General features: G+C 33.7%; 12 protein-coding genes, 1 long non-coding RNA gene and 1 other non-coding gene across 22 annotated transcripts; 10 read left to right on the top strand and 4 right to left on the bottom strand.

Annotated features, from left to right (window-relative positions):
* Window positions 1-6,596: 6,596 nt before the first annotated feature.
* LOC140044450 (putative oxidoreductase YteT) lies at window positions 6,597-30,272 on the bottom strand. 6 transcript variants are annotated; one of them, XM_072088968.1, is made up of 14 exons: window positions 30,163-30,216; window positions 12,990-13,135; window positions 11,503-11,612; window positions 10,922-11,266; window positions 10,669-10,753; window positions 10,449-10,522; window positions 9,764-9,823; window positions 9,381-9,545; window positions 8,863-8,993; window positions 8,543-8,597; window positions 8,151-8,243; window positions 7,654-7,881; window positions 7,103-7,258; window positions 6,597-6,734 (listed from the first exon to the last, which is right to left on the bottom strand). In XM_072088968.1, exons 4-14 carry the CDS (start codon window positions 10,946-10,948, stop codon window positions 6,609-6,611), a joined length of 1,200 nt encoding a protein of 399 aa, XP_071945069.1. In that variant the 5' UTR covers window positions 10,949-11,266; window positions 11,503-11,612; window positions 12,990-13,135; window positions 30,163-30,216; the 3' UTR covers window positions 6,597-6,608. The 6 variants fall into 6 exon arrangements, with proteins under 6 accessions (XP_071945069.1, XP_071945064.1, XP_071945066.1 ...); XM_072088963.1 differs by having other exon boundaries at window positions 11,078-11,266; XM_072088965.1 differs by lacking the exon at window positions 12,990-13,135 and having other exon boundaries at window positions 11,078-11,266; window positions 30,163-30,272.
* LOC140044452 (uncharacterized) lies at window positions 13,374-19,326 on the top strand. The gene is made up of 5 exons (XM_072088970.1): window positions 13,374-13,555; window positions 17,236-17,364; window positions 17,673-17,813; window positions 18,388-18,576; window positions 18,847-19,326. The coding sequence occupies exons 1-5, from the start codon at window positions 13,499-13,501 to the stop codon at window positions 18,922-18,924; spliced, it is 594 nt and encodes a 197-aa protein (XP_071945071.1). The 5' UTR covers window positions 13,374-13,498; the 3' UTR covers window positions 18,925-19,326.
* A 10,821-nt stretch (window positions 30,273-41,093) lies between the features above and the next one.
* On the top strand, window positions 41,094-91,381 carry LOC140044449 (chordin-like). 2 transcript variants are annotated; one of them, XR_011844458.1, is made up of 22 exons: window positions 41,094-41,338; window positions 49,668-49,771; window positions 65,241-65,379; window positions 72,046-72,147; window positions 72,434-72,545; window positions 73,782-73,872; window positions 75,231-75,372; window positions 75,767-76,008; window positions 81,296-81,443; window positions 81,532-81,641; window positions 82,261-82,374; window positions 82,679-82,835; window positions 83,951-84,177; window positions 85,018-85,131; window positions 85,776-85,955; window positions 86,083-86,185; window positions 87,236-87,286; window positions 87,571-87,674; window positions 87,925-88,090; window positions 88,414-88,511; window positions 88,764-90,711; window positions 90,810-91,381. XR_011844458.1 is itself a non-coding variant. In XM_072088962.1 (21 exons), exons 1-21 carry the CDS (start codon window positions 41,188-41,190, stop codon window positions 88,944-88,946), a joined length of 2,838 nt encoding a protein of 945 aa, XP_071945063.1. In that variant the 5' UTR covers window positions 41,094-41,187; the 3' UTR covers window positions 88,947-91,381. The 2 variants fall into 2 exon arrangements, 1 of the variants encoding a protein (XP_071945063.1); XM_072088962.1 differs by having other exon boundaries at window positions 88,764-91,381.
* Window positions 91,382-98,797: 7,416 nt separating this feature from the next.
* On the top strand, window positions 98,798-100,245 carry LOC140043327 (uncharacterized). The gene is made up of 3 exons (XR_011844296.1): window positions 98,798-99,102; window positions 99,234-99,334; window positions 99,459-100,245. It is a non-coding gene; the product is annotated as an uncharacterized lncRNA (long non-coding RNA).
* A 2,777-nt stretch (window positions 100,246-103,022) lies between these two features.
* Window positions 103,023-110,158, top strand: LOC140044447 (guanine nucleotide-binding protein G(s) subunit alpha-like). The gene is made up of 12 exons (XM_072088960.1): window positions 103,023-103,344; window positions 103,553-103,625; window positions 104,278-104,332; window positions 104,899-105,018; window positions 105,647-105,744; window positions 106,049-106,103; window positions 106,343-106,416; window positions 106,778-106,836; window positions 106,937-107,054; window positions 107,145-107,371; window positions 107,789-107,862; window positions 108,309-110,158. The coding sequence occupies exons 1-12, from the start codon at window positions 103,221-103,223 to the stop codon at window positions 108,465-108,467; spliced, it is 1,236 nt and encodes a 411-aa protein (XP_071945061.1). The 5' UTR covers window positions 103,023-103,220; the 3' UTR covers window positions 108,468-110,158.
* A 671-nt stretch (window positions 110,159-110,829) lies between these two features.
* LOC140044448 (COP9 signalosome complex subunit 7b-like) lies at window positions 110,830-115,983 on the bottom strand. Its single transcript, XM_072088961.1, has 8 exons — window positions 115,806-115,983; window positions 115,239-115,438; window positions 114,107-114,182; window positions 113,852-114,000; window positions 113,349-113,491; window positions 112,914-113,019; window positions 112,453-112,580; window positions 110,830-112,228 (listed from the first exon to the last, which is right to left on the bottom strand). Exons 2-8 carry the CDS (start codon window positions 115,410-115,412, stop codon window positions 112,195-112,197), a joined length of 810 nt encoding a protein of 269 aa, XP_071945062.1. The 5' UTR covers window positions 115,413-115,438; window positions 115,806-115,983; the 3' UTR covers window positions 110,830-112,194.
* Window positions 115,984-116,053: 70 nt separating this feature from the next.
* LOC140044446 (forkhead box protein J3-like) lies at window positions 116,054-122,504 on the top strand. Its single transcript, XM_072088959.1, has 8 exons — window positions 116,054-116,710; window positions 117,026-117,100; window positions 118,174-118,263; window positions 119,124-119,325; window positions 120,284-120,436; window positions 120,611-120,733; window positions 121,620-121,793; window positions 122,258-122,504. Exons 1-8 carry the CDS (start codon window positions 116,360-116,362, stop codon window positions 122,461-122,463), a joined length of 1,374 nt encoding a protein of 457 aa, XP_071945060.1. The 5' UTR covers window positions 116,054-116,359; the 3' UTR covers window positions 122,464-122,504.
* A 3,599-nt stretch (window positions 122,505-126,103) lies between these two features.
* LOC140044445 (uncharacterized) lies at window positions 126,104-154,878 on the top strand. Of its 3 annotated transcripts, XM_072088955.1 has the most exons (25): window positions 126,104-126,214; window positions 126,948-127,127; window positions 127,773-127,931; window positions 130,185-130,418; window positions 130,776-130,959; window positions 131,127-131,263; window positions 133,619-133,738; window positions 134,022-134,135; window positions 134,574-134,804; window positions 135,006-135,098; window positions 136,295-136,549; window positions 140,246-140,315; window positions 141,116-141,249; window positions 141,572-141,601; window positions 142,536-142,688; window positions 142,968-143,105; window positions 143,902-143,985; window positions 147,105-147,221; window positions 149,043-149,200; window positions 150,090-150,255; window positions 150,439-150,611; window positions 150,991-151,155; window positions 151,589-151,769; window positions 152,081-152,193; window positions 152,386-154,878. In XM_072088955.1, exons 1-25 carry the CDS (start codon window positions 126,194-126,196, stop codon window positions 152,561-152,563), a joined length of 3,588 nt encoding a protein of 1,195 aa, XP_071945056.1. In that variant the 5' UTR covers window positions 126,104-126,193; the 3' UTR covers window positions 152,564-154,878. The 3 variants fall into 3 exon arrangements, with proteins under 3 accessions (XP_071945056.1, XP_071945059.1, XP_071945058.1); XM_072088958.1 differs by lacking the exon at window positions 135,006-135,098; XM_072088957.1 differs by lacking the exon at window positions 141,572-141,601.
* Window positions 149,725-149,796, top strand: Trnad-auc (transfer RNA aspartic acid (anticodon AUC)). Its single transcript has one exon. It is a non-coding gene; the product is annotated as a tRNA-Asp (tRNA).
* Window positions 154,879-156,014: 1,136 nt separating the features above from the next.
* LOC140044444 (gamma-aminobutyric acid receptor-associated protein) lies at window positions 156,015-164,904 on the bottom strand. Its single transcript, XM_072088954.1, has 4 exons — window positions 164,687-164,904; window positions 160,554-160,632; window positions 158,234-158,352; window positions 156,015-157,722 (listed from the first exon to the last, which is right to left on the bottom strand). The coding sequence occupies exons 1-4, from the start codon at window positions 164,780-164,782 to the stop codon at window positions 157,657-157,659; spliced, it is 360 nt and encodes a 119-aa protein (XP_071945055.1). The 5' UTR covers window positions 164,783-164,904; the 3' UTR covers window positions 156,015-157,656.
* Window positions 161,143-163,225, top strand: LOC140044443 (uncharacterized). The gene is made up of 5 exons (XM_072088953.1): window positions 161,143-161,311; window positions 161,754-161,924; window positions 162,053-162,121; window positions 162,235-162,431; window positions 162,676-163,225. Exons 2-5 carry the CDS (start codon window positions 161,878-161,880, stop codon window positions 162,945-162,947), a joined length of 585 nt encoding a protein of 194 aa, XP_071945054.1. The 5' UTR covers window positions 161,143-161,311; window positions 161,754-161,877; the 3' UTR covers window positions 162,948-163,225.
* Window positions 164,905-187,830: 22,926 nt separating the features above from the next.
* On the top strand, window positions 187,831-195,294 carry LOC140043325 (uncharacterized). The gene is made up of 3 exons (XM_072087827.1): window positions 187,831-188,052; window positions 192,058-192,256; window positions 194,452-195,294. The coding sequence occupies exons 1-3, from the start codon at window positions 187,951-187,953 to the stop codon at window positions 194,481-194,483; spliced, it is 333 nt and encodes a 110-aa protein (XP_071943928.1). The 5' UTR covers window positions 187,831-187,950; the 3' UTR covers window positions 194,484-195,294.
* A 1,930-nt stretch (window positions 195,295-197,224) lies between these two features.
* On the bottom strand, window positions 197,225-203,894 carry LOC140043324 (SCO-spondin-like). The gene is made up of 7 exons (XM_072087826.1): window positions 201,304-203,894; window positions 200,855-201,061; window positions 200,180-200,356; window positions 199,792-199,854; window positions 198,618-198,829; window positions 198,190-198,291; window positions 197,225-197,937 (listed from the first exon to the last, which is right to left on the bottom strand). The coding sequence occupies exons 1-7, from the start codon at window positions 203,858-203,860 to the stop codon at window positions 197,653-197,655; spliced, it is 3,603 nt and encodes a 1,200-aa protein (XP_071943927.1). The 5' UTR covers window positions 203,861-203,894; the 3' UTR covers window positions 197,225-197,652.
* A 13,661-nt stretch (window positions 203,895-217,555) lies between these two features.
* LOC140043323 (uncharacterized) lies at window positions 217,556-234,502 on the top strand. The gene is made up of 2 exons (XM_072087825.1): window positions 217,556-217,818; window positions 233,212-234,502. Exons 1-2 carry the CDS (start codon window positions 217,708-217,710, stop codon window positions 233,470-233,472), a joined length of 372 nt encoding a protein of 123 aa, XP_071943926.1. The 5' UTR covers window positions 217,556-217,707; the 3' UTR covers window positions 233,473-234,502.
* The last annotated feature ends 2,469 nt before the right edge of the window (window positions 234,503-236,971 follow it).

The following is a 236,971-nucleotide window of genomic DNA, read 5'->3' as shown; positions in this document are numbered from 1 at the left end:
CTCATTATCAATTTCCTTAGCTTCAAGGTTTTCGCGCCGCGGCTCTAGCCAGCTATGTCCCAGGAGGACACATTCATTAATAAGCTGTTTCATAGCGGTAGCTTTAGTATCTAAGGCTGACAGTTTTGTGAATTTGGAAACTCGACTATAATTTATAGGTAGCTGCTGGACCCAAAAAACGTCTGGGAGAAGAGAGTCTATATGAAAGCCTTTGCTGATAATACAGTATTATTGAGATGTAGACGGAAATCTGTAAAATCTTGTTTAATAAATAATAACTTCGTTTTTGCTGTCAACCAGGCCGGTATTATAATAAGTCACTGTCAAATAATCATTCGATAATGGTCAAAACTTTATTTTGGCTCTGTCAACATAAAGGGAAGTATTTACAATGACTTTCTTTTTTATGACTGTCAATCTAGGCCAATGTTATAATTCAAAATGAAACTCCAACCTCTCTAATCAAAAGATTGAACTCGAAAACGGACCGTTTTTTTGAATTGGGTATGTTGAAACATTTCAATATTCATTTAAAAAAGTACATTAATTATGGTATTGATCAGTGGCTATAGAGGCGTAAAAACCCTCGGTCAATATCATGTAAAATGCACTGTGGAAGGGTCATTATTAAGACTGCAAAATTGGGCTTATCAACAAATAAATACTTTCGTTCAAAATGTAAAATCAAGGCTGAAAAATTGGGCTTATCAACAACAAAATATTTTATTATTAGACGCGATAACATCAAGGATAATCAGTATAATTATTAATATAGCCACTGTTACTAGTTTTATTCTACATGCTAAAGTAAATAAAAATCCACTAGAAAACAAGCAAGTCTGAATGTTATGCTTATTAGCCATTCTATGTTTGTTACTGTAGGCCTATGATTATTTGCAATGTCCACATATTATTTCCGTGGGCATATCCATAGTGTATCACTCACAAAAAAGACGTGTGAGGTTCTTTCTTTAGATTTTGAAGAATGATTTCTTTCTTTCTTTATTTACCCATAAATATAAATTATAAACATTGTAATATACAAATAATAATAATTATATCAAGGGAAGGGCTAAAAAATAGTTAAAACTAATCAAGTTCAGCCCCTAAACATTGAAATATAAATAGTTATATAAATAAATTAGGGCTACTTGTCTAAAATAAAATTAATATACATAAACATTTTTTTTTTTTTTTTTAAATACACTTTCTCTCAAATATATACAATATAATTCTCTTATAAAATAAATAAATATCACTATACAAACAAATAGTATGTTTTCATTTCTTTTTTGAATTTGCTTTTTGTTAGAAACCTTAAATCATCCGGGATTTCATTCATTTCATTCCAGAGCTTTGATTTGTGTTACAGGTTCACACAAGAGTCAAATGCTCAAGATATCAGCTAACGCCATGGGACCCTTGGCTTATCAATGAATAATAAATACAGTACTACTTTCGTTCAATTGAAATCGGAATCTGACCGTTTCATTAAATTGGGTGTGATTAGGCCTAAACATATAATAATTTATTAAAAAGGTACAATAAAAACAAATGCATCAGAGGCGTAAAGAACCCACGGTCAATATCATGTAAAATGTATATGGTATAAGCACTGTGGAAGGGGTCATTATTATTAAACTGGAAAATTCGGCTTATCAACAAATAAATACTTTCATTTAAAATGTAAAATAAGAATGCAAAATTGGGCTTATCAACAAATAAATACTTTCGTTCAAAATGTAAAATAAGACTGCACAATTGGGCTTTATCAACAAATAAAATACTTTTTTTCAAAATGTAAAATTAGGACTGGAAAATTTGGCTTATAAACAAATAAATACTTTTTTTCAAAATGTAAAATTAAGACTGGAAAATTGGGCTTATAAACAAATAAATACTTCCGTTCAAAATGTAAGAAAACATTTTTTAAATATAATCCTTAAGCTTTGTCTATACTATCAAACTAAATATGATTATGATGTGCCCATATTATATAGACATGACGATGTCATATCACTACGATATTCGGGCATATCACTACCATATTTGGGCACATCACACTTTTTTTGTTAAACTAGTTGGGACAGTGTAGACACAGAATTATGTGATCGAAACATAAGTCGGAATTGGACTGACGCGATTGATTTAATTGGGTATTTTTATTAATGTAATGATTCATTAAAAACTATAATACCGATACGCGTTTGGTATTGATCAATGGTGCAAAAAACCCTGAGAAATAATGTTATAACGCGATTTGGTGATAGCTTAGCAATAATACAACCCATATACTATTATTATAAATACCTATTACAAATCCATTCATATAACTTTTGATCGCGAACCGAAAATGTATAAATGTTATTCTACAGACAGTAATTATATATTCAAAAGCCATATTATTATTATTATCAATACCTAAATGCGATAGTAATAACCACATACATTATTCCCAATACAAGTTTGTGCGTTTAATTCTAGAAAGAAACGACTGTGCTGACAGGCCAATGACATAAATCACACTGTAAAGTCCCAATTGTTCACTTGCGTTTTGATTGGCCGACCTATTATATTAGATTAATGAAGACTGTTCTTACAACTGCCCAGTCAAAAAGTTACGCGGCGTTTTTTGTAAGAAATATTTCTTGTTAAATTAAGTTCCAGTAAATCATTGGGTGTTTTAGATTTTGTAGATGTCGTAAAATATATATTTTTTAAAATACTGTATAATACCAGGGAGATGTAAATTACATCTCCCTGATAATACTAATAGTCCAGTCAAAAATCACCCTCACCATGGTATAAGAACGTACCCTAATAAAATTTCATCCGTAGGTTCTATGTATATAGGTAATAACATTTCTTGATGTTGCGTCTTGCAAAACTTGGGATTTTACGAGAAAATTTGACTTTTATACCCAATTTATAACTACCTCATGTCGTATTATTGTGTACAGCGAATGCGACGAAGCGTGACTGAAATTATGAGACGCCGTTTGCGCCCGTTGAAAAATGCATTAACAAAGCTAAAAACCTACAAAATTAATAGTTTATACAATAATTTAAATATAGTTTACAATAAATTGTATAATAAAATACATAACATATAAAGAAAACTCAAGTATAATCTCAAATATTTACAGATATGTGTTTAAAAATGTACAAATCAAAATGGCCTTCCATAAAATAAAGTGCGCCCTCACTCGTCATACTTTTATCGGACTTGTATGGATGGTTATACAAGGCATTAATAATACGAAACCCGATGCGGTTTGTTAGTTATTGCCTCTGCAAGAGGCAGAATATTATATTTTCACAAATATATTTCTAGTTTTTATCATGGAAAAAAAGAATTGTATATATTTAAACACATTACAACCTCCAGTCTACCATCATGATGGATTAAGTGAAGCGCCGTATTGTATATGCTATAGCGTAATGATCTTCTAGTTATCTGGTTATATTCTGGACATTCTTTTTTTCACAGCATTACTTGCGTGGATATCACAATGCATTTGTTTATTCGCGATTATAGTCAATATTAATTTGAGTAAGAATCATTTTTAAATGACAGTCCATTTCGCGTATACGATATAATAAAGATTTAAATTAATAAAGTACTCTGAAATATTTTCTCATTGGTTATCCGCAACAAAGAATCCTTGTGATTGTTAGTTTTGTTTAATTTTCTTTGAATTGTTTATTGGCATCGTATGATGTGTGAGACAATTTCGTGTTTTAGAAAATGTAATCCTGCCACCGAAGATTCTTTCTGTTCGAAGACTTCTGACGGATAACTGTGTTATTCTTTTACATTTAATTAATTAATTAATGTTCATCTTCACTTTTGGGAAAAATAGCCTACATCTTTTATGTTTAAAACGTCATTTATAAGCATTTGAATAAGCCAACAAATTAAACTACTGTGTTCTCCCAAGCTTTTAAAATTTTATTTAAATGCATTAAAATGTGTCGGACTCGGCGGATAACAATATTTGAAATAAATGCATATAAAACTTTTGTTCTGGACTTTACTTTTTTGTCCCAAGTGAGAACTTTCAGGCCGTGGAGGTGAACCGATCGTTTATGACATGCTTTTGTGTATAAAATGTCCAATAATAATTGTAGGACTACTCTCAACCAAAACACTTTATATTAGAATGTATTTAATATACGTCACGTCTTAAAAAATTGGGAGAATTGGGTAATACAGTATGTCGTTTCTCGCGAATCACACTCCAACATTCTCACTTTCTTTTATTTAGTGAAATGTGAACGGTGGAAAAACGGAAAAATACTTTAAATTTAGAATGCTTTGAATTCTGGAAGACGACTTCGAACTTAAAGAATCGTCATGAATGACGTTTATTGGCTCAAACTTCACACATCGGTACGATGTGAAGGCCAGACGGATTCAGAGAGGATCAAACCGGCTCCTCCTCCCCATTGGCAGTGGGGGCATCGGCGGGTGAAAGGGAAAAATGATAAATGTTGATTCAGACGAATGCCAACCAGCCCCTTTGATACGCTCTTAATAATTGTTGGAAAGTGAAAGTAGGGCTACTTGAGGTAGGGCCTAGTATCTTTCGTATAGGCCTACACGAAATGGATTATCCTTAAATGATTGGTTCTTACACTAATTAAGATCATAATCGCGAATGATAGTTTAAAATATGCAATGCATTGTGATATCCACGCAAGTAATGCTGTTTAAAAAAAAGAATGTCTAAAAATAAAACCAGAAAAACTAGTAGATCATTACGCTTCAGCAGATATACAAATATACACTTAATCCATCATGATGGTATACTGGAGGTTGTAATGTGTTTAAATATATACAATTCTTTTTTTCCATGATAAAAATTGGAAATATATTTGTGAAAATATAATATTCTGCCTCTTGCAGAGGCAATAACTAACAAACCGCATCGTGTTTCATATATTAATGCCTTGTATAACCATCCATACAAGTCCGATAAAAGTATGACGAGTGAGGGCGCACTTTATTTTATGGAAGGCCATTTTGATTTGTACATTTTTAAACACATATCTGTAAATATTTGAGATTATACTTGGGTTTTCTTTATATGTTATGTATTTTATTATACAATTTATTGTAAACTATATTTAAATTATTGTATAAACTATTAATTTTGTAGGTTTTTAGCTTTGTTAATGCATTTTTCAACGGGCGCTAACGGCGTCTCGTAATTTTAGTCACGCTTCGTCGAATTCGCTGTACACAATAATACGACATGAGGTAGTTATAAATTGGGTATAAAAGTCTAATTTTCTCGTAAAATCCCAAGTTTTGCAAGACGCAACATCAAGAAATGTTATTACCTATATACATAGAACCTACGGATGAAATTTTATTAGGGTACGTTCTTATACCATGGTGAGGGTGATTTTTGACTGGACTATAAGTTCTTCGCCGTGGTTAGGATTCCGGCACCGGAACTCAACTGCCCAGCGTTAGGGAATCCGACACGCTATTGCGCATGCCCAGAGCGGGGTAGTCGGCGACTCTATACTTATCAAAAAACAGCGATGGATCATTTCATCATAGCAAAGATAGTGTACTTTGATCATAGTTGCGCCACACGGCGAACTAGCCTAGATGCCTACTAATATTGGATCCACTAATCTAGGCTAGGGCTACCAGTTAGACTTGACCAGTGGGCCTATAGTATTTATTTTGTAATTAAAAAGTCGTTGCTTCATTCATATATAAACTTCATATCATTATGAATTATATAATTAGGCCTACATGACTAGGTTTATGATTATACATTATATTGTACATTACATAACAAATCACAAGTTGATTTGTTGACGGCAGCCACCGCGTGGATGTGAAAAAACTGTTCGGGAAGTCAGGATCGCAACGCTAAAAACAGCATTACGATTCTTAGATAGATACTGATACTTATTAATATCATTATAATTATTTTAACGCGTGGCGTAGTCGTATTTTAATTATTAATTCATGTATGGCATAGGCCAAGTTTCATCCATCTCTCGCTCGCGCAACGACTATCTAGGCTACAGTAAATCCCTATAACACTCCGACTCTCGGCGGTGGTGGTGTGGTGGTGTGGCACGCCACTAGTGCAAGCTATAATTCACTTCCCAGAGCTCTGGGCATGCGCAAGAGCGTGTCGGATTCCCTAACGGTGGGCAGTTGAGTTCCGGTGCCGGAATCCTAACCACGGCGTAAGTTCTTTTGCTAAGCACACTAGCATTAAGCAGCACTGTGTATATTCATAATTCATTTATATGTTTATATATGGCCTACTGTATATGTTTTAATTGGCTTTTTTTATATCAATAATGTCATTCAATTTTATAAAATATTTAATTTTTTTTATCAGTGCTTTTCTACTCTATGAATGATACTGTAATCAGATTGTATTATTATATATTATATTAAGTTTATAATATATTATTTAAAAACTCATCTATTCAGCAAATGCTCCTTTGATAATTTATTGTTTGTTTAATGTTCTTTTATGAATAAAAGTACTGTTTAATTTAAACAATTCTATACAGAGACAATGACGATCAGACTAGGACATCTTCTGGTACAACAGACAAAGATGATATCAGACTAGGACATCTTCTGGTACAACAACACGGCCCTCAACTCTTGCTTGTTCCGCCCGGAAGACAAGTAGATGGCTTCTGAGGGATATGTCAGCTCCCGTCACAACTTTTGACGGATCATTTTCCTGCAATTCAAATTTACAAAGTTTGTAAAAGCTGCCGCAATTATAAAACCAATACATTAACATTTTTATTAAAAGAAAAATTGCTTTTTTAGGAATAAATTTTAGAGTGGGATTATACCAGAGGAAACCCTGGTTCAGGAAAAAAAATGATTGGCAATTATTTCTTGTAAAAACTTATCTGAACAAGTAGCCAGTTGGCTGAAAACAATTGTTTACAGAAGAAAAGTACAGTATATACTACTGTATATATATTCAAATAAACATAGATTTTAAAAAATACAGAAATATATAAAATTGATTAACATTATAAATTACAAGTTTTCTTGTCCATTGAACTGTACAATTAAATACAAATGATTTGTACTTACAGCGAGTGCATGAACAAAACTGTTGATTAAATGATAATCAGCTCCGCCATGGCCACCGAAACCGCTAAACGAACACACTGGCTTGTGTATGAATATCTCCTTTGAATTAAAATCAAACCTAGAGATGGGGCCTGACCCATTGAAAGTTAACTCGCCCTAATAAACAAACGGAAAACAAATAAAACATTTTCACACAAGGAAAAGTTAAAATTTACTTAAAAATTTAATTTAAATTTAATTTTTTTAAATATCCAGATAAGTAGTTTAAAATTAGGTAATTAACAGAACAATTGTCATAGTAATAGATTCATGATGGCTGATACTGATGTAGAAATAAACGGATGACTCCCCAATACTGACGTACCAGACTCTCTGAAAACTGCAAAATCTCCTAAACCAAACTTTTATAGAGGTCCAAAATACCCAAATTCTATTTTGTTATTTAAAATACTTTCAAAATACCATAATAAGGACAGGTCAAAAAGGTACACGGTATTAAAAGGTTGAGAAATGATTACTGCCCTGTAGACCAGCCCTTACGATGCACTTACCATAGTACCAAATACTTTCACTTGTCGTTCACAGAGTTTTTCAGTGAAAGCTACCATAGAAAAAGTGGCTGTCTGTCCGTTTTCAAATTCAAAATTGACCACTTGATTGTCGCAGACATCATTGTCCGATTCGTAGACACATCTACCGTATGGACCGTTCCTTAAGGCATCTGTTACAGATTCTATGGACGGTTCATCACAGATGACCGATGACCAGCCAACACAACCCTACCAAAAATGTTGTCAATATTACATATCCATATCCATTACAAAGCAATAAAAACATTACAAAAGGGCCCATTATTTTCTCCCACTGATTTCACTATTTTTATTTCAATTTCTCATACAGTCATACAAAATATTAATTTAATGTAACAATCATCTTGTTCAAAGTAAATACTGTTTTTTGCAACGCATTACGGGTCACACCTTCTTTCCAGTTAAAGGATCTGACTACTCCAAATCTATGATCTAAATCTAAACATTTATAAACTTACTTCTTTTATGGGATCTAAATACATTTTCTTAGCAGAATAAGGACACTCCTTTTCAACACTGCAATCCATACATCTAGAACTAGCGCCCTCAGGCTGAGTAAACAAACAAACATTAGATATACATAACATTTGACATAGAGACACTTAACCCAGGAAGTTGTAACAGATTTGTTCAGGGAAAGCTACCATAGAAAATGTGGCAGTAGTCTTTCCGTTTTCAAATTCAAACTGTCCCTGATACACCATATGTATATATTAATTAACAGTAAAGATAAAGAAATCGGAGAAAAACCTGCCCCAACCGAGATTCGGACCCGGAGTCTGCTTGCAGATCCTACCATTGGCTTTCATACACATACTAGTCATATTATGTTTTATAAAATCTAAAATACCTTTTTTTCTTTTCTGAACTGAAAGAGTGATCCAAACGATGAAACCTTAGTACACCTGTAAAACATAATTTTCTGTTTGAATATAGCTAACCTTGACATCATATATCACTACCATATTTGGGCACATCACTACCATATTTGGGCATATCACTACCATATTTGGGCACATCACTACCATATTTGGGCATATCACTACCATATTTGGGCATATCACTACTAGTTTGATAGTGTAGACAGAGCTTAATGGATTTTGGATCAAATGTAATTACAATCATTAGTTATTACTATAAAGACAAATTGATTATGGAGATGAAACTAACCTTTGACCTTCAAACCACCAAAGTAGAAGGTCAATGTCATGGCAACACTTGGCCATCAAAACAAATGTAGATTCATCTTCATTCCTCCAATTGCCTCGGACATAAGAGTGAGCAAAATGGTAGAACCCAACCTACAACACAAGGAGTTGACGTGTCAATCTGTACACTGTACCATCAAATTCTGTATACCCCAGCTCTTCATAGATTATTTCCGCACGGTGCAGAGTATTGTTGGTGTTTGCCGCAGCTAGACATAAGATACCTATCTTACCAAGGTGAGGTCAAGGTGAGGTCAAGGTGAGGTCATGTTCTGTTTTGCCTAGCTCTAACCTCACCATGTCTAAGGACTGGAATAACTTTGTTATCCACAGGCTTAGTTTACCCAGGCCTTAGGTTTTGCATAAAACTTATTACAGCCAGTTGTAATTTTACTATGTATTGTTAAATTCAACAGCAAATGTGTATCAATTCAAATTACTAGCATGTCCGAGGTAAAAAGTAATTCTGAGAAGCCTTACTGGTTCGTGGAGATGAATGTTAACAACATCGCCAATGATACCACTGTTTATCAACTCTTTCAGTTTCTGTAACGGTGGGTAGTACCTCAGCACATGTCCAACGGACAATATAGTATTGTTCTTCTTACAAGCAGCAACAATCTCTCTACAGTCCTCTTCCGTTACCTAATAAGGAATGAAGAATTCCATACATGTGTGTGTGACCAATCAGTTTGTGCAATATCTTTATATGTACACTTTAGGAATGAGTAGAGAGTGGTGCAGCATATTGATGCGAGACTTTGTTTACTGTTGCCGGGCCAGTGTGGTTCAATATTATTGTTAAATTGTCACATGATTTCAATTAAACATTGACAAGAGATAATTGAGAAAAGCCTACTTACAGCCATTGGTTTCTCCAGCAGAATGTGGTAGCCTGCATTTGCAAACCCTACAGCTGGTTCCTTGAAAAGAAAACAATTTAAGAGAGATATGTGATAACAACTCTTAAGCCCTGTCTACACTATCAAACTTTATGTGACAAAAAAATGTGATGTGCCTATATATGGACATGATGATTTCATATCACTACCATATTTTACCAATGTCAATACCATATTTGGGCACATCACAATAGTTTGAGTTTGAGTAGAGTAATTTAAAAAAATGGTTTTATTAGTAGATTAAGTCAAACTTATAATTCTTTTACTTTAAGAAACCCTGAGTTAGATATCTTTAGTAATAATTTCCGTAAGTTTCGTAACATGTTAGTAGTTTAGTTTAATGTTTTTTATTGTATATGTTCGTGTTTGTCTGTGTTCCCTCCTGTAAGTGGTGAACCATGAGTTCACTGTTGGTTGGGAAATGAATAAATAAATAAATAAAAAAACTTTCCCTTTCTTGTCTTAAGCCTTGTCTACACTATCAAACTTTATTTGTCAAAAAAGTTTGATGTTTGATGTGCCCATATATAGTAGTGCTATGCTTAAATATGGTGTGATATGACATCATCATGATGACATTACATTTTGTTGACACATAAAGTTTGAAAGTGTAGGCTTCTTAAATTGAATTTTTTTAGTTACAAACCTTGTGTAGTGCATCAGGAGTTGCTATGACAACACAATCAGCAAGCTTCTCGAGTTTTAAAATATCGTTAAAATCTGAAAATATAGATTTTAAGAAATGGGAGTTAAAAATAGAAAATAACTGAAAGGTTTCAGCCACTGATACCCACAGCATTGTCATTAACAATAATTTTCTTTTATGCCAGTAATTTAACTTATCCAGAGTTTATTTTATGAAATACCTTCAAAAACACGTTCGTCTGTTAGTTTATATCTCTTCTGAATATAGGTCCTAGCAAACTTTTTGGGATCAGCAACTGCAACAACCTGTATTTCAAAAGGTAGAACAACTACAGTTAAAGTTCAATTTTATTAACAATTAAATTAGTCAGAGGAGTAGAAAAAAGAGGAAGAACAAATGATGTTATGATAATTCAATGGTGTTTGATAAAAATATACTTTCATTTGTTACTCAGCATACATTTGACCTCTTACCTCTGACCTTAAACCTTGCTCATACATCTGACCTCTTTAACCTATGACGTCCCTTAAACTTTTCTGAATGTATTCTAGAAAGCTCAACATACATCTGACCTCTTACGTCTGACCTTAAACCTTCCTCATACACCTGACCTCTTACCTCTAACCTACCTTAAACCTTTCTGGATGTATTCTAGAAAACTCAGCATACATCTGACCTCTGTTGCCAGCTCCAACAATCACAGCTGTGATAATCTTTGTTTCCTCAGCCTCAACTTCACTCATTTTATCAATATTATCCGACTCTTCTCGGTTGATGATTGTTGTAGTAGTAGGCCTATTTATAGTATTATTATTGCCCTACAAAAATCATATAAAATCAGAATCATTGACAGAGAAAAATATTAATATTAATAATGCTTCCTGCTACTCTCCTTCCTGGACCTCGCTAGTCTGACCCGGTGTCTTTTCTTATTTTTCCTTGGTTAAATACAAGAATATATTGTCAATACTCCTCTGCTGGGTCTGTTTTTTAAAAGAATAAACAGGTCACAATCCCCCTCCACTATCTTTGCTATTCGTATTGTTTACCATACCATTTGTTTACTTGTGTGTCAAAAAAGAGAGAATCCACGAGACAATTAATTATCTGCTGCCACCACAACAGTCAGTACGTACACGTCACACTCGACTGATCACGTTGAACCTATACAAATTGTGAAGATCATTTTTTTATAATACAGTTATTATCATTATTTTTATTATACTAGGCCAGCTGTTTGATAATCTTCTTTTTTCTTTAATTGTTGCAGAGAGAGCTAATTAATGAATACAGTTTTCCTGTTGTGTTTCCTTACACTATATAAATTATATTTAGTTTGAAGCTTTGATTGAAATGGCGAAATCTATTTTTATTTGAAAAAAAAGTTTGCGGTAGGCAGGCCTTACCAACATATATATAATTAAATTTGTTTTTTTATAAATAATGTGAAACTAACTGGATAGATTTGGAGGTCAGCGTCTTGAAGATCTCCTCCTCACATAATTGTTGGGTTGAAAATACCGCTAGGTTCTCGGAAATCGCACTATACTTTTAGAATATCGGTAATAGGGAAAAAATATGGCTATTTTAGATAAAGCAAGCGACCAGTACCTCAGTAAAAACCAAATTATTTACGGGGCGCCGTTCGGAATTGCTAATTTTGTCAAAATGATACAATAGAATCAATTTTGTTTTTACATTGTAGGTAGTCGGCAAAATTAGCAATGTCTCAAATGGCGCCCCGTAATCAGCACCGTGCTAATCAAGCCCGGGAATTCCCCTTCAAAAACATAAACAACATCCGTACCACCACTACTATCTTAGTTATGATATAAATGATTAAATGGCGTACTGAAGATTTAATAAAGTTTACAGGAATTAGTTTAATTTAGTTCGGTGATTTTATTTTATATATAAAATATTTTCAAAAGCGAGACAAATCAGAGTTGGGCGGCAGGACACAATATCAAAAGGCGGGAAAATGCCGCCGAAATCAAGAGAGTTGGTAGTAAAGCGTGGTTCCCATTAGCGACGCAACGCAAGGACGTTATGGGACCGTGGTCACAGTTCGATCTTCTTTTCAATTTAAATGCGAATTGTTAAAACACGGTATCACTTTGCTAATTCATACCTCACTTTTGACCAATCAAGAGGGTGGAATTTGTTCGCGCACATCAGTTAATTTGTTCCTTAGCGACACAACGCAAAGACGTAACGCAACGTAAGTGATTTGACCAATTGCATGCGATGGTGATTATTCGAACAGTAGCTTGTCACTCTGGTCAACTCATTTGCGTTGCGCGTACGTCATGCGTTGCGTCTCCAGGTGGGAACACGCTTTAGTAGGCCTACTACACAACGCGGTTTCTCCACCAAGAAAAGATAAAACGGGACAGTTAGTTCTTCCTAACCCTTGCCCAGAATGCATCGCAAAGAAACACACGTTATCAATTAGGTCATTACACAGATAAAATGTTTAACAGAAGTAAAAGGTGGCCCTGTAAATTAATAATATAAATAACAAATATATTATTTTCCTACCTGCAGCGTTCTTACTCTTGTTTTTCTGTTACTACTTCAGCAAGTCGTAACAAGTACAGTCAACGGGTTACCGACAACGACTCATTGGATGACGTGTATTCCCTTTTGATATATCGTCATAGACAAATATTACTTACAGTTTCTATCTATAGTAGATTACGGTACTAATAAATGATATAACTGTGTAGCGCATGCGCAGTGAGTCTATTCCGCATGCTAATACAAACAAGAAGCGACTTGTATCGTATTTCTCACACTCAACGGGATCCCGCTCTTCAGCGTGGGTTTTACAAAACAAACCAATCAAAACAAAGAACGTAGTAAAGATAACCAATCAATAAACAATATAATGTGACGTCGTGTTGGCTTATTAACATGCAGCTGTAGAGCAATCTCACTTACTTCCCGGTGTATCTTTGTGTGTGTTGGAAGGTAATTTTGTTGTCAGCGAAACACCGCTATTTTCTTGCTTTTTTTACCTCTTTTTTGAGCCGTAAACCTAAGTAGCAATGGCCGATGAACAACCACAACTCAAAAGAGACGGAACTATGCAAGTCACAGCAAAGGTTTGTGTAGTTTTATTATTTTTATATCAAGAAAATGATGTTGTTTTTCTTTAAATTTATGAGTTTTCTTTGTTCATTCAACGGTGAGATGATAAGAAGCATGTTCTGTCATTTGAAAAAATAATTTGACGTTTTACATAAAACACGTCATTTCGCAGCTTAGGTATATTAACCATTTGATAAGTTCTGTAATATATTTTAATCACATTATAATTTGTGAAATTATGCGTACGCGATACAGATTTTTAATTTTTGTTATATTCGGCTTACTTTACTACACAGTTTGGTATAATTTGACACTGAGAAATTCGGCGCGCGCGTGTTTATTTGTACGCGGAACAGTTACTGGTACCTGTGGTAAATTTTGATAAATCAATGTTAAGTAATAAGCACGTTTCTAAATCTGTTATCACATTGCTGAATTTGTGCCAATTATAAATTCATAATCACATTTAATTCAAATAGCAGAATAGGTTCAAGGAACTGTTATCAATTTCATAATTCAGACTCTACCATTTTATTATGGGGGTTACAGCAATATATAAAATAATTTTGTGAAATAATTTACACATAGTTTGCTACCAATATATGTGTTCAATTTGACAGATTTATTAATTAATTAACTGGATGTGTATTAAGTAAACTGTATGCAGAACTAGATATAAATTAATAATTAATTTGAATGTTTAATTAAATGTGTTTATTTGGAATAATCCACAGCAGGTGATCACTTTATTGTGACATTTTACCTGCTTAGATCAAATAATGTTATTTATAAAATCTTGGTTTCCTTGAAAGTGAGCAGATAAAATAATACAAATTACAGTAATTATAATATATTGTATTTTAAATTGAGTTATGATTTGGTCAAAACTTCTATTCGGAACCAATCGGGGACACCATCAATATAAACTTTAAACATACATACTTTAATTGCTTTACCTTTTTACATTACAGATTTACATACTGTACAAACATGTTGTCAACTAATCTAATTTACATAATTTACTCTGACATGTGTAAACTTTCATTTCTAAATGAGTTAATTAAATGTCAATATTAAACTAAAGGAAATCCTGATTATTTTAAAATTATTTATTTAGTGTTGTTCTAATAAGGGAAGTTACATTTAAACATTAAATAATTAGAGTTTATGAATATTCATTAGTTAAATAGCTTCATTTAAATAATATATTGATTTAATATTATATAATGGTCTTAATGCTTTATCTTTAAATAAATAAAACAATTGATAATAGTACTTTACACTATTAGTGCTGTGTATATCAATATGTGTTCTAAGGGAAGTTATCTCTATGATTAGACTCATGAATATTCATTAGTTTTATCTGCATTGGTTAAATTTCTTTTAAATAATTCCTGGTCTTTGTGCTTTGAAAATGAATTGTAGTACTTTTCATTATACAATTCTGTTGTTGTGTGCTGTAAATAAATGCAAGTACAGTGTTGTACAGTACACTACGGTATACTGTACTGTAAATGCAAGTACAATGTTGTACAGTACACACTGTACTGTACACACTGTACAGGCAGACCAATCACATGTACTCATTTATTCTGTGCGAGTACATTTTTATCCACTTAATGATGAAATAAAGTACACTGGATTATGTCAAAACAAGAATATTACTATCACATAAAATAAGAGGGATAAAAGGTGTAATTGTGAATACAAAATTGAATCATCAATATTATTGACGTTTTTGTCATCAAAAAGGATTTAAAATTCTTTTAATATATATTTTATTACATCTTAAAATATCAGTTTAAAAAAAAAATCAATACCAGTATTCAATAAGATTTAAGTTTTTTAAACAACAAGAACATACTGTACTATTGGTATGGACTGTGGTTAGGTGTATAAGGATGGGTAACACATTTTTAGGGGATTTCCCTTTATTTTCCCTGAACCATAAATTAAAAACTCTTCTAAACTTTCTGATAGCTTTTAATTTCCCTTTAAACTTACCATGTTGGTATTTAAATTACAGTATTTTATTAAGTATGTATTTTTATACTGTATTATAAAAGTCTGTTTTTTATTGTCCGTTTAAAGAGAAAATTAATAATTTTACAACCTGTTAGTGGTTGTAAATTGTTTGTTGAGCCAGAATATGATTTCTTTGAAGTTGTACTGTGGTTGTGGTGTTATGTTTATATTTCAAACAATGCAGTTTTTGGAGGGCAAGGTTATTTAATACACCAATTATACACACTTTACTTTGGTTTTTGAGACAAAGAACTCCAGCATGTGTAAAGATGCTGAGACCCTCTTTGTTATCTGAAATGTACTATTTTCTAGAATATTTTTTTTATAAAATTAATAATGTAGAACATTTATTTCTCTTTTTCAGATTAGTCAATTAAATTTTCTTAAAAAATAATTCATTTTACCAATAATTAGTAAAATATTTCAAATTTGATGAAAATTTTATTTAAAAAACATTGAACTTTGTTTGCCTCATTTATATATGACTGCTTTGTTGCTAGGCAACTATTTGCCTGTAATTTGAGTTCTACTCAGTCAATGAGAATTTAGACAGACATTGGTAACCATGGTGATGCAGTTCTTTATGACCATTGGTGGAAAAGCTTATAAAGCATCATACAAATCACAAATTAATACCATTAGTGTATGCCATTTACCAGAATAAATAATAATTCTCATGACACAGTATAGTAAATATATAGGCTACATTATTTAATTACCTGGTATAAATGTTATGCAAATATTGTTTAGATTTAATATAAAACCTAATTTAAATCATCAGTTATCACTTAATAGTATATGCCATTTTACTCTTTTATGGGCAGGATAGTTTTGTGTTGTTTAATTTTCTTTTGAACTTAGTTATTTGTCTTTTTTTCTGTTAAATTTGTAAGTGCAATTTTTGTAGGGGCCTTTTCTGATGGATCTTAACATAATTTAATACTAATAGATTTTTTTTTTGAATTATTAAAATGATTATCCAGCAAAAAACTATATTTTTCTTCAACCCTGTATAATTTACTAAATGACTTGTTCTCACCTACAGTACCCACCCATGCTGTGTTTATTTCGATAGAATCCTTACTTGCCACCTATCACTTTATTCAAATCATTATTATTCAAACTAAATATTAAAATGCGGCCACTTAACTCCATGCTTAATTCTAAAAATTACCAAAATCTTGTAGACCATTATATTTATGTTGCTAATGTGACCGCATTCTTCGAAATTACTAACTTCCTGGTTTTTGTGTGAACTGGTCGTACAAAGAACTTATTGTTGTTATTGAATTATACTGTGAATGCTACTCAAATAACCTTTGACCCAGGATGACACAATAACAAATCATAATTGAAATAAATTGCTTAGAATACATCTTTTAGGGTTCATTTCTCTTGCATTTTGTTGGTGAATATCATTATTGTTGATTCTAAAACAGGTAATTATGAGGGACATGCTTAGAAATGCGAGAAAATGATTATCACTTTGGAACTGTACAAGAAGGGATCAGCTCAAAATGTTTATATTGCACACAAATTTAATTAAAGAGTCATAACAATGTACTGTAGAAAGTTAGTACAGTAACACTCCAGTTCTACATATTATTAGACAGACTCACTGAGAATTACATTTTATTGGGTTTCTGAATTTATTTATTTTACTTTAAAGGAAGGAATTGAATACTTGAAGAGGGAAGGGAAGGAAGATCTTATACCAGAAACAAACAGCAATGGCAACACACCTGACGACGACAAACCAGAAATACCTCGCGATGGAACAATGCAAGCCACGTTGAAAGTAAGAAAAACATTAAAAAAACAAAGCTATACTATCAAACTTTATGTGGAAAAAAAATGTGATGTGCCCATATATGGACATGATGATGTCGTATCACTACCATATTTAGGCATATCACTACCATACTTAAGCATATCACTATTACCTGTATATTGGGGCACTTTTTTTCAAATTAGTTTGATAGTGTAAACAGAGCTTTAGAACTAATAATATATAAGTGTAAAGTGCTAAGTAGGCTTACCTCACTTTATCGCCTTGCATCCATTGTAAATCAAATTATTCACATTATCAATTTCATTTGTTTAAAGGACGGTAAAGAATTTCTTGAAAGCACCGGTGGTCAGTTACCGGAAGAAGTAAGGACACGAGGAGATCAGGAGAAACTGGCAGAAGCAGAAGATGATGTACCCGCAGTAGTCCGGGACAACACTATGGTTGCCACGGCAAAGGTTTGTTATAAAATATCTATTCATGATTTTACAGACTTAACCAATTGAAAATAATTGCTCATATAGGATAGGAATTCAGATTCAGATTTATTTGGTCCTTGCGGAAATTCATGACAGGCACAATCTCTTGCATAAAAATACAATGACGTACAAAATATATATAAGTAAAATAAATATAAACAAGTAAAGAGTTGTAATAAAGATACACTATACAAAGTAAACAACAAGGTGATTCAACAGTATTTGTCATTGAAAGCACGGATGGAAAAAGACAAGTGAATTTAAATATCTGTTAGTTCTACATAGTGTGCTACGTAGTTTCTTTCCTGACCTCAACCATACATAATCTGTTAGTTCTACATAGTGTGCTACGTAGTTTCTTTCCTGACCTCAACCATACATAATCTTGATGTATTGGATGTTGATCATTGAGTATAATGTACTAGTATTTAAAGATAAAGTTGACAATTCCTTATAGAATGAATTTTATACTGTTAATCTCTTTCTACGTTTGCATTATTGTTATAAACTTTCTGTTTTTTAAGAAACATTCCATTCATTTTTTTTACCGTAGGCCGGAGACGAGTTCCTTGGAGAAGATAAACCATTAGGAGAAACAAGGACACAGAGTAAGGCAATCGCTGAAGCGCAAGATGAAGAGAATGGTGAGGAAGATGAAGATGAAGACAGCAAGGATGAAGAGGAGGAGGAAGATGAAGCAGTTGCACTCAAACGAACACACACAATGGCCGAGACATTAGAGGTTCGTCTTTTACTATTTCGTTTTAATTTATCCTTGCGTGATTTACTGTTAAGCACTTATTTTTTGACAGATGTCTAAAGTAAATAATATGCTCATAAGCGAAGCCTGGCACTCAATTTTGAGGCTCCCGATTCCTCACCTTCTCTCTCCCCCACCCTCCCCTAAGTCAAAATCCTGGTTCTTAAAGTATAACATTATTTGATAAGTCACATACAGCCATCAATGTATGGACAATAAGTAAAGTTGTATCAATATTATTTTTTTTTACAGGAGGGTGAAGCCTTCCTAAAGAAGAAGAAAAGCAATGGCGATTCACCCGTTGAAGAAGAGGTCAAAGCGGACTCTTGAAGACCGGCGTGAATGCTGCCTTACGAGTGAAAGAGTGAGTGCGAGAAAGGGCGTGCAAAAGAACGGCAACTTTAGTCGCTATCATTGTTCGTAGTGCTTAGGAGAAATTTTCTTGTAGTTATTATGTTGTCCAGTAAAAACCCATTATTCATTGCTTCAGCGTAACCATTGTACAGAAAGTCATCGTGGAATGCTTTTAGAAAAAAACGAGTTGAAAACAATAATAATTATCGGTGACCAGGTTTAAAACTGCGAGGGAGGACCAGTCTGTTAATGTGTCTTAAATTAAATGTTCTGATATTTGCTAAGTTTTAAACTTTTATATTATAATAAATAACAATTTTAAAAACCTCATACATTGTATAGTGTAAAATAATTACTAATAAAATTTGCCAAAATACAGATTTTGTGGTAAAAATCAGTTTAAATTGTGGAATCTGTGTTGATCTCTCTTTGTATTGCTATGTATATCTTGGCTTAAACGATAATTTTGTATCAAAATTTTACAAAATAATAACTTGAAATATGTGTAATTCCATTAGGAATTATTTTAAAATACAATTGTCTGTTCATGTTATTTGTTTCCCAAGATGTTTTACTATAATATGGAGTATGTCTAAAGCAGAATATATTATGTACTAACTTTTAAGAAAACCTATTTTATTATTTTTAAAATTGATGATGTACCTTGAGAAAATTGGTTGAAAATTATGTTGAAAATTAACAGATTTTGTATTTTTGTATTTGTCTGCATGAGTGAGGTTAAACAAAAGAATAATTTGAAATAGTTGTTTTTTGAGACCCGTTTGGCTTCTGTTCATAAACTCTGTTCTCTGTTGTTTTTGTATCTCTTGTGTAATGTGTTAACTATTTATAAAGGCATTACTGGTACTTGCGTAATAAATCTACCAGAGTAGGGTGAAAAGAAAATTTATTGGTGTGTTTTCTTTTTATTTCGTTTGTAAATCAGGTTTTCAAATTTAATTCGAAGTGTTCAAACTTACATCTTCAGAATGTATGGTGGCTGATTTCCGCCAAAGAAAAAAATTATTTTATAATCGATATAAAAGATCTGTAGTCGATCCATGATACAACTATTCATCGAATGAGGGCGCAGTGTGACTTTTTTTCTCCTCTCCTTTTTTGTAGAGGGCTCACTATAATTTTTTCAAATGTCTGACGTTGTTTCAGATCAGCATGATACCACAATAGTTAATATTGTTGATTGTTGTCTCAGGTTCAGTAAGGTAGTACATACTTATTTAAAAATATGTAAAATGCGAGGTAAATTGAAGTGTGTAACATAATAATGATTTTGATTCGGGGTTTTTCACTTGATTTATGGGCAAAATAAAACCGTTCGTGAATGTGCTTCGATATGTTGAGTTGGTGATGCACTTGGCAGGTGGAGGGTGGGGGGAGAGAACCAGATGATAAACGTAATTGGTTTATTAAATTAATCATCAATATAAACAAAAAACGCGCGCTCGGGTTGTGAAGCAAGTGAGTGGACCAATCATAAAGCGATGATCCACCGCGTCATACTTTCTACTTTTATTTGGGTAGGTACAGTGACACACCAGGGTGGTGCATCCAAAACAGAATACTACATGATTCGGTCAAATTACGGTTACGTTCTTGTGGTGCATCCCAAGTGGGAGTCATTTGGGTGATCTTATCTACCAACTGCACATCAATTTTAAAAGAGAACACATAATTGAGATTCTGTCGTGAATACGTTATTAACATGACATTATTTGATAGCAATGAGGTTAATATAATAATTATATTAAAATTGTTTTAAAAACAAAGTTAATTAAAATTAATTTGTGTATAATTGCTGTACACACATGCCCTTCAATGTGTTGACGACGGGAAGAATGTCGATCCCCGTGGGTGGAAATTATATTATATACACCCTATTAAGCCCTTGTTAGTTAAAATGATATTATAAGGATAACAGTTGCAATCGTTCATCAAGGATTTCGGTACTAAAGCTCTTTCTACACTATCAAACTAGTTTGACTAAAAAGTTTGATATGCCCAAATATGGTAGTGATATGCCCAAATATGGTAGTGATATGCCCAAATATGGTAGTAATAGGCCCAAATATGGTAGTGATATGCCCAAATATGGTAGTAATAGGCCCAAATATGGTAGTGATATGCCCAAATATGGTAGTAATAGGCCCAAATATGGTAGTAATAGGCCCAAATATGGTAGTGATAGGCCCAAATATGGTAGTTATATGACATCATCATGTCCATTATATGGGCACATCACATTTTGTTTTTAAAGTTTTTTATATTTATATAAAGTTTGATAGTGTAGACAGAGCTTAAGAATTACTAAATTGGGAACGTCGGAGCTAATATAAGGACGGTATCCGTTAACAGGGATTATTAAAACATGTTAGATCTATTTTACTGGCCTCACATTTAGTGGGTGGCGGTCGTCGGTGGGTCAAAAACGAAAAAGTGCATACTAATAACATATTTATGCTGCTGTGTATAACATTCAGCATTTTCATGACTGAAATGTTGTAAATTGAATTAATCCAAATATATTATTATCATTCTTATTGTTATTGTTACGATAATCAAGATTATAGGGCTGGGGGTCATGCGGGCTGGGTGTCATGCGGGCTGGGTGTCATGCGGGCTGGGGATCATGCGGGCTGGTGGTCATGCGGGCTGGGTGTCATGCGGGCTGGGTGTCATGCGGGCTGGGGGTCATGCGGGCTGGGTGTCATGCGGGCTGGGGGTCATGCGGGCTGGGGGGTCATGCGGGCTCGGGATCATGCGGGCTGGGGGTCATGCGGCTTGGGGTTCATGCGGGTTGGGGGTCATGCGGGCTGGGGGTCATATCATTCGCCCGGCAACTCCACATAATTACTGTATGAATACGAGTTCTGTCACACGCCTGAAAGTGACAATGTTGGGTGGTGGTGACGAGCACAGTCTGTGTTAAACAGAATTAGTTAATTTGAAAATCGGTTGATAGTGAAAGTTGATGTGTGAACGAGAGAACTCTGTAGTACACGATAACTCAAATTAAATTAACAAATTCCAAGTGATTCTTTAAATGTTAAGCAAGTGTTCAGACAGCTAGTATTATATTACTTCTGTTAGTGAATTATGACAAGGAACAGCATTTTTTTTTTCAAGAAGAGAGTTATTAATTAAATCATATATTCAACGACCTTGGATAGTTTAAAGCGAGCATATTATGTTCCAATTATGACATTAAAATGTTAACATGCTTCACTCACGTTAGCCCCGTTTGTCACCGCATGTATCACACCAATTATGTCATCAGTTCATCGTAACCCAAAAACTTTTAAACCAACTGTTATTGTCATCAAAGGTTGTGATGGTATGATAAGTCACATAGTTTTGAACATTGTAAGGTCTTGTTTATACATTTGTTCTAGATAGATTTTTTTTTGTATTTTATATTTATCTGTGTATAAGCCTACAGCTTTTATTTTCTTATATTTTGATATATTACTTTTAGTTCGAGCTGTTATTTAGTGTAAAACAAAATGATTGTATAATGGTATCTTCAAGATTTTCTTGATAACAGACAACAAAAGAGTCAAAGTGCCGGCATGCTTCTTCCAGTTGGAATTTAGTGGAGTGGAGTGGAGTTCCATAAGGCTCGGTGTTGGGCCCTACATTGTTTGCATTATATATAAATGACCTACCAAAGTAATGTGTCTAGTCATATAAAGCTATTTGCTGATGATACAAAGATCTACTCAGTAGTTATAACAACAGAAATGATGGACAATTATTACAAGAATCTTTAAACAATGCACTGCAGTGGAGTAAAGAATGGATGTTGGCTTTTAATAAAAGCAAATGCATGGTGATGCACTTCGGACATTCAAATGTTCATTTTAAATACCAAATAGATGAAGTTGAACTGGAAACAGTTGAGAAAATAAAGTACCTAGGAGTACTAATTACTAATGACTGTAAACCAAGCCAACACTGCGCCAAAGTATCTCAGCGGGCCATGAACTGTTTAAGAAGCATCAGAAGGACTTTCGTATAATGGATAAGGATTGTCATCTACAAGCATTATGTACGCCCACATCTCGAATTTTGTGTTCAAGTATGGAATCCGTATCTTCAAAAGGACATAAATGTAATTGAAAGAGTACAAAGTCGTGCGACTAAATTAGTTCCATGTATCCGTTCATATTCATATGAAGATCGTTTAAAGCTTCTTGGCCTAACAACCTTGTATGACAGAAGAATTCGAGGTGACCTGATTGAAGCATATAAAATTGTTAAAGATTTCGAGGGTGTAGCAGAATTACTCGAGGACATCACCTGAGATTTTTCAAGCCTATTTTCCATAAAGGATTGAACTGTAGAAGACATACCTTCTCGCAACGAGTAATAAACCATTGGAACAGTTTACCAGCCGACGTTGTCAATTCTGATACCACTAACACCTTCAAGAATCGCATCGACACAATGTAGTTGATATGGGCATCGCCTAAACTATTAGTCGGGTCAAAATATGAAAATATAGGGCCTAACCCCAAAAAAATTGCAAGAAAATGTTTTTTGATGAATTACAATAAAAAATGGTCTCAAAAAACAGATATCAAAAGTTTACCAAAATCGGACGACCGCAAAGGTTCAAAATTTGACGTTAAAAAAGATGGCCGTCAATTTTTGAAAATCGGTAACCGCTTGTAGTAGACAGCTGTATTTGGTGTCAAATTGTTCAAAATATATATGTTTATATTTACACTTTTTGAACATTTTGTTGAAACATGACCGGAAATTTCATTTTGTGACCTTTGACATATATGGCATGACGTTTATATATTTACGTAAATGCAAATCACAGAGTCTTGATATTGGTGTCAAAATGTTCAGAACATACATTTTTATATTTACCCTTTTTAAACATTTTGTTGAAACATGATCGGAAATTCCATTTTGTGACCTTTGACCCATATATGACATAAAAAAATGTTCATATCTACGTAACTAAAAATCATAGAACCTTGATATTGGTGTCAAAATGTTCAGAACATACATATTTATATTTACTGTTTTTGAAAATATTGTTCAAAAATAATCGAAAACACAAGATTTTCCCTTCGACACGATGTCTATGCAGAGCCTGTAATATACAGGATCTGGAAGAATTGCATGTGAAAATGGATTAAAAAAAAGGCAAATGACAGTGAAAACAATCAAATGCAAACAATGGCAAAGGAACTCGATTGTGTAACTATACAGTTTGAAAATAATGTAAACATAATAGATGCAAGAGAAAAATATCACGATACACACCAAGAAATGTCAACAAAAGGAAGAATTAAAACCATCTATAGCACATTGGCCTCTGATATGATATCAATGAGTTAAAAGCTGAACAGTTACAGATTAAATCAAAGTAAATTGGAAGCAATATCAAGGGAGAAGTGAAACAATGAAAACTAGCACGTTTACAAGGATTAAAGGAAGGAGGTTAAAGGGGGAGAAAGTTGTAAGAGCTGTGGTGCAATAATGAAAACAAAATATAATGGAATTCTTCTTGAACATGCCTCAAATCTTGAGCAAGCAAACTTGAAGAAATGACGAAGAAGTGAAAAAACAGAGTGATGAAGACGTAATATGAACATAGACATTACAATGATAAAATAGTTAAATTATGGATTTATTAAACAACAACAACAAAGTATATTGTTGGAGCTAGAAATGCTATAGACTACAGGTGTTTAACAACTTGGAGGCAGAGCCGTTATTAAAAATACACATGGATTAGTTGTCATCCTCGCAAGAACTGCTTGACAAATCCAATCATACATTACATCTAGATGGAACGTCTAAAAAGGAGAAACTATGGCACAGTTGGAATTGTCACGAAACATCTACCAAAAGTTATGGGAAACTGGGAACAATGATGGCAAATCAACAGATGAATTAATTATCAAATTTGAAAGTGTCATCATCATTCACCACAACCATTATACAGGCTCTGCTGAAGAATCTACACCGCATCCACTTTCTCTGCAAATAATTTCCGACGAAAGACAAAAACTGTGAACAAAATCCAAATACTTTACAAACCAAAGATGACACAATTTAACTTTTTGCTACAAAATATGGCAACAAGAATCATAAAAACATCTGAACTCTCCATCGAAATGTAAATGTGCATCAAATATTCCCATTCCAGATTTTTTTGGGAAAGTGTGTGGAGCATTTATACGAGGACGAAATTGCAAAGGAGCAGAAGAGTGGTATGTCGGAACAAACAATTAAACTGAACGTCCACAAACCTGGCAGTTATTACAAATAAAGATTCCTCTATATTAATCTGTAATCAAGTTAGGAATAATTTAGGTATTTTATATTTAACAATTTTTACAAAACACTACGTTTGAATCTTCAACACGCTGTGTGTCTAAGTGCGTTAAAGCTGATTATAGGCTCTGCATGAAAATATCATTCGCGTAAAACATGCCTCATGTACATGTATGTGAAAATATTTCATGCCATAAGTATCAAAGGTCAAAACCTTATGTTTTCGGTTATTTTTGAAAAAAATTTTCAAAAACAGTAAATATAAATATGTATGTTCTGAACATTTTGACACCAATATCAAGGATCTATGATTTTTAGTTACGTAGATATGAACATTTTTTTATGTCATATATGGGTCAAAGGTCACAAAATGGAATTTCCGGTCATGTTTCAACAAAATGTTTAAAAAGGGTAAATATAAATATGTATGTTCTGAACATTTTGACACCAATATCAAGACTCTGTGATTTGCAGTTACATAGATATATAAACATCATGCCATATATGTCAAAGGTAACAAAATGGAATTTCCGGTCATGTTTCAACAAAATGTTCAAAAAGTGTAAATATAAACATATATATTTTGAACACTTTGACACCAAATACAGCTGTCTACTACAAGCGGTTACCGATTTTCAAAAATTGGCGGCCATATTTTTTAACGTCAAATTTTGAACCTTTGCGGTAGTCCGATTTTGGTAAACTTTTGTTATATGTTTTTTGAGACCATTTTTTATTGTAATTCATCAAAAAACATTTTCTTGCAATTTTTTTGGGGTAATGAAACAGTTTGACTCGACTATATCCCATTATAACTAAACTAAACTAAACTAAACTATCTGTGATTGGTTTGTTGCGCGTACAACGCGCGGTGCGCGATTGAACAAAATAGATGCCGTTTGGAAGCCGGTCATTTATTCATGCAAACGCAAACTGTCATGATTTAATTCAAACAAATAGACAATTAGCAGAAAAAATAAAGATTAACAGACTAGGCCTATATTTCAGAGGAAAACATCTTCTTTGGACCTATACTATAGTATTATTTGCAATGTTAGTATTATTTAAATCTACCGTACGCATTGAAATATCTAGTATAGCAACAATAAATGTGCGTCAACATCGTTACGCATGCGTAAGTGTGTGCATGAGTAAAGCTCTGTCTACACTATCAAACTAGTTTGGCAAAAAATGTGTGTTATACCCAAATATGGTAGTGATATGCTTAAATATGGTAGTGATATGACATCATCGTTTCTTCGTAAAGATATAACATGCATTGAAAAAGTTCAAAGGAGGGCAACAAAAGCAATTCCATCATTAAAAGACTTGGATTATACAGAACGCCTAAAACGACTATAATCTACCAACATTGGCTTTTAGAAGATTACGAGGAGATATGATTCAAGTTTTTAAAATGGTGACAGGCCTAAGTGGTAGTGGAATGCGTAACTTCTTCCCTATGAAAACATACGAGAGAAACCCTAAGAAGACATAGATACACCATATATAAGCGACGACCTAAACTGGATATCCGCAAGTACAATTTTTCTTACAGAATTGTTAACCTATGGAATAGTCTACCAGAGGAAGCCGTTAACACCACCACAGTAAACGCCTTTAAAAATAAACTTGATAAATTCATTGAAAGAAAATACAACAAATTTACTTTTATGGGATAAAGTGTATTGCAGAAGAATTTAAATCAAGGAAACGAATGAAAAAAAAAAAACCAAAAAAAAACAAACCATGCAGTGATGACTTGATGAAATTGGGAGGGCATGACATGTACCATACAGAAATGTATGGTCTACTTACGAGCCCGACAAGACAGGTGATTACAGGTGATTAGGTGATCATCATGATTGGTTTTCAGAGTCAATATATCGGCTCAGGTTTTTAGAGCATGGCTCTGCTGGTTTTATATGTCGAGCGCCCTCAATTTACTTTATAACGGGTACCCTACATTTATCCCTATACTATACTGCACTCTTTTGAAACGGCACACACAACCATCAAACACTGCACTATTCCCTAAATAGTAAACAGCCTTGCATGACACAATATTAAAGTAGGCCTATACGGCGTCAGATCTATCCATTAATTATTATAGATATAGCAACAATTATCAATTAAATTAGCCTTGAATTATCACTTTAAATGCATTCCCATAGGGACAATACTAAATTTCGGATTCAAAACAGTTAAAATATAATTCCTAAGATATAACTGGATTATATTAATATATATATATATATATATATATATATATATAAATCCAAAGGCAAATTACTGACAAAAATGACAATGCTGTGGGTATCAGTGGCTGGATCTCAATGGAGATACAAAAATAAAAAGCGAGAAGCTAAATCAAAACGATAAAGTAAACAGCCAGAAAAGTTAGCAGAGCTCTCGGGCAACACTAGCCCTTCATCAGTTGCAAGTGAAGGAATTTGGATAACGTCATATATATATATATATATATAGGCCTATTATATCATAAGAAATATCATTGGAAATAAGTTGACACCGTATTTTTAATTGTCGACCTAATGGGTTATCCAGGTATTCTTTTTTTAAAAATATTAATTGTATAAAAATTAATTAAATTAAATAAATATTTTAGAAAAACTAACAACTGATTCTAAAATGTGTCTTTTAGAGGTTAAAAAGCTAATTCCCATAATAATGCATTTTCGTTAGGCTACTTCTTGCATGCATACAGTTCGGTTTGTGTTTAGTTAGGCCAGTTTGCCACTCAAAAGGTACGTGTATTATGTTATTTTATCATTTCACGAATGAACAAACGTATAGGCCTATATACTATCAAATAGCATAATTATTTCCTAGGCTAGGCTCACTTTTTGCTGTTTTAGGCGACCACAGTGTCGGCGCGCGTACACGAGGCCAGCCTGCCATGTACTTTCTGCGCTTGAACATTGCATGCTCGATATTCTTACCTGATCATCATACAACATGATGACACTTTGTTTCTCCATACCACCAGAATTAAAATGGAGTCAAGTCAAGTTTTATTGTTTGACGCCATCCATTGATTGATGCTATAGGGAGAATTAATGCCTATATTGGGTGGAGGGTGGTCAGACTGGGTGGGGCGATTTTTGTGCCGATCAGACTTCGTAACATAACATACAGTAAAGGGGATATTTGGACGTACACTAGGCCTACACCGCGCCTACATACAGTACACAGATGTCATAATTTTCACGGAGAAAGGGCCTGTTCTGATTTAAAATGGTGGTGATGATGAAGAGCGGCCTAAAAATGTCATCAGCCCGAATAGGCCTACTTACTTAAATATCGTTAATTATTTTAGTAAGCTACTCTATCAACGACAACACATGATGATGTATCTATTATAACTCACATTATTGTTTACATTTGCCATAACTTTACATATTTTTTTGGAACATTAATAATTGAGGCGGCGTTGTGGAGCCAATGCGGGTTTGGACCAAATCCGAGAATTGTGATCGCATAATTTGATGATATGATTTTGAGCGATTGGCTTATTCTTAATTTTCCTGGTTTCAATCTCCAGTTCTTAACTTTTGCAGGTTTCAATATCAAATTCTTAATTTTCCTGGTTTCAATCTCAAGTTGTTAATTTTACTGGTTTTAATCTCAAGTCCTTATAATTTGCTGGTTTCAATATCAAATTTGTAATTTTCCTGGTTTCAATCTCAAGTTGCTAATTTTGTTAGTTTCAACCTCAAGTTCTTATATTTTGCTAGGTTCAATCTCAAGTTGCTAATTTTGTTGGTTTCAATCTCAAGTTCTTAATTTTCATGGTTTCAATCTCAAGTTTTTAATTTTGCAGGTTTTAATCTCAAATTGTTGATTTTTTTTATTTCAATCTCAAGTTGTTGATTTTTTTTATTTCAATCTCAAGTTCTCAATTTTGCATGTTTCAATCTCAAGCTCTAAATTTTTTTGCATGTTTCAATCTCAAGTACTTAATTTTGCAGGTTTTAATCTCAAGTTCTTAATTTTGCTCAGCTGGTTTCAATCTCAAATTCTTCTGTCCTGGTTTTAATCTCAAGTTTTTAATTTTACAGATTTCAATCTCAAATACTTAATTTTGCTGGTTTCAATCTCAAGTTCTTAATGTTGCTGGTTTTAATCTCATTAATTAGATGCTTACAATGTAAGAGTCATAATTCCGTGGGATTTAGATAAAAAGGAAATTAATAGATGTGATGACATACACATTCTTTTATTAATTATGATGACCAATGAATCTGTCATCTTTCGAACCAAGGCTTGCATCATTTGATAACTTTTGGTAATGATAATAAGTATCATCCGCTTGATAATGGGAGCAGTCCTAGTAGTATAGGAAGTCCGTCTTATTATTCGAAAGTTCCAAGTATCATAATGTCTTGTAATATTATCTAGGATGAAGTTAAGTTCTAAGGGATGAGTAGGGAATATGTTAAACGTGTCATTTTTAGAAGCCAATTTGTCCATGACGCGGAAAAAAAAACACACGAGTCGCGCGTTCAAATACTGATAGTTCAGCATTTGTACGCGCGCGTCTTTCATGTCTTCGTACGCGGTTGATTCGTAATCCAAACAATGTGCATTTGTATGCTGTACGAAGTTAAAAGAATCACGATGTCTGCGGTGTTCGCCCAGGGACATTAACTTGATTGAATTATTACAAGATATTTGACACAAGAAAGGTCAGCAGAGTCCTCGTAATTAGGGTAAACACCTAATTGTCATTTTTGCAAGCCTTTGGTAATTAAAAAGGTGTAAAAATGTGAAGAATTATGACTATTGTAAACATCTTACATGTTTTGACCTCACTAAAGCAATTAAATGCGGCACATTACACATAACATGTAATAAATAGAGAAATTAACAATCACATACCGGTAATTTGAATTGATGAACACATACAACGCATTACTTTGACGGAAATGCTGTCATACAAGACAAAGGTAAATCTAACAGGTAGATGTAGAGGCATTGACAGTGATATCACCATTAATATTGGTTCCCACTCTGGAAACGCGACGCAACGATTTACGCGTGCGTAACGCAAGTTCGTTGACCAATCATAACGCGATGGATCATTCGAAATGATTGATTTAATGGTCAACTGTTATTACGTACGATACGTCCCGTGGGAACCAAGCTGTAGCGCGCGTTACGCATTTTTTAAACTTCGAAATTTCGGTTATCGGAAGCAGGATTTGTTACGCGTATTTAAAAACGAAACAAACAATCTTAACATACACTGCAGTGTAGGCCAAGTGAGGTTATTAACGCCGGTTTAAGAAATTAACTCCAAATGTTGGCATACAAACAGCTGATACAGATGAATCCATTTACTTGTCCAGACTGTCGTCGCTTTATTAATTCCCTTATTTTTTTTCTTTCAAATAAAACACCAGGTTTAAGTACTGAGAGGATATTTTAACTCAACTTCATTTATTACTTTGTCTATACTTTTAATTGTCGTATATTGAAGTTATAGGTCTATCAATTATGAATGCTGTTAGTGTTAATAGTTGAAAGATCTGCTAAAAAAATATGTATTCTTGCGATATTGTATCAACAAAATTGACAAAAAAGATGTACTAAGTACTATACGCAGATAGTAACATTGAAGTTGACGGGCATATATTACAAATGATATATTAATAATATCATTGTTTGAACGCGCGTACGTAATACGCACACCATCGTGATATCACGAACGACATTCCGTGCGTAACATTATGTGGGTCAAACGTACGCAACATCAATAACCATTCCCTTGAGACTAGCCAATCAAATAAAATCGCCGAGTCATAATTGTCATGATTTTAAGAAAACAATAAACTGCACTTAGATAAACTGTATAAGATGACTACGAAATCTTCAATTTCAGCCTTTTGTATATATAATATAATAACCAAAATTTTGAAGAAGTGAAATATTAGATGAAGAAAAGCGGAAAGTACATGGATTTTTTTTTTTCATTGTCAAGTAAATTAATGTAAATTAGGTAAAGAACAATTATGCCCTATTTTTATACCCATGTTTTAAAAGGCCCTTAGTTGGTTTTAGCAGCATAATAATTCTGAATGTTGTTCTTTGATTTTATTTGTTCTATTTGTAAATGTTCATTTTCTCAATAATGATTAGGCCTACTGAATGTATTAAGTTTCAAAGTAAACAATCCAGCTTAACAATTTCATCCCAACATGAGTTCCCGAATTTGAAATTTACGGCATCAAACAATGAAGAATACTTTGTGTCTCACCACCGAAAAACATTACATATTAAAATATTATTATAGTAGGGCCTCCTAAGCCTAATTAATCCAAGTCAAAACGATCTGCAATGACCATTGATGATAGTGTAGACAGAGCTTTAGAGGCCCTAATCTCAGTCAAATCGTTCTCATCATCATCAGATAATAATTTATGTCTTTATTCACAAATCAATCACGACTTCTTGTTTAATTGTCGACGAATTGAAAATATCTGCCGATGAGGAGCACCCCCAAATTTCCTGTCACCATAACTCTGTTCAAATGTATTTATTTTAACTGGGTTATTTTAAACGACAAACACATGTGACCCATATTAATAAGGATCAAGTACTTTTTTGTTATTTTCAAGTCATTGAATTAGTGGGTGTAATTTAACCATTATAAAACACTAATTGAGAGTTGTTGCGGTTTCATGTTTATCATGTTTATGGCTGCTTTTGCTATTTTCAAAAATAATAGTTTAAACATGAACAAAATATCAACAAAATTAGGATATTTGTTTTATAGTTTTCTCAATTTCGATAATTCAGCCGACAATATGTTTGACATATTTTTTAAAAGTGCTTGTTCCTAATTGGGGTAGAATGGCTTTTAAACAGCGGAGGATTTAATTCATGATATCTCTGAGATGAACATAGAGATGCTAAAGTTTATAAACGAAATATTCAAATCAGTTTTGTTTGTTGAAGAAAAAGAAGGCCTAATTAGAACACCCCACCACCTACTGTATTATAAATTCCATAATGTTGAGTTGGAAAATATATAAATATTTTCAAATAAAACGCTTATCAATTATTTAGAAAGCAGTATGCGTCTGGAATTGTTACTATAGGCCTACTTCTTAAAGATACTGACCGATTCGACAATTATGAACTGCTACAAGGCCTGACCGGCCTGACCCTCGCATGCTGTAATCGCTCGAAGGGTAATTTGACAATTAACCGTCTGAATACCTTCTTGTCTGCAAAAAATTGAATTCATCCCGTTACAATTTTGTCTATTACCGGAGACGCCAAGAGTGTGAGCGGAGTCAAATTGTTAGTTTGTAAAATTGGTTTGGGTCGAATCTATGGTTTGTTCTGGTTTTCAAGTTGAAATGTATGCAAAATGATTTTTCTAAAATTGAATAAATAAATCACAGAATATCATGTATATACCAAAATATAATATTTTGTTTATACTCGGTCAAATCCCAATAACAAGAAAACAGGAATATTCCTATTACGAGTTGCTGGTACAGTATTCAGTATATCGTTACTAAAAAAGAAATTCCACCAGCGCCCTCACGATAATACGAATCGCCAGGCAATAGTTTAAACAGGTTAACTTCGATGATTATTGTATTATTAAAATATAATATTTTCAATATTTATATGCTGTAGTCTCGTGATCACATTTAACATAAAACGAAGCATTTTGAAACGTATAAAATACCACGGTCCGTTGCCGCAATTATTGGGTTACGTCTGATTGATATGACAAGCAGCATTTCCAAGTGCCATATATTATTTTGCACATTAACATTTAGTTATGTCAGTAATCCTGAAGCTAAGACGACCTTTAACTCGCATTGAAAACACATTTTTACCATGTAAATTAATTGGTATTGCTTCTAGTAGTAGTATGGATGAATTTAGAGTAATTCCACAATTACACTGCGATAATAATAGCCTAACCATTGGATTCAAATCGTTATTGCCTTTAGCCTAGGCCTACTTGTTTTATTTCTTTCATATTGCTATCGGGTTCTTATTAAATAACCAGTTATGTAATGTGACAGAGAATTGAAGAATGCTCACCAATAACACGTCAGACTTTATAAGAAGACGGTACAGTATTAAGGTTATTCCTGGCTGTTAAGGTATGGTCACCCGTAAGAAAGTCTTTATATAGCGATCGATTAATCGAGTTTAAACCGTTGATCGGTTTTATTGAGTTTAATCGAGCTGTTCCGATTTGATCTACTGCATCCATAGTCTCTTTGCTTTTCTTCCTTATATCTTATTCTTATTAACTCAAAATTATTTATACTAACAAACATTACTATTTATGCCTAGTGTGTAAACATTATTGACATAATTTCATTAAACATCCACATACAGTACAACTCTTCTTAACAAATTTTTTTCAATCTTCTATCAACTAAAAGTCGTTAGTCATGTCTTGGGTCACATTCTATGGTGACCATACAGATAGGCTACTACATCAGTACTTCTATGAATGAATGACTAGTTGGTGACAAGAACGCTAGTTGGTCATACCCAGTACCGTTTTGATTTTACGATCATTCGGGAAACCACCTCACGACGTTATACACCAATCAACAATAATACAAACAGCATGATAGCATAACTCCAAGCGCGCGCGAGCTCCGAATTCACGTCACCGCGTTGAAGTAAATCGACTCGCGTCACGTTCGATTTTATGTTCTCACACCACCTACAGTACACACGACTGTAAATCGTTCATCGCGTCAAATATTACGTATTTACGTAAGATATGACGCTTGCCGCGTGTCGATTCGCGTGTGAAAAGATTCAGTATGCACCATCCTTTACCCCAACTTGATGGCTTTCACCCAGCATTCAAATTAATAATGGTAATGACGTCTTGTATATTTTATTTATATTTAATAATTCAAAATTAAGGAAGTTATAATTAGGTTAAAGATGTACGGCGACTGTTTCACCTCAGCACATTGAGATTGTGATTCATTGTGTTGTCACATTTATGAGACGGAAGAGAAATCATCATGTATTTGCTTAATGTAATATTTTGTTTAATTTTAATAACTAATATATGTCACTTTGAGTATTGTCAGTTTAAGAACTAATGTCATATTGTAACGTGTATAAAGTTAAAATCGGCCGAGAGTGCGTGTTAAATGGAGAAGTCTGAGAAAAAGTTTTGAAAACAAGATGGTTTTGCTATCTATTTTAAAGTTATTTACCAGAAATTTTGTCCAAAAGTTGAGAAAGATACGAGCATGCGCAGTAGAATTATACTCAATGCGTACCGGTAGTTGCGTGGCGCGTCATACTATTAAACTCTGTCTACACTATCAAACGTTGTATGATAAAAAAAAATGTGATGTGCCCATATATGGACATGATGATGTAATATGACCATATTTTGGCATATCACTACCATGGGCACACCACACTTTTGTTGTCAATCTAGTTTGATAGTGTAGACAGAGCTTTAAAACAATACTGATTTACCAAACTACTTATAGATTTCAAAGAATAATGCTTACGACCATGATGACAGATGCAAGATTGATAAAATATGCAATTTTCATTGTTAAAAAATACTAAAGATTATCAATATAAACCTACTTCTGTCAATTGTAATAGGCCTCTTAATACTAAAGGGTCATTGTGTTGGAAGCGACGTATGGTCATCCTATTATGGACAGGCAAAAGTGAATTAGAACATTAAATGTCAAAATATGGACTTTTGGACTGTCTGTTCTGATTGGAGCTGAAAGCAACTGAAAAGACATAATATTTGTGCATTTTAAAGTTATTCGCTTAAATCCAAATAAACTGCATTGCTTTGCTGACTGTAGGCCTACTGTATATTTACCTAACAACAGATATAAAGTTTCAAGTTTCAAGTTTCAAGTTTATTGTTTCACACAATACAATACAATAGAACAGAAACATAAATTGTATACAATTGTGTGAGGAGGATGCATTAAGCCAAGGCTTTAAGTTTGGTCCTCCAGATAAGTAATATATTTAATTATTTAATTTAAGTGAGAGAACAAAAACAAACTTCTTTCTTTCGTCAAATTGACAAATAAAATGAAACAAAAAGGCACAAAAACGAAAAAAAAAACATTCTTAAGGCAATTGTGAATTACTAATGTTCTAAATAGTTTGAAATAAGTGTTTGTTTGTATTTTGTTTTAAATGTATTTATGATGGTTATTGCTTTTAGATTGAGCGGTAAGTTGCTGATGGAGATGCCGAATTATTATTGTTTAAATTGAAGTCACTTCCTCGCATTTGAAACCCAGATTACATTAACTATTGTCACGAAATCGAGATCCATTTTTTTGTATCCATGCTTAATTATTTATTTATAAACCGGACCTATGTTGTTTTCGGTACTTTTATATTTAGTATTACTTGTATTTATTTATAAACCGGACCTATCTTGTTTTCGGTACTTTTATATTTAGTATTACTTGTTATTGTACGGTATATATAATTGATTATAGTCTATTGTATTTATTTATACGAGTGAATATTATCAGTTTTATATCCACACATATTCAGTTGTATTTATCCTGTTATTGCGATGCATTCAATGAACACGTCACGGATATGTACATAGTTTGCTATGCCCTGAAGCAACTTGTTCTTCACACCTGTATCAATCGTGTCGGCTCGAGTACAACCTGCCACCTCCGCTGCCAAATCCTAATCTCTCTTCTGTAACTTATGGGCATTTAATTGTTCCAATTAGCCTACCAATATGTGGAGGGTGACTGAACGATTAGTGTGGTCTTCGTAAGTCCGTCTTCAAAGGCCAGTCATGTTCATTCTTACACCACATTTTCACACGTTTATAAAATGTTACAAACATGCTTTTTAAAAAAATAATATATCAAAAGAATAGCTAGAATAGCATAAACACATCTAATTAAATCGGCAAATACAATGCAGAAAATATAGTATTTACATTTATTTATTAATATTATTATATTTATAATTTTTAAAGTATAGTTTATATGCTGCTTTTACAGATTTTTTTAGAGATTTTCAAAATTTCGAAGTCCTTGATTGACACAGAAATGTATAATATTTATTTATCATTATTATCCAACATGTTGGTCATAAACTGCTTACTAAGTTTTATAGGAGTTCTTGTGCACACTCCTGTATCTTATCATTCGTTAAATCACGACTGTGTGTACTTCACAGAATCGACCGTAGTAGACCTGGAGTTCATTATTTTACAAAGATTTTAGTTAATAATATGCCAACAAATTTCACAACCTCAACTTTAAAATTACCATCATTGCTTGGACCTTGAGTAGAAATAATCAGTAATTAATTCACGATGATGGTTAGTGCATACGTGATTGCTGCTGCTACGTCTCTCTCCATAATCATTTTGCAATAACCAGTTTAAAAATTCAAAAAGTTCATGGACACCAACAGTAAGACATACAACATTATTCATGTGCGCTATAGACCGCGAAAACGAGTTTTGACCGTTTAATAATGAATGCTGGTAAGCTAGCCCGTGCATTCTGCTAGCTTTTATTATTTTATTTGATGTCTGTAGAAGTGTAACTTTTCAGTTAGGGTATTTCGATTTCATCTGCAGCAATCATTATTGCGTAGACCATCTGCGCACAAACCCATTCTATGTTGTGATAGCTTCCATAATGAGTACAGTGCTCATATTTTGGGAGTTGGTGTTATTATGCAACTTCATTTTGTTAGGCAAGGGCAAGTGTGAAGTCGAATTACTGCCGCCGAGGAGGAGGGGGTGAGGTGTCAGTAAGGGGTGTGGTGTCGGTAAGAGGTGTGGTGTCGGTATGTGTTAAGTACCGATACTGTACTATACTGGTTCGTTTGCTACAGTTTTTGGCCAAATCGTTTGTAGTGGACAAATGTGTAAATGTGGGGGCTTGGAAGAGGAATGCGTATTTGGAGGAGGACTGCGTATAAGGACTGCGTAGTTGGAGGAGGACTGCGTATGAGGACTGCGTATTTGGAGGAGGACTGCGCATAAGGACTGCGTAGTTGGAGGAGGACTGCGTATGAGGACTGCGTATGAGGACTGCGTATTTGGTGAGGATTGCGTATAAGGACTGCGTAGTTGGAGGAGGACTGCGTATAAAGACTGCGTAGTTGGAGGAGGACTGCGTATAAGGACTGCATAGTTGGAGGGGGACTGCGTATAAGGACTGCATAGTTGGAGGAGGACTGCGTATAAGGACTGCATAGTTGGAGGGGGACTGCGTATGAGTACTGCGTATTTGGTGAGGACTGCGTATAAGGACTGCGTAGTTGGAGGCGTACTGCGTATGAGGACTACGTAGTTACAGGAGGACTGCATTGAGGTACTGCGTATGAGGACTGCGTAGTTGGAGGAGGACTGCGTATTTTGAGGAGGACTGCGTTTGGAGGAGGAGGACTGCGTAGTTGGAGGAGGACTGCGTAGTTGGAGGAGGACTGCGTAGTTGGAGGAGGAAGACTGCGAATGACACACATGATATAGATAGATTACGATAAGTACAGTTTCAGACTAGGATCTCACTCTCATTATTTCAAAATGTGAAACATATTTGTAACCGACTACCATCCGGACGACAAGGTGTCTTATGTTTCAGTAGTAACTAACCGGATATCATTACAGCATGTTGAACGACGAGTGTAATGTCATAAGATGTTCCATCTAGTTACGTCTAATTAGTCAAAATAATGCTTCGTCAGCATGTGGTTGAGTGGTCCAAGCCAAATACAAATAAAATTGATGCTTCTCCCAATAATGTATACATCCACAGTCATCAAGAGAAGTATTGTACCCATTACGCACCATTTTGAACGACCGATGGATTGTTTGAAAATACAAATAGTTCACTAAATATAAATATACATTTAACAACAAATTAAAGAACGTAAAATGCTAAATGACAATAGATTACCAATCATGTAGCCAGGCTCTTTACAGGATTCTATAGAAGAAAAGTTTTCTTGCTAGGATAGAAGTCTTAATTATTCGCTGCTGATGGTAGCCTCTGTTTAAAAATAAATTGAGAGGGGTTTTCAAACTTTCGAACCACGCCCATTCTCACTCCATCCCCATATTAATTAGCAGTCCCTTGGCCTGTTATATTGTTATTAGTACAGTATCTTGGGTATTTAAGTGTTGAATCTATATATAGGCCTAAAATATATAACGGTTTGTCGATATTTTATAATTTTGGAACGACGTTTATTGACGAAGATATCATCGCCAGCTCACACGGAATTTATAGAAAGTTCAGAAAACTGATACAGATTAAACGATACGATAACAATAAGGATCATAGAATGTAAACATATATTGGCCATTTAGTAAATTATACCATACAATATCAATACCAAAGAATTGATAGCTGCGGGCTTATTTTTCACCCTCCGAAAAGAAAAGCGGTTGGAGCTGTTTATGAAAAAAACGTGTTTTGTTACTTAACTTCTAAAGAAAAGGTTTTAAATCTGTGAAGAGTGTACACAGTACAATTTAAACAAGAATTCATTAAATCTCTTTAGAAGGAGTATTAACTGTCAAATGTGCATTTAAGTTGCTCGGTGGCTCAATAGGGAGTGTAATTCAGTACACCTGGGTAAATACTAAGCCATGAAAAGAAGATAGTTAATTCCCCGCACATTTATTATAGCGCATTGTCCTCCTCAATGACGACAAAATAAAACAATCACTTTCGCTTTTTGTATCATAATAATTGCTGGACAAATGACGAATATGTCAGGTCGATGTTAATGGACATTTTCACAAATTATTATTATCGTAATTGTGCATCAGCTTTCAAATCCTAAATCCTATTCTAGATCTCAATTTTTATTTGATTTAAAAAAAAATTCTTTATTCGTTATAGAAGCAGCAAATACATTGTTTCAGAATGTTTTAATATTAACCGTAGCAGCAACCCATATAAGGACGTACAGTATATAATCAGTCGGATAAAACGCGAGAAAAAAAAATCGAACACGTTTATTCGACGGACAGCAGAGAGACATGCATTCATTTATAAATAAGAACATTTAATCTTTAACTTGCACTAGATTTTCCCTTGAATTTTGTCTCGTCTGTTCTCATTAGTGAAATATCCATCACTCTCAATAAATTATACGATGGTTTATGCAGGTAGCTTTCTGTCTCCATGTATCCTTTCATTTCTGAAAAAGAAATTAAAATGAAATTTTGTATCATGATTAAATATTTGAGACACGTATGTTTGTATTTACATTTTATGTACGCGCAAGATAGAGAACGCAGAGATACACGCAACGCAATGACATACGCCCAACACAGATCGACGTACGCGCAACACATAGACGTACGCACAAACGCAGGTATTTACGCACAATGCAGGTGCGTACGTGAAACGCAGCTACGTGCGCGCAATATATTAAATCTCGTATCATGATTAAATATTTGGGCCGCGTACATGTACGGTAGTAGGCCTATATTTTAAAATATTGTTCGTACGGATAATGTATCGAAATCTAATTATTATTTTATTCACGATCCATTAACATTATTTTAATCTTTGGCATGTCTTAATTTATCATTTTGCAGACTATATATATTTAATGCAGTAATATACATAATTTTGAATTCAATCAGGTATAAAAAGCGATAAATACTTTATGAAAGTTTAAATAAATTAGCAATTACAAAGAGGGGCCTGCCCGGGGAAATGCTTACAATGAGATCTTCAATCGAAATATGCCTGTGTTGTGGAATATTCTGTAGTCCATTGCATGGTCTATTTTAATGCTGTTTTCTACTAATAATATAATCATAGTTGATTATACAATTTTAGATTTTAGCCCTACTATAAAAAAAACACTCCTGCGTATAAAAAGTAAAGTAGCGCTCTGACGTCATAGTGTCAGATTATATAATTTCATACTTGTTTAACGTTAGCTAATTTTATAATTACATTTTAATTAGAGTAAACAGAATAAACAAGTTCTCTCTAACCACTTGCGGCCTCAGAACATTTAGGGGTTAAGGACAAATTAGTTGTAAACTCTAATGTAAAGGTAATTAAGTTCATTCACCTTCGACCCATATCTTAATTTAAGCCATCCTTAATGTGAAATATTTGTTAGCAAATCGAGTATAAATTAAATTTTGCAATGATCCTGATAATAATTATACATAACGTAGCTAACAGCAATTCCTTTTGTAACAGTGACATACTACAATACGAACGATTGCATTTAATGTATGAAATAAATTAGACAGCGCCCTCTTTATTGTCGTTTACGTTCGATCAGCTGAGTTTTTCGTCGTGCAGGCCATCGTAAATCATTCATTGTCATTTTGTCATGAGCATCATAATCATTGAAATCATTATCATAATCAATAGGCTATCAATCAAAGCATCATTGTAATTGTTATAAAAATAATCTAAATTAAAAATTTGATCGCAAATGAAATAAAAATATGAAACAAAAAAAAGAAGATAAGAACGTTCTTAAAAATAGCATTAATGTGATAAGAATCTATGATGTATGTAATATGTAGGAATAACCTGGGTGGTATACAAGTTAACGGCATTGACCCACCCAACCCCACCCTAGTTGAATAGCAGACTTACTTGATACAGTGCTAATAATATTAATAAGCAATTTGACAGATTTGTAATGTTGTAGGCCTATAGCTGTCAATGTTAGCAAGATCACGTCGTGAAACTAAGTAGCCAATCAGCATGAAGACACGTTCTTTTGCTTTCACGGCGGCCGATGGGAAGAAGAAGTTCATTCGTTCTAGATTGTGTGTGCGGAAAGGAGGACTGTGGGTGGCTTGGAAAGCTAGGCTATGTGACAGACAGTATCATTAACTAATATTGTTAACATATAACGAGGATTTAAAAGAAAATGCTTTATGAAAGAGGTTTATCCCGTTGGATTATCTTACTATTATCGTTGTTTTTGGTAGGCATAGCCGAGGCAGGTAAAAATTCCGGCAATAAGGGACATATTCCGCTGAAAGCTGAGAGGAATCCTCCACATTCCAGAGGAATACCCGGTAAGTTAGATCACACAAATCGTCTGTTTTTATATGTCAATCATTATTTATTAATTATATGTAATGATTTAAATAATCAAATATTGGTAAGTGAATGCTTAAGAGATACTTCAGTTTACCATCAATTCAAGAATAGTTTAAGTGTGTTTTGAAATCTTTACGTGTCTATTTTGTAAATCCAGAGTGTAGACATTTAGAAACGATTTGACAAGAGTGTTTCATTTATAATACTAGTATTTGTGAATGTTGATAGTATTTTCTGATCAATTTTCAATCAATCAAGCCTATTGTCATTACGTCCCAAAATAAAAGACAATATTGAGACGACGGAGTACTGTATCATACTTTCACCGATGACGTACACTTAAAATTCCATTTTAAAAATATTTAATAAATTTAATTTAGTACCGGTGAACAGTACACATTTGAAATAACACGTGGTGATGTTATCAGTGACATGGAGGTACATCTCTCAACGTGTGTGTAGTAACGACGCGTTGTATGACATAGTAAGCGCGTGTATGCGTGATTGTACGCGCGCGTCAGTTTTGTGTTTAGCTGTGATGTCACCACAGAAATGTATAGAAACATTTTTTTCATCGAATACGCCGAATTGACCTGTCGAGATTCATAGATCGATTTTTTTTATTTTCAATTATACTAAAGTAGTTCGTGTGGCAATAAATGATAGATGAAAATATTACAGAATATTAGATAATTCTAATTGATTAGAATCCCATAATTAAATGTATCAAGTTTTCTGAGAAAAATATGCATTATAAGTAAATTAGATTTGATATATAGAATAAAAGTCATTCGTTCGTTTTTTATAAAAGGATACACCTACGTCAACTTTGAATCTGGACCTATTTTGTAGTCATTCATTGTTAGTTCATTTTCTTTAAAAAAATAATATGACAATAAAAATCATTATAACAATGACGAAGAACCTGTTAAATTATCAAATACTGCTATTTTTGAAGAATCCATTACCCTCCCTACAGTAACTTCAATTTTCTACAACTTGGTGGAGATAAATTGAGTGGCCTAACGAAGCCCTTTAGGATGGCCAATACTTGGCCATATTGTCTACCTCTTTGTATCTCGTCACTACGTGTGAACCGGTGTTCTCGAACGCTTTTGTTAAAGTGTTAATTGGTTGTTGTTTAATTAGAACACTAGCAATAAGGATAGGTGGAGATGTTCCTTCTAAAGGTGTTGGCTGATCAGTATTCATCTGCTAATCACTTGCATGTATCGTAATTCCTTTTCATCAGTATTCTGTAGTTTCTAAACTTTGTACTGTACTGCCTTGTATACCGATATAGCTATTATCTCGCCAAGTTACTTATGAGAAATAACAAAACAGAGTAAATTAAAACAGCACAGGTGTACGTTTCTTTAAAATGGTGTTAAACTACTTAAGTCCATTTTTTGACAGTGAATCCGGCTTATTTTCACCTAGCTCTAACTAAACAGTAGGCCTACTAACAGTAACACGCACTCGATTTAAGAAAATAGTCATAAAATAACTTAATAATTATACTGTACGGTATTAATTGAATTAATTTTATAATGACTTAAGTTCAATAAATACCAGTGTACTAACTTAATATCAGTGAAAAACTTTTGTAACAATCATAAAACATGCACATTAATGGTATTATTTACGTATACAATAATGATGACATTTAAATAACGACATACCTACACACTCATTTTTTGAGTAGAAATATTTAAAAATTAATATCGATTATTTAAATTTTATTATTATATTTACTTAATATGAAACACCATTTCGGCTTGAAATGTATCGAATTCATTTACCCTCAGAAAGGTGCGTATTTGAAATTGGACATCGTTTAGTATCAGACGATGAGCTTATCGTGTAATTTACTACCTTAACTTTCTTAATTTTTCTAAATGTCACAATCATTCGTCAACTGAATGTTAAGGTAATGTAAAGTACATGAAATATGTTCATTAATGAGAGATTAATGTTGTTGTATGTATGTGGAGAGAATATTTGAATGTAAAGCAACAACTGAGAGACGACGAAGGCAAAGTGGCAAGTCGAAAGAAACCTGAAAATGCGTCTCCTGATGATTTGACAATGCAGACAGTCATTAGTCGGCAAGATGTTTATCAAGAAGTTCTCATGGTATTCTTCTCTGCCATGATATCAGGCAACATGTATCCTTGCTGATGAGGTGACTTGATAGAATGATATGAGGCAACATGTATCCTTGCTGATGAGGTGACTTGATAGAATGATGATTTTGCTTTAATCCGGACGTATTTATTGAACATATTTGGAGATTTCCGTAAATGTTTTTCAAGACGGTAAATCGTACAAAATCTGCAACAAAGGGTGCAGACGTCAAGATACAAACGTTAACGAGAAGATTGATTTTCTTTAAGATTGGACGCACAACGCAATACCTTACGCGCAGCAACGTACATACGCGCACTACACAAGGATGTAAGTAGTGCTGCACAAGGCACGTACATACCGTATGAGGAACGCATTAGATGTACGCGCAATGAAGGGACCCAAAATGGTGGTATGCGCAACGTAAAGTGAATTTTCCAATCAAGCGCGCGTTTAAACGATCGCCAACATTTACCTGCGTCCTTAGTTTGCTGAGTGGTAACAAAGCTTATACTCGTATAAACGAATATCGTCAACGTATATACACACACCCAGGTAAAACGGAACTATGTAGATTGGCGATGAAACGCAGATACTCTTGAATCTTGTTGCGTTCAGAAGGAGTAAACGCAGTAATGACGTAGCCAATCAATTAATTTTAAAAGAAAAGTGATAATACAAGAAAGTGTTACAACATACAACCTTTGGGTGAACTTACTGCGTGTGGTCGAAATGTCTTAATCAAGTTGGATGTAGGCATCTGTTGGGGTTTTCTATAAATCCGATTGAATCAAAATCTAATATCAGATCATGCACATTTTATGACACGTGTGGTTTTGCAGACGACAACTCGTGTCGATCAATTTACGTCATCACGTCAGTCAAATAATGTTTACGTGTGAATAATAGCGTCGGCGATGCCACCACCACCGCATAATGATGTACGCACGCGTACCATCAACGTTTGCACGCGTACCATCAACGTTTGCACGCGTAGACGGTACGTGTAATATTTACTGTAAATAACTGTTTATGCGATCTAGAATTTTCTTGATGTAAAATAGAAACACGGGTAAATAGTGATTGTACTGTATTTACATTGAGAGGGCAGAGCTTGTAAAATTTGAAAACATATTTTCCAGTTTAAATTTGATACGTTTTTTCAAAATATGTTGGGGTTGGTTATAATTATTTCTAAGATTCTTTATTCAATTCAATTCATATTTATAATGCGCCGAATAAGTTGTAAGGCGGAACGCCAGAACCGCTAGGTCAGTGAATGACGATGGTTAAATTTCAGTCTGTAAAGCAAATGGAAATTTTATGAAAATAGTCCTTGCAAGGCGTATGCATTTAGCATTTCAATTAGAAATACCTCACCTTTCAGTCAAGATCAGGCATCGTATTTGAATTACAAAACAACTTGGCAACAAATACGTAAGTCATATTTACCAATATCCCAAAGGGCCTACTTGAATATAGGAAAGGACAATGTGGAATTTAGTATCAGTAGCTTAAAACGTCTAAAAACCACAATTGATTTGATTTAGTATTACTTTTAATATTACCGTACACTATAATACATAAAACTATGTTGAAATTATGTACTTTTTCAGTTGAGTCCGTAAAATCCGTATAATAGTTTAGAGCATGTGAAGAATGACTTTTCGAATTGACACCCGCGTAGTTTGCGTTGCGCTTCGTGAAAACGCAGAGTTGATATGCTTTGTTCGATTGTACACACAACTTAGAAAACACGATTTGTTTAGGGAAGAATGCTTCCCTGGTTTTATTATGAACTAAACACACCTCATGTACAATTATTCATTAATTAAAACTGATTAAATTTGTATTTTTTCTTTGTCATTTTAATAAGCCGAGAACTCTAGTATTTACGGTCCTGCAAAATACGATACGCGTACTTGCTTTATCCACTACGTACGTGAAAACCCCATAACAAATCCATAACATGCCAATTAAAGTACCAATAAAAGTCATTATTCTAGGGATGAGTTCGGTGAAAATTTGATCCAAATGTCTGTCACTAATAGATCTATTATAATTTGTGATCAAATTACCTGATACACGCCGAGTGAAGTATACAGTACGTTGTACGGTTGTATCATCCATATTGCACTTGATAACTAGCTGGCACGCTTCGCCACGCTTAAAAAACATTCGATTCGACCGCAACAGTTTTGTCAAGTACACGAAACAAAGTACAGTAGAAACAATCTCAAAGAGGTACTGCAAATGTCTTTTTTTAAACATTGTTGATTGTTTTCATTACAACGTAACACTCGTGTGGTTTGGTAAATACATTATTTAAAATATAATTTAATAAAAATTGGTTTTAATAGTGAAAATGCGATAACGGATACTTTGAATATTATTTTAAAATGGGAGCAACGGAAATATACTAATGGTTGTTAATAAAGTGTCATTTCGATAAAGCAGTATAAAGAGTAATCTTATTTGTGTTTAGTGCAATAACCCTCGTTATAAAGATATTATATGGATGCTGTTCATTTCTGATAAGGGAATGGTATAGTCCACCATAAATTATCAAAGAAATAAATCATGTTAGATTTCATTTCAAGAACAAACACAGTATTTACGTCATTCGTACAGGCAGTTTTTCTGAAGCGACAGATGATATTATGTTGCTTGCTTGTGATTGGTCAAAATTATTTAGCGTTGCGCGTATGTTCTTGCGTAGCGACGTCTCATAGCTGTGAGAGAGAGATCTTAGTTCGTCGAATGGCCGGCATAGTTTATTCGAAATGTATCATGCTTGCGACCATTTATATAACTTTCCAGAATTATAAAACAATATTTTATTGAGTAGGCCTACATACATATTATGGAAATATCGACTAGTGACTAGCGTTCATTTTAAATGTACAATAAGAAACCGGACGTTGGCAAGAGCTAGCATGGCAACGACCAGCATTCCCAGAAGGCAATGGACTAGAGACACCTCTCTCGCTGACTCATACCCTGGTAAACCGTTAGGCCTAGCTATCATAACGTGGTTCACCGGAAATTAATATTAAGGATTCCTTATATGTCAACCTATATAGAAAAACATGGAATATTTACTGCTAAACATCAATGTCACAAGCAATACTATCCAAAGAGGAGAGACGAAACAAACAGAGGCTCAAGACCGTTTAGGTAGTAGGGCTACACCCATTAAAAACACACGAACTAGTTCCCTTCCTTACTGCTAATTGAACCAAAGAAACTAGGGTATGCAGGCAAGGCAGGGCATGGTCAACTAGGGACTTGGAATAGTGACAGATCTCCAGGATGCACAGCAGATTGACCTAGGGCACAGGAAGTGAATATCCTTCTCTCCCAGTCGTTATGCCGTCTGCTTGTATCCAGTCGCTTCGTTGTCTGGTGGTTATGCTTATTGGCATTTATACACATTTTCATGTTAAAAGAGGTCGTTAGTCTAGATTTATTGGGCATGTGCTTGAGATTATTAATCATAAACATTTATATCATTTGAAGCTGAATGCAAAAGTAAAGCGAAGTTGATTTTTAAAATGATACCGCTTGCTTTTATGCCTGGTTTTATGAATTGTGAATGTATTGAGATATTAAAAAAGAAAGTATAATGTGATTTCCAAAACCCGGAACTCGTGTCTAGTTATCGTAAACTAACGAATTATATGGATGAAATATTATCTGAGCTGTCTCGGTTATAATATATATTTTGGCGGATTTGGCTTTCCATAGTAGTCATCCAATTGACAATCAAATTGAAGTATTCGCTACAAATATTAGGATTTCGCCCCAGCAACTAGTGGCAGGTCACAACCGTGTTCACGCCAACACCAACAACTGTTGATCTATCCATGGTTACTGTAATGTAATATTGTAAATTAATGGCGAAATGCACACAATTGTTCAACTTTACAGTAGTTTTCAAATGTAGTTTTAATCTATTTTCATGGTAACACAAGTGTTATAACATCATGATAAATAGATATACTAGTTAACTAAACACGCGTCATAAATTAAACAATTAACATAATCAGTAGAAATATATAATTATACATCGTGTCCATCCACAAGTGTCATACTTAACAACTGAATTTTCATCGAATTTTCTTGTAAAATTAATTTATATGTCAACAACCGGAAATATGGGTAATATTTTTACATGGTCAATAAGTTGCACTGGCTAAAATGTTAATCTTTTTCTTAGTCAAATAGATATTCTATTTTTAGCTACTTGTTATACGCCATAATTAAACCATTCGCCCACGGTAGATGGGAACTGATGGCTGCCAGTGCCAGTGAGGTTACCACAAGTTATGACGTCACCAACATTATATATATTTTTGTATAGGATTGTAAGGAATGATAGACCGTTTAAAGAATCGTTTAAATTTAGGCCTAGTAAGCGGATCAATAAATCATTTGATAACGGACCAATTGATCGATTAGAAAGGGCGTGTGGTGGTGTGTTGGACATTCGACTAGTGATCGTGAGATCGAGGTTCAAATCCAACCTCATTGCTTGTATCCCTTTTATTTACGCTTGCCTCTCTCCACGCAGGTGTATAAATGGGAACCCGGTTTGATCAAGACACAACTTTGCGCTGATTACTAGCTGCACTCTATTGGAGAATGTTTTCATACGTGTTTGATAAAAAAAAATGACTGGGGTAATACTGTTCAGCGCTTAGAGGTTTCATAACATTAGGCGCTATATAAATCCAGGATATTATTATTATTATTGTTTGCCCCGTTCTTAACCTTTTTGACAGCACCTTGAAAAAAAAATATGGGTTTCCAAAATGATATCCTGCAGCTGCCTGGCGAAATTAACAAGATGATTTTTTAAACATGTGCTTAATAAACTTGGATCGTTTGCAAATATTCTAGGCCGATTTGATGATCAAGGTCCGTGGAGCTATTTTAAGATAACATTACTACAGTATAATTATATATACCTTAATGTTGTGATTTTGAAACAAAACACGTATTGTTAGCACATTCAAAGTTTAAACCGCGGCGCACCTACTAGAGCCTCGCTCGAATCAACGGCCATCATATTTCCCATATCTACATTTTGCGATGCGAAAAATGCGCAACAACCAATCAGAATAGGAATGTTAGATTTGCGTGAATTCTAGATTCTAATTATAATTCCGAATCTATTGGATTAGAAGCTGAATTTATGGGTCCGGTCACCCTCGTTATTTGGGTAAAGTTGGCTCCTTCAACAATCTAACAACATGATGAGCTTTATTTTTTTTTTTTATTTTTTTTTTAAAACCATATTTAATGAGGGTGATCCTTCCAGCTATTGCTGATCATTAGGGACCCTCAGAGGTTCACAAGACAAACATATACACAAGAAGCTCTACATAAACAAAGTCTTATAACAAGTGTTTGGGAGTGGAGTAAATTTGGTCCTTAGAAAAAATCCTGACATGTGACGGGACTTGAACCCAGGACCCTTAGAGTGGTAGCCAAGCATCATAACCACCAAGCCACAACTCCACTTATTAGATCAAAGGTGTTTGTTTGGTTGCGACACGATCAGTTCCCCTAAACAGAAACCAAAATTATACTTGGTATATACTGTAACAATAGTATGAATTTGTCGCAGCCAATCCTAATAATATCAAAGTTCAAAAGAACAACTTCCATCTTGACAAGACAAGCTCAGCATCCTGTTGTTAGATCGCCTTGGTTCTATGGGCTAATTATCGCTAAGTTTGTTAGGTAGATTTATTGGCCTGTTGAATCCACTACCTAATAACATGCTCCAATGTGTACATCATGCCATCCAACATTGTTTGATGACATCAAATGTCCATATTACATTGGCCACATATATGTGGTGTCTACAAATCAAATGAACTGATCAATTCATATCAACAATATAATGAGTTCATCATCATTTATTCTGTTACTATGAAAAGTGAAGAATACCAATATATTGGTTTGTTATTAAGTAATTTTTAATGACCATGCATTTAAAACTTGACAAAACAAATTACCAATAATAATTATTCTTAGATTATATCATCACAATCACAATAACCAATTTTTCACGAAATGAATGTAGGCCTATGTACAAATATGAACTTTCTTTCAGGTAAAAGAAATCAAGTTATCACAATAAAATAATTAGGTTCATGTCTCTTCTAGGTTGTATTTTTGGTGGAAAAGTTTACGATTTGGAAACAAGTTGGCATCCGAACCTTGGAGAGCCGTTCTTTGAGATGGTCTGTATGGACTGCCATTGCATTCCAGTAAGTTGAAACATTTGTTCTGGTTTTTTTGTAGAAGTAAGTAATTAGTTCACCACTTAACTTATTAATCAAGCACATTTCGTATTGCATGCTTAGTACCTGTACCTACTCTGTATAAGATCATTAAAACGAACAATAAATTATTAATACATGTTTTGGTGGCGTGAATATAGTACCAGACGGTTACTGCACTATCATATTGAATCTCTACAGGCCTAATAGGAGTGTTTTTGTCGCCATTCGATGCAGGTAGGCCTTCGTGTAAGCGGTAAAGAATTCAGCACAACATCGTCTGCGTTTCCATTTAAGTTAAGCGAAACATAACTTGAATACTTTAAAACTTTTAGCTCGTGATAGCATTAATCATAATACACGTTCATAAACAATGACGTCATCTATATAAGTCCTGTCATAAATATCATTCGTCAACCACGTGTTATGTCAGAACAAGTTTGTTATGCCTGCGCGCGCACAGGTAGCAGACGACGAATTGATGCGTATCACAAATGTCGCGCGATAGGCATTTGGCGCGCACACCAATCGGTAATATCTGTATAAACACCATAGGGATATTAAAGCTCACTATACTGTATTATATAATTTCCTTTTATTGGTTCTACTCTACCACGTGCATTCGAACGAGTGTACTTTGTGCTGTTTCACATGTAACTACCCTACCCTGCTATAATAATCTAACCTTAAGCTCTGTTTACACTATCGAACCTTGTGTTAAATGTGATGAGCCCATAATGGACACGATGATGTCATAACACTACCATATTTAGGCACATCACAATTTGTCAAACTAGTTTGATAGTGTAGACAGTTCTTTAGAATCATGTAGTATCCATAATTAATCCATATCAATATATCAACGTGATATTCACAAAATGGAGAAACAAAATATGAATGAATAATTAATCAACAATATAGAATAAAAGATTAATAGCAAGAAAGACGTCTAGGATTGGAACAGATAGTGTAATTTGATATTGAATGATAAAATAAAACTAATCTTAACCTTATATTATACAGATCAAATAAAGCGAGAAAATCAAAGATACTACACGCGATTAGAATATATATGAATATTTGTGTCCATACCATCGATCTGATTTTGTTTGCGGCTGTTTTATTTATTATCATTGACGCCTTTGTAAGTCCTATTCAAAGTGTGTATCCGTCGATTTGACGCCAGTATTATTATTACTAGTGTATTTTTTGTTATTATATATTGAGGGTTAGCACAAGAAACAAACTTCATTTGCCAAGTTTCATTTCAATCATAACTCTTTTGATTCTAAAGTTTCACTATTGGAACTCGATCTTGATCCAGTCATCACTATCGACACCGCAATGACACAGCTTTTACGCGCGCGTAGAAACATTGATGATATCATTACGCGCGCGTCACATAAGCAAATGACGAAAATTAGACGCGCGCGTAGAAACATTGATAATATCATTATGCGCGCGTCACATCAGCAAATGACGAAAATTAGACGCGCTCGTATAAACATTGATAATATCAGTACGCGCGCGTCACATAAGTACATTATGTGGTTATTATGACATAGCAATGATTTGTATCACGACCCTGGAACATTATATTTGTTAATAAATTCTTTGTACTTTTGGATGTCATTTTAATGTAATTATTTAAATATAAATACAGTGTCTCACCACCCGCACTTCGTATCATTAAACTCCATTTTATAGACTGAAACATGAAGGTATGCTCTGAAAGAAATATGTTTAAATCTGATTTAAAGAAAATAATTTTTATTATTAGTGCATACGAAAATAACTTGGTACTCAGAATTGTGAAAATAAAGAATATTCTTAGGCCTGGTCTAACACGCTTGGAAGTTCAGCAGCATTATTGATAAAGTGATTTAATTTAACGAAAATTTTAGTGGAATTGGCCCTTAAAAACCTAATGCCTCACTCCAGTTTGGAGTTCAAAGGTTAAATCTTAAACAATAAACTATTTAAATTACTTTCCATCGATTGTGGATTGTTCTGCTTGTTATAAAGTATATAATGTGTACGCGAGATAATCATCTACATTCCAAAAGACGTGGTGAGAACTGAGAAAAACAGTGTAAAGAAAATAGTTTGATCATAGACAGGCTGAGGAGCTAAATGTTATTTCCTAATTCCTTATTAATAATCCTGTTTTGTAGGTGAATGTTATCTATATCAAATCTTAATTGTTTGCATAAAGGTTTGTTGTTCACAAGAACACAGGTAAATTGTTTCTGAATAGTATTTGAAAACATGTCTGTGTGTTTTGCAAAACAAGCAAATACTCCTTCAAAAGCTCATTAAAAATCAGTCACAAGATATTTCATATTGCATTAACAAAAATAGCCTGTATATTATAATATATTGTAAGTTTATGTTTCTTTAAAGCGTGTCTAACCTTCATAATAAAAATATGTAATTAAATTTTTATACATGTTAACGATACTGCACCACTGAAGGTAAAATATAATTGAAGCCTCGTCAAGTAATTTGACCAATCACAAGCGATGGCTTATTCGAGCTGTCGCTTGTCATCAGTGGTCAACTTGTTTGCGTTGCGTCGCCTCGTCCTTGCGTTGCGTCGCCACGTCCCTGCGTTGCGTCGCCACATCCCTGCGTTGCGTCGTCTCGTCCTTGCGCTGCGTAATTGTAGTGGGAACCAAGCTTTACCAATGAAAAACGACGATAATCCATTGTTTGTGATTGGTTAAATTAATTACGTTGCGCTTAAGTTAATGTCAGACATTATGTGTATTGCAGTTAAATTTGATATCAAATACAATGTAATAACACCTCCTAAAACATGTCGAGATTTAAGACATGAAAATATACTATGTTCAGATGACTTCACAAGGTTGTAATATGGAAAAAGATTGTGATGTTAATATATTATTATAGCAATGTCAAGAACAGTAATTTGAATTTAATAAGACGAGTTTTTGTAAAACGTTAGCACGTAATTTTACCTGTTCTTGAGAAATCTCCCTCTGACATTCCATTCATAACATAATATGGATGTTCTGAACTTATGTAGTGGAAATGTTAGTATCTATAGCGTTCCATACGTTAGTCTATTTATAGGTATGACGCAACAACTTCAATAAAAGTGGACACGAATCTTGTGGACGATGGGTCCACCTGTTGTGGACTGGATTTTATGGCGCGTTGGGCATTTCTTCAGGATCCTAACCTTGACATTGTGGTCAAAGATGGTATTCAAAAAACAAGATAGGCGCGCCTACCAAAGATAGTTTGATATATAGGTTTTCGATGTATTCAAGAATGCGCTGTTAAGTCAGAATTCTACCTTCTTGGTAGATTCTCAATAAGTCATGTAAACACATTCTTCTTGTTTTGATGTGTCACCAACAAGTGTGTATAGTGTGTACCGTCTTCACGGTACACTGACAACAGGTGTTTTTTTAAATTGCTCAGTAACATTTCCAAAATACTTCTGATATCGTAGCAACCGTTAGGTCCGTTGCGCACGATTTGATACAGCATTTGAATTATTATTTTAAAGTAATGCTTTAAATACCATGTTAAGCCTTCCAAACACAGAATAAGGTATGATCTGTACTGAGAGACGCGCGCGTATAATGCGTGAACCAGAATCTAGTACGCTCAACGCAATCACGTGACCAATAGATCCAAATAAACATAACACTTAACTAAACATATTCTTAAAAGTAAAAACACAATATGCCTAATGAAAATTCAACTCGATGATTTTGGATACTTGTCCAATTTGGTTGATTATATTATGTAAAAGAATAGATTTTGACGTTTGAAGTATGAATTAAGATTGGATATTAAGATCAGCGTTACCTTGGCTTATTGTAAGTATATTCCTTAATTAAAATGATATTTAGATTGTGTATGATTACATCGGTGTACTTCAGAAAACACAGAAACACAAGTCACGTTCTCAAATTGGAAAGCATTGATGATGAGATGATGATGATGGCAGATGATGATAATGATGGGGTTGTTGATGATGATGGCAGATGATGATAATGGGGTTGATGATGAGATATGATAATAATTTTGATGATGATGATAATGATGATAATAATTTTGATGATGATGATAATGATGATGACGATGATAATAATGTTGATGATAATGATGATGATGATAATGATGAGGATCGAAATAATTCTGGTGTTGATATGATGAGTATATTGATGATAAATATGACGTGACAGGGTGATAATGATGAAAATAAATGATACAAATCCAAATCTGTAGATAATGACGAAGATGATAGTAAATGGTGATTTTGATAGGCCTAATGATTATGCTGATGTTGAAGCTAATTATAATGACGTCGATATAAGACGAGGCTGGTATTTTAAGTGACAATAAACCATGATCATTATAGGTGATTAAATCAATTAAGTTTGGATTGACTAATTGATTGATTGCTAGTGTGGTTTAGCACTTGCTTTATGAATGGTTGACAACTATGCGTTGGTGCCAATAACATAATTATTTAGGTGTCGGATAATCATTCGAAAGAATGTTTTTTTGTTGCACATATTCAGAAAAACAAAGTGCAAGTCGTGCCTTGGAGCCGCTTACATTGCTCCAATTCAGTAGTTGTTGATGATCAGTGATGTAGGCCTAACCTAATATAGCTAGAAAAAACAGTTATGACAGACCGTCCTTTGGGGACAATCAAAGAAATCATAATTTCCGCTGCCCTAAAATAGGTGACCTGTCATCCCTTACGGCCAGCACATTTTTTAAAATGAAAAATACAAATTGATGAGGTAACCATATCTCTACGGCATTTTGAAACTAGCTAGCTCGTTTGAAGATTTTCTTCTTGTCATTTTTATTAATCAATTTATTTAATTGTGAATTTCGGGAACATTTGATGCGCGCGTACAAACTTCCAATTGTACAATTTACGCGCGCTTGTGTATTTATAAATCTCGTATAGAAATGTGTGGTTGTTGTGCAGACGAAAAGTGTCACGCGTTAGTTGACGCGCGCGTGTAAGAACTGATAGTATGAAATTGATCATACTGCATTAAATATGAGAAAAAATGAAATGAGTTAGGGCCTACTGTTAAAATTCCAATTTGGTAGAGGAATAACAATGTTATAATGTTTATTATTCTACGTGCATGGCTTGCTATTTATATTTAATATGTTGGCTCTTTGCCTTTGATTAATGAATCAGAATTTGCCTTGTATACAGTTGAATGTTAAATATGATGACCCCCGGGAGACTGTTCTTGCCCGTAGGTCATATCTTTCACGAACGGTTATGGATTGAGACAACTGGGCTTATCTTAATTTACCCGTTCAGGTTCAATTTGATTTGCTAGTAGGTTCCGGATGCATAAATGCTAAATACCACCCTGTTTGCTGCAGGTATGTTGTGTAGGGCCTAAAATATTAGTCTCGTTAGTTTTAAAAGCACACGAGGTTTAGTATCATGTTATGATTAGATTTGGAAAAAACAAAAACAAGGCAACGTAGGAGGAGCATTATGGGAGAATCATGGATGGATATACTTAACTGTGCTCGCTCGGCGCTTCATACTTTTCATGTGTATTTGTTATAAACGGTATATTTTTAGATTACTAGAATCATATTTTTATATTTAAAAAAAATATCTATTTATATCGTAATTATGCTCTAAAATGATCATTTGAATTATGAATTATTGTTTTTATTATTATCATGGGATTTATATTTATAGATTTATTTCGATTGAAAGTTATTTTTAAAGTTTTCTATATTTATTGATATAATACCAAACAACCCACTCGTGTAAACACTGCTATTTTTAATGTTGTCCACTTCAAATGTATAAATATAAATTAGTTCAAATTATTACGCATTAAAAGTAATCCTCGCTGCGGATTTGAACCATAAAAATCATACTAATGACACATTTTGTCTCGAGAATCCATTACTCAGTATAATGATCGGATGACGTCATTTAGGAACTTTTGTCGGCTAACTTTAGTGTCAAATACAATTATGAATCCCGTTGTTTATTTTTAGTATCATACAGTGTGATATGTTTCCCTTATGAATATGTTGGATTTTTTAAAATCTAAAAAATCGTTTTGTGCATTAACCATTTTCAATATTATTTATTTATTGTGTAAAGTTGTGGTTGCTTTCAAATATAAAAAAAAACCGTGTGTGTAAGTATTGATAATTGTGGTAGGTGTTATACGCATGCGTAAAAATCTGATACTCTATTTGTAAGCGTGCGTCAACCTCTGTGTGTTTACGCGCAGTGACAGAATAATGGCGAACGTCCGTTTTTGCGACGTGCCACAAAGAATACGCAACTATTGAGTTTTATAACAGTTACACGCGCATGCGTTTCTGAGCGTAAATGACTTTTAGACTCGACAGCTGCGTAATTAAGTTGTGCATCATAAAAACAAAGTTCGCTATTGGCATGATGAGGGAGATGCATGTTATCCAGGTAAATCAACTTTAAAATATTCTATACGGCAGAGGAAGTTGTCTGAAATAGCAGAAAGTCCCCACAGACAAAAGGATATATCCTATTTATGTTTTCATAAGAGATATAAAATTAAATGCCATGGGATGTTTTCTTTACAATAAAAATATTAGGTTTGATGATTGGCAACGTGGTAGTGTGACGACGGCGGGATCCGTCTAATGCTTTTGGTTCCAATTAAATCAAACATTTGCATCGAGGTAGCATTAAAGTAGACACCGTATCACAGATTTTTGTCCCATAGTAATACATGTTTAATATAATATTGTGTGAAGTTAATGTAAATTATGCTATAACAACTGAATGTAACATAATCAAATTATAAGACAACCATGATTATTTAATATAATTATCAAAAATAGAATCAAAATGTAGATATAACGAGATAAAAAAAATTAACATTGCGAGGTCGAGCCCAGGAAGTACACTGGGTACACTGGGAATAGTGTTTGACATGGATGTGCTTGGAAACAATGTCCATATGCCTACTCTAAATTGTTACCAGAGACTGAGATTTATCATAATCTCACTGTTCGCTTACGGCTCAATTATATATCGATTGGGAATATTAATCAATCATACGTCATTATGACATGTCTTTAAGTTATACATTGTTGTGGAATCAGCCAAAAATGTAATAATTTAACTTTTTAGCTGCCGTTGATTTTATAGACTTGCTGGTATTCTGGTTGGCACTTAACCAATTCAGTACGGTGTATTAAGCGTGGTTACTTAATTGGACGACGCCATGCGAGAGATAAGCGCGTAGGCACAACGCAATAAAGACGTACGCACAACGCGATAAGAACGTACGCACAACGCGATAAGGACGCGCGTACAACGCAATAAAGACGTATATATACATGCACAATGCAAGCCAAAGAAGTAAAGAAATGATGCATAATCCGAACGTATGGTCATTGGTCGTCAAAGTACTTAATTTGAACGTACGTAATTGCGTTGTCAAAGTACTTAATTTGCACGTACGTAATTGCGTGGCGTCTTAGTGTAAACGATACTTGACATTTTCCTTATTTTTCACCAATTGTACTAAAAAGGGTAAGTTCTATGGTTTTTACTCCCATCCTTGAATAATGTAATGATGGATTGGTTGGCACATTCAATAACAAAAACTGTATCCCAATTGACCCCATTTGACCTCATCGAGAACATGTAATTACATGCAATAAGCAATTAGGCAATTAAAATCAAGACAAATTATGAATCATTGTTTTATTTCGTTTTAAAGTAAAATTATGGTTATGAAAAGTTGAGATTTTGGGCGCCATTTGGAGGCTGATTCTGATCCATCATAGATCGGTCAAGGCAATGTAAAGGGGTAAAAATAATTTTACCCAGCACGCTACGTTTTGTACAGAATTAAAAATGAAGTTTACAGTGTTTAACAATTATTTGTTTATGGCGCATGCGTTTTGAATCTATTAAAACAAACGAATACATAGGTTTATTGTACCTAGTGTACAACAGATTAAATCAGCTATACCAATCGCATATACTACAAATCTTGACGTCATTATCTCTTTTATAAATCGTGTATCGTCTCTAAATCCTACACTAATGTTTTCATAGTGTTTAGAGAGTAACCCGCTGCTTTAAAAACATTTTATTTTTCGCAAGACCCTCGACCGGTATCCGACACTTCTCGCATTGCCTTGGCTACCAGGTGTCAAGCATGCACCTGTTACATGGATTTTGATTTGAGGGTAAATATTGCTCAGCCGGCCAAAAGGTCTACAAAGTTCAACGACGATCAATTTCAATCAAGTTTAAATTATTTGCCAAATAGGAATTGACATTTCAAGCAAATACATAAACATTAATTTTCTAGTCTTGATTTTAATATCAATATGTCTCTCTCTTCTTCGTGATTTTAATATCGGTCTCCTCATTTAATGTCTCTTCGAAAAATTTGAATCGGACTCTCTCTCTTGTATTTCTCGCCATATATTGTCTTGCGATCAATATATAATAGCTGTCCTAGATGTCCTAATTTGACCAATTGCAAGCAATGGATCATTTTAAACTGCCACTTGTGATTGGTCACAAGTCACTTACATTGCGTCCAAGCTTGGTTCTGAAGTTCTAACCAAATCACAAGACCATAGTCTTTGTGTAAAACGGAATCCTGAGGCTAAATCTCACGAGCTTACAAGCATTGTACAATTGCAATACTTGAAATTTTTGAAATCTTTATTTTGTGCTCAAATGGATTAAAAACTAATATATTACTGATAACATCTAAGTAACAGCTTTGTACATTCCTTAAGGACAATGGACTTTGAATTCTGAGTTTAGGTTTAATGTTAATTATTCGGTGCTTTATGTTCAAGTATTTATCTTTCTATATTTGTGTAAAGTTTGTTTTTCTTGTAAGGTTTGAGGCTTACTGATCATTGCAGATTACGCTGTGTATGTTTTACTTATTGGAATAGGCGACGATTTTAATCTGAAGAAGTGTTAAAGAAATCTGTATGTAAACACACCAACATTGAGATAATCATCTGCAACTATTTTGTAAAAAAAAAAGCAGTGATTTCAAATTTAGTTTAACATCGGATTTTTTAATCGCTTAGAAAATTTACCAGAGATAGTTGTGAAAGTTCTCGCTTACAGGATTATTGTCAATACTGTTGCAATGTTTGTTCGATATTTTGTTTCCAGGGAAATACGCGCAATCAATCGCAACGCGATAGATCGTCGATTGTGATTGGTCAATTGACTTTCCGCGTTGCCAAGCAAACTTACAATAGCACTAGTAGCTGGATGTGCGTGCACATACTTGTAGTTTAGTATAGGCTTCCATCCATCGCTTAGTGTTCTTGTCAAAAAACACCTGTACATGCCTTGCAAGCAACATCGTTTAATCGATTACATTATGCATTTTTAAAAAGGCGATTCTGAATCTTCTTTTAACAAAATTGAGAGCCTTAGCAGAACTTGAAGAAAACTATGTTAATCGTACTTGATAGTGAATTATAATGTAAGAATTATACTTGTAAATAAATATTATCCTTTTACACTGACGGTGATTGAGTGTGTTTGCCAGCAGGCATAGATTTACATGTTAGTTTGAAAATCCAGTACTGCGCATGCTCACTGCTGATTAACCGTTTTATAGAGTAGAGTAGATTGATAGCTAAATAAAGCTATGCACTGAGTATTGATCATTTTGCAATACATTGCAGAAATTTAGACGTTTAATCTAAAATGTTCAAGCTCTATTTTTTTAGTGTACTGGTAAAGAAAAACTTGTAGGCTGTTTACTTTTTTTTTCTTCCACTTTTTACGTCAACTTGTATGTAAGTCAGATCTCTCCCATCTTACCCCGCTACACGTTTGTACCCTATTTCACCTATTGTACAATCAATTTAATGGCGCGTGCAAGAAGTTTGGTTCAAAAAGTTGATCATAATGACCTTTCGTAAGATGGCTCTTCCATTCGTCTGGTGGCGGCATTTAATAAACGCGCTTTTTACAAAGCAGGTAAACGCGTAACGAACGAACAGATTATCAATGTTTTAAAATGAGTAACTAATATGATTTAAACGTGGAAACATTATGCCAATAAGTAAACGTTGTTATAAACCAATAAACCTATTTAACTGGCCACCAGGTCATGTACTTTTAATGTGTTCATTATGATTAATGTTGTAGGAATAAGGCGGCAAATAGTCTAAGCATGGCGAATCCCTCTTGTATAAAGGCGGGATGACGATACAAGATGTTGTGAGGTAACATTATGAGATGCAAAAAATTAAACTTTTGCGCGTTTCGTCATCATTATCCAAAAGTACTGTCAGTTAAAAACGCGTCGTGGATAACGTCAAACCTCTCCGTTAATATTTTGATTGTCAACGAACACGTCCGGGTTTATTGGTTGCGTTCACTCATATTAAATTATTGTTTTGTATTTTCAAAATGTCGAACACAATCATCAATATTCAATTTCATTCTTTCAAATCAATAACAATAATATATATAGATGGAAACTCGTCGCAGTGGCGAGTTTGGAGATCCGCACATGTTATTATAGATTATTACGCGCATTTATCTCTACCAAAAAGGTGTAAAAGTTCAACATATATAGGCTAATAATTATGATTCTAGATTGACCGAATTTTATCAACGACTTCTTGACGTTTGTCTGGTAAAGATGGTAAATAATGGTTAATGTAATTGATTAATAGGAAATTGGTTGAAGAATAAGTAAGGTGTTAGTCTTTCCAATTCATTATACTCTGCCTATGTGATTCGTGTGAATTATTAGCAGAAAAATGGAAAATGCATTTCGGCAAATTAATACAACAGCAGAGGTTGTGAGAAATGGGGTTAATACTGATCGAGTGCTATCACGTGATGTGCTTGCCTCAAGTAAACATTCGGTTTCTTGATTTAGTTTGTAAAGAATGGTGATAGGAATAATGTATTTATGGCAGCTAGGAGGAAACGTTACAGTTGAATTCAAACTCGATAAATTGTGTCAACTACTTTTTAACACAAACGTCTGTCAACACAAGTACTTCTGTGTGTTTTATGTAACTGTACGTAGCGTTTAAATGTTGATACAGAATCTTATAAGGTTAATCTCAGGTTCTTTATAGCCCATAGGCCATCCAGGGTAGGAAGAATTTAAATACACATTTATTTGTTGGCATTAAAAAACCTGCCTTTTGTTTGTATTATTTTGCTCCTAAAAACCGCCAATAATTTGCATTATTCCAGTTTAAGCTTTTATGGTTATCGTCTCCAAAAATTGCGCGTACTAAAATCGTTATGCAGTTGCTATAGGAGGAAGGCTATTTATTAAAGGCGAAGGTTTTCATATTTTTCGTGTCATAAACTAACAGATAGGTAATTTGTAACAGATGATAAATTTGATTTGAATGATTCCGCTAATGTAATAAAAAGTACACTCTCTCATCATGAGCCGATGTCGTCATCATTAGTTGGTTGTTTAGTATCTATTACATTTTGGGTTCAGGTGTAGTCTTATGTAAATTATACTCATTACAATAATCTATTCATTGACAAGTCAATTGTAGATGTTATGATATTGACCATTCAACACCACAACATACTATAGTACTTAAGTCGAGCGTAAATTTAAACAAGATATTGCTTAACCACAAATACCGACAATTAGTTACATTGTATATACGAATTGGATTTAAATCTGTTTGACCTTATTTAATTATACTTATAAAGTATTTTGTTCTTAACAACCCGTTACCAATAAAGAAATTAAAAAGGAGAAAATAATAGGCAATGTAGGAAACACATTTAGCCTCCTGAGCCTCCGGGCCTATAATGTGCTTCGTGTCGACTTATGTATATAGTCTGCTCTTGATTGCTATAATGTGCTTCGTATCGACTTATGTATAGTCTGCTCTTGATTGCACCACTATTTACTGCTGCTCTCGATCATATACTTTGGTTTAGGCGGCAATTCAATTGTATTGGTAGATGAACATGTTGACACACACGGTGTGTCATACGTATAATACTTGACTGACAAAAATCAAAACGCCGACTAAGAGAAGTGGTAAAATTATAAGGATCACTAATAACATAAATAAACAACCAACAGTTAGAGGCAATTGAGCTGAGGTTTACCTGAGATGTTCAGAAATATGTAAATGTTGGAATCACGTTTATTATACACGTTTACTATTTATTATTATTTACACGTTTATTTAATCACGTTTATTATACACAACATTACAATAATATAATGTATACGTTAATAGGAATTTACTAACAATGAAACAAAATTGTGGAAAAAGAATGTTTGTCTATTTGGTATTGATACATCATTCATGAGTTATATTGAATACTTTTTCCAAGTTTTGATAAATAAATCACATTTGAGTTATGAAGGGTTGACCCCGTGAGTACACCCAAAAGCAAGCCAGTGTTGATCATTGATTATATACCTGGAATTTTTCTGTGACGTCACAATAATATTACGTTCATGTTTTCTCTTAATACATTTGCTTGTTATATTTTGGTTAATGTGTTGATCGTGGTTAGGATGTGTTTACATCCTTGCATCATCACCGGTGCCAACACAATTAGCATATCTATCTAGGTCTAACCATTGTTTTTGCCAAATCTTTAAGAATTCATGTGATAACGTGTTTAATTGTTTCTGATTTATAAAAAAAAATACCGATAATTTTGTAGGCCTACATTGCTGTTAACAAAATTAATTCATTTATGTGACGTTAATGTAGATTTCAAAGGTTTGTGATATTTAAAAAAATGGGGCTTATTTGATTTAAACTAGGCTAAAAAAAAATTAATAAAAATAGAATGGACAGAATCCGGCTCATGATCATTAATCATAAGTGGCATTTTTTTGTCGTCATTAAATCTCATTGTATTTGAATTATAAGATTGTAACAGCTATTAAATCATCGAAAACGACCACCTGTTTATGCAGACTTTGTTGACAGGGTTGCAAACTAAAAGCTCTTCAAATATAATAAGCAACATTTGTTGGATTTAAGTCGACACACCGCCAACGAAAGCGGCCCGACACAATAAATGGTAAATGATTACACACAACAATGCCTTAATGTTATAAGCATGATATTTATTATTAATGCGCATGCCTCGTTCATGTATGTGTGTGATTTTTATTAACATCTTATAAGCGCGCATGCACGCACACATCTGGATTTGTCTGTGTGGTGTGTACCGTACGCGCGCGTACCGTACGCGTATCTTTCATACAATATCATTCACGGCCTATAAAATGATATTAAGTTCTTCGAATTGATAAGATAACGTGTATATATTGTCTAAACGTTATAACTTAACATCTTCACCCACTAACTTAATTATAAAACACAACCGCACTCAGCACGCCTTCAAGATGAGAAGTTGTAAGTTTTTCAATTCCATGAGTTATTGAATTACAAGTCATGAAGACAAACAGGTGTAGTGACTAATGATAATCAACAACACACCTGAGAGAGAGGGACTGAGTTCATCATCATTATGATACGTTATGTTATTAAAGTAAGGAAATCTATACTTAAAAACGGAAGCACTCAACTATAACCAATTTAGATCCATCGACTGTTGATAAAACTGATCATGTCACACGTACAAGTATCTCAAGCGTTACTTGGCTATTTATCAGTAATACATTAAATTATTGTGTGAACGCTAACTTCATTAGATGTCGTATTTTACCCGATTCTCGCGGTATTATGTTTAATCCCACGTATACATACATTGCCTCTTTTTCAATACGGGATGTCAACGCTTTTTTTCTCTTAGACATGCATGACACCATACGAGAATCGCTTGCATAATTACGATATGACCACTTCACCGATATAGTTTTATGTGTAAACCTACTTACTTTAAAATAAATCAATTCATACGCGTACACATTAAGTTTTAAGGGGTTTCTAGTGTGAACGCATGCTTAAATGGTGTTTCACTGATTGGCTATTTAATTTAGATTTAGCAAATGGCTGTCCGGGTAGCAGGACAGCTTAAGCTACAACATATACACCAAGGAGTCATTAATCGACTTGTTTAATTACCTTAATTACATATTCGTACTTAACCCTGTGCTTCCTGAGAAATCCATTCAATTTCTATAGTTTTATCGGATTTACTTGTTCTCGGAATATTTAATGTATATAGTCAAAGAGACCATTTTACTTAATAAACAACTTCACCTTGATCTGTTGCAGTATATACCGTAAGTAAAATAACCAATATACAATCAATTCAAAGTTCTCATTAATTTAAAGTGTTTTTTCTGTGGTCGTGAAGACACTTTTACAAACAAAAACTGTTAAAATAATAAAAAAAAATAATCAATACATTGAAAAAAACATACGGCACATCCTAGTTTTGTAAAATACGTTGAAAAACAATTTACCAGTAACTGGAAATTCGCGATACTCAATTGAACAAAAGTACAAAAGGACACGTAAACTCTTTGAAAGAGGCCTCAATATCGACTAAGGGGTTCTAATAGAAGTTGCTTTAGCCAAGTTCAATAGCAAGAAACAATCCTTTATCGCCACCTTAGATAGCTTTCAATGGGTTGACTCGACTATTGAAAGTTGAATGTACAGACAAAGCCAGTGGTATGCTATCAGGGTGCTAGGTCCGCGACGCCTACCTCCCGTTAACATGAAACAAAGATTTTGCTAAACTATTAAGTCGCTATCCTCACTTACATCGTCAATTAGCTACATGGTGAATAAGCCGTCCTACAGTTGGTCTAAGTTGTATGATTACTGGGGTCGTATCAACAGGAACCCTCTGTACTTTGCCTAATCGTGTCGCTCATCCACGCGTGCTGTGAATACATCTCTGCTTGCATCCAGTTTAAGTTGACGGCAACTTTTATTATATTAAAGACACAAAACCACTGGAGATATGACCTATTTTGTGAATATTCGGGATGTTTTTTACGATCTTCCACAATAAAGCAATTATACCTCCATGATCTTACACACGTATCTTTTGCATTACACTACATTCAATTGAAGTTACTATTACAGTGGATTTTTCTCTTTATTACAAGATCTCTTACTTAAATATTGCTGTTTGTTGTTTCTTTCTTTATTTCCATTCACAAAAAAACAAAACATAAACGTACATAAATAATCATTACAAACAAAAGAATATATATCATATTTATGTAATATTCCTATCATCAATGGCCAAAAATCAATGGTTTTTCGAAATGATTTATACACAATGGAATATAGATGAAGATTAAACAAAATACTGTAATTAAAACGGTTTAAGCCGTAAACAAACCCTGTTTTGGTAGAGCATTCATGGCTAGAGGGAGGAAGTCCTTTATTAGAAATTTCACTGTGCCTATTACGTCATACCTTCTAATTGATTTCTAATTATAGACTTTTTTTTTTTCATTTTTTACAGATTGTTGTAAATGATACTGTAGTAGGAAAGGTATCTTGTGAAGATGTGAAAGGCAAGTGCGCAGACGTGGACGTGTGTAGAAACGGCGAAGATCCTGTCCAACAACCCGGAGACTGTTGTAAATCATGTCCCATTGATGGTAAGAGTATTATCTTTATACATTCATGCTATTAATGAATAGGTGATTGATATCCCTTTTTGTGACGTAGTACCACAATGCTACTAAAATACGTGACCTTAATATACATTTGTGATGTCACGATTCTTCTTTATGATTTTATATTGAAGTGCATTAAGCAGGAAGCAAGCAAGTCACTTGTATTCGTAAACACCTCACAATGATCTACTCCCATTGCTCAGATTTAAACATAGAGGATTTTGAGGAGCTAGCTAGATCACAAAACAGCCCAGTCGAATACGCCGCATAAAGAGAGTCAACTAGAATCAACAAATACACACACAATGTTATTACTCAAGTCAGTTGTCAGGACAAAATGTATTACTAATTCTGCACTTAAACCAATAAAATTACGCAACACTAACTATAAGTATAAAGCGGAAATTTCTAGATTTAAAATTATGTTTAGAAAGATCTTGTTGAAATATCTTTACTCAAAACTCACTAATGTGAGGGGAACAAGAGAACACGACAAGGGGATATCAATAACTAACAAGGAAGGGGAAATGTGTAAGCAAATGTGTAGAGTAGTCTAAGGCCCTGTTCAGACCCATGGCGTTAGACCGTTTTAGCGTACGACGCTAAAAGAATGTGTGTCTGAACAGTTGGGGATTAGCGTACAACGCGTCGTACAACGGTTGTAGCGTTGTAGTGGAAAACGGTTGATAGTACCGTTTCAGCGTACGACGCTACTGTAAGTCAACGTTGTATCCAATCAGAACGTTTCCTGTTATGACGCGATACAAGGTTTGACCTAGGCTGACATCTTGTATCGTCAATGTGCGAGATAGATTTCAATAACAAAAAGGCCAGAATAAATAAGGCCTAACTACACTACAAATACAACTGTTACAAAGGCTACAAACTATTATCAACTGATTACCATTATATTTTCTAACAAATGACATAAATACATGCACCTTGTATTTAAACATAGGGACTACGATCCCATACGCTTTTAGGCCTAGCTAGCCTAGGCCTAGAGTCATTCACGCATTTCATTCATCTAAAAACTAGCGTGGGACATCAAGTCACTCATTCATACAAGGCCGGCAGACTAGACTGGACAAGTTTAATGCTGAAAGCCCCCTAACTCCTAAAAAATTCAGTAAACAAACAAGGGGAGCTGTGTCCCTTTTATTAGCAAGTTAAGGGTTATTTTCAACCGACTGGAACAAAGAATATATATCTTTGACTGGACTGGACAGACTAATCACAATCATTTTTTTCTTCATCATTACGAGGCCTGCTTTATTTTCGTAACACAAGAGCCTGGGGAAAATGTTTTTTACTACAAAATAAAAACAATAGAAACAGAAATTTGGCTTTACTATATTTTTCTTAAATAAATGCTGAGGTATGTTTTATTTACGGCAAATTTTGTCATAATTGTAGGGCTGAGATCTAGCCCTATACATATACATACATGTATATACAGTGGAAATTAAATGATGAAAACACGTGGGTAAGAGCACATGAATATGCAACTAGAAACAACCTGGATGACGTACTTCCGTTGTAACGATAATCGTACGCTATGGGTCTGAACACCTCGTTTTTTTCTCTGCGGTTTGTAACGTGACCTTGATAGTAACGTTGTACGCTAAAACGGTCTAACGCCATGGGTCTGAACAGGGCCTAAATACCATGTGGAAGCCGTGTTCCGGTTGATGGCCGGGCCGGCTGCTACTGTATCAGAAGGTCACGCTTACTGGCCTCCCTGTCCATGTTTTCAATACGCTACATCTGGAGTTGATCAGACAAGGGCTCCGTCGTGGATTTGCCTTTGCTACTCGATCGGATCATTACCGTAATCAGTTTTAAATCCGAGATTGCTTTCTCACAAAAGCAACACCAAGCCTGTAGTAGGCCTAACATGGGGAAACACACATTATTTTAGTGATAATTGTTAGGGAAGGTAACTATGTAACTTGCTGCCGGGACACTTACAGGCCACCGTAACTACGTGATGCTGACATAAACGTTTAACCAAATAAATGGGATAGGCCTACACAGAAATTCAATACATTCAATTGTTCCTTTCCTGAAATAAAAAAGATTTCAATATTGTAATGATACTTCAAACACATTAAATCTTATCAATAATGACGTCATCTAACTTTTAACCAATTACATGTAATCTGGTGAAGTCTATTGGTGGATCTTACGCTATGTGTTGAGACAGCAATTACGTGATGATGAATGTTGAGTTGGGAATTCCAAACGGTTTTGTACTTAGCAATATTCTCATTTATCATTACTTCCACAAATGTATTCAGCGGAGATTGTCATTATTATGATGACCATGGTTTAAAACAATTTGTATAACCAGATATTTTACAGTTGTAGGAAATGACTGACGAACATGCATCATCACATTCTCGCCATTATCACATTCTCGCCATTAAAAACACTATTACGTTACACAATATGCTTGCTAAGGAAATACACTCTGTTGAAAATAATGTAGGGCCTACACTATGAAACTGTATGTGACAAAACAATGTGATGTGCCCATAAGGATATGATGATGTCATATCATGACCATATTTGGGCATATCACTACCATATATGGGCACATATTCACACTTTCTTGTCAAAACTAGTTTGATAAAGCAAATAAAACCCATAAACTCTTAAATGTAAAAACAGAAAAGAGCAAGATTATGGAATAAATGTTATAAATATTCAGATTTGTGAGACAATATTTAACAATTCGAAACATTAACATCGCCAGGCTGAATTTAGAGTAAAAATGAATTATCTGAGCCCAGGGATATAATTCAGTTCGTTCGTGTAAAAAAATAATATTATGTAAGGCAAAATAATAAGTGTGTAGGCCTAGCGATAATTTCATGTTATTTAGCAAGGCCGTTTGGCTCATGTTAGCTTGTGACGTCATCAGGATGATGGTGCCTTATAATCTCCTTCCGATATTATACAAATCAGAAGAAAAAAAAATCCTTGATTCAAAAATAGAATAGATGGCTGCCAGTGGGGCAATTATACCGAAGGTCTTTATTGATCAGGGGAAAATATTAACTAAACGCCGCGAGGAAAACCAACCGAGGAACGTGCTTGGATCTATAGCACTGCTTAGGCGCAATACTAACGTTCTTATCGTACATCAATATATGAATAAAAATAATAAGTTGTTGGTTCTGAAGATTGAAGATTGTATGTGGAAGAGAAATGATTATGACAATTTGAATAATTGTACAGTATTTGATTGTACTTGTAGAAAAAGAAATGGGTGTGGAACTTTTCATTCCATGCCCAACCCACACGCCCAACCCGCACTCCCACCCCACAAAAAAGAACCGCAATCATCATGGAGGGAAAAAAGACAACAAAAAATGAAAATATTATCGTGGTAATACTTAAAAATTCATCATATTATTTCATCGTAATAAACATTTAGGTTAATTTCAGTTCACACTGGCGCTGTTACCCGGCCCAGTTTATAAAATAAATTCTAACATAGCGAAACATTACATTCAAATAGTACGTGCATTACTATCGTAAATCTTATACACAATTAAACATGTTGAATGTCTTTAGAGCATTCTCGTCCATCGTCCAGGTAATGCACACGTTTTAATAAATTATGTTGCATTGAGATCTCGTCTAAAAATAGAACGTCATTGATCCGACATTAATGTTATACACATTTCGAGACTGTCTGTATTCATGTTTAGTATGGTGTCGTGTTTTTTTAATGTTCAGGTTTTGAGAGATCAAATTAATAAATGATTTATGATGAAATTGTCTCGAAAGAGCCTTTTATCATGTCACGCATGATTCTCCTTCTTTTATTCTGTCATTTAATATTATTTGAAATAATATTCATAATTTATAGTAAATTATTTTATGTTTATTTAGTAGAGTAAAATCATTAAATAGATCGATTTTGTCACGCGCTACGCGCCCTATTGATGATAGATCGAGATTAATACGCGCACGTAAATCATCATTTAAATCTAAATGCCCAATAATAGTTGCGTGAAAACATTACATGAGACTTAATTTAAAGTTACGTTGGTGGCACACAAGAATTTCAACATAGTTTAGTTTTCAACATTAATGTGTTAACATAATGTGTTATGTGCTTGTTTGATTAAGAACGATCATAAATCACGCGCTAGTATGTCGGTGTAAATGTTTTCCTCAACATGTTCTCACGGACCACTCTATATTTCCGTTGACATAATTCCCGTACAAGTTAAAAACTTCAACCGTGAAAATGGAAAGTGAGCTAACAATCTGTGGCTGTAGTCCTGATGCATTCACACTGGCCTGCACACGGCACCTTTATGAGGATTTTCCATTATTTATAAGTGTGAATGTAAGTTTACACACTTCTCTAAAGCTCTGTCTACACTAACAAAAAAATAATAATAATCAATAACCTGGTAAGATTTACCTTTTTGTTTGCCGTATCGGTACTTTATTGTGTTTTTATCCTATGATTTTATGTCAGAATAAATAAATAAAGAGAACTCGTTATTTTGCTGTTACTACTTCTCAAATGTTATAATGTATTATTTTATATTACTGTAATTGGGCCAGTGGCCTACATACTATTGAATAAATGAATGAAACTATGTGACAACAAAATGTGATGTACCCATTTATGGACATCAAATGACGTCAAATCACTACCTAGTACCATTATAGGTATATCACACTGTTTTTGCCAAACTAGATAGTGTAGACAAAACTTCATAAAGGTGCAGAAATTGTAATTGAATGTAGACGTAGAGTTTTGAAAGATACTCACATATATAATTAGCAAACAAATCATATGACTTCTCTTGAGTAATGCCGTAGAAATGAAAGATTTATACGACGGATGGTTTTGTTTTCTTTAAAATGTTGTCGGTTCGTTCATCGAGTTCATGCTTTAGGCCTACCACTACAATTTGACAGCTCTCTAAATCCATTATTAAGACTATTAAAAAGCAATCAATTTTTGTGAATGTGTGAGAAAACTGTTTAATTTATATCTTTAAAAAAAGATCATTTGAACATTTTAACCCACAAACGTGTTTTTGTCATATTTTCTGGTAACTATCAAACCAGACTTCCCTGATCAAACTAGTATTAACTTGATACCTTCGGAATTCATTTCCCCTTTTCTCGTTAATCTGGTATAAAATGTCAGCCAAACGACAAGCTGTCTCTGAAGGGATCAAAAGTTATTTAATGTGTTGTGTTTCCTGTCATGTCGTTTTACCGTATAGTAATCCTGCCAATTCCATTTGAGCCTCTCCAAAGAAAAAACCAGTTCATAGGTTCTGTTTGGCCTATATCAGGTAGCTTAAGGTAGGCCTAGAAAAAAGAATTGGACACCTGTTAACCTTGCCTAACAATTTCTTTGCTGCCCTCTATAGAAATACAGCCTTGTACACCATAGAAATAGTATAGCCTAGTTCATAGTGAAAAAGTATCTGTTTGTCCCAATAAACATGAAATTCGCAATTATTTACACTTTGGCGCCTCATACATGTAATTTTTAGTTGATGTGAATTAATCCAATTAATCGACCTGCTTCATATACCTGAGGTTTTCGTGATTAATGCTAGGCTTGTTCTTTTTTTTGGGAGAATCTGTTTGAAATATTTATGGTAATCCGACAGCTTAAATGTTTCATCTCGCAACCTCCGATGGCCTTGTCCTCCTGGCCTAAGATCTCGCAGGAATAATTCATTTTCTTCGTTCAATTTGACTAAACACTGACATTTTTTAAAACTACAGACTAATTGTTTAGATATAGTTGTATACAGATAGGCCTGCTGGGCCAGCGACAACGAAAGTCGTCCTTGACGAATAGTGTGCAACGTGCGCGCGCGTGATGCGGTGTACGTCATAATTTGCGCTCTCGACGGTACGAACACAAAATGAATGCACTTTTTGTGAAAATGTAGATCTATAAAACCTATGAAACGGAAATATTATGTAGTCTTACCTTCCGATCTGCTTTCCATGTTTTTTTCCACTCTTTTATATAATGTTATTTCATAAACAAATTCACTGATATTGCAGTACCATTAAATAATTTCACATAAAATAAACAGAAAATACCTTGTTCATAAATAAACTTTAAATTAACACCCAGGAATTTTTTTGTTAAATTTAAGATTTTTTCGGTCCATAAATCTCTTTATTTTATATCCGCTCTGTGGTCCACCGAGAATGACCAGAAGATGGTTAATCTTTTAAGAGGGCGCCCTTTTGACTAATTTGATAATAAAATGGATCTGATTTCCATCTGTTGACCCCGATACCAAACTGTTGCTGTTGCTGCCACTCAGAGCAGCAGAATATTTCTTCAAAACATTGTATTTAATACCATGGAGAGGTATGTTAATACCAAGTGTCAACTCAATTTGACATGCTTATAAATCCGAAGTTTGGCTCCCACCACTTTGACGCGTACGCGCGCGTACAATTACGACGCGATTGATCATCGTCTTTTTAGTTAAGTTTCGCATCGTCTCCCACTTTGACGCGTACGCGCGCGACCAATTACGACGCGATTGATCATCGTCTTTCACATCGTGATTGGCCATTACTTGTGTTGCGTCATTATTTAGGCCTAATTGATATGTATTTTTGTTTCCTCAGCACAAATGTCTAATTCGGGAGACCCTGTTGAGAAAGACTTTCCAACAGGTGATGACCCTTCAGGTGAAGAGGTTTTACCAACCGAATCGAATCAAGGATATAGTAAGATTTTGGCCTAATTTATTATCTCACCAACCCAAGAAACTAACAAAGCTACTTAGTATTAGTATTTAGTAGTAGCGATAGATTGTAAAATGAGACTGAAAGAAATTAAATATTTAATATTCCTAAATAAAACAGTTTATTAGCTTTGATTTTGCAAAACAAATTCGAGAGAAGAGACTTCGAGAATTGTAAAATTGAAGATCCACCACCCTATGCCAACAATTTTCTTTATTCTGTTATTTGCAAACTTTTTTATTTTTTTATTATTATTTTCTGTTTTTAGATTTTGTTGCATTGTTAACAGGAACATCGATAGCAGTTAGGACAAATTCGGTTGCCAGGGCAACATTCACCCTATTAGACGATACGCTGAGATTCACAATCAACTACGCGAAGTAGGTAACATTTTATGCAAATTAAGTATTTTGTGAAAGTAGTCGATTTGACGACTGCTTCTCTCGACTTGCACCGGAAACCAACCCTTTGTTTTCAATTTTATCTAATGAAATAATCCGTTCGTGTCGATATTCAACTAACCGTATCCGACGCACGGATTGTGCTGCTTCCGTCGTATGCTGCATGTAGAGTTTGAATGCGGATCTTAGTGACGTCACAATAATCTGAGATCCTCTGCCTAATGGACGCTAATAACTGATACAAATTGAAACTTAATTCAAATCTATATAATTATCTACATCTGCTGCTTAAGTTCAACCGAAGGTGACCATTGGAAATAATGTATTCTAATTAATGTGAATTTTATGCTGCGATTTTTCCACATTTAACTGAAGTGCATAAAGCATGCGGATTAAATAGGCTTAAATTCAAAACGATTTTTTAAACATAAAAACAGATTAAAGCATCATTTTCAAGATGGCGTTTTTCCTTTTTAAAGCTCTGTCTCACTATCAAACTTTATGTGACAAATGCGATGTTCCCAATGGAAATGATGATGTCATATCACTACCATATTTGGGCATATCACTACCATATTTGAGCACATCATACTTTTTTTGTTTGATAGTGTAGACAGAGCTTTAGATTCTGTTACTACAACTTAGAAACATAGAAATTGCACACGTAATAACTAATAGTGATAAATAAAATTAGTTTGATAGTGTAGATCATGACGAAAGTTGAATAATTGCTATAGCGCACTCATATCACAACCATATTTGGGCATATAACTTCTATTTTTGGGTTTATGCTAATAGTTAATTGCTTCTGTCACGCCATCAGCGAGTGAGTGGCCGAGCGGTTAAAACAGTGGAACCGTAATCACATAGCCATAACATCGGCAGGGGTTCGAGGCTCACTCACTCCATGGTTCTGGTGGTAGAACGAGTCTTCTCGGATAAGGACTATAAACCGTAGACCGTCTTTCGAGACGAGTAAGGGGTTACCCCGATGTATTAGTACATCACAGCCACTGATCACCAACTGGGCCATCTGGGAGATCAGTCTTTGACTGAAGAGGTCACCCAGTATAAAGATAAAACAAACAAACAAACAATTTCCTTTTCTCTGTCATTCATTGTTTAACAGGAAGAATGAAGTAACCTCAGACTTATAGTGTTATTTTTCCCCATCCATAAGCTGCTTATTTTAACTAGAATATATTTTCTTGTTAGAATGCAAAGGCCTGTATTAATCCGCTTCACCAACGCCCTAAACGACACGGTGTTCGAGCACGACCTGCATGGGAGCAACCTCGATAACAAGGTATGTATGATAATGTTAAATAACAAGATCTACGTCATACTACGTCACAGCGTTCAATAATTAAAGATGTATTGTCCCCCTGATTTTTTTTTTTTTTTTTTGCGGAAGAGGTCAACTTTACACTACAACATTACTTATTCAAAATCTGATTTTATTAATTTTCATTTTTCTTTTTTTGCGTGATAATACATCTTAAACAAATTTTTTCGATGATTTTTCAACTTTTACTTGTGAAGTTACGTACAAAATTAATTTACAATTTATCGGTACTCTTTATTTATTATATTCATTTCGACAGTACAAAAATATAATTTATAAGAAAGTAGAAATAAAGATAAGGCCTGTAAGGTTAGAATTGCCCCAAGTCTGTAATTATTGTTTTTTTTTATATTAGTCCGTTTCGATTTATGTCTGAATGGGAGCTCATGTATTGTACGTATGAAACGCTATATGTGCCAACATATTTATCTTTTTACTGATTTCGGTCTAGAACCTAGACTAATTTTGTAGGTCCTCACGAGAGAGCCACCAAAATAGCGAACCAGAACTTATGGTATGTGAAAGTTCTACTGAGGAGAGCCAATAGGCTTATAGCCTACCGTAATATCACGTTTTGATAAGCCAAATGTTAAAACCATAATTCTTGTATTTATACTGTTTATTCTGAACCACGATGTGTCACTGGAGGCCTATATTTATCTACAAAATAAATCTGTTAGTAGTTGTTTAATTTATTGTCTATGATATGTTTTCGTTGCCAAATAATAACGATATTTTAATATTATGTTACGGTATTATGAGTTACCAAGGCCAATGATAGTTTCAGGTTTATCTTAGTGCTGACCCCTTTATGAAGGGTTACTACTTTACCACCATGGAGTAAAAATTGTCTAAAAGTCTAAATCTAGATCTAAATCTAAAATGATTACATATTGATTGTGTAAAGTAAATTTTCTTAAGGAATTTGTCCTATGTTTCTATTATTTTGTTCTTAATACCAGAAAATCTATTGATTCTTGAAAATGATCAAATATATCGAAACCTGCAATTCTCAACTCCAATTTACAAAGACGAGTGGTAACGGTGCGCGAAAACCGCGTAGCTTATCTAACGTTAAATCTGTAGGCCTATCTATCATGGGCGGAAACCTCCCGTCCGCTCCACGCTGTGTGTAAATGGTCATATAATAAGGAATAACATAGATTCTATATTTTTATTACCGTTACCGCTCGTCTGTGTAAAATTGGCCTTTATGTGGAGTCGCCCCATTCTCATTAAATTTAGAACCACGTACTACTGTCACTCGATTATCTTTATCTTTGAAATCACTAAATTATTATGTAAACATCTTTTTTTAGGTTTGTGGTGTTTGGCGAAGAATATCAGGAATATACCAAAAATACCTTCACAGCAAATCATTATTTGTAACGTTGGTAACCAAATCAAACGAGAATGGGTTGGTACGAGGAAGAATTCTCGGCCATCGTGCGCTGAATGATGGTAGGCATAGAAACGCGTATTCACCTTAAAGCTCTGTCTACATTAAAATTTATCTGACAAAAAAAAAATGTGATGTGCCCATATATGGACATGATGATGTCATACCACTACCATATTTATTTGGGCATATCACTACCATATTAGGTATATCACACTAGTTTAATAGTGTAGACAAAGCTTAAGATGACAATTCCGATATAAAAAGAACTTGTTTGATAAGCTTAAGATTTTTACTTTATCATTTCTTAAATGACTTAAGCAAAAAGTAGCAGCTCAGATATGCTTATTATACAACACCTACGGTAGTACCTTATATAGATTGAAAGTATCTCTTAAATGTAGATATAGGAGACTTGTCATGATTAAAACGTCTCTAACATTGTTTTGGTATTAGAAACTTTTAGTTCACTTATGAGCACCAAACGTACACGGAAGGGGATAGCGGTGGCATCCCCGATGGGTTATGGTGGAATAATGATGCTGAATGCGGCACACGATGGCCGGACAATAAACTTTGCGGTTTTGATGGACGGACTTCTTGAAAACTCTGGTCATGTCCTGCCAACCACCGTCATCGTTGAACTGCGTAAACGGAATGACGTAGTGAAAGAATTGAAAACCACTGTTGGAATGAACGTAAGTTACAATCAATTGATAACCAAGGCAATCTAACAACAGGAGATCAAAAGGTTTATCTGTGGCACGCTCCTTATACAGACACCGCGCGCCGCAGAGAATATTACAGTACAGTTGGTATTTGAGCCAAACATAAGATCAAAGGACTGTTACGAGTTCCTATCTTGGCTAAGCGTGCTCAGTGTCCTTGATAATATTTACATATGTGTTCAGTACGGTAATTTAGCCATATAGTATGAATAGCGCTATTTATTTTAAATAAATAAAATAAATAGCGCAACACAAGTAATTTCATCCTCGCGACCTAGTGGGAACCAAACTTTAAATAATTCGTCCCAGAATGTGACGTCATATTTTATTAAAACATGTTCTAGACATTCTTACATGTAGTGTATTATGCCTCATTACCAGTGCACGTGATGTTCCAGACTAATTCACTTATAACGGATAAAAAATAAACAATGGCGGCAGTGAAACTTGTGCCCAATAAGATTGCTAAGTTATTTAATTCCAGACTTGAAAATCCAAAAGAATTTAAGCAAACAAGAACTTTATGGTGTCCTTAAGTACTTGATTCTATGTTATGGGTACGTGTTACATTCCTTTGATTTTTTTTATTCACTCTTCTGGGATTTTTTAAAAAATAATTCTTTTTTTTTCAACTTTGAAAGTAGGACACAATAGAAATATATGTAATTTCTCTAATTTTGTTTTAGTAAAAAAATTAGTAAAAAGATAATTATTTTGGCACATATAGCGTTTCATACGTATGATCTCGTATTCAGACAAAAATCGAAACCGACTGGTGGACTAACATAAAAAAGACAATAACTACAGACTTGTGAAATTTATAATTTTGTATGCGAATATATGCAATCATGCTAATCTTTTGAATTGTATTTTTAATATGCATATATACGTAGCCTATATAATAATATTTTAATTCATGAAATCGAATACAGAATCGAATTAGACCTACGTTTAAAAAAAATGTGTTTTTAAATAAAATAATATGACGGAAATGGGTGAGAAAATATTAAATATTACTAAACCTGCACTTTAATCCGTTACTTATAGTTTATACGAGAAAATTTGATAATCCATCATAAATCGCATTTAATCAGTAAGTCACTACTAATCCCTAGTTTACCCTGCATTAAGGAAGGAATTTTACTTATTTTTCAAGGGAACATACTTATTTTATAATTTCTGTAACTCGCCTCAAATAATGGTTACAATTATTCACGACTTCCTACGATGCTCTAATTTGTAGAAATCTAATTGCAAAGTAAATATCTTCAAATTGCGAAGAAAAAGAACTTAGTACATCTTAGAAGAACTGAGTACATCTTAGAAGAACTTAGTACATCTTAGAGGAACTTAGTACACCTTAGAAGAACTTAGTACATCTTAGAAGAACTTAGTACATCTTAGAAGAACTTAGTACATCTTAGAAGAACCTAGTACATCTTAGAAGAACTTAGTACATCTTAGAAGAACTTAGTACATCTTAGAAGAACTTAGTACATCTTAGAAAAACCTAGTACATCTTAGAAGAACTTAGTACATCTTAGAAGAACTTAGTACATCTTAGAAGAACTTAGTACATCTTAAAAGAACTTAGTACATCTTAAAAGAACTTAGTACATCTTAAAAGAACTTAGTACATCTTAGAAGAACTTAGTACATCTTAGAAGAACCTAGTACATCTTAGAAGAACCTAGTACATCTTAGAAGAACCTAGTACATCTTAGAAGAACTTAGTACATCTTAGAAGAACCTAGTACATCTTAGAAGAACTTAGTACATCTTAGAAGAACTTAGTACATCTTAGAAGAACTTAGTACATCTTAGAAGAACTTAGTACATCTTAGAAGAACTTAGTACATCTTAGAAGAACTTAGTACATCTTAGAAGAACTTAGTACATCTTAGAAGAACTTAGTACATCTTAGAAGAACCTAGTACATCTTAAAAGAACTTAGTACATCTTAAAAGAACTTAGTACATCTTAAAAGAACTTAGTACATCTTAGAAGAACTTAGTACATCTTAGAAGAACCTAGTACATCTTAGAAGAACCTAGTACATCTTAGAAGAACCTAGTACATCTTAGAAGAACTTAGTACATCTTAGAAGAACCTAGTACATCTTAGAAGAACTTAGTACATCTTAGAAAAACCTAGTACATCTTAGAAGAACTTAGTACATCTTAAAAGAACTTAGTACATCTTAAAAGAACTTAGTACATCTTAAAAGAACTTAGTACATCTTAAAAGAACTTAGTACATCTTAGAAGAACTTAGTACATCTTAGAAGAACTTAGTACATCTTAGAAGAACTTAGTACATCTTAGAAGGACTTAGTACATCTTAGAAGGACTTAGTACATCTTAGAAGGACTTAGTACATCTTAGAAGAACTTACCCCGGTGTACTAGTACATCTTTTGATACGAGTAGGGGTTACCCCGTACTAGTACATCTTTAGAGACGAGAAGAGGTTACCCCGGTGTAATAGTACATCTTTCGAGACGAGTAGGGGTTACCCCGTACTAGTACATCTTTAGAGACGAGAAGAGGTTACCCCGGTGTAATAGTACATCTTTCGAGACGAGTAGGGGGTTACCCCGGTGTACTAATACATCTTTTGATACGATCAGTATGGGGTTACCCCGGTGTACTAGTACATCGGCCACTGTCACACACAGAACTCATCATTAATCAAGAGTGCCGGCCCCTTGATTGTCAGCATACGCTGTTTAGGGGCACCCTCTATAAATAAGGTGTAATAAGATAGATAAATAAATAAAACAAAAAGCATTTGTTTCAGACGTCTGTTTCAAACATGGATGGAATCTTATTTATTTCCTTCATGTTTCAACAAAACATAAAGGAAATAAATAAGATTTATCTGATTTTGTAATAAAGTGTGAGGTTATTATTATTATTGCTACAATACAAAAAAATAGTAGACAGTTTAATGGTACACTGTGGAATGCAGTTAACGCTGAGTTATTACCACCACCAACGAAATATATGTCACATTAAACATTATAAATCATCGTAACAATGATTCATACATTTGGCATTGGACAATCTCACATTTAAATTAAATGTTTGCTTTTATCGTTATAAACCAACCAAAATGTCACTTTCAACTCATATTATTTAAAAGTACATTACTAAACAAATACTAACCACCACCAACACTTGTGAATTGTGATTGGTTCAATCACTCGTGACGTTGTGTGTGTGTGCGTAATTTAAAATTGAAATTCATGTCGTATGGCAGCGTATAATATTTATTTACTATTACTATATTACCAACAATACGCTTCATCATCGTTAAGCTCTGTCTACGCTATTAAACTTTATGTGACAAAACAATATATGGACATGATGATGTCATATAACTATACCATATTTAAAGGGGGGTTCCGGGTTTAAAATGAATAGTAAAAAATGTAAAATATATTTGTTTGTCTCTTGAACGGTAAAAGTTTCAATTTATATAAGCGCCCAGTGAAGCAGAACGAAGGCTGTGAAATGAGGCCAGATTACAAGTGCAGCTACGGCAAAATCACACTGTGGTTACAGAATACGAAATTCGTGAAATGGTCAATCTTCCGACGACTCGTTATCAATAACCATATCAATTACTTTTGTAAAATTATACTTATCTGATGTAATTTTAGTCGGTCTTCCCATTTATAAAATCAATTTTCTATGAAAATCCATCAAAACAGTGAAAAATTAGATAAGTTTGCACTTTACGTTTGCCGATTTTCGCACTGACTTAGGGAAAGCCTTCAAAATCAATGAAGCGTAACGTATACATTCCTGCTGAGCGAGGAGAGCGAGATGACGATACACGTGCTCTCTCTGCCCATGCCTGGCATCGTCACGTGATAAGCAGATACAGTATACAATACCAAACTGGTCGGGTCGAGTATACCCCGTCTATATCACAACATGAACGATGTACAGTATTTGATTGAAGGTCGACTCAACCTACCGGAATGGTATAGATAATATAGCTCGAATGAGAGAGTTGGAATATTTGTAAACATAAGTACAGTATTGCTAATTTTAACAAGTGTAGCCTATAGTAAAAGGCCTGGTAGTATCAATTCGCATAGGGTCTACTACACTAGCTAGCTCAATTTTTAACTGGGCCGGATCGGCTAGGCTAGGCCTCCTTCCTACTACCGGTCTACTTACTTGATGCAGTATACGATTTTTTGGAGAGTAAACTAGGCCTACTTATTAGACCATACGTGCGGATGGCGATCGGACCTTGTTTTGCCTCAATATTTACAGCCGATTTTTGTAGAACGTTTTAGGTTTAGATTGTTTAGGAGTTTGGTTGATAGAATGGGTTTGGAATCCACTGAGTTTTGTTATTTATGGGCCAATCGTTTAGTAATAGGCTAGAGGCCCATGAATGATGGCCATCGTGGCATGGAATCCCTAGTCAGAAATGGCTCTCACCCCGGCATGAATAAAATGATTTAGTCTAGGCCTAGCCTAGTACGTGAAGCCGATATACGATCTGTACTATTAATTCGAGGTATAAAAATAGTATAATTTATGACTCCGTAATCTGTACTAAATTTTGTATTTCATTAAATGTCAAATAAATATATGCTACTACTGTTATTATTACACTTTAGGCCTAGCTTCTTAGCAAATCTACAAAAAATGTATTTCACAATGATCGGGTGGTCGTCGTTTGACAGAGGAGAGAGAACACAACGTACAAGCTTGACGTCGCGAGTTTGGAATCCACTGATGACGTGATTTTGTGAATATCTCATGAATATTAATGAGCTTCCCTAAGCTGCTGAAAAACAGACTTTCCATGAATTTACCCTAAAATGTATATGAAATTTAATTTTTTTAATTTCTCGTTATTACTTCTTCATTCTGACATGTCTATATTGTTATAATATTTTTTATTTAATAAATAAACGATATTTAAAAGCAATTTTAAACCCAGAATCCCCCTTTAAGCATATCACAACCATATTTGGGTACATCACACTTTTTTGTCACATACAGTTTGATATTGTAGACAGGGCTTTACACATAGCGCGCTCTATCAATTATTCCTGTCGTGGACCAGTTTAGTCATCCTGTATCATTTTTGTCCATAGTTTCTTCGGTCTTCTAACGGGTCTCTTTTACTATCTTGTAAAAAAAAGGAAAGAAAATTATATAGTTATTTAAAATTATTATATAATATAACAAGAATGCAATATTTAATATGATGTTCACTTTTTTCGACAGGGTGTTGAGATCGTTGGTGTGTGGGACGGCGTATCCAATCAGCACCAGAAGTGGCTGGCACGCGGTAATTTGAATATTAGAATACGCGACGAAGATGGCGTATTTCCAGAACTCAATGGCCAAATAACACCTCGACCCTCATGTGACAGTAAGTAGGCCTAGTTCTTTCTTTCAATCAACACATGAATCAACATCATGTGGTCAAACATTTGATGTTGGTATATTATTCTTTGCAGCTCTGCAATGTGTTCTTTCTGGTGGCGAAGCGATTGATCGACCAAAGGTAACTGGGGCTAGCGGTTCAGCTGTGTTGCACATAGACAACGAAGGCAACATCAACTACCGAGTAAGTTATCCTTATATACGGGGCGCAATTTGGAATATACGGGGCGCAATTTATAATGATTATTGTTAATTGCATAATATAAAAATAACGCTTAAAAGAGAACGACGTTTCGACTCCATCATGGGGTCATTATCAAGTCCAATGAATAACATATACTGTAAAACAACAACTAAGTAGCACAAGCCAAGGGTCAAAGTTTAGATAACAAAAGACCTATTGTCTAACATCCTGTCAAATGAAAAGCTTAGCTTTTACAGAGTCACTTTGTTTATTCAGACTAGGTTTTAATTGTCTGTGCACAAATACAGTCAGTTATGAACTTATTGTACATTAAGCCTTGTCTACACTATCAAACTTTATGTGACAAAAAAATGTGATGTGCCCATATGTGGACATGATGATGTCATATCACTGCCATATTTGGGCACACTTTTTTTGTCAAACTAGTTTGATAGTGTTGGCAGAGTTTTAGGATGATAGGTAATGATTTTAAATTATAACAGTATAATGTGATACATAATAGGTTTATAGCGACTCAATAATAGAAGAAAAATCGGTATTACTAAAGCCTGACATTTCTTCATATTTTGAATTCTATTCATTATGTTCCCTACAACAGGTTCAAGTTACTGGATTACAAACGGACGTCATAGGGCTAACTTTGGAAGGAAAGGTTCGACGAAATGGTCGAAAAGTTATCGCTGATCTGTTTGGAGGTTATGAAAATGGCATTGTAAGTTCAAGATAATATTTTCATTGACTAACAATAACCTGTAAGCGCAGCCATAATGACGTAATGATGTTCATCTCCGTATGATCTAGTTTGTTTCATTGTTTCTTTCTCACTGTTAATGTGTTAAATCTATGTCATATCTACCAAAAGATAGAAATCTCATATCTCTTCGCGAGATACGAACATTCTTTATTTTGATTTTACGCATCACAACAATTAGTGTGGAGCCGAATACGCATGTGCTCCTAGTGGATTCGACGTACCAACTAATGATATTCATGTTCATCTCATTTGCATATTCTAGGCTATAGGAACATATAGCAAGCCAAACGCCAAAGAGATCCAACTTCTTCTCAAGAACAGTCTATTCATTAATGTTGCAACGGAAGCGTACGAGAAGTCCGAACTACGTGGCCGCATTACCGCTCTACCTTACCATGGACATATTACACGTCACGCTGGTAAATATTACACGTCTAAAGGGTCTTTCACACCTGTTCCGGCACGGTTCCGGTCCGGCGCCGACAAATCAAATCGAACGTCAATGTTTCGTTTTTACGCGGTTACGCACATATCGATTGGCGCTTAGCCGCGTGGAGCGTCGTGAAAACGAAACATTGGCATTCGATTCGCCGGACCGGAACAGGGGCGGATTGCTATAAAACAGTCTTAACTAATGGTCTTAACTCCCCGATTAAAGCCGGCTTTATCTGATAGACGGTCTTACTAAAGCCACCCCTGTTAGACCATTGCTATAAAACAGTCTTAGATAAGACCGCGTAAAGTAACAAATTGAGGGCGTACTTTGCGCGTAGAATACCAAATAAGGTAATGTTCGTCACGCTTGTTCAATTCACAATCATAACAGTACGTACATTTCTACGCAAGAAAATCTATTCTAGGGCTATATAAGAATAAAATCACCGTTATTATTTGATTTAACACTTAAAACTCGTTCTATTGGTTGTCTTTGACGATAAATAATACGTAAAAGCAACAAAAAGAGAGGTTTAAGACTGTTTTAAGACTCCTTCGAGTAGGCTTTAATTTTAAAGACCGTTTACAGGTTAGACCGCGGTATAGCAATGGTCTATAATGTAAGACTACTTGCTACGTCACGAATTATAGCCGGCTAAGCGCTAAGACCGGCTATAGACCGCTTATAGCAATCCGCCCCAGGTATGAAAGACCAGTTATTCAATTAATTCACACCTCCATTTAAAGACCACCACTTTTGGTAATATTCACCATAAACTTCAACCCCTGTTTAAAAAAAAGAATACTGTATCTTTTATCACTTGTTTTATTTGTAAATGAATCCTGTTGTATGGAAACGTCCATTCATCTTGCGTTACAAAGGGTATGCCTAGAAGTTTGACGCGTCTAAAGCTCTGTCTACACTATCAAACTTTATGTAAAAATGTACTACCATATTTGGGTACATCACATTTTTTTTTATCAAACTAGTTTGATAGTGTGGACAGAGCATTATGGATTCTTGACGCTATTTATTGGGTTTAAACATTATATAAAACAACAAGTATATGTATAATATTTTTAATACAACTTTTTTTAGGTCTACCGATCCCGCTATCGGGACGAAATCTCGACCCACCGCAAGTGACGGGAGCGGCGGGACAGGCGTGGCTTTCAATCGATAGGGAATGTAATCTTCACTATGAAGTCACCACTGTAGGTCTGAACACTGGTAATGACGGTAACCATGCTTACGTAAAGCTATTGATCTATGACGAAAATGACGAACCCGTATATAAAATACTGAGCGCTTTCCAAGATGGCATGGTAAGTAACGCAACGTAGCTTAACGTAACGTAACTTTGAAGTGAAGGAAAAATGATACCACTTCATATGTTCCAAAACGAAGCGATTAAAATGTACCTCTTTTTCTATCAAGCTAAATCATATTTTGAAATAAAAAATCGTTTATATGATTAATATTTTTCCAAGGACAAAAAATCAATAGTATTAATATCAAATGTCCAGATAATGTTATAAAACAATCGAAACATTTAAATAAATTAGAAGAAATTGAACATCTGTGGCATTACATCTGTCGGGACTCCCCCCCCCCCCCCCTTGCTCACTTACTCATAGAATGTGTTTGTATGAGTCACAGCTTCTGACGCAAGGAACTTTTGATTATTATAATAACTATATACGATACTCTACTAAATTCTTTTTCCAGTTATTGCCCTATGTATAACGTGTTGGTGAAAATTGAAACCTAGTTTACACTAGAAATGTTGCCAAAGTTTCAAACTAAAGTGTGCTAGTGTAGACTTCTACTTGTTTTCTGCAGCAAATTTTGGAAAATTCGGAGTTTGCTCGATCGAGTTTGCTCGATCGAGTTTGCTCGATCGAGTTTGCGAACAAAGGTTTGCTAGTGTTTTCTTCAGTTTGCTGAAGTTTGTCAACTGGTCTACTCTACGCGAACTTTGGAAAACTTTTCTTGAGAAACTCGAACGGTTGAGTTTGCTAACTAAAGTTTACCAGTTCATACAGCCATGCGATTCATTTTTCCAAAAACAAACAAATAAAATTGATATCAATATGTGGCAGATTGATGTGCCTAATAGATCCTGTTAATAATAGTCATTATTTGTTTTACATTAATTGTTTTAGGCTGCCGGGACAGCTAACGATATCAGTGAAGACTTTCTGCTGGATATGAACGAAGGAACTGCTTATTTATTGATAACAACTAAGCAGCATCGCAATGGAGAAATTCGAGGACAGGTACATTGCACTATATATGGAGTGGAGCTGTGGCTTGGTGGTTATGATGCTTGGCTACCAATCTAAGGGTCCTGGGTTCAAGTCCTGTCATATGTCAGGGTTTTTTTCTCATGACAATTTACAACTCCACTCCCAAAGACTTAATAATAAGTCTTTGTTTATGTAGAGCATCTTGTGTATATGTTTGTCTTGTGAAATTTTAAATAGTTTATCCATCCTGTAATTGGCGGGTTACTCGCTGTTGGATGAGTATGAAATAAAAAAATATTTGCATAATATTTGCATAATATTTGCATAATCATTATAAGCTAAGCTTGTGTTCATACACATAGAAAAGTAACTTGCAGGATTAATAAACTATATCATGCTTATGTTTGGCTAAAGCTTGGTTCCCACTTGGACGCAACGCAAGGACGTAAGCGCAACGCAAGCATGTTGACCAATGACTATCGAGAGTTCGAATAATCCATCGATTGTGATTTACGTTACGTTTCGTCTCTAGTGGGAACCCAATATTACTCTGTATTTGCGACCTAGGGAGTAGAGTTAAAACAGTAGTGAGCACGTATCCCTTTTGATCGACTGTACGGCAAGCACGTTAACAACCAACTCACAGCTCCACTAACGCCAACTTTCTTTTCTAGATTCTGCTGCCAAATACTTGTAATGGAAATCCAAGCAATAGAATTGATCTATCACATGGTGTTATTGGCGTTAGTCCTGAGACAGACCCGGACTCGTGTCTATTCGAGGAAAAATGGCGGGCAGATAATTCACTCTGGTCGCCTGATTATGATCGCACATGCACGACATGCACATGTCGGGTTAGTAAATATTTATTTCTAATATTTGTTTAATTTTTAATATTCGGTTTTCCAATTTTTCTCTAGTGTTCTTTGTGTCAAAAATTCGATTTGTTAAATATAATATTTGTATTTACAAAATATTTAGAAGCGCACAGTAATCTGCGACCGTGTCGTCTGCCCAATACCGACCTGTCAATCACCAGAAACATGGCCTGGCGAGTGCTGCCCTGTGTGTCCGCCAGAAAAAGGTTGGTTTTTTTAATTTATTTTTCATTCATTCAACTTGATCGAAAGCTACCACATAAACTTCTACACTGCCGTGTTCGGATACCTTTCTAAAGTTTGGTTCCCATTATTGACGCAACCCAAGGACGTAACGCAACGTAAGTGATTTGACCAATCACAAACGATGGATTATTTGAACAATGGCTTATCATTGGTCAACTCGCTTGCGTTGTGTCTCTGTGGGAACCACGCTTTGCGTCAGATTCAGTAACTCTACAGTGAAATTTAGCTTGTTTAATTTCGTACCTTTTATCATTTGTTACGCTGCTTATACTTGCCTAAATTCCGAATTTCTACGGTTCCACATTCAGGATAAACATAAAGAAGACATAATTGAATGTTAATGTGCGTTACGCTCGTAATCAAATGGTTACTGTCATTAATTAATCTAAATGCATCATCACATTAATACAGGTTTTGCAGCAGACACTTGCTGTACTACTACCTTTTCTTCTATATCTCTAATACCAGTAATAAAGTTATTCTGCGGTTTTGTTAAATTTACAGTATTACTTACCTCTTTTAAGGAGTTAAGGGTCTTTCACACCTGTGATCCGGGACGGTTGGTTGGCAAACCAATCGAACGTCAATGTTTCGTTTTCACGCGGCTACGCGCATATCGATTGGTGTAAGTAGCCGTCGTAAAAACGAAACATTAATTGATTTTTCGGCGCCGGACTGGAACCATGCCTGAATCGGGTGTGAAAGACCCTTTAGTCGGGGTGAAGGTTGCTGGGACAGGGAGGGATACCCAGCTCGCTGTAGGCCTACTATCATCCAGTATTAATGCTGGGACAGGGAGAGAAACCCAGCTCGCTGTAGGCCTACTATCATCCATTATTAATGCTGGGACAGCCTGACAGGGAGAGATACCCAGCTCGCTGTAGGCAGCCTACTATCATTCATTATTAATGCTGGGACGACAGGGAGAGATACCCCAGCTCGCCGTAAGCCTACTATCATCCATTATTAATGCATGTATTCTTCTCTTATAATCTGTCATTTCTTTGCAGATAGCTCAACTCAGTCACCCGGTAAATTAGCTGATAACAACGCTGACAATTGTAAGCATGTTTTCTGATTCATTCTTAATAATATTCTACTCAACTATCTATTAGCATGTGCTTTTTTAAAGTTCTTTTTTATTTTCATTGTTGAAATTCTGTTTAATTGTGAAAAGCACTGTAAACGCCATTTTTGCTAACCAGAAGATCGTCAGTCTCCAACAAACCCGGATTTTGCCAATGCACGAACGATTTACTAACAACAATAAGGAGTTACCCGTTGACCTCAATTACGTCACCAATATTAATCTAATTGTTAAAATAATGTTTTATTTTTAATTTAGCTTGCTATTTCGAAGGCGACCAAAAGTTTCACTCAGTTGGTAGCACTTGGCATCCATATTTACCGCCATTTGGATACGTTGTCTGTGCATTCTGCACGTGTGAGGTAAGATAGACACATAATAATTTATGGTTCCCCACTTAAATACAACATAATGTCGTACGCGCAACGAAACGTCATACGCGCAACGAAACCTCATACGCGCAACGAAACGTCGTACGCGCAACGCAACGCCGTACGCGCAACGCAACGCCGTACGCGCAACGCACCTTTATTTGATTGGCCAATATAATACAGTTACCCTCTCCTCTATATACATGAATGTTAGCATTATTGATTATTGTTTATTTTCTAGCCGGATTTATCTGTAAACTGTACTCGTATGAAGTGTCCTCCTCTTGAATGTGAGCGGCCGATTAGACTGGATCCAGACGACTGTTGTCAAGTCTGTCCATCTACAACAACACCAGAACCACACCTCACTACGTCAGCCCTTATACTCGCCGATGAGGTTGTACGAGGTATGTACATTGTCTTTTGCACAATTCTATTTTTATTTTGTTCTGAAATCTGAAAAGACGAACATGAACTTTTGTAAAAAATATCGATCCTTCAGTTTGAGATCTGTTTTTTTTTGTGGTGAACTTTGCAAACTGAAGGGTTTTTTCGTTAATGTGTTTACGGTACGTATACGTATGAAACGCCATATGTGATATATTTCTTTTGTTAAAACTCAGTCTAGTCCTACTCTGATCTTTTTTTTTTATTGAATATCTAATTGTTTGCAAAAAACATAATTTATCATTCACACAACAACTAACTATTAAAATTTTTCCTAATTCAGGATGTTATTTCGGTGATAAGCTGTACAGACACGGCGAGGAATGGAACCCGAATATTTACTCATTAGGCGTTATGCCATGTGTCACATGTCGCTGTAAGGTAAGAACTGTCGTTTTAGTTTCGGTTCCATTTTATTACTTGTCACTCAGGTGACGTACACGTTAGAAAACACCAACAGGTCACCAAATACATCAGTATTTGGATTTTTTGCAAGTCGATGTAGGCCTAATTTGTTCTTTGTAGGTTTATTGTTTTATTAATGCCAAAATGTATTTCCATTTTAAATGGATAGAATGTCTTGAATCAAATTTGTTCACAAGATAATACGATTAAAATATTTTGATTTTGTAGAATGGCCAACCACAATGTCGGAAAGTTGAATGCGCGCCATTGATTGGCTGTCAAAAGAAAAAGAAGAAAGCAAGTAATGAATGCTGTGACGTATGCCTGGACCCAGTCATTTCTACGACGCCCTCTAGTCGGACATCGTCAAATAAAAAAACACGCTCAAAAAATCGACGATCCAGTAGATAAATATTATATATAAATGGTTGAACTGCAACCTAAAGAGGAAATACGTATTCCGACCAAGTGCGTGCGATTAAACTATATAGCGACTTATTGCGTTGCCTAGAAACAACTTATACGCGTATCTAGTTGCCGGGGTGACACATGATCGGCGCTTATGAGCGCGAAAAGCTTTAAGTGCTTATAGTCTGACTCTCCAAAATAACGCCATCATCGTTCATTGGTTATAAAAATAAATTAATAACATTAGTTGTGACTGTGATCGTACAATCTATATGAAAATTGCTTTCCCAAAAAAAAATGCTTTGCTCTGAGCGCATGTTTAAAAATAAGATATCCACCGCAAAGGGTGGATGTGCAGTAACTGGAATAGTAAAAACTCCCTATTGTTCATAGTAGTGTTTCACCCGTATAGCAATCTAGGTTATCAATATTATATCTATTTGCTTGATAAATGTTATTTGGTCTTTCATGTCATACAAACAAATACATATATCATTGTTTCAATTTTTTTTTTACAAATATATACAAAATAACAGTAATTATGATGACGTAAGAGAACCATTAGTCCTATAGGGAATTTTCGATTGCATTCTACGCGCGACACGCTGAGATTATAGGAGTAGGCGCATATTATGTATATTAGTTACATATTGTCGATATCCATACTTACCTGGTTTATCAGAATAATTATGCAGGAATGAAGAAAAATGCTACTTTACAAAATGTTCTGGAATTTAAATACTAGTAGAAATCAACCAATCAGGACAGAAAGATTATGTAACGTCACAGATGTGGGATATAGGCAGACAGAGAATAGGAAGGCATCGACAACTGCGATTGAAAATCAGAAATAAACCTAAATAAACTGAGCTATTAATATCAACATTGATATCAAATCATAGACTGCCGATATGTAAGTTTATTATGATAATTTGGGAAGTTTATTACTGTAAAATATCGGAAGCCACTGTAGGATTACTCATAACTTTTAAGCCTAAATCAAGTATTCCAATTAGGGGGGGGCTAACTTAGGATATCAAGGAACGAGAAGCGCTCTACATGCCTTGTATTTGTTGCCTGCCTCTACTAGGTGGCGCGTAGTGTGCAATCGAAATGTTCCCTATTTTAACGAGACGGATTGTGTATACAACTTGATTTTATATTACTTGATATATGTTGCTATTCCGTCCTTATTTAAAGTATTGTAAATATTGCCAACGTTCAGTAGTGTGGACAAGGGTACGAAGGGGTACGCAAAAGTGTTACTTTTTAAATATAGAATACTCTTGAATTGTTATATTATTATTATAAATATGTATCTCATTTTAAAAATTACTTGTGTAGATTATTATATATATAGATGGGATGTTGTAGTCATTTGTTTCCAAGGGAAGAATTTTTATATAAAGTGCAATCCATTCGTCTATTTTTCACGTGACCAGGTGAGAACACACGGATCACGTGACCAATAGTATATTTTTTAACTTCTACTTCTTGAACAAATTTTATAATTCGTTCCTTGATACATTTGTTTGTTTAAGTTATTGTTCTAAATCCATTTAACCAAAAATAGTTTTGTACTGTAGTTTGGAATTGAAAATTAATTAAGAAGTAAAATACACAAAATAGACATTATGAATACTACTGGAACATTAGGCCTATCAGATTTTAACGTATGTTGCATACCAAGTGAAAGTATCTTATCAAAAGTATTGTATTAGCAAATAATTATTTTAACATTCTTATGATAAATTCGTATTCCCGACACGTATGTTAAGCCTGTTTTCCTGTCGACGCTATCGTCGTTAATCGTTAAAAGTTCAATGACGATCGTTTGAAAACGATAGCGTCGAATAACGTCGACAGGAAAACAGGCCTTACAGAACTGTTGACTTTGTTTTTCTGGTGTAATATAGCTATTTTAATATATTTGTATATTGCTTGAATACAAACAAAATTATGCATCTTGTGTTTGTTGGCTTTTAACCGATCTTGATTATTAACCATTCCCAAATAAAATATAAATTATATAATATATATTCCTATAGTTAAGTAATTCCATCGTAGGGTACATAATTATAATTCAAGATTTACCACCATCCGCGCGCCGACATGTGCATTGAATATATTTGTTGTCCACCAATATCGACTTGCATTGAAACCTGTATGTTGTTGTTAAGCGTTAATATAGCGAGCGTTTGAGTTTGTTAGCTTTAAAATATGTTATCAAGCCAAATAAATCACATAATTATGCTAATGAGATACTGACGTCACAGATTGTCTGTGTGAGACGGTGGAAGCGGCAAAAGTAAAGGAGGGAAAAGGTTGTATTTTGTTAATGCTATTACTATTTGCTGCTAATTGTAAGACATTTTGTAAAAGAAAAAAAAATGTTTTTGTCGTAATAAAACAATAAAAACAACCAATAAAACCTAAAACATTGTTTTTCTTTGTATTTGAGAGTTCAGCAACAAGCAGCTAGTTAAGGAACTAAGTTACGGACTGTAGCAAAGTGGTGAAAGCAGAGTTCAGCAACAAGCAGCTAGTTAAGGAACTAAGTTGTACAGAGACTGTAGCAAAGTGGTGAAAGCAGAGTTCAGCAACAAGCAGCGAGTTAAGGAACTAAGTTGTACGGACTGTAGCAAAGTGGTGAAAGCAGAGTTCAGCAACAAGCAGCGAGTTAAGGAACTAAGTTGTACGGACAGTAGCTAAGTGGTGAAAGCAGAGTTCAGCAACAAGCAGCGAGTTAAGGAACTAAGTTGTACGGACTGTAGAAACGTGATGAAAGCAGAGGTCAGCAACAAGCAGCTAGTTAAGGAACTAAGTGGTACGGACTGTAGCAATGTGGCGATAGCAGAGGTCAGCAACAAGTAGCTAGTTAAGGAACTAAGTTGTACGGACTGTAGCAAAGTGGTGGAAGGAGAGTTCAGCAACTAGCAGCTAGTTAAGGAACTAAGTGATACGGACTGTAGCAAAGAGGTGAAAGCAGAGCTCAACAACAAGCAGCTAGTTTAACCACTAAGTTGTACGGATTGTAGCAAAGTGGTGAAAGCAGAGTTCAGCAACTAGAAGCTAGTTAAGGAACTAAGTTGTACGGACTGTAGCAATGTGGCGAAAGCAGAGGTCAGCAACAAGCAGCTAGTTAAGGAACTAAGTTGTACGGACTGTAGCAATGTGGCGAAAGGAGAGGTCAGCAACAAGCAGCTAGTTAAGGAACTAAGTGGTACGGACTGTAGCAATGTGGCGAAAGCAGAGGTCAGCAACAAGCAGCTAGTTAAGGAACTAAGTGGAACGGACTGTAGCAATGTGGCGAAAGCAGAGGTCAGCAACAAACAGCTAGTTAAGGAACTAAGTTGTACGGACTGTAGCAAAGTGGTGAAAGCAGAGTTCAGCAACTAGCAGCTAGTTAAAGAACCAAGTGGTACGGACTGTAGCAATGTGGCAAAAGCAGAGGTCAGCAACAAGCAGCTAGTTAAGGAACTAAGTTGTACGGACTGTAGCAAAGTGGTAAAAGGGGAGTTCAGCAACAAGCAGCTAGGTAAGGAACTAACTTGTACGGACTCATAGCAAAGTGGTGAAAGCATAGTTCAGCAACAAGCAGCTAGTTAAGCAACTAAGTTGTACGGACTATAGCAAAGTGGTGAAAGCAGAGTTCAGCAACAAGCAGCTAGTTAGGGAACTAAACTAATCATAGTTTAACAAACATAAGTTAGAGCGCTAAGTTGTAGGGACTTTACCAAAGGGGTACCAAAACAAATGGTTAAAGTTAGTAACAAAACATTGAGTTAATTACCTTTTTACATTTTCCGCCTTGCAATTAACAACAAAAAGTGAGCGCAATGAATAGGGTCTTTATGAAGTATGGATCCCTAATAAAAACAGGACAGCTGTACCAATACAGCCGTGTTGTTTCTCGCCAATATAAATTCCTTTTTTTATAATTTTATCCAAGCAGCTGATTTCAATATTACCGGGAAATTATCGCATTAAATAACAATACGTTCTGATCGTATTAAGCACCTTCTCATATCGACCACGAACATCAAGTACGACCATTTATAACACACATCATTATGTAACTTATATTGCAGATATATCTGTACTCTTCTTGTTGTGTTTACGCCTACACTATAGTCGATACTTTTTTTATTCCATTCTATTATATTAAGGACACATGGACCACGAGTGTTCTTGCGAAGCAGGTTTTGCCAGCAAGGTTCACTCCAACCGGTATATATTAAAAACTAAAATTATACAAAAATCACTTCTTTTCAAAACTAAATTTTGTCAATTGGATATACCAAATAATTTGATTTGACTTTTTTGTATAATAGCAGATTAGTTACTTATGATATCAATAATTTGCAGAAAATTGCAGGAACCTAATAGATGGAACATGACAATTGGATCCCACTTAGCAAGCGGGCCGCGCAAGTAGTAAACAAGGACACACATGGCTGCAGTCGCGTGCTCAAGTTAGTGTTTACCGACCATAGTGAGCTGTAGAGTAAATCTAATTGCGTCTGTGCAGGTAATTTTAGTTAGAGTCTCATTATAACATTTTGATGATGTATTTGAGTCCCTTTCCTTATCTCGACAATTGAGACTGCAAACGCAATCAGTTCGTGCTGAAACTATTTTCCCCATTTTTATACCAGATTAGTATTTATTAATTGTGGTTTCAATTTTTGCTTTTACAACAAATGTGTTTAGTCCAATATAATATAATAATATCCTTGTAAACTGTAAATGCTTACCTTGTATTACTGATACTGTACCTACAATAGAGGCATAATCATTCTTATTATTTTATTTTTTTGAAGCATGTTTCCTAAGATTACGTAAGTCTTTTCAATACTGATCTAGATATTTATACCACGTGATTTCATAAACCACTTGTATTGGTTAAACATGAAATGAATGGCGAGCTGAGTGGTTTGAGTGGCTTCAGTTGATACAAAGAGTGAATGTGTTCTTGTAACGTAATCATGATGTGATTCGTCTCAACAACGGAGGCCTACCAGTTATCCAGTATTAAGAATCGGACAGGCTAGTTTGGTTGGTAAGTATACTCAACTTGACCGCTAATTATACTTTATTAGACTGTCACATTAACGGTAGGCCTAGGCTTAATCATCAATGAAAGGATACGGGTTTCTCAATTTTCGATTTTAAACTTCGATTAGCGAAAGATATTTTTTGGCTCCTTTTCACCTATTGTACTGTATATTATATTGTATACTGTATAGTATTATGTATGTGAATAAATTGAATGAATGAAAGTTGAATGATTAAATTAGGTCTAATGGATTATGCGAACTCATTTGAAATTGAGTTGAAAATAGTAGGCCTAACATTAAGGAGATTTTCCTATATAATATCATACAATTTGCTAATTAAAAATATAATTAAAGCCAATATTATTTAATCTAGTATTCAAATACGTACATAGATAACTTGATTCAATATTGCAAATCTGAGTAAATTGTTAATTTAAACTAATATTGATTTATTACCATAAAATATTATATATATATTTTTCAGAGCAAACAAAAAAGAAATGCGAATTTAGATCATTCGCTAACCAACTGTGTTTATACTACGGATTCCATAATTGATTTTCATATTGTGCGATGATTTGCTTTAACCTAATCTCATCTCTGGTTCTCAAATCCAATTATAAAGAACTGTAGAAATTAATAACCCATTGCATTATGTGTACTTAAGATATTAAGGTCATTCAGTTTGTTTGTTAATGGTCCAGATAGCCTGACACGATGTCCATGTCAACAGTTGTTGAAAAGGCTCATCAGAGATTTCGCTTTTTACGAGAAACTAGAGAGGAACGGGCGAAAGAGAATCAACGACAAAGCTCAACAGATTTCCCGCCAGTTTTCAACAAACGCCTGTTCATAGCTAAATCAAATGGTATAATTATTACGCGTGAGGCGCGTAAAATTTTGGCGCGAAATCGTGAATGTATGGAATTGAATGCTTGCAGACGATTAAATGATCATGAATTACGTCATATGAGTTATTTGGTTGAGGTACTAAGCCTGATACATCACAATCTGCAATATGTGAAAGAATGTCTTAGTTATGTTGTCACTTATGAAACGCATCAAGCGCGTCAGTATATTGATAAACTGGATCGGGAAGACTGTTTATCATGTTTTTACATCGTCACCGGACGAGTGGAAGTGACTTACGATCGTATCAGTCTTGACGCATCCGTGCATGTTCACGAACGAAATCTAATTTATACGCACGGACCCGGCGAGTATTTAGGTCTGGTATCGCACGAAGGAGAGCATCGAGATCTTGAACCACCTTCCACTATGTATACATTGGAAATTTGTGAATTTATTCGAGTTGATCGACAGAGATTCCATGATACAATGGAGGGATTACATTCAAAATACACACAAGATAAGAGGTCATTTATTAACCGACATCAACTCCTTAAGAAGCTACCAACTGTTGACAAAGAGCGACTGATTCCAGGTCTTGTTAAACAGGTAAAGGATCACATAATTGTTTCTAAATGAAGTAAGGCTCTGTCTACACTGTTAGTTTGACAAAAGTGTGATGTGCCCAAACATGGTAGTGAGATGACATAACCATGTTCATATATGTGCACATCACATTTTGTTGTCAGGTAAAGTTTGATAGTGTAGAGACAGAGCTTAATTCTGGTAAAATATTATATATTATATCATTATCATACCATGAATTTCATTTCTATAAATTCATATATTGTAAGTTACTGTATAAATTTTAATCAAAACACATTTTTTTATCTTTGATTTCCATATAAGGCACAGTAAGCAAAGTAGTAGAAAACTGCAGTTACAAACCTAGATAGCTTTAAATCGATTATTTGTTAATGTTCTAGTAGTTTTTTTTGTTTATTAAAGGAGCATATCATACCTTTCAAAATACCAATTGAAAGCAGGTGTTTCTGCGGATGCCATTTTATACTTGAATTATTTATATATTAATGTTTGAACAAAAGAAACTGTAAAGTTCATTAGATGCACTATCGTAACTCAGACATGATGGCTGAGAGCGTAGGCGCAACGAGAGAGAGATTTAGCCAATCACAATACAAGCGACAGTTCGGATGATCCATCACGTCGCGTGATTGATCAAAATGTTTGCGATGCGCCAAGCGTTATTGGTGTTAAACCGTACGCCAAATAGGGCAGCACTGAAAAAGACCTGTGCTTATAGGCGGCGCGCCTATTGACATTGCATTCCCACAGCATATATTTGCTTCTACAGTATTTCATAAAATGCGTTAACAAATTGCTTTGCAACGCGTTTCTGACGCATTGCAAAATAGGAAATACGTTTATAAGTAAGAGAAAAGCATAGATCACCTATGGTTCGTTGCAATAAATCATGAATAGAATTTGACAGGTGGAGAATTAGAGCACTGGGAGACAATATTAAAATGTCATTCATTTTGCATCGACAATAACAGTAAACGAAAGCATAAGTTATTTTCCACACACAAAGAAATCAGTGAAAGAAGAATATTTTTAGAATATTATACAGAGCAAAGAATCTTTAGTTAATTTTTATTTAAAATTCATTTTTGTTTATATTAATAATATACTGTAGGCTTTATTCTCTGTTAGGCTACTTTAATGATAAGTAAAGACTGCAAAGGGTCATATTACTTTGACTATTTGTATTTAAGGGAAAATCTTTTTTTCACATCACGTTTCAGTAATATAAATGTATGCTTTACAGATTTACCCAGCAAATAAGGTAATCTTACGGCAAGGCGAAATGGCAGACTCAATACACTTTGTATCATCAGGTAAGTTATTATTACATGATGTAGAGGTTCCAGTCAGTGGTAATAATTCAGTGGCAACTAATAATTCAGCTGTAGCCCATTGTCTAGTAGTAGCACATAGTCCAGTGGTAGCACATAGTCCAGCGATAGCCCATTGTCTAGTGATAGCCAATTGACCGATCCAGTTATATCTCATTGTCCAGTGATATCTCATTGTCCAGTGGTAGCCCATTCTCCAGTGATAGCCCATTGTGTCCAGTACTAGCCCGTTGTCCAGTGGTATAGCCTATATTCCATTGATAGCCATGTTGTCCAGTGATAGCCCATTGTCCAGTGGTAGCCCATTGTCCAGTGGTAGCCCATTGCCCAGTGATAGCCCATCCAGTAATAGCACAAACACAAAACACCTTTTGCTTATATTGCTGTTCTAATATCGTTCATATTAATTAAATTGAATATTATTGGCCCTGGCAATTTAGAAGCGACATCATTGTATTCAAACATAGCAAACATTATTTTACCAACCTTATTAACGTATTGTTTAATTTATTGACAATTTAATCATTCTTCTTTGAACAGGTCGATGCCAGTACTTTCGCAAATTGTATTTGAAACAAACCGGAAAGAGCGAACTTTTTAAACTTGGAGATATAGAAGAAGGTTGTATATTTTAAGTGTGTTTTTTCTTTCTTCTTCCCTCGGGGAAATATGTAATTTTAGGTGAATGAGATTAATAGATTAGTTCATCGTGGTTGTTAGCAAGGTGATTATTCATAGTACATTTCAGATGAATTATCATAATTAAAACTTAATAAGAGATATTAAACTCAATTTCAGCAAATATAAACTTGTTTACGCGAATGTATGTAGCATATTTCACCGTGCACGCTACACATTAAATTTGCGCTTAACTCGACATGGTTCCAATAACAGGTTTTGCAATATTTATGTCTATGGATGCTGGAAAACCTACACAGAAATAAATAATAATTTTTGTTTACGTCATGACAGGTGATGTTTTTGGTGGTGAAAGCGTTATCAATGGTATACCAAGCTCGTTTACTGTCTCCAGTGCTGGCATAGTTACTTGTTATCGCATTAATACGTAAGATTCTAAAAATCCTCAATATCACAATTAATTAGCATACGCAGCTTGGAAAACATTTAATTTAGGAGAGAATATCTCAACTGTTATATATAATTTGACTCCAATGAACAACATGGGATATGTGCCAAATTCGCTATCCGGGGCAAACATGCCCAAAACCGGGGTCAAAGGTTAAAAATGTGTGGTTCTTATATCTCGACAACCACTTGTCGTACAGAGAATGTCGACGATAAAACTCTTAACCAATGAAAGGTAAGCCTATAGTGACGCCACTCATGGTATCCCGGATCCGCATTAAATTGTGTTTCACGCTGCACACAAAAAAAAGTATTAACGTTTCTTTATTTCATTTCTTTATGTCGGACTTCATATCCATAGAACAAACAGTATACATAATAAACCAAAGTTACTCAACAATCTGACAACAGTTTACATTTTAACTAAAAAAAACAAAAGTTCATTGCTTCTACAAGGGTTTTTTTACGTTTTAAAACAAATACAATTGTGGTATCGATATGACCAGCATTTTCTCCGGAACTATTTATTTTGAATCGTTGTCTCGAGGTTCGTGAAAATGTAATCATCTTATCTTGAGAATACCGTTACTATTTTAGGATGAATTTCAACATGACAGCTCGAGAGAACCTCATCCATTTGATTGTAAAGCAGCCGAAAGCATCAATAGACGACAGCGAGATCCGAGATAGAGGCTCTAACTGGACAGTTTGGCAAAACTTTAGAAGAACAAAAGTCGTACAACTACTGAAAGAATCTGGATGTAATCATCTGATAAAAGAAAACGTATGGTTAAAGAGGCGACGGATACATGCAGGAAGGTATGGAACGCTAAAGACGCTCAATTCATGATAATAATGATGATATGATGATACGATGATGATAATATGATGATGATGATATGAGACGATATGATGACGACGACTATCGATTATGATGGTTATAGGATGATGATTATTTGATGATGATGACAATGTTGATGATGGCAATGATGCTGCATAGTATCAGTTACAGACAATAAACTTTAATATTATAACCCCACTATTTTAGAATATATCGATTTGGCATAACTTTGCACACAATTTATTTCTTTTTAAAAATATAGACCACAGACTTGCCACACCCCTCGACGTGTTCTAAGACTTCAAAGTCCACAACGATCAAGGTCCGTCCCAGCAACTTTTACACAAGAACTTCCAGGTATTGAAAGACATCCAGAGCCTCCAAATGTACGTAAACAAATAACCATTGGAGTTACAAAAAGATGATGTTTTTTTTACTTTAGAGTAAAATAACTGTGTTATAAATATAACTAACTATCATTAAGACGGTAAATGTTCATCTTATGACTTTTTTTAAGAATTTTGAAAAAAGCATCGACTGTACGCAAGTTCAAGATGAGCGGATTCGTCAAGATGACGTCATTAAGGATGAAAACGATAATACAAACGATGATGGACCGTACGTACTATATTTAGCATAAGATTGATTGTACAATATTTTTGTTTCGTTTTAACAGCTTTCCTATTTTATTTTTCTTTACATGATGAATAAACTAAAACTAGGCCTACTTCGTATTTTTCAGACGTTCGTGTGCAATTTATGAGGCATATGAAAAGTCAAAGGAAGATATAAGTATTTCTAAATTTAGAATGAATTGTCTTCGGAAGATATTACGAGGAAGAGAGGAAAAGCGGCAAAGGTCAAAGGGACATAAATATGACTTGCATTCTGATGAAACGCCACGTGATGATGCATTAGCCAATCAGATACTATATCTGACTATAGACAAATTAAGAGATCGGTATGACCTATTATGAAACTACAAAATACTGAAAGAGAGTTACGCAAGGGATATACGCAACGCAAGAAGTAATTAACCAATCACAAATGACAACTTGGATGTCCGTCACTGTGATTGGTTTAGTTATTTGCGTTTGTGTTTACGTTGTCATTGCGTTGCGTCCCTAATCATACCACTCTGCCTACATGAAGTTGAACTTCTCACATTTCACTTTTTTTTGTAATAAAGTTTAATATAAAAGCATACATTAAATTAGATTAATTGGAAGAATTAAAACAATATATTTATTACAACTGACTTCCATCATTGTAGCGCGTGGCGCTGTGAAGTGCGTGTCGTGCGGTGCGCGAGTAAATTATAAGTCGTTGATCAGTATAGTACGCGGTAGTTATACCTATTAACAAAGATATAGTACACAATCTTTGCTATTAATCAGTGTATAACTACTGCCCTCAAAGAAATAATATTATTTCTGGTATATTAACCAGAGGGCGTACAATTATTGATACATTAACTGCACTTTAGTTTTAGAATAGACTCTTTAAAAAATTAGTAAAAGGAACCATTGAACACCACTGTAGGCCTAAGGTAAGACACAAAGTATGTTACAGCTATTAAGTCAATAGATTTGTTATTAAACTATTGAATTGCTATTTAACTGTTATATTACATTATATGCTGTGTTTAAAATTGGCAAATACCAGTGTAGTTCACGTAACGGATAGAACATTTCGATCGAATGTATTTATAGAAATACTGGTAGATTAATTAATTACGTATCGATTCTTTTAACAATGTTTTGGTAGTTGTCATTTATCGATATGTATTCCAAAAATCTACCATTCGGTTTAAAATCATCATTTTCCTGTACTAGATAACAGAGATCGTTGTAACCTTATGTTCAGAGATAACAATTGTTAAGTATGTAACAATCGTTCAGTGATACTTATTTATAGACATCAATTAGGTAACATCAGGAAGGAATTGTTAGTATTATTGATGGGCGTTGAGATATATTGACGAGGAAATCGACAATCTCACAGCAGCATAGGCTGCTCTATACATACCAGCCCATTTATACATGACTAAACACTACGGGAAATTTGAATATCAATATTTACTGAATAAAATAGTAATTTTGTAGAAATCATTTATATTATATTACGTATCAGTATTTACGTTAATGATGTGCGCCTAATTGTTGATACATTTTAGCAACATACAGTATTGATTTACGTTAATGTCATGTGCGGCAAATACATTATATTAACATACAGTATTGAAATGTAGAAAATCCGTGAGAACAATGTTGACAAACGCTATACTATAATATGAATGTGGTTGGTAATGGATCATGGTCTGTTACGGTCCAAAGATCAATGGAACCGGTTTACCTTTGTACAGGTGGTGTGTAGGTTTATCAAGATGTCCTACCAAATGCATAGTACATGCAGTCAGGCCATTGTTGTAAATACAACAACTAAATGTTATATATTCTTTCTTTTTTAAAACTGTATTTCTTTTCTTTTAAAAGTAAAAGAACGTATAATATAAAATAAAGATGGAAATGTTGTTAATAATAAAATAATTTGAAAGACTTTCAAAATTACACTTATAATTATTAATGTAGGCCTCTCTATGTATTGAATGAAGAAACGAGTATTTAACAGAAAATGAATCAGGAAAGGACAGGAATAAAAGAAAGAATGAAACAATTAAAGACAAAAAAATTAAATTTATTAATTAAAATTAACTTATGAAAGGCCTTTATGAATGTAATTTATAATTATGGAAACGCATGAAATTAAAGGCAATATATGCAAATGAGGTAGATTTGCACGCTTCTACATAAAAGGTCATTTAATGGGGATAGTTTATTGATCACCTTTCGCATAAAAGGTCCAATAAATATTCTATTTGCAATTATTGACATTGTTTACCTAAACGTTATATTGATTTGAGGATTTCAAGGCCAGTTGAACACATATGACGTTAGTATCTCTGAAGCGTGGTTCCCACTAGAGACGCGCAGGCGAGTTGACCAATACCACGCCACTGTTCGAATCCATCGTTTGTGATTGGTCAAATCACTAACGTTGTGTTACGTCCTTGCGTTGCGTCGCTAGTATAGTGGGAACAAGCTATTATAAAGCTTGGTTCCCACTAGAACGTAACGCAAGGGTGTAAACGCAACGCAAGCGTTTTAACCAATGACAAGCGAAGTTATAGACAGTTAGCAATCATAAGCGAATAAGCCATCGCTTGTGATTGGTCAATTCACTTGCGTTGCGTTACGTCCTTGTGTTGCGTCGCTAGTGGGAACCACGCTTAAGTAAGTTATGTACGCGCGCAAAAAAAACGCAAGTAATTTGGAGCGACAGTTCAGATCGCTTGTGATTGGTCAAATATGTGCTGCGCGTACGTTATGTGTTTCGCCTGAACCACTTACTACGAACCTGTGCGTGCACATTCGTAGTGTTTTAATCACGTTGACACAGCAGTTTAGTTATTAATAGAAATATATTACGACTTTACTGTTGTTATTTTATGGTACTAATTGTAAATATGTTTATCAATCACGGTTGCATGTAGTATTGATTTAATTTTCGATGATTCTTACACTTTTTAATATTTAAACCACTCTGGCTGCGGCGACCGCAATGATTATGCTGAGTGTCATACGTTATGATTTCTTTTGTGTCAAATTGTATGGTAGCGTGTATTGATTTCTGATTGTATTGTGTCAATTCGTACGATTGTCTTTGAAACTCAAGTGCGTACGCCTTGGCGTCTGACGTAATTCAGTCAATGAGTTACGCGATGACGTCATTATCTGGAATACGTACACTCTATGCACTTTAGTTATGGTCAAATAGATAGACATAGTGGTTGAGAACAAACAGTATGAATGCTTGTAGTAGGATATAACGAACCTAGTAATAACAATATTTGAAGAGGGTAAGTCATGATACATATTTATATAGGGTTAAGAACCTAATTATTTCGCACTGACACTGCGGGCTGAAGTAACAATTTTCCAACGAATGATTACTAATTGTACTTTTATTACGCTAATGTAAACACACAGAAATACTTTCACACTTGACAGAGTTTTATTCAAGTTTTTATAAAGGTATATTATAGCATTGTGCTATTTATAAAGGTAAGGCCGTATTGACGTTCGTATGCAAGTACGATCACTACAGCATTGATAGTGGACGCGGTAGGTATTATTTTTATTTACATAATTCTGTACGATTTGAAAATTATTATATTATTTTGTTTCCAATAGTATGTCTTATCAAAGGTATATCTATCAAATTAAGTGATTGTTTTTTCAGGTTTTTCCTAGATTTTATCAAGACACACGATTAAGGAAGTGACGACGTTTAATTATGACAGCTTACTTATAGGCCTATAAACACTGGGCTGCTTCACATAAGGAATACGTTCACAATGTCTGGAATACACATAGGCCTAATTTTAAAAACGTGACGTATACCATTTTCGAAGTTATTGCTCTGAGTAGTATATACATCAGGTATGGCGGGCCGATTGGGTCATGATGAAGCTTATGAGAGGAATAAACAAATAGAAAGACAATTGAAAGATGAAAGGAAAAAGTTTAAAGACAAAGTTCGGAACACAATGAGACTTGTTTTAGTAGGTAAGACAATTAAAATATTTCACAACAACAATGAATGTGTTATAGAGCCTACAATGTACGTACATGTGTGTCATGCTGAGCCGTACAAACCTAAGAACGCTTACTTCCTTGTGTTGCCTATCTAATGGGAACCAATTATTAGACTCATTATGCCATTACCCACAAGACGACCATTCTTTATGATAAACGTATTTTAATATGCTTGTAGGTGCAGGAGAGTCCGGAAAAAGTACAATAGTGAAACAAATGAAAATTCTTCATAAAGGTGGATTTCCCGACGAGTAAGTTTATTTCATTTTCCGGGTAAATCCCCCTGCTGGAGTGCGCTCGATGTTTTAGTTTTACTAAGCTGACATGAGAAGAGGCGGGGGATGGGTTGAGAAATTCTTAGTACCTTTACAATCCAACATTACTTTTTATATTTTTTTCATAATTTATATAAGTATGTTTTTGGGGTAAAATTTGTTTCTAAAAACGTATACTGTTCCAAAAGTATAACTTCCAAATACAAATTATTATTAGCTTAAACTTTCATACAGCAAAGTTCAATGTTCAAATCTGTCACAAGTCACACATTTATAAATGAATATTCTTTCATGTTCTTGTGATTAGACCAAAAGTACATAACTGCTTTATTTTTGTTTTATTAAGGCCTAGTTAATAAGTCATATAGACCTAATACTTGTTCTTAGAATTAACACCAAATCTTATTGTCAAAGGTCTTTTATGTTCTCTGCTGCTTATCTTTGGAATTCTCTCCCTCGTCATTTTACTAAATCAACTTCTATTGCTATTTTTAAACATCCAATATAAGCGCCTTTGATTTTTACTTTGGTTTAGTTGATTCTGGCGCTATACAAATACCTAAATACCTAAATTATTATTACGTAATCGTCACACACTCGGTCAGCTTTGTTTGTGTTCTTTTTTTAGAGAAAGACAAGCAAGAATTCCCGAAATCAGAAGTAACGTACACGATGCTATTCTAGTAAGTTCAGACTTATATAAACTGCAACAACAGCCCAGGGCTAAGTAAGCACTATGATCCATTAAAATGATGACGACATTCCAACGATTTAATGTAGTCATAACTGGATTGTTTACTTAAATTATATTTGCTTTACATTATCAGAAGACATGTAAAGTTCAAAGTTAATTTTCTCTTGGCCTGGTATTATTAGGGGTAAATCTGTACCAAAGATCGGTAAGGTTAATTGATAAGTTATTCTAATATTAATTTCAATAATTGGAACCTTTTATCGTTTTATAACAATGTTTGGCTTATACTAAGTTTTGATCCGTTCCTGAATCTTGGTTTGGACGCAAGTACGTAACTGCGCCGCAGTAATTTGACCAATCACAAACGGGGATTGCCAGAACTTTCGCTTGTGATTGGTAAACTTAATTGCGTTGTTACACGAGGCGTCGTCGTACACGCAGCAAAAGTAATTTGACCAATCACAAACGATCAATCCTCAGAACTTTCGCAATCTAAAGTGACATAGAAAATCAAGCTTAGTTTTATTTTACTTGTGACGTTTGCTACATTTTCAGACCATTGCTGGAGTTATGAACACGTTAAACAGCCCAATTGAACTTGAAAATCCTGAATTAAACTCAGCACTTGACTACATTCTCGACGAAGCAAGTGCACCGAACTTTGAATTGAATGAGGTAGATATCAATCAGTTCTGTAATGTTGTTAGGTAATGAATCGTAACGCAAACTACAATGCTTTCTTTAATCTCAATAATGTTGGAAAGTTTTGTGATACAAGTTTCTTTGTTATAATTGTGGTTAAATTCTACATACTAATACACAGAATAATAATATTCAATTCAACAGTTATTTCGACCAAAATCAGCAAAAACCAACATGAAGGCCTATACAAACAAAAAACAACAAGTATCATTTGGTCAATGGAAGACATAGAAACTCAAATAAGTCCGTCACTGTCGCTCCTCCCCCCCCCCCTTATACCATCACTTAGACTTGCCCTAAGTTTGTATTTATTGTCTTTTTTTATGATAGAACACCAGTCGACGTTTAGATTTTTGTATTCAAGTAGTATATGTATGAAACGCTATTTGTGCCAAAATATTTATCTTTTTATTTATATTATTAAGTCAAAACTCCGTCTGGAACCCAGATTAACCATCACTGTACTTCAATGAATTGTATATACATTGTATTTACCATTATCAAGCGTCTTGTCTTTCATTCAGTTATAATGTTTGAAAACAATAATGAATCCCAAATTACCATTAATTAATATATAAACTTTTATATTAATTTTGTTCAGCAATTTTATGACGCAACGACTGCTCTGTGGGCCGATGGTGGTATCCAGTCTTGCTATAGTAGATCCAACGAGTACCAACTTATAGATTGTGCAAAATAGTAAGTTCGTTGTGTTATAATTTAGTAGTGTTCAAATGGTGATATGTCAGTTAGTTTGTTGTTAAAATTGTTAAAAGTAGATGAACAATCAGTGTTGCTGCATTAAATGAGTAAAACATTATTATTGTACCAAACAGAAGATCATCAGCATATCACAAATCTTAGAAGTCAAACTTCCAGTTAAAAATAAGCCTCAGCATAAATATATTGTTCGTGAAGTGACTAAACTAATCTTTAACGTTGCTTATACTATTTAATTTACAGTGTAATATTACTATTATCTTCATTATATTTTCCATTTCAGTTTTTTAGACTCATTAGACAGAGTTCGGAAACGAGAATATGTTCCTACAGATCAGGTAACTAATTTTTGAGTTGATGGGTGTACAAGAATAAACCCAACTATGAGGAAATTGATAGTTAGACATAATATGTCCATTTAGCTACCGTATATTATTCGATCAAAATCTCCGCTATGAATAAACACCTCTTCTCCTTTATTTTCCCTCAAATAATAAACGCACTTCCATACATATACACACAATATTGTAGTACAACACATTTCTATTGACGGTATACTACTGCATATTTTTTGTAGGATATTCTACGATGTCGTGTAATGACAACCGGAGTTCTAGTTACAGAGTTTCAAATTAAGAATGTTAGGTTTCAGTAAGTTGATTGCTATTTAACTGTGAAATAATTGTAATATTGTGACGAACAACAAAGCATAACGGTATTGGGTTTCTGATAATATCGAATTATTATTAATTTAATATGTTTTGCTTTGCTACTACTGAACCTAAATTATAATTCGATTTGATGAAGGAAAGAGGGAGGCTCTCTGGCTACTGCTTAAGTCAAGTCCTAATATATAGGACTTTTACTGTACATAGATTTTTTTTTTGGAAAATCAAGAAAGCAGTTAGTTAAAGTTAAACAGTGATTTAATTTAAATACCGGTACAAAGTTAATACACATTTGCTAAATAAATGTATAAAGATGTTTTATGTATTGTTTCACTTAATTTTAGTTTACTCGACGTTGGAGGCCAGCGAGAAGAACGAATAAAATGGTTACAATTATTTTCTGGTACGTATTACAACGCTTTAGTCGATTTTATTATTATATATACATAATTATACATCTTTGAAGAATTAGAGTACGAAATAACTCCAATGCTTATTTTCAGATGTGACTGCGATGCTGTTTGTAGTTGCAGCTAGCAGCTACGACATGACACTAAGAGAAGAAAATAAAAATAGATTATCAGAAGCCTTGGATCTTTACAAATCAATATGGAATCACAAGTAAGTGCTATCAAATTACTACAGATCATTGTTATGCGAACTTATAAATTGATCATATCGAGAGAATAACAATTGTATTTATTCCTGCAGATATCTAAGATACACGTCGATGGTCCTATTTTTAAACAAGCAAGATATTTTAGCTGAGAAGATCAAATCCGGTCGCACCAAGTTAGGGGACTACTTCAAAGACTATCAGGTGTTCTCAAAGAAATCAATGATTCCTGATGAAATTCAAAGTGATCTTCGCGAATTACAACCCGGCTGCTGTGGCTTGTCTCCTCACAAGGACTCGATAAAGAAGATTACTGCATATGGTAAAGAAATTATAGTGACGGAAGTGAGTTGACCAATGACAAGCGACAGTTCGAAAAATCCATCGATTGTGATTGGTCAAATCTCTAGTCGTCTCTAGTGGTGGGAACTACCAAGCATATTGTGGACACGTTGGAGGGCTCTATTAAAAGCTACTTTGTTTTTAATGTTTATATACATAGTCTTCTGCATGGACCATGTTTTAATATTGTAATCTATTGTTCCTATTGTTACTGATACTGTAATTATTTGAACATCTGTATTTTTTTGTCTATAGTTGGAATAAATTTGGCGATGGTTAGACTGAGGTTTTGTCTCTATCCCCAGTTCACCATTTGTATATATAATATTCACCGAATGCAATTAAAAAAAAATATATTGAGGTAAATCTAACCAGAATTGTTATTTTTAATTGTTAGAGCCCGAAGGTCTGACCAATCATCAACGAGCAGAGTTCTTCCGGGTAAAGATGTACATCAAAGCACAGTTTGAGGTATAGACGTATAATATGGAGAAATAAGTCATGATAATACTAAAACTAAGTGTAGTTCCTATCTATCCATCCTTCTTGTAATGAACCTCCATTCTTTCTTTCCTATCTCGCATACATGTCTGTATTCTGTATTGATTCTTACTTACTTCCTACTTCCTGTGTTTTTTTGCTTCCTTCATTTATTATAATATATTTACCATATTATACATTATGATTTATTATTATATTTCTCAGAAACAAAAAGACAATCTCGAAAGAAACTTCATTTTAAAATCGAATAAATATGTTAGCGCTGGTCAGTCTTCCATGATCCATTTCCCCTGGGTTCAAGCTTACCTGAGCACCTAGTAATCTAATCACCTGGTCAGGCACTCCTCCCCTAATACATTTATTTACTTTTTAATGATCTTTATAGTTTATTTAAGTACACACAATCTCATTCACAGGAAATAAGCACCTCAAAATCTGAAGATCAGAAGTTTCGCAAGAACTGTTATCCACACTTCACATGCGCAGTAGATACAGAGAACATTAAACATGTATTTGACTCGTGTAGAGACATGATACAAAGGTTGCACTTAGCTAGTACAGGTATTGTACAGTAAGATAAGCACAGTACAACTACTTATATATTAGTAAACCTCAAGAAAATAGTCAGGAATATATAATACTAATAATAATATACGAATTTGTAAAGCGCCAATTCCAGCAACAATTAGTGATCAAAGGCGCTGTGGACTTAGATGTTACATCTTTTCAACAACATTCTTTAAGAGTCACATCGTGTCATCGGCAGCCAACTACGGCGCCATTACGTCTGTCCACGACAGTGTGTATGTATGCAGTTTTATGTTTTATATATTTCTTCACAACCTGTTCTTATTGTGAGAAGATATTGCATCGTATTGTGGTTTTCCTAAACGCGAATGGAAGAAACCAAGAAATATACACAGCATTATTCATTACGTCTATTAAGAGGAAGACACAACAGCCACAGACAAAGACCTGTGAGTGACTCGGTTTGTTCGACACATCATTTGATCGTTCATGGTAGTTATTTACTACTACTACCAGTATGAAATAATATTGTAACAGCTTTGTAGATATTAATTAATAATGTTATTAATCTATTCAAAAACTGCTTTAATCGTTTTCGAAAGCCATCCTAATATAAATAACATTGTAAATTGTATTCAAAGATAACATAATTATGAAAGTCGTTAAAATGGTAGGCCTACTATTGAATATAAAGCGGAGTACAGCCAAGAAGAAATAAACGTTTCGTAAAATATGCTGGTACTATTCAACGAACAGAAATAAATGAGTCCTGAAATGTAAGGAACTATTCATTGTAGAGCCGCGGTGTAGTCAAAAAAAGATAAAATATTGCCGAAAAATATGGTACTGTTTATAATGTAGGCCTAAAGCGAAGTAGCCAAGAAGAAATAAATGAGTCGTTAAATATATGGTACTATTTTATGTAAAGCGGAGTAGTCAAAAAGAAATATATGATAATATGTTACTAATCACTCTTCAATGTATACTAAAGCGGATGAATACGTACATTATTCAAGAATAAGCAAAGCAAAGTTGCCAAAACGTTTTCGAAGTGTACATGCTTTTTGAAAACGAACATTGAAAGGAGTTCGATATTATGTAACTTCCTAGCTAACATTCCAAAAACTATTTTGAATAAAAGACAAACTCAGACAACATGTTGTTGTTGCCTAAAATGTCTACGTTACTTTTATTTATGAATCGAATCTTTATTTTTTCGTATGGCCTATGCTATTTAAACTATAATTTAATCATTTATATTAGGTTCCACATCGATAACAAGTTAATAGTGATAAGTCTTTATTTAATTTAAATGCAATATTGATGGTAACCAATGGTAACCAATACATTAGTATATAAAGTAGGACTACTAATAAAGCTGCAGATTTTATAAAAAATAAAAGTATATACATTTATTTCAAATCAGTTTTTGATGTCCAATTTGGTTATAATTATGACAGTAAAAAATGTTTTGTTTGCTGAATTTTGAGGATGAAAGATCACTGTTGGCGAGCTGGTGTTTTTAGGCCTAGTTTGTGGGCCTAGTTTGTATGCCTAGTTTGTGGGCCTAGTTTGTGGGCCTATTATTTGGTTTTGTTTAATGCATTCATGTTGTTTTTACTGTACTGTGTGCCGCCTGGCAGTAGTCCTGAAATGTCAGTCCTCACTTACAAGAGTATAATTGTTATACAATTATAAAACTAATATAATACATTAACATAAGAAAAATAATTGGTATTAATTGATATAAATAATATGGTATTCCATGTGGTTTTTTTTCAATTAACTATATGCATTGGTAAAAATAAAATAAAGTGAAAACAAATAATTTCAGAAGGGTTATAAAAATCCCATAATGCATCGTAATTTCACAATAAACTCGCTTCTTTTCTTTATGTCGTGCAAGCAGGAGGTGGTGTGAAGAGCTACTATAAGGCCTAATCGAGAAGTTTATAGGATGAGAGCTTTTTCAGACGACTGGAGTGTACTCGTTCAGGGTAGGTACGTAGGCCTAGAGGATTTTGATTAATTTATATTACTGATTCACGGTATGTACGGGCTACAAACGCATTTATTGCAAAAATTTATGCAATGCAACAGCATATTTCAAAACAAAAAGAACACGTATTTTAGAGTCATTTAAACATCTGTAATGTTTACTTAGTTAGACAGTGAAAAGAAGGAGTATTGTCGCAGACACTCGAATAGAATTAACGTAAATCTTCTAATAGTAACCCACACTCTAATAACCCCCATTCTAATAGTAACCCACCTTATAAGTCAATCTATAATAATAACCCACACTATAATAGTAACCCATGTGGGCCCTACTATTAGAGTCACAAAAACTTATGATGCAGCCGTAAATAAGGAGATAATGCATGTTGATCTCGGGAGTGGGGGAAGATTGACTCGAGTGTTTTTGAGTTTATAAAATAAAGTTAGAGTTCAAACAAATTTTTTTATTCGTACTGTTTTATTATTAATTGGTATGAGTTGCTGACCGGAAAAGTTGGGGTTGGGTTACTATTTTCAGGCGGCCTAATTTAAGATTAGTAATAGTAACCCACCCTAAAAAACAATCAAAGAATAATAACCCAGGTTTCAATTAGAAGATTTACGGTAATCTTTTTATGAAACCTGTACATTATTTATGGCAGCGAACGTGCACGTTTGTGATTTTCTTTAGAAAAATTAGTGATTAAATGCAAAATGGATACTCAAATCGTCACAATTAGAATATTTTTATATTTAGAGATAAACCGATATGGATAAACAATTTTTATGAAAGAATATAACAATGACATCCTTGCTAGCATTTCACTTAGAAAAAGACACAATAAACGGTCAAATTCAAACAAATTTAAAAAAAACGGGGGACGTCACTGTAAATAAATTTCAAAACTTTTTAACTGCTGATTTTTTTATATGGCGTCCTCTATATTTATCGTTGTCTTTCATTGTTTTTTAATTTTTATACCGCCCTCTATTTTTTTGTATGGCTGAACTTAAGTGGATGCAAAATTAGCATATGCTAATTTGCATAATATGCTAATTTAGTATATTATACAGCCGCTCTGTAATAAATTCTTATGTAAAAGTGATTGAGACTGATTTACTAATTCTTTTAAAATGAAAATTGTAATTTTTTACTTATTGTGATAAATTTTATTGACTAATAATGGAAAAACACTATTTAGACTCAATAGTAATTGTATTTATACAGCTACCACACAACTGCATACCAATGTATTGACAACTCAGTTCTTAAAGGGTCAGATCCTCTGTCTAAAGAGACACAAGCTAATAAGCAATTTAAATTTGATGGTATCCATATTGATGACCAGCAGCTATTTAAAACAACTTCAGTTTTAAAATATTTACAAAATAATATAAAAATAATAATTAGAAAAATCTGTATATTTGGATAGTTATGTTTCAAAGCTACAGTAACATCTTGTATTGAATCATATCCATATGATTGATGAGTTATTACTATACAAGACACTATCACTGAAGCTCTGCCCACACCAGTTTGACAAAAAAGTATGACGTGCCCAAATATGGCAGTCATATGACATCATCATGTCCATTACTAGTTTGATATTGTGGACAGTTCTTTAGACTGCTATTAGCAGTATGTATGTATAATCAATGCTTAGTTTATATTCTGCTATTTTGATGCAGGGTGTGATTCTATGAGTTGCATTCTCCTCCTCCTCCTCTCCATCTTCTTCCTCGTCCTTCTCCTCCCCACCCCTCCTAACTCGTTCTTCATTTATTCCAGAACTTCCCACTTCCTCTTAATCTACAACACAAAAGAATTTCAAATGTTGTTATACAGTAATTATTATTATTATAGTTCGGACAATTCGGACAATCAGTAATTATTATTATTACTGTATCTTGTTAAACTCATATTAATTGATTAATACACTACAATACTGTATCTTGTATATTCTTCTTACATTTCTAAATTAATACCAGCATATTCGTTCAAATTATTTTACCCAATCCATAATAAATATTTACCCTTTCATCTTTGATTGTTTTTTTGCAGGTTTTGAAGGTTGGATATCTGCTTCTCTTGTATCGGTTGACATGTGTTGTTCATCTATGTCTTGTGATGACGCCTTGATAGCTTTTTTGATGTTTATTACCTTCAAATCAAAGCAATACGATTACATTCTCAAATTTGTTTTTATACAGAAATGTTACCTCATATTAACAAAACCCATATTCACCAATAAACAATTTCCTTAAATATTAAGTATTTCACTTAACTCAATAAATATTTATTTCCCTTTAATTGTATTTACTTAGATAGGAGATTTTTTATTTTTAATGGTAGTTGTTTCCCTTAGCCTAAGTCTGAATGGTGAATACAGCCACTCGTATTTATGTAGCTAACCTTGTCAATAGCATCATATCAATAACCCATTAATACTGCAGTTACTGCAGTATAGCAGCTATACATTGCTGTATTCTCTTACCTCTGTTTCTATTTGTTGTCGTTTTTTAATACAGTTGTCTTTGTTTTTGTTTGCTCTGATGATTTGTTCTTCAATATTACTTAACACAGTCTCACAACCATCACACCTAAATGATATCAAAATAATTAGATTTTTATTCTACTCTTTACAATCATCAATTTTAGATTAGGTGATTGTCTTCAGCTGGGACATAAAGCGGTTGGTCTTGCGTACATAGTGCACATTAAAAAATTTGGTACACTATTCGAAAAGAGTAGGGGAGTGTCTCCGGTGCGCTGATCTTGTAGGCATTGCACTGCTGGCTGCCATGGTTCTGTGGAGGGCCTAATCTGAATTTCCTCAGTTTCCAGTTAAGCTTGAGGACCAGTATTAATACCTTTAGCATTTTAGGTACCTCATTTCATTAAGAATGTATTATCCTGTAGGAGTACTAACCATTGTTGTAGAGTGTTTACGATGTCAACGATAGCCTCCTGCCTCATGTCCCTACCAATTGCATAGTCTACTTCTAACTGCTGGTTCTTTTGGTCTAATTTACCTTCTATTACACCAGCATAAATTGTTTCAATAAATAAATCCTAAAAAAATGATTTGAATAATGATGATTTCATTATGATTTCATTGTATATACACATTATAATAATTAATTTTGTCCAATTTCATTCTTTTGTCAATATGTGCTGACAAGTGGAGTTCAGGTGTCACACCATTTCTAGTGATACTTTTTCAACCTTCTCAACACTCCACGTTGTATTTTTTTATTTTTATGGGTTTGCTGAAGAAGTAAAATAAATATTTTTAGTTTTAAAAAGAAACATTTGTATGAAGAATGAATAGTGTAGTGATTGTTAAATAGTTTTAATTGAAAAAAAAAAGGATTTATTTTTATTTAAGTAGTAAATACGAAATGCCTAATTGCAAATTTAGCATATGCTTACTTCTAATTCTCTTAAGTTGTTCACATCCAGTTCCTGTTGTAGGAGTGTGTATGGAATACGTTTACATTTCGCTGCTATGGATACTATCGTCAGGTGCCGCAGTTTTGAGATCGCTTGTTTTGAGAGTTCAGGAAAATTACTGGGATCAGCTAAATAAGGAAATAGGATTTATTAACAGAAGATTTACAGAAATAATAATTATACAAATATATATATATATATGAATTAAAAAAAAGTTTGATAAAGTTCACTCACCTTTGTAGTCTTGGTAGGTACCATAAGCAAACAGTGTCAACAGATTGTGAAACTTTTTGTGAGGCCCTTCAGCTAACTAAAAAAAATTCACAATAATGAATAAGTGATCAACCGGACCCGGGTTCAGCACAGTATAGGAAGATGATTATGAGTTACTAAAGCTCTGTTCACACTATCAAACTTTATGTGACAAAAAATTGTGATGTGCCCATGTATGGACACGACGATATTACTACCATATCTGGGCACACTATTTTTCAAACTAATTTGGGCGCTACTGCAGTTTCGCACCACACCGTTATATCTTCGATTTCTCACCTAAATTTTTCTTTTTCACACTCACAACATAATATTATATAACACGTGTATACGATTCGACCACTTACGAAGTATTTTTTTTAAAATAACAATACTTTTCAAAACATTTTAAACAATACTGAACTCGATGTGAACACACTGCGAAAATGTTCGCCATCTTATATTTATCACTTAATTGCCAGAATGTATGCTTCATTTTCCCCCAAAAAATGTAGAAACTATAGAGGCCAGTGTTATAAAATCCGATTACACATCATAATATAGGCCTAGGTCTATTTAGTTTTGAAAGGCAAGAAATATTTTCAGCTGGCGAAATAGAGGTTAAATTAATATTTCATTATTAATAATATTAGTATTATTATTCATATTAATAGGTCCTAGACTCCTATCAATGTTTTATGTACAGACTCATATCGTCGCCGTTTTGATATATGTACAGCTAGCTGGTTCTTTATAAAAACCACTCTTACTTACTCTTAAAACATACATTCATTTCTGGCAATTTTCTGATTCTAAAATGGCCACAGTTCGATCGAGGTATTCGCGGAAATGGAGCTGTTTTGAAAGGCATTTTTTATTGTGATAAAGGTAATATAACGGTGGCTAAATCATGGAAACATGTTACATAATGGCCCAAAATTGTATGATGTGGGTGTGAGAAAAATATTAAGCGAGAAATCGAAGATTTAACAGTGTGGTGCGAAACTGCAGTAGCGCCCTAATTTGATAGTCTAGACAGAATTTACAGATAATGTTGCATTTTGAAGTGCGGAATAATGAATAAATTATTACACATGATATAGTACATTAATACCTCTTGGACATTTGGCATTTCTAGCAGCTCTCCAAAGACATAAACTCCAGGAGCCTCTACAACCTGCATGATCAGGGCTGTCATGGCGCCAGCCTTTGTACCCTTTGCTAACAGAAGAAACTGTTCAAGCCCTTGGTTTCCAGCATTAATTGGTTTTCCTGGTGTTTCTGCCATCTTGAAGTTGGTCCTATCTAGGCCTCCTAGTTATTGAATTGATTTAATAAGATACTTTTAATTAATTAAATTAAAAATTTGTAAAAAATGTTAAAATGTACAATAAATAATATTAATGTGCCTTTATATAAAATAGCATATTTGTTTTTATTTTATTTATTTTTTTCCATGCACGTCACATGCACTACCGGCTTTTCGGAACAATACTAGTAGTAATACTAGCTAGTAGGCCTCATCCATGTTCAATCGGCATCCGTTCAATCGGGAATCCGTTCAATCATCACTACCGTACCACCACACCACCACCACCCACCTAGTACTGGTAGTAGGCAGGCGACAAATAATAAAGAGAGGCTTGCTTGCCTGGCTGGTTGGGCCTGGCATTCTCCTTACCTTTTTAGAGCTGAAATTTATCAATTAGAGCACGAAAATTAACAACTTGTTTTGTATTTAGAATACTAATAATGCAAAGTTACAAATCAAGTAAAGATATGATCTTATATGTAATCAAAATATATAAAAACTACAATTTTTCATAGGTCTTTTAGCCCAGGTAAAAATCACATGAATCGAAAGTCCGCCCTCTAAAATATAATGTATTTCTAGACTTTTAATCCAGGCGCATGTCAAGGGTGTAAAAATCTGACGTCAGAGAGAAGCCGAAACCATGGAATTCTTCGCAGGGGGTTCGTGGTTGAAATGTTGTGATTAGTCATGCTACTACGCATTTATTGGTACAAAATCCCATTTTCTTTATATTAATTTGATTTAGCAGTTTTTCCTTTTTGTTAGTAGGTGTCAAATAAATATAGTTAAAGTTTAAAAAGCATATGTTTTTCTTAGCATTTAATTTACAGTGTTTAAAAACGAGAAAACTACTGCTAGGCGACAATATTGCTCCGCAAAGCATAATGTGAACAGGCTCAGGGTGATGAAGATCAGTCAAAATGGCGGATATGTTGGAGAGTAGTTTAACTTCTATGGACTGGCTTCCCCGGCTTAGTGTTGGGGGAGCGTTAAGTGGCAATCCAATTGGGGTTAATGGAGGTGCAGATTCTAAAAAGGGGCTTGTAGCAATCCGAAGATCCCCAGGCTCCCCTACAGATCCGAACGCAATTTGGGAAAATGGATCGGAACATCAACAACAACCGAAGGATGGAAAACCACCGTACAGTTATGCAAACCTTATCACATTTGCAATTAATAGTTCGGTCAAGAAGAAAATGACGTTAAGTGAGATTTATCAATGGATTTGCGACAACTTTCCTTATTACAGAGATGTTGGCAATGGTTGGAAAGTAAGTATTTAGGCTTTACATTTAGGCCTAGCCTAGCCTAGGTAGCTTTTATTTTAGCAATTTTTAAAGAAGAACAAATTATTTTCAAAATACTGATTGCTTGATTGATTGAGTCCAAGTTGAGTAATCAACTTACTTATTGTTTACAAAGTAAACATGATGTAACACCGTCACTCCATCCATGCACCAGATAAGAGTGTGGTACTGTCAAAACATTGACGATAATTTTGTTCCAGTTGTACACCAATAAAAAAATTATATTTGTTCATATTCAATTATTAAAAATATTTTTGTTTGATTTATTTATCTTAACAGAATTCAATCCGACACAATTTATCGCTCAATAAATGTTTTATGAAAGTTCCTAGATCGAAGGATGATCCTGGAAAGGTTAGTATGGTACTAATAAATTAAAAAAGGTTGATTATCGAAAAAACTTTTTTAATAGTCAAATAAATGGTTTTTATTATACAGTATATAATACGTATTATTTGTAAATATATTTTTATAATTTTTGCTTTTGTTGCTAAAACCATTTACAAACACCTAATTTATTGAGAAATACTCTCGTTATTAATATAGTGCATATTCTGATTGTGTAATGTAATACCAATTATAAGTAATCTATGGCACCAACGATTGGTTTTAGTATGTCATTTCTGGCTGCACAAAATAAATCAACTAATAAATTAAAAAAGGTTGATTATCGAAAAAACTTTTTTAATAGTCAAATAAATGGTTTTTATTATACAGTATATAATACGTATTTATTTGTAAATATATTTTTATAATTTTTGCTTTTGTTGCTAATTAGTAAAACCATTTACAAATACCTAATTTATTGAGAAATACTCTTGTTATTAAGATAGTGCATATTCTGATTGTGTAATATAATACCAATTATAAGTAATCTATGGCACCAACGATTGTTTTTAGTATGTCATTTCTGGCTGCACAAAATAAATCAACTTCCGATGATATTTAGTGACAGAAAGATGTGATCAAACAGTGATTTCAAGTCACTGTTGATAAGATATACTGCCCTCAGGGGTGTGAAACAGTTGCTGAACGTGTGTAAAGAGGAGGAATTAAATTGCAAGCCAATACACAAAAACAGCTGAAAGCGTAAATTGATAATATAAATGCGATGAATCATAATTTTGACAAAAAACAATCCATTATTATTTCCAACAAGGTCACTACAAAAATTAACATAAAACCAGCAAAAAGCCATCTCTATACAAATAAATGTTTATAGAAAAATTTTTCATTTAAAATATAACTTTAATATTGTTGTGAATAAATAATATTATATACGGTAATAATGAGTCTTTATAATGGAGTGCATATAAGAGGCATTAAAAAAGAAAGGTAAACAGTTTGATGAACAATTTCCATTTGTTTTGTAGATTTTTCTTAATATTTTATTTGTTTTTTCTCTCCTAATTTATACAACCTTGTAGGGATCGTATTGGGCTATAGATCAAAATCCAACAGAAGATCCGTTAATGGCCCGACAAAAACAACGCAAGAGGCGCAACAGCGGCAACAGGGTAAGTTAAAAAACATTCAGTTAGTACCAAACCTTATTTGGGTATGTTAGCACATTTTGTTGTATTTCTATGATATTTTGTATTAGCTGTTCATTGCATACAGTATGTAGTGTTAAATAAGTTAATACTTCCTTATTATTTATAATTTCTTTGTTTACATTTATTTTTAGACGTAAATTAAGTGGTATTACTAGAGTGTGACAATTACCGATTTGGTCTATTGCCATTGCCATTCATTGATCATTTAAAATACTTCTTTAATCTTGTCATTGTATAACAAAAGTATACTTTCTATTGGAAATTGGCTTTTATTATTTATTTTTAGACCTAATAACCGGAGTGACAGTTACTGATTTGGTCTATTGCTTATATTATTCATTCATAATTTAAACTACTATCAATGTAATATCTGCCTTGTGCATTGGCATGTAGTAGTAGGGTATGGGGTACTTCCCAGAACAAGATTTGTCACACTCCAATGAATATGCCTGGTTTCAAAAATAGAACCTTGTAAAATCATGAGTTTGATATAATCTGCAGTTAGTGCTTGGATGAAAAGCAAACATATAACTATATTTTCAGTTATTGACTAAATTATTAAAAAAACATAATATGTTTATTTGTCATCCAGTTTGCTTTTAACCAATTTAAGTTTGTTTTTTTAAAAATACATACATACTAGAAATTTAACTTATCTAAACAATGGTTGCCTAGTTTAGAATAATACTGTATGTCTGTCTATAAAAAAATATTTTTATAAAAACATTACCTAATCATACATTTAATGTGTTAATGTTCTATACTTTTTAAAATGTCTAATGTCAGTACTAATGTAATATGTGTCTTTCTCTCTCTTGCAGTCTCCATATAGTCCAGAAGAGAGTTTACATAGTTCAGGTTCAGGCAGCATAGGATCTCCCACATTAGCTTCACTAAATGTGCTTCAGTTACAGCATCATGGAGATGCAGCATCACATAGGCTATTTGATTCAAATCCTAATATTGAAGATCTCAGCGCATCATTTAGAAGTCTTTATAAACAAGTATTTGATTCCTCACAAGGTAATATTGTAATTGCGTCATAAAAATGTTTTTTTTTTATAATTAGGTATACTCATTCAAGAGTAAGTAACTCAACAAGAATGGATTAACTTAGCTTTTTTAAAGCGGGTCAAATGACTAAGCGTTAAGGCAGGGGTGCCGCTTACCATACCTAAAGAGTATCAATATCACCATGGATAAGCACTATAAACTGTAGATCCAGTGTAGACAGTTTGCCTGCTGTGTGCACTTTAAAGAACCCAATTCATCTTTCGAGGCGAATAATGAGTTACCACTTATCTGATGGGACAGTGTTTAATTGGGTCAGGATTGATAAAATATTATTGATTATAAACCAAATTTAGTCACAACTCTGGCACTGGGGTCAGAATTGAACCCTGGATCTCAGAATTCAAAGGCAAGCACATTAACCACAAACCTACAACTCCATTACAAATGTCTTTATTCTTCACAATCATGTTTTTTCTAGAGCCACACAGATAGTTTGAACAATAACTTTTACATTTATCACATGACATGTTTACAATATTGTCTTTCTACAAAGTATGTATCAATGTCAGAATGCCCTGAGCACAAATTTTTCATATGAATCAGTGTTCTAAATTGGGAAATGCTTACAATATGATAGCATGATGACAGTTGTTTTTAGTGGGCCTGGTAATTCTTATAGTAGAATGATAAGCTACTTACAGTTCATTTCCCTGTGTTCAGAATAAATACAGGACTCATCCTTAGCCATACAGTATTACGCTCTGTCAACACTATCAAACTTTATGTGACAAAAAATGTGATGTTCCCATGTGGACACGAAGATGTCATATTACTACCATATTTGGGTATATCACTACCATATTTGAGCACATCACAAATAGTTTGATAGTGTAGACAGAGCTTTAAATAATTGCTATATTTTTGTTTACTCATGTTATAACTTTTATATATCTTTTCTTTTCAATAGGAAGTGTAAATTTCTTAAATCAAGTTGCAAATAGTTCTGTAGGTTCTCAACTATTCAACACATCCCATAATAGTAATGGTTCACTAGGCAGCAGTGGGAGTGGTGCCACCAACGAAATACCTCAAATCAACGTACACTCGGCTAACAATTCTTGTGAGTAACAAAATGAAATACGTCGTAACTTAGATTAAATATTACAAATTGTTACTCATTTGCTATTGACTGATGAATTGTACAAATCAACGTACACTCGGCTAACAATTCTTGTGAGTACAAAAATAAATAGATTGATGAGTGAATTGTTATATTTTGTTTTGTTGTCTTTAGTTAATTTAGGTGGTTCTGTAAATCTAGACTGGTTACAGAATTTAGATTTCCTGAAGGAGAGTCTGCGGGCAGCTGGAAGTGGTAGCTTCAATATCTCTGATCTTGATATGTCACAATTCCAAGGTGAGTTCCACCAGCCCACTGGGCTAGTTCATAGTGAGTTCCACCAGCCCACTGGGATAGTTCATAGTGAGTTCCACCAGCCCATTGGGCTAGTTCATAGTGAGTTCCATCAGCCCACCGGGATAGTTCATAGTGAGTTCTACCAGCCCACTGGGCTTCATAGTGAGTTCCACCACCCCACTGGGCTAGTTCATGGTGAGTTCCACCAGCACACTGGGCTAGTTCATAGTGAGTTCCACCAGCCCACTGGGCTAGTTCATAGTGAGTTCCACCAGCCCATGAGCCCACTGGGATAGTTCATAGTGAGTTTCACCAGCTAACTGGGCTAATTCATAGTGAGTTCCACCAGCCCACTGGGCTAGTTCATAGTGAGTTCCACCAGCCCACTGGGCTAGTTCATGATGAGTTCCCCCAGCACACTGGGCTAGTTCATAGTGAGTTCCACCAGCCCACTGGGCTAGTTCATAGTGAGTTCCACCAGCCCATGAGCCCACTGGGATAGTTCATAGTGAGTTTCACCAGCTAACTGGGCTAATTCATGGTGAGTTCCACCAGCCCACTGGGCTAGTTCATAGTGAGTTCCACCAGCCCACTGGGCTGGCTAGTTCATAGTGAGTTCCACCAGCCCACTGGGATAGTTCATAGTGAGTTCCACCAGCCCACTGGGCTAGTTCATAGTGAGTTCCACCAGCCCACTGGGCTAGTTCATAGTGAGTTCCACCAGCCCACCGGGCTAGTTCATAGTTCATTCCATAGAGAGTTCTACCAGCCCACTGGTGGTTCGGGTATTGTAATGTTGCGCTAGGAGAATCACCTGATGTTGACAGTTGTGTTACAAATCTGTATACTATGCTTTAACTGATAAATTGTTTGTTATCTGTAATAGGCCTAATGGCGAGTATGAAACAGGCAGATCAGAAGAATTGGTCTCTGGAACCAGACCAGTTTGCTAACTTAGCCTGCTCTCTTAATCAGTTCTTCCATCAAGCTGGGCTTCTTAACCAGAGTAATGGGAGTACTAATTTAAGCAGCAGCGTAGGTAGTGCTATTTCAAATACAGGTGAGTACAGTACTTAGAAATAAATGACGGTCATATTATTAAACTCTTGTTGTTGTCACAGTCACCTTAATAATCAGTAAATATTTTGTTGTCATTGTTTTTTGGGTCAGGTTCAGAGGGTGCATAATCACACACAGTATAAACCATTGCATTGTTTTAATCACAGTGTGCTACAGTATAGTACATTAATTTGTTAATACTGATTGTGTACCAGAGTCATTTCACCATGGATTTCTTCCATTTTAGCAATCTGTAAGATATTCCTTAGTCTTACTCTTAGATATAATTACAATGCTAGATAAATCATGTATGATTCCACCAAACTTTCGAGTTAAAATCTACATACAACCTGTCCTATTGGTATATACGTACTCTAGGCATTATTTTCTGTTCTGATGATGAGAATAGCTTCTCGAATGTCAAGACATTTTAAGGCAGTTTGCTCATTTTCATCCTTTTTTCAGGTAGCCCATATGGTCACAGTCCTACAAGTAGCGTATCAAGCAGGACAGGGTTCGTGTCACCGCACATGCTCAGTCCCAACAGCAGCTTGACCTCCCCTCACCTTCAGCAACATCCTGCTGTAATGGTCCAGCCAACCATCCCCCACCAATATGTCAAGGATGAAAATGATATTGAAGACACCTTTGATTGGGATAGTATAATTTAATCTTGTTCAATCTAGTTTAATCTAGTTTAATCTAGTTTAATCTTGTTCAATCTAGTTTAATCTGGTTCAATCTACTTTATTCTGGTTTGTAAAAATGCAGTAGGACCTACATTTTACGTACCCTGATTTTACGTATGCATAAAATGACCAATGATGTCATCTTTTTAAATTTAATACATAATACTATTAATATAGTAGTAGTAGTGGATATTTTCCAATCATTGAAAGTTACATTACATTTATAGGCATAGCTGTAATTGTAAATAAAAAAAAATAAATTACTGCAGATTTAGCTGTAGATATAAGATAAGATAAATTTATTGAACAAACGCTTTTGTATCAGCGGCACACGTTTATAAGACAATGTAAAAACAAAAAGAAGGTCACCTTATTTTACGATGTTCTCTGTATGACTTTTAGGTTACGTAAAATGTATGTTCTACTGTATGTTACTGATTAATATTGTTTTATAATAGGTTTTTTATTTCTATATAATATTTAAGGTTCATTACAATTTTTATTGTATCTTCATCATTGCCATCATCATCATCATTGTTATCATTATCAACTTCATTATCCACCATAGTTCTCATCTAAATTATTTGTGGCTAATTCTGTCCCTAATTGTGCAAAAACCTTACCAACTTAAATGTTAAAATAACTAAAACTGTCTCTGTATAAGTTGTTGTATATAGAAACGCTTGTACATATGATTTCAGTTCTGTGGTTGTCGTAGATTACATTCTACGTTAAATTCTATGATTGTATATTATACAATCATAGAATTTAACATCCTATTTCTTAATCCATGCACCACCAACGTTAGTGTGTTCCGACCCATTGAGGGCTAGAAACCTTGATATAATATTTTACTTTCTTATAATTAAGCAACTCTTACTACCTTGACAAAAGCAAAAACATTGATGAATACCAGACATGCTCAAACATTTTTAAAAGCTGTATAATTCCTTTCAATTTCCAAGCTTTATTTTCATATGATGAAAAAAATTTTATTGAAGTGTAAAATATTTTTTTGAAGAATTTTAAAGCCTTTAAAATAGATACCTTGAATTTATATAGTGATTTTAAAATGTAATTGTATTTTTAAATGACAAAAATAAAATTTACAAGATAAGTAATCTAGTTGAAGCATAATAATAAGCTTTACACTTTACATAATTGATGACTGCAGAGGCACAAGTGTCAAGCTATCATAAGATCATGTAAATTAATAATTATTTTTTTTTGTATCTGATCTCTCTAGAGCTCTGTCTACACTATCAAACTAGTTTAACAACAAAATTGAAGTGCCCAGATGTGGTAGTGATATGATGTCATAGTGTCCATATACATACATCACATTGAGTTCAATAGTGTAGACAGAGCTTAAGGGGAGTTAGGACGCCTGTAAAAACAGCAAGAAAAAGCTCACTGTAAATATTATTCACAATTTCTCAACATGTAAATATTGTATTTAAATATTTAGTTGTTTATTGTAAACACCTAGAAGAGAGTTTCTATTTTGATTAATAAGTATGTTTATCATTTTTGTGTGTTTTTACGTTTTGCTACCAAATGAGTGTTGTGTATTGTGAAAAAAAAAGGTTTATACTTAAAATTTATTATCAAATTACTAAAAAAAAGACATGTAGAATTTACAGTGTATGCTATACACCTTTTAAAATATTTTTTTTCTGCCAAAATAATTAAAATCATGTTTAGTAAACCTGAAATCATGAGCATATCAAAAAATGTTTCTTGTAAATTACTTTAACCAGTTAATACAATGAGTGCCAACATGTATGTATCTAAGAGAAGATGATCTACCTTTGGTTGGCTTTGTATTAGGGCCTTTAGATATATTGTGTGTGTGTAATTGGAGAATCTTGCATTGATCTTTCAATACATATACTTAGTACCTAAACCTATTTCAGCTAAACAAGCTTTAAACCATGCTACAAAAGTGGTGGATGTAGAAAAGGTAGAGTAATAAAAGACCAGACCAAACTCCCCCACCCCACCCCATTCCCAAACTAATAATAATAGAAAATAGTGTAACCTTTTACAAAAATTGTTCTCCTTGTCTAGTTCGCCACCTGTATCTGCTCCTGATGGCATCTTGTAGTACCTTTTCGTACTTATTTAAAAACGTCTTTTATTTTGTCTAAATATAGACATACAGATTTGAAAATGCTTGTGAAGCTATCTTTACAAGCATTTTTAAATCTTGCAATTTTTATACTGTACAATTTAGTTTATATGTTGTATCCAATGATAATTGGTACAATGAATTGTTAAAAATTGTAATGCATTTTATACTATACTGTGTCATGAAGAAAATGTTAGAATATTGATGTTTTTTTTAAAAGATATAATAAAAACAACCATGTATTGACTGTACAGTATCAAACTAGTTTGACAAAAAAGTTTAATGTGCCCAAATAATATGGTAGTGATATGACATCATCATCTCCATATATGGGCACATCACATATTTTTTGTCACATAAAGTTTGATAGTGTGGACAGAGCTTTATGCTGATTTTATGCATATTGGTACAGTAATGATGTTGAAAATGTTCAGCATATTCATTCTTGAGTGTATTTAAAAAGTAAAATTGCTAGTACATTTGTATAATGATAGTAGGCAATAGCAAAAACAAATTGCTAGTGCGCTGAAAGTTACCTTGATACACATAATATTATCTACAGTAATTGAATTGTAAATAAATATATAATAAAAGTATATATAAATAACCGCAATTTCAATATTACTATCCGTCCAATACAAAGTAAGTATCAATTATTAAAATGTTATTCATATTGAGGCTTTATGTATGCATTAAAAAAGATTTGTTGCATATTTACACGATATAGAATTATACTATATATCCTTAAATGTTTTTTATTCCGTAAATGTATTTATTTTGTTCATGCTCATTTGTCAAAATGATTTTGATGAAGTTTTGCTCTGCCAAACACAGAGAAAAAAGTCCTGAAATTACAAATAAAATACAGTATTCCTATTCAAGTTGTAGGCTCCTCATCATATAATCATTGTGTCTAATATTTTCTGTACTGTGTGCAAAATCTAATAAAAAATACACAATAAAATATGAGATTGTTGTCAAACATGTTTTTTATTATACACAGTACTATAGGTTGGCTGGTGGCTGCAGTTATCGCAGCTTGCGCGTGTAGAAAACAGGAAAAGCGACAATTTACGCAGGCGTATTTATTGCGCCCGGAAGTGCGTTAACTGTCGCGTGCGCACAAGTAGAGCGCCCGGAAGTGCGGGAGGTTACGCGAAGTGAGTGAAGTACGCAATGCCTAATAATAATATCAATACAATGATCTATTTATAGTATAAATCGTAACTCAATTTGCATTTTATTCAATCAACATAATTATTTATTCTGTTCAATTGTTGATTAAAATTATTACTATATATGTATTATTTTCGTCTTTACATATAACAATATGACGAAAATGTTTAGTGATTATTTTTTACTTATTACCACCACCCAATGAATCATCGATCAAAGAAGTCTGATAACAATGGGTTGCTGCTTTACTTATTATTACGCGTGTGACCCAGTGTTTGAGGTCACACAAGAAACCGATAAGAGAAAAGTTTCAAAAATGGCGTTCCGCATTGATGGTGACAGTAAACAATGTTATAATGGAAATAAAACGTTGTGATATTTTGAAAATAACATAAAAATATAGGCATGTCGAAGACGGTTCAAAAGGTAGGTTAAAGAGTACATTACTCCGTAATTACAATTTACTTCCAATGCAAGATGAGAAGGAAGATTATGAGAATAGTTTGACAGGTACGTGTGGTAAAATTCCTCACTCATCAGGTGGGTGTGAAGCAAGACTTGTTTTGAAAAACCACCGAGGAAAGGGGCGTCCGTGGGCATGGCCTAGACTCCTAGTAGGCTACTAGGCCTATGCTTCTTCCATACAGGGCCTAGGTTTTAGATGTGTTAAATAAAGATTGAGGATGCATTTTGTCTTAGCTACCTAGTATAGACTAGTCAATCATATTTTTTAGATACAAAAAAATGTATTTTTTACTCTTTATTTAATTTGTAATTTTAAATTACTTTTAGTTTTTTACTAGTATTTTTTGTATTTCTTCTTACCTTCTCCATGCCATATTATGGTTTCCTATTAATGAAAATAAGTAGGCCTACTTCTACTAGATCTGTATTCTAGTCTAGTTTAATCTAGGATAATAATTTACTTCGTATTAACATGTGTCCAGTGATAATATATTAAGAAAAATATTAAGTACTTATAAACCGTGGCATTTCTGTTCAGGAAGGTTTGGGACGTGTTGTGTGGTATTTATTCCAAATAAAGGTGTTCTGATAAATTACCGTGATTTTTAATGTTAAGTATAAAAAGTAATATTAAACAAAGTTTCAAAAACTGAATGCTAGACAAGAAATATTGTGTCAACCCTTTTTTCCCCAGATGGACGGAGAGGTGTCACTGTCCAAAAGGTTGAAGGATGAAGGCCTTGAAAGTACCTCAAGTGATAAAGAGAAGATGCAGAAGGTTTGGAAGTGGTACAAGAAGGCAGACAATGAACTGAAGTCTGCAAGAAAAGAGATTGAAGAATTGAAGAAGCAGCAGGCTCAGGAAATGAAAGAGGTATGTAAGAGAGCAATTAAGCAAACCAACAAGTTGTGTTTCAATCTATTTTTACTTTGTTAATGTTCTGTCATATTGTAGCAGGGAGGTATACCTCCCTGGCCATAGTGTCTTTGTATAATGTTCTCCTGTCATACAGTAGTGGCTTCATTTTAGTCACTCCCTAAACACAAATTTTGGTAACGCTGTTGCAGTTATAATGTGTAATGTCTGTAATACAAATTTTGGGGTGGGCTTATTCCAGAATCTTACCCCGTTCGTTAATTCATTTTTTCTTTGTCCTACATACTGTATAAACATAATGTTAGTAAGCTCTTTAAATGGTTTGTCCATTTTGTTTTATCATTTCAGATATGTCTTGTATTTGTACTGTATTTTTAAATAACATGAAATATAAAAAAAAATAATAAAAAAAAAAAAAATGGAATTTTTCATGCAACAATTAGAATTCAATTTCCTTTTGGTCTCACTTCATATCTCTTTTGAAAGGTTTTATGTTTTTGTGTATTTCATCCTATTTTATCTTTAATCGCCTTCTGCCTAGCTTATTAGTAAAATCTCCTACAGCAATATTGTAGTTCTCAAAACAAGTCAGTGAGTGACTCAAGTGTCATTTTGTATCTTGTTTCTTTACACTGTTTTCAGGTTGAGAATTATGTGGAACATATTAGAAATCTATCAGAAGAAAGGGAAGTACTGACACAAGAATTTGAAAAAGAGAATGAACGCCTGAAAGATGAGAATGAAACGTTGAAGAAAGAACTTGCTGGTGATAATAAGGAGATAGCCATGCTTCTACAACAGGTAGGGAACTAATTGCCAGTTGTTTCTAAAATATAGATACTGTACATAGACACAGAGTTCGGATTTTTGGGGGTCATTAAGTTAAGTTTAAAATTGATTAAGTTGTGAGGTAATTTCCCGAAGATCGTAATCAAAACGGTACTAGGTTTGGTCTACTAGCGTTCCTGCTCCCAAATAGTCATGCCATTCATAGAAGCCTTGATGAAGTAAGCCTACCTGGTGGTGAATAGAATGGTCCCAAGATAAGTGAAATTGGAATCCACCTTGTTTGACATACATGTAACACATGTTAGGTAGTGGAGTTGTGGCTTGGTGGTTATGATGCTTGGCTACCATTCCAACGGTCCTGGGTTCAAGTCCCGTCACATGTCAGGATTTTTTCTAAGGACCAACTTACAACTCCACTCCCAAAGACTTGTAATAAGACTTTGTTTATGTAGAGCATCTTGTGTGTATATTTGTCTTGTGAACCTCTGAGGGTCTCTAATGATCAGCATTAGCTGGATGGATCACCCTCATTAAATATGGTTTAAAAAAAAAAATGAACACTGTTAGCATTCATTCTATATACTCTCATATAACATTACAAGATAAACTAGTTGCATTCAAATTGGGTACTTCAGGTGTAGTGTATTTTAGTTCAATTAAACCTTTTGTGATACTTATTTTTCATTATAGTACCTCAGTTCAATTGAAAGCAAAGTCGCAATAATGAATTAGATTTAAACCCAAACTAGCATCAGTATGTGTGCACTTAGTAAACACTGTACTAAAGTTGTGTGATACCATGTGATGTCATGTACAAACACTCTGCATTGTATTTTGTGTTGTGATAGTAAAAGAATCTTAATATGGTTTTGTTAGAAAGCAATCACGATTCAGAAGCTAAGAGTATTGCAAAAATAAAAGAAAAGAGATTTAAATAATTGTTATAGTATATTTTTATTTAAAATGAATATTTCTTTAAAAAAAAAAAATTTAATACAGAGTTTAAAAAAATCTACAATTTGCAAGAAAATTTTTCAGATTTCAAACACAATTACTTACAATTTTATGCTGAAATTAGATTTGAGCATAAAACATTGATACTGATTCAGTACCAGCCACTGATACAGTACCACCAGCCACAAACTATTCTATACAATTTATATGTTTGCTGAGCAGTCCATGTGGTTTGAGTTGAATTACAAATACTCAGAAGTTTGCAGTCTTATCGATTGAATGATTGTTTAACAATACAAGTGTTGTCTTTTAATTCAATGTCAACAATGTAAGCCTTTTAACCTCTTTTGTTTAAAAACAATTAAACTCAATGCTAAACCTTCATTATTCCATGGAGCATGGACCTATAATTTATAGGTCCATGCATGGAGTAATTACTCCATGGTTATTCAAGTACAGTCATCATCACAGGGGAGCAATTTGCTACCTATTGGTACATAAATGCAGCATTTCAATACATGCTTGTGTCACAGTCACATTGTAGTGTATTTGAGACTTTAGTAACTTAATTTTTAAAAGTTGATATTTACCAGTTTAGAATACTATAGATAGTATAGCAATAATTATGATAATTTTATCACATGTTTCTCACAGTTGGTCTATAGTACCTCCATGAAGATTATTGACAAAATCCAAAATAATTATTGTACAGTTAGTATTGAATGATATAGTACTGTAGAGAATGTCTTTTGAGAAACACATGTTGTACTGCAAACCTGTAACAGTAACTTTACTAGTGTTTAGTTAGCATGCAATGCTAACTGTAAAACAATTTTCTGTTTTCTTATAAATTTTTGAAATTATATAAAATATGTTAAAACATTTATGACCAAAGTAGGTGCAAACTGACCAAAGTAGGGCCAACTGACCAAAGTAGGGGAAACTGACCAAAGCAAGGCAAACTGACCATAGTAGGGGAAACTGGCCAAAGTAGGTACAAACTGACCAAAATACAGTAGGGCAAACTGACCAAAATACAGTAGGGCAAACTGACCAAAATACAGTAGGGCAAACCGACCAAAATAGAGTAGGGCAAACCGACCAAAATAGGGCAAACCGACCAAAATAGGGCAAACCGACCAAAATAGGGCAAACCGACCAAAATAGGGCAAACCGACCAAACTAGGGCAAACCGACCAAAATAGGGCAAACCGACCAAAATAGGGCAAACCGACCAAAATAGGGCAAACCGACCAATTTATACATTATTACAGTAGGTATTATACAGTAATCTTTTATAACATCTTACAGGAGGGTCTTGAGGACATTGCGAGTGGAACACAAAGTGAACAAATTGCTTACCTTCTGGTTGAAAGAGCTAAGCTTCTTGACGACCTGGATATGGAACGGAAAAAGAAGGCCCAGGTTGGCAACTATCTGGATAACAAGAAAGTGGAAAGACTGGAAAGAGAAAAGAGAAGATTAGATGATGAACTTAAGAAAGAAAAAGAAAATTCAAAGAAGATTCTGGAATCAAATGCTAAGGTATTGTTGTGATTTGTTATCAACTGCAATTATATAAAATTGTTGATGTTTATTATTTTATCTTCTTATAACACCAACAGCATGGAATGCAAAAAAGTCCACTTCCAGAAAACCACTATGCACTTATTTCAATACACTTTGTAAAGCTCTATCTACACTACAAACAAAGTGGCAGTGACATTCCCAAATAATTATGTTAGTGATATATGAGCACATCACATTTGTTGTCAAATAAAGTTTGATAGTGTAGACAGAGCTTAAAAAGTAAAGAGAAGGAGTAACAACTGGCCCATATGATTGTAGTTTAAAACTGTGTGGTATGGCATTCAATGTAATATTTAATTTTGTTTTTTACAGCTTCATGAAGAACAGTTAAAGATAATGCAAACACGACGAGACAAACTTGAGCAGGAAAACAGAGAACTAAAGGCAAAATTAAAGGGACTGGAGTCACATGTGTCAGAGTTGTCAACTGATCTGGATAAAACAGAGTCTGAGAAATATGCACATGCTAATAAAGCCTTACAACAACAGAAACAAGGTACAATAACGGGACACCTTTGCACTCCATGGAATAATAATTTTAAAATGAGTGTAAATAGTATACACTATTGCTATTTATTATATAGGCACCCCATAGTTGTAATCAGAAAGTCTTGATGCAAGTATTTTATACAGAATTTTGATTTATTGAAATTGCATTTATAGAAACTTCATTGCTGAAGAAAGCAGGTTTGGAAAACTCTCAATTAAAAGAATCTCGCAAACGACTCGAACTTGAAATGACGACGATGAAACATCGGTTGAAGACGAGCGAGGAAGAGAAAACATCACTTGATACAAAGGTAAGGAACAGGAAATTTGCAGAAAACTGTTAAAAAAAGTCTTAAATTTATCTATTTATAGTTTAAAATTATTTTTTTTTGATAGGTTGAATTGAATTTTTATAATTGTGAACTTCATTTTTTATGAACCAATACGTAGAGATTGTAATAATAATAATATTTATTTGGTTACTCTCCTTTAAATTGAAGAACCAGTCGTTTACAAAAATGCATAATTACATTATAATGTAATATTATTACTGTACTGACTTGAAAATTAGTAGTGAGCCCTCTGTTGGTGGACAAAAAATTGAATTAAATTTTCGTTGATTGATTTGGATAGTGTTTGCTTGATATTATTGATATATTAGTACACAGCATTAGAATATGTGGAATTCGGTTTACATCAGTAGTTTATTGAACTCTCCCAATACCTGACGCCCATGGGCTGGTTTGGTTTTCTGGTCTCCGTATTCTTGAATGGGTTTTGTTAATAAATTCAAAATATAAATTTCTAATATTGATTGTAAATTTGAGCAACAAAATAAATTTGATTTTTTTTTGCGAATTTAATTTAGGTCCAAAACGTTTTAAATTCTAATACAGTACCATTTAAAAGTACATTCAAAGGAAATGTAAACTAACCTATAGTGTTCACTAGCCTAGTGGGTCACTGGCCTAGTGGGTCACTGGCCTAGTGGGTCACTGGCCTAGTGGGTAACTGGCCTAGTGGGTCACTGGCCTAGTGGGTCACTGGCCTAGTGGGTAACTGGCCTAGTGGGTAACTGGCCTAGTGGGTAACTGGCCTAGTGGGTAACTGGCCTAGTGGGTAACTGGCCTAGTGGGTAACTGGCCTAGTGGGTAACTGGCCTAGTGGGTAACTGGCCTAGTGGGTAACTGGCCTAGTGGGTAACTGGCCTAGTGGGTAACTGGCCTAGTGGGTAACTGGCCTAGTGGGTAACTGGCCTAGTGGGTAACTGGCCTAGTGGGTAACTGGCCTAGTGGGTAACTGGCCTAGTGGGTAACTGGCCTAGTGGGTAACTGGCCTAGTGGGTAATTGGCCTAGTGGGTAATTAGCTATAGTGGTGGTGGGTGGTCACTAGCCTAGGGAGTCACTAGCCTAGTAGGTAATTAGCTATACTGGTGGTGGGTGGTCACTAGCCTAGGGAGTCACTTTTAAGAGAGTATATACTCTATATATAGAATATAAAAATAAATTGACTTGAAACTGTAGATAATTGTTGGTTTTTTTTCTTACCTTTAATATCTGGAAGTTATCAGTTCACGCTTAGCTCCAGTCCTATCTTTTATCCAAAGCTGTGTTTACATGCGTTATTCCACTTCTATATACAACATTCACTTTGAAGACAAATACAATATCTTTCTTTAATGTAATTTCTATAAAAATCCACGGAAAAAAATAAATTTATCCGCCTTAATATCCATCAAAATGAAATCAATTTGATTTAATAGATTTTCTTAAATATTTTTTCTACTAAGCATATTATGGATGTATGCTAAATGGAATGAACGCTGTATAGTGATATTAAGAACAAAATGTGATGTTGAAAGAACCTTGAAAATCAGAATATAATCACTTGAGTGCACATATTATTCAACTGTATTGTTACTATAGCAATTAATAATTGTTTGTGTGATCACAAGTTTTAGTATCAATATGTTTTTAGTTACCATGGAAACTAAAGTCATTCATAACTCACCCTTCTTTTAATATTAGTAGTCATTAAAATGGTGATCTCAATAAAAAAAAAGTTGTTAAAAGAAGTTTGAGTTGAATTTTGAGAAAGGTTGTTAAAGTTTTTGCTTATTCATTATTGTAAATTTGGAAGGTATTTTTTTCCTGTGATGACTTGCTAAAAGGCTATTTAATTTGAGATACAATGTGTTATATTATAATACCAAATTAGCATTCTTTTGACATTCTACACATGCTTCACCCCTAAGGGATGGTGATATTTTACATACTGAATTATTCATTTTTTTTCCGTAGATGTAAATCTTAGATACTGTATAGGAAACATTATTAAATAATCTACCTCAGTAGAAGTAGATTCAGACACCCACAAAATGATTTGTAATTGTAGTCATTATTGTAGTGTGTGTATAAATCAGTCAACATCAATGTGTCCACCCGTACGCAGTGGCTTAATGCACACGGCAAAGGCCCCGGGTTTAGCACTCCTTCAACACTGGATAGTTGCATTGGACTGCTCATGCTTTGGGGGCCCCTGGGTTGAGCCAGTTAGCGCTCATAACCGTTACGCCATTGCATATATGCTCTTGATAAATTTCTTGATATCTACACAAATTTAAATTGCTTCCTTCCATTTATCATGAACTATTATCTCATTATAGATTCGTGAGCTGCAGACATCCTTGGATGATGAGAAAAAGAAAAGAAGCAGTCATGAAGCCACTATCATCAAACTTAGAGCTTTGATTGACAAAAACAAAAAACAACTTAATAAACTTGAGGTAAAAATGACAATAAAATAGAAATAGGGATTGCGTTTGTAAAAAAAAAAATGTAGGGGACAGGAAAACCTGGCATCCTAAATTTTGGTAAATAAAATTTACACTCTCAACACCTCTCATCTGCCTCTGCAGGGAACCTGATCTGGGAAAACCTCCCTTGACTTGAAATACTGCCGTTTAGTGCTTTAACAATCATTGAATATAGTGACCCTGTCACTATATGGTTTTTTAAAAATGTGCAAATATAATATTACCGTTTTAAATCATCTTTAATAAATTGCAGGAAACAAGTAAGACTGTGAAAGACGATAAGAAAGCCTTAGAACTGAAACTAGAATACATGGAGAAGGATATTGAAAGTTTAAAAGGAAAAGAACATAATTTAACAAGTCAAATGGTAAGAAGAATATTATTTTGTTTAATAACATTTATTATATTATTAAAAGCACTGTATATGTTGAACTACGCTCTGTGAGAACTGATGTTGGTTTGTTTGTTTTTTCGTCATTGTTTAGTCAGTTTTGTGAAGTTAATAAATAAAAAAAAAATAAATAAATAAAACAAATTCAGTTAAGTATGAGGTTTGCACACCGAGAGACGCACCCCCTGGCGCATATACCCATGTGGTCCTTCGTCAGTATTCATCCAGATCCAGATGTAGTTACCCAGTATAAAGTAGAACAAAACTTTTGTTTAGTTTATTTTGCAAAAAAAAAAAACGAATACAAAATCTGTTAAAATTGTTATGTTCTACTACATTTTTAAAACATTTTTTATGTAAAGTTATAGATGTGAAACTTACCATGTATTAAACTACTTATAAACCTTTCTGCAGGAAAACAAGACAAAAACTGAAAGAGACCTTGTAGAAAAGCAACAGAATGAGCTACAGCGTCTGAAAGAGGAAAACCAAAAGGTGATAATGGAACACAAGAGCGCCCTCGACCTGCTAGAGAGGGAAAAGAAAAGAGCGAAAGAGCTAGACAACCGAGGATCAGCGAGTGAACAGGAATGGCGGCGAAGACTAAGGGAAAGTGAAGAGAGGGAGCGAGAACTGGCCAAAAAGGTGAGCGGAAAAAAACATTCTTAAAATAACAAAATAAAGCAGATACTAACTAATGAAAAACTTGCCTCCTAGAAATTAAGAAATCCTTTCATGAACATTTTTTTTTACAATTTCACTATAATAATTTTCAATTAACATTTTCCGTTTTTAAGTTTATGATCAGGTTTGTTTTTATTTCGTTTATATTCCTTCATTAATTAGTTGGATGACCTACGTGCTGACCTTGAGTCTGCACGTGAGGACACGTCCACAGGTCGTACAGACTTCACGAAAATGCAGAATGAAATACATGAGGTAACACAAGTCAGATAATCTACTTCCATTTAATACCTGCTGTGGTGAAATGGTTTAACATTGTGGGTTGATTTGCATGTACGTTTTTCAATCCTGCATGTATTACCTTTCATGGAATTATTTTTGTTGGTAATTTAGAGGTAAAGGGTATATTTTGACAACAGACTTGTATTTAAGGTCTTGCATCATTTGCATGTGCGAAGGTCACCTGTGTAATGATTGGTGCTTCATCTTTGTATAACTAACAGTCAACTCACCCAATACCATTACTTTCTAAACGTAACTTGAAATTTCTTTCTGAAAATCTGATTTTCTGTGGGTCAGGCCAGGGGTGTAAGATAGAGTAGTTGCTTAGATGGTTTTTAAGAGGTGTCTTAATTGGTGGTAGGAGTACATAAGATGCATGGAATACATTAAATATTACACAGCAAGCTATGTAAGAACAATGACATACCTACACAATCCTACACTTTGCTGTATGTATCCATATTGTAAAGGAGCTGTCCTTGTCAGTGTCTGTATATTGTTGATTTTAATGATACTCTAGGGAAATGTAATTTCAACAGCCTGGTACAATGAAGACAAGGTGGATTACGCACTATAATAAATGGTTTTTGGAAATTAAAACTTAAGTTTATTAACAAATTGAATTAATACATTTTACAATAAGGTTCAATGGTTGTGAATAATTGAATTAATAAATAATAATAATTTTATGTTTAAACAATATTAATGGCATGCATATGCAGCTTAACAAACCTGACCTGACTTCTGACCTTACTAATGTTATGCGTATCCTGTGAGTTGCAGTTTTAAACTTGTTTGTGAAGAAAAACTAAAACTAAAAATGAAAAATATAGGTATTTCTTTTTATGAACCAATAAAGTGAAATAAAAAGGTTATATAAGGGCCCTTGAGGGTTTAAAGAAGTAAGTATACAAACTTATTTCTCAATGGTTAAAGTAATAGGCCTACCCAATAACAATTATATAATAATAATCGGTAGTTTCAGAATGCGTTTCAGGTCCAGCTTTCTAGGTTATATTGAACAGCGCCATCTATCTTTGGTTTAATATATCCATCTGAAATATTGGAACAAAATGCATTTTTTTTAGCAGTAATAATTTGTACTAAAAATAACTCATTAATATTTATATGTGTGTTTTATGCTTTAAATTATCATGTTCGTTTGTTAGGAGCTTTCAACGAGTCAGACTGAAAACCGTCAACTACGCGAACAGATGGCGCGAGAGAAAGCGTTAATGGAGGACTCAGAGTCGCGAAACAAACGTATCAACCAAGAGCTGGAGAAACTGATTGATGATTTGAAGAAAGATCGTGACGTTCTAGCCCGAGAATTACAGACTATGATTACGAAGGATCAACAGGCTAACATGCTGGTCGGTGAAGCTGATAAACTGCTTCTAGACAAGAAAGACTTGCAAGAACAGGTAGGCCTACAGCTCACCAAATTTATGTTTTTAAATTTTTCCGACGGAATTAGTTTTAGTTTTATATTAGTATTCACACAACTAGTATTTTTTATTTCCAATAGAGATTATTTTTAGAAAATATTGTCTTAATCATCTTAAAGCTTTTATTGTTTAACTAAAAAAAATGTTTTAATAGTAAAAAATCTTTAAAAACATGAATAAATCTTTGTTTCCTTTCTTGTATCATATAAATAAACAAAAAATACTATGGATTGTTTTATTTGTATGAGGGTAGTCTATCCAGCCGAAGGTGATAATTTGAGACCCTCAAAACTATCAAAACAATTTTATACTACTACTTACCCAATGCATGAGTCGCTAAGAAAATCCAACATTAAGTATCACCAACATTAAGTATCACCATGTTGGGAAAGAATACCAAACTAATTTGTGCACATCAAGATCTACCTTACTTTACCTCACCTGTATGTTGTCTTCAGTTCATTTGTTTGATTATTTTCATCCTTCTATTAATCCAGATTGTTTTGTTTAATTAAACTGTTTTATATTTAAAGCTATCTACACTATCAAACTAGTTTGACAAGAAAAGTGTGATGTGCCAAAGTATGTCAGTGACCCAAATATGGTAATGATATGACATCATCATGTCCATATATGGGCACATCACATTTTTTTGTCACATAAAGTTTGATAGTTTAGACTGAGCTTTAGTAACTCACAGAGCCTATAAAAACATGACAGATAGATAGTATATCAAGAAGGAATACGTTGTTAAAGTTGTTTGAATCGCCAGGAAACATTGTTATCAGAATTTCTAAAGATGTAAAATCAATTATCATTTAGTAATTTTACTTGCTCCATTAATTTACCATCTATGTTTACTTTAAAAATCAAATAATAATATACATATTTAGATACGTAATTATAGGTATCCCTAGCCTTAGTAGTTGATTACTTGAAAAGTTGAATCCGGAAAGCGATTAAAGAAGGTGCATTGCAGCTGTCTATGTCTTGCCAAAAGATTTGGTCAAAAGAAAGCAGAATTTCTTTTTAATTCCTATTGACGTAGGTTAATACAAAATAAATAATTGCACTTAATTATAGTGTTTGGATCAGTATTGGCTTATCTAAAATTAATAGTTAATGAAAAAAAAAAGATTTTTTTTGTAAAATAATTGTGAATGAAAACACAACGATGCCTGTGAATGTTGTAACAATAGTTTATCATACTTACTTATACAGATTTGTCATCACTAGTGCCTAATATCCAAAATATATCTTCCTGGTTTCACCCTTAAAATGTTTTAAATATCATATTTTTTAACTGATGATATCAACACACAATTTTACATACCTCACATTTCTGTTTCAATTTGTACACTTCAACCTCGGTTCAACCATACACAGATGAACTTTTATGCTAATTATAAAGATGTTTAAGATATTATTGTACAGTATCAAAGAAGACTTTAAGAATACACTAAGGAGAAAAACACACATATATATTATATTAAACAAACATTTACTTTACATTTGGTACCGTTACAATAGCTATAGATAACAAAGAATGAATATTGAATAGTAAAATATACATACATGCCATTGTTTGGATACGGAGTACTTGTGACTGCGACTAGTCATGTTGTATCTATGTGCATCAAGACTTAATAAAAATACATTAAAATAAGGAAAACACATTGATTATAAAACATTAATTTATATATTATATTAAACAAACATTTACTGTGCATTTGGTACCATTACAATGGCTACAGATAACAAAAAATAAATGAATATTGAATAGTAAAATATACATACATGCCATTGTTTGGATGCTAAGTGCTTGCAACTCGTCATTCTGTTTCAAAGTGCATCTTTTAAGACAGTGATACAAATTATTAAAAGGGATTATTCATTAACAAAATTGAAGGATCTACTCATGGAGTAGAGCAGGTGGTTGCCATGGTAATAGCATCCTTGCCATCCCATCAAGTTGACAATTGTAACACCATTTTTTTCAATAGGTCTTAACATCGAAGGTCAGTATGATTTACCATACAAATGCTTTAAATAAGAACCTCTCAAAATCAACTTATTTTAATAATCCGCATTAAAAAGTGATCATGGCCTCGATTAGTGCAGTGTATTTCAATGTCATTTTCACTGTCTATTTGAAACATGAATAAGGTTAAGAATTTTAAATTTTACAATTTAAATCTACTTTTTTCTAACTAAAGAGACCACTCAAGGGATAATAATGTGACCAACCAACCTACAAGATAAATTTATTTCCCGTTCTTACTTACTACAGTGACCTGTCATTTAAGTTTTATCAAGAAGAAATAAAATCATGATGGTCATTTGATGGTCAATGGTCATTTGATGGTCATTTTTTTGTTTGCATTTCATGTTTGTGTTTGGATTATGATTCAATATTTTCCTGGATACCTTGTGTTCCCTGCTCACAATTGAGTTTACGGAGGAATTTTGTTTCCAAATTGTTATTCTTTTAAAGGTAGTCGAGTTCTGCTCACAATTGAGTTTACAGAGGAATTTTGTTTTCAAGTTGTTATTCTTTTAAAGGTAGTCGAGTTCTAACTTCTATGGTTTGATTTTGGTCATGATTTCAATTCATAATTGAAATCTTCTATGTTACGCTTCACTAATTTCTACTCCATCCGCTTGTGTATAGTAACCCCTAGCAACAATTCTTTCCAGGTCCCTAACTTGTAAAAGTGTCAATTCTTTTTGTCCCTTTTGTAAATTGACGTAACCAAAAATGAAAAGAATTGATATTTTTTTGTCAGAGTTACAATCGGTCTTGTATGATTGGTGTGGGAAGATTGAATAAATATGAAGTTGATCTGTAAGTTTATTAAACTGGGATTGAAAAGGACGGTGCTAAATATTTTTATCGTTGAAGGATGAACTTTTTGTAGTAGAAAGGAAGTTACATACATTTGAAGTGTGTGCCAAAATATTTTATGAGAATAGCAAGGTTTGTTGTTAATAGTCTAGTTGTTGTTCTATTGAGGCTTTTTGCCAAACGTGGTGGAATTGTCACAAATATATTTATGGAGTTTGTGTTGGAAAAAATGTACTTTTGTACTGCATTTGCTTTATTATTATTGTAGAATATTTTAGTTTATAAAGATAAAGTATTGTTAATATAATATGCAACTTATAGTTGTATGTTAAAAGATAGTAATAATTGTCACCAGCGCCATAGACAAGCATCAACTGTGCAGAAAAGTGCAAAAACAGAGAAAGAAATGGTCAACAATGTGTTTCGGAAATGGAGAATGCTCCACCTGTTCGCATATTATAGTTTATCATTAATTCCACTGATGTAAAATACATCACCTAATAGATTACTGTAATCTAGCTAATAGAACGTTCAAAGGTCAACTTACTTATCTGCTTTTATTGAAAGTTCATCTACTGCACTCTCTCTTGATGCAAGAAATATTATTTATTTGAAAGTGTTGATCAACGTGGTCTGTGTTATTATCAACTCTGCTTACATCTATTCGCACACAAGACTTCTTATTGATTTGTACTAGAGTTATCAGGTGTTCCTCACAAACCATTCAGAATCTGTTATACTCCATTGAATTGATAATCTATTAATTTGCATTTTTAGATTTTCATTTCTGGTAATTAAATCACATTTTGCGTGTTTGTATTTTGTAGTTGGATTCTAGTAAGAGACGCAATACTCAGTTATCTGATGACCTGCAGTTAGACAGGACTAAAATAACTGGTAAGTTGGATACAGACTTAATTAATTTGTAATGTGAAATGCTTTATTCAAAATGATTATTTTATTACAGTATGTTAGGACACTTGACTGTCATACAGATAGACCCGGGTTCAATGCCCGACAACTCCCAGTCCACTCAGCTGTAAAATGAGTACCTGGTTGAAAATACTAGGGAGAAAAAAGGCGGCGTGGAAAGGAACTGGCCACCCTACCACATAATGCCGATGCTTAGTACAATGAGCTCCTAACAGCTCATTCCCCTACGTTCAGAGAACACGGGACTCACCTTCACCCTTATGTTAATGCTAACCATTTTATTTACTGGTTAATTTTCAGATTAACATTCAGTATAGTAATAATATACAACATGTTTTCAAAAGAACTGTTACACAATTAACGTAAACATTTTGACATTGAAACTACATTCAGAAAAGTAAAAAAGTCCGTAACTAATATTACAGTAGTGAGTGAGTGGCCGAGCGGTTAAGACAGTGGAACCGTAATCACGTAGCCATAACATCGACAGGGGTTTGAGGCTCACTCACTCCATGGTTCTGGTGGTAGAACAAGTCTTCTTGGATAAGGATTATAAACCGTAGGTCCAGTGTACCCATCTAGCTCATGTGCACTTTAAAGAACCGAGTACATCTTTCGAGACGAGTAGGGGGTTACCCCGGTGTATTAGTACATCACAGCCACTGATCACCAACTGGGCCCTCTGGGAGATCAGTCTTTGACTAAAGAGGTCAGCCAGTATAAAGATAAAACAAACAAAAGTATCATTATCCTTTTCTTGTCAGATTTGACTTCTGAGATTGCCTTCCTTAAAGAAAAACTGAAACTATCTGAAGGATCAGTGAAGAAATTGAAAGAGGAAATCAATCAGAAGTCATTGGAAGTTTCAAGGAACCACGATATCTCTAGCCAAGGACAGGTAATGTTGATATTAATTTGTTTTTAATTGTAATAATAAAGTAATTGTAAGATGAAGAGCGTGGGTTTTAGGCTCACTCGCTTTGTGATTCTGGTGGTAGAATGAGTCTTCTCCGATAAGGACTTTAAACCGTAGGTCCAGTGTACACATCTAGCTCATGTGCACTTTAAAGCACCTAGCACTACTTACGAGATGGGTAGAGGGTTACCCCGGTGACTTTGAATTGACTGAAGAGGTTACTCAGTATAAATAAAAAATAAATTCACAAAAATTATGTCATAAATATACAACTTGACAAAAGGCATCTTATTTCAATTTCAAGAGAGATATTGAAGAACTTGAATGTAAACTGGTATGTGCATCAATTTCAATCAAACTTTGATTCTGTGTGTCTACACCGTACCATTTAATATCATTTCATCAACTCACAATCCATTTCATGAACATTTATTGAATGTTAAAAAATGGAAAAACCATGCACTTCATATCATTTTAATTTTTATAATTCAGGCTATTACCAGTCTTTTGTTTTCTGGCAGTGTTTACATGCACTAAAAAAGTGTGTGCCAAAATATGGTAGTTATATACCCAAATATGGTAGTGATATCATGTCTTCATGTCCATATATGGGCACATCACATATGAAAAACAACTGTTTGAGAGAAGTCCCTGCGATTTTGTTATTTATCTTAAAATTAGAGCACTATTGATATTTAAGATAAAACATATTTTGGTTGAGAAATGGGCAGCAAACAAACTTATTTTTTTATATTATATATTATTTATCATTCATCATTCATCAATAGTGTTTAAAGTATTATTTGATAATATTAATACATTCTGTATGACTAACTTAATGGTATCATTTAATATTAACAATCCTATACTGTATTATTATGTTGAAAGAGAACAGAAATATTGTCCAAAAACTTGGATTCTTGATATAAAAACCTCCTTATCATTTAGTCTACTGGAGGAACAATGAAAGTATAGCATTCAATTATGCTATCTGCATATGCTTAATACTATCTGCATATGCTTAATACTATCTGCATATGCTTATACTATCTGCATATGCTTAATACTATCTGCATATGCTTAATACTATCTGCATGAGGTTAATAGTCATCTAGTAGGTCTTGCATGATAAATAGTCATTTTACCGATCATCAGGATTTTCTCTGTGGTTTATTTGCATTTGAGAAGGCAAATTTTTGAGAGGTCTAATCTGAGTCGTGCAGATTTTAGTAGAGAACATGTAAAATACATTTTCGTTTACCTTTTAGACCAACATGGATGTTGAGATTGTTCGTGTACAACGTGAAATGATTTCTGAACGTGAGAAATTTGGTCGTGAGAACAACGAATTGAAGTGGCAGCTGGACCGTGCCGATCGAAAAACAAAAGATTTACAAGAAACTATTTCAGAGAAAAATGAAGTGAGTTTACATAATTACGTCATTAACATCATATTTCTAAAATATCAATACAAATTTAGAAAACTGTTGGAGCTACCCTTGTAAAATAAATTTGAATAAATAAATAAATACATAATATGGTTAAACATGGTTGAAATTGTATTTTATATGTGCACGGCCCAAGGAAAACCAACCATGATTTGATCTGAGCCTCGGTGGTTAAATAAGGTTAACTTGAATTAACAGTACCTATTTTCACCCTGAACATTTTGTGATAACAAAACATTAATGGTCTTGTAGGAAGTAAGTCAACTGCGAAAAGAGAACACTCGACTTTGTAGCGTCACAAATACCGGTGACAGCAGACTTGAAGATGAGATCAGGCTGCGAAACGACGTGGAAGGACGAAACAAAGTATTGGAAGAAGAAATGACCAAGGTAAAGTTTTTCATTATTCATTCACTTTTTTTTAAACAGTTCACAAAAAAAAACAAGCATACATTTACAGTATGTTAAATGGTAATGATAATAGGAGCTGTTTCAGGGATCGGGAATAGAAGTAAAAGAACTTGTCTCTAAACAGAAAAAAGAAAAATAATGACATAAAACTGAATAACAGGAAAAAAGCAGACATTTCACATTTTAAAGCCTCTGTTTTGAGATTTTCAGATCCGTTATCCTTTTTTTTTCAGGTTTTCATATCTTTATATCCCCTCCTGCTTTGTTTGAAATTTCACAATCTGATATCGATTGTTTTAAGATCTTATATCCTCTTGTTGATTGATAAATATTTTTAGCTGGTAAATTTAAAAAGGGGATTAATAATAATGCATTGTGTTTGTCATTAGTATTCAAAGATGTGTGACAAACCAAGTAGGTGGCATACCTTTAACCAATCAGATTCTATTTTACTTTACTTGACAAACAAGTCATTCTGAGTGGTTAATAATTGTATTAAACCTGTGCCATTGAGGGCAGCAGAGGGCAGCATGTCATAATCCATATTCACTGTAAAATACAGTCAGCTCACAACCATTGTAAAGTATTGTTTTAATTAGCTGTCTAGATTTGTGTTTATAACTGTTCTTTCAAAAGTTATATTAGAACCCAAGGAACTTAATAATCAAGTTTCTTTGTGTCATTTGTAGCCTAGGAGAATTCAAGCTGGTTACTTAGCAGTATCTAGTAGCCATGGATAACTATTATTTGTTTTTTGTGTTTTGTTTCCTCTTAGTTATGGAATCAGATGAAAGATCTTCTAGAGAAGTTAACAAACAGTGAAGCAGCAAGGCAGGAGTTGGAGACAGAAATAGAACGAGTAAGTAACATACAATTGAGTAAAATTGTCAGAAATTTATTATTTTATTTTATTTCAATGTGGCCAAGGATTACCAATAATCACTCTCCTATCAGATAGGGTGGTAATCCCCCTGATACAGGAGCTATTGTGTGAACCAGTTCACCGGGGTAACCCTCTTGTCTGGGTCATTCCATCTCAGTTCACCCAAAAAAAATGGAATTTTAAACCCTACCTCTTCCAATTTTGATGAAATTTGGTATATGGGTGATTCATAGCAATTAAAGCCAACATTTCAAATTTTAACTTTATCGGACCAACGGTTTTCGAGATATCGCAATTTCAATTTTCGGTTTTTACGCAAAAAAGCGCGCGGCCGCCACGTTTCAAAGAGCTGTATCTCGGGAACTATAGGTTCGATTTTAAAAACAAAGGTATTTTTGTAAAGGGGAGACCATAAGGAACCTAAATATACTAATTGTGTTTGTTTTATGTTAATTTTAAGTTGAATAAAACTTTGACATATATTTTGACCTTGAAATTGACCCCGTGGAACACGCCCGATTTGTTGGTGACTATCACGAAAAATGTAGCCCTACGTGTCAACTACAACATATAAAAAAATTGGAGGGGTTTTTTTCTTTGTTTCCATGAAATTACAATTTGAAGTTGACATACCTCTTCCTTTTAGTGTATTTTTGGTGTTGTTATACTTATACACAGTGTGAACACTAACTGTTAAGGTGTCTTATTGTTACGCTTTCTCATCAGGCCCACTTAAACAGTAGATGTATTTTGATATGAGAAATACTGGGTAACTCACATACTTTTCAAATCAATTTTGACACATAGTTTAGTGTCCTTACTATGTTATTATGCACATTAACATATGCATAATAAGTGATTGCAGAGAACATACAACAGTTACTGTATATGCCTTTTTAAAGGTTGTCATCCCCTATATAAAAACAAAACTACCAACCATGAAAAAAGTTCATTATTTCACAGATGGATGTGGCGGCCAATACAAAAACAAATATTACTTTATTAACCTTTGCCACTACCAGGAAGATTTTGGTTTAGACGCCGAGTGGAATTTTTTCGCTACATCACATGGCAAGAGTGCGTGTGATGGCATAGGTGGAACAGTTAAGAGGCTTGTCACTAAGAGAAGCTTACAGCGTTTGACTGAATGTCATATTATCACATCTCTCAGTATGTTCGACTACTGTGTAATTTTTTATTTCTATTTTATGTCTTTAGGCAATGTGGCCAAGGATTATCAATAGTGAATTAGTCACTGTCCTATCAGATAGGTGGTAATCCCCCTGATACAGGGGCTATTGTGTGAACCAGTTCACCGGGGTAACCCCCTACTCTTTTTCGAATAATGAACTGGGTCCTTTAAAGTACACACATGTTATAACTGTGTACACTGGACTATGGTTTATAGTCCTTATCCGAGAAGACTTGAAGAGAGGAGCGAGTCGGCCTCGAACCCTTGCCGATGTTGTTGTCTTTTAGGTACGGTAAACGGCGCCCCTGCCTTAACCGCTCGGCCATATGACTCGCTCATATGGACATTCCAGGCATCAACTTTTTTCATGTGGGAATAGATGAGGTATCTACTGTAGAAAAAGAAATAAAGCCGAGATTCAACCTCGCCCAGACCATCAAGGGTACATTACAATATCATCGCTTTGTTCCCGTTTCTCTGGCACAGATGCAGGTCTACAAACTTAGTACCCAGATAAACCCTCCGGATGTGGTAGTGATTCAAGAATCTTTCAGTGATGAAAATGAAATTGTTGCTGATACACAACCCACCATTATTAGACTTCAGAATTTTGTGTGCTGTAGTTATGATGGTGTCCCATGGATTGGTTTGGTGGTGGATGTCTCACTCTCAGAAGAGTTTGGGGATTTTCAAATTAAATTTATGCATCCTCATGGGTCAGCGAAAACCTTTTATTGGCCGTCCAAAGAAGACTGTTGTTGGATTCCTGAATCAAATGTACATTGTATTATAGCCTCTCCGTTTATAAAATCCTCTCCGTTTATAAAATCCTCTTCGACTAGGAATTACAGTATTTCCCAAAATGATCGCCACAACATTTCTAAATACTGTTTGAATTGTCCAGATGACAAGGAGTAAAGGCCAGACATAGACAATTGTAACATTATAATAATATTTAGTTTGTAAATAAAATTAATTTTGGAATACATCAAATTGACATTGAAGTAATGCATGGACAGACACCAAAAATACACTAAAAGGAAGAGGTATGTCAACTTCAAATTGTAATTTCATGGAAACAAAGAAAAAAACCCCTCCAATTTTTGTATATGTTGTAGTTGACACGTAGGGCTACATTTTTCATGATAGTCACCAACAAAACGGGCGTGTTCCACGGGGTCAATTTCAAGGTCAAAATATATGTCAAAGTTTTATTCAACTTAAAATTAACATAAAACACACACAATTAGTATATTTAGATTCCTTATGGTCTCCCCTTTACAAAAATACCTTTGCTTTTAAAATCGAACCTATAGTTCCCGAGATACAGCTCTTTGAAACGTGGCGGACGCGCCCTTTTTTGCGTAAAAACCGAAAATTGAAATTGCGATATCTCGAAAACCGTTGGTCCAATAAAGTTAAAATTTGAAATTTTGGCTTTAATTGCTATGAATCACCCATATACCAAATTTCATCAAAATTGGAAGAGGTAGGGTTTAACTCATTGGGTGATCTGAGATGGAATGACCCGTCTACTCTTTTTCGAATAATGAACTGGGTCTTTAAAGTACACACAGGTTATTATTAATTAATATTACTGTGTACACTGAACCTATGGTTTATAGTCCTTATAGTATAAAGCAATTATTTAGCCGAGTTAAAATCTAATTAATGGAGCAGAAAAAAAATCTGGTGGTAAGTACTATAAACTGTAGGTCCAGTGTACATATCTAGCTCATGTTCTTTAAAGAACCTAGTACATCTTTCAAGACGAGTGTGGGTTACCCCGGTGTACATTCTTTGACTGAAAAGGTTACCCAGTATATAATAATAAAAATAATATATAACAAATTCAATTCAATTCAAATGATAATTCTGTACTTTAATCTTTAAACATAAACAGCAAAATAACACAATTCGTCTAAGGGATTCTGAATTTGAACGTCACAAAGCAGAGGTCAACGTGTCATCGACCGCTCTTGGTAAAGTTCAACACAGAGCACAATCTGCTGAGAGACGGGTATGTCAGATAATGATATAGATAGGACTTCCAGCCAATCCATATTTCAGCTTTTTTTCCAAACCCCCGGTCAAATGTTGTAACTTAGCCATCGACTGCTAACATGTTGTACTTCCCTTATACCTAATACAGGGGCGGATCCAAGAGGGCTGCTGATACTAGGACACCAAATTAAGCTCAGCCCTTCAATCACCATTTTTAGGCCCTGGGCCTCTCTATTTCAAAATCCTGGATCTGCCACTGTAATATCAACCAATAATGCCAAATTTGTTGAAATGAACATTTATACTGTAAACATTGGTCAACTTACTTGTTGCATCTACCTCCTTGTGTTGTGTCAGTAGTAGGAAGCTTGCTTAATAGGGAGGTTTGTAGACATTGGTCAACTCACTTGTTGCATCTACCTCCTTGTGTTGTGTCAGTAGTGGGAAGCTTGCTTAGGGAGGTTTGTAGACATTGGTCAACTTACTTGTTGCATCTACCTCCTTGTGTTGTGTCAGTAGTGGGAAGCTTGCTTAGGGAGGTTTGTAGACATTGGTCAACTCACTTGTTGCATCTACCTCCTTGTGTTGTGTCAGTAGTGGGAAGCTTGCTTAATAGGGAGGTTTGTAGACATTGGTCAACTCACTTGTTGCATCTACCTCCTTGTGTTGTGTCAGTAGTGGGAAGCTTGCTTAATAGGGAGGTTTGTAGACATTGGTCAACTCACTTGTTGCATCTACCTCCTTGTGTTGTGTCAGTAGTGGGAAGCTTGCTTAATAGGGAGGTTTGTAGACATTGGTCAACTCACTTGTTGCATCTACCTCCTTGTGTTGTGTCAGTAGTAGGAAGCTTGCTTAATAGGGAGGTTTGTAGACATTGGTCAACTCACTTGTTGCATCTACCTCCTTGTGTTGTGTCAGTAGTGGGAAGCTTGCTTAGGGAGGTTTGTAGACATTGGTCAACTTACTTGTTGCATCTACCTCCTTGTGTTGTGTCAGTAGTGGGAAGCTTGCTTAGGGAGGTTTGTAGACATTGGTCAACTCACTTGTTGCATCTACCTCCTTGTGTTGTGTCAGTAGTGGGAAGCTTGCTTAATAGGGAGGTTTGTAGACATTGGTCAACTCACTTGTTGCATCTACCTCCTTGTGTTGTGTCAGTAGTAGGAAGCTTGCTTAATAGGGAGGTTTGTAGACATTGGTCAACTCACTTGTTGCATCTACCTCCTTGTGTTGTGTCAGTAGTAGGAAGCTTGCTTAATAGGGAGGTTTGTAGACATTGGTCAACTCACTTGTTGCATCTACCTCCTTGTGTTGTGTCAGTAGTAGGAAGCTTGCTTAATAGGGAGGTTTGTAAACATTGGTCAACTCACTTGTTGCATCTACCTCCTTGTGTTGTGTCAGTAGTAGGAAGCTTGCTTAATAGGGAGGTTTGTAAACATTGGTCAACTCACTTGTTGCATCTACCTCCTTGTGTTGTGTCAGTAGTGGGAAGCTTGCTTAATAGGGACGTTTTGACAACTTACAGATATAATAATGTTCATAATTTCATACAAACTTGAATATTATCGTGCTTTCGCTGTCGCAGCCCCAAAACTCTGGAACACTCTACCACTCGAAATACGCTCATCAAAATCTGTTATCACATTTAAAACTAAACTCAAAACTCATCTCTTCAGAGAAGCATAATCGCACGCTACTACTTGCACTGATCTTGGAAAACACAGCGCTTTGAAACCTTTGTCTCTTGCGCTTTATAAATGTTATTTATTATTATTATTATTATTATTATCCATATTAAAAAAACTGATGAATATTCATTAACAAGCAAATGAATTGATAGATTCCAGAGTTACAGCAGGAAGTCGATGACATGTCACTTAAGCTTCAAACAGCGGAGCAACAGTTGAAGGATTACGAAGCAACACGTATAGAGGTACAGAACTGTAGAGAAGAAATACTCAAATATAAATCACAAATACAAGAGGATAGAATTCAAAGGTTTGTTATTAATATTGTAACCTGTGATCGTAATTAGTGGTAGTGTAACAGTAGTCAATAAACAATCTCAACATCCAGCTCTTTAAATTTAATCCTCTATTGGGTTATTATACACTTTACATCGCCATGATTTATCTCACCTCTTCAACCCACGAGGTTCTCTCTATGAACTATAGCGTGACCTTAACTTCTGGGGTTACACCTCCCCTCCTTAATAAGAAGTGTCCCACTTCTATTTTAAACAATTTAGAAACTAAATGTATGTTCAGATCCTTGTAAGACTAGATCTAGGTTACAGTTGTTCATTCCGCAAGATAAGTTTATATTTATTATTAATAAAAAATGTGTGTTATTTATGTATTCTAAAAAAATGTATGTATATATGTATATATATATGTATATGTATACAGTATATGTATGTATATATGTATATATGTACAACTGAGGACTAGTGCTGTTCCGCCGTACCACGCCGAGAATGTTAAAGAGTCGCTATCCAATCGAGTTTGAACAATACCATGAAAGCCCCAGTGGTCTAATGGTTAGGACATCTGCATATCAAGCAGGCGGTCCGAGTTCGAGTCTCGGTTGGGGCGACTTTTTCTCATTCTCACAGATTTCCTCATCTTTATCGTTTCAAATTAATTAATTAAATTTCAGTATATCATCGGGCGGTTTAGAAATAATGTTCATTGCCTGATGTGTTTATATATGTATATATGTGTATATTTATGTTTGGATCATCATCCTCAATGAAACACTCAACGTATATATTTTATATAGCTATATATAACTTTATTTAGTTGTTTTCAAAAACTTTAGAAATATAGAAAATTGATATCTTTAAATTATAATTATAATTCATTTCTTGTATTTTATTTATTATCAGGTCGTTACAAAATCAGCATATTGAAGAGCTCAAAAGTCAGTTGGATTTCTTCCGCAACAAAGAAGATCAGCTTCACCACAATAACTCAGAACTGAAACACAAATACCTTGAAACACAGAACAAACTTCATACAATTGAGGACCAAAATAAATCCATTAGTGAAATGGTCAGTTTCTCCTCCTCTACTTTTTTTCTCCCAATATTTAGTTAAATTTATTTTGTGTGTTCATTGTTGTACATCAATTCACCATATTTGGTGCCACAGTTTTAGTAATTTCAACTATGAACGTAATAATCTGTCACCAGCAGTTCACATCAATACGTAACAGTGTTTTTATGATTTTTCCAGCAAAGTGTATCTGAGAAAAATAAGCAAGTGCTGTCAGACCAACTGTCAAGCTTAAGAAACCAGGTTGATAGGCTGCAGATGGAGGTGTTCCAAACGACGGAGAAACTGCAACTACAGATGCACAAGTATGACGATCAAAAGCGCCACCACAGGAGCAAATTACAAGCAGCGAGGTAAAGTTGATTATTAGAAACTGTTCTATACTCTTATTATTGTACATTGAATTTGTAAATATCATTGTTTCTTTATTATTGCCCAGGTCACTTATGTTCAGTAGCTTAAGGAATATTATTAAAGACAGATTCACACTAAGTCATTGAATGACACAAACAACTACAAATATTGAGGTTGAACTTAGTGTTTAAAGCAAAAGAGTTTACTGAAATGCAACTGAAATATATATAAATAATAGTATTTAATTAAAGATATATTGTATGTCTCTCTCAAAATAATTGTTGTTGTTGAATATGCCATTTTAATTCCACATAATAGTTATTCTCTTTGGATTTAAATACTATATACAATTATTGTTTTTTTTAATACTTTTATTAGAGAGATTTTTACAAGACACAAATTGATTTTGACTGAGAGTTTGAACAAGTTACAAGAGGAACTAACGAATGCCAAACGAGAATTGCAACATGAACAGCAATGGAAGAACAACATGGACACCAATCACAAACAGTTGCTGTCAGAGCATAGGGAACTCCTTGCTAAGTATGATATACTTGCATATTGTGTAGCTATAGCACAAATGTATTGTCATGTAATAAGTGAGATCTTGCAATCTAATATAAATTGCATAAACTTAATAACATTCTGTAATTATTTACCGGTATTAGATAGGACGCATCTACACAAACACATTACAAATTCAGATTCATTTTATTTTGTCATGTTAAAACGCTAATGTACAGTAAATATATGAAATTTGTTTTCTAGAGACAAAATGTTAAACATTTAATAAAAATTACATCAAACTCGTTAACAAATTTTACATTTTTGTATATATTTATATTGGCTTTTATTTATAGTTATTTTATTTTCAACCTGTTATTGGTGTTTTACACTGTTGGCTTGAAATAAAGAATATTTTTTTAACAAAAGTTGTTACGATGTTAAAAATAAAACATTGAAAATGTTTTCATAGATTTAGTGAAAATGAAGAGTTAACAAGAGACCAATCTCGTAACCTAGCAACAATGGAGTATCGTTTAAAGTTCTTGGAGTATGAGAACGGAGTGCTTCAAGAAAGAGTGGATGTGTTGAGCAAACAACGTATCGCACTCGAAAAGCTAGTCAGGGAATATCGCTTGGAAAAACAGAAAGAAGTATGTACAGTTATATGAATTTTTTCCTAATCTTTAGCATTTTCATAAAATCATTTACATTATTGTTTTTTTATTGTTGTTATTCCTGTTTTATTATTATTTACATTTTATTACTTACTGCTCTGCTTAATTTAATTAAGCTCCCTTTTTCATTTCTGTTGATGACATTCTGTACATAACCTTATGTTTAATTTTATGAAATTCAAATTTATTTGATTAATTGAATAGAAACTTTAGTCTTCCCAGAACTAAATATGGATGTAGTATAACTATTTTACCTAATTTTGCATCAATTCATTATTTTCTTGTAGGAGATTAACAAAGCAGTTTTGCCAGGCAGTTTGCCAATAACTCACCCGATGTCATCATTTAGCTATGGAGCGCCAAAAGGGTCATTAAGCAGTGGACTCGGAAACTCCATGAGGTATTATTAGGGTTATCATATTCTTAAGTTTTTTTAGACACTCTGTGTTTATTTTTTTACCACAAATAGTAGTATTGCTGTATCTCTCTTTTTCTCTAGACAATCTCTTCCGATGTTTTATTGTCAGTTTTAGTGGATTTATTTTGTTTTGTCAGTTGTTTTGAAACATAATTTATTTTATTTTATTCTTAGCTACGCACCATCATTAGACCTGTCTAGCCATCGGCCTGAAGGTCTGCTCACGGTACGTTCACCGGGGTCTGCTGTGTATTCTCCACACATCAACGGCTACGTGAACAATGCCCGTAATCTTTCCAGCACTGGAAGAACGCTGGACAACGAGAGCACTGAGGTTGACTCTGAATCGTAAATTTGTACTGAGATCTATTACCAGTCATTACATACTAAGTTTATTAGGAGAAAGTATTAGACTTAAGGCCATCTAACAACAGGACATTGAGCTTGCTTTGCTAAGATAGGAACTTGTAACAGTCCTTTGATCAATGACAATGACAACTTCTTTTATTTTCTTTGTAAATAAAGTAGATAAATAAATGACAAAATTAACATTTATAATTACAAAATTAATTTAAACAAAGAAAAGGGGAAAATTCTCGAAGCAGATGCTTATCTGGCTGCGAAAAATACCAACAGAACTGTACAATGTACATATGCTCCGTGGTGAGCAGTGTCTGCAAAGGGCATGGGACTGACCAAGTCGCAACCACAGATAAACCCCTTGATCTCCGGAGCTCAGCATCCTGTTGTTAGATGGCCTTGATTACCACACAGACATTCTGCACTGTGTTTTGTTACAATTGGTAAAAAAGTGTTTGTACGAAGAAGACTTTTGAGGTCTTTATATGAATAACTGTTTTAATATCTCAAAATGTTGTATATATTGTTTCTTTATTTAGATCTATTGTATTTGTGTATTAATATATTGCGTGAGGTAATATCCTGCTGAAAGATTGAAAAGGGTAATATTTATGGTCAACTGGAGTTTCCAAGAAAGAGGTTACATAAGACAACGTTGACTAAGTAAAAATAAATTTATTATATTATGTTGTAATCAAGTACTATGAGTAGAGTACCTACTGTGTGCCAATATTTTGTATCCGTCCAGATATAAATTAATATGATAATAATTAATACAGTTAGATTTACAGTCAGTACAGTTGGTATATTTCTTTCCGTCCAGCGACAATATAATATTGCCTTGATTTTGATAAGCGTTGTTAGTCCGTCCAGAAACAGATATCAGAAAAAACTTTATTGAATTTATAATGTTATGTTATGTTTGGCATTAATGTGTAAAAGCAACACCTTGAAAAGAAAAACACTAAACTACTATTAATATTTAGCTATTGGTATTTATATATGTAATACAATTTGTGATGCATTTTTATATTTTTATTATTTTTATTATTTTATACACAAATGTAACCTGTCCTGCCCTTTATTTATATTGTATGGTATTATGATGCAATTTCAATATGCAACCATGTCACATTTTAGTTGTCGTTAGCTACACTTTCTTAAATTAAATATTGCCCCTTTGTGAAACTGTTATTTCCACCAAGAATTTATTTTATATAAGTTTTTATTTAAAAAGTGTCAAATATTATTGTGTGTACCCCAGTGTATGTATGCATACAGGGTTTTTTGTAGTATTTTGAATGTATGCATACAGGGTTTTTCTTAGTATTTTTTAAATATTTATAATAGAATTTAACAAAAACAGAGTGTTTAGTGTTTAAGTAAAATGTATCATAAATTAAAATGTATTCTAGTTTGATGATTAAATAATAATAATAAAATAAATGTAATCTAGAAATACTGTACAATAAAAATTAATGGGAGTGTCTTCTGAAAAGAAGTTGGCCGTAGTGCTTTTTGCCTTGTTAATTTCACCAAAGTTTCCCCGTAATTGGTGTCCCAAAGGACCTCTAAGTTTCCCCGTAATTGGTGTCACAAAGGACCTTTAAAAGTAAAAGAATGAAAAACAGTAAAAATATCAAAAATTATACATTTTTTTACATTTGATATGATCAATTACTAATTTGATGATAAAAGATCATTTAGATGTTATTGACAAATTATGCAAACAATGTACATGTGTAATGTAATAATTGTATATCTTTAAAGCAAAACAATATTCAATGAATTGGCCGCAATTTTTAAACTCAATTTGTTTTACAAAAAGGTAGATATAGAAAATGTGTATGAACAAATGTACGTATGTGCTTGTTATGCAAAATACATTTTTTTAAATATTTATTTGTATATTGGAAACGATTTATTGCTGAATTTGTAATTTTTCTATGATTTGTATACAAATATTGCTTTAAGTATGAGTGAATCTTGAAAATATCGTGGTTAAAATTGTGATAGATGGAACCATTTTCAGTGTCCAGTTTGTCATCAGTGTGTCAATGCAGGAAAGACAGTAGAGTTATATTATATTAAATGTGTAGGAAGAAATTTGGGGTTCATTTATTTAACCCGTTCATATTTAACTTGTTGTGGACAATTTAGCTGGTTCTGAATGGTTTATTTGATTAAATTAAAGTCCAGCGAGGGTCATGTTTAAGAGTATTACACCCATTGCACACCAAAATTTGTTCTTGGAAGCTCTTTTTCTTAAAGAGATATAGAAAATATTCTACTTTAGATGTAATTGTGATGTGTGCTTAATAAATGTATTTTGTAATAAAATCTAAATTTCTAGAAAATCAAGTTGTAATATTTATTATTTCTTTTAAAGTTTTAATCGTGTCTGTTGAATTTAGAAAGATTCAACCAATCAGAGCACAGTTTATCAACGTTGTGTCGCAGACGTACGACAGCAGGTGTATGCAAAACAAAATCATGTGCATGGAGAGAACTAGCGACGTTCGGACGATTTGACTGGACATATGTACTTGATTCGTTGAGGAAAATCATTTTTTTGTGGAATTATAAGTGACCTGATTGCAATATGAAGACCTTGTATTACTTCCAGAGAGCAGAAACAAAGGTATGTTGATAACCCTAGGCCTCGCTCATTTGCTGTATTGTTGGGGGGTGGGGGGGCCTAGCAATCAGAATATAAGGTACCTGGATGCCATTAGACGTACAGTACTTAATGATTGTATGCCAGTTCATGTGTGTGTGGTAATGTATGATCATTGTAATGTTCCATAGGATTGATGAAAACTGGCGTTAGTGGAAATTGTTATGCTAATTATAATTAGGCCTAAATAAATGTTGAATGCTCAACAATTCGGTCGCACTATTAATTAAACAAATTGCAAAGCAAAGTACGATAGGAAGTTTTTTTTTTTTAAATCCGGGCGGGATCACCCACTGGCTGAACGCAATATGGAAATCTTTACACCCTGGTATGGTTAATTTTCATGATCTTGAATCAATTTTTGTGTACATTTAATTTTAGTGTATTTAGCTTTTGTTTTCATGACTATGACAATGATACTAAAGTTCTTCTTTTTACTTTGATTTGACTTCCAATTTAATTGTATACCCATTGTTTTAGATAATATACCATTAACACTAAATCATACCAGTATATTGTCGTAACTGTTGTACAGTTATTTTTCTGAGCCATAGTATATTGTTTCAAGTCCAGTCTGTCTGGAATTCATAATCAAGACGGTTTTATTTTATGTTTGAACATAAAACCAACTGCCCCTTGTATGTTAGAATGGTCAGACAAGTCTTCATTAACGACTCGAAGGCCCGCTTATTTTAAATCAGCATTTATTTGTCATATGCCATCTAGAACACTCTGTCAGAGTTATAGATTAATTTTTTTATTATATATATCACATGTTTCAGGGCCATAGCCACATAGTATGGTTGGTAAGGTTTCAACCGGACCATTTTTTGACAGAAGCCTTTGAGAATTCTTTAATCAGCACAGAGATTGTTACCTTTATTATTGCGACACCACATCACTATAATTCCTGTGGCTACGGCAATGTGTCGCTTGTTCCCAACATGGCCTACGGAATGCACAACATGGTTTATTTATCCATTTTTGCCAACATTTTATATCATTTTCATTCTTTTTTATAATCTTCATCATGGACACAATATACACACCAAATAACAGAGTTCATTTTGTACTTTTAACTTGATTTAATAAAACTAAAACATTATATAATACATTTAAATAGTTTATAAATCAATAGATTAAATGCAATTAACAACAAATAAACTAGTAGATGAAAAAATTAGTACTCAATTGAAAAGCGAGCGTTATGCATATTTGACCCAATTCATCATTAGATTAATTGGTTTGTATACGGTATACTGCAATTTTATAGAATTATTCTGATAAAATGGCGTTTTTTAGAATTATAATAATAATATTTTAGAAATCAACCAGTTTGATTTCCTGTAGTAATATTTTATTAAATCTGCTGTTGTCAATTACAACACTAAAGAAAGAACATTTTTTCAGTACCAAAAAATGAAATTTATAAAATGCAATATATTTTATAATTTGTGGTTTTATAGAACATTACTGTAAATAATTTGTGGTTTTTTTATAGAAAACATTAAATAAGTTGTAACATGCTTTGATACAGAATAGACCCATGAAAACAGGGATGTTAAACCAAAGAAAATAATGATTAATAAAATTAAAGTATATAACCTATTTACGAGTACAATACTATAGTAATTGGAAACAATACTTACCTGTAGCCTGTGTTAAGGCATGTTATATCCCAGGTGTACATTTCAATTAACAATACAATTTATTAACTTATAATACAATGTACTGTAGGAAATAAATGTTTTGATTTCTTGTACAAAAAGAAAATTTAATTTTAATGAAAATTTTGTTTATTTTTGAGTTGGAAAAACAATTAGTAATAATTTAATTTATTCTCTTTAGATTTCTAAACATAAGTTTTCTGTCTAAAACTAAACATACGTTATCATAAATGAAATGAAAATGTTGTTATAGAGTTGGAAAAATAATTAGTAATTTACAGATACTGCTTTCTGAACATAAAAAGTACTCTGGCTATAACTACAGTAACATACTTATCTTTTGTTAAATACCAGCACTTTCTACAATTATTTCACATAATTAGTGGAACCCCAATTTGGTAACATTCATTTTGCAAGATATTATTTGTAAATAGGATGTGTAATGAAAAGAGATACCACTGTTGGTATGCACTGGATCACTACAAATCTCTGATAGGAAACATGAAAGAAACAATACTCACTAGAATAATCAATCTATATTTTAGATGACTTTTTTTATACAGTATTGTAAATCACAGAATATTTCCTATATCTTCCAATGCAATTCCAATATTATTATTATTATGCTACATATCCAACATTTGCTAATAAAATCTTTAGGTTGAGCAAAATTTTCTGTACACAAATTTACATAGAAGCTTTTGCCAAAAAAATGTCTATAATAGTTATTATAATATCCCACTAATTTCCATAGACGCTTTCATCGCTGTATGCGATGTAAAGGAAGAAGTCTTCTTCGTGGTGTTCCTATGAAAAGAGAAAGAAAAAAAAATAAAATGTTATAAAGAATACACATTTTCCTTTTTTTATTATTTGTGAAGTTATTAATGAACTGATTTTCTTGAATTTCAATAGGCATGTTCTGTAAATATATACCAACAAATTCACAATGACAATCTGAAAATTGTAGGCACTATATTGTGCAAACAAAGTACTGTACTTGGCACAATTCTAATTTGCTATTTTGCCAAGTAATAAAACATGAAATCTAGACTCCAATACTTCAAACTATTTGAATAATTCATGACAGTATTCTACAGCTAATCTGGTAAAGTATACTAATAAAATATGCAGTACTACAGATAAATGCTAAAATATGGTAGTGATATGACATCATCATGTCGAGCACATCACATTTTTTTGTCACATCAAGTTTGATAGTATAGATAGAGCTTTTTAAAGGAAAATGGGTCATTTCATGGATAATCGAAATGTAATATTTCAAATGTGCCCTTAAAACTGATAATGGTTGACCTACCTGGTATAATTGACCCATTGTTGCACTTGTTGGTGGAATAGCATTGTTCACAAAGAAAAACAAAGCATCTTCTGGTCTAAGCTGAATGCGTTTTCTTATTAGGAAGTAGAATTGTCCCACTAAAAAAATAATGATTAATTATTTTTATTACCTTTTGTTTTACAGATAATTCTAAAGCTAAAATAAATTTTAACTTTTGATCTCAACACAATATGAAATTAATGTTCTATTCTATATAAGTACATTTTAATATAACGCACATTCACAGGGAAACATTTTGCTATGCTACACTGGCAAAATTATTCCTTGCATTCATTTTGCTTTTTGCTATGCTACACTGGCGAAATTATTCCCTGCATTCATTTTTATTTCCAAATGATGTAAATGGTGGATAGAAAGAGTTGCATGCTTAATAGTGATGAAAATGGTTCCCTTGCATCATTATCAATTTGTTTATTTCAGCATACTTCATGGACATTTTTTTATTTTGTGTATGTGTATAAAATACTAAAGCACTTAGAAACATTTGTAATAGGCTTTAAAATAACCACTAATATTTTATGTCTTTTCTGCTTTATTAGTAATTCCTTTACTTTACATACTGGCTTACAGACAAAGGGGAAGTACCACAAAATAATGTTTATTTTAAATTGGAAATTTGAACTTTGTATTGTATTACAGTATGTATGTAATTTGACATTTTGCAGGCTTCCTTTCCACTAGTTTTGAGTTTAATACACTGTTTTAAACATGCTAAATGGTGTATTATATTTTAAATCATGGCATACTTAAATCAGACTTTTGTGGTATAATAAATGTACTGTACAGTACTATAATTTTAATGGATGAGTGACCTATTATTATTATAAACTATAAAACAAGATAACTGGCATTCAAAGCAAATAAAGGCTTTGAAGAACAAATAAGATTTCACAATTGCAACAATCTATTATGAGTTTAGCACACATGATCCACATCCTGCTTCTTACTGGTTGAATCAGAATCACATGGTGTACCTAACAATTAACAAGTTTGGTAATACATTCCTATTGGCTGACTCAATATCCACTGTTATTATTAACAAAGCAAACAAAAGGTAATTTATTGTACAGTAATTCTATTTTAGGGTATGTTCAGACCTACGGAGTTATGCTTTCGTATCACAGCCAAGGTCATATTTTAATGAGCGTCGTAAGAGCAAAGTGTTCAGATTCATTGCAACGAAGTTGCGTTACAAACGGATATGATGTCACTCGCTGGCGATTAACCAAACTCTACGCACGCATAGACCTACCTAATTCGTTGTTATTAAAAGTAGTAGTGGCTGGTTTAGGAGTTACAGGCCTAGACCGAACACTTGGGCTCGGCATTATCGATTGGTTGTCAGGCATACCAACCAGCCGATCGTTTTGGGGTTTGGGTTTATATTTGGTCTATGACCTAAAATATCATTTATGGCAGAAAAATGTTCAAATCCCATACTTGCACCGGCTCCAGATTTATTTACTCGGTCTTTCGCCGCTTTATACGACAACCCCTTCAATTTCGTTTGGATATTAAATCCTTCTTTATGAGGATGGCCCATCTGCTAACGTGTCCGCCATGTTGTTGAACACAGACATCTTGTTGCCGGTGCTTTTACGCCAGTTTTTCACTTCCAACCGATCTCTGAACTCAGGGCTTCCCCACAATGAAATAAGGTATTTTACTTCGGTTTCTCACCAATGCGCACGCTTCGATGACATTTTAAATTAATTAATATAATAATATTAATAATAATAATACTGTATAGTGTAACAACAAAAGGTATGATTTTTTCGCACGTTCACCGATCACAACCAATGGATCAGCTTGGCTATACGATGAGGAGCACATGTCACAATGTGATGTGGCGAATATTGTAATTTGATTGGCTAGATATCTAACCTAGGTCATATTCATCGATGCGTGACTTTCGTATTGTAAGCGACGTCCACTAAACTCATACCTTGAGCTTTCGTAGCGTACGAAATATCAGTGTCGTACGAGGTGGCTTCCACTAATCTTTTCCTGGTTCAGACCTATGGACTTGTACGCCGCGTACAATACGAAAGCATAACTCCGTAGGTTTGAACAGGCCCTTAGTATACTGATGTATACCATGTTTGCATGCATAACTTTTGTTATTAACACACCATTGAACTGAACTATGGAGAATTTTTTTTTTCCGAAATAAAAGATGAATGAATGAATCAAACACCATCAATGAAATTTTGTATTAAAGATTTGAGCTTAATTTAAATAATTATATTTATGATTTTTAATAATTAGTGTTACTCACCTGTTAGGTCTGAGGGTACCAAGTACTTTTTTTTGTCTAAATCCCCAATCCGTGCTTTCGCTGCCTTTTCCACAATTACCTAATTTTAGTGGGAAATATTAATAATATTCATTAATAAAAGAGAACAAAAAAGGTGATTGCTTTGAAAGAATTAGGCCTGTTGTTGCTTAATAATAATAATAGGCCTTACGGTGAAGATGAAAACATTTTTTCTTGTTCCTCATTAAGCATAATAAGTGAACTCTCTTGATTCATATACATAAAAATAAATTAATCACGTATTAAAAAGTTCCACGAAAATTTTCCTGACATTTTAAAGAAATCTTGATTTTAAAAGTATAAAAGAATATATTTTCGCAGTTGCCATTTTGTATCACATGACATCAGTTAAACCAATCATACGCGACGTTTAGGCAGCAGACGTCAAAATCACACGATGTAAACACGAAATGGCGTCCGACGAGGAAGGATCTTCTCGCTCAGACAAAGTAAAGTTGAAATGTTTTTTCCAAATTTACAAGCATTCAAATGAAATTATCAGTCCAATTACTGAGATTCGATGGAATAAAGTGTTGCTCTGTCCAAAGAGTTGGATAAAATTAGATGGAGACGGCAAGGAAATCGCCATACATTTGACGGAGCTTCTTGGTATGTCTGATGAAGGTAAATCGTTTGACGATGTCGTACGCGAGCATCCAGGCTTAGGTTTTCATGCTACCTGTTACAGGCGATATACTGATACATCTCGACTAAAAAAGGTAATATTTGGTTTCGATTATTATCAAAATACTCTAAGAGTTAATAATATAGTTAAATGATACAGTATATAGGGTGCTACTGATCTATAATATCTATAGATAGGCCTAGATCTATATTGTGTAGAGTTTCTGTGCTTGGTTGTTGATTGGGCTTTCTACTACTGTAGTACCAGTACTACTACGTAGGCCTAGGCCCTAGGCCATATTATATTATACAGTATATATTATTCAGTAGGCTACACAATTAATTTTAGTTAAATACCAATATAGGCTCTATATTCTGGAAAGTGAGTAAAACGTAACTTTCTAAAACTCTTGTTGGTTTTTTGAATTTACATTTTGAATTTTTTTTTATTTGCTTCAGTCTAAATGTTGAATTTTTAAACACCAAAATCTATAAAATATTAAAATATATTTTAATAATATTTATTATTATTTACAGGGAATTGGAAAGTGTTTTTTTAACATATAAGCAAAGCTATAAGGTATTTTGCAGAGATGTAATTGATAAACGGTTACAGTATGGACAGGAGATACCAAGACTCGCAAAACTCCAAAAGCTTTTCATGAAATCAATTGAAAAAACAGAAAATGTTTACTTGTCAACTATAAGGTAGGCTGTCGATCCCTTCTTAAAAACGATGAAATAATTGTAATATTTTTGAGATCCAGTTACTGTAATAATTTCTTCATTGTATCTGTGTAACAATTAATTATAATCAATTAATCTGTTATTTATAGATCAGACGTATTAAAGAAGAAGCTCAGGATGGATTATCCTAACCTAATTTTTCATTCACCCACAAGAAGGTTAGTTGCTTAGTGTGTTTATATTAAATGATTATTTCACCAGGGATAATTTAAAAAAAAATCTTTTTGTGGATTGGTCAAACTAAATATTTTGTTTATTTTTTCTTAATTAGAAATGAATCAGTTCTGGTGTACTTTAGCAATGTATCCCCTGGATTTGTGGCTGATCCATTTTTGTCATCAGGAAAAAGTACAACGGAGACAGATGAATCATCAGAGTATGACATAGATATTCCAACTACTTCTACAACACACAAAATCTCCACTGATGGTGACAATAGAGACAAACTAAGGACTCTATATTTTGCAGGTACGGTTAAAATACAATAACTTGTATATATTGGTTTATTTTTAAATAACAACAATAAATGTTATTGCATAATTAAGGAAATGCTGTGGATCAAAGAGGTGAAAGCTGTATGCACTCAGAAAACAAAACTGTTATGATAGTAAGTGGTGTCGATCATAAATGCTGTACACAATACAGTATATGCTTTATATAAATTTATTATTACTATGTTTCATTCATCGAATGCTATAAAATATACTTGCAGGTACGATAGTAAATAATGCCATCAAATCAAACAAAGGTATGCAGAGTGAATGGCCTCCAAGAGCAGCAGACATTAATGATGTTGACATATCTGAAATTGTGCCATATGAGTTGTTTAATCTAATCGCAAAGTGTGTTGGTGCTGCAGAAGATACTATACAAACCTCATTTTCAGATGTTACTGAAGAAACTCGAACGAAAATTTTATCGATATGCCAGGAAATCCTGTACCTTGGAAAGGAAGAAGGCAGACTCCAAAGTCACTTGCTCTAGGATTAACTGTTCGAGTGTGAATGAGATGAGTGTGAAAACAGGACAAGAGAAGAAGAAGAAGAAAAAGAAGACACACCAGACTATGGCATTGAAGATGATGAATTAGACTATGATGAATTGGACTATGAGGAATTAGACTATATGAGGAAGATGAATATGAAATATACTGTAGTTTATACGGTTTTGAATGCAACAAAATCATCATAAAAAGTAACTGTAATGTAATAGGCCTACACTATAACCAATGTGAAACACTACCATGGTTATGCAAACAGAAACTGTGAGCATGTGAATAAAAAAAAAGATTTAAAAAAAATGAAAACAAAATGGAAACCATGAGAATATAAATAAATAATATAACCATGAGAATATAATAATAAAAACTGTAACCATGAGAATATAAATAAATAATGTAACCATGAGAATATAATAATAAAAACTGTAACCATGAGAATATAAATAAATAATGTAACCATGAGAATATAATAATAAAAACTGTAACCATGAGAATATAAAGAAAAATAGTAACTATAAGAATATAAAGAAATTGTGTAACCATTAAAAGAAATTGTGTAACCATGAGAATATAAAGAAAAATATTAACCATGAGAATAAATACAAATACATTGAAACAAAACAAATATTTGATGTTTGTATTTTATTTAATAATTTAAATTTACTATTGCATTGGTGTTTATTACTAGGAATATGTGTTCTATATGTTTCACAGTTAAATCATATCAGTCACTATGTACATCCTACGGTATAAACTTAGCATTATTGCTGCTGTATTTCTACTGCTATTAATAGCCTACCTGTCGGGAGAAACCATTATACGAACAGTTGAAGCCATTTGTAATTATAAATGTTTTAATGTCGGGGGATAATTATTAACTCTAAATTTCAATTTTAGAGTTAATATAAATTTGTATTCACCAAATTTATTTAAAAAAATAAAGAATAAATCTATTTTGATAATAAATAACTTGCCTATATATTTCTTATAAACCGTGATAATAATAGTACAGTCTAGTTATAGTGCGCCACCAGTTGTTTCAGCCTCGCTATTTCGTAAGAAATCGTTGGCATATTTACCAACTTTAACGGTAATTTTCTACCAAACGCCAGGTATTTTTTTGTGGAACTTTTACTTTTTGTACTATTAGTATTTATTTAGAACAGAATATGTGGTAAAAAAGTATTATGCTTGATGAGGAACGGGATTGCTTTTCCAGGCATCATTTCAGCTTCGCCGTAAGGCCTATAATAAATATATACGCATTGGGCTATTATTATTTTTTTTTAAACCATTCATTCAGCCTAGACTCTAGTGTAGTAGTAGGCAAACATTTCTTTTAGATTTAAGGTGAAAAGCAGTGCATCCCTTCATTCAGTAGTTACCTCTAGGCTAGCCTGACTCCCAGCTGCGGCTGGCAGTTTAAAATTCCAATACTGTGCAAGGCCTAGCCTAGCCTTTTTGCTTTTTGATATTTATTATTGGCTACGTTAGCCGGGGTAGTTAGCCGGATGTCTGGACAAGAGATTATAATTCACACACAAATTTGATACAATTAGATTTTAATATTGTTAAATATTCGGTCTGAATATGAATATTATGCTTGATTGAATAATTAAATGAGGAATATTCTCAATGTTTCATCAGCACTCCACAAAAAAGTTGAGAGCTGCTGGCTACATGTATCAACAACAACAAACCAAAACAATCGGGTGAAACTTACTGGTACTCTATCTGGGTACTTCTTTCTTATTTTCTCCCCTTCTTGTCTCCTTTTTTCAAATGGATGTTCTTCTTTGTATTGCCATTTCATTGTCATATTTGAGCTTCAAATCTGTCTATAAATTTCACAACAACCTAATGACGATCTTATTGTCAATTTCAGCTTAAAATGGCCGTCTTCTGTTTACCTCCTATTTGTGTTTGTGACGTAGTTTCCTCCTGCAGGCTCCCTATTGCTCTCACACACACAGCACACACAGCAAAAATGTAGTACCAAATTAAATAATAACGTAACTTACGTTAAAATATAACTAAGTTTAAAACTGTGAATATTACTCTTATTTATACGCTATAGATTATGGCACATAGTAGATTATTATTTCATGCTTTATAAGTGAATTTTAAGGTCATACTATTTGCGCGGAAGACTATATACCGGATCTACACACAATAATCGATCGTCAAAAAAGATACAAAGGTTAAAAATAGATCATGACATCATTGTTTGGGGATTTCCACCAACCGTCATCTCGTACTGTGGTACTTCTTCCGCGGGACCTTAAATTGGTTAAAATTGCATTCATTTATAATAAATTGAGAATTAATTCAGTTTCAGCAGCAAAATAAATAAAAGATACAATATTTATGTTAATAAATAAATATAGCCCTTATATGAAATAAAATAAAGCGTAAAAAGAAAGTATTTAAAGTAATGTCTTGTTCACAAAAAATGAGAAATTAAAAAAAAAAAATTTGGTCAAGTAGTCGATCTATTATGTGACAAAATGGCAAATTCAAGAAATATTTCTTACAAAAAACGCTGCTCGCTTATATTGACGTAACAGTTTTAAAGATATATTGTCCTTCTGACGGGCCTTCTGAAAAATATTTTTTATTTAAAATTTGTTTTTGAATGTGTCATTTTATTGTCATATAATAATTATTTTACCTAAAAAAATATAATTTAAAGCAAAAAATACTTCAATTGTCTGTTAGACAATGGTTTTTGAGTTATAATTAAAAGTTTCTTTAGTCTCTCTTTTTATAATGTGAATTTTGTTACAGAAGTGAATAACTTTGATATGAAACACAGACTCAATTTAGTTTATTTTATTGCTAAGGTCAAGTCTGGGGGTCACTTCATCACGCCTAGATACTTAAGTATCCTATTACAAACAAAAACTTTCATGGACTGTTTTTGAGAATAATTCAATGATTATCTGCTGACAGAGCGAATTACAGTATTAATGTCATGGGACTATACAACCAGAAATGCTTTGAAATTTGTCGTTCAACCGTTAGACTTCCCAGACGTTTTTTGGGTCCAGCAGCTGGTACCTATTGTAGTCGAGTATGCATTTTCGCAAAAATGTCAGTGTCTAGTACGGTACTATGCTTGATTTCATCTAATAAATGAATCATCTCTTGAGAAGACGTAGCGGGCGGCTAGAGCAGCAGCGTGAAAAAAATGTACCGACTTTATTAGTCGGTTTATTTATCTACATTGCTATAAATAAGTAAATTGAAAAAAAAAAAAGGGGGGGGGGGGTGAGGGGGTTGATGGGTTTTCGTAATAAGCTGTGTTTATCTGTTGATTTTTTTTAATACACTTTTACTATATTTTTTTTTTGTATTCACTTGTGTAAAGTAATGATCTACTGTATGTATCGATGTAAATTTGGATGGGGGGGGGGGGGGAATAGGATAGGGGGGGATAGTTGTTTTTGCCTTTTTACTTTTCTGTTAATTTTTATATTTTATATTGTTATTGTGAAGGATGCACCTTTGTTGTGCTAAGTGTGCCACCGATCTAAAGGTGTAATTCCAAATAAATAAATAAATAGAGGGCGGTATAACTCTGAATCGTCAAAGTTTTATATCGTATTCATCTCAAAGCAGCTAACGTACGTGCGAACTGTTCTGGAGGTCAAAAGTTTACGAATGATTATATAATAATTTCATTACTAATCGTATTGGTGCTGACCATGTGGAGTAAAATATTATAGCCTATCTTGTGTCGACACCGTGGATAATTAAATAATATTGTTATCTATTTATGATTTTACTAAATGCTGTATCGAGACAAACAAACGTGTTTTGAAAGCGGCAAGCCGTGCATTAAAATTGTTTAATGTTCTTATTTGTTATCTTTTGAGCAATTTCTTACTCGATTCAATTTAACCAGTGGAAGACGATGAAATTAAGACCTACTGCAAAAGAAAGCAGTTTGATGGTGTGGTGCCAACCCTTTATGACCTTGACGATTTATGAGTCAATGTGAGAAAAGAAAACAAGATGAAAAGAAAACATGATGAAAATGAAAACATGATGAAAATGAAAACATGATGAAAATGAAAACATGATGAAAATGATGTTCGGGATTTGTGATATTGATCTGTATTATAACAGAGTTATTTTGCAACTTGACCAAAAACGAGCGAGCAAAAAAAAAAACAGCACAAAAAAAACACAATAGCCTGCAAATGCTCAACAAAAATGCTTATTTTTTTATATTTCTTAATAATAATATATGCCGTAGCGAGAGGAACAGACGAGGCAAAAAGATCCTTTAAATATAATTATTAATATAAAATATGACGATCTGTGCTGGGGAATTGAGGTGGGTGGTAAAAATTGATCAAATTGCCTCATGCTAAATGATAAAAAGAATTAACTGATTGTTTATAAAATTCGTTATATAAAGTACAATAATAAAAACAATCGATAATAAAATGTTAGCCGTTAATTTTCACATGAAAAATCTAGATGATGCAGTCACCGTCATCACGGGACCTACCGTCTCTTTTCTTTACAATTTCAAAAGGTAATTTACAAACACTGATGATAGTCTGGTTATTTTTAAATATCTGTTAATATTCATTAACCGTATTGTATTTTCATTTATGATATGAGCGATTCTATATTGTATTTTTCGCATTTTAACGTCAGTAAATTGGATGATAAATCAAAGTTAGTTCTTAGCGTACGGTACCCTCGCATGTTTCAAGATAAAATAAAATGCATTTTAAGAGCACGATCGTTATACTATCCACAACAAGATCACGAATATAGGTTTTAAATCTGTTCGTGAAGATATTTGTTAGTTCTTTTTTTTCTTTTATATTAATTTAATGCAAGCCAAGATATGAGCACTGTAATTTCCATTATATTGGATAATAAAAGGAATCTGTTTCGTAATATAATTTGTTTAAAATAATTGTGTAAAAGAAAACACAATTCATGCTATAACATCGTAGCGTGAGTGTTTCTCCATCAAACTATGATGATATCATTGATTTTTAAGTGTGGTTTTAAATCATACGGTAAAATGGGTGAAGTTTTTAATGGGCTATTCTAAACAAAAGTGTTTAAAATACCGATCCATAATAAATTAATAGACCTACTCAATGATAACAATTTTTGCTTTAGATTAATATTATACACACTTTTCAATTAACAGCTTTTATTAATTTAAAATGAATGTCACGACGTAGATACTTGTGTTACTCTAGACCAAGTCTCTACTTTTTGTCTTTTATAATCAAATTTTGTCTGAAAAGCTAGTGGTGATTCTCTCAACAATGTATACGTACGAAACGCCATGTGTGCCAAAATGTATATCTTATTGAAGCATCAAACTCTTCACCACTTTAATTTGCACCAAGGCAACTTCGTTGTATGCGCGAATGAGGGCGTTTTTACAAACACTTCGTTTATATAATAATTTAATTTCTAATAAATAATAATTCAATTTTTATGAAATAATGATACACAAAGGATAAGATGTGAAGTATGATAGCAGAATTATGAGTACGAACGTCAATACTTCACCATAAGGTCCGTTATCCATAGAGGACCCACATCCAAATCCGAACTAGATTTAATTCGTCACTATGACGAATTATAGGTTATATGCATTGATTTTAATAAAGATAATTGATTTTTAAAAGATATTTTGATTCATTGATTTTCTCAGATTCTTTAATTATTTATAATATATGATAGGACCTTGCTAACGCGAATACAATAGCCGGTATCACAATCCGATCAAAGATCCCTCTGCGTATAATGTCATAAACCACATTTGCTGTTACATAATAATAAAGACATAAGTTATTTTTTATCTAGATTTCATTATAAATCATGTGTATAATATATACACTAAGAAATAAATTTGAACAAACAATACGGATAATAAAAAGAAAATCTTATTTCGTTTCCCAAGGTGAGACTCGATCTCGGTACCTTGAGTGCCATAGACACGAGCACACACCACCGAGCCATACACAACTGTCTAAAAATTGTAGAAAAATTCCTCCGTGTATTTACTATGCAGTAACCACTTTGGTGCAGATAGATTATTACATACCGCAATGAATTATAATTTTTTACTATGATGACATCTCTAAAAATGTACAAAAATGATGCACTGTCAAACTATATACTTTTAACTTTAATATATGAACTTTTGAAGGAAGAAAGTTAATGTTAAGTTTGTTATTTTGGCCTAAGAAAATGTCATAATTTGTTTGATTGTCGAAATGAATTTTTTTTAATTTAATATGCAATTAATTATGGCTTAATCAACTTTTGTTCCCTTAGTTTAATAATAAATCATACATAAGATACATACACTTCAAGAAAATGAAATAAAAAATATGTGTTCCCGAGCATTCTGACGATCTATATTAATTTTAAAATTTAGCATATTTTCACCATTTTGTTAACTTACACGTGCGTAGCCTGTCACTTTTGACGTGCTCGTATAAGGCAATTACGCGTTGAAAAGTGAATAAAATATGATGATATTATTAAAGAAAGGTTGTACAACCGAAATCGGACAAAAAGAGTGCGCATTAACGTATAACGCGCAGTGCGCGTGCAAAAATCTGCGCACTCATGGCAATTTTTTAAACGCTTAAAATTGCCTGAAACGTACTCTAATTTCATCGAAAATAAATTTTGACAATTTTGAACATTTTAAGCGCGCGTACGCAAGCGTTATATGCGCTACGCACGTAATTGTATTGCCATATGATGAAATATGACCTGAAATTTATGAGTACCAAATTTTGTTTAATTGTGATTCATGCTTGTGAAGATATGATTACAAACGTGATTTCGTAAAATCGCGCGTAGACCGCGTAATTTTTGATTACGCATCGTGAAAATATAACCACATCGATTCCTGGCCATAAGGAATATACTCTGAAAAATTGACTTAGATAGATGAAACTGATATCAAGATAATTCACGGACAAAATAGTGCTAAGGAAAGAATAAATAAACTAGATTTAATTCGTCACTATGACGAATTATAGGTTATATGCATTGATAATTAAAATAAAGATAATTTATTTTTAAAAGATATTTTGATTCATTGATTTTCTCAGATTCTTTAAATAATATATAATATATGATAGGACCTTGCTAACGCGAATACAATAGCCGGTATCACAATCCGATCAAAGATCCCTCTGCGTATAATGTCATAAACCACATTTGCTGTTACATAATAATAAAGACATAAGTTATTTTTTATCTAGATTTCATTATAAATCATGTGTATAATATATACACTAAGAAATAAATTTGAACAAACAATACGGATAATAAAAAAAAAAATTTATTTCGTTTCCCAAGGTGAGACTCGATCTCGGTACCTTGAGTGCCATAGACACGAGCACACACCACCGAGCCATACACAACTGACTAAAAATTGTAGAAAAATTCCTCCGTGTATTTACTATGCAGTAACCACTTTGGTGCAGATAGATTATTACATACCGCAATGAATTATAATTTTTTACTATGATGACATCTCTAAAAATGTACAAAAATGATGCACTGTCAAACTATATACTTTTAACTTTAATATATGAACTTTTGAAGGAAGAAAGTTAATGTTAAGTTTGTTATTTTGGCCTAAGAAAATGTCATAATTTGTTTGATTGTCGAAATGAATTTTTTTTAATTTAATATGCAATTAATTATGGCTTAATCAACTTTTGTTCCCTTAGTTTAATAATAAATCATACATAAGATACATACACTTCAAGAAAATTAAATAAAAAATATGTGTTCCCGAGCATTCTGACGATCTATATTAATTTTAAAATTTAGCATATTTTCACCATTTTGTTAACTTACACGTGCGTAGCCTGTCACTTTTGACGTGCTCGTATAAGGCAATTACGCGTTGAAAAGTGAATAAAATATGATGATATTATTAAAGAAAGGTTGTACAACCGAAATCGGACAAAAAGAGTGCGCATTAACGTATAACGCGCAGTGCGCGTGCAAAAATCTGCGCACTCATGGCAATTTTTTAAACGCCTAAAATTGCCTGAAACGTACTCTAATTTCATCGAAAATAAATTCTGACAATTTTCAACATTTTAAGCGCGCGTACGCATGCGTTATATGCGCTACGCACGTAATTGTATTGCCATATGATGAAATATGACCTGAAATTTATGAGTACCAAATTTTGTTTAAAAGTGATTCATGTTTGTGAAGATATGATTACAAACGTGATTTCGTTAAGTCGCGCGTAGACCGCGTAATTTTTGATTGCGCACCGTGAAAACATAACCACATCGATTCCTGGCCATAAGGAATATACTCTGAAAAATTGACTTAGATAGATAAAACCGATGCCAAGATAATTGACGGACAAATAGTGCTAAGGAAAGAATAAATAAATAAATAAATAAATAAATAAATAAATAAATAAATAAATAAATAAAGATTTTGACAGAATCAAGAGGTTATATGCATATCATGCATATAACCTAACTAGATCTGAACTCGTCACTTGAGGACGAGTTTGGTTATCCGCCCGCAACAAAACATATCTTGAGCATTCAAGTACTTTTCAGTTTTTGGCTTTTCCAAAAAAGTAGCCTATTCGAAATTAAAACTGCCTTTTCAGTGTAACAACCAAATAAATCCTTATATTTAATTGTTTTCCCGTGACGGGACTCGAACCCGGTACCTCTGATACCAAAGTCGGTTGCACTACACATCGAGTCATATGAGCACCTGCCGCAGATAATCCGAAGAAAGATTACTCGTTCGTTCGGTATGTCGTGAACTCCCTCGATGCAAGTTGATTATTACATATCGAACTAAATCATAATTTTTACTATGATGAAATCTTCATAAATTTTAAACAGTGACATATTATGAAAGAGCATACTTTCAAGTTTTATATATTAACATGTGAAGAAAAAATATAACAGTTATGTCTATTGTTTTGCTCTTTGAAAATGTTATCGTTTGTTTGATGATAACAATTTCCAAAATTATATTTAATATGCAAATAGTGTAGCCAGCAAACACGTTTTAACATTAAAAATTATTATAAATCAGATCTATGATTCATAAACTGCAAGAAATAAAAATAAAAAATAGGGGTAACCTTGCATTCTGATGAACTGTATCTTTTTTAAAAGTAGACATATTTTGCAACATTTTCACAATTTTTTGACGTTTTTCTGCGCAACCAGTCATGTTTAACGTGCTCGTAGAACGCCATTTCAAGTTGAATAGTGAATAAAATAACGTAAAATTGTTAACCAAAGATTTAAAAACATAAATCGTGTAAAAGAAATGCTCATACGCGTTTCCTGCGCCGTGCGCGCGTAAAAATGTGCGCACCAGTGGCAATTTTTTAAACGCTTAAAATGACCTGAATCGTGCTCTAATTTAATCAGAAATTAATTTCAAGCATTTTTAAATTTCAAACGTCGTTTACGCGCGCACTTTCAAATGTTACAAAATTCGTTAGGGTTAAAAAAGTTAACAATTGATGTGAAGCAAACGTGGCTGAAAATTACGTTAAAAAATATTTATCTGTTTCAAAGTTATGATCAATTTAAGATTTTCAGAAAATCGCGCGTAACTTACGATACGCGCCTCTGACAGCGTCCAAAAGCTTGGCTGCACAATTTCAGTTAGATGTCAAAATGTTGACCAAGTTACAACATGTTATGTTAACGCGTTGCAGAGAAACAGCGTGTACAAATTTGGAGAATTTTGAAATTTCAAACGCAATTTACGCGAAAATTTTCTAGTCTCAAAAAATTTGGTAGAGATCGAAAAAGTTAGCCATTGATGTGAAGAAAACGTGGCTGAAAACTTCGTTAAAAAATATTTATCGGTTTTGAAGTTATGACCGATTTAAGATTTTCAGAAAATCGCGCGTAACTTACGCTACGCGTATCTGACAGCGTCCAAAAGCTTGGCTGCACAACTTCAGTTAAATGTCTAAATGTTGACCAAGTTACAACATGTTATGTTAACACGTTGAAGAGAAACGTCGCGAACAAAAGTGGCGGAAAGAAAGAAGAATAACTAGATCTGAACTCGTCACTTTAGGACGAGTTTGGTTATCCGCCCGCAACAAAACGTATCTTGTGCGCATTCAAGTACTTTTCAGTTATGGCTTTTCCAAAAAGTAGCCTATTCGAAATTAAAACTGCCTTTTCAGTGTAACAACCAAATAAATCCTTTTACTAAATTGTTTTCCCGTGACGGGACTCGATCCCGGTACCTCTGATACCAAAGTCGGTGGCACTACACATCGAGCCATATGCGCACCTGCTGAAGAAAATCCGACGAAAGTTTACTCGTTCATTCGGTATGTCGTGAACCACTCGATGCAAACAGATTATTACTTATCAAACTAAATCATAATTTTTACTATGATGAAATCTTCACAAATTTTAAACACTGACATATTAGCAAAGTGCATACTTTCAAGTTTTATATATCAACATGTAAAGAAAAAAGATAAACGTTATGTTTATTGTTTTGCTCTTTGAATATGTTATTGTTTGTTTGATGATAAAAATTTCGAAAATTATATTTAATATGCAAATAATGTAGCAATCAAACACATTTTAACATTCAACACTATAATAAATCAGACCTACAATTCATAGACTGTAATAAAATAAAATAAAAAATGGGGGTAACCTTGCATTCTGATGAACTGTATCACTTTTAAAAGTAGACATATTTTGCAACATTTTCACAATTTGTTGACTTTTTCGTGCGCAACCAGTCATGTTTAACGTGCTCGTAGAACGCCATTTCAAGTTGAAAAGTGAATAAAATAACGTAAAATTGTTAACCTAAGTTTGAAAAACACAATTTATGTAAAAGAAAAGCTCATACGCGTTCCCTGCGACGTGCGCGCGTAAAAAAGTGCGCACCAGTGGCAATTTTTAAACCCTTAAAATGACTTGAAACGTGCTCTAATTTAATCAGAAATTGATTTGAAGCGTTTTAAAATTTCAAACGCCGTTTACGCACGCACTTTCTAATGTTACAAAATTCGGTAGGGATAAAAAAGTTAACAATTAATGTAAAGCAAACGTAGCTGAAAGTTACGTTAAAAAATATTTATCTGTTTCAAAGTTATGTTCAATTTAAGATTTTCAGAAAATCACGCGTAACTTACGATAAGCGCATCATACAGCGTCCAAAAGCTTGGCTGCACATCTTCAGTTAAATGTCTATATGTTGACCAAGTTACAACATGTTATGTTCACGCGTTGCAGAGAAACAGCGTGTACAAATTTGGAGCATTTTAAAATTTCAAACGCAATTTACGCGCAAACTTTCTAGTCTCCAAAAATGTGCTAAAGATTGAAAAAGTTAGCCATTGATGTGAAGAAAACGTGGCTGCAAGTTACGTTAAAAAATATTTATCGGTTTCGAAGTTATGATCAATTTAAGATTTTCAGAAAATTGCGCGTAACTTACGCTACGCGGATCTGACAGCGTCCAAAAGCTTGGCTGCACATCTTCAGTTAAATTTCTAAATGTTTACCAAGTTACAACATGTTATGTTAACACGTTGCAGAGAAACGTCGCGTACAAAAAGTGGCGGAAAGAAAGAATAATAATAAAAAACTAGATTTGAACTCGTCACTACGGACGAGTTAGGTTATCCGCAGCGCAAATGCCACGTGCACGTCATACGTTAGAATACTGCGCGCAGAAATACGATTACGCCATTGAAATAATGTTAGTGTGCTCTCAATTTTGCGTCACGTCAAAGTATATACGGTATATACACTATATTCTGTATACGTACTACATACAGTGCAGAATAAGTGAAAATAAGGGACCAAAGTTATTGACGATTTTGGACATGATGACGTCATCACAATTTTAAAAATGGTAGATTATGCGAAAGATAATTGATTGAATTAGACAATATAACAAAATTGGGGAAATGGAATACGGATAAGTGGAGATGCGCTTTGTTAAATGTGACAAGCTATGACGAAAGAGTCAAAAATCCTATATTTCATATTCGAGTGGCCATACGATGACGTCACAATGTCCGGTTAGCCATATCAATGCATGATTCGATATCTACATCTCATCAACTTCCAGAATGTGTAATTTAAAAAAAGTTTACCTCGTAGTTTACAATCTATGACTGTTTTAAAAAATGTATAATTTTGACAAATTTTTGAACTTTTTCATCAAAAATGAGCGTAAATTGTTTAATTCTACGTGCTCGTATGACGTGATTTTAAGTCGAAATTGTTTGAAAGTTGGTAAATTTTCTAAAAAAGACAGGAAAAACAAAAATCAAGCAAAAAAATGATGTTTTTGCGCTACGTGCGCACGTGCGCGTAAAAAAATTGCGCACGCGTGGGAATTTTTGAAATGCTCAAAATGACATGAAACGCGTAGAAAGTTGATTAGAAATTGATTTTTCGCATTTTGAAATTTTAAACGCGCGTGCGCGCGTAACTTTTTGTAAAACATGCCATTTTTAATCCATAGAAAGTTTGCGCATGATATGACTTAAATTTTCACCAAGTTTCAATAGAAAATGACTTTTCGTTTTTAATCTATGATCAATCATTGAAATTCATAAAATCGCGCGTAACTTACGCTGCGCGACTTAAAATTTAAAAAAAGAAGTTTCTTGCACATCTACAGCTACAGAGCAACCTTTTGACAAAGTTATACAATCATATGGTGGCCAGAATTAGAGATACGCTGCGAACAAAAATCGTGGAAAGAAAGAAGAACATAGAACTAGATTTGAACTCGTCACTACGGACGAGTTAGGTTATCCGCCTCGCAAAACCCACGCGCATGACACCTAAGTTAGAATATTGCGCGCAGAAAAACGATTATGCCATTAAAAAAATGTTAGTGAGCCCTCTATTTTGTGTCGCGTCTAAGTGTGTACGGTATACACTATATACTGTATACGTACTACATACAGTGCAGAATAGGTGAAAATAAGTGACCAAAGTTATTGACGCATTTGAACATGATGACGTCATCACAATTTAAAAAATGGTAGATTATGCGAAAGATAATTGATTGGCCTAGACAATATAACAAAATGGTGAGAAATGGAATACGGATAAGTGGAGATGCGCTCTATTAAATGTGATGAGCTATGCGAAAGAGAGAAAAATCCTATATTTTATATTCGAGTGGCCATACGATGACGTCACAATGTCCGGTTAGCCATATCGATGCATGATTTGTTATCCACAACTCATCTACTTCCGGAATCTGAAATTTTAAAGAAGTTCCCCACGGAGTTTAGAATCTATGACTGTTTTAAAAAAGGCATAATTTTGACAAATTTTTGAACTTTTTCATAAAAAACGCGCGCAAATTGTTCAATTCTACGTGCTCGTATGACGTGATTTTAAGTCGAAATTGATTGAAAATTGGTAAATTTACTAGAAAAGGCTGAAAAAACAAAAATCAAGCAAAAAATTTATGTTTTTGCGCTAAGTGCGCACGCGCGCGTAAAAAAATTGCGCACGCGTGGGAATTTTTGAAATGTTCAAAATGACCTGAAACGCGTAGAAAGTTGATTAGAAATTAATTTTACGCATTTTGAAATTTTAAACGCGCGTGCGCGCTTAACTTTATGTGAAACATGCCATTTTTAATCCATAGAAAGTTTGCGCATGATATGACTTAAATTTTCACAGAGTTTCAATACAAAATGACTTTTAGTTTTTAATCTATGATCAATCATTGAAATTCATATAATTGCGCGTAACTTACGCTGCGCGTCTCAAAATTCGAAAAAAAAAATGTCATGCACATCTACAGATCCAGGCAAATCTTATAACAAAGTTATAGAATTATATGTTGGCTAGAATTAGAGATACGCTGCGAACAAAATTCGTGGAAAGAAAGAAGAATAAAGAAAAAAAAAAAAAAAAAAAAAAAAAAAAAAAAAAAAAAAGATCCTGACAATAACAAGGGGTTATCCGCCAAGTGCGGATAACCAAAAAGATCCTGACAATAACAAGGGGTTATCCGCCAAGTGCGGATAACCAAAAAGAAACACTACAATTCCAAGGGCTTATCCGCTTGAGGCGGATAACCAACTAGAACTTAAACTCGTCACTTGAGGACGAGTTTGGTTATCCGCCAGCAACAAAACGTATCTTGCGCATTCAAGTACTTTTCAGTTGTGATTTTTCCAAATAGTAGCCTATTCAAAATTAAAACTGCCCTTTCAGTGTAATAACCAAATAAATCCTTTTAATTAATTGTTTTCCCATTATGGGATTCGAACCCGGTACCTCTGATACCAAAGTCGGGTGCACTACACATCCAGCCATATGAGCACCTGCTGAAGAAAATCCGAAGAAAGAGTCCTCGTTCATTTGGTATGTCGTGAACCCACTCGATGCAAGTTGATTATTACATAATCAACTTAAATCATAATTTTTACTATGATGAAATCTTCACAAATTTTAAACAGTGACATATTATGAAAGTGCATACTTTCAAGTTTTATATATTAACATGTAAAGAAAAAAAATAAACGTTATGTTTATTGTTTTACTCTTTGAATATGTTTATGCTTGTTTGATGATAATTATTTCAAAAATTACATTTAATATGCAAATAATGTAGCCATCAAACACTTTTTAACATTCAAGACTATAATAAATCAGAGCTATGATTAATACACTGCAAGAAATTAAAATAAAAAATGAGGGTAACCTTGCATTCTGATGAACTGTTTCATTTTTAAAAGTATACATATTTTGGAACATTTTCACAATTTGTTGACGTTTTTGTGCGCAACCTGTCATGTTTAACGTGCTCGTAGAACGCCATTTCAAGTTGAAAAGTGAATAAAATAACGTTAAATTGTTAACCGAAGATTTAAAAACACAACTCGTGTAAAAGAAATGCTCATACGTGTTCCCTGCGCCGTGCGCGCGTAAAAATGTGCGCACCAGTGGCAATTTTTTAAACGCTTAAAATGACCTGAATCGTGCTCTAATTTAATCAGAAATTGATTTGAAGCATTTTAAAATTTCAAACGCCGTTTACGCGCGCACTTTCTAATGTTACAAATTGCGGTAGCGTTAAAAAAGTTAACTATTGATGTGAAGCAAACGTGGCTAAAAATGACGTTAAAAAATATTCAATTGTTTCGAAGTTATAACCGATTTAAGATTTTCAGAAAATCATGCGTAACTTACGCTACGCGGCTCTGACATCGTCAAAAAGCTTGGCTGGACAACTTCAGTAAAATGTCTAAATGCTGAACAAGTTACAACATATTATGTGTACACGTTGAAGAGAAACAGCGTGCACAAAATAAGAAGAGTAAAATATTTCAAACGCAATTTACGCGAAAACTTTCTAGTCTCCAAAAATGTGTTAAACATTCCAAAAGTTAGCCATTGATGTGAAGAAAACGTGGACAAAATTCCGTTAAAAAATATTTATCGGTTTCGAAGTTATGACCGATTTAAGATTTTCAGAAAATCGCGCGTGACTTACGCTACGCGGATCTGACAGCGTCCAAAAGCTTGGCTGAACATCTTCAGTTAAAGTCATAGTCATAGTCATAGTCATATATACTTTATTGTCCATTTAAAAAACAGAAATGTGATTTGAAAACTGGCAAAATACAAAAATATAAAATACAATTTACAAGAACACACACAAAAAGTTAAGAGGCTAAAAATTGTTAAAATTAGATAAAAATTATCGGTTACATTTTACCTTTGTACTCTGGAGTTATATAAGTGTATAGCATTAGGTACAAACGAGCACCTAAACCGTTTTGTTTTGGTATTAAGTGCACGTAGTCTTATGCCAGAATTCATGAGAGCAAATTGTTTGTGAAGAGGATGTGTTTCATCATCAATGATACTTTTTACTTTTTTTAACACATTTTCTTTATACAAGGATTCAACATCAGGTAAGTGCTCTCCTACTAGTCTAATTGCTCTATTTCCTATTCGATTAAGTTTAATTTTATCTTTTTGCATTGTATTACCATAAAAACAAACATTACAAAAAAGTATTACACTGAGAATTACAGAGTTATAAAACAATTTAAGTATAGTTTTGTCAATTTGTAGGTACTTCATTTTTCTTAAAATAAACATCCTTTGGTTGGCTTTGCATGTGGCTTTATTTACATTATTTATCCAATTTAGCTTATTGTCAATTATACAACCCAGATATTTGTACTCATTTACTACTTCAATCTCATTTTCATTTATAATCAGAGGTTCTAAGGGTTCTTTAATTTTCCTAAAATCAATTTGCATTTCTTTTGTTTTCTTTATGTTTAGTTTCAGGTTGTTATTGCAGCACCAGTGATAAAAATCACATCCTAGTTGTCTATAGCTTGTTTCATCATTGCCAGTAATGTATCCAGTGATGACTGTGTCATCTGCATATTTTACTATACAACATTCATTCATTCAAATGTCTAAATGTTGACCAAGTTACAACATGTTATGTTAACACGTTGAAGAGAAAACGTGTGCACAAAATCTAAGAAAGAAAGAAGAATAATAAAAAAAAAAAAAAAAAGTAACACTACAATAACAAGAGCTTATCCGCTTGAGGCGGATAACCAATAAAAAAAAAAAAGAAACACTACAATAACAAAGGTTATCCGCTTGAGGCGGATAACCAATAAATAAAGATTTTGACAGAATCAAGAGGTTATATGCATGATAATGCATATAACCTAATTATTGTATGCGCGAATGAGGGAGTTTTTACACTTCGTTTATATAAATAATAATTCAATTTTTTTTTAAATAATGATACACAAAGGATAAGATGTGAAGTATGATAGCAGAATTATGAGTACGAACGTCAATACTACACCATAAGGTCCGTTATCCATAGAGGACCCACATCCAAATCCGAATTATTGTATGCGCGAATGAGGGAGTTTTTACACTTCGTTTATATAAATAATAATTCAATTTTTTTGGAAATAATGATACACAAAAATTGAATACTGAAAACTATAGAACCCAAAATATAAATAATTGTAATAGAATAATATATGACGTCATCTTCAATGACGTCATGATACATTTACATGTAGACGTTCAGTGGTACACGTTTAATACACACACAATGGAGTACTTGCATTGTTTCTTTTTATTTACGTAAACTGATTAGGTTGTTGTTGAGGGTATAGCTAGAATGTAATTGTTTTATTACGCAACAATTTACTAAGCGTAAGAACTAGACGCAGCATTCGCGGGGAGTAGATGAAGATTTTTTGGATCATCATCAAAACAATTCACCTTTATTCGTGGTAACCGTTATCATTGGTTTACGCGTATAGTGTCCTTGGATGCCTCTCTTAAATCATCCTATGTGTATCTATCTTACATTTTAGGAGCGTTCACCACTTAACGCACTTTTCCTCGTCTATTTACAGGTAATTGTCATACGAAAAGACATAAAAGGCACCGCCGTATACACGTGGTATTACATCTTTTGTAGGGTTAGAGCGCGTCCATAAACGACGGCAAATTAATAATGAAATGGTGTGAATTGAGTGTATTGAAAATCCGTGAGATTTGTCGATCATTGGATCAATTTGTATTAGAGAGTGATACACAAGCTCTTGGTTGTCGATGTTGTTGTTATAGAAAAATATAAACAAAATGTATGTGTTGGTGCAACCTTTTATGGAAGGAGCGTATGTATTGTGCCATTAAGATTATGATGGATTCACAGAGGAGGTGGAGAGCGCGGGCAGATGCGGCCGCCAACACCTTACTGTAAGCCCAATCACCTCACCAAATTTAGATACACAATTTCCTTATATAGAATAACTTTCATTAGTTACTGATTTTATCCTCTCCTTAATGATACTAGAAATTGTTTAGTAGGCCTAAATAACAATTCATCATAAAAACATATTCGGCCTATCCCATATGTGTGTCTGTTATACAGAAATGTTTTACCGATAAGAAAATAAAATTTATTAAAAACAGAATACTTTATGCATTTATTAAATATTATCACACAATTAATTAGGATAAAATTGAAACCGTTAGAATTTATACATTTTTCCAAAAACCACCAAACTTCAGATATAAAGAATAAAGCTACAAATAATTAAAGGCCTATTCACAATATTATAATTCGGGTTCTCTCATAGTTGTTAAAAACAAAAACACGATTTTTGAGAATTACCGTACGCGCTGCTGTTTTCCCATTGGTTTACACTATAACGTACGCAAGGATGTAAGCCGAAGTATTGTGACTAATCACAGGCGACGGATCATTCAAACTGTCGCTTGTGATTGGTCAAATCTCTTGCGTAGAACGTTCTTGCGTTGCATCTTATGAGAACCAATCATTATAAAGAAACAGCAAAAATGGAAAAGTGTCGTCACAAATTCTAGATGTTACGTCACAATCTAGATTCACATTTTTATGGAGATTAATATCTGTTTTTGTCGGTCATGTGTTAGTTAATAAAGTTAATGTACTATCTTCTTTTATGCTAGTTGTACTTTGAAGATTGCGTGAGAGACCTAGATTATTATTTATTGACGAATGCACTGAATCCATTAAAATCATATAAAAACAAGGTTTGGTTTCATGAAGAGACATTTCTGGGGGAAAATATGTAATTGAAATTGCTGCTGCATAAACGATTCACAGCCAGTCAGATAAAACCCATGATTCTTAATGGGTCTCATAATAATTGATGCCCATGTAATGACTTAACGTTATATCAAGTATGTAGGCCTTCAACAATAACATATCAATTATCTTTTCACTTATGGAGATACAAAAAAAAAAAAAAAAGCTAAATAAAACGTGACAATTGTAGAAAGTGGTACCCTTTAGATATTTGACAACAAACGCTTGTCTCTTTATTACGCGGTGATGTATACATAATTAAATCGTAATAGTGTTATATGGAATGTTGTAATTTATATGAAGTATTCCTTTCATGATACATGTACAAAGGTTACTCGTCTTTCTCTGAACTAAGGGTTTTGCACGCCTGTTCGGCGCCGGAAAATGAAATCGAATGTTTCATTTTCACGCGTCTATGTGAAAACGAAACATTCATGTTCGATTTGTCTGCGGCGGACCACCGGAACCATGCTGGACCAGTAGATTCTATAAACATTTTCTTTCTGGTTTTTCTAAAAAAAAATACGACGTACTCTGTGAGGGATTAAGCTTACTTTACTTTAAGTTATGCTTTAGTTAATTCCACATCGAAAGTTAGTTATTTTGGCCACTTTGACGGTGAAAGTAAGAAACAAGGAGCGAACAATATTTGCCGAAATATTATTAATTTCTTTCCGATTAACAATTTTTATCCAACCGAACCATTCCCGTGTGTGTTTAGTTACGAATGAACCAAATTTCTACATACAGTAGTTCCTACAAAAATGGACAAGGAGCCACATTTCAATTGTCGATCAAGTCAGATTTCGATATCCAACAAAGGAATCATTGTTGCGAAATGTTGTCTGTAGGTCGAGTCATGTTGTCCGTAGGTCGAGTCATGTTGTCTGTAGGTCGAGTCATGTTCAATCACCCTGCAACGTAACACATTCAGACAGATAAAAGTGACGAAACAAATAAAATACAACGCGTTGTCGTCAATTAGAGAAGCTACTGCAGTTTCCAATATTGAAATGATTGATGTTATTGCGCAGTATTTGTGGACAATATGTCTGAATTTTCTATAGGATTATTTATATCATCTTGTTAGTCGTCTGAAGAATTTAATGATGTTTTAAGGCATGTCCAGAACATACCGACTATTGTCCATGTATGTGATAGGACAGTTTGAATGCTTAAGTGGTCATTCTGTTATAGTTAGTGTCATGTTTAACATGAGTTTAACGTGAGTGCGTGTGCTAACTTGTACAATATTTGCACGGTTATTACTCGGAAAGATGTAATAAAGAACAATGACTAAGTCTACTTAAGGATGTTAACATGTTGATTGTTTTCCCATAAAATTGGGCTTGAAACAGACTTTATTAAAAATTTCAAAAGGATTTGATTTCTTGAATTTAAATTAATTATTAAAAACAAAAAAATTTAGTAATAAACTTAGCTTTTGTAAACATAAACAGTTTGAAACTAATCACAACTTTTATAAAATTGTTTACAGCGTCAATAGATAGTAATGGTTGGTTCCATCTAGGAGGAACGCGCAACGCGAAAAATAATTTGACCAATTAGAAGCAAATGTTAGTATGTCCGTCGGTTGTGATTGGCCAAACGTCTAGTTTGAACAAATCTTTTTTATTAAATTATACCGGTACATCATTGACGCAAAGACATACACAACTTATGCGAAGTATGTACACAATGTTTTCTACGTATACTGTACTTATTTTTATTTGTCATAAATTTAGATTTCAACACAATATTAAAATATATATAATGTTTTCTACGTTTTACCATACTTATACCAATAGGATTATCAACACTTGTACGCGTGCATTAAACTTGTGTATCTATTGATGTCAATGACGAACCACTAGCCATTATTCATTATATAAATTACAGTTAAAGTGACAATCAATAACAGTCATTGGTTTTTAATCCATTTTTTTAGATGTTCTATTCATCTTAGTCTGTCGGTCCTACGCTGACCAACTGTATTTCAATATTGAAAGAATTACTTTCATTTTGCGACAGTTGCAAGAAAGCAGCTTTAATCTGTTTGAATACTCGACTGGAAATGTAACGTTTCACACCAAATAACTGTTTGTTGTATATGCTAACTAAAATATATATTGATAACATTCAGTGACACCACAATAACACGCGCGTTCAAATTATGGTATCCTAAATAGCTTTTTGTCTGTTTTAACATTTTGCGCGAATGAGACAAGTTGTATTTCAATCTTCCTTATATGGTTACATTTTTAATGTTATGTTAAGGTAAAAAAAATGACTTCTACTTCATGATAACATAGTTAGATTTAGTTTGATAATGTTCTTGCTCAGTCCGAACCATTTATAAGACTAAGTACATTTACTGAAAAGCATCATTGTCCCTGCGGCGGCGTCGGCATATGAACTTCGCTGCAGCACTCATGATCGCACCCTAATGATAGACCGGCAACGTTTAATAATTTTAATAAAGCTATGTCTACACACTATTAAATTAGTTAGACAAACAAGTGTGATGTGCCTAAATATGTTAGAGATTATGCCCAATATGATATCATCGTGTACATATGGGCACATCACATTTTCTTGTCACATGAAGTTTGATATAGTGTAGTGTAGACTAACTTAGAATAACTTGTAATTTAAACCACATAATATCATGTTTACCGCCAAATTAATTGTTTGTAAACGTTTAATTGATTTTATTGTAAGGCTATACAATACATTAGGCCAATAATTGAGATGCTCTTCAACATTATTTTCCATTATACTTTGTAAACGGTTTGTTTTAAGTTACAAGCTACGCATAGAAATGTTTCAACTGAAATGTTATATCATGTAACACAAGTTCTAGTTAGACAATAGAAGATTGAAGTATACCTTATTATAGTGTATTTTTTAAATTTATAAATGAGAACCAACCAATGAATCACTATTCTATCGTTGTATATATCGAGGCCTATCTGATAATCATTATTGTAGGCCTAAACCCGGACTGTGAAACACTGTCAACAGCATGTTTCTCACCGCCGAGAAATTCCTCTTGATTTGGTTTTACTGACGTGTTTGGAAGTCATGGTGCATGCACACCACAAAACGCGGTTTGAGCGAAATCTGTTGATTTTTGGTGTACAATAATAATATGAAACCCAACATTCCAAAATCGGTTGATACCTACAAACAGCCACACTTCCCTCGATCAAAAACATTATTCGTCGCCAAAAAAAAGTAGTCATGCACATTACAGATATAGTGCCAATAATCAAAATAGCTTCTATTTCTAAGAACTTCAGAAAATAGCGTAAAGTATCTAAGTAATTATTTAACAGATCAAAGTGTGTACAACAACAAACTAGACAAGAAAAGATGGATGTCCTATCACGCATTATTAAAATCGATCTGATTACGTTCTATTTTAAAGTAAATTAAGCAGTATTAATCTATTTTTTGTGTGTAACAAATACATTTATTTATAGAGCTTATTTTAGACAAAACGTTGTGAGATGTGACGTATCTAGGACTAAAAGTTTAACATCGACTGGAGTGAAGACACTGCCGTCTGATGCAGACTATATGTAAGTAATTGGTGAAGACACAGCGAGAATCGCTCTCTTCCAAATTAACTAGATAGTTCAACATTGTGTCTAGTGTAATATTTCCCATGTACTATATACAATTACACTAGACCTACATAATAAATGATTTTCAATGAAGAATAACTTGTACGGATTGATCAGAATTATCAACGTCAATGTGTTGTCTCTTTTCTTAGTGCCGTCACCGACGATAACAAATTATTACGTCACGTTAGTGCCATAAAGGTGGCTGCATATCGGCTTCTTTGGCCTCTTATACATTGTACCCCTTGTTCACTTTTTACCTTTTTTTAAAAATTCATTTGATTAATGATAATAATCTAAGTGAAGCATTTTATGACGTACGGTATATAATTTATCTTTAGCTTTGAAGACAAAACCTTGTAATTATAAAGCACGTTATAGTATCAAACCGCTGATTAGAAAATACCTGTAACACAGTATAGTTTAATAAGCAGAACAATGGAATGCATTTTAACGTACAACTTAGAGCAACAATACAATGCGTTTGTTAGTGAAAGCAAACCTATTAAAACTATCGTGAAGAAAACGTGTATTCGTTCATGATTACTCATGATAAATGAGAGAACTAATGACGATCTTTGCGTGCCATATCCGATTGCTTTATTCTGTAAAGGTTTAATGAGTCTGATAACGAAGCTAAGAAGAGGACTTTTTCTAAAATACACGACTAGTAGAGATGGTATATCCTCGGCTATAAATCACGTTGTAACAATAATATCGTATAACCTTACAAGCACGTTGCAATATACTTAGATCATTTTCCAATCTGATATTTAACGTTTTTCCTAAGGCCAGATCTTCTAATGTAGTAAAAAAAAAACCGGCGCTGATAGTCCTACTTTACATCATCCATAAAAATGGAACTTTTCTATAATCAAATCATTAGTCTGTATTGTTGTTCAGAACCTGTGTATTTGGTCAATCAAAATAATTTTGAAACATTTTTTGGGGCTATATTTGTACTTTTACGATCATAAAATTTCCAATCCAAAAGAAAGATAAATGGAATGTGCCGAAATTTTAGAAAATGTCAGGTATATTGGTTAGATCTGTATTTTAATTTTGTCGCTTTTTTTCCTTTATGATGCTAATGTTACCCTCCAGTATTTTATTAGCAATAATGATATATAAACCTCTAAAATTACCTAGAAACCCAGAAACTTATAACAGACGATGAGGGTATTTCTTTTAACTTTGTTGAATTTTGTAAACAGTAATTTTAAGGATCACATAATTTATTTCACTATCTAAAAAGTATTTAAGAAGAAAAATAAAAACACAAATAGAAATAAAAAAAAAGATACATATGAAGATGGAAAAGAAGAAATAAAATAATAAGAAAAGAATTGGAAAGGAAGTAACAGGAAGCTAGATGAAATATGACAAAGAGGAAAAAGTAGAAGATAAATTAAAAAGAAAAGAAAAAGTCAGAAGATGGAAAGTAAGAAGAAAAAACATAAAAGAATAGAAATTAAAGGAAATAGAAGAGGAATTAACTGGAATAAAAATGGCAAAAAGAAGAAAAACATGGAAGATAATTTAAAAAGTAAAGGCAGAAGATGAAGAAAAATAAGATAAAAAAAATAAACAAAAAAAAGAAAAAAAAAATGCAGAAGTAACAGAGATATAAAATTAAGGAAGTGTAGCTTAAAAATGTAAAACGAAAGAATATATCCAGAAAAAGATTTAAAAAAAACAGAGTTGAAGCAGAACCTTTTGACGGAGTTGAGGTCTCGGGCATTATTGCACAGTTTCATGTTTAGTATTTAAGAAGCAGTCTTTGTTTACGAAATTTCCTTTTTTCGGTTATGAATTTACTTGTTTACTTGTATCTTTTCTGTTTGCCTCGTGAGATGAATGGCGTACGTGTGGAAACAAGTGTCTAACTGTCAGGCGCCATATAACTGGTAAGAAATTAATTGCAATATACTTAATTACTATGAAATGTAATGTTCTTACGGACTACACGTTGGTAGATCAGTAATGTTCTTACGGACTACACGTTGGTAGATCCCTAAAAAGAGTGGGCCTCCTGCAGGATATTATCGAGTTAGATAAAAAAATATGTTGAAATTAGTTTGTGTTTTTATATTTTTCGCCAATCAAAACATTAGGCTTATTTATAATAGTATATAATAGTTTCATTAAAATAAATGATACTTTTAAAATCTTTTAATTTATTTTTGCAGAAAATTGAGCAGACATAAAGGATATAGATTGCAATGTCAACGAACTATCAACCGATCTAACAACTCAACTTATTACGAAAGCGTTGATTATCCCAATCCATGCAAATCCACGCAAATACTCATTTACTTTCAACACTATTAATTGCAAAATCATTAACTGTGACGAAAGAATCATTTTGTAAACTCTAACATTTTTACTATAAACAAAAACATTTTATGAAGACATAAAAAAGTGATAATTTAGCAGAGGGGTGATGATTGATGATACAACAACCGGAAGTGACGTCATTAAATGCATGCGGAAAAACTTGAGGTTTTAACTGTTGCAACGTGGTTTTTTAATTTACGGCACTGGCGCGTATAAAACGTCGTTTGAAACTTTCATTTCATCAATCGAACATAGAGCACGAACAGACTATTGCACGAGGAAAACGTTATTGCTTGTATCCCGTCATCTTTGGTTGAACACAGTGTCCAGTTTCGAATTTTATAGTATGGCAAAATCTGCCGTCTTCGCTATTTTCATTTTTGTCGGTTGTTTTTCAATAATTAGCTCAGCAAGTCTCAGACGAAGACGAAGTACAGATGAAACAAATGTAAGTTGGAATTATGTGATTTATATCAATTTCGTATTTTATAAATCAAATATAAATTTGTAAAATTTAAAATGTTACCCCGCATTCGGTTCACGTGCTTTAATCTTCACACAGAATGGTTATATCAATTTATTTAACATTCAGGTAACACTCGTCTTTCAGATGAAACATTAAGATGTGTAACATTATACACTCACAGCAGTTGTATTGTAAAGATTGGTGCTTACCACGTGATCTTCATGAGACCACCGTTGCTAGGGGCCAAATCGTACATTTATTTAGATTTAAAAAAAAAAATATAAAATTAGTGCTAGCTCTGCGACTTTAATACTCAATTCCAATGTAAACACGCAGTTGGATGATATTGTTTTCAGTATATATTCTGTACACACTAATAGCCTTAATTTACCGTATACGGTAAGCATTGTTTCTAAAATTGTATGGCTTGTTTTTTTCAGTAATACCTGGCTGTCACATTCACGTAAGATAGCTCTATTCTAAGTTGAAAAAGCCATAAAAAATTGTTTCTTAAATTCATTTCGTTTGGATTTATTTTATAATGCACTAGGCCTATTTTCTAAATTGAAATAAAAAATTCAATTCACAAAATTAAAACCTAAAACGTGATTATTATTATTCAACCAATGTCTTGCCTGTGTCTGAAGGTTTAAGCACATGCTTAAATAGAAAAATAAATTAAAATGTTTTACAATACATACTATCGTAAAATACTGTAAGTGAACCTGTAAAACACAATATGTTAAATGACACAACTAAGTATATCAATAAACAACATTTGTATGTGAAAAGAGGTCATAAAGACGAGTAACAAAATAGTAACGGTACAACCAACTTTGCTCTTAACATTTTCTGTACCACAAATAGTGGATAAAGAAATATTTTCTAAAACGCATTCGTCTTCACTAGGTTTCATGCTTTACGCTCGGCGCGCACATTAAAAGACGCACAATCGCAATTGCGTCTAGTTTGAACAGCCTTTAGCTGTAAAATAGACCCGATAAAAAATTGTAGAAATGATTAATATTAGATGTTTATGCATCAATGCGATTTCTAGAAAGCATTTGGAAGATAACAATTAACAGATTAAGTAAATGTCTTCGGGTTGTTAAAGTGTTTTTTGAAATAATTGTAATAAACAGTAACGAAACAAAAATGTTTTGCTTTTAACATGATTGAATGAAATCATCTTAGAATGATTTATGCACACCTCAAAACAACACTTACGCTGATTTGATGCTATTATAATTGCCCGTTGATAACTAGGTTCAATTGCTTTTAGTCCGTAAATATGCCTACGAACTTATCGAGTAGTCTAACGTTTGTCAGTTACATTACAACTACACGTTGTGTTTTGACATGTGCGTACAATTTCTGTTATGAAGAGTTCGCGCGCGTTGTTTCTTTAATGATTTTACATTACAAGTACACGTTATGCTTAGACATGCGCGTACAATTTATGTTCTGAATGAGTACGCGCGCGTTGTTTCCTTGATAGGCATGTAAATAAACTGAATTAGCCTTCACACTGTATTTTAATCGATAACATTTCAAACCTTCTAATTTTAGTATTTCTTGTATTTCTTGTTTGTATACGCGTAAACCAATCAATGACCGACAGTGACTTTGACGTGTGAACTAAACTTAAGTTATTTTTTGTTGCAAATGAAATGTTAATTGTAATTTATACTAGTTAGAAGTTAGCGTTGTATAAAAGTCGCGTTATTATTATTATTATTCTCGTAAAGATCAGAGCGATTTGAGTGTTTGTTGAAAAAAAGGAAAACAAATAATGTGACCAACTAATAATAACATCGGATTCAAACCGCGTTTTCTGAGACTGAACAAGTTTAAGTGTACTAAGTTACAGGCTGTGGATTAGAATGGAACCGATTGAAACTGGCCTTATAAAAGGAAAATTATAAAAAGGAATCATAAATATATAAGCAACTCTTTTAAATTATCAGCAACTGCTAAGGTGTATTCGGCTATGCACTATTTACAAGATCACAAAGGGCAAAAGACCACGTTTTAAACAATTAAACATGTATAATGTAAACATACAATTGACGGTTTTCATTTAAAAACACAAAATGTGAATAAATAGTAATTATAAATAAGTATTGAAGTGATTCATAGCGACAAGATAATATGCGCAAGTTTTCAAAAATCCTTTGAAGAAGAAATTAAGTCAGTGGTACATCAATGAAAGACGTGTACAGCTTATTAATAAATGACTTAGTATTGTCTTTGTTCATTATAATTCTAACTGAAATTGATATTTGCAATTTATATTAAACCTCAAAGTCGCCAATGTTGTAGAGGCTGAAGCAAGCAACTTAATGCTAGTAGTTAGTTTCAGATCAGTCGCATATTATTTGATTGTTACCTACTTGTTCCTGCTTTTACGTGTTGTGATGTAATCTTTTATTGGATGTAACATCAGAGTTCCAAGCGCAGTAAATAAAGTCCAAATGCCCACCTCTTACAATTACGTTTTAACTTTTCTCTATCTGAGGTAAATGTTTAAATCAAGCAAATCTAAATTGATAGAATGCCTTTTTTAAATAAATGTTACAACAAAATGTTTATATTGCTTTCTATCAACCCGATATCGTATAACAGTTACGGTATAGGTAGACTACTGTATACGTCCAAACGACAAACCGGATCCGGTTGGTATTTATATAGATATATACACTGTATAGGCATATGAACGATTTTTTTTTCAGTTAACGGTCAAAAGAAGCATTTAACGTCCGTTGACCTACTGTAATATACAGTAGTATGTTTATATATCCTACAGTAGCATTATAACATGGATTCGACGTCTCGAACATCTCTATAAAAATGAAAGTATAGTCATACTGACATTAGTGTAACACGAAATTGACTCAATCTATAGCTCTGTCTGTTGTAATCTAAGAAAACACATAACGATGGCATTCATAAGATAGAGAATTAATGAAAAACACTGTCCCGATTACGTTCGAGTTGAGAAGTTTTACAGTTGTTAAGCTGTTGTAAATATCTCTTAATCAATCATGATCAGGTGATAAGCACGAAGTTTCAACTAAAACAATCAAGAAGCTCAGCAGACAGTTATAAGCACTAATGTACAGCACCGAATGTTGATACAACTGGAGTGATAGTGGCCCGGTCTCATCAGAAACATTCTAGGCCTAGGGCGATTCGTTTCAATCAATTCTTATAGTTATCCGTCAAGTTAGAGTTTGAAATAGAAGCGAAATACACAACTTCGAGGCAATATTTTATGTATTAAAACATTTTTTATACTTCTAAAATGTTTTTCTCTGAAAACTACATCAAATAACATCATAATTATCATTATTAACCCTTTTGTAAAGTTGTTTTATTTCGCGCCTCATAACTAATATACTTAAAAGGTATAGATTAAGGAAATCTCTTAATTTTAGTTGTTACTATACTCCGTGATTTCTTTAACAATACTGGCGCCTTAAATTACCAACAATGATTTGTAATAGGTTATACAGAATCCCGATGTTACACATTTAGTGTTACAAATTTTGATTAAACCGCCTAACAGTCTCGTTTTACGTAAAACCTGGTGAAGATAGTTGAATTAGTTAACGGTCGGTAACCTAAACTCTACTAAAGTTTTTAAATAATTATTTCGTACATTTGTTAGCACTTGTCTTTCATAAAATAAAACAACAAATAGCTCTAATAAATGTTTTGTACAATATTGTAAGCAATAACCTAAATAATACAATTATTTTCACTCGTTGAAAGGTTAAATTAAGATTGAACTCGACTACCAATCTTACTTTTACTATTTACCCAAAATACTCACAGATACCGGTATAGGGAGACTTACGTGTTAATAAAGCCCAAAAAATATTTATACCGTATAGCCTACCGTATTTATAATTATTGTGCACACAAAACAGATTTGTGAGCACCGCGATTGAAAATGAATTAGGTTGATTTAATTGTATCTTTCAGGCATCACGTGCTATGTTAGAACTATTTCAAAGATATGATGATACCATTGCACCAAATGGAGTAGGAGGGGGACTTTCAAACGATGGATTAAACCCAGCACTACCCGCCTCAGACGACCGTTACCTCTTGGAATATTTGTTATCACGAGGAGCAACCGGTAACAACTCTGAAGATAGATTTCAATCACGGACAAGAAAAGGTAAATATAAGCACAAGCGTAATTCCACTCTTCCTTGAGTGAAATACACTGTGTCACTCTTCCTAATACACTATTTCACTCTTCCTTCAAGAGTGCAATCGTTCAACGTTTCAATCTTCTTGGTTGATGTAAGAGTTAAAATACAAGTGAAGTTTCAATACACTTTCACTCTTCCTTTGAGTGAAATTACAAGTTTCACTCTTTTAGGTGCATGTAAAAGTTGAAATACAATCTTGATACAGACTGAACTTTCAATACAATTTTACTCTTCCGTGAGTGAAATTGTAATTTCATTCTTCCTTTTAATTCGATCCAAAAAAATAAATTACAACTTTTTCTTGATGTAGAAAAGAGTGACATTTTCAAGAGTTTTCTGTAGAATTCCACTCTTTCGTGATACAGAAAAGAGTAAAATTACAATTTACTAAGAAATTACTCGCTGTAGCTTTAGTTGGTTACGTATCCGCTGTCTAGAACATAGTAGAACTCCTCTATTCTTAATTACACTAGTAACTTATGTGTATAAAAGTGAAGAGAGAAGATAATTCTTCGTTCTTAGATATTATTTTTTTCGACTGATGAATGTGGCAAAGGATTTGATGAAAATATGGCTACTTTAGAATAGATTATTTTATCAGATTACTTAATCAATTATGAATTGAATTTAAATCAATAATTTAATTTTACATTCAACACAAACAAAATATTGAAATAAATACTTGTGGATATGAGTTAGAACCGCTAATACAAATAATCTGTTCTTGAGTTTGTCCACGTTTGCGTGTTATGTTTTATGTAATTCTTCACCAAAGGTTTTTATCAATCTCTTCGGACTTCTTTGTATATATAGGCCAACTGTCACGTAACATAAACATTTATTTTAATTCGAAGTATGCCAAATAAAAGTCTTTGTTTCTTAATATTTACTTACAGTACACATTGTAACCAAAGTACGTCATGAGAGCTACATTTTTCTGCACATTCTATGCAAGTTTTTTTCGAAATAAATTGAAACCATTTTTTTAAAATTGTTGTGGACAGTGTTACCATCATACGCACTGACCGATGAAGCCTAGTATAATTTGTGACGTAGATCATATCTGCTTTTCTTGCGATCACGTCGCACTCGGCCCTCTGGCGTTTTATGATTTCTGCTTTTTATCAAAATGATGGATACATCTTACAATTTAAGACAGCACGTGACTTATTATAACCTGTAAATATGATGTATTATATATTACTATGATTAATAATTTTGAATTTTGATAATCAAACATAAAAAACCCTCAAGTTGGTCTTTTGTTTAATTCGATTCATTGCTTTTAGGCTTTTATGAAATGTAGGCCTATTATACAACTTATTTTGTTGATCGAAATACCGATTATGTTACAAAATTTCTATTCCTAGAAGAAAGTTTATTAATTGGGCTCTTGTTGTAGAGAAATCCTATCCTAGTTTTGTTCGTAAAGTTAGAATTAGAAGTTTGTTATTCGCTCCAAGAAAACAACAAGTTAACGCATGCGCGCAAAAGCTTTTTGTTCATCAAGTAATTGTTTTCAACTCGTGCGTCAATTGTTTCTTATTTGACACGTGATCTTTTGTATAACAACAACTTGAAATGTAGCCACCTATTATCTGTATGTATCACCTATTGATGTCGACGTAAGAGACAATTTACTTTACGCCAATGTGTTTATAAACTACATAAATTAATTACGTTAAGTTACACTCGTTATTGTGCTTGACACATCAACTGCTCATTGCATCCACTTCACGTATGTTTTAACGCGATAATCTTGTATTTAAAATGAGTACACTTTAATGTATTGTGTGCCTAAAGTGATTTTTAAATGGACTTAATATCGGCGTGATAATTAAGCCATTGTGTAAGAAATTTCACAGAGTAGTAAGTAACTGTGCTTAAAGATCAGTTTCACTGCTGAAAGAAAGTGGCAATTTGACTATCAAATTGAAATTCAAACAAAAAATCGTGCTGCATTGTGCACTTAATCACGTTTTTGCGTAGTTGTTTCAAAATAGTCTGCTGAAACTGCGCGTCGCCAGTTATTGGCGCCATCAATGTGCGCGCCAACAACACGCGCTAAAGCAATTTTGGAGATTAAGTAAGATAACTTAAAACCTGACATGTCGTTTTTAATTGTTTCTTAATAACTCTTGTTATTTTTTTTCGACAGGTTGCAAAAGTTCTTGGAAACTGTTGTGTTGATGATGTCATAAATTGCAAATGTCTAATAAATCTGAGCAGATGTTTCTTTGTTAAAATACTTGGTGGAAAACTACTTTAGGCCTGTGAATATTTTGTTTAAAACAGCGCAGTTTAACATTAACAGAACTTTGTATTGACAATTTTCAATTGTTTTGAATGATAAAATTATGATCTTGTTGAAAGGGTTTAAATCTGAATTAATAATAAATACGTTGGTTTGTCGTTTTTTTCTTTTTAAACCAGGGTCGTTGTACGCGCACGCGGCGCAAGATACGCGGACACGTTGGTGGCGCTATTTCAGCAATAAAGGCGATAATTAAAAGGTTCTGGATGTACTTTATAAATTCAACAGTAAGATGAACTTTTGCACTGACCTAGTAATATTTATAGGAAGTGTGTTTACGCTCATAAAACTGAAAACTAGATTTATGGCCGATGATATGTTTACAGTTATCTAAATTACGCTGTATTTACGGAAAGGTTCCGTGATAGGAAAACCGGATACTCATATTAAGACAGAGCCGTAAAGTTAGGTACATATCTTGTTGACATTACTCATCTGTCCACCTAGTCATCGCTAACAGTCTGTATTCAAACCTTTAAAGGTAAAACACATCACTTTATTTCGCCATTCGACACGCGTGTAGTATTTATGTTACTCGCGATAGTCCGTATTTTAATGTATGAAAGTGAATTCAACATTCACTCGAAAGGTACACGCGAGTATATCGTATAGCTATGATTGCAAAACACAAGTTTGTTTTGTTCATTGACAGCAGCACTGTCAACAACACTAAATATATAGCTTAAACAACATTTTATAAATAATTTAGTTTTAATATAAAAAAAAACTGAACTCTGTATCTCGCTTATATCATTTATAAACCTATATGACGGTGGTGGAATGATTTGGTATTAAACATTTCTTAGTTCTCAATAATTAAAATAAACACTTGTACGTTTGAGTGGCGGTACATTTAAGCATATTCAGTGACTATCAAGTCTGTACTTAACTCGTAATGAAATGTTGATAATTATATGTTATATATTTGTAATAGTATTTATTACATTAGCTTATCTATGTCAATAAAACGTTGAAAATAATAAATAATTTACTTCATACAATTTTACTGTTTTATTTCTTACGTCTTTTATTTTAATATTTGTTAAAAAAATATTATATTTATTAATGGATGACGTTGTTGTTATCGACGCTCTAAAGCTCTGTCCACACTATCAAACTCTATGTGACAAAAACACGTGATTTTTTTATTTTGATAAATATTGTTCAATACAGATTCGTATTCTTTAGTTTTCTGTAGATTTCTATACCGTAATTGGTACCATTTTTTGCCTAAATATGTAAAAATAAATTTCAAGTGTGATCGACTAAATCTCACATTTAAAAACCTTCATAACAATGATGGGGCTATAACGGACCCGTTTCTCTACCAATTTTAAAAACAACATAATCAGAAAAAAAGGTGTACGGTTAAAATGTATTTGCCTTATATAAGAGCCCGAGAAGAGAGGAAGAGAACTCGGGTAAAAGATCTCCACAATAGATTTATAGAATAATCTACGAAAACGGGAGTAAATAAGGGCAGTCTGGGTGTAAACATTTTCTTAATGTTTATAATAGAAAAAAGTGCGGATATGAATTTTAACTTAAATCAAAATTGCTAAATGAGTTGCCATGAGTTGTCGCGAATGGACTCCGTTCGTTCGTACTCTGACAACAAATTTTAAACGCCAGCGGCCTGAAATAATTACAATAAAAACTCTAAAAAACGACATTTAAAGAATTACCTATGCTAATGATTATACGGTTCATTTAATGTCTGAAAAATTTATAGAAATCAAAAGTTCAATTATTAATGAAATTGGATGAGTTTACCTCTCACCAGTTTTTATTCTTCAGCCTTTATTACGACAGACGCCAATTAGCCGTTGCTGGAAGCAACACGAGAAGGAAAACAAAAATGACAAAATGAAGATACGGTAATTGAATAAAAGCCATATCGGTTTTTTCTTAGTTGTAAATACAATTGTTGTGATTCAAACTTAGAACAGATGTCCTTGAGATTAAGAAAGAGAAAGAGGTGTACACATTTTGACAAACAGATCAATAGGACGTTAGACTCAGGATTAACCAAGATATGTTTTTAGTATATTCGAAGGATTTAACTTAATTGTAAATATTTTCCTGAGAACGAACGAACTTCTATAGGAAAATTAGAATTGAGATAGTTGAACTGAACAGTATGTCAAAATAATCATCGTCCATTCGAAGTTGTTTATTATTGGGAATGAATTCACTGATAGTTAATAATCATATACAACGTCATCTTCATCGTCATCACACAATTTTGTAGCTGTCCCTAGGTAGATTGTGACTGACTATTGACAGTCATCTACAACATACCAAACTTCACCATCATCATCATCATCATCGTCATCAGAAATTCTGCAGCTGTCCCTGGGTAGCTCGTGACTGACTATTGACAGTCATCTACTAGATACCATATCATCATCTCTTTATCCTCACCATCGTGTTCATGATCATGACGACTATCATCGTTATTTATAATCACAACTCTCTCTCTCTACAAGAATCAATATCATTTGTTTCTTTGTCGTTATCGTATTTTTTGGGGGTGATAACCAGGGAATCACCGATTCATATTGGGAAGTAAGACAGACAGATTACAAATAAAATATATTTATATATATTTAGCTTCCTTTTCTTTGTTTTCCATTATATAAAAAAACATATTTACATTTTGTATGAATATAACATAAAACTAAACTAATATCTAAACTAGCAAAAACATTTTAGTTTAGAACACTGCAAAATCGATAGGCGTTGCTGTTCTATTGTGAAATAGATGTTCATAACAGGTTTCAAATAAAATATATGAATATTTAGGTTAATTTTTTCAATGAATTTTTTAAACTTATATATAAAATTATGTGTTTTCCATAAAAAAAGATATTGTGTATGAATATATGGAACTAATACTAAGCTAATATAATCCTAGCAAAATATTTAGAACAGTGCACGATCGATAGGCGGCGCTGTTCTATTTTGAAATAGACGTTCAATTAATTTTGATCGTCATAGGTCCTTTTCATACTAACCTCTATTCCTGGATAAAATGGGTCGGGACTACAAACTGGTATTATTTTCATCTTTTCTTGAAAATATCTCTTCACACGACCCGTGTTTGTTTGAATTTAAAATAAACAATTTGGACGATGAGGGCAGTCGTAGTCTTTTATTTTTTATGATAATTATTGTGAAGACGACAATGATAACTAGAACGAGAATTCCAACACCAATACCAGTCGGTAAAATGAAGCTGTTTGTGTTGTCACTACTTTCGCTTTGTGATCTTGTTGAAGCTCTAGTCTTACTTGTGTTGTTGTTTATTTCTGGTGTTCGTTCAAATTCCTGCAAAAATTACTTTTATGATTGAGTTTTTCCTTCACCTAAATCCCTAATTTCATGATTTTACACTTTGTATAGACTTACGTACCCCAATCTCTATAGTCTTTGTATTTTATTTTAAATGTTCAGTTACTGTATTTGATGTATCGACATTTGCTTCCTCAAGTTACAATATATGAATGTGTTATTTACTGTGTTGTATGTATCGATCTCAGCTTTGTTTCAAGTTACAACATTTGAATGTGACGTACGTACCTCTAGACTCAGTAGGATGCTTCTACTACTAACAGCATGTGAGGGCGCGCTCTTAGCAGTTCCATCGTCATACAGAAACTTTCCAGTAACCTTACAATAAATCTGTAGAAAAGGTTTAAACAAATTAAACTATAATCAAAATTATAGGATACTCCGGAATAAATTCACTTGGTTAAAATGATATTTTGTTATAAAGAAGAAGTTACTGTTTCTATATTTCAATTGCCATATTTATTGAGGCAGGAGGCATTCAGTTTCTGTATAGAATAAATAATTTAGAGCCCTCGTACAACATACAGTACAAACAACAAAAACTAATGAATGTTTATTGATAAAAAAGGTAAACAAGGGGTTATCCGCCAAGTGCGGATAACCAATAAAGCAAATAATTAGAAACTGGTTTATTTCGATGAAAAAGAAGAACTCACCAAAAGATGAGTATCGTCAATTTTGTCTTTATGTAATATCGATTTTCTAGATTGCGATAAAGTTTCTCTATAAAGTTCGTCCTTCTCTGATGACCATATCACATCAAATGAGACATTATTAGAATCCGGGTACGAAAACACGCAGGTAAGATGGAAGCCATCAGAAGTCTCCTTTATGTACAGCTCAGGTTCGGACAACTCCGGAGGAGGGGCTTAAAAATCAAACAGAATTTTAGTAGGCCTATCGATAAAGATGAGTAGAATGACAACTACAACAAACGTGAGTATGAAGTGTTAACTATGTGTATAAATACAATTTTACATACGCAATGCGCAAGCTACGTTTGCATGCAAAAATTATAATATCACTTTAAAAAGGATTATCAACAGCAGTTGCATTTTTAGCTTCCCCAACAATACCCTAACCCAAGTCATGCGCCATGCCTAATTATAGAGGGCGTTATATATTCAGACAATCGAGCTCGAGCGAAGAAAGTAGTGGTTATTTTTAATAACATTTCAACTAAATAAGGTAGGCTTATTTTAAATATCCATCAATTATTGTGGTTCTTTAATAAGTCTAAAGACAACTAAGACTATCAGAGATTAGTGTAGTATGCCTGGTCGTAAGATAGACTTTGACTCTTTAGTTTCTAAATATTGTTTTTTATTGTTGTTTTCCATCAGTCGGTTTTCCGATTTTCAACTCGTCTTTTACGTATGAAACGCTATGCGTGCCAAATATTTTTTTTGCCAATATTAAGTCGAAGGTCATTGTATAAATATTTCTCCAGGGTTGTTGTAATTTACCTGTTATTTCCTGTGATCCTCAGCATCAGCATTTGTTCGTATCATTTAAGTTATGTTTGTCGCCATCTTTAGTCTGAAACTTCACAATGTACCGTTGCTAACTTTTTAGGCTACATACAGTACAGTACTTCCAAAACGCGACGAAAATCTCACAATTTCCATTTCAAAAGTACGTCATGTTGTGTGACGTCGTTATTTTACGAAATGCGAAGGATCAATTGACATTTTTAATGGTAGGCCCTATTGCATATCGTTTGAATTTTGTATTCTTTAAACTGAGATACTCTTTATGAACCATTGGTATTGTAATATTTGTTACATTCAAATAACTTAACTTACATTTGGGGCAAAGTAGTGAACCTACCTAAACAATTCGGAGTATATCCATTTGGGGAACTGGTACCTGGTGGACACGGTGCTTCCTCACCTATAACAAAGAAATCATCATTTTAAAATAAGTTTTAAAGTTACCAAAGCTTACTTCCTGATACTTTATGTTTTTTTGAAAAAGGAATGTTTAGTTTACATTTGCTTATACTGTATTTATTAACACGCAATCAGTTTTATTAATTAATGCACACATTTCTTATATTTAATAAATCAGAAGTAATAGAATACACGTGTACACGTGTTTGATCCAACATGATGATAATAATGTACAGCGCTTAGAGGTTTAACATCATTAGGCGATTTACAAATTAGAATATTATTATTAACACTGTAGAGTAGACGCTGACCATTGGTCAACTTACCAGAACAATATCCCTCATCACATGAACGGACTGAGGCCAACTTGTAAATGTAGAAATCGGAGCACTTTTTGATTTTGATAGGTTTCTTATGCTCACAGCATTTTGTGATGCCATCCTCACTCTTGCTGACGCATGCGTGTCTCTCAACTTCGTTACCAGTGTCAACCGGATGTCTTCCTGTATAATGTGCATACGTTCGATTTTAAGGATTACGAAGTACATTTACATACAGTACAATAGAGAGTGATGTATTTTCGACACAAATAGAATGGGCCAATTAACTGTAGAAAAGCCTCCATAAAAGAGGCCTACGTTATTTATTAATGTACTGTAAAACGAGCAAACCTTTTTGTTGCTCTGCAATTACATTATTCTTCTAATGTTTAATGACCTACAGTAGGCCTACTGTAAAGTGTAATGGACCTCCAGTATAGTGTAGACACAGTACTGTAAAGTGTAATGGACCTCCAGTATAGTGTAGACACACATGTACCACCAAACGTTGGCAAATTTGATGTTTGCAAACAAATGTTCGGTAAAGTTTGGTAGTGTAGAATAACTAGGCTTAAATTAAAAGTCCATCATATTCACGATTCTTTGATTGAACACCTACATTTCCCATGACAGCATCCACTCATGGATACACAGCTTATGGGTTCAACGATACACACTTACCCTTCAACCATATTGGAAAATGTACGCCACATTTGTTGATAGTCACGCATCTGTCAATTATTTGCTCCCCGCTAATACTTTTGAACCGATACCAAATTTCCGACGTCATATTTACATCGCACGATGATGATCTGTGAATGAGCTCTGAGTTACCAACACTTCTCCAACGGTCGTTGACAAGAGAGTGGTAAATACAGGGGTCGCCATCTTGTTAAATAAATAAGAACCAAACACATTATTCAAAATATGTAAACTAAGCAATGTAATAAGTAATGATTGTAAGAAAAACTTAAAAGCAAAATGTAGCAGTTCAGTTCTTATGGTTACCATTTACCAAAAGTACAAGTTTACTTAAATCATACTCTTACATAAACAAACAAGGCTAAATTAATACATTGTGAATGTATATTATTGGATTTAGTCCAAAATGTTGATTAAAAACAACCTACCAGAAGATTTACAACAAGAAATTGTCGAAAAGGGAAATGGACACTGACAATGCCCATCAACAGGGGTTCCACCATTAAAGCAAAGATCTTCACAAGTATCGGTTTCAATTGGAGAACCAGAACAGGTTCCACCACAGATGGGCTGACTTTCCAAAGTTCGTATTCGACTCCTCTGACGGGAACTTCCACATTTTGGTTGACATTCTGACCAAGGCTGCCAAGTTCCCCACGTGCAGTTAACAGAATGACAGGTTTCACAGCATGATCCAGTAAACGGTACTTTACATTGACACTCGCCAGATGAAATCGATATGCCAGCATTGTAGCAGATAGGCTTACAAGGTCTGCTTACCGTAGTATTACTAACACACTGCCCGCCACAGCTTTGTGGCGTTGTTACGTATCTAGTTCTTTGCTGAGACCTATTATTTCCACAGATTGGTAGACAGTCAGACCAAGAAGACCACTCCGAAAATGTGCAATCTGTGGGATCACATTGTATACAGCAGGCACCTTTGTAAGGAGAATGGCAACTACACGTGTCGCCGGTAGCCACGCCTCCGTGGAAACATAGAGAAGAACACGACTCAAGATCTGTCAGGTCATCTGCGCATGTCAATCCACCGCATTCAGCCTCGTGCTCGACTGATCTTATTCTCGTTCTCGTTCTGTTAACTCCGCATTCTGGAGAGCATTCTGACCATTGACTCCACGATGACAGTTGACAATCCGAGAGAATGCATTGCTCACAGCACGTTCCAGAAAATGGCCTTTGACATAAACAATAGCCATCCATTGGTGTACCGTCATGGTCACATGTGTCATTACAGCTTACGACATCTGTACTAGAACCAGGACATAATCCTTCACATGTTGCGTGAGCAAGAATCGTTCTAATTCTTTTCTTTTGTCGATTCCTTCCACACTGAGGTTGACAAGCTGACCATTCCTGCCACGTTTCCCAATGGCAATCCTTTGGTTCACACGACCCACAACATTCTCCATTGAAGGACGGAGGACACAGACATTGGTTATCGTCTGGTGTACCACCATTGAAACAAATTGAAGAACATGTTTGATTTTGAAATGTTTCTCCAATACACTCAAGTCCACCACAACTTTCTGGGGTCAATATTCGTCTTGTCCGTGTCTGTATGCGCTGTGTGCCACATTCCGGAGCACACGGTGACCAACTACTCCATTCTTCCCAGACACAGTCAGTAGGTGCACATACATGGCAGCAACTTCCAGTGAACGATGGCTTACAATAACAATGGTCTCCAATTGCTGTTCCTTCGTGAAAACATAAGGATTCACACATAGTCGTCTCTACAGGTTGCTGCCCACATTCGTTTCCACCACATTGAGGATGTTCTGCAATGAACATAGATCGTGTCCTATTTCTCACAGCCCCACAAACTGGATCACAAGCAGACCACCTTCCCCAATGACTCCATTGGCAATTTACTGCAGCACACACGTCACAGCATGTGCCCGAGAAAGGTGTATCACACTCACAGTACCCATTCATAGGAGTCCCTCCATGTAGACAATATGACCCACATTGTTCCGTTTCTTGTGCAAGATCAGTATCACAGATACCACCACATTTTGCCTGATGTAATATAGCACGTTGGCGAGTTCTAGTACGGTTGTTACCACAAGGTGGTTGACAAGGTGACCATAGCGTCCATGGACCCCAGGTACAATTCAATGACACACATGAATCACAACATTGGCCCGTGTATTCTTGTGTACAGCTGCAGCTACCACCAGAAGGTACGCCGCCATTATAACATAAAGGTTCACAATCTTCAGTTTCTAAATGAAGGCCTACACATGGATTACCCCCACATATTGAAGGGTTCTGTCTTCTTTCTCTTGTTCGTTGACGATCTACTCCGCACAGTGGATCACAACTTGCCCATTCACCCCATTGAGTCCATGTACAATCCACTGCATTGCACACTTCGCAACAGTCACCACTGTACGGTGTAGTGCATTTGCATTTATCATTTATAATAAGACCATTATTTAAACAAAGTGGTTCACACTCATTTCTTTCTGTTGAGGTTCCATTACACGGTGCACCTCCACATACTGCTTCTTTCATGATATCTCTGTTACGTATCTTATATCGGTTAACTCCACAATTAGGCGTACATTCCGACCAACTTCCCCACTCACTCCATTCACACTGTGTTGAAGTACAGTTGTCACAGCATGTACCATAGTAAGGATCTTTACATGAGCAGCCCTCTTCGGAAGGAGTTCCACCATTATAACAAAACCTATTGCAACGTATAGTTTCAACCCCATCTCCTTTGCATTGTAGGCCTCCACCTGAAGCATGGGTAGTTTGCACCCTTCGTCTAGTTAATGTTCCACTGTTTTCACAGGCATGACTACACGGTCCCTCAGTCCACGGGCCCCATGCACAATTAACCACAGGCGGTGAGCGACGCCTGCGTCTTCTTCGACGACGAAACGAGGACCCTTGTGTGCAGACAAGGAATAGTAGAAAAAGTACTATTAACCATTTTTTTAGTATCTGCATTTTTGCGAACGTTTAATCGTTTACTTACACCATATCATACACTTCATTACCTGTTTTCTTTTCAATGGTTTCCCTTTTAACAGGATATCAACCAATCGGATGTCTGTAGTGTGACCGGTAGTTATAATATATCAATGGCATGTTTTAAAGTAATAATAGTATAAGGCCTATTTATATCACGTTGCCGTTGTTGATCTGTGACTTCATTCTTGACTCAGTATTGTAGGGCATTGGTGATCGTAACGCGCCAACTGCTTTGTAACCACGCTCGGGTCTTTTTACGCGCTATTTACTTTAGTGTCTCGTGACAATAAGCGCCCATAGTGATTAGCTAGTTAAACGTAGACGCACACCACCATGACTATGGAACGCCTCCTAGTTAACTGTTGTAAACTTTATTTTGGTACAATGCACAACAATACTGTTTCCGTTTGTAGCGTTATTCGGTACGTCCGGTAACAATTTCTTTTTATTTTGAAACTGTCATTTCATTGTTTTAGGGTAGTAATACAAAAACGTAAATCATAAGGAATACAGTTGAAGGAGGGACACACTCATGAAATACAAAAACAAATTTATAACTACTGTATGATAATTCATCGTCAATGAAATAGTTCTATACCTATGAAAAAAAAGTCTTTTAATGTAGGTTACGGATTACAAACAAAATCTTAAGCATATTAACAAACGTATCTAACGACGACTACTATTTGAACAATCACAATGCGACAGTTGAGAAGCTCCATTGCTTGTGTGTTGCGTCGAGTACGGCATAAGAACTTATTGTTATTGCCCCCTCTACGATGATATCAATGACTTTTCACACAACATTTTTTTTTTCAATTTTTACGGTTTTAATTGCTTTGTCTTGATTTTAAATGTTAAAGAGCTAATACATGATACCCAATACTGTACTTAAAAACTACCTCTTCCGTCTGCGTACTTTTTTTAACCCAATTACAATAGTGAGTACATTATTTGAACGAGGAATGATAAGAAATACATGGACTTACTGCCAGAATTTTTTATTTTTTTTTATTTATTCAATTTCTGCCATATACATAACAAAGAAGACAAAACAATTACGACACGGAAAGACCAAACAGGTGCTAAACACCTATGCTAGTTGGTCAACCCAGAACAGAGAAAAATAAATAAATTACGTTCTACAATAAAAGCATCGACAAGAAAGCGACCAACTACACACATTTTCAATATCAAAATTATTTAAAAAATAAATATTGAGATAATTAAGTAATTTGGTTTTAAAAGAACTAACAGAAATATTTAAGTTGCGGATTTCACTGGGTAAGTTATTCCAAATTCTGGTAACACGTGGGATATTATGATTGAAAAGAAGATAGGAACAAGTCTGGAAGAACTAGGCTAACAAATAGCTTATTTGGCCTTTGACCTAGTAGGCGATGACAATTAACGTTGTGTGGCATTACGAAATAATGACAAATTGTACTTTTAAAATCAAATTAATTTCCCGAAAAGAATTAGAAAAGGCGCCTCTTATAACGAGATATGTTGTGACTTTCTCTGTCTGTTTTTGAAATACATTTGATTGAATGGTTGCATTTATGATACAGCAGAGAGTGCTTGGCGTGCTATGGTGAACAACCTCAACCGTTCATTCAACTATTGTTATTTAAATAGATTTTATTAACGTGTTTAATGTGTCAGTTTTAAACATAGCTTAAGTAATCTCCAAAATAGACCAATTATCGAAAGGTCGGTTAAATCCAAATATGTACTGTATGTTTTACTTAAACTGAGTTATTTTTGTGTGCTTATAAACAATCGTGTTCTGCATGTAATGTTCGAGCGACACTTGCTAATTTTGTTAAAAAATCTATATAGCTCTAGTCTAAATATTACAAAATGCGAGTACCGTAAATCTTCTAATAGTAACCCACACTCTAATAGTAACCCATCCTCTAATAGTAACCCACACTCTAATAGTAACCCACACTCTAATAGTAACCCACCCTCTAATAGTAACCCACTACTCTAATAGTAACCCACTCTCTAATAGTAACCCACACTCTAATAGTAACCCACCCTCTAATAGTAACCCACCCTCTAATAGTAACCCACCCTCTAATAGTAACCCACACTCTAATAGTAACCCACTCTCTAATAGTAACCCACCCTCTAATAGTAACCCACACTCTAATAGTAACCCACCCTCTAATAGTAACCCACCTTATGAGTCAATCTATAATAATAACCCACTACTGTAATAGTAACCCATGTGGGTTAATACTAGTGTCACAAAAACTTATGATGCAGCCGTATTTTTGAAAATAAGGAAATAATGCATGTTGATCTCGGGAGTAGGGGAGGATTTGGTGTTTTCAGTTTATAAAATAAAGTTAGAGTTCAACCAAATGAGTTGCTGACCGGAAAAGTTGGGGTGGGTTACTATTTCCAGGTGCCTAATTTAAGATTATTAATAGTAACCCACTACTTTAATAGTAACTCCCCTTCTAATTAGTAACTCACTCTAAAAACAAACAAAGAATAATAACCCAGGGTTGTTACAGTTATAAGATTTACGGTATCCCTCGTGCTTGAAAAACCTGGTACCATCGATACGAAGTATGTATATGTTTGTATGATGTAGTATGTTTAATCGGATATTAGCTCTTAGTGGCATTTGCAGCAATAAAGAAATTGAATTGAATTGAATTGATACGCGAATCATATAGGCTCTGAAAAGTTTAAGTTAGAGCTAGATTAAGAAATTAATTCACTCACACATAATACTATTATTGACAAATGATTTCTTGTGCAATACCTTATGTGTTGACTGTTTTTTACGTCTGTATATTGTTTCACTTGTTTTAGCATCAGTTTTACTTTTGTATTTCCAAAAGTGACATTAATATAGTATTGTATCGTAGCCATAGTTCGAGATTCGACCTCTCGCGCAGACAAATCGGTTAAATTAAACCCATTTCAACTTCTCCATCTTCTATTGTGTTCGATGCACATCGACAAAACAATAAATACATCATACATTACAATTAAAATATGTTAAACTATTTTTCTCGTCAGGAATAAACAACTACCACTAAACAATGTGTGAATATTATTTATCAGTTAGGCCTACACTTATTTGTCTTCTTTCATTTTTACTTTTGAGCAAATAAATCGTCTTTAAGTTACTTTATTGACAAGTTAAGTACAATAGCAGGTAATAAAATAGTTGTGTTCAGCCCAAAACACATTTATATTTTAACTGACGTTACCAAATGCTCGTTAGTGTCCCACTGCAGTGCCCTTAGCTCTCCCGTTAGTACGCCTTTCTCTATCAACTTTTGCAAACGACTCCAAAAAAGCATAATCTTACGTCAAACTACTCAATTTGTCGTTTAGTAGTTTTGTACTAAATGTATGGTTCAAATGGGCATCATTGGAAACATCCGGAAGATACAAACATTTTATACAAAGTTAGAATGAAATACAAGCAAATTAAAAAGTTAAGAATTAAAAATTAAAATTTAAAAAATATATATTCATATCGCTAGGCGTTGAATGTTTTGTTTGTTTTACCATAATTTTCTGTCGAGGAAAACATTTTTGCCATGTACACAAATATGGGGGAAAATAAAGATTTGATTTACAGGCTTCATTTAGATCTATTGTTTTTTTCAAGGTTTATTCAATAAAACGAAAATCTACATTGTAGCCAAAGGCTAAATTGTGTATAATTTTACAAAATATTTCACATATAAAAAAGTTATCACATAAAAAGAACATCTATAACATTAAAATGGAATCAGGTAAAGTACAAAATATGAAAATTGTTACGAATCATGGCCTAATAAAATAGCTGTATTAAAACGTATGTATCATTTCACATTGTTTGATAACGGCAACTAAATGTAATTATTCTTTATTATTCAACAGATTAATTAGGTATGGCAAAGGGCTATTTTTATATCGTTTAGTTTTACATTTTATTTGTTGATATGGGTTGGTCTTTCTTAAGTTGTACGGCTTATTTCTACGCTGTAGCTATGATTGAAAATATGCTGACTTATTAAGTTCCTCTATTGTACCCCAATAACAAAAATAAAAACAGTTTTGACTCTAAAAACATTGAAATAAATAAATAGATCTGAGGTTTCCTGAAATATAAACGTAATGAAATTTGTTTTCCAAAAAATAGCGCCACCAACGAAATGTTAATGCAGAGATAGATTTATTTGAGTTTTATAAACAGTATATTCAATTTATTATTTTTTACCCTTTGCCTTTAAAATAAAGCAAAACTCAGATTGTTTAACTAATGTTCATGAGTTAAAAAAAACTTAATTAATAAATGGCGTTTGATACCATTTCACTTATACGGAGATGGGTCAAAATAGTCGAGAGCTACTCGAGTATATACCATTTCAAACAAAAGGTTAATGCATATAAAACCATTTGTGGTTAACATCAAGGAAACTATTAATTGATATCAATACCATTGTTTATCCTTTAGTATGAACATATTAATAAGTTTAATAAGGTAGTTATTAATCATATCTCACGACAAAAGAGTTCAATATTGAAGTACTCGTAATTTTTATTAAACACGTTATGTTACCATCAGACAATAACCACCTTATTGTATACTACATTCGTACGGTAGTAAAGAGGGCGTGGAGCGTCGTGCACAAAACATTGACATTTTCCTGAGCCGGGTCGGAGCAGATTTTATAGACAAATAAATCACTTCTCAGATGACAAATGTTCAATTGAAGTGTATTTTATTTAAACATATTTTGTAACGATCAGGGCAAAATTTGGACAGTGTAGCAAAATACTGCTACCCAATCCCGCCTTTGCTACACATTTATGAAAGCCAAAAAGGCACTAAAAACTATGTTTCTTTCTCCAAAATTCTCAAAAATTAATGAAAATGTTCTATATGTTTTTCAACTCTTAGACTTAACGTAATGGAAAACAAAAGCATTCTTTAGGCATATGACTGTCACGGGGACTGTCATGACCAATCACGTACGTTTATTGTCTTACATGTTTATATTGTATTTCTAGATTTATTTTGGTAATTATTATAAGGATTCATAATCGGTCAGTGGCATCGTGTTTGCCAAATAGAAAAACAAACTTAACTTAAACATTTGATTTAATTGGTCAGATGTGTTGCCCTACTTCGCAGTAAGTTATCACATTATTAACAAATCTTTAATGCACAACATGTATGATGTATATAATTTTTAATTTTATTATTTTGCCAATATTTTTTACATAATGCCTCCTTAATTTCTTTGTCTTTTCAAAATTCATTTTACAATATGATGAATTGATATCTAGTAACAGATCGTTATAATAAAACTTGTTCTTGTAATTATTATTACATTGCGCTCGTGTTGTAACGAATTTAAATTGGAATTTAACGGGATGAGTTAATAGCGAAAACGTTTTTAGAGATTTACTGTCTAAAATCATTAGTTTTTTTATGTTGAAATCACCCTACATTGAAGATACTGATGTTTTAAAAAAGTGATATAGAATGTTCGTGTGGTTGAAAACAATAATTCGGTATTGTATCTCTCTCCGACACTTTAAAATCTTGAGCAATGTATTTTAAATGCCGGCTGACCATCTATAGCACTTTGTTCAGAGCCGAAATCAACGAAAATAGTGTGTGTGTAGAGACCTACATATTTTCAAAAGAACGTACATAAAGATTTTAGACATTTCCTTTCTGGATAAATATACTCATTATAGAAAAAACTACTACTTTACTGGAACTTCTAGTCATTATAATAAGTATAGAATAAATCAACTAAAGTTAAACAAACACAAAACACAGTTTGGCAAGTTACTTCTTAAGCCCATATATGGACATGATAACGTCATATCACTACCATATTTGAGCATATCACTACCATATTTGAGCATATAACTACCATATTTGAGCATATCACTACCATATTTGAGCATATCACTACCATATTTGGGCATATCACTACCATATTTGAGCATATCACTACCATATTTGAGCATATCACTACCATATTTGAGCATATCACTACCATATTTGAGCATATCACTACCATATTTGGGCATATCACTACCATATTTGAGCATATCACTACCATATTTGAGCATATCACCACCATATTTGAGCATATCACTACCATATTTGAGCATATCACTACCATATTTGGGCATATCACTACCATATTTGAGCATATCACTACCATATTTGAGCATATCACTACCATATTTGAGCATATCACTACCATATTTGGGCATATCACTACCATATTTAAGCATATCACTACCATATTTGAGCATATCACTACCATATTTGAGCATATCACTACCATATTTGGACATATCACCACCATGTTTGAGCATATCTCTACCATATTTAGGCATATCACTACCACATTTGGGCATATCACTACCATATTTCAGCACATGACACTTTTTTTGGCAAACTAGTTTAATAGTGTGGACAGAGCCTTACGATAACAAACGTAATTTAACTAAATAAGAATTATATTCAAATGTATTTGTAAATTTTGTTTTCAATTTTTTCGGAACAATACATCTTTATTGATTATTCATAGATTCCTGAATGTTACAACTAAGCTACCATGAAATATTGATGTTTTAATTAATATAGCATTGTTATGTTATATGCCTTAATTAATCTGAGGCTAAATTTAATTTTATCATTATTTGTACGCACTACGCGCTAATGTGTTATCCATTAAAGATATAATTGTATTACATTATAGCAGCAGAGTACGGTAATACATTTAAACAATTAGCCGTAATGTTTATCAAGATCATTATTTTGGAGAAAAATTACAATAACTCTTTCGCTTTAGAATAGGCCTACACTATATTTTAAATATTTCGACGTAATCAGTTAGTTTAATGATTTTAATAATTTTTATACATAAATTATTATTTCTTGATTATAGCCGTTCTAAAACATGATTACGATAGAAGAACAATTTGTCCCCTTGGCTGTAAGTAAAGCTCGCCAACATACAGTGTGGTACGCTCTATCTGCGCGCGTACATCCTAACGCGGATCATGCGTAGAATAACTCAATAGGTGCGCGCGTAGCTGCGGCCACGTGGAATTTTGTGAATTTGAGATGATCGGTAATAGGTTTCAGTTAAGATAACCTCACTTTCAATTTGTCATTTTATTTGCAGAAAATGAATACTGACAAGATCTAACAAACTCTTGCGTTATGCCCAAAGTCTTTTCGATCTCATCTTACCTGTAATTTGCTGATTTCAGGCTTCCTAACATCGTCACATTCTGACCCACATTAAACAGAATGTTCGTACAATGTCATGTGGAACTTTGACAACAAATTTTGGATTTGTCTCATAGAATAAGATTATACAAGTGTTCGTGTCATAATAAACCACAACAGGGTTTTAAGCCCTGTCTACACTATTAAACTTAATGTAACAAAAAATATAATGTGCCCATACATGATGATGTCATATCACTATACCATATTTCGGCATATCACTACCATATATGGGCACGATCACACTTTTTTTGTCAAACTGGTTTGATAGTGTAGACAGAGCTGTATAAACTATGTTGTGTACGTTGGAAGAGTCGTTAAGATATTCATTTTTATTGGAAAAAAAATTATCCAATATCTTTGTAATCACATGATGTTAATCGCCTTACAATAACAGTTCTGTAGATTTTTGTTTTCTAAAGAAAGAATGAATTTAATTTGGAACTGAAAATAAAACTAGTAAATTGCATTGAATCCCGAAAGATATGTATACGAGGTAAGATTATCATATGTGCCTCTGATTATCATTAGAAACGAGTTACTACTTTTATTTGCTTCTGATTGGCCAAATGTGTTGAATGTTTCCGATGTTAAGTTAGTATGGAATCATTTTATTAAGTTTCTCCCTGAAGCGGTTGTTGATGCAACATGCTTCCAAAAACCACCGAGATTAAGCACTTTACGTCACAGCTCATTAACATATTTGACTAAAGTCGCAAAGCTTACATTGCACTAGTTGTAGTTGTAAATTATGCAAACTTTCAATTACAACAACAACATTTATTTAGTTTTCAGTTTTATTCTCCATTTTCAATACCAATGACACTGGAACTTCATCTATATAACTTTATAGCAAAAAGAACAACAAAATAGGTGTCAATGAAGGGAGAGGCTATCAATTACATAAATGACTTGTTTATAATTCTAGCCTGTATACATAACCATAGAACAGTAGAAATGAAATTTAAGAAATAAGAAAATCCAAGAAATATAATTATATATAACTGCTGCTGTAAAACACACAGTGAAATGGTATCGTCTCATAACAGATAACACTAACAACTAAAAAAAATAAAAAAAAAAGAAAACATATTTGTAAAATATATTTTACGAACAAATGATGTTGACAGAAAGTTGTATAGGATTTTGGTTTGCCACCTGCTTAGTAGAACATTAGGTAAACATAGTTGTCTGATTTCTATCCTCGTTAACTTTGACGGATTACGTGACATATCCTATTATTTTCATGTTTTAAAACATACATCAATTTTAATTCGCCAAAATTATCAAGGGATACATTACATCAGAAATAAAATACAATTTATTATTCACATGTACCCAATGAAACACGTCAGGTGTTTTTTTTTTTGCCACGTTTTAATTTTCCTCAAGCTTGGGTGTCGATGTAAAACAAAAATATTAGCTCAAAATGTGACGTCATCGAGTTGGCGCGAACTCTGTATTGTCGTCATCGTAGTTGTAACCCGTATGTTGTTTTAAAATATTTGAGTGAAGTATAACTTTGAACCGAAGAAAACGAAGAAAGCGAATTGTTTGTGTTAAGTTTAATACAAAGCTGTCAATAAAAACAGACATTCTTGACTTTCGATCCGTTAAGAGTGATCGATGATTTCGTTAAATTAACAATTCACCATCACCTGCTGCTATAGTTTCTAGCATCATAGGTTTTTCATTATAATATCAAGTATAGTGTCAACAGTAGCGTATTGAATCAAGTTTTTTCGCCGGCCACGAGGTGCCTGTTTTATTCGCGCGTGTTCTAATGTCAGTGAACTTCATAATGTCATGATTGTGAGAAATTAAAGCACAATAATTTTGAACCAAATGGCTTCCATGTTATGTTGCAGAGTCTCTCATGACAGAATGGCTTCCATGTTATGTTTCAGTAGTCTATCATGTCAGAAACGCAATCATATCCGTTGACGTCATATCCCACGTGAACAAGTATATGCGCGCTCGACACAAAGAAATATTTTTAGACTTAAAATATTGTGTACGAACTGAAAAGCTTTTGTTACAATGTAAGACTTCTAGAAAACTAACCGTCACGCAATGTATTCTATTATTTGTGTGTATAACCATTAGCCAAATGATTTTTCTTTTGTCCCCTTTTTCTTTTTATATACTCTAAATCCGTTTTACTCTACCAATAGAGAAATTATACCGTACTGTATTATCCAAAATCTGACTAAAAAAAATGTCTACAAAAATTCGGTTTAAGTAAAAATGATAGTATAGATGTTTGTATAACATAATGCACTTTTTGTCAAAACAAAAACAACTTTATAAGATTATTTTAATAATATTAAAATATTCTTATATTATAGTAAAAGGATTTGTATACAGAAATTGTCGGGATTAAGTTATATTATACAAAATGGTCAGAAGTTTATCGACATTTGTTTTATTTACAATTGATACACGCATCATCTTTAGGAGTTAAGTGATATAGAACATGGTTCAATCGTAAAGCTTGAATTTAATTTTTTTGGTGGAACCATTAATTTAAAGAAAATGATGAAGCCCAGCTGTATAAATGTGACCAACCCATATGTGACAATACTCAAATGAGGTTCTGCACCGTATAGGAAGATGATGATAATTTCACTTTGTTGTTTTTAAAGGAAAAAATGTTAAATTAGTTATTAAGATATTTTCGAAGAGAATAGCACATTGGCATAGGTTAGTCAGATACCCTAAGACCTACATTATTTAGCTTACCAGCAACTAGCAATTATTGATTCATGTATGTAAATGCTGTTGACGTAGCAGGAAAATATAAATAAGGACTAACTCATTACATGACACGAGTAATCCTGTAAACAAAATGTCGCTATTTCATACTACTAAGCCAAAATAAACAATACAGATCCTGTGATAAATTTTAAGGATTGAACATACTATTTTACTGGGTGTGATTACGATAAACTGTATAGTAGGCCTACTAATATGCGTTCACCTAGTTCTGCAGCTGTCACTAAATAGTATCTAACTGACGATCGAAAGTCAGTTAGATCTACTGTAGGTGGTGTATTAAATACGTCTAATAGATGTTATCTCTGTTAAAATGACCACACTAATTCCATAGTAGTACTTTTATTCTTTATATAATTGGTGTAGTATCATAATATGATACTACACCAATTATATATATATATATATATATATATATATATATATATTATCCAATCTGCAGACAGTACTGTTTCGATCTTATCAGATCTCGTCAGAGCAGCTCAGGTTTCGATATTATATATGAAGGGCTAGTGTTGCCCGAAAGCTAATTTTTCTGTCTGTTTTACTTTATCGTTTTGATTTAGCTTTTCGCTTTTTTTGTATCTCTATTGAGATCCAGCCACTGATTGGTTGTGATCTTCCATGAACTTAGTAGCTCATATTTAAACCTTTTCAAATAATATTTTATTATTTTAGTGTTTATAAAGATGATCATTATCTAGTGTCCTATAATCAAGGAACCAGTCCGATGGATGACCTTGCTGTACAATAAAAAACGATATACGCGGCTTTGGATGAAAAAGAAAAACAAACGATAATAATCAAAATTGCTTGTGAGAGCAATCTCGACGATTCTTTTTTTTTAAATCATTTTACTTAAGAAATTCACCGAAACACTCAAGCCCACAAACAGTGATAGAGGACTGCTTTAGTTGACATTTTGTGATGCTGCTACAGCACAGTGGACAGTGTGTTAGTTCTTGGTGATTGTTCATCGGCAGCCACCGACTCAGCTAGAAATGTAGCAGCAACAAGGATTAAAACAACACGGATGTTTTCATATCAACTTTTTTTCAATTAGTGCAAGCTAGTGATGAGTCTTTCAACTTATTAACATATGTAATACCATGAATCTATTCTGGTAATTATGTAAAACCTCTAAAAGAAGCCCACGAAGAAGCTTTTTCTTTTTCGTAAAGAAGCCCATCTAGAAAAGAACCTACCGAGAGAGTCATTAATAAAGAGGCCCATGTGCTTGTTTAGGTTGTACGGTATTAAATACTTCTAATAATAATGTAATAATCTGATTTCTTTCTTTATTCATCCAAAAAATAAATAAACATAACATTAAAATATAAAACATTAAAATAATTGGATAAAAAGGAAGAAGAGAAAAGGCAACTTCATGCCTATCTAGCTCTACTCCCTGTTTAACTAAAACATTTCAATTTTATTCAAATCAAACAAATCATATAGTAATTAAAATTACTAATAAATAATAGTAATAATAATATGACGTTATCCAAATTCCTTCACTTGCACTGATGAAGGGCTAGTGTTGCCCGAAAGCTCTGCTAACTTTTCTGGCTGTTTACTTTATCGTTTTGATTTAGCTTTTCGCTTTTTATTTTTGTATCTCCATTGAGATCCAGCCACTGATACCCACAGCATTGTCATTTTTTTCAGTAATTTGCCTTTGGATTTATATATACATACATACACACATACACCATTCCGTTTCAATTGTATATACATACATATACACACATGTATATTAATGCCATACATTTACTCATACATTTTATGACTCCAACAGGAGTTCTATGACTTTGGTTTTAAAATGTTTCCTATATTTAATTTCCCGGACTTGTATTGGTATTTCGTTCCATATTTTCGTGCCTATACAGGTAATGGAAAATTGGCCGGATGTACTATTTGCCTTATGCTGGTATAGATTTCCCTTACATTTTTGTCTAGTTTCATGTGAATGGGTGATAAGTGTTACATATTCGTTTAGATCATGAGGCAATTTATCGTTATTAGTAATAATGTGTGAAACACAAATAGAAAGCAACGCCTTTATTTGATTCAAACTAGAAGTATGCATCTTGCCTCACGGACCCAATTACAAACCCTTTAATATAACAAGAATAAGTAAGCCAGATGTCAATATGCAATAAATATAGATACAAAGATATTTTACAAAATAATTATCAGTGCATCTTCACATACGATAATATTTGCCTTTCAATGCCATAGGAAACTTTGGTAATACAGCATCACATGTGCATCACATGTTAGGTTAATTTAAAGGTTAGTGTATGATCTAGGATACTTTCGGTGATACATGTGAAACACATGTGATGCTGTAAGAGAATTTTCCTATGACACTAAAGAAATATTGATACCGATAAAAGTTACAATGTTTAGAATAGACCACGGGGATTTTCTACCAAATTTGATTCAATTGTGAACAGTTTAGAAAGTAAATAGTCACGTATCAGTAAACGAAGCTTAGAAATACTATCGATTTAAATGTTTATAATTATTATTTACAAACACCGGGGGTTGTGCACTATAATAATCAGGAGGGTTATTATTTGATTGAATTTCGGTTCAGTACGTTAACATGCAGAAGAGTTGAAATGGTACAAACAAAGCCTAAAATAACAATGTACAATATCTGTAAAAGTATCACATGTGAAAGAACGTAAACATCTTAAGGCAAAATACCAAAAATAGCGTTTACAATAATCATATGTCGGTTGAACGGAAGGTTTTTATAAAGTTCATGCGCAGCACTACCTGAAACACTGTATCCTGAAGTGTGAAAATAAAACAACTCATGCTGGGAAAAGTTGTGTGTGTGTGTGTACTTTTAAAAACTATGGCTTTCCCTTACATGCAAATTGGTGATGGCATTATACTCCCCTTGCTATGTCATCATCCATCGCGTCGTGACTTGTCAAACTTGCGTGTCTGCGCGCTTACGTACACACACTTGCGCTGCGCGCGTCCTAAAGATAAATGAATCATCATCCATTACGTCTCGTGATTGGTCGAACTTGCATTTGCGCTAAAACAGCGCTGCGTCCTAGGTAACCAAGCTTTAAGCTTGGTTACCTAGGACGCAAGCTTTAAGCTTGGTTACATAGGACGCACTTGGCTTAACACGGATTAAACGCAAACAACGCGTGACTGTTGATAAGAGATAACTATCTTCTGTATTGGGCTTCACCCATTAATCTCATTAATCAACTAATTGCAGGACGTGGATATTAACAAAACTCTAAACAATGAGCTAATTAGCAATCTTAATAAAAATGCTAAGGACCAGAATGATGACTACGCGCCTACAATCCCATAATTGGTATTAGCGAATCCATCCTTCGCTCCTACTTAAGGCATTGAACATAATCATGACGTCACTACTTGATCATCACCGTATTAATTCAATAATCAGTTCTTTTTTTCAAAAGCTAATGAATAAATAAGGCCAGTGTATATTAGTGGTTTTTTTCAATAGATATTCAACTGTGATTAGGTGGGCGGTAGGCTTGTCTGTTCCAGACGTTGAATAGGGCTAATTAGGTTTGCACAATAGAAAGTGGTTTCGCTTATATTAGGACTTGTGAAGCAAGCGAGCAGCAGACGACGGGCACTGCCAGCAGACGACAGACATTCGTTTTATTTTTCATCCAAATTCAAGCGGGAAACATCGAGGCAACTAAACTAAGAGCATTGAATTCTCTCTTCATTTTTATAGTTTCTTTTTATCAACATGTCGCAGGTATTGGCTGGTACCCTATTGCCATTATTACTACTCGTATCATGTATCTACGCCAGGAGCATCAGTCCTTACGAAAAACAACAAGTTTACGACATTTTACAGGTACGTGAAATACTTTTTGAAATTATTTTATCAAATTGTTTAATGTTTTTGTCTTTACTAACTACACATTTAGATTCATATTGTTCATTCATTCGTTCGTTCATTGTATTGCCAATAAATTAGTAGGTAACATCAACTTTTAAAATGACAATATGAGGTTAAAGAAAAAGATTGCTCTTGTCAAGTTGTAACCTAAATGTCTAATTTCTTGCATATTATGTATAATAAGTATAATAAGCTCAGTATAAATTTGTTTTATTTTAAAAATTTTACACTTGTTATACATCATTGTCTCGTCTGCCCAATTATTGGATACATTACGTCTGTTGCAACAAATTTACAAAAAGTTTCTATATTGAACATTGAATATATCAATGAATCACCCTTAAATCAATCATGAATTACCTATTATGAGTGCAATATTTGGGTTTGGTATTGAATTAATTAGTAGAAAATGTAGGCCTAATGTTTAACATAGATACGCACATCTGGGAATAGGGAAGTGATAGTAACGTTATACAAGGAACCATAACATGAGAGACCATAGTAATTTAGATGGAAAACATAATTACTGCAGTAAGCACACCCTAGTGAGTTGGTGTCTACAGATATCATAACGTTATTGCTGCTAGTCGTGGTAAAATGAGAATTAAAGGTCTCATCACACCTGCTCCGTTCAGGATCCGGCTCCAGTGACGTGCAGGCTTCACGTCAGATTGTGCGAGAGTTTTTTTTATCGTTTTCACGACGCGCCACGCGGATGCGCGCATGTCGAGTAAAAAGATTGGTTCATAGCCGGCCACGCGCGCATGAAAACATCGAAATGCGATGTTATTTGTCTGAACTGGACTGATTGATTGAAATTTATATTTATACTGGGTAACCTCTTCAGTCAAAGACTGGTCTCCCAGAGGGCCCAGTTGGTGATCAGTGGCTGTGATGTACTAATACACCGGGGTAACCCCCTACTCGTCTCGAAAGATGTACTAGGTTCTTTTAAAGTGCACACGAGCTAGATGTGTACACTGGACCTACGGTTTATAGTCCTTATCCGAGAAGACTCGTTCTACCACCAGAACCATGGAGTGAGTGAGCCTCGAACCCCTGCCGATATTATGGCTACGTAATTACGGTTCCACTGTCTTAACCGCTCGGTCACTCACTCACCCTTACCGGACCCGACCAGGTGTGGTGGAAAAACGCTTTAAAGAATTTTGAATATCTATACGTTACCGTAGCCTATATCAACACAGATTTCAACGTATTTCTAATAGATGCTAACATAGATTTTGTAGACTTCATTATGCATGATTCGTTTATCCAGATTTAACGATATTTTATAAATATTTTTTTAGCTTCAGTAACATTGATTTCTTTTGTACAGTCGTATCATTTAATTTTTTTTTTCCATTCCTGGTATTAGGCCTACAGACACAGCTTTGTCGAAAAAAATATTATTATGTACGCTAGTTTAGGTTACCAAATCGTTGTGTATAATATTGAAAGTCCTATAGAGTGTGCCTATTAGTAATATTTAATTTAATTTTTGGTAAAAAATTATTAGATATTTATCTTACATAAATCAATAATTTTATATTTTCCAGTACAAAAACGTAGCAAAAATGTATAGCAACTTATGTTTTATATCGCTAACACAGTCAGGCACCCGTGCATTAAAATGATAAAAATGGTAATTTTTTTAAAATAAAAAGATCATTGCGTGTCTTTATTGATATACGTGTCTAACAAGACAAGAATAATGATTTTATTTTTGAATATATTTAATAGTATGATCTTCAGATCGCCGTGTCTTGTTGCGTTCATTCAGTGATATCCTGTAGTTATTCTTTGTTATACGCGCGCGTTATTATTGCGCGTTTTTCGCGACGCGACGTGACTAAGGATAATGAGCAATAACGTTGAATACGGTCGCTTTATGATCGTCAGACCGTGTCCTGTTGTAAGATAAAACCTCCGACTTAAATATCTAACTTACCTTATAAAAACCCTGTGTAATGTAAATCTTTGTAATGGATATGAAATTAATTCAGATTGCCGCGTTAAGCTGCCTGCTTTTTATGTAAATAAATCAGCCAGACTACATACAAGTAAAATAATACGTGAAGATAGCTTTTGACACTCGAGATGTGTACCCATCAATATATATACAATATACATACATTTTAAAATGGTAAAACTATGCTAAAAGAAAAGAAAAGTAGTTCGATATGATCAAAATACAGAAATCGCTATCGATCAAGATGAAATTTAAAATGAATTTTATTTATTTAAATTTCATTTAGCAATCAAAGAATCAATTTAGAATTGAATAGATTGTATTAATACGATGAGGATGCCGGGACCATTGACATTCGGCATAGGTATAATAGTGAGATGTATCCGACAAACATACAAAGTACTGTAATCAATGTGTGGTGGCTGTACCACTTTGAAAGCATCTTAAATTACCATGTAATGTAAGATACTAAGATAGCCAACAGCAAGATCAAAAGTGGTTTTATTTGTGTCAAGACATTTTAAAGACATAATTAAATTGCAAACTATACCTAATAACGGGAAGACGTATTATACAAACATTTAAATCGTAATGTATGGAACGGAAAAAGTGCAACAAATCTAACACTTTGGATCCGCGGCGATTATTGTTTTGTATAACTTGTTCATAGAAATACTAGGTTGTATTCACACTGAATGCCACGGACGAAAAATAAAGAAAAAAATAAAGACTGAATTATAAAATGTTAGGCACACTTTATGATGGCATTCAGGCACAACGCAACGTAGTATGGAGTATACGTGTAAGCATATGAAGTATACGTGTAAGCATAACGCGCAAAATAACCCATAACGTGAACAGTACATATTATAAATCAAACCAAACGAAAGGAATGATTATTGGGAAACAGTAAAAGAATGTTTATTGCTGCTAATTTCCAAGAATAATGTGTCATGTATTTTTTCACTCGCTTTAAGGCGTCGTTTAATCCTTCTTGTTCTGCTTCAGTATTTGTTATTTTATCATTGTAGTTTGTATAGTGATAAATCGTCATTTTAAACTCGTGTTGACCGTTTAATAGGCAATTAAGGCCCCATGCCATTGACCAACGATGGATAATATGTACTAATTGAACGTATCTCAGGACGCCAATGTATTATGCGTTATTTAACAGGTTTGTGTTGACACATTCAGTAGATGTTTCTCGTGCATAGAATAAAGCTCCTTTCACATCGCATCAGGTGCCATAAAAAAAATACCATTGAAAATGTGTTCAGTGATAAAGCATAGGATCGTTCACACCAAATTCATACGATTTGAATTCCTACCTGATTCGGACTCCGAACTCGGTGCGATGGTTCAAGAAGCCATTTATTTGCTGATATCGTACGATTTTTTTATTTTGACCAATCAATAGTAAGCATGAATGACTTCGCTTTACAACGGATAACCAAATCCGTGCTAGATGTGAAAACTTTGCTTTATTTTTTTTGGATTTTGCCCCCACTCTTTTAGTTTAATCAAATTAATTTATTTGTTAATTTATTATTATGGACTTTAAGAGAAAACAGTTTACTTTGATTGATTGATTGATTGATTGATTGAACTGTCCTATATGGTTCAGATTTGTATCAATACAATACCATTATTATGGTATGGTAGCAATTATTTATCGATACAATCAAAGAAGAACCCATTGTTCCATTTAGCAATACAATAATAATGAAACAAATAAAGAAAATAAACACTTTGAATAATATGTTGTGTCAGGCCAAACGAAGACATTACTGCAGACAAAGATGTCTTGTAAATCAGTGTTAATAATATTACAAAATGACTGCAGTATTTTTGTTACTCTAATAACTGTAATCAATAACACGACGGACAATAGATGTTTTTCTGGCTTTAATCAGCGTCATTACGAAGATTATACCCGATTTGTGAAATATTAATTACAATTTCAATGACCCGTACCATAAAAATTAATTGAAATAATTGAAATGATAGGTAATTAGAAACGGCTAATAACAACAATTATTTACAAATTATTATCATGTTGCAATCAGATAGAACATCTATGTCGGTCCAGTCGAAAGGGCTCGAACATTTTGATACCGAGTATTATCATTTTTTTCACTGATTATTTTGTTAGTCTACACCTATTACCCAAAATGCAACGTGTTATTGAAATTAAATGTATAATGTAGACGTGCTTAAGTGTTCCTAAGAAGACACTCTGGGAGAGACAAGTGTGGAAAGAGAAATATATAGTTATGATTGTCTTGCATGCTCTCTATGGATGCGAGTGGAGGACAAAAAGGTAACCATGAGTGACAGCAGTAAGTGAGGCAGGAATAGAGTTAATATTGTGGAGAGGGAGAGACTACATTCTATATGAAGCAGCTAAAGCTAAGATATAAACTATATACATACACTACGCGAATGTCTTTCTGCGCATTGCTCACATGTTTCTGAGCATGCGTATAAGACTTTACTGGACAGTTGCGTAGTCGAGTGACACGTCGTGAAAATCTGCTAACGTGATAGAAATTGTTAACCTCAATAATAAAACGCATTCAATACATTGTCATTTATTCTAATTTCCGTAATATATTATAATTATTAAAATACCTTAACGTCAGTTACCAAATCCGTTCGAAATGTGTGTGCGGTTTAATGCCAGAGGCTTGCCGAATTCAAAGAGCATGTCATGAACATACAGACATGGATTTGTGTTGGCATTCATTGTGATCTTATTAAAGTAACTTATTATGCATGTTAAGATTAAATTAAAGTAGACCTACCAATTGCATGTGACAAGTGGAAATATTACAACAGACAAAGGATAAAACGATTATTATATTGAAGAGCAGCAATCAACAGCAATTGTGGCTTGTATGGATTGAGTAGTTTTGGCGCACTTGTCTTGCCATAGTGGCCTAATTTTTTATTTATATTTTATTTTATTTCGGTATAAAAATACAAAAAGCAGCAAAAGCTGAAAGCACCGTATGAACACACTACAATTATAAGGCAGCACACACAAAGGAAATCAATACAATATTAAGTAATAACAAAAACCATATAAAAAAAATTTGTAAAACTCTATATGCACAAAAAGTGCTAAAATAGAATTAACTACTCTTCCTATCACATGTAGCTTGCTTATAACTGTTTTTATAACTTTCGATGTAAAAACAACTTTCTTGTGACATTGAACACATTTTTAATTTAAAAAGAGTAATATAAATTTATAAACTATTATTACAAATTGTCAAAAATATTAATACAATATTTCCATGTATGTTTACGTACTGAATGTAATTTACAACAATGAATACCAAAAAGCTTCACTTTGATCAAGGAACAAAGGAAAGAGATCCATCCTATGACAATGGTTGTAACATGTTTCAAACTAGTTATTTAATGTTATGTTCTCCGTTCCGTACGTGGACACACTTTGTCATTTGTTGCATCTTATCTTTGGAACAAACTCCTCCTTTCGTCAAACTTTCTCCCACGTTTGGTTTGTTTAATTTAAACACTCTTTATGCAGACATTTTTAGGATACTAATGCGCAATGATCTTTGTTTTGAAAAAAAAAGTTTAATATTTGTAATAAAGCTGTATAACGCGGTACATCGTTTATATCACCACAAGCTATAATTTTAATTTTAGAAATTATTAAATTAATTTGAAAAATTATCAGATTAATTCGATGCTACAAACCAAATGGAGGTTTGGTTTCACGCAGGCGGGTGCAAACACAATGATTGGAATGGCATGTTGTTACGTTGCGTAGGTTGCGTTACGTTGTGTCGCTAGTGAGAACCACGCTTAAAACTTGGTTCCCACTAGAACGTAACGCAAGGACGTAAACGCAACGCAAACGTTTTAACCAATGACAAGCGAAGTTATAGACAGTTGGCAATCACAAGCGAATAAGCCATCGCTTGTGATTGGTCAATTCACTTGCGTTGCGTTACGTCCTTGTGTTGCGTCGCTAGTGAGGACCACGCTTAAGGGGCCTATGTAGATTCGAAATATAGAAAAAAACAAGAAAATCTATTTTGAGTTGATTAAACTTTTACTCATATTGTTCGACTTTCACAACATATGTTTTAGCAACCACATTAATAATTGATAGCATAATGGTTTAAAACAATTTCCCACCTCCTCTAAAGACACGTGTATTTGCGTAATTTGTTACATTTACACTATTTTAAGGATAAATGAATATATTGGCACTGTTGCTCACAGCCGTATAAAATGTATTGACATAAGCACAGTGTTATTCTCCCGTGGGCTGGGTTAATGCATTGTATCACGTTTATTGAGCATTAAGTCTTTTTTTTTTGAAAAATAAATGTGTACTTTAAAGTTTGATGAAATAACTTAGAATCTAAATAATCTTTGAATAATTGAAGTGTTCGCAATAAGTCATCACATTTTTTATCTTAATAAGTAATCGGTTATGAATAAATGAGATGTTTTTTTATCAAATAACTTCCTTGGATCCTAATTTATATATAAGTTTAAAAAAAAGAAAGTTTACTCCTAAATTTAGTTTTTTTCAAGAGTATTGTTTTTGTTAAGAGTATTGTTTTTGTTAAGAGTATTGTTCAGTTGGTTGTACAGTTTCATACTGTCAAATAACGTTTACCATCTTAAGCTCTCTCTACACAAACGAATCCCTGGCAGAATTTTAATGAAAACGTTTTCGATTTTAAAACTTATTCTGTAATTTCTCTATTTAAAGATTACCTGCTTTTTTTTGTCTGCTGACTAAGAAACTTTCTTACTTGTCTCAATTATTACATAGGTGCTATACGTGTGTTGTGGGTGATCCTGGTTACTATCGCTTGACATGAAACATTCCTGCAGTCTCTAGACATGATACTGTGTAAGAATCTGCTGCATAACCGATTAATATAATCGATTCACCAAACTACACTACTTTATATGCGCATTGATTCATGTTATTATATCATTGTACTGTTAATAATCACAGTAGGCCTTATCACTCCGCCAAATGTGAGGTATGGATGTCAAAGTTGATCAATCTTTGCTTGGTGGTCTGTCGTTTCTAATTTGTCAACAACTTGTGTCCGCGTTGACAAAACGTTAAATTGTGTTTGATTTGATTTTATAACTTACAGTAAATCAAACTTACATTCAAAGTCAAGTACTTAATTCTAAAATATTGATATATTCTGTAGTAGGATTAGGAAACGTTGTCTTTCCTGCATGTACAAATATTCTAGTCTTATATTAAGAAAGAAATAAGAAAACACAAATACACACAAGACTATATAAATCGGGATCGTTTATTGGCTTTTTCAAATTGTCGCGCGTGTTCATGCTATATTAGGCGCAGTTTAAGATCACGCGCAACGAACGTTGACCAATCACAGTCAACGGATTGGATTAGCCGTGATAGGATTTTGTACGCACGGACGCATCAATAGGCCTACTTATCCACACGTATATATGTGCGCGTCTGAATAGATTTTTTGAAGATTTGTATTTACTAGAAAATTGATAAACTACAAACAATCATAAGAAACAAACAAAAAAATGTTGTATTTTGTTCCAAAATATACAAAGGTAAATGGTTTGGATGACAAAAGTCATTGTATTGTATCCGATTTGCAGTACTACTAGTTGCAAACAGTGATTTTGAGTATTGGCTATTAATAATACAGCCATGTTCGTATTAAATCTTTCCACACGACATTATAAGAAGTCTATTTTATTACGTCGGTCCTTAAGAGGCCCTTGAAGCCAATTAATAATACTGCCCAATCACTTGAGATTTAAAGAGACACTCAAGTGCTGTTTGGAGGCAATGCATCACATACGCGTCATACAAAAACGTAAACAAAGATAGTCAAAAGGATGATCACGACGAACGAATTGACATTATCCTTACGAATGTACCATTTAAAGGATGATAACGACGAACGAATTGACATTATCCTTACGAATGTACCATTTAAACTAGAAGAAGCAAGTTGAAAGTAAGTACTGCTCAGTAGAACATGTTAAGGGGACACATTCGGCTCCCAACAAATTGTCCACGTGACGTAACGTAACGGTTTTAGCTTGATTCCCACTAGCGACGCTATACCTACGCAACATAATGCCCATCCAGCTAGCACTGTTGCGTCGTCGGTGTTTCAGTGGAAACCACGCCTTAGGCGCAACGCAATTGAGTTGACCAACCACAAGCGACAGTTCGAATTATCCATCACTTCGTATCCATAAAAACCCCTCACCTACATTTCTCCGCTAATGCACCCCAAGTTCGGAAATATATTTAGCAAAACTACACCCTAAATAGCCATTTGTATTAACGAAAGATTTTGAACAAATGAGGCCAGCAGCGCGGAACGCATTAACCAATCATCAATGCATTCTATAGCTCTGTCTACACTATCAAACTTTATGTGACAAAAAAAATGCGATGGGCCAATTATATGGACACGATGATGTCACATCACTACCATATTTGGACATATCACTACCATATTTGGGCATATAACTACCATACTTGGACACATCACACTTTTTGTCAAACTAGTGTAGTAGTGTAGACAGCTTTAAGCATCATCCTAAATGATTACCGCATCTCCACAAAAACAAAGGTCTATAATGTTAATATTGTTTAATGCTTAAGCATAATATCAGCGAGCCCAAACCAATGCGTCAGTAAAAGAACAATCGCATTAATATATTAATTACTAATATCAGTAATGTGTCCAATAATAATCAAAATAAATAATACGTGAATTTAAGTGATAGTTGTCTTAACGTGCTGCTTGTGCTTCCATTACTTTTAATGATTACCTAGGTAAATTAATAGAAAGCAGTCAATTAATCTCCCAATACTCAGGCTAATAATAAAAGCCACACTTGAGGTGTATCATAACGCGATCAGCTTTATATCGCTCACTGTAGAACCTGCTTACTTCAACGTACTGTGATAATGACGGCGGTACCACGGCATCACCATCAAGTGTTATGATTATTTGAATCATGAAATTTAATCGCGTTACAAACATTTGTTTGCGAGTAAAATTCGGGCACAGCTGTATTAGACAATTCATAGGTTAGTCTAAACAATGCGAGTAAACTTCGGGCACAGACGTAGTTTTACAATTTATAGGTTAGTGTGAACAGTGCGAGTAAAATTCTGGCACAGTAGTTCAGAAAAGGTTTATTATTTAGAATGGTCTGACATCAATATACGCACGCCCACAATTGAATAGAAGAATCCAAAAGAGACAAGTTTGTCAAACATTATCGAACAGTAAAGCAAGCATGTACGTGGGCACCAATGAATATTAACCCTCGAATTTTCCTCGAATAAAACACACAGAAACCTTTAATATAGAAATAATTGCCATTTTAATCCGTTTCAATTTTTTGAGCACAAAGTTGTTGAACCAATTTCCCCATGGTTGGACGGTACTTTAAAGTTTGACATAAATAAAGACATTCTTCTCCTAGGTTAATGCAATTATATATATTTCCTACACCTACGTGTGTAGAATAATACTGGCTATAACATCTACTACGTACGTGTTTTATTGTTTCCAATTGTGGGTAGTCATTGTCTGTATAGATTGCCTATAATTTTAATAAGTGGTCGTATCGCCTACGTGATTTAACTGCTGTTTATGATTTTACTTAAGACAAGAACAACAAAAAGTTTATATGAAACAAACTCACCACTGGTGATGCAACGCATTGTGTTACTGTCCGTAATTAATGAATTATTACACTGAAGGCGTGTTGTAGGCCTATATTAAAATTGCATTTTCGTTTTACCAATTACGTGATCTCAAACATTATTTTAAACTAATTACATTTTTTTTCAATGTTTATCCATTCCGAAAAAGGCACCGCCAATAGGAATCAACGCGCGCGTACGGAAAGATCATCATTTGCACGCGCGCGCACACTTATCAACGTGTGTACGCGCATATCAACTTTGTGTTTCTTTTTTTACCGACGGCTATGTTTGAAATCAATAATGACGAAAACATTTACGCAGGAAAATAAGATTGCATTAAGGAGTATGATAGGATAAACAAACAGTATTATTGTTGAATGTTATTCCAATAAGATTCTAGTGATTCCATTAGTAGTTGGCATAGAAATGTTTTCCTTTCTCTCATTCTCTTCAACTGTTTTTATAGGTTTGAATAATGTTATTTAGAAGTTCATATGTCATTTATGTAACATAAGAAAATAGTACAACATACGAATTGTAGGTTATTTTGCCTTGCTTAATTGACGTTGTGATTGACGTGGTATTATTTATCGAAATGCAATGCCACATATCCGTTGCAAATTGAATGATTCTAGCACAATGCCTTAGAGTTAAACAATATTTACGGAACTGAAAAGTCGTTTTGGTACAGTTTTATTTCCACATTCCATTAAAATTATCACAAAAAATGTGAATATGATGAGTGACTATAACAGTTACTCGGCCTGAGGACGAGAGCGAAAGTCAGATTCTTCTCACTGATGATTTCTGTATAATATTCAAACCGTAGCTTGTTACTCTTATCCCTACCATGCCAACTCCCACTCAAAGAATCAAATAACATACAACATAATATGAGCACGGTACAATCAAAATGTATTTCATTCGTTTCGCATACAAACCATGGCGACCTGTTCGCACACGTTAAACGACTCGGTCACTGTTGTGTTATTATTGGATGCAGAAATCCATCGTCAAACTTATATAGCTGGTGGTGCCACACACATGTTGTACCTTGCATGCGCTAAATTACAAAATAAAACAAAAATTAGTAATTAGTTTATTATAAACAAAAAAACTGTTAAACTTCCCAGTGAACTTAAAGCGTGGTTCCCACTAGCGACGCAACGCAAGGACGTAACGCAACGCAAGTGAATTGACCAATCACAAGCGATGGCTTATTCGCTTGTGATTGCTAACTGTCTATAACTTTGCTTGTCATTGGTTAAAACGCTTGCGTTGCGTTTACGTCCTTGCGTTACGTTCTAGTGGCAACCAAGCTTTAAAGTGTCATAAGTTATGTTGATGACGCGACCAACGACCATCGGCCCAGACCAATGGAATAACACCACCACTAAATCTCTTTCTACACTATCACACTTTATGTGACAACAAAATGTGATGTGCCCATATGGACATGATGATGTCATATCAATACCATATTGGGGTATATCACTACCATATTTGGGCACATCACACGTGTTTTGTCAAACTAGTTTGATAGTGTAGACTACGACCCATGTGCACGTTCACGAGTCCTACGAAACATCAAATTGAATGAGGCGTTGGCGTGCGTCGTTGGTGTCGATTTTCAAATTGACACTGGAAGGGACTAATAATAAAAATGATTATTATTATTATTCATACCGATGAATAATAACCAGCAGTGAGAATAGGATAAAAGCCCATTCTACACTCACTCCATAGAGAAAACTCTACGTCGTAAATTCGCTAAGAGTTGGTTTCGTTGAATAAATTTATAAAAATGAATTAATTAATATTGATATAAGTTGAACAGCAAGCAAGTGTGAAATTTGAAAAACAAGATAAGGTTTTTATTAGCAAATTAAAAATGAAATTACCTTGAGCATCTCAAGAGGAAACATTCATGATTAGAACATTAATTTATGAAAAGTGGCAATATCATTATTTATTTTTCTTATTTTCTTTTCATTATTTGAAAAACAACATTTAAATTTACGCAAAACCTCTAAATCATCTTCTGCAAATCGCAAATCAAATATTCAAAATAAAAATAGTCTGCAGTAGTTGCCATCCGCTACACAGGTATTCAAAATAAAATAGCCTGCATTGTCATTGTCATTGTCATTGTCATATAATAATAATTATTGTATGCAATTCAAATATGTCTATTGTGTGACAATTATAATACTGTATTACCAAGAAAGAATGAAATTAATTTATTAAATTGTAATTTTACTCTTCTATGATACTACTGAATATCATTTTAGAGAATTGGTCGAATATGTGTACCGGAAGTGATGAAATAAATATAAAATAAAATACAGTAATTGTTGTTTTTTTCATTACCTTTGTAACACTCCACAACATTGATTATATCGACACCGCTGTAACATTATACCCCATACATAATAGCCAATAGGCACGCGCGCGTAATAAAATGATGAATGATATTTTGTACTATATATAACACTTAGTTAATATCTTTTTATTGCCAATTTGTTTTACAGGAGTGCCTGCCAACGATGTTAATGGCTTTTAGCCCTATTTGTACAGAGATAATTGTGTAATATATCACTGTAAATTCCCACATGGTATTAAATTAAAATTTTAATAATATAGTGTTATATTATTAGTAAGATACATTATTTCAGTAGTGTAGAAGGTACTGCATGTTTACTCTGATGCATTGTATGCATACGAGTTGATGTAATGCTTGTTACATGATCCCTGGTCTTTCTACAGGCGTTTAGTGAACGTGGTAGCTTAAAGCATTGACTTAAGCGTAAGTTTCGTTTTGAGAAATAACTGTCGTTATATATCACCGATATAGGCAGGTATATAGAAAAAGTAATAACAATAGTTTTTATCTATTTACCTTGATGTGTTAAAAGTAATGTGTTTCTTTAGTGAATTAAAAGTTTTAAGCTCTCTGTAAATATCTGACATGATGTGTAAACATCGTAAAATAAATAAAAAAGGCTTTTAACTCACTAGAACTCAACATACATTAAAAACATTAAAACCATTTAATAATTAATATATCAAAAAAATATATATATCCATAAGTGATGAGCATAAACAAACACTAGAACCAATCAATCTTGGTCGACATTTTGATATTAAAATTGGTAATTTTGCTTGCAGCAATGTTAGGGCAGGTCTGTCTCATGTTACATTACTTAATTGTCAATAACAATAATAATAATATGTATTTAAAACCGGCAATGTATATATTTTTTTCTTTTCAATTATTTATTATTGTTCTCCTTAATAACAACCACCATATTAAAAAAATTCATCTGGTTCCGAATATAATTAACTGAAAAAGTATGAGGCCATTCCAAACATTAGTTTGAAGAAGTCGACAGCATGTCAACGAAACGTCACTAAAGTATTTGTCTGTATTATTTGGTTCAACAAAAAAGTAATAATTTTCCAGTTAACAACCACCCTGCTCATGGATGTTTGTTTGTTTGTTTGTTTTATTAGTTTCTCCACACATTTTAAAATAAAAGAAAAAAATTACAAATTACAAATAAGATAGACACATAACTTAAACATTACAATAAACATAAAAAACATCAAAAATGTGCGGATGGACGTCAAAATAAGTTGCGGACAACTTTAAATCATGACCACCAGTTAAAAAGGGTTTAAAAGTAAAAAAGTAAAAAAAATAAATCACAGTACATAACAAACAAAAACAGGAAAATAAATAAATAATAATGTTCAGATTGGGCTCCACGTGTCTAACAACTATAACAATAACATCAATGAAATCAACTTTGTTTTTAATATTTTTTTTATTATTAAATGTTCACAGTTTTTACGCAAATGATTAACCAGGGGTTGGTTTGAAAAGCCATAGTAATCTTAGAGAGACGGTTTCTTTGACAATAATTGTTTTAACGAAATAAAAAGTAGTAGCTATGTAATTACGAATAATGTAATACCAAGGCTCTATTAGGTAAGCGCATAAGCTATCAATAAACTAGAAATTGGCATTATACTTGTATTAGGAATATTGTTGGTAAGACACCGTAAGCCTTGTTATGATATGGGTTTCTTCTTCATCATTTAAGCCAGTTTGGAAAATTGCAGTTCAACTTAAACCAATAGAAATGAAAGAGCGTTCAAGAAATAAATTAATATTTTCTAACAAAGTCTTAACAGTTTTTGGAAGTTGTTCTATCATAAGAAAAAAAGACATGGAATCTGACAGGATTTGGACCCAGGACCATGGGATTATTGGTAGCCCAGCTTCTAAACCACCACGTTACATTTCATTTATTTATTCAACAACAAATTTATCCGTGATTTCACAATCATTTAGTTAAAAGAAAAACCTGTTTTTCATTGTGGCCCTGTCTTGGATACGAAAAAAGTTTATGTTTAGTGCAAAGAAATGAGATCGATATGTAGCTTAAAGCTCTGTCCACACTATCAAACTTGATGTGACAAACAAAAAATGTGATGTGCCCATATATGAACACGATGACGTCATATCACTACCATGTTTTTTTATTCGTTTATGCCAAACTAGTTTGATTGAGAGCTTTAAAGAAAGTGATTGTTGGCGAATATTAAATGTCCATTTCTGCACCATGTACTTTATCTTTATTCTATTATATGTAAAAGCAGTCTCAGCAAATATAATTACTTATTTATAGGCTGACAACAAAAAACTTCTTAATTCAGACATTTTGGCTCAGTCTCTTTTAAATTGTATTATCTACAGTGTAATGTGGTTACATTTTACACATTTAAACACTTAGGCTAATGGACGACGTGAAAGAAAGAAAATCCACTTATATGTGAATATTAAAGGAAAGTTGATTAAGAAAGTGACAATTAATAGCTGAATCTCTTTAACCGAATTCGCCCTGTATCATAAGCTGAATTCCGTGATACAACTTCACGTTCGAAACAAATGTGAAGCCTGTACTATACCATCAAATTAACCTTCCATGATACAGGCATCACATGTGAAACACATAGGATGTTGTATTACGTTATTTTCCTGTGATATATGTACATATTATGTGGAGACAGCACTAAGAATCGGATGAGATAATTATGGTTGGCAAAATTGTTTTGTTTGTAGTTTCAGACAAGATGCTTAATGCATGTTGGTTTTTAACTTCAGATAAAAAAGGTTTAAATGTCAAAGGTTATGTAACTAAGTCTATCCAATGGATAAACGGCCAAACCCATGTTGTTGCTCTGAATAAAGTACAATATAAGGAACTTATCCACACGCACACGATTCTGCAGCTAAACACAATTTATACATTGTCTCCACATACCAACCTAGTGACAGTGATAACATGTATTAAAGACTCATATCTAGCTGACTGTCAACAGTCGGTTAGAATCTACCTAAAGACAGCTGCAGAATCGATTGAACATACATACATTTTATTTATTTGTTAAAGTAATACCGGTAAATTGGCGATAACACCATAGCTCGATAAACATTATTACGCGCGCGTTCAGACACGCTGATAATATAATATCAATTTTTGTACACAAAAGATTAACTGCTGTATTATGATGGTGTCACCGATATGTTTGGTTAAACTAATTTTTTAATTAATTTTAAATCTTTTTTCAGGATCCAGAAGGAAGAGAGTTAGTTTCCAATGAATTGGGAGAAGTATTGAAAAGTCGACTTTTCGACCTTGTTCGAAAACTGGCAACATCAGAATTAGAAACCCAAGAAAGGCCGGTTGATGACGAAACGCAAGATGTAGTGCAACAGTTGTTCCCGCATGAACCAATAATGGTCAGAAAATCTCCGCGTCCTTCTAATTGTATACCGGACTTCTGGAAAGGCAGGGGACGATGCAGAACCGGTCGAAGTGCAAGATTATAAACTGGTTTTTTTTTCTTAATTTACATAATATTAAATAAATTATTATACATCCAGCGTACGTTGAACACTACCAACATTTTTTGTACGCACTGTCACGTGATGCCTTGTAGAAGTTGACCACCAGTGATAGGTCGTTTCTGATCAGTATGGTTTAAGGTGTAAAGTCATTTTGAACAGGTTTTCTATCTCGAAAATGGAGTATAATTTGGAAAATTAAAATGCAAGATAAGTTGTTTAAACAATGAGTGTAAGGTAATTTGGTCTGATTTTGGATACTGTACTTCAGATATTAGCAACTTTTGACGTACCATTCGACTTCGCAGCTATCGAGCCGAAAAGTCATTCTGCGTACGCTTAGAAGTATATGAGCATGCGTGGAATGTCTGTTAGACTCAATAGCTGCGTGGCGTCCAGGTAGATATATATTATTATAAGAAGCATAATACAACTAGAGAATTTGATGAAAGTACTGTTTTTTGAATTCACCAAAAGTGCTACTTACGATGTCTAGCGTAATACGTGTTTACAATGGATAACACTCGTCAGTAATGTCACGCCATGCACTCTCAATTTGTTGAAGTTAGTAAAACAAGTTCTAGATTCTTCACACTTAATTAGTCTCTTGAGTTCTGCCTTAAAACATGAATAATATAAACAGTTTGTGTTAATTTGGGGTCATTAATGTACAAAATTAAACACATTTTGTTCGTTAACGAATTCGCTGTGTACAGTTTAGTTTTCAATAGTGAAAATTATTTAAACAAGATATTTTATTAATTAACAAGTAATAATTGTAAAATGACCTCATTTAAATATTGTTATATTTTCAAATGATTTTAAATATTAAAATTATATTATGTGCGAGATTTGAACAGTTTTGATTCGTTAGTTTTTTGTCTATTCTGTGATATTTTAGAGACCATACCGCTGGTTACTCTCGTGTGTATGTGCATTTTCGAGTAAACTTCGAGTAAATTACTTAACCTGTCACACGCTAAAAGTATCAGAAGTTTATTTACCAGTATAATTTGTGGCATTTATTATTAAAGAAAAGTTTTAAATGTTGTGTTTTTTTTCAACTTTCCTTGGTGTCCTATAGCGTAACTTGAAAACGTATCAAACGTAATTTAATAACGTATCAAACGTAATTTAATAACGTCTCAATCAAACATTCAGTGAAATGATTTAGTTATCCTTTTTTTACAATTTCTTTCCTTTATGTAAAATTTGATAGCAGAATTATAATGAAAGTTGGAAATAGAGAACAGAAATGGATAGATTGCCTAAGTGCCCGCCTAAGTGTGGTACTTTACGAATCCGGCCTACTTTCTACTTTCTAGTTCTATTATTGTATAATGTAAGGTATTTTTATGGTGTGCTTTATAGTATTATGATGTGTTGAAAAACACGTTTATTATACTCATGGCAGAAAGTGAATGTACTCTTGAGAATTTACAAACTACTATTAGTGAAATTCCAGGGTTAGGCTTATGTGGAAACTTTTACTGCCTTTTATAATCAACATATCTTGACGTCACCTGTCGTAAGAAACGCGAAGGGATAGGAAAACTTAAAGATTCCCAATATGAATCAACTCTAGGCCTAGATAAATATTTATTAAAACAAACCAAAACATTTTACTTTATCCGCCGCCTTCGCCAATCCACTCCACTCCACCTATACAACGAACCAGAGTATATCCTCGGCAAAAAAGCCCCATTGTTATCAAAGTTACAGCGCGCGCGTTATATTTGAAAGTGATTGGTGCAAACGGCTAATAGGACGGTGGAGTTGAATGGTTGCCAATTAAATTAGGTTCCTTATAAGAAAAGTTGCCGTGCGCAACACTACAACTGAATCCAATTATGTTCAAGACGGAAAACATTGTAACTATTTGTTTATTGCATTACAAGACATTAATAGAAATACCTTTTACTTTGCATTAAGTACAAAAATACATCAAATACGACGTGTATTAGGTAGATTTCATATAGTCTGAGGTTGATGGATATTTGAAATTAGTTTTAGGAATTTTTACAGGTAATTAGGCCTGCTAATTATCGAGGTTTTACTGCACACATGATTTGGTACCTTACATGTGTATCATCACAGTTGAAACAAGAAACATAAAACGAAAAAAATCAATTATTGCCAATAATTATTCGATACCAAATTAACCGATAATTATCCGAGGAAAACCCCGGTAATTATCCGAGGAAAACCCCAGTAACTATCCGAGGAAAACCCCCGGTAATTATCCGAGGAAAAACCCGGTAATTATCCGATAATATGGTATAAACTGGGTATTAATCGATATACTCGAACATAATTATCTCATTCAAACTAGATACGGTAATTATCCAATTAATGCGATCGTTTTAAACATTCAGGACGTGACGTCGACGACGTCGTAAAATAACATATTTTCTGTGTTATATTCGGCGAAAACATGGCCTATGACGATACGGATGATACGTAGAGAGCTGAGTGTGATTTGGAAGATGGAAACATGAATACGCATGCGTATAGCTGGCGCTTTCGATTCGCGCATTTTTGTTGTAAGCATTCATGCGAATCGAAAAACTCAGCAGACATGATACGCGATTGAAATGAACATCGAGCTGTTCGCTCTTTGATTCAGACTAAAACGCTTGTTTTTTTTACGCGAGCGAACGCGTAATAGTAAAGTGTTACATTGTTGATAATAATATTTCCTCTCTTCACACGCGTATGGATGTCGTTTTGGTGTTCTAATCATTTTCAACGAGATGAAATCGCGTTGTAAATGTACATTATTTTCGAATTTTCCGAATCATCGTTGCGGAAGTAAAGTATTTAGATTCCACCACAGGACGTTATTTAGAGATATAATGAGTGGCAGAAATATATTTCTAGAATAATGAATAATTCTAATTCTATACTAGACTCTATCTCGTTTTTTTTTTCAACAAAATTTATAAATATTTACACTTAATAACCAAAATGCACTTTAAAGCATTAACACCTACACTGTCAACAACTTGTAAAGTCATTATGCTATATTAATTTTAACAATGCGGGAACTCCCAGAGGTAAATCCACGAAATGACATGAAACTTTATATACATTAAAAAATAAAATAAGAAACATGTGATGACATTCTGATGTGCCTCGGTAAATAACAATATTCGATATCCTCAATATCTCTCATTAGGCTAGGCCTATACTCGCGTGTAAAAAAAGATATTAATTCTGTAGTACCCTTTGCTGACACTACGAGTGCACGCGAGACAATGCTAACTGATTGCAATTTTCCAGGATGGTACCACACTGCAAAAACTATTGAATATAAAAATGTCATGTCTGGTACTAATGAATTTACGAACAGAACGGTATGAGAACGACGGTTTCAAAATAACGCTTACGAATACGCAGATACGCTCTTGATTGTATGCGAGCGATACGCATTAGTAAAGCGTTATTACGTCACCAGTCGTCTCATACCGGCGTCTTGTTTGTT

This window comes from Antedon mediterranea, chromosome 3, assembly GCF_964355755.1.
Source record: "Antedon mediterranea chromosome 3, ecAntMedi1.1, whole genome shotgun sequence".
Lineage (NCBI taxonomy): Eukaryota > Metazoa > Echinodermata > Crinoidea > Comatulida > Antedonidae > Antedon > Antedon mediterranea.
This window is presented reverse-complemented; position numbering and strand designations above follow the sequence as displayed.

What these genes read in the sequence shown, in the direction of transcription:
- LOC140044444 (XM_072088954.1), bottom strand. Translation starts at nt 164,782, where the DNA reads ATGACAATGAAATGGCAATACAAAGAAGAACATCCATTTGAAAAAAGG. An exon ending in AGTACCCAGATAGAGTACCA is followed by an intron (nt 160,633 to 164,686) that starts GTAAGTTTCACC and finishes CACTAAAATTAG; the next exon opens with GTAATTGTGGAAAAGGCAGC. An exon ending in GGTACCCTCAGACCTAACAG is followed by an intron (nt 158,353 to 160,553) that starts GTGAGTAACACT and finishes TTATTTTTTTAG; the next exon opens with TGGGACAATTCTACTTCCTA.
- LOC140044452 (XM_072088970.1), top strand. Translation starts at nt 13,499, where the DNA reads ATGGCCGATGAACAACCACAACTCAAAAGAGACGGAACTATGCAAGTC. An exon ending in CTATGCAAGTCACAGCAAAG is followed by an intron (nt 13,556 to 17,235) that starts GTTTGTGTAGTT and finishes TTTACTTTAAAG; the next exon opens with GAAGGAATTGAATACTTGAA. An exon ending in CAATGCAAGCCACGTTGAAA is followed by an intron (nt 17,365 to 17,672) that starts GTAAGAAAAACA and finishes ATTTGTTTAAAG; the next exon opens with GACGGTAAAGAATTTCTTGA.
- LOC140044450 (XM_072088965.1), bottom strand. An exon ending in TGCTGGAGAAACCAATGGCT is followed by an intron (nt 9,546 to 9,763) that starts GTAAGTAGGCTT and finishes ATTCCTTATTAG; the next exon opens with GTAACGGAAGAGGACTGTAG. An exon ending in TGAAAGTATTTGGTACTATG is followed by an intron (nt 7,259 to 7,653) that starts GTAAGTGCATCG and finishes TTTGTTTATTAG; the next exon opens with GGCGAGTTAACTTTCAATGG.
- LOC140044447 (XM_072088960.1), top strand. Translation starts at nt 103,221, where the DNA reads ATGGCGGGCCGATTGGGTCATGATGAAGCTTATGAGAGGAATAAACAA. An exon ending in AATGAGACTTGTTTTAGTAG is followed by an intron (nt 103,345 to 103,552) that starts GTAAGACAATTA and finishes ATATGCTTGTAG; the next exon opens with GTGCAGGAGAGTCCGGAAAA. An exon ending in ACATCAAAGCACAGTTTGAG is followed by an intron (nt 107,863 to 108,308) that starts GTATAGACGTAT and finishes TCTCATTCACAG; the next exon opens with GAAATAAGCACCTCAAAATC.
- LOC140044443 (XM_072088953.1), top strand. Translation starts at nt 161,878, where the DNA reads ATGAAATCAATTGAAAAAACAGAAAATGTTTACTTGTCAACTATAAG. An exon ending in GTTTACTTGTCAACTATAAG is followed by an intron (nt 161,925 to 162,052) that starts GTAGGCTGTCGA and finishes TGTTATTTATAG; the next exon opens with ATCAGACGTATTAAAGAAGA. An exon ending in AAGGACTCTATATTTTGCAG is followed by an intron (nt 162,432 to 162,675) that starts GTACGGTTAAAA and finishes ATATACTTGCAG; the next exon opens with GTACGATAGTAAATAATGCC.
- LOC140044448 (XM_072088961.1), bottom strand. Translation starts at nt 115,412, where the DNA reads ATGGCAGAAACACCAGGAAAACCAATTAATGCTGGAAACCAAGGGCTT. An exon ending in ACAACTTAAGAGAATTAGAA is followed by an intron (nt 113,492 to 113,851) that starts GTAAGCATATGC and finishes TCATTTTTTTAG; the next exon opens with GATTTATTTATTGAAACAAT. An exon ending in AAACAATCAAAGATGAAAGG is followed by an intron (nt 112,229 to 112,452) that starts GTAAATATTTAT and finishes TTTGTGTTGTAG; the next exon opens with ATTAAGAGGAAGTGGGAAGT.
- LOC140044445 (XM_072088955.1), top strand. Translation starts at nt 126,194, where the DNA reads ATGTCGAAGACGGTTCAAAAG. An exon ending in TGCAGAATGAAATACATGAG is followed by an intron (nt 135,099 to 136,294) that starts GTAACACAAGTC and finishes TTCGTTTGTTAG; the next exon opens with GAGCTTTCAACGAGTCAGAC. An exon ending in AGAAAGACTTGCAAGAACAG is followed by an intron (nt 136,550 to 140,245) that starts GTAGGCCTACAG and finishes TGTATTTTGTAG; the next exon opens with TTGGATTCTAGTAAGAGACG.
- LOC140043324 (XM_072087826.1), bottom strand. Translation starts at nt 203,860, where the DNA reads ATGCAGATACTAAAAAAATGGTTAATAGTACTTTTTCTACTATTCCTT. An exon ending in TTCTTGTTGTAAATCTTCTG is followed by an intron (nt 201,062 to 201,303) that starts GTAGGTTGTTTT and finishes TTATTTAACAAG; the next exon opens with ATGGCGACCCCTGTATTTAC. An exon ending in TGATGAGGGATATTGTTCTG is followed by an intron (nt 199,855 to 200,179) that starts GTAAGTTGACCA and finishes TCTTTGTTATAG; the next exon opens with GTGAGGAAGCACCGTGTCCA.
- LOC140044449 (XM_072088962.1), top strand. Translation starts at nt 41,188, where the DNA reads ATGCTTTATGAAAGAGGTTTATCCCGTTGGATTATCTTACTATTATCG. An exon ending in CGAATCGAATCAAGGATATA is followed by an intron (nt 72,148 to 72,433) that starts GTAAGATTTTGG and finishes TTCTGTTTTTAG; the next exon opens with ATTTTGTTGCATTGTTAACA. An exon ending in GTGCATTCTGCACGTGTGAG is followed by an intron (nt 87,675 to 87,924) that starts GTAAGATAGACA and finishes TTTATTTTCTAG; the next exon opens with CCGGATTTATCTGTAAACTG.
- LOC140044446 (XM_072088959.1), top strand. Translation starts at nt 116,360, where the DNA reads ATGGCGGATATGTTGGAGAGTAGTTTAACTTCTATGGACTGGCTTCCC. An exon ending in CGAAGGATGATCCTGGAAAG is followed by an intron (nt 117,101 to 118,173) that starts GTTAGTATGGTA and finishes ACAACCTTGTAG; the next exon opens with GGATCGTATTGGGCTATAGA. An exon ending in AGTATTTGATTCCTCACAAG is followed by an intron (nt 119,326 to 120,283) that starts GTAATATTGTAA and finishes TCTTTTCAATAG; the next exon opens with GAAGTGTAAATTTCTTAAAT.
- LOC140043323 (XM_072087825.1), top strand. Translation starts at nt 217,708, where the DNA reads ATGTCGCAGGTATTGGCTGGTACCCTATTGCCATTATTACTACTCGTA. An exon ending in AAGTTTACGACATTTTACAG is followed by an intron (nt 217,819 to 233,211) that starts GTACGTGAAATA and finishes ATCTTTTTTCAG; the next exon opens with GATCCAGAAGGAAGAGAGTT.
- LOC140043325 (XM_072087827.1), top strand. Translation starts at nt 187,951, where the DNA reads ATGGCAAAATCTGCCGTCTTCGCTATTTTCATTTTTGTCGGTTGTTTT. An exon ending in GAAGTACAGATGAAACAAAT is followed by an intron (nt 188,053 to 192,057) that starts GTAAGTTGGAAT and finishes TGTATCTTTCAG; the next exon opens with GCATCACGTGCTATGTTAGA. An exon ending in TCAATCACGGACAAGAAAAG is followed by an intron (nt 192,257 to 194,451) that starts GTAAATATAAGC and finishes TTTTTTCGACAG; the next exon opens with GTTGCAAAAGTTCTTGGAAA.